The sequence below is a fragment of the Diplotaxodon limnothrissa genome, linkage group LG15 (genome assembly GCF_057381915.1).
Source record: "Diplotaxodon limnothrissa isolate DT_005_m linkage group LG15, D_limnothrissa_male_GT1.1, whole genome shotgun sequence".
In the NCBI taxonomy this organism is placed as follows: Eukaryota; Metazoa; Chordata; class Actinopteri; order Cichliformes; family Cichlidae; genus Diplotaxodon; species Diplotaxodon limnothrissa.
In genome coordinates, this window is record NC_140610.1 from 10,953,309 (window position 1) to 11,198,002 (window position 244,694).

At 41.5% G+C, this 244,694-nt stretch overlaps 11 protein-coding genes across 17 annotated transcripts; 6 read left to right on the plus strand and 5 right to left on the minus strand.

Annotated features, from left to right (window-relative positions):
• Positions 1-22,196: 22,196 nt before the first annotated feature.
• Positions 22,197-26,993, plus strand: LOC146617116 (pro-opiomelanocortin-like). Its single transcript, XM_085372036.1, is given in 4 exon segments — positions 22,197-22,331; positions 24,950-25,111; positions 26,009-26,687; positions 26,690-26,993. Coding segments are annotated over 3 exon segments (828 nt in total). The 5' UTR covers positions 22,197-22,331; positions 24,950-24,991; the 3' UTR covers positions 26,719-26,993.
• Positions 26,994-28,148: 1,155 nt separating this feature from the next.
• Positions 28,149-58,152, minus strand: LOC146617117 (protein EFR3 homolog B-like). 2 transcript variants are annotated; one of them, XM_085372526.1, is made up of 23 exons: positions 58,065-58,152; positions 48,201-48,277; positions 45,161-45,288; positions 44,351-44,501; positions 41,019-41,140; positions 40,510-40,659; positions 37,576-37,710; positions 36,471-36,549; positions 35,874-36,009; positions 35,623-35,784; positions 34,394-34,505; positions 34,263-34,314; positions 33,758-33,930; positions 33,571-33,646; positions 33,223-33,384; positions 32,809-32,940; positions 32,659-32,726; positions 32,430-32,557; positions 31,717-31,808; positions 31,575-31,623; positions 31,265-31,371; positions 31,080-31,129; positions 28,149-30,938 (listed from the first exon to the last, which is right to left on the minus strand). In XM_085372526.1, the coding sequence occupies exons 1-23, from the start codon at positions 58,147-58,149 to the stop codon at positions 30,833-30,835; spliced, it is 2,532 nt and encodes an 843-aa protein (XP_085228652.1). In that variant the 5' UTR covers positions 58,150-58,152; the 3' UTR covers positions 28,149-30,832. The 2 variants fall into 2 exon arrangements, with proteins under 2 accessions (XP_085228652.1, XP_085228651.1); XM_085372525.1 differs by having other exon boundaries at positions 33,571-33,643; positions 58,065-58,149.
• A 7,090-nt stretch (positions 58,153-65,242) lies between these two features.
• LOC146617118 (adenylate cyclase type 8) lies at positions 65,243-74,757 on the plus strand. The gene is made up of 20 exons (XM_085373613.1): positions 65,243-65,407; positions 66,510-67,238; positions 67,586-67,735; positions 67,856-67,986; positions 68,166-68,277; positions 68,361-68,488; positions 68,941-69,099; positions 69,358-69,592; positions 69,746-69,916; positions 70,008-70,108; positions 70,473-70,674; positions 71,166-71,258; positions 71,434-71,594; positions 71,879-71,960; positions 72,121-72,279; positions 73,085-73,231; positions 73,447-73,539; positions 73,664-73,778; positions 73,880-74,082; positions 74,542-74,757. Exons 1-20 carry the CDS (start codon positions 65,252-65,254, stop codon positions 74,755-74,757), a joined length of 3,543 nt encoding a protein of 1,180 aa, XP_085229739.1. The 5' UTR covers positions 65,243-65,251.
• A 4,704-nt stretch (positions 74,758-79,461) lies between these two features.
• Positions 79,462-92,095, plus strand: parp1 (poly (ADP-ribose) polymerase 1). The gene is made up of 23 exons (XM_085372239.1): positions 79,462-79,666; positions 80,764-80,926; positions 81,478-81,593; positions 81,707-81,921; positions 83,725-83,815; positions 83,913-84,029; positions 84,181-84,357; positions 84,823-84,985; positions 85,126-85,266; positions 85,359-85,598; positions 85,704-85,769; positions 85,858-85,990; positions 86,120-86,315; positions 86,402-86,530; positions 87,196-87,279; positions 89,136-89,258; positions 89,370-89,498; positions 89,641-89,739; positions 89,881-90,033; positions 90,174-90,301; positions 90,400-90,461; positions 90,732-90,846; positions 91,414-92,095. Exons 1-23 carry the CDS (start codon positions 79,544-79,546, stop codon positions 91,493-91,495), a joined length of 3,045 nt encoding a protein of 1,014 aa, XP_085228365.1. The 5' UTR covers positions 79,462-79,543; the 3' UTR covers positions 91,496-92,095.
• adorb1a (adenosine receptor B1a) lies at positions 81,977-83,180 on the minus strand. The gene is made up of 2 exons (XM_085372240.1): positions 83,161-83,180; positions 81,977-83,087 (listed from the first exon to the last, which is right to left on the minus strand). Exons 1-2 carry the CDS (start codon positions 83,178-83,180, stop codon positions 81,977-81,979), a joined length of 1,131 nt encoding a protein of 376 aa, XP_085228366.1.
• Positions 92,096-93,014: 919 nt separating the features above from the next.
• lin9 (lin-9 DREAM MuvB core complex component) lies at positions 93,015-101,775 on the plus strand. The gene is made up of 15 exons (XM_085372241.1): positions 93,015-93,066; positions 94,202-94,234; positions 94,514-94,605; positions 95,591-95,704; positions 96,742-96,872; positions 97,045-97,170; positions 97,279-97,436; positions 98,615-98,748; positions 98,895-99,023; positions 99,384-99,485; positions 99,576-99,656; positions 99,754-99,879; positions 100,037-100,222; positions 100,486-100,583; positions 101,557-101,775. The coding sequence occupies exons 1-15, from the start codon at positions 93,036-93,038 to the stop codon at positions 101,660-101,662; spliced, it is 1,647 nt and encodes a 548-aa protein (XP_085228367.1). The 5' UTR covers positions 93,015-93,035; the 3' UTR covers positions 101,663-101,775.
• A 904-nt stretch (positions 101,776-102,679) lies between these two features.
• On the minus strand, positions 102,680-104,167 carry mixl1 (Mix paired-like homeobox). The gene is made up of 4 exons (XM_085373422.1): positions 104,071-104,167; positions 103,729-103,949; positions 103,430-103,556; positions 102,680-103,260 (listed from the first exon to the last, which is right to left on the minus strand). Exons 1-4 carry the CDS (start codon positions 104,165-104,167, stop codon positions 102,680-102,682), a joined length of 1,026 nt encoding a protein of 341 aa, XP_085229548.1.
• A 3,548-nt stretch (positions 104,168-107,715) lies between these two features.
• acbd3 (acyl-Coenzyme A binding domain containing 3) lies at positions 107,716-116,975 on the plus strand. Of its 2 annotated transcripts, none has more exons than XM_085372015.1 (8): positions 107,716-108,006; positions 109,389-109,530; positions 109,756-109,896; positions 110,157-110,315; positions 110,563-110,737; positions 111,477-111,720; positions 112,292-112,579; positions 114,628-116,975. In XM_085372015.1, exons 1-8 carry the CDS (start codon positions 107,739-107,741, stop codon positions 114,840-114,842), a joined length of 1,632 nt encoding a protein of 543 aa, XP_085228141.1. In that variant the 5' UTR covers positions 107,716-107,738; the 3' UTR covers positions 114,843-116,975. The 2 variants fall into 2 exon arrangements, with proteins under 2 accessions (XP_085228141.1, XP_085228142.1); XM_085372016.1 differs by having other exon boundaries at positions 112,295-112,579.
• A 1,913-nt stretch (positions 116,976-118,888) lies between these two features.
• Positions 118,889-218,247, plus strand: nhsl1b (NHS-like 1b). Of its 3 annotated transcripts, none has more exons than XM_085372933.1 (8): positions 118,889-119,414; positions 199,502-199,654; positions 203,406-203,533; positions 205,801-206,005; positions 208,507-208,638; positions 210,349-213,651; positions 214,670-214,802; positions 217,342-218,247. In XM_085372933.1, exons 1-8 carry the CDS (start codon positions 119,093-119,095, stop codon positions 218,015-218,017), a joined length of 5,052 nt encoding a protein of 1,683 aa, XP_085229059.1. In that variant the 5' UTR covers positions 118,889-119,092; the 3' UTR covers positions 218,018-218,247. The 3 variants fall into 3 exon arrangements, with proteins under 3 accessions (XP_085229059.1, XP_085229060.1, XP_085229061.1); XM_085372935.1 differs by lacking the exon at positions 118,889-119,414 and adding an exon at positions 195,580-195,634; XM_085372934.1 differs by lacking the exon at positions 208,507-208,638.
• A 3,544-nt stretch (positions 218,248-221,791) lies between these two features.
• Positions 221,792-226,010, minus strand: hebp2 (heme binding protein 2). Of its 2 annotated transcripts, none has more exons than XM_085372463.1 (5): positions 225,908-226,010; positions 225,593-225,729; positions 224,850-224,985; positions 224,042-224,222; positions 221,792-223,888 (listed from the first exon to the last, which is right to left on the minus strand). In XM_085372463.1, the coding sequence occupies exons 1-5, from the start codon at positions 226,008-226,010 to the stop codon at positions 223,702-223,704; spliced, it is 744 nt and encodes a 247-aa protein (XP_085228589.1). In that variant the 3' UTR covers positions 221,792-223,701. The 2 variants fall into 2 exon arrangements, with proteins under 2 accessions (XP_085228589.1, XP_085228590.1); XM_085372464.1 differs by having other exon boundaries at positions 225,593-225,686; positions 225,908-225,947.
• Positions 226,011-227,665: 1,655 nt separating this feature from the next.
• Positions 227,666-240,742, minus strand: cmtr1 (cap methyltransferase 1). 2 transcript variants are annotated; one of them, XM_085372946.1, is made up of 24 exons: positions 240,715-240,742; positions 238,476-238,580; positions 235,596-235,762; positions 235,271-235,429; positions 235,055-235,147; positions 234,892-234,963; positions 234,639-234,733; positions 234,361-234,433; positions 234,060-234,258; positions 233,840-233,958; positions 233,630-233,726; positions 232,438-232,570; positions 231,954-232,133; positions 231,810-231,866; positions 231,653-231,710; positions 231,474-231,542; positions 231,145-231,276; positions 230,816-230,941; positions 230,510-230,601; positions 230,275-230,343; positions 230,032-230,079; positions 229,783-229,895; positions 229,556-229,664; positions 227,666-228,683 (listed from the first exon to the last, which is right to left on the minus strand). In XM_085372946.1, the coding sequence occupies exons 2-24, from the start codon at positions 238,573-238,575 to the stop codon at positions 228,548-228,550; spliced, it is 2,496 nt and encodes an 831-aa protein (XP_085229072.1). In that variant the 5' UTR covers positions 238,576-238,580; positions 240,715-240,742; the 3' UTR covers positions 227,666-228,547. The 2 variants fall into 2 exon arrangements, with proteins under 2 accessions (XP_085229072.1, XP_085229071.1); XM_085372945.1 differs by having other exon boundaries at positions 240,261-240,716.
• Positions 240,743-244,694: the final 3,952 nt, after the last annotated feature.

A 244,694-nucleotide genomic window follows, 5' to 3' on the forward strand; every position in this document is an offset into this window, starting at 1 on the left:
TTGCAGTTTTACGTTTAGAATACAATTGCTTGGATAGACTGCAGTAGCCTAATCTGAGGCAGGCTTTCTTACATTAAAATAAGATAGGACAAAATAACCTAATCTAATTTTGAATAAACACAATAATACAAAGCATCGAAAATGAATTATTTTACTCATGGAGTTTAAAAGTTTTGGAGGGTTTTCGTATTGTTAAATTATTACTGCTCTTGCTTGAGTAAATGGCCGTCTTGCGTCATATGCAGTAGGCTGGAAAAAAAAAACCCACAGGAGACAACTGGGCTATGAGACTGGACGTGCCGTTTTCTCCACTCATTTGCACCCCCCCCCCCCCCCCCCCCACACACACACACACACACACACACACACACCTCAGAGGTCGCACTCTGAAAGAGGACCTGAACGCAACAGCGCCGTCCCATCCTGAGCGCCGCCCCCCTCTACTCTGACATCAGACCTGAGGAATGTGAGGAATGCCGGGCTCCTGGGAGAAGTCCTCTTCGTTTAATGGTTTTCCAGGGGGGACAGAGGTGACTAAATGTCGAACAAAGGAGTCCCCTCTCTTATTTATGTCAGATCTTTTGAGTTACAGCCTTTTTTTCAAATGCATGTCGACTATATTCAGATTTCATTAAATATAAACAACTGTTTTGACCTAAGACTGACAGACTTACAATTATACAGTAATGTATAGAGCAATGCCTGTCTGCATAAGTGACTTTGAGGATATTATAAAGCAAGAATATATCTTGTTTAATATGCCTCACCCACTAGCTTCATGCCATTACAAGCCCGAGTGACCATTTCAAAGCAACCTCCATAAATATCACTGCTGATGATAAGTCTTTGCATCCTACAAGCACACCACTGCGGAATATTTCATTATACCACAGGAGAGCAAAAATACTTAAAACAAAAAAAAGCGCAGATTCATTATTAACATCCCTCACAGCTTTATTAGCTTTATTAAACAGGCATTCAGCTGAGCTCTTTGGGAAGATCTGAGGCTCAGTAAGAGCAATCAATGTACAGTAGAGTCACCTCAAAATATTGTTTTCACATAAAAGAAGCGAAATTCTCAGCTTTTTTAATTTACTCTAAACTAAAATAGGGCTTATTTGTAGGGCAAAAATTAGCACTAATTCAAAGGTAGCACAAGCCATCTTATTTGTGACCAAATTGCAGCCTCTTGTGGCTCAAATGCAATTCACAGCAAGCAGGAGCAGGGAACCAGGATCTTGATTAATACTAGTTAAATCATTCAAAGAATTTGAAATAAGTGAAAAAGGTAAGCTAAGAAAATAAGGACATGACCTTGTCCTTGTCTATCTGGCAAGTAGTCGTAATAAAGCTGACTCTAATTTTGATACAGGTGTTGATTTTGATTGACATATTGAAACCGATCATCTTTAATCCTAAACCCAGCCTTTGGAACTTCCAGTAACCTGAAATGAATTATTGCTTCAGTGCAAATATTGTGTTACACCTGTGGCATTTAACAGCCTACCACTTTATTAGGGGTGCAACGATATTCGTATCGATATTGAACCGTTTGATACAGTGCTTTCGGTTCGGTACGCATATGTATCAACAATACAACATTTGTAATTTATTTTATCAACTTTCCTTCTGACGATGCTGTCTGTGTTGAGCGCTCAGTGAATCTGCGTTCGACTACTCCGCCTAGGCTGCACTGTCGAGCGCAGATCCACTGAGCGCTCAACACAGACAGCATAGTCAGAAGGAAGAGCGCAGGGCAAGCTAGCGAGACAGAAGCTAAGCTCTCCTTACAACATGAACCTCCCCCACCCTCATTCAGATCTGGCGTTTGGAATTATTTTGGTTTTCATGTGACGTATGACCCTGAAGGTAAGCGAGTCATGGACTAAAGTAAAACAGTATGTTGGATGTGCCATGCAATGCTCAATTACATGGGTGGGAACTAGTGTGTTAGCGCAGTTAGCTCGTTAACGTGTTGGCCGTCTAGCCCCTCTGTATAGGGTAGCTCGTTAACGGAGATTTGCCATGTTGTGGCGTTAAGGTCATTTCAACGAGATTAACCTGAAAGCACTAGTGGGAACACAACGAATATGACTGCACATTTACGCTGACATCATCCTAGTGCAAAGACAAAAACAACAAGCATGCTACTAACTTTAGCCGAGTCATTTAGACAGCTGTTAGCACATGATTCTCCTTATGCTGCTGAGAATATAGCCCAGAAGAAGCGGATAGTATAGCTTTTATTTTGGAAAGAGACATTTCTCTGTAATAAACTCTCTTTTCCAAAGATGAGTGATTCCTCAATCAGATACAGGGCTCGCAATATCGCTAGCCCGACGTCCCCGGGGCTAGCGATTTTTTTCAGTCGGGCTACCAAAATCTATCTCTGCCCTGCCCGTCGGGCTATTGTAGGGAAAATATATGTCAATGCTTTTGCATTCTTTCAGAAATGTAGCTGGGTAATTATGTCATTGGCATCGGTGAGCCACTGTCAATATGTGACATATTGAAATCGCGTTTGAATTTGCGCTTGTTTTTTTGCTTTCACTTTGCAATGTACGAACTGTGTATAGAGAGCGACAGCACTGATCTGTGAGTGATGATAATTTGCGCACCAATTCCTCTGACATCGTCTTATCAATCGTTAGCTTACTATGCAAACATGACAAGTGAAATCTCCCGCAGCAAGCTTAAACATGTGAGAGGTTGATCGCGCAGAGAATCGCTGAGCTTATGTGAGTGTGTGTGTAAAAGCAGCAGGATATATATTTTAGTTCTGCTGAGCCAAATAAGACAGGTCAGGGTGAAGAAGTGACAGCCAAAGAAAAGCTTACCACAAAACGGAGAAGTTATGACAAATCAGACTATAAGGCAAAAAGAAAGTGCAGCTTTATGGTTTCATGGACAAAAGAATTTCTGTGGCTGCAATATGACGAGCTAAATAACCAGGGCTGCACAGGTGCAGGTGCGCATTCGCTGTCAAAATAAAAAACATGCACAAGGGTTAGGGTTAAATTTAAAAACTGTACTTTTGAGTTAAAATTAGGGCTGGGCGATATGACCCAAAATTCATATCTCGATATTTTTTTAGCTGGATGGCGATATAAGATATATATCTCGATATTTTTTTTTTAAAGCCATAAAGTAAGAACAAAAAGAGAGTTCTTAGTCAAAGCTGTGTCCCAGATGTCACACAGGCACTTTTATTAACATAGAGCAGATGTACATAAAATTTACTCAAAAATAAATTATGAGCATTTATTAAATAATAATGCTCCATAAATAAAAGAAAACAATGTTGTTTTTGTGCATAACAAAAAGCTCACAAATGTGCAGTCAAAATGTAAACTAAAAGACGAGCACTATAACAAGGACAGATTTCACAGCTGCTCTGTTCCCAACTTGTACTGCGTGACTGACAACCTGGAGTTTGAAATCCGCTTCGCAACCACGTCTCTTAACAGGTGCCATTTATGGTCCTTATACACAGTAAGGTAATATTACGTTGAAGCACAGTACGTATCACTCCGCGAGGCTCAGCCGTAATGCTCCGACAATCCATCAAGCGGTGCAGCTCCGTAGCTTACCAAAGTCGTACTAAAACATTTTTTGACAGATTGCTGAGCGCCGTGTTCCACATAAAATCGGTGCGCGGCCATCAAGCACAACCAGAATTCATACATAAGGCGCGCTGTCAACTTTTGAGAAAATGAAAGGATTTTAGTCCGTGCAGCACCTCTGGGCTGCATGGCGTTAGCGTGGTTAGCTCGTTAGCGTGGTTAGCTAGCTAACACGTTGACGCCGTCCAGCCCCACGCACGGGGCGATGCGCAGTAACTCGTTAACGGATTTGCCGTGTCCATCTTGTCGCTTCCTGCAGGTGAAGCGATGGGGGAGGAGGGGGAGTTGTGTTCAGTGAAGGAGAGGCGAGGCCGAGTAACGTTGCGTAAAGACGAAAGTGGACGAAAGAGAGGCAAACTTGCGGCTCCGCAAGTATAATTATAACGTAACATAGACTATATCGATATAAAGGATATTGTCACATCTTATATCTCGTATAAAAATATATCGATATTTTTTAAAAACTCGATATATCGCCCAGCTCTAGTTAAAATGTATATTTATAAATTTAATAAATGACAAATTAAAAAGGCATGAACATTTTTTTTGTATCGAAAAAATATCGAACCGTGACACCAAAGTATCGAACCGAACCGAACCGTGAATTTTGTGTATCGTTGCACCCCTACACTTTATGCGTGCAGCAACTGCAGTTTTGTGGGATGGACAGCTTTGAATGTGCAGCGTAGCAAAACCCCTGCATTTAAGAATTATGTAGGAAATATTTCTACTGAGAAAACTGACAGTTTAACCCTCCTGTTATGTTGCGGGTCAGATTGACCCAGAACAGAAGAGATGTCACATGTCATCTGCATCACTACAGAAAACGAAAAAAATCTAAATTGTAAAAGAAAATTGTAAAATAATCAATGCCAGTGTTTCTGACACTTTTGGATGAGTAAATTTGCCCCGGGTCAAATTAACCCAGGAGCATAATTGGTGTTCCTGGAAACCAACATAACAGGAGGGGTAAGCTGTTGCCTTGAGGTCCAAATTCCACCCTCCATCCTTCTCCTGCTTTATATATATTATATATATTAAACATCTATTCTTCCAAGCAATAATCATAAACTATGGTATCATGGGGGAGTAATTATTAGCAGCAGATGCATTTTGCTTTTGGAACGACAGATGAAATATCACACTGCCAACTTCTCAAACTTTATAGATGTTCTTTATTTTCAATTTCAGGCATTTTTGGAGAAAGGCCTTGCCTTTTACTTCCTGAGATTTCCTTTGGGAGATGCCTTGGGAGCGCGAAATACTATCACTACTTCATTCCATGCTACACTTTGAAACACTCCTGAATTCAGCAGAATTGTTGTAGTATTTCTGATGAGGCTTCAGAGAACATTAAATGGATCAACTGAAGGGTTAGGTGTATCTCTCAGGTCCTGTGTCAAGTCTTTCCTAGATTTTTTTCTATTTCTATTTATGTCTGATGCTCCTCAACTGCTACTCTTAGGTCAGCGCTGTTGCCCTACAGCGGGGAAGTGTCATGGTCCCAGCTGGCCCTGGAGAGTTTGCTCCTTTTTTCTTCTGTCTCAGTCTCAGTGTTAGTGGTGGGTTGGATTTTCTGTTGGATTTTAAGGCAGCATTTAAGGACTGGCTGGTACATACATTCTTCATCAAATCATTGTCACCAATGGGGGTAATCAGGCCCTGTGCTGAACTCATTTGTCCTGTTTAGAATATGCTATCAGTAATCTGATTCTCTTGTTTGCCCTTTAGTTAACTGAAGCTGGTTTATTCAGTAAGATCTCTCCTGGAAGATCTCATCAAGAAGGACTGCTTTCTTCACACTGGCTGGAATCCTTGGTTTGGAAAATGAATCTTTCATTATCATTGTACATGTATAACGCAATTGTGGAGTTACGTTTCTAAAATTCTGTTCCACCCATTTAACTTGATTTAACTTTTGCCATTTAACTTACCAGGATCCCTTCTTGTACCCCTCTCCTGCAAAAAGAATCCCCTGTCATGTTCCTGTTGAGCTGCCCTTACCTGAGTTAATTATTTCTGTTTCAGTATTATCTATGAATAAAATCTGTAAACTGCTGCCAGTGTCTGAGTCCAGTATTTGAGTCCACGTTCCTGTTAACCGACAGGAGGTTCTGGGTTTGAACCCGGCTTGGTGGAAGTGATCTGTAGTTTACTCTGGAAACACTGGTTGCCATCAAAACATGCCATGTTAATTCACTGCACAGGCTTCCCACTGCTGTGGTTCTAGGTGTTAGTTAAATGCAGAAAATTAAATTCCTTGCTGGGTTCAATCTGTCTTAAGTTCAGAAAAATGTTGAGCCAGAGAACGAGATCAGAATCAAAGAAAATCAGAACCACGTGTACAATGTGGAAAATAGTCAAGAAATGTGTAATTCTGATTACTACCAGTTTATTTTTCTTTCAAATAAACTCAAAATGCAACTTAATGGAAGAGATGAGGTCTGAAACCAAAGTTTTATTGTGAAAGTATATTTTGGTTCATAATTTAATTTGAAAAGATAGAAAATATAGATTGTGTATTTCCTATATTCATTACATGTAAACTAAAACATGTGTAGCCTTTTTTTAAATTATGGCTCACAGCTCATGAAAATCAGAATTCAGTAATAATAATAATAATAATAATAACTTTATTTATAAAGCGCTTTCAAACAAAGTGCTGTACAGCTATTTGAAACTACAAAGATGAATGAATAAAAGCGATAAAAAGCAGTACAAGTAAAAGCACAATAGAAGTTAAAAACAATAAAATTTTAAATTTAAACTAAAAGCCATAGAATTAAGACATGTAAGATAGGGTGAACAAATGTGTCTTCAACTTAGTTTTAAAAACCTCCACAGAGCATGCCTGCCTAATATCTTGAGGGAGGTTGTTCCACAAGAATGGGGCACGAAAAGAAAAAGCACGCTCCCCAACTGTCTTTTTTCTGGTTCTAGGAACCTTTAGAAGGCCAGAATCCTGAGATTGTAGAGCACAGGATGGAACATAAAGGTGGAAAAGGTCGGAGAGGTATGAAGGTGCCAATCCATTTAAAGCCCAGTAATACCCGGGGGACTAGTTTAGGTCACTGAATCAAGCAGGTGGCCCATATGCAACCAGGATAACACATAGGCCTGGGTTTGAATTTACTCTGAGGCAATTTCCTGCACCTGGTCCCCATGTTTTTCTTTCCAGCTAACCTGTATTCTCTCCACTGTACAATCAAATAAATGCAAAAAACAAAATACATATAAAAAAGAAAGAAAGAATTTCAGTAATCCAGCCTCTCTTGGTCTAATTCTGTACCGGCAACCACAGTCACGAGGAAGATGGCTGACTTGACAGTGTGGTCCAAAACCTCTTTTTAAATTAAAAAAGAAGGGAAAAAAAGAAATTAAAGGTCCTAGAGTCTGAAGGAAAAGCAGAGACAAGCAGAAGTCCAGTGTGTTCACACTCTCTGTGATGATTTGGGAAGCCACGTTTGATCAAATCTAAAGTCAACGCAGCTACCAGGGGATTTCTCAGCACTTCATGCTCCCATCAGCAGACAAGCTTGTTCGCAATGTTGATTTCTTTTTCCAGAAGGACTTGGAAGCTGTGAGGTATAGGAAAATGAGGAACACCTGACCCCAAAACACAGACAGGTCCCAATCTTATGTGACCTTTCAAGACTGCACCCTTGCCATGTTGGATCGAGAAACCCATAAATGGACTGGACATCAGTGTGTTTTTTTACTCTATTAGAGCCGTGGAGAACTCAGGCCAATATTTCACTTGAATATGTTGAGCCATGTTTAATTTAATCTCTAATTTGTGTTATTCGTCATGTTTGATCTTGATCTAGGTTCATCCTAAAAAGCAGGAGTCAGAAACTTCATGCAGAAGCGGCAAAAGGTCAGAAAATTGCCGCTACACACATCAAACAAAGCCTATCCCAGCTGGAGAGAGGCAGGGTACACCTTGGGTAGGTCGCCAGGGCCAACACATAGAGACAGACAACCATTCGCACTCACATTCACACCTATCGGCAATTTAGAATCACCAATTAACCGAACCCCACCAACCCCACTAACTGCATGTCTTTGGACTGTGGGAGGAAACCGGAGTACCCAGAGAGAACCCACCAGTATGCTTGACATTTGGTACAGTGTTCTGAGTTTTGAAAGCCTCACCTCTACTCCTCCAAACATGCTTCTGGATTGATTGCGGCCAAATAACTCCATTTGTGTCACATCTGATCATAAAACCTTTCTTCAGAAGGCATTAGGCTGGTTCATGTTGGCAGCTGCATATTTCAGTCAAGGATAAAGATGTTGATTTTGGAGTAGGAGCTTCTTTTTGATTGGCACCTTCACCTTCATGGTAATGTAAAACTCGCTTCACTGCGGACAGTTTAATAATAATAATGCATACTTTATTAATACCGTAGGAAATGGCTTAGTCCTCTGCATTTAACGCATTCATTCAGTGAAGCAGTGGGCAGCTACCAATCCAGTGCCCGGTGAGCAGTGTGTTGCTCAAGGGTAGCTGTTCGATGGATTTGAACTCCTGACTTTCCAACCTTCTGATGATGGGGCAATACTGTGCTACCTCTGCCGCAAGTTTGTGTTAACTTTCACCGAGTGTGAGTTACAGGAAAATCCAAAACAAGTTTAAACTTGTGCACCTAATTCTTGTTTTTAAAAGTCATTAAAGATGTATGCTGCACAACCACTGACCCCTGGAAAAAGAACAATTCCCACATTTACCATGAAATGTATTTCCTTGATGAGTATACATAAACATCCACTCATCAACCCAATCCAAATATCCTAACTTTATGCATCTGCTGTTTTTATGAGATATAAAATTCTTCAAATGAAAATACATATTACTCACAGTTTGAGAACAAAGAATTCGCGGCAGAAAAAAAGAAGCCCCCTCACAAAAACAAATGTGAAAAGAATTAGCTGAACAGCTGGAGACATGACAAAGAATTAGCGAATGCCAGAAAAGCATAGCAGTCATTTATGAGTCAAATCATGATAATCATCTGAGTAATAAATGTGTCAACTAAGCTATAATAAAAATAAAACTCTCTAAAGGTCTGGGACTCGCAGACAGCATGTTTATATCTTTATAAGCTAAATTCTAATGCACACGTCTACACCACTCTCGAGCTGTGCTCGCCTGCTGTGTGATGAACCAGGGTCCATCGCTTTGCCTGAGGCAAGCTCATGCCTGGCTTAAAGCCAGAGCAGTTTTTCTCTGAAGCTTATGCTATGGGATTTGATGGTGTGAAAAAAGTTCATCCTGGGATAAAGAACCTTGTAGGCGTTTTGTTAAACTTTCTTTAACCTGTAGCTTATGGCCTTTAAAGCCCTGATCCATGACAAGAGGTATATTTTATTTACTTGCTGAGGCCATGGCCACATAAATGAATACTTTTGAAAACGCACGTTCGATCGCTCTGTCTTGTTTTTTCAGAGATGTGCGTTTCCCACCCAGAAAAGACCCACCTTGAAAGGGGATAACTTTAAAAACATCTCCACAGTAGTTATAGAAAATGTAGCTTTTGAAAAATCTGACCTTTCTAACCTTTTGCTGCATGTAAACAGGGCTTCTCACTTTCCTTTACTTGAGTCTGTTTTCTCTAACCTCAGCTTCCTTCCCCCGTGACGCAAGGAAGGAATGAAAGCGAGTTGCATTTTCCATATGGGACATCCCTCCTTAATCTTTTTTATACCTTGAAGTGACATCTGCCTGGTCATGACGCACAGCTGCACAGCCTGACATTCGGCTTTCATGAATTGCTCTGGACAGTCAGAAAAGTGGCAAATATTTCACCTAAAGTCTATAATTAGTTTGTAAAAGTTTACAGGCACAGTCAATCTATTCGGCTCTAGAATAGGTAGCCTTAATATTTGATGTAATAGCCTACTCTGCTGCTTGGTGGGGAAATAAATAAGTCACCATGGCTGAGCTGAGATGCTTGGAAAGGAACAAGATGCCTAGCTGACTAATAAAAAGGTGGCATGACATTTTTTATGATTCACTTATTATATAAATCACACCCTCCAAATAACTCCAAGGTGTAAAAATATGGTCACATCCTTTGTGTAGACATGGGTTTCGTTTTTCTTTCACCATCCACAATCAAACTTAGAGTGACCACATGCTTTCTACTTCCTACACGGGAACCGGTGAGGACAAAAGAAAGGACACGTTAAACAAAATCAAACACAAAATGTCAAATAGATTTTTTGTTTGTTGGTTTGTTTTTAATGTCACCGACTGAGAACCTGTGAGAAGCTTTGCTCTCACCGTGTGAAAATCCCTAATGTGGTATCAGAAATAATGTAGTCCTATATAAAAAAGGAAGGTTTCAGGACTCCCATAGGCCCCTTGCACAACCTTTAAAAGCAATAATTTAAAATAACTTGACGTAATTGCTTTCTGGCTGGTTTTATCAGTCTCTCACGTCATTGTGGAGGAATTTGGCTACTCCTCTTAACCATATTGCCTTTAAGGATTGCGAGCATTTCTTTATGCACAGCTATTTTAAGGTCCCACCACAGTATTTCATTCAGGCTGGATCATTGTAACACCTTGATTCTTTTCTTTTTCAGCCATTCTGGTGTAGATTCACGGCTGTGCTCATTGTCTTAACCTTACTTTAGTGCACAAGGTTTCCACAAGGTGGTGGGTCACCCCTCCACCACCGTGCTTCACAGTTTGTACTGATAAGCTGTGTTTGATTTTCACCTAATGTGGTGTTGTGCACTATGGCCAAACATCTCATGTGTCTGAAAGACATTTTTCCAGATGTTTTGTCATTGGTTCAGATTCATCTCTTCAAACCTAAACCATCCTGCCATGTTATTTTTAGAGAGAAGCTTTCTCTGTGGCAATCCTTCAAAGTAAACCATAGTATAACCATAGTCAGTGTTTTTCTATTTGTACTGTCATGAGCTTTAACATTTAACACACTAAATAAGAGTCTAAACATCTAACTCTTGGTTTGTTTTTCCAGTTTCTCAGCGCATTGCATGCTCCGACCTTGTTGTACATTTGCTGGGATGACCCCTCTTGGATAGTGGCATTGTGTTAATGTAGACCTGAATGCTTCAGACCAGCGAAGTTATTTTTTTTATAGAGATGCTCACACTTGCTGAGGATCAGTTAATCAAGTGCATTTGATTAGCACGACTTGGCTCCTATGGAAGCAATAAGCATGTACTTCATATTTCACAGGAGTGCACAGTCCTATGAAAACCTTTATGTTTGGTTTTTTGACCCCCAGCTGGTCGCAGCAGATGGCTGCCCCTCCCTGGTTCTGCCTGAAGTTTCTTCCTGTTAAAAGGGAGTTTTTCCTTCCCACTGTCACCGAAGCAGTTGCTCATAGAGGGTCATCTGGGGTTTTTGCTGTTTTCTGTATAATTGTAGGGTATTTACCTTACAATAAAGGGCCTTGAGGCAACTCATTGTGATTTAGCACTATATAAATACAGCTGAATTGAACTGAATTGAATATATAAGGAGTCCTGCTGTAAAGAAACTAAAGACTACTTTGAAGGAAATAAATACTTTGTAGGATGATCCACTAGAATCCCTAACCATTAAGCGTTGTCACAAAATTCAAAATATATTCTCTGGTTTTTAGAGATACCTTCTCAACATGAAAAAAACATGAGAAACTTATCTCTAGTTAATATATAAGAATGCAATAATGACTCAAATGACACCTTATAAGGAGACGGGTAAGGTGTTGTATCCCCTTACCCTCCAATTCAATTTATAAATCGGGCATTCAAGCACCCTTTGTATTGGATTTCTGTATCCCTGTACTTAACACAGACCCACTGCAGATCAGTGATTCTTTGTAGGATGGAAAACATCAGTGGAAGAGCTTTCTCATCAGAGACCCCGTGAACCTTTTTTTTGAAAATGTCAGTTGAAGTCTGCAAGAGCAAACGTTGGCTTTGATTTAAAATGCATTCAAACAGCTGACACATTCAAAGTGATGCTGGCCAACAATCAATATCTGGGTTAGAGGTTTGCAGACAGTCAATGAGGATTTAAATAACTGGAGAAAAGCTCCAGGGATGGACCTACTGTTATGCAGGAGAGAGGGCACGAGGAAACATTATTACCTAATTGCCAGGACTCCTGTGGGATTAGTTTACAGCGCAGTAGCACAGGAATTACTGTTAACTCAGAAAACCAGCCAAACAGAAGATCCACAAAGTCTTTAAGCAATAAAGTGTCCTTGTGTGCAGAAGTTTATGTTCCCTGTGTTAATTCATTTTGCCATAACATTTGACAATCCACTCATTAGATTAGATTAGATTAGATTAGATTAGATGAAACTTTATTAATCCCTCGGGTGGGTTCCTCCGGGAAATTCAGTTTCCAGTAGCAAAGCACCGAAAGAAGTTGCATGTTACAGATACATTAAGGGGAATGAGAGTAGGGATATAAGCATAAATGCACCATATATACACATATACACATATATAGATACAGAATATACAATATGGATAAATAGGATTGCTCATTTGAGTGAGTTTAATGCACAGTGATTATTGCACAGTCAAATATAAGAAAGAGACAAAAAACAAAAAACAAATATTGCAGATATTGCACCGTGTAGAAAAGCCCCTACAGCCCCTATGATACAGGTGACAGCTCAAAGTTACCGTGGGCTGAGTGTGTTTTGTCAGCTGTGTTAAACTTGTTAACGTCAACCTTTTCCATGAACGGTTAGTTTCTGCTTCATAACATCCTCTTCCTCCGACTGGCTTCATAACCGGAAATGAATCATTCTATTATAACTGTTATAGGTACTATAATGGAAAATGTACTCCTAAAAAAAAGCAAAAGGTGTACTTTTTATACTTGTTTGTATCAAAAAAACGAAACATTTAAACACATTAATACAAATCCAGACATCTATAGCTCATGGACATCAGCCTGGGATGTGACAGCAACTATAATACAGACAGGAATATGGCATTCCCACCTTGTGGAGTTCATCTAATCAGGTCCTGTGTGCTGTTCTTATTATTGTTTCCTTTGAGGCCTCTCTGTACTGAGCATTGCTGATGCAAGTGTCAGTCAAACATAAGGGAGTCACTCCAACATGTCCAGCACACTAAGTTCTGTGGGGCTGGGAAGTCTTTGCTGAACATAGTAAACCTGCTACTCTCTGTTTATATCCAATGGTTCGTTGGTTGCTTTTTCACTCATCTTCACTTCACTGCTGTTGATTTTCTTTACTCATTTCAGGTATTACCAGCAAAATAGTTGCATGTTTAATCATCTGGGAATTTACCCAGATTTATTTATTTAGACAGAGATCTTGATATACCCCCCCTCCCACACACACACACACAAATGTTCAGCACAAAGTTACGCTGATGGGGGAGGTGCTGAAATCAGGGTGAGTGTCCATTTAGTGAAGGTAAACGAACTCCAGAGGCCCAGTGAGTCCGGACTGACGAAGGAAGGGAGGCAGGGAGGCAAGCAGGCGAAGCGAGAGGACGGGCCCTTGCCAGTGACTGCACAGTTTGGGGGACACTCCTCTCTTGTGGACTGGGCAGTATACCCAAACCTTGTCGCCTGGCATGAAAACCCCCCCTCGGCACTTGGTGTCGTAGGCTCTTCTCTGTCGTACTCCGGCGCTGGCCAGGGCCTGGCGGGTGTAGTCATGAACCACCTGCAGCCGCTCCCTCAGCCTCCTGTAGTAGTCCATCTCTGGCCCACCATCAGCGTCCGGAGCTCCCGTTCAAACATCAGAGCGGTAGGTGTGCACTGGCTGGACTCCTGAACCGCAGTCCGATACGACCAAAGGACCAGGGGCAGATGTCAGTCCCAATCCCGCTGGTGGCGGCTGGTGAGAATGGCGAGCTGGGTGGCCAGCGTGCGGTTGAAGCGCTCAACCAAGCCATCGCTTTGAGGGTGGAGCGGTGTGGTTCTTGTCTTCTCCACCCCCAGCCGCCGGCAGATCTCCCCGAAGACCTTTGATTCGAAGTTACGCCCCTGGTCACTGTGGAACTCAGCCGGGACCCCAAAACGGGTGAACATCTCCTCCACCAGCTTCTCGGCCGTCGTCGTTGCGCTCTGGTCCGGCACCGCATAGGCCTCTGGCCACTTCGTGAAATAGTCCATAGCCACCAACACATACTGGTTCCCTGACTCTGTGATGGGAAAAGGCCCTAGGACGTCCACTCCCACTCTTTCCATTGGGGCCCCCACCAGGTACTGCTGAAGGGGGGCAGTGGAGCGTTGAGTTGGGCCCTTCTGTGCCGTGCAGGTGTCACAGCAGTGCACATGAAGTTCCACATCCCGTCGACAGCCAGGCCAGTAGAACCATCCCCTGAGGCGGCGGAGAGTTTTGGCGTTCCCATAGTGTCCTGCCCCCACCGAGTCGTGGACCAGCTCAAGCACCTGTGACCGCAGCGACCAAGGCACCAACAGCTGCAGGAGATCTCTGCCCTGACCGGGAGCCCGCCATCTCCGGTACAGGAGGCCGTCATGGGTCTCAAGATTGTTGTGCTGGGAGTAGTAGGCCTTCACCTCGGGCTCCTGTCCCGACACCCCCGTCCAGGCGGGGCGTTGCGCCGCCTCAGCCAGGCCCCCACCTGAACCAACGTCGCGTCGGCCTCCTGCTCCCGCTTCAGCTGCTGCGTTGTCAATGGGAGCCACCCCCCTCCGCCAGCTGTGGCCTGAGCAGTAGCCACCCCCAGCACCTCCTGAGCCCGCTCCCCCTGTCGCAGGCAGTAGCGGCACTCGACGGCTACGCAGGGCCGTCTGGAGAGCGCATCAGCGTTGCCATGCTGTTGACCTGCCCGATGCTGGATCTCGAAGTCGTAGCCCTGAAGGACCTCCAGCCAGCGGGCCACCTGCCCTTCTCGGTGTTTGAAGTTCAGGAGCCAAGTCAGAGACGCATGGTCAGTGCGCAGGAGGAACCGGCAGTCGTGCAGATATGGCTGGAAGTGCCGCACCGCTAGCACTACGGCCAGCAGCTCCCGCCGGGTCACGCAGTAGTTCCTCTCGGCTCGCCCCAAGGCACGACTGAAGTACGCACCACCCATTCTCCAGCCTCGTCCTGCTGGGAAAGGACCGCCCCGACTCCTACATTGCTAGCATCAGTGTCCACAATGAAAGGTTGCCGGGCGTGGGGGTAGGCCAGGCCTGGGACTCTGGTGAGGGCCTCCTTCAGCTGTGCAAAAGCCCCAGCACAGGCATCCCCCCAGCCAAACAGCTGTCCCTTGTCAGTCAGGCGGTGGAGGGGGCTGGCCATCGTCGTGAACCCCTTGATGAACCGATGGTAGTAGGAGGCTAGGCCCAGGAAGCTCCGCAGTTCTTGGACATTCGAGGGAGTCCGCCAGTCCCGGACTGCAGCCACTTTTGCGGGGTCAGTGGCGACACCTCGAGCGCTGATCACATGGCCCAAGAACAGGGTCTCTCTCACCAACAGCTGGCATTTCGCGGGGTTGAGCCGCAGCCCAACTCGTTGGATGGCACTCAAGACCTCGCTCAGGTGAGACAGTACACTGTCGAAGTCGCCACCGTGCACCAACAGGTCATCCAGGTACACAACGCAGCGGCTACGAGGGATATCCACGAGCACCCTCTCCATCAGCCTCTCAAACGTCGCTGGCGCATTGCAGAGCCCAAATGGCATGACCCTGAACTACCACAGGCCCTGTCCAATGGTGAATGCAGTCTTAGGCCTTGCTTCGGGGGCTAGCTCCACCTGCCAGTAACCACTGCGTAGGTCGAGGGAGCTGAACCAGCAGGAGCCGGTAACGTAATCTAGGGCCTCGTCGATCCGCGGAAGCGGGTACGAGTCCTTCTTGGTGACTGCATTGAGATGGCGATAGTCCACACAGAACCTCGGGCTGCCATCCAGCTGAGCGGCAGCTGCCCGACGCCTGTCTTGTCTGGTCCCCTCCGCTCCCTGCTTTTGGCCGCGCTGGAGGGCAAAAGTCTCTGCGCCAAGAGTGATAGCCAGCTTCGCGATGTCGACGCAGGCCCCCCAGCGGCTCAGCAGATCCAGGCCAATGATGCACCGGTCTTGAATGTCGGCGAGCCAGAAGTCGTGCACCAGCTCCAGATCCTTCACTTGGATTCCCAACGGTTTCTTCCCCCGCATAACAGTTTTCTCCCCCGTCACTGTCATCAGCTGGGTGTCTATGGGCAACCAACCCTTCACCAGTGGCCCGGATGTTCCAGGGAGCATGCCAGGTCGTATCAGGGAAATGGTAGACCCCGTGTCCACCAGGGCCTGGCATGGCTGGTCCTCAACACAGCAGCTCAGGTAGAGTCCCTTGAGGTTCCCAACTCGGCCCACCACCGTGCATCGTCCTTGGAGGGGGGCAGGAAGCTGGAGCGGTGGTCCCCTCGCTACACCGCTCCCTCCTCGTTTCCCTGAGGCTGCGTAGTTCTGGTCTTCGGGGCTGGTGCTGGGCAGTCACGCGCCACGTGGCCAGGCTCATCGCACCGGTTGGTCGGTTGACGAGGACGCCTCCGGGGCACCGAAGCCTGTTCTAACGTTTGAGTCTAAGGTTTATTTTTTAGCACCTGACAGCTCTTTTTTTGCTTCTCATCCGTAAATACTCTGCATATTCTTTCACGTGATTCAGTTTATTTTGAAAAGTCTCAACAGGATCTTGAGCTTTATTGTGAAAGGTTTATGTGGAAAATAAACAAGCGGACAACGCATGAGAACAGGCGCTTGTCCGTCTGTAGTGTGGTTATATTAAATATAAGAGAAAGAGAGAACTTTAAGAAATTAATATAGCCACTACAGTGACCATCAAAACGATAAAAAATATTGCCTTAAACAGTTTATTTTGCGACACCACGAAACAAATGATAGCGTAAAATGAAACGATAGATGTTTTTATATCGTCATCTGATATATACAGTGTTGGGGAGTAACGGAATACATGTACCGCCGTTACGTATTTAAAATACAAAATATGAGTAACTGTATTCCGTTACAGTTACCGTTTAAAAAGGTGGTATTCAGAATACAGTTACTTTGTTGAAATAAATGGATTACACTGCGGTACTTTCCTGTTTCATTTTGTCACGGGTCAGGACTGTTTGGGTTTTGTTTGACAGCTACGTTCTGTCGTTCCAGGCGGCAGCGTTACGGTTGCCATGGTTACAGGGCGACGCTCTCTCTCTCTCTCTGCGACTGTGTGTTTCCTGGGTGAGAGAGCGCCTTTTCGTTGTTGTTGTTGTGCTAAGCTAACAGGCAGAATGCTACAAGCATAGCTCTAAAGAATGTAGCAGTGTAGTCCGTGTTGCAGGGAGAATGGACTGCCATACACGTTATGGGTGTGTGAGCGCGAGGAGGGAGAAAAGGGGGAGTGGAAAGGTACGAGTTGTTATCGAGGAAAAACGGGAGCTGGAAGCATGTAAATATAATAATAACCACTTCAGCCAAGAAGAGTGCCTGACGAGCCCAGTTGTAAGTAAGCTATTAAAACTCGACTGTACACCGTGTTCGTGTTTTCCTCCGAAAACAATAAGTTCCGTTGGAGCAGTCTTTCAACGCCTCTCTCTGTCTCTCGCAAGAAAAGTTGACCCACACAACAAAGTAAAGCTATTTTTCGGCTACAAGCCGACAGGGACCCTGCCGTATTAGCCAGAGGTCCCTTTACTACAGTTCGGAGTCGCGGACCTTCAGTAATAGTAATAAATCACACAGCAATAGTACATTCACGTAGTTGTAAAAAGCATGATAATATATTAAGTAATCCAAAGTATTCAGAATACGTTACTGTCATTGAGTAACGTAACGGAATACGTTACAGAATACATTTTGGGGCATGTATTCTGTAATGGAATACATTTTAAAAGTAACCTTCCCAACACTGGATATATATCGTTATGTCGAACAGCCCTAATACAAGACTTGACTAGACACTAGATTAGACATTAGTTAGCCACCGGGACTAACGAAGGTTAGCAGACAATCTGGCGAAGAGCACTGGTCTTATATACAGCCATCGGCGCAACTTTGTGCTGAACATTGGGGGGGTCAAGATCTCTGTCTAAATAAATAAATCCGGGTAAATTCCCAGATTATTAAACAGGCAACTATTTTGCTGTTAATACCTGAAATGAGTAAAGAAAATCAACAGCCTAATTATGCAAGATAATTCCTAATTTTATTGGGGGGGTTATATTGGTTGGGTCTGATTATTGGGGATGGTCATAACCCCCCTAACCTCCCTGGAAATTACGTCCCTGTAATCTCCCAACCACGGAGATTAGTAGCAGGTGTAGGCAATGAAAAGGCTGAAGAGGCTCCACTCAAGGGCAGAGACCAGAGCCTGGAGGAAACACACAGCCACTCAACCGGACCATGACATGGTGTGCAGCATGTCCTTAAAATAACAGAGGAAACTCTGCAGGTGGAAGACAGAATAAGAAGTAAATTGTGGAGTAGCCTCCTCAGAATCTGGACCTCATCATTACTGAAGTGGCTAGAATTTGTCTAAACAGAAAGCCTTGATCCAAAAATGAAGCCTAAACTTTCACACCAGCCTCCCATTTTCCTTGCAAAAATACAAAGAAATGATGGGTAGTTTAAGATGCAGTACCGTATCTTACAAACAGGGTCAGGTTTTCTGTCAAAATAATAAACCTATATCCTTATAGTACTCACGATGACTGTAATTATATTTAGGAATCCACTAAAGCAATAACTATTCTCATTGCAATAAAATGATCCTACATTGCAAAGGACAGGTGCTTAGAAACCAACTCAATGGTAAAAATCAGATCCATGTAACTAATGCCCACTAGCCATTAGAAACCCAACGGCAATAAGCAGGGGCCACAGGAGGAGACAGATGCTGCTGATGCTATATCATGAGTGGGAGACTGACTAGAGTACATTCCTAAAAATAGCTGAAATACTACACATATACTGAATTAGTGTGTGGACACTTTAAATAATGTGCATGACATCACTCATATATGCTGGTTATGAACACTCATTCACTGTGAAGCTGTACAGTTTAATGAAGGAACAAGTCATGTTTCTTCTCCACCATCATCTGTAACACTTCTAAAACCTAAAACGGATTAATGAGATGATAATACTTAAATGGTAGGTGTTTAGACAGAGTTATTATTTGGTGGTGATTCACATCCTGCACAGACCTGCCTTGGGGTTGCAGTGTTATTAAATAGTGGAAGCAATCAACATCAGCGGGGAGCTGAATTACACTCCTAAGTGCTGTAGGAATGCATCATCTCTGTTTGTTATAACCTTTATTTCTCCACTGAAGAGGAGGCTTAGCAAGCATGTCCTTTTTGTTTTAGCATTCGCATCCAGTAATGACTCAAATTCACAAGCAGGCGCTGTCCAGAACAAACACCACCTGCAGAGCAGGGCCACATGGAGGTTAAGCAGGTTAAAACTGCGGAGAGAGGAGAGAATAGCTCCCACTTCAGAATGCCACTTCCTGTCTCGCCTTCAAGCTACAAACATCATACCCCTAAATATAACCAAAGAGTTATACTTCCTTATCACTGATGATTATCCGAGCCTTAGGCGGTTCAGGAGAGTTGTGATCTGGAAGGTTTTATCTTTTTCTCTTCCTGCCGACAGTGATGACCGGGATTTGTGATGTAACTAAAGGGCTGCCAGGAAACACATTCATCTAAGTAACTAGTAGCCTTTCAGCCTTTGGTGTGTATTGGTGATATTCATAGAAACTAAGCATCATTACCTAAAAACAGAGGTAATATTTTGTGTGAAAATGCTGTATATAAAGTAGAGATATTGATTTTACATTTAGGCGTATTAATGCAATATTAGAGTATTTAAAGGTTTATCTGAGGGGGCTAAGATATTTTAAAGATTGATTCTTGTATAAGTGGTTAAATAATCAGCATTTTTAATTTTATGCTTAATTCACAATTCACCCAAAGCTTTAATATGATTACTGTAATAATTTCTTTGTTTTTCTATTTGTTACTGATCAAATTTTCTATTTTCCAAGTGTGGCAGTGCATGGCTCGCTAAAACACTTTGTGAAAACGGGATAAGCTGTGGTCAAAGCACGTCCAGGCGGACCCAAAGGGAAGATCAATACACTGTGGTCCTAGAGACTGAAGCTACAAAATTTTCTAAATAAAGAAAGCAAGACTGCAATCAGCAGAGGTTCTTTCACAAGAAGGCTGCAGTTTCAGTGTCGGTGTGTCCTCGTATTTCACAGTAAAGGATGGAAAATTTAGCTATTTGCTGATCAATCCATTAGGAGATTAGTGGGAGTATCAGAAAATAGTATGTAAAGGAGATGAGCAGGAGAAATAATGACACCACAGTGTATCAAACCCACAGTGAAGCACCGAGGTGGGAAGATTCATGTCTGGGGGTGTTTTGCTTCTCCAGAGTTGGAAAACTCCACCGGATCAACTGCATCATTAGAAGCTTCAAAGCTTTACTGGCAATATGAGAAAAACAAAGCAGACCAAGAAGCGCTGACTCTGAATGACTTTTCTACACAGTCACTTCAGCCCTATTTAACATATGACAACAGAGAAAGCCAGGAATTCCTGACATGACACGAAGCTCTTTGGATGATTTTCAGAAAGTGAGGGGCAGGGAGAGAATGAACTATTCTCCGTGAAAAAAAAAGATTAAATTCAAAACAGATGCTAAAATATCTTCACAAGCAGTCTCACAATTTTGGGTTTAGTTGGTATATACGTTTACCAACCACGTTATTAGCAGTTTGTTCATGCATATATCTAATCTACCAGTCACATGGCAGCAAATCTTTGCATTTATGCATGCAGAGATGATCAAGACGAGCTACTGAAGTTCAAACTAAGCAAACTAAGAATCTGCATAAAAGGGGATTTAAGTGACTTTGAATGTGGCATGGTTTTTGGTGATGGGCAGGCTGCTAGGGTTTACAGAGAATGGCCAAAAAAGAGAAAATATCCAGCGAGCTGTGGTTCTTTGGGTGAAAATGATGCCAGAGGTAAGAGGAGAATGGCCATACCTCTCCTCTCCTGTTAGCTAACAGCGGGAATTAAGGCTACAACTCACACGTGCTCACTAAAACTGAACAATAGAAAATAGGAAAAATGTTTTCTGGTGTCATGAGTCTCAGCTTCTGCTGCAACATTTGAAAGTTTTGGTCACAAATCGGTGTAAACAACATGAACACATGGATCCATCCTGCCCGGAATCAGTTCAGACTGGTGGTGTCTGACATGAATGCATGACACGTAACACAACACATCTTTGTATGTGCATCGCTCATTAGATATTTGTGTCAATGAGAAGGTGAACAGGTATATCTGATGAACCTCCAATGAAAAGGTGGCAAAACTTACTTACTAGGTAGTCAACATAAGACAATAACGTATCATTTTAAGGTCATTTGGGCTGATTTTTCTGTTTTAACTGTATCATAAAGTAATAGTTCACATGTTTGCAGGTAGTCAGAAAAGACTTGCTTATTGATGAGTAGTTGAAGGGGGCAGACTGTGGATGCTTATATTAAGAATAGCCAAAGACATAATTAGGTCACGATATGTGCATTTTTTTCTACTCTTGCTTTGTATAATGGCAGTCAGAGGAGGTATCCTCAATACGGTCAATTCAGGCACATATCTCTGACTTTGAGCACAGCAACCTGACCCACATGCACCTGTAATTCAATATAATAGACCTTTTTTAAAAATCATATGAGCATCTTCTGTCTCATTTTTCACTCACTGTGTCCTTTCAGCTATAAAATGATAACAAATAGCTGGAGATAGGCCGGTTTATGAAAGGAAAGTGTTCTATATCTCTTACAATGGGTGCTTGTTCTCCACTTGTGCTGTTCTGTGTGACTTGTCCTTGTGCACCTAACCCTGCAGCAAACGAGCGGCAGAATGTGTTTGGCACTGGCACTAAAGCTTCAGCTGCACAATATTTCCGTTTTAAAAGCACCACGTGTGTTTATTTCTTTATTTGTGTGTATCATCCGCACTTGAGGTCCACTCATGACGTCCAAACAGTGAGTCAGGTCCTTATAATGAAGTTTTCACGCAGGGATACATGCACACCTTGTCAAAACGAGAACCACAGAGAAACGATCCAATCAGTCAAATCGATTGGCACCCTTCACTGTTGCTCAGAGGATAATGATGTCAGTGATTAGAGCTGACCTTTGAGGGATTTAAAGCGTGGACATGGGTCCGCTAATGAACAGCAGTTGTGTTTCTTTTTAATCAGTATACGATAACGTAAACATGCTTTCAAGAAATGCAGGGTACTTATAGGGTTTCAAGACTGTGTCGCAATCAGAGGAGGATTACAAAGAGGGGGGGGGAAGTTAACCAGTTAACCACAGCCTCATCACCCGGCTGATGAAGCCAGCCTCGCTATTGATTAAAAAGTGTGTGGGAAGCGTTTAAACATACCATACGCAAAACTCCACGAATGCACGACTCCTCCCCATCAAGAGAAGGAGCAGGAGACCCTTTACCTCAATCACACCCCGAGGCCTTGAGACGCTTTACTTCACATGTCTATAAAAAGAGCTTTCCTCCCTTAAGGAAGCAACAGCAGACCCTCTCCTACTGAGCATTTCTCAAAGAGCAGAGAGAAAGCAGGAGAGGAGGAGAGGGACCACAGTTTAGAGTCACCAGTCTGGAGGATCTGTGGACAAAAGGAGTGACAAAAGCAAGAGGAGAGAAAGCATCTGAAAAAGGTAACAAATATATTTATATGATTTGTTTTTTTAAACTTGCTTGTTTGGCGTGACTTGTTGGATGAGCTCAAATTAACTTATTTGCTAAACTCCCTTATTCATGGATTTGGGAATTTCTACTATTTTATATGATGTGCTTGCAGCAAAGGATACACAGTTATGATGAATTCAGCTTTCCTTTAATGTAAACAAAAGGTGATCTAACTTACAAAACAGTAGAAATCATTTCACACGTACAATTTTGCATTTATTTTGATTGCAGCGCTCATGCCTCTTTTATCGGAGTCTGTCTGTGGAGAGCACAGCTCAGCTGTGAGTCATTCAGTAGGAAGACGAGTCTCTGCCAGACTCGCAAAGACAATGGCTCACCGAGGACTCACTCTTTAGAATAGTGAAGGAGGAAGTGAGAAAAATCCAATACCCCGGCAAAGAAAAGAAAAAAGATTGTTTACATCTTTAAACGGTTAACACGCCCAGGGAAAAGTTTGACAAGTGAGACAGGATTTTTCTCAACATCTGTGAAGCATCAGATGACTGGCAGTGTGTCGGATTTAACCAAAAGCAGTGAACATGGGGTTTCATATTATAGATATTACCTTTTTATAATAAGAAAGCTGTCCTCGAGACTGATTGGAAATAGGAGAGTATAGAAAAGAGAAAACGCAATAAGAAGCATGAGAGGATATTCATCCTCATGACTTCAATAACCAAATTGTTCATATTCAATTAAGTAGCACACTTCAAAATGTACTTATTGTTGTCATTGTTGTGTATTTCTGTTAAGTTTTATTGAGACAATTAGATTCATTTTTTCCTGCTTGGTTTCCAGGCAAGAAAACAACTCTGAGCTCAGAAAATGAAAGTATTTTAGGGTCTATTGTGAAATCCCTGCTAGAAATTTATGTCTGAAAGGAAGTCCTTTATCAGAATTATTAACAGTTCCTTTGGCTGTCCCTGAACACAAGCAGCAATACTGTTCTCTCTATTCTCCCAACCTAGTTATAGTCTGAGAGAAAGAAAGAAAGACAAACAGCCCCCTAATGTCTTAGCATGCAGTTTTGTCAAATCCACTTTTATTTATTGCGTCCGATTTCAAAACTAAGATGATGACAGAAAAAATGTTCATCTGAAAGCTTCAAAGCAGAACTCCACAACCCATTGGGTGATGTCAAAGTAGCTACATCTGTCTTCAATTAGTCAAGACTGAAAAAAAACATTGCAGTCCTGCTGCTGAAAGACAAAAGTTGCTTCATAGCTCCTTGCGTTTTCAAAAAAGGAAGCTTAAATTTATTGGCGGTAGAATAACACAGCCTTGCAGCGGTAGACAGTGACATCAGGATCCCAGCTGGTTGCTCTCTGCACACAGAGAACAGTGCTGTGAAAAAGTATTTGCCCCCCTGCCTGATTTTGTTTTCATTCAGTTTTTTGTTTTTGCATATTTGTCACACTTTCACAACATCACATATTTTTTTTAATATTGGACAAATATAACCCACATTAATATAAAAATGCATTGTGATCCCAAAGAATTCTGGGAAAATATTTTGTGGACTGAAAATATTTTTTTTTTTTTTTTGGAAGGTTAGAGTCCCGTTATGTGCAATGTAAAACTAACACAACATTAAATAAAAAGAAAATCATATCAACAGACAAACATGGTGGTGGTAGCGTGATGGTTTTTGCTGCTTCGGGATCTGGAAAATTGATAGAACCATGAATTCTGCTTCCCGAACATAAAATCCTGAAGGTGAATGTCAGGCCATCAGTTCATGTCTTGAAGCCCAACCACACTTGAGTTTAACACACAAGCAAGTCCACCTCTGAAAAAAACCTAAAGGAAGGGTTTGGGGGTGGCCTAGTCGGCGCCTGGACTTAAATCAGACTAAGATGCTTTGGCATGACTTTAAAAAGACTGTTCAGGCAAACCCTCTGTGTCTGATTTAAAACAATTCTGCAAAGAAGAGTGGACCAAAATTCCTCCACAGTGACGTGAAAGGCTCGTTGCTAGTTCATGCTTCGCTTGCTGCCAAGGGTGTTCCACCAGTTAGTAAGATTAGGAGCAATTACTTTTTCATACAGGGCCTTAGGTGTAGGTAAATTAAATCATCATTTAAAAAAAAAATCTTCAAATCTATTATCTTCATATATTTTCAGTCTAAATCTCACATGAAATTAACCCATCAAGGGAACAGAAGACCCTGCCCTGTCCCTCCTCTGTTTTGAACCTCATCAGTCCTGCTGATCGTTTTGACACAGTCCTCGGTGCTGAAGGTTCATCCTTTGAAAAATAAAAATAAAAATACTGCCACATGTTTGACACCTTCAAAATAAAATACATGTGCTCCTGATAAACAAACACCAAAAAGAGAACATAGTTGTTTAAGTTCACGTGTTTAAGTTCATGACACACCAGCTACAAAAGCTCGGCTCTCTGGCTATTTCGAAGGTAGTGTTCAAACACATCACGTTACATAAGGACGGGCGGAAAGTGTTACGCAAGCGCAATTATTAAGAGACACCTACTGTATTTCTTCACAAAATAACATTTCAAGATGACTAATGAATATTTTTGTCTGCTGAGACTCAAAGCTTTCCCCACTGTGGCTTCACTTCTGCAGCTCCACCCCAGTCGAGTTGGTGTCCTGTGCACCGGGCTGAAGATGGTGTGCCAGTGCTGGTTGTTGGTGGCGGTGATGGCATTTGTGTGCATCCCCGGGTTTGAGTCAGTATGCTGGGACAACTCCATCTGCAAGGACCTGAGCAACAAGGCGAGGATACTGGTAGGTCGAACAGCCCTGCCACTTCTTTTAGATCGTCATCACTGGCCAAGAAAACTTATCGGAGCCCTATGTTGCACATTTTCATCTCATCCGTAAGCGCAATGTAAAACATATTTAATGGAATCTGGTCAAATTAAATGTAAGTAAACCTTACATTTTAATCAAAATTATCGCTTCCACTAATCTTTTTTTTTGTTAGTGTCAAGGTGATGAGTACTTAGAAGTACTTAGAAAATGGAAACTTAAAACTCAGAGCATATAACATTACTTCCTTTTCCCCCGGCAAAGCCAGGAGATCTGTGGTGATAGTGAACAATTTCATTCTTTGACAAATAAGTTGATGTGAAAGCTGAAAAGATGAGTCAACACAGTCCTTAAATGTAATTTCAGTTCAGTTCAGTTCAGTTCATTTTTATTTCAAACATTTCAAACATGTGCCTTCACAATCATTACAAAATATCATTCCATTATTTGTTTGAAAAGGAGTAGGCTGAAGTATTTACTTATTTGTCCCTACCCCCTCAAGTTTTACCTCTCATTCATTTAATTTTTTTTTGTCTTAAATTAAACAAACAACATATGAAACATATAAACATATGTTTCTTGTTTCTTGAGTTGTCCATGTGATAATAGCCTTAAGTGGGTGTGTTTGGATACAGAACAAGCTGCAGTTATTTTATCAATGCAACACTAAATTTAAAACCTAGAAAAGCCATCTGTAATTTTTAACACCCATAAGCAATAAAGGGGATTTTTGTTTGTTTGTTTGTTTGTTTGTTGTTGGTTTTGGGGATTTTTTCCTATCATGCCAAGTCTTATGACTTCACCAGCAGCTGTCAGGGAACTTCAAGTCTTCCTGCTCTGTATGACATTATCTTTGCCATTTCTTCCACACAGGACTGTGTTCACCTCTGCATGTCTGTGATCCAGACTGAAATCCCAGAGCTCAGTGCATTGGCCCTGAAAGTTGACAGTGATGCTGATGCTGGTGATGGTGGTGGTGATGATTATGATGATGACCTCTTACTCAGAGTTATTCTAGCCACACTGGCTTCCCATGACAAAATATCCGAGTCAGATCTGAAAGCCCGCAGCGACGAGCGGCGCTCCTACAGAATGGAGCACTTCCGCTGGGGCAAACCAGCAGGACTTAAGATGCGAGAGCCAAAGCTTAAGGCCCGCAGTGACGAGAGACGCTCCTATTCAATGGAGCACTTCCGCTGGGGGAAGCCCTCGGGCCGTAAACGCCGACCTGTTAAAGTCTTTGCCTCTTCTCTGGAAGGAGGAAGCTCCTCTGAGGGCCGTTTTCCCTTTCAGGCTCGCAGACAGCTGAGCAGTAGCGAAGATGAAGCGGAGGGGGACATTGATGGAGGAAGTAATGAAAATCAGGGATTGCTGAGGGCCAGGGACAGCTCCAAATCACAAAGCCCCTTGAGCTTGCAGGAGAGGAAAGATAGGACCTATAAGATGAGTCACTTCAGATGGGGCAGCCCACCTGCATCCAAACGTAACGGCGGCTTTATGAAGCCGTGGGAGGAGAAACCTCAGGGGCAGCTGGCCAAGTTCTTCAGGAACATTTTAAAGATGTGAAGAGAATAATGGGATAAATGGAAGATTCAGCAGGGGAGGCAGATAGCTCAGAGAGTCAAATAGCCATTGCATGTTAGTAACCACATGTCTTAATTTTAAATTACACAAACTCGTTGCTATCTTTTAGCATGTTATTGAATGTCTTTCACCGACGCACCCACTGACTGCCTTCAACTTCTTGGCCTCGAATCCAAAGCATTCTGAGAGCATACTCATCTTAACTTTATGAAGAATCAAGCTGAACAGTGACCGTCACAGCGAGGTCAAAGGTGACTGTAAGGAAATAAATTATTGAGACAGTTTTTAAAAAGTCATGTCTTTATGTAAATAAAAAATAATATTAAAGATCCTGTTTGTGGCAAATAATACATGGAATCTTTTGCCTAAGGTCATTTATTAAGCAAAACCTTGATGAGAGCTGACAAGTTGTGAGCTCTCATCAAGTGTGAGTTGTTATGTCTGTCAAACTGCGTTATAGGGCATTTTTAATGCATTGAACTAACTGGAACCCAATCTAACAAGGAAAACATAATAAATAAATAAGATCTGAACGCCTGGAGAAATGTTGCTCAAGGTCACTTAAAAACAAACAAACAAACAAACAAATAAACTATGAAGACACGAGGGGTGACTCAATACTTTTACCCAGGACTGTGTCTTTAGACAAATCTGAGGATTTAGGGGAAGGGGAATGGACAAAATTCTGAATATTAAGACTGATAAAATACAAGAAAAAGGATTTAAACGTTTTTAACAACAAGGTGAGTTTGAGTTTCTTTTAAACTTGTGGGTATGGTGGAGTATCCTTTATTCAGAGGTAATGATTTGAGTATCTTTTACTGGACAGCAGTGGAGCACCTTCTCTACCAGACTCATTCAGCTCCACTGTCACCAGTATGGATGCATGAAATCCTTCATACCATTTTCATTAAACCATTATAATAGAATGAGATAAATAATTTCTTATTTTTTTAGGACTTACAGAGTCCATGAATGATTGTGCATAAGTTTAATGAAAATGCAGCCAGACTTAGACTGCCACCCACTGGACCTGAAGCATAACCACAGAAAATCAGCACTACTCTGAGCTTCAGCTGCTTAATTAATTCTTAATTCTCAGATCGTTTAATTTCATAGCCGACTGTGACACCAGGCTCAGAATACATAATAGTGTGACGTGAATTTGAGGTTGTGAGTTCAGATCCTTGAAAATGCTACACTATAGGAAAAATGTGCTACTCATGTGCTGGGAGATGGATCACGTACTCAGATGACCTCAACAGGAGGTAATTGAATTAAACATTACTTTGAACACTGCGACTACCGAACAGTGGTGCCGGATTTAATGAGTCGACGTGGTTTTTACCAAACGATGATCCCCTTCTTCGTCTCAGAGAGTTTCCATTAGCAGGCAAATTAAAACGAAGACAGACTTTTCATGGTTAGAGATAAATTTATTCTACAACACGGTAACATCCACTAGCATGCAAAGTCAGGTATGACACGCATAAGGCATTTTCTCCATGTAAAAGCTGCCTTTCTCACTAGGTATTCCAGTTTTTAAAGTGCAAAGTTCACAGAACAGATTTGACCTACAGCACTAAATTGTAAAACAGAGCTATTAACCAGACATGTAATGACAAAAAGTAAGTTTGGATTACCGTCAGTTAATATTACATTACGTGATGCAATGACGACACGCGGACTGATAGATTTACAGGTCTTCACTGCCAAGTTCAAGATGCTGAAAACACAATTTTACAAGGTGTAACTGGAAGGTTTAGACAGCTGCACACGGCTCTTAAGTAGCTTTTTCTGCATTAACGTGGTGGAAAGAGTCACTGGACAGAACTGTAAACTACGTCTGGAGAGCTTGGTCTTCGGTAATGATGACACAGACACGCACACACCTGTACGAGCGTTAGCACAGACACATAAATACGCTCACTCGCGCACTGATCAAAAAGGGGTAAACGTGAACAGACGATCACATACACTGGCATGTGCTGACACGGATATACACAGGACATGACATTCAAAAACAGAAAAAACAAAAGAAGAGCCAGTGGAAATGCTCATGACAGGGATGAACTAGACACCGTCTTCTGTTCTGAACAAGATGGTTGCAAAACGGCTGGAACGGGTGCGGTTCACTCACAGAAGCAGCACAGAGGGAGAGAGAGTGAGGGGTGGTCTCTTAAAAATGTCACAAAACTGAACCATCACAGCACCACAACAACAGCAGGCACAATTTAGAAACGCACAAACATGATCTGCTACCTACAGTTGGACCGTGTTAGCCAGACTCTTGACAAATTATTGCCATCATACTTGTTGTTATACCTGTGTGTGTGTTTGTGCACACACTGGGCTTTTAGATGTTTTTGAATCTTGCTGAGACATGCAGCTGAAAAAGCTGCGGTATAGTAAAAAAATCATAGTGCAAACTCATTCCAGCAGGACTGAGAATGTAAATGGAAACAATGCAGGTCAGGGTTATGGTAATGAAACCTGTTTGAGTAAAGCTGAAAATGATCTTTTTCCAGCATTGCCTCGGTAACCCTTTATTAATCGCTGTGACATACTGGCCTTGAGATGATGCAAATTTCTCCTGTGGGCTGCTCAGATGTTAGGATTTCACGTGCTGCTGGTTACTTATTGGAGATTTTAACATTGTCTATCTGAATACTAAGTGGATTTCTCTTTTATCTATGAACACAACCAGTGCAGAGGCAGTCTAAAATTAGAATATACAGTATATATACACACGCACATTAACATCCTTATGCTGTACATCAGCTTAAAGATTTATATATTCCTCTGTATGTACACATTTATATGGAAAGGGGAGAAAAATAAATGTTTTTTTAGCATTTGATCTGGTAAACATTGCTGTAAATCCTTTAGTGTGGTCATGACTGGTGCAATGTGTTTTAACTAAATAGATTAATATTTAGGTAAAAGAAACAGAAAGAGGCGAAAAAGCATTTCTGGGTAACACTAAGAAGGCAAAACCAAGCTACAATAAAGCCTAAAAGATGGATGCTCAGCAGCTAAGTGGCATGGGAGATGAGGATAATTACCTTTATGTCTATACAACAATCAGACATACACACAAATACAATCAAGTAAATTAAAATGTTTCAGTTTCCACAAACACTCTTTCTGGTCATCAAAACAATTAAAAAAAAATAAAAAATAATAATAATATTAATAAGCAGTCTAGCAATCTAATTTTGTGATCAAAGGTAGTATGGCACCCTGGAAGGGACAAACAAGTTTAAAAAAATGCACAAGAATAATAGTGCTATCAAAAAGTTTCCAGTCGCAGGCATGCGACTACTCAACTCATTCTCAAAACAATAAATAACATCCAGTCGGTCAAGTTTTCCCCTCACAGTTCTTGACAATTTCTAATTTGAAAATCCAACCAGTGGAGTTTCTACAGACATCCCAGTCCCCAGTCACACAGGCCTAGAGACTGGTTGGAGACCACCTGGAGACCATCTTGAGACCACCTGGAGACATGAATATGCCAGCAAACTGCCAGCAAGTAGTTGGTGGCAGATGCAGGAGGTTGTCTTTAGTTTGCACAGAAGACACCAGCTTATCTGCAAACACTCGCCAACTACTTACTGAGCAGCTATGAAATTGTCTTCAAAGTAAAAGCTGCACCTTTTGAGACATGTTGGCTTCAGCAATTAGGCACAACTTTTATTTGAAGGTGAACTTTGCAACCAATTTCACCAGGCAAGTGCCATCAATTTCCAGCAACCACTCGCCAACTGATCGGGGATTGCATATCATTCCCAATAGGCCGCTGGCTGCCAGGGGTCCCTAACCAGTCTCTAGGGATGAGTAACTGATGCAGTAGAAGTGAGTGAAATACGTTTGTTTTCCTGCTCAATATAGACACTGGTGAGCTTGTTTTTGTTGCAATCAGAGGCTAAAATAAAATCTCAGACAGCTAAGAGGTGTTCTTTAGTTACAGCTGAGTTTGTCCCACGTGCACTGTGGCTGTTTGATTCCACGGTCAAGACGATTTTACAGTGAGGATCGGTTGCCCTTTCAAATCTTTTCTCTGTCCTTGAAGGCTCTACTGTACGCTTACGTTGCTGAAGACTTTGTGGTTTAGTAAACACATAGGTCAGGAAACTTCATCTCGTAAATGGGTACAGATCGACTCTGGCTTTGGCCGTAACCTGATGAAATGGTTCCAGATGGGCTGGGAGGGGGTCTGAACAGAAAGAGGAAGAAAATAAAGCTGTTAGTTCCAAAACATAAAAATGCAGGTATATGGATGGCAGTCATTCTGACTGCCATCCATATTATTATTGACTATTATTGACTACTCCCATCCCAAAGCTCTGTCCCTTACCTGATTGTGATCTCAAAGATTTGATTTAGTTTGCTCTGCAGTTGTGTGGCCTATAAGGGACAGAAGACATCAAAAACAATACATTTAAGACCTTCTTTAAAAAAAAAAACTAAAAAACACCCCACACACACACACACACATAAGCAGTTTTTTTTTTATTTTTCAACAGGGTAGGGGGTCTATACCCTGGCACCACAGTGGGCAGCTATCTCCTCAAAGGGGGCCTTCTGGAACTTCTCCACCACTTGTCTCCTCCGCTCCCTCTCCTGCTCCTCCATACCCACACTGTCCACTAGAGGGAGACAAAAAGCAATATAATGTAGCGTGTGCCTCAAAGTGAAAACATCAAGACAAAGTTCACGGACACTTTATACAAAAGTAGTTTGTATTTGTTCCCTGCTGTCATGCTTTGGTAAATTACGTCAACATTTAGAACATCAATCCATCATTGTAAACTAATAAAAAGGGCTTTGCAAATGAAGAGAGTGGATTTACCAATGGCATTTTTCAGGGTTTCAAATGTGATCTCCTCTGCTGGAGTCCTCTGCAGACCAGAACAAGAATCTATGTTAAATATCTTTGTACAGGGTACATTTGAGGGTACAGGGTACAAGGTTGTGAAGTCTTTTTTTTTCACCTCTTCCTTCTCTGGGCTATTTCGGGACTCAACCTCCACCTGAAGTGAGATGGTCTCACCGATGCTCTTTCTCTTGGACAGACGGTCCTCATCTGGAAGCAGAGTGCAGAAAATTTATTGAGTTTTTTCAATAACTTTTTTCACCACATGTTCATATGCCTCTGCAAACCGCCTGAGTCATGCTGTCCATACTCTGCACAGTGTTAATACAGCTTCAAGGTGGGTACAAAGGATTGATGGCACCAACTCAGACCATCTGACCAAATATGAAATATGGTAACAATCTCCCCTTTTCTTAAATAATAGAAGAGTATTATATTATAGTAAGGCTGACCTTTAGAATAAAAAATGTCACTTTTCCTACAAGACATCTTTGTGAATGTTTCTAATAATTGTTATATGAATTCATGAGTTATGGCTAAAAACCTCTTTTTGTGAGGTCACAGTGATCCTCAGGAACCACCAGAATGTATTGGGTCCATCTTCAACTCCAAGCGGATAACTTTGACAACCAAATTTTAAAGCAATTTTCTCAAGAATAGAAGGGATGAACAAATGGAAAGATAATTCATCATCAACCTGAAAACAAAATGCTCGCAATCTCAGCTGCTGCTGGCACAGTGACATGAAAAAAAGAGGAAATATAAACAAAAAAAAAACCCCCAGAGAAATTAAGACCTTTGCATCCGAACGACTAGTTTTAGACTCCTTACCAGTATACTGAGGGACATAAGGTGTGGCGAGTCTCTCTGTATTATAACCACTTCCTCCAAGGCTCTCTGTGATCTTTGACTGGAGGAACAAAACACTTCCTTCTACTTTGTCCAGTGAAGAATGCAATCTAGGAAGAAAAATAAACTGCATTCAAAAGCAGGAATTTAAAATTATTACTGTGTATCTGAATATCAAATTAAACACTTGTGGGTTGCAGCTGGTACATACTTTGGACTGTCAACAAAGACGGCCTCGGGCAAAAGGTAAGGACTCTCTTTCTGTCTCACCTCAATTACCTGAAAGGCAGAGAGTCAGGGGATAAACAAACAGTTACAGTAGCATTAAAACACAGACACGCAAAGAGGCTCAGACACACACCTCGTGAATGTGCTGGCAGAAGGCTGGGACGGTGGTGAGCTGGCAAATGAGGTTGAGGTAGGCGGCGACAAGGGCATGAACAGCACAGCGGTTATAAACAGGCAGAGCCTCGTCGGTGGACAGAGCCAGATCCTGGAAAGGAAACAGAGACACCGCACTGTGAAACACCCTACCTCAGAAGGATTTGTTCTCATCTTGTAATGTTTGGTCGTTTTATTTGTTTTTGATTTTAAACCATCAGCTATGACACTGTCCCAGTGTTACAGCTGATGGTCAGTGTCATTTGTGAAATGATACATGTGAAACTGACGCTTTCTAAGCTGCGATTAGGATATTTTTCATCTTGTAGTTCAAATGTAGTAGATAAATGCAGCTCGGGGAATAAACAGGCTACTTAAAACTCTACATTTATACCTGCAAGGCAAGTGCGAGGCGAATCAGCTCCACCACCACCTCTTCATTGGCCAGCTCTACACTGAGAAGACCTAACAGGGCAAAGAGGGTCTCGTAGTGCTCCCGGCCACTGCTCTCCTCCTTGCAGCCCAGGTAGATGTGGCGATATAGCTGCTGGGCATGCTGTGAATGGATGAAGCGCAGGGTAAATGGAACTCGAAATGTCTAGTGCAGATACATTGGTGTAAAGATTTATTGTCAAAATTATTTTAAAATAAATATTTAATGTTTATGTGAATTTACATAATTCACAGGGATGTTGTTCAGCAGGCGGAACAGGTTGTCAACTAAATAAATTTAAAAAATTACCTTCTTCATGAATAAATTGTCCTGCCTGGAGCACTTGTCAACTTTGAGCTTCAGCACAGAGATGTCCGAGATGCTGCTACACAGAAAGAAGACCAAAGAGACACAAACTGTAACTGAAGTATGGGTTTATAAGGGAAGTATAAAAACACTTCAGCCCTTCAATCTTCCTGCAAAAACAATCACACACCTCATATTGGCAAACTTGGGCCTGTTTTCATGCCTGTCAATGAGACTGAGGAGGATTTGCAGCACCAACAGACGGACTTCTGGATCCTCGGTTAGAGAGAAGGACAGCAGGGGCTCCAAGAAAGAGCTGGGCAGCGCTGTCAGCATGTTGGTAGTCTGGAAACCTGCAGTTACCTACGAGGGGGATGATCAAATCCCACACATAGTTTACAAAACTGAACATGCACTGGAACATCAAGGTAACTGCAGTGTGGTTATAATTTCCCAAGTTAGCAATAACTTGAGAGACTCTTATGCTGCGACAGTGTCGCAAACTATCTTAGTTTAAGTGACACTTCTGAGACTTTCATTAGCAAAGATCAAGAACTTGCCCATAAAGCCTAACAAGGCCACTGATTTTACAATCATGCGGTTTGATAGGAATACGCATTTCGTGTCAGTCTTTATAAATTCATGAAGATCCACAAGTTTCTTAAAAATTAAATCATTGAGAAATGACAACTTACCTGGACCAAGGACTTGAGTAACATAACCTGAATCATCCTGGTACCCTCAGGCCTGGAATTACAAACAGCAAATAAAGACTGTGCCCTTAAGTTTACCAACATACAGGTGAATACTGTTTGAGTCAACTTACCCAGAGTCCGAGGAGGGCAAAGTAAGGTGAATTCCAGGAACAGGGATCTTTCCCATAATGAAGAGCATGACCTCTGATCTCTGGTAAGTTGGTAGAGTGTTGGCAAATGAACCTGAAAGGGACAGAACCAGACAGTTTGTACCAAATGAAATAAAATGTTCAACAAAAGAAAAAAGAAAAGAAAAAAAAATCTATATTAGTAATTAGGAATCCTCCAAGGGACTCATTTACTATTTGTTTAAACAGGAGAAAAAGAACAAGACTAGTGGAGTAGCCTGGATATAGGAAAACACTCAGAAGAGATCAAAGTGAGTTTAATTAAATAGGCGACATTAAACACTGCCTACACAAATATTACGTAGGTAATTTAAACACCATTTGAAACTGTTAGTCACTCCAATAATTGAGAAGCACTCTACATGTCACTGAAACGGGTAGCCAACCAGAACAATCCATGCACACAATATCAGATTATTTGAAACTCAGTGAGCATGCATCAACCAGCATGCAGCCTGTTTCAGTTGCTCCTGTTTGTTCTCTTTACTTTAATTTTTTTCTTACTTATTTCTTTGTCCTTTACTTTGTACTTAAGAGTGTTCGCCTGTTTTAATAGCTTTCTTTTCAATCATGTGGATATCTTTACATACTTTTCTTAGGGATTATTAAAGTATTTTGATTGTTGATTGATTGTTTGCTAATGTCAGCAGTGCTAGGGTCAGCTTACAGATATATTTCAGGCCCCTGAAGGTTCTTATGTGTACCAGATATTTTCTACCTACCAACCAACCACCTACCAATTCTTAGCATTTATGCTCCTGTAACAACTTTTAAAAGTATTACATCATTTTTATTTTACAGCAGTAACATGTAGTTTATATCCAGAAACTATGCGTGATATATTATGACGCTATAAGGTTGCCTGGCAACCATGCAACCACAGGCTAAAATGAGCTGTGATTTTTTTGGTTTTTTGCTTTAATGCACCTACACACAACGCATTATAAAAGCATCCTATCATTTACTAACAGCAAAAACAGGCCAAACCATGCTGGAGCATGGGAGCATACTAGTTGAATAATAATATAACCAACTAATATTCTGTTGCCAAATAGCATCTGCAGCAATCCACACACATATAGTCACACACATACCTAGTAATAACAATTACTACTTGCACATACATCTACTAAACACTCCCTCACTAACAAATACAAAGCACTCAGACTCACCAATGGTCCTGATTACAGCCTCCTGCAGCTGCCTCTCCTCGTGAGCTTTGATGATCTTAGTGCCGATGTTGGTGCTGCCGTCATATGAGCCGGTTAGCTCGTAGTCTACACTCAGACGAAGTTGCCGCAGCAGGGTGTTGAACACCTCTAGCACTGTGGGACCTGCAAATACACAGTTTATAGTTAAAAAAAAAACATTCACATCTCTATGTGTTTATGACTTTACATGACCTTGGAGGATTGCAACTTACCTACAGAACCACTGGCTGCAATGGCAGCTGCTTCCAGCAAGACTTCCACTATCCCAGCTCGCACCGTGGCTGAATTCTTGCTGTTCGCATCCAGGTGACCGAGAAGTTGCTGGATTACCAAGTGTGAGTGCTGGGACTGAAAGAAAAACAACAAAAAACCGAGGAAATTATTGACCTGTCTTGAAAAATACAGAAAAGAAAAAAAGAGTGAGAGAGAAAGTGACAGAAAACTGTTGTATTGAAGTAATACGCTTAATTAAATGGCAAACTAAAAACTGGATATTGGTGATAAAGTGCATTACTCCTTTTGCATTTTTCATTCAGGCCCAAAATGAACCACAACTGTGAGCAAATAGGCTGAAGCCCAAATTGAAATCAGTGAGAACTTCATGAATATTGAAGCACATTTCTTCTTTGCACCACTAAAATGTGCAATAACCACTTGCAAAGATAAAAAAAAAAAACATGGTGGTCAAAAATTCATACAAAAGTTTTCCATATTCCATTTCAACCTAGTAATGAAGTCAGCAGAGTGTGAGACAGAGAAAAGAGGCAAGGGTAAGGCTGTGAAGGATATCATGGCAGTGTATCACTCACCTGAATGGAGTACATTATGATCTTGAAGCAACGCACTGCAAAGGTCTTTCCCTCCCATAGAGAGTGGTTATCTAAGTGCCTGTGGGGTTATGAACAGAGGAAGAGAAACAGGTTGGATAAACAGGATGTAATAACACAGCAGTAGGGATGATGGAGAGCAGTAAGGCATAAAGACCGCATTTAGTCCAGACAGCATACATCATGTCTGGGTTTAAGAATGAATGTAAAACTGAAAATAGGAGTTAGTAGTGCACAGATAAATACTTACTATGACATACGGTTTGCTTTACAGTAAGTAATTAAATACTTAAAAACATTCTCTCAATCTGACATTGATAGAACGTGGAAAATGTGCAATTAAGCTGAGCACACGACTGCTGAGACTAAAATTGACAGATAATTTAAAACGGATTTGCTTAACAATATAAATGTAAAATATAAGTGTGCAAGGAAAATGTGTGTAGGACATGGGAACAGAAATGAAGAAAAAGGCATTGAGGCACTACAAAGTACCTAAAACTGGGCATTTTTAAAACCCATAATGTAGTCAACATTTACCTCTATTTGCAAGGGCCTGAAATATTCATACTGTTATATCCAATCTATTAACTTATGTACCTGCCAACTAAAAGGTCAGCCACAACTTCCAAAACACCCCTGCACAGCCCCCGCACATGGGCAAATGTGGGGACAGGAAAAGGCTAAGACAGATAAAATACTTAATTTCAGGAGGAACAACCAAGATGGATAAATTCAAATACAAAAAAAAAAAAAAATCAGAAATGTATTGGTAGAACAAAAAAGAAAAACTTAAATAAGATCACGTCTTGCAAAAATAAATGCAGTAATATAGAATTTAAATGTCCCATCTGCAAACCATGCAGTCACAATTCAAGAACAACTCCATAACCTTGCATTGACCTTGTCACAGCCCCACGTGCCCATTAGTGTAAAGATTAAGATGCGCCTGACATGCAGCGTTGTCTTCAAGTTTACTCACTATGTTTAAAAAAAACAAAAAAACAAACAAACCACACGACCGCATGCAGGAACACATCACAAACAGAGGCTATTTCTTATGAATACGACTGTTTGGTTGTCTCACATCAGCACGGGCGTGACGGCATTCTTGATGTTGCCATAGGCGGCTCGTCCAAGCAGCTCCCTGAAGCAGCGCTCCGTCAGCTCCACCGGGCTTTCCTTCTCCTTCTCTGATGCCTGCAGCGGAGAGGGAGAGCGGCTGGCAGGGAGCGATGAGGGTGAGGAAGCAGAAAAAGAGAGGAGTGGGGGGGGGGGGGGGGGGGGAGCAGGGAGGAGACGAGCAGAGAGAGGCAGAGGAAGGCAAATTGGGAGGGTGCAGACAGAGAGAGAGAGAACAGAGAACAGGCAAGGCACTGAAATTAACTTAATATAATGACATTTCAACAAATGCTCTATTTCTTACACAAACACAGTCTGTACGGCTGAATCTCTGCAGCTGTGCTTCTGAGCTGACTTTACCCTCTGCAGTTTGTCTGCAGTTTGTCTGCAGTTTGACGCATTTACGTACTGTGTCCAAATTTGTACACGCAAACGTTTCATGTCAATCGTGTGGTCTCTCGCTCTCGTGTCCAGCCCTTTTTCATTCTCATGTATAGTTAAAAACATCCGCCATAGCTCCATCTTGGTCTTGACTAGCCTCGGGTAGTCCACCAATGATGACATTATTTATTCAAAGCCTAACTCTTTCATCTTGCCTGCTGTTTCCGTGGAGCAAATGTGAGTTCCTGCCCCATCTTTTGTATTCAAAACTAAAATACGCAAAAATTAAAAAAAATTAAATAAAGTAAAACACACTAAACTAGCAAGAGCACACAAGCTGATGTCAGTGAGGTTTTTCAGTGATATTTTCTGTCAGCTGCAGAAAAAAAAATATCATGCTGTTTAAAGTTTCTTTATTTGTTCAGTGGTTACAAAGCATTGTGGCAGAAAAAGGTTGTTTCATCCCGCGCAATCTCTCTCAAGTAAACATCTGCTGTGAGGACAAATTTGCATCACCAGTATTTGAAAAAGCGAACTTAGCTATAGCTACCTGATCTCAGATGTGCTGTTTATGAGTCTATGTGAAAAATACCTCAGATGAACAACAAGCTTCTGTTTTTTTTAGGCAACTACATACATTACAAACAATCCTCATGTGTTCTTGAAGTTTAAACACAAAACAAAGTCCAGAGAGCTTCTGTCATCTGCATCAATAAACTTTCCCAGTCCCAGCTGTCAGAAGGTTGACTAAAGCTGATCTTTACGTGATTTGAAAATCCACCATCTGTAAGGTAATTAGGCTCTGTACTGATTGCTGTGGGTAATGACAAGCTAGACCCAGTGTGAGAGGAAATGAGGATGCACAGCAGGGGGATAACACACAGAGCAGAGAGAAGCTGAGAATGAAATGTGACTCCCTGTTGCAATAAATCTGTCTGTCTCCGTCTTTGAATAACTCTCCCATTTCTATCACTCTAATTTCCATTATCTATCCTTCACCAGATCTCCCAATGTTCTTTTTGCTGCCCTCCCTCTTTGCTTTCCTAACTTTCAGATCTCGGCATTGACGTCAAAGTGAATTTGAGTATGTGTAATACAGCCAAGAGAGAGAAACTCCAGACTGCTGCTGGCATCCTCTACCTCTGTGTTTGTGAGCTATAATTCTTCACCCATTGCAATATTTCTGTGCATGCTTTTTCCTCCTTTCACATTCACTCCTTTTCTCTTTGGAATCTGAACCACGTGTCTTGGTTTCCTTGTTCTTGGCTGCTCTGGGTGGGTTACCAGATGTCCAAAAGGGGAAACAGAGCTGTCGGTGATGACAGTGATGATGAATGACATGGGTGATCGCTGGCTAGACAGCCAGGACAAATATGGCCTAATGTGAGACAAACAACACCAGTTGGCTATCGTGTATCTGGATTGTGTTATCTAAGGCAGGCAGGTCAACACTAGCTGCTGTTAACTCAACAAATTTCTCTCCACACGTTAAATGGTGTGTTTAAGCTCCTTTGTGAGCAACTTAGACAGAAAAGACTTTCTCCTGGTAACCCTTGCACTGTCATAAACTTCAACATTTAAGCTTTAGGTTTTTTTGCAGATTTTCTGAGCTTGGCTGAATAAATTGGTGGGAGGTCCACTGCTGGGACGATTGGCCACTGTCCTCAATGTTTTCCACTTGTGAATAATCTTTCTCACTGTGGAAGGATGGACTTCAAATTGATTGGATATGGCCTTATTGATGGGTGGCAGCAATTACTTACCTAAGATCACTGCTAAAAACTTCCCCTCTCGGCCAAACGCTTCAGTCCTGCAGACTGCCAAAACCACTGCCTTTATAGAGGTTCTCAAATTCACTGATGAGCAAATAATCAAATTTATTAGCAGGAGCTAGTTGCTACTTACCCTCTTAACTGTTATGGAAGCAATAAGGGTGCTTTTCACACAATGCTTCTGCATTTTGGCTTAATTTGTATTAAATAAACAATAGCACACTGTAATATGTCATATATTATTGTTCATCTGAGGTTGCATATACTCAATTTTCAGAAGTGGTATGGACCAGATGATTTTTATGAAACGCTTACACTGAAGTTCACATGTCCAGTTAAGCACTATGAAAAGCCTCATCTTAGTTATTATACCACAGCATGTATTTTTAATTTCTCTTTGATATTTGGGCTGATTGTTTTTACATTCATCAGGACCCAAAGAATTACCAGATATTTTTTTTACCTAATTTTTGTTTCTAAGAAAAATGAGAGCCACATATTCGTTTAAAATTTTGATAGAACAATAGCAGTATAATGTCGTCGTAAGTGGATATCAGGCCCTTGTAGAGCAAAATTGAGTATTTTGGTCTAAATAACCCAAAATGTGATGTCCACATGTGTGGACGCCAGGTACTAGGAGGTTAATGGTTAATGTTTAATATAATACGTTACACTGAAAAGCTAATGGAGCACATCTACTCTGCTGCATATGTAATCCACATTTGCATTTTATTGTTTGCACTCACCTCTCGGTACGCTCTCCACTCTGCAGGTTGAAAAGCAGAGAGGGGACAATCTTGTCCATGTGCTGAGGGTCCCAGATATTGGCCTGCAGTTCATCATTGACTGTCTTTCTCACCACACCCTGAAGACCCTTGATACCTGCCATGCGGATCCTTACAGCAACAATCACACACGCACACAGAAACCATCTGACTGGTTACTCGGCCTATAAATAGGTAACCATATTTAGGAAATTATATTTGCACCTAGCTTTGTTGTTTGAATTGCTGTTTTTTATTCTTTTCTTTTTTTTCCATGTCAAAGCTATATTTGATTTGTCAAACGATTTTACAGTCTATTTTCAGCAATAGAAAGCAATGACTTAACATTTCTTTTCTTTTTTTTTAAGTGTACAAAAGAAAATGTCCAAAAAAGGAATAAAAACTAAAAATAAACACTACCCATGTAGACTCAGAATAGCACTTATTTAACAACTCCATCTCTACTGCAGTCGAGCGTCTCTGTTACGTACTTGGTGCGGATGTCTGGGTCCTCATAGCCTGAATGGCACATCTCACTGAAGCGGGACACGAAAAAGTCATAACTGCGGTGGTACGATGGCGTATCTTCTTCTATGTTGGCAAATTTTACAAACTAACGACAGAAGAAGGTAAGACAGGGGGGGAAAAAGACATCCAGTTTTAATAGCATACAGATACACTTCAGCCCAAAAGATTTACAATAATATGCCCATTCCTTAAAAAGCCCAAGCCCAATAACCTGAGATCTGAGTGGTGCATATCTGCTAAATTAAAGCCAAACTAGAGCTCTCTTAACACAGGATTAAAAGTGAAAAACACAGGGCAGAGGGAGGCTATCCCACTGGGCAAGAAAATGTCACCAAGTAAACAGGCTGACATTTAGCTTCACACGACTCTCCAATTAATAGATTATGAAGTGAATTTCTTTAGAATCAAGCCAGATCATGATACTATGTGAATCAAGAATTACACCATAAAAAGTCAATACAGAAAATCATAATTATGCCATGCAAAGTAACACAGAAGTGTAGCGCTCACAAAGAAAATTAGCATCTAATGACGTCCTTGCTGAATCATTTCCTGTGTAGAGAATGAGTGCATGGAGTGGTTTTTGAAATTTAATGAAGTATCCTTGAAGTACCCTCGCTTCAAATTAAATGAAGCGAGCGGATAACAGTTCCTGTGAAGCCGCTCAGCTGCTGCAGCAATTTACTGCCACAGTTGATTCCTGGAAGCTGCCCAGTGTTACTGGCAGTAATGATGGGCAGCTTCCAGGTATTAATGTATCAACTATGCTGAAACTCTTCTTATTGCTTTCAGTTAGTTATAGAATTTTAGCATAGTGTCCAAAACCAGAGGCAATAGAAAACAGAGAAAACCTCCATCATCTCAATCACAGATTCCAAAGAAATAAAAGCAGGCTGACACAATCAATAGGTCTGGTGCTCAGGGCTGTGTTAGAGATTTCTCAGGAGTACAAGGTTTAGTGAAGGTTTTAGTCAGAGAAACAGAGTGCAACAATATCTGGCCAAGTTTGAGTCCTGTTGTAATAACCTCTTTAATCTTCCTTTTAATTCATTTCTCTCTGACTCTGACCTGCTTCTGATGAGCTACACTGTGCACACAAAGACAGTCAGAAGCTGTATGGCAGCTGCTCATGGTTTTGGCTGGTCTTAATATTTGTGTAATTTATGTCAATTCAATGTAGTTTACAGTTTGTACACATGGTGTCACTTCTGTGTGATTCACACAGAACTAGGGCAGGAACTTTTACATGCTCGGGGCCCTCATGCTTAGTATACCATGCAGAGGTATAGCGTCATTTATGTACTGAAATATAGTCTTGAATGAACAACTGAAGATCTCAAGCAATGTCCACACTGGAGGCGTCACAGAAAGCCAAGGGCATTTGGCGACTTCAAGCAACTACAGGTAAAACAACCTCTGGAGATGCAAAGCGTGTGTGTGTGTGTGTGTGTGTGTGTGTGTGTGTGTGTGTGTGTGTGTGTGTGTGTGTGAGAAAAGAAGGGGGCACAGAGATAAACATTTTTATTCCCAGAGGAGTGACTGAAGCAGCTACCAATGAGTGACATATGACCTCGTAGTAAATAAATTATAGTTACCTAGGCAACCAGAACCAGGAATGTCCACAATTGACCAGCCTTTAGTCACAAAGCCTTGTGTGATGAGTGTGCACGTAGCTTTATGGCTCTATAAGAACGGTACAATACAGCCAACTAACAACAACCTGTTTCACAAGCCTGAATTTGACACCTACTGGCAGTACTGAGCACATTTAATACAACAAAATACATCCTGATGCAATAAAACTTTAATTTTGTTTTTGCACATATGTCGGGAAGTCTTACCTAGCCTAGTTCACAGGTCTGAACACCACAGCTTGACAGGTGGATAGGAAGTTTAATTAAAATAACAAAGAAAAGATCTTTGTTGCACAGTTTACCTGCACCATACAGTTTAGACTTCCCTTTCAAGCCTCATCACTTTGAGATTGCACTCAAAACATATCATGGAGGAGTTTCAAAGCACTTTTCAGTTCAGTGACTTTTTGAAGGTTCTGTTCTGTGTCTTCATGTCTTTGCTGGTGTGTGAATTCAAACATAAAATAACATTGCAAATTATATTATTTGGTAACAGAAATTGTCTCACGGTAAATTAATACACGGGCCTTTTTAAACTCAGTAAAGAGGTAAGCTACTCAGTCTCTGGCCTCACTTGAAACTGTCTTTAGATTCAATTTTCCATTTCATTAAGCATTCTATCATATGCAGCTTTTTAACTTGCGGGTGCGGAGGAGGTCTGTTTAGTTTGTCATGTGCACAAGGCTATGCAGGTCACAGCTACAACCTGGCAGCCAGATTAAATTTTAAGAAGGGCCTGATTTTGTCCCATAGGCATGTGCTCTACATACACACACACACATTATATAATTTTATTTTGTGTGTATATATAAATTTCTTCTACTTGCTGAGTGTGTCAGGCTTTGTATTTGTGTTTTGTGTTTATAAAAGTGTGCAAGACAGAATGACAGCGACAAGCTAGCATGTCTCATCAGCCTGCACAGATGACTGCAGAGCATCGGCCGTATAGTCTAAAGCTAATCTGATTTCCTTTACGTGTCCTCTCCTGACCCAGCAGACAGTGCTGATAGCTGCTTCCCACATCAGAAGATACTCATCACTTCTCTCTGCCTACCACTCCGTCCTTGAGCTCTGATCTTTCTCAACACAGTATTCTCTCAAGGTTAACATCTCTCGCCTTTTACCATCACGTCAGGAAAGTAAATGCACCCTGTCAATTTCAGATAATACCTCTAAATCCACTCAAATGGGCAGTATTTGCTGCAGCAGGAAAGCTTAGAAACTAAGACACATTAACATCCAACAGCTTGGGTGTGAGAGCATTTCTGTAAATTTATATCACTAAAACAGCTGACTTGTGTCTGAAAAGATAGAACACATTATAGCTAGGCAAGTTTTCTTGATTATTAAATTGTAAATCAACTAAAGAAGTGTCTATGTTTAAAATCCAATAATATAATCTGAATGAAAGGACTAACATCCAGCAACATTGCACCCCTTGATTTGTTTTCCATACTTTTACTATTTTATACTACAGGCACTTAATTCTGTTGTAGATATAAGACAAGTATGCAAACCTATTTTTCCACAAAGCAAAATTGACAGAGAAATGCAGCTACCAGTCTTCTTTTTTTGATTGTTTGTTTGTTTTTGGTGGTTCATTATAAACAATGGGAGTCATCAAACTGATATAATGCAATAGTGAAATCCTGGAAACTCACTGAGTTGGTTCCTAGGATCTGCAGGCTGGGTTTGTCTGACTCCAGAAGCTTGCGCACCATCTTCAGAAAGCTCTCCACAAACAGGTTGATGCTTTGGCAGTGACATGCCATCAGCAGCTGGTCCAGGGCTTCCATGGCTATGCACACATACCTGGAATGGCAAAAGAGAGAATAGAGAGTCACTTTAACCCTGAAGATAAATGTAGTCTGTGCCTGCAAGAAATCAAAATAAGATAAGCTTTCCCAGACAAACTCTGGAGACTGAGCATATTCAGCTGGACTCTGCCAAGTGTAAATATAATCTGTACAGGCTGTTTGCATTTGTGAGAATCATTGCAGGGTGCTCAGAGAAAAACAACTTCACTGGAATATAAAGTAAGTGCAGACTGAACAAACACATCACAACGCATAACCCAAACCAATCGTGTTCTTTTTTATTAAAAACAGACCCATTTTCCTCCATGTCTTGTTGGTTATATTGCGAAGATAGTGACAGTGAGTTTCGAATGTAACGAGGAAACAGGGTCAAGAACACGCATGCAGAATACAAAGAAGGATTTTTACAGCACAGTCTTAAGCGCTTTGATAAGCTCAGATCTTATGCAGAGATCAGAACAAATCTCTTTGATGAAAGGATATTACAAGCACCACTTTTCCTATTACCAACAGCCAAGCCACCTCAAAATCTTCCCAGAATTTTTATGTTACAGCTTCAGTTGTGCTAGATTTAAATAAACTGATATGTTGCAAAGAATAAACACAAAAGACGCACAAACACCAAATGTTTAAGAGACTACAGTTGAAGCTCACCCGTATCTATGCCGAGCCACATCCCTTGACAGCCTCTCAGACAGGTAGGCTCCGATACGGTCCAGCTTCTCTGGAGCTGACAAGGCGTAGAATGTCAGCTTTTCCATGTTGGCCTTGACCAGACCATCCTAGGTGGGTGACAGAGGGAGACGGCAAAAGTGGGACACTTTGCAATAATCCAAAGGATCAGTTAACCCAGAATTTAAAAAAAAAAAAAAAAAAAAAAAATTGTCCGATGGGATTTACATACATGGGTTAATGTTCACTAACAGGCTTTGGCTCGGTTTACTTTTACAGCTTTTTTTATGTCAATGGGGATAATAATTTATAAAATTGTTGTTCCAGAAATGTTTCTCTAATGCAACTGTGTGTGTTTAGTGACAAATATAAATCTATTCATTTCTAAAAACCCCAAATCAATGAGTATAACTAGATCATCAGGTTTTAACTCCTACTTTTCCCCTTGACCTACTTTACTGCTCTTCAGTTTGGTCTGGGGGAAGAGAGAGCTAAAAACACCAACAGTCCTCTGAGATCTCACTTACATTCGGACAAGACCAAAGAAAAAAAAAAGAAAAAGAAGAAAGGAGTGAATGAAATAAAATTTGAAGGTTTTACACATCCGGACAAGACATGAGCGGTGTGTTACAAAAAAGAAAGAGTACACCTCATATTTCTGTAGCTTTTAAAAGTCACAACTGTTTTTAGTCTCTGACAACCTTTGGCCCACTTGTCTTTATAAAAGCGCAGATCTGTTATGGTCCCATCAAAACATTTCAATCAGGTTGAGCTTTGAACTTATACTGGGCTACTGCAACACCTTGATTCTTTTCCTTTTCCTCCATTCTGCTGCAGATTTGCTGCTGTGCTTGAGAGTATTGTCCTGATGAACGACCCAGTTTTATTCAAGCTTTAGCTGTCAGACATATGGCCTCATATTCGACTCTAGAATACTTAGTTGCTATACTATAGTTCATGGTTGACTCAATGACTGCTGCAGAGGTCCTTTGGCCGCAAAACAAGCCAAAATCTTCACCCCTCCACCACTGCACTTGATAGTTGGTATGAGGTGTTTGAGCTTGATTTTGGTCTTGTCTGTCCAAAGGTCATGTCCCAGAAGTCGCATGGTTTGTTCAGATTCAGTTCCGCAAACATAAGCTGTTCTGTCATGTCCTTTTTAGAGAGGGTTACCAAGCGTTTTTCTGGTAACCCTGCCAAACAAGCCATACTTGTTCAACCTTTTACTAATTGTGCTGTCATGAACTTTAACATTTAAATTTGCTAGAGTCTGAGATGGCGGGGGGGGGGGGGGGGGGGGGGGGGTTGCAGGAGGGGTGTCTGACAGTCTGACTTTGAGATGATACGATATCCACTGCTGAGAAGTTTGGAAACCACCCTGAAAGCTTTCCACTTGCGAATAATCTTTCTTCCTGTACAATGATGAAGTTCCAACTGTTGGCAAATGGCTTCATTCTCATTACTTCTCCAAGGTAATTGCTGGTGTCTTTCTTTCTTTGCTTTGTGTTAGCAAATTTCCACAACTTAAGACAACATGATTTTTATTGTCTTGATACATAAAACCTTAGAACTGGAAGAAGGTGTAATTTGTTTTTCTCAATATTGTACCCACATTAACAGAAAAAAAAAGTTACTTTCATAGACACTGTATAAATGAAAATGGGTAACTCTCTGTAAAATGATAAATCTTGTGATGAAGACATGAGCACCAGTGGAACTACTTATACAATCCAAGCATCCTGTACATAATTGTTCCTTTTCTTGTTATAAGTTATGAATATAATTTGCCATTTACACGCACAAAAAAATAGCACATCACAATATGTTCAAAACAACTCACTCATGTTAGCTGGGGATGTGTCTCTAACCAAGGGACACATTTTAGCAGGATGAACAATAACAATGCCCCTTTTAATGTAAGTGCCTAAGTGGTAATGTCACAGCATGCACAAAAACAGGATGCAGTCATTGTTTTTATATATCTGAATTCAATCTAAGAGAGCACATCTGCTGTCATACCTGCGTACGAAGAATGCGCTACCAACTACCATCTTCTTGAAATTAGTTTAATGAGCAATAACCAGTTTGACTGTTAAGTTTACCTACAAACATGGCTTCTCATCCAAACCATCAACACAATTTTTAAGAGAAGACAGAAAAAGCACCAGTGAAATTAGTAGCTTTTTTTGGTCGCTACATTTCAGAATTTTCCAGTTTCACTACCCAGCCACTGCACATTTACAAATTAAATAGGACCTCAATTCTTTTCCAAATTTATTTTTTAGCAAAGACAAGTAAAAAAGAAAACAAATACATACAAACCTAAGAATACATTGCTATATTTAACTTCTTTACCATCAAGTATTTCAATAAATGCATATATACACACATTCACATGCTCACACGATGTGACACAATTTCGAGTCAACATTATCAGACTCCTTAATTATGCCTAATCTGCTGGAGCACCATTAGTTACAGACTCAGCCACTGCAGGTTTCATTTTGGAGCACAATAAGCAGGTGCACAGAGACAAAAAGCAGGGGGGGGAAAAAGAGTTAAGTATAACTATGCCGCTGTACTGCAGACCATAGATCTAAAAGGTAAAGTGGGTTACTGCAGCAGCATTGAGGCAGTAATGAAGAGCAAATCAGCTTCTTCGTCTCAGCCCAGATTAATTCCCTTTATGAGTCATCTGCATCAGATCTCAGTAAATCAGAAAAATGGTAGGAAAGATGAGCTTTGAAGAAGGCAGTTATGTAGCTCAATATAAATCCTCCTAAATATAAATTGCCATAACTATTTATATTTGCAAGCAAAGCGACCACAGATGGATCCTACCAGCTAAACCTGGCAAAGCTCAATTTTTATCCTTAACGTACAATGACCCCAGTTATTTTTTATCCACAGATACGAAAGCACCAAATGATTTCTATATGTAACTCTACACTATGTAGACGAATGGTATTTGACTTTGACAACATGAGGTATTAATAAAAAAACAGAAAGAGTCACTTCTCACCTCTGGATCTTCTGGGAAGATGTTGTCTACCAGTCTCTTGTACCGAGGCCTGAGTGCCCCGCAACAGCCACAAACCCCTGAGGAAGGAGAAAATGGAGAGGAAAAACAAAAACAAGAGAGAAGTGCTCAATTAGGCTTGTGCAGCATGACTGATAGAAATACAATAAATCAGGTCTTTTTCCTTTTTCTGGTAGTAGTATTAGTCTGCACTCTGTCAGCCAAAGTAATGAGGTAGTCTCAAATCAGCCACATTTCGGTACCGATTCAATGAACACTGCAACAAATGGGCAATAAAAAAGTCATTCCAGTTCAGCAACTAATGACTTCACATTATTGCTCTCACAACAGAAGTAATGGTTGAAAGCTGGAGAAAAATAAGTTACAGAAAATAAACATTAACTTTAACAGAAGTCATACTGACCTGTCGGCAAGAAAGAAAAAAAAAAACACAACTGCAGCCAGGAAAATGGACAAAATGGATTTGTTCATATTTGTCAACTGACAATAGTCAGGCCGTAATATCATTAATTTAGCAGCATACATAAATATAAACGCATGAACTTACAAATACGTATAGCCTGAGACAAATAAAAAAAAATGTGTACAGTAGAAGGTGACTTCATGTCAGCTTTTAAAGAAATTCCTATACACACAATACGCCTACTTCATGCGGTACGGGTATGACATAATCACTCGAACTTTTGTTTTTAGCGTTAAAAAGATTTATCAAACCGAAACTTTATGTCACAAAACACATGTCAAATCAAGGCGATTCTGTGGAAAGACACTTCAGGACACCAACATATAAGGAATGTGGTCACCAGACAATTACAGTGACAGCAATGCCACTGAGATGAAACAGGCACACACACGCACACACACACACACACACACACACCTCGCTTTCTCTCAGTCAAGACAGCCTTAAAGAGAATGATGCAGCACAAAGTACGAACTGTGAACAGTGATTTTTTTCTGACTTTGCACTGAGGAGAAAGCAAGCCAGGCAGAGAGGCAGAGAGCTGACATGATTGGTTGAGGGAATTCAGCAGTGATGAGTCATAAGGGAGACCCTGTGAAAATGAAAAAGGGACACCCTCCAAAATTCCCAAATTACGCTTTCACCTTTGAAGCATACGTGCATTTTTCCCCCCATCTTACTTCCTTTAAACTCACCGTGTGAGTTTTAGAGTCATAAAGCTAGACGAAAAAAGTAGGTCATAATGCAGTCAGCATTGCAGGCAAGTAATGAATGGTTCTCTGACACAAATAGAGACAGGAGGTATTTAACGTTTATTAAAAGAAAAGAAAATCAGTGCACTAAGAAAGATTTTCATCTGCCCTTCCTTTCTCCCAACGTCATCTTCTTCCCTTTTCTTAACTTAAATTAAAAAGTGGTTTATTAATCATTATTGTTGCTGCTGTTACACAGACTGAGCAACGTCTCATGAAATGGCAGTAAAAAAAAACAAAAACATTCTGAGCACAAAGACAACATTATTAGCGGTCTATTTGCTACACCTTTGCAATAATGGCTTCCATTCCATTTATAGACCATCTCCCAACTCAACACCAAGGTAATACATTTTTTTTAAACTACTACCAAAAAAGCTATTTTCTGTTCTTCAAACAACACCATCAACAACACTGCTCACGCTATGCCAGAACTGACAAATATGACTTGCAAAATACTTTGTGAAATCCAATAAATAAGAAAAGCCTATTTATTTGGACGTGACAACATTTCCCCTTGTTAAATAAATATAAGTGATTATAATCACAATGCCTTGGTGTTAGCAACGTATCTATTAAGACAAAGACGGGAAATGTAAAGATTTTATGCACTCTTCAATATTTGTTCATAACGAGTCATATCTGTATAATAACGTATTAAAATATTACTTGGTAAATATCAAACACTGATATCAAACCATGAGTGTGTAACACCCACGATATAACCACACAAGATATCGCAATACCATGTTGTATCAATTCTTTCCCTCATCCCTAGTGTCTTTGTTAGTACAATCATGACAGGAAATTATACCTAATTGTGTAAGCAATCATCTTCATTGGGACATGTGTTGCTGCTTGAAAAACTTCCCATCACAAGACGTTGTTGGAAGTCAAATATGTGTGAGAAGAGGTCATGCATTACCAAAGTTAATTATAAATGGACACCTTTCAAGCCTGAAATGTGCGACACCTGTACTCCCAAAGAAACAGGACTATCCAATCTAGAACTTAATTGGCACAACAGGTGGCAAAAATAACAAAATGCACAGTCCACGCTCAAGAATAAATCATCAAACTGTAAAAATCAAGGAAACAAACATCAGCCAATGCACCTGAGTCACTGATGCTATCCCTAACGCTGAGTCCCTTCTCAAGACAAAACCAAAGCTTTGGGTGGAAAATGATTTATTCCCAAGAGATGTGCATGCATGAGGGTTTTTTTTTTTTCAAAGCACAAACATATCAAAGTCACATAGTATAACAACAGAAAAATTAAAAACAAAATATTTTCACACACTTTGTCTTATCTTGCATTTTTGGCCAACCAACTTTTGAAAACAAACACATTTAACATTTTAAATTAATTTCCAGTATTTAAAAAAAAAAAAAAGAAAGAAAGAAAGAAAGAAAATGAGTGTTGAGACTATTTAGACTTCTGAGCACTGCTGCTATAGAGATCGTGATTTAGACCGAGCAACAAGGCTGTGTATCAACATTTAGTAGCCTTCTGCTACATTATCAGTGACCCACGCCTGGCAAGGCAGCTGCAAGAACAGATAAGATGTCCCTAATAGACCTTTTAATAAAGTTATCACTTTGAGTACTAAAAGCGCGTTTTTCAAGACTCATGTCTGCTCTCTAAGTTGTGTTGAACTCGGTAGGAGTTGTCATCCATGTGCTCATCTCAGGGAAGTGTGAGTCTACTCGTAGCACTTCTTCTCTTTCCTCTATCACTTCAAACACTAATGAGGCCTCTGCAACTCTCCCTCCCTTCCTGCACCCACCTAAACTCCATCCACCTCCTGTTCACATCCTTGCTGTATTGGCTCAGGGCATGAGTGTAGGAGTCAACACTGAATTAATAAAAAAATACAGTGGGTCCCTAGTCTCCAGAAGAAAGGGTACCGGACAGACAGAGAATGGGCAGGAGAATGAGAGAAAGACATATACAGAGATGGGAGTGTGATGGGGGAGGTGAAATGAGATGTGCTGAATGAGTCACAGATTAGTGCTACTTATTGCATCTGCTCTGTCCAGGACAAATCTGTCCTGTCCTCTCTGTCAGCTGCACATAAAATTTTTTGGGGAAAGTCATTTCTAAATAAACTAAATTATGTAATATATTGGCATTTTATTTCACACACCTGTGGTGCAGCATTTGGATATATTCTGCCTTTTCCCTCCTTTTTAAAAAATTGTAACCAGTTCTCTTTACTTCAGTGTTAGATAGGGCTGCCACGATTAGTCGACTAGTCACGATTATGTCGACTATTAAAATCGTCGACGACTAATTTAATAGTCGACGCATCGTTTGAAGCTTTGTAAGATCACAAAGGACGCAGGAATGAGTAGTAGGATTTAAGAGTGTAATAACGGACTGAAACAGAAGATGGCAGCACTGCATGTACAAGGATGCCAGCTGCCGTTAAACCCCGAAGAAGAAGAAGCTGTGTCCCAGAATTCATAGCGCAGCCCAGCGCAGTTGTCAACAATGGCGGCAGCTAGTTAGTTTTAACTTTAGGCAAGGCAAGGCAAGGCAAGTTTATTTGTATAGCACAATTCAACAACAAGGTGATTTACTCTTATTATTCTTTCTGGGTCACAAAATAAACGTTTAACATATTTTCAGGCAAGAATGTAGCTGTGTAAACCTCAAATATCTGCTCAGTTTATCAAGACACCACATATTTTCAAAAGCGCTCCGACGTTTTCGGAGACGTCTGTTACCCACTAGCTCGTTAGCTAGGCGGGGGCAAGGCTAACTAGAGCCGTGAGAACACCGGACTCCCGGCAAATCGTTTTCAAACCCACCGCCGTCTTTTGCTAGTCAGGTTAAACATATATATAAGTCACTTAGATAACTTAAAAATGTTATTGTTTGGCTTTCTTTAGTATTTTATTTGTTCCTGAGTAAATCGGTTTGGCTGAGATTAAAGTTATAGTTTTTGCACAGCTAAAACTGTCAAGCAGACAGCTGATTATCAGAAGTGTGAGATGCTGGAGAATATACTCCGGTGTCCTGTTATATTTTAGAAAGCAAGGAGTTTATTAAACTTCACCGAAACAATCTGCAAATTTCATTAAAAATTAATAAACTACCATCTTGTCTTTATTTTTAGTTAGCACAAACACTTCAAGCTGTAAGCTAATGATAGTTATATAAGACCAGATGCTGCTGGTGCAATAAGCTGTACGCTGTACGTCCAATGGATGATGATCTGATTAGTCGACTAATCGCAAAAATAATCGGTGACTAGTCGACTATCAAAATAATCGTTTGTGGCAGCCCTAGTGTTAGATCAACTGACAGCTGAACAGTTTTTTGTAACGACACCAAACAGCATATTTGTTTCTACAACTCAACAAACTTGATGAAAGTGGCTCAAAGGGGCCGATTACACCCACAGGTCTTTATAACATAAAATTAAACTACCGCCATTTAAAACATTTACATATTCTGCTTGCACTCTAATTGTAATGTATGTACTGCAATACCGCTTCTCTGAGGAAATTTCTCCAGCTGATTTGCTGGCACAGAAATTCCTGTGATGTTTCAAAGTTGTGTTCAGTTTCTGTTATAAGGAATGAGGGCTGTTTTGTGCTTCTGCTAATGATGGGTTAGTTAGGGAGAAAAAAAAAACTTAGAAGGCAAAACAAAGTGGGTGCACAATGATTTGGTCGACAGTGGTGAAAAGCACAAAGCAGGGGGTCTCACGACATCCACCCACTCTGCGCTGCAAGGTGACAACACATTTATGGGCTGGACACCGAGCTCCTCCACACAGACTCAAATAAGGAATAAAACCTACACAGCAAACACTGTGAGCAACACACTGACGAGCTTGAAACACAGGAACAATAAATCACTTGTAGCTCTAACACTAATACAACGACAAGGTGAACATCTATCGCTACTAATTGGATGTTAAGCTACACAATCTTCCAGCATGAAGTTATGAGTGGATATATACACACATGTAAGGGTGGGGGGTCACCATCCTTCAAATCGCCACAGGAAGAAGCCAGCCAATCACAATCTATTTTTATCCTCCTAACAATGGGCCGGTACATTAACAGATTACACTCTCCATTTCCCCCAGGATATCAGCTTAACATTTCCACATTAGGGTGAGAGAGAAATGGAGAGAAGGGAGGACAAAACTGCACGTGGAAGTAAGAAAAATAAAGGCAAGCAAAAATACATAGCTACAGAAGACATGTTTTTGCATGATAATAACAATTTTTGAAAAAAAAAAAACAGAAAAAAGGAAAAAATCCTCCACCCACTTACACAAACACCATGAGGTGTTAATAACTGCACTGTGGGTTCCCACATATCAGCTGTAGACACTAGTGCTAAATAAAAAAAATAAAAAAATAACAGAAATTATCTCAAAGGATGCTACAAAAACATACATGTGAATGCACAAGGTGGTGCATGACGCTTTACGCATCTTGCAGTGTCATCTGCACCTGCTGTCCCAAATCTGCTCTGTTGTGCCTGAAGTCACATGGCGGATAAGAGAGAATAAATACAGTCCTGACACCCAGCAACAACAATATTTAACACACTTAATATCTGCCTGTGTGTATGGAGGTGTGCGTATACTTGGGAAACAGAACTGCAGGTGCACATTCAGACCTCACCTTCACCTAGGGTCATGCAAAGCGGTGGTTTTGAAGGCCAACGCTGACACACAGGCATACAGTGACCTTGCTGTAAATATACATACTTCCCCAAGAAACACATCACTTCTCATGAGGGTTACAAAGCAAGCTGCCCTTCAGGGGTGTCATTACATAAGAGGGAGGGGGGAGAGAGACAAAGTCCTGCTATTTTTACATCAGCAAACATCTTCAAACGTTGTACTCACACAAAGAAATGCAAGCACACAGCAGAATCTGGCAATACGGAGAGCAAACGAGAAACGAGGAGCGCGTAAGCAAATAACAAATAATGAGCAAGCCCATTTCAACAGCTAACCAGTATGCACAGACGCTGTCACTGAGTTTGGGAATACTGTACAGCAGATGAGGAGAGGAGCAGAGTACATATCATAGAGAAGAGGGTGACAGCCTTTTGGGAAGTGTGACAGGGAATAAAAATATTTGGGGATGACATAAAAACTACTCAAATGTCCTGCTTATATATAACCATAACACTCCACCATACCTGCCCACCATATCGCTTAGGTATGTTTGAGGTACTGGAAAATATGGAATTTCATAAGGAAAACATCATATACATCAGTTTTTCAGCCAATTAAGCCAAGAGCCAGATTCACAGCACACATTCGATCAGTGTGGGTGGAAGCAAACGTGGCTGGTGTAATCCGACCAACACACTGATGGCCAGACCCCGCTGCCAACAAATCTATATAACACAAGCCTGGTCCAACACACTATGAATCCCTTAAACCTGCACAGACACTATAAGCTGAGCACACTGTACAGCCTTCAGTTTGAAGCGCCTGTGTTAAAAATCCACTCCAAACCAAAACCTTACTCCATCAACAGTCTGCAATTCAAAGCAAAGCTGGCTACATTTTTAATTAACACTAATCAATTAACCATATATCAACATGCCTCAGTAACATCAGAGCCAAAATAAATGTCAAAAACCATCTGGGGGATTTCATCAAATCTAAAAATGATCTTACCAGAGCTTTTCTGTTTTTAAAGAAACATAATTTAACACATAGTATCTAAAATACTGAAGAATCATACATATATGAACACAAGGTTATAACGCAAACACCCAAAGTTAACCAGAGTTAGCAAATACTTAATACACTGACAGAGAACACACCCTGTTAACACCAACTATAACAGAAAGAAACATTATCAGTGATAGTTAGGAGTAAATAAGTGTCTATTACCAAACATAAACATCTTCAAAGCAGAGTCCCCGAGTAATCTATTACTGTAATGTAACAGTGAGTATCCTTTTAAGTGTCCAAGTTTTCATAAGGCGCTTTCAGGAGCTGCTACACTCTAGTCAGAACTGCTTTTTATCGCAAGAAAGCCGAGAAGGAAACATCTTTGTAGAATGTAGGAAAACAGGCTAAACGGCGGATGCCTGATATTACTCACATGTTTACACAGCCCAGAATGCACAGACCAATATGCAATGGAAAAAGGATTGTTAACCTTACCGTACATTAGTCGTGATGTGGAAGTCGCTCACTACGGCCGTTTATGTTTTCTTAATGCAGCTTCAGTTCCTCATGCAGACACACTGCTGTGCCTAGAGGCACTGAAAATGCACACAAACACACGCACCGCTCAGCCTGGGATAAATGCCTGCACGTGTGCTTGGAGCTAAAAGGCATATGAATGTGCACCGTGATTGGTGCAGAGGCTGGCTCGCTGCTATGAGTTACACACGCACAGTCTCCTTGCCATGCAGGCACACACACAGTCATTCACACACTTGCGCACAAAAAGGGGCTGAGAGGCAACGTCAGAGGAAAGCATGCCGTGATGACCTTGGATTTTCCCATTCTTCTGCAACAGTGCTCCTTCTTAACGGGGGCAGTGCAGATTTTGACATGCAAGCGTGCATACAAGCACACCAAACTCACTTATAATCTACCTTTCAATTACAGAGGGAAAAAAAGGCAAGGACTGACAGAATAAGAGCGAAATGTGCACCACAAAGATGAAAAGGGAGAATACCTCCTTCCCACACAACCCTCTCGTCTCCCTCTCTCCACCCCCTGCCAGCATCACTCTTGCCCTCCTCTCATCATTAATCTTCCCCTCTTTTCTGCTTTACTTAAATTCAGCTTTTCCTTCTGCACTTATGCAACCTTCTGCCACACTTCCTTACAGTAGGAAATGTGCGATTACATAACCATGTGTACTGATATTTGCATAAACAAAAGCAAATAACCATTCCTTTTAATGAAGTGACAGTTTACGTTTTCTCTTCCAGGTTTCATTTTCTAAAAAAAAAAAAACAGCAGATAAATTCAACAGTAGGGCTGGGCCATATCATACCATTTATGGTAATACATGCTGGGCAACGGTGAGAAAATGAAATATTGAATATGGGTAAAACACGCATGCGCAATGCCTTTGTTTTCATACGCACATGGCGGAAAAAGCACGGCGGCGACAGAGAATGAGAAGGGCGAAAGCAGATCGTTGAATGAAACGGATGAACCAGAATTGGTTTGTAAAAATGCTGCAACTTCAGTGGTGTGGAACTGGTTTAGCTTTCATCCGTCAAATACACACCAAAGCACTATTTTTGGCAGAGCATGCTAGCGGGCCGTCGTTATTACCGTGTTTTTTGGAAACTACGCCACACTTAAAATCAATCCTTTTCTGAAAATCAGCAGTGCCCCTTATAATCCCCGTGTGCCTTATGTATGAATTCTGGTTGTGTTTACTGACCTCAAAACAATTTTATGTGTTACACGGTGCTCGAAAATCTGTCAAATGTTTTAGTATGACTTTGCTAAGCTACGAACCTGCACCGCTTGATGGATTGTCGGAGCATTACAGCTATCGTAGGCAGGAGCCTCGTGCAGTGATGCGTACGGTGCTTTAACATAATATTACCGTATTGTGTGTGTATAACCTCTTTTTAATGTTTTGTGGATATTATACATGGTTATGCTGAGGATATGTCGGCCAATTTCCATTGGAAATGCCTTTTGATTAAACTGTCAGCAAGGAATTTGCATTTGCACTGTTACATTTTTTATATAACTTTAATGCACATAAAAAACAGCTGCTTGTTTATGTGAAAATACATAGATGGGGTTTTTTTGCACTAATAAAGTTGTGGAGTTGTAAAGTCATTTGTCTAGTGTCAATTATATCGTCAGTTATATCGTTATCGCAAATTTTCAAATGTATGTCGTGATAAATATTTTTGGTCATATCGCCCTGCTCTATGCAACAGCGCTTGCTTCCATCTCACGAATGGCAAAGCTCATCACCAGAGCAACATGAATGCGCCACAAAAGCAGAACTTTCAAATGAATCCTATCTTTTTATAACTATTACCACAAAGCCATTAAAAAGAGATACGATCATCACATTTGTTCTAATGCACAAATTTGCAGCGGTTTGATCAGAAACCTCACAATACTGCAGTGCACTCATAAAAACTCAAATGCACACTTATTATGTATTAAGTGCTCAGTCTCTCTGGTTCACAGTTTTCAGTCTTCTAAGACGATCTTATAATGAACTAAACATCTAAAATAACAACATGTTAGGTGTTTCTCTCTTATGTGAAATAGTAGCAGCTCACAGGGTTTTAGAATGCAAAGATCCATCAATCAAGCTCAGTTCTGCAATTCCCAAAAGTGCATTATTGATTGCCAATGAAATCAGCAGTTGTACAATTAATTGAGGTTGGCAATAAATTGATTGTAGTAATAAATAAAATCTGCCTTGGTAACTGGGCAACACTGTTTAGCAGCACCTTGTATTATTAACTGTGAACAATCTCAAGCAACTTTGAGAGAGGCAGACCCCAAATAATAGTTTCCATTTTCACAATGACTTATTTTTAAGTAATGTGAATTTGGGAAGTATGGTAAAAACCAGCTATTCAGTGACACTAAGCAGGGTCCCAAAGACCACAGGGGAGGTGATGTTGTCACTTACCCTTGCCAACGCGATGGTCCAGAAGGGTACGACAGTCCAGTGCCAGCCTCTGAGTGGCCGGGACATCAGGCGGAGGCAAAGGCATGGTAGGCAACAGACACACACACACACACACACACACACTCAGACAAACACTACTCCTTTCATTAGATACAAAAACCTTTCTTCCTAAATCCAAACGTATATAATATAAACAAAACTTGGTTTCTTGTTTAACAGAACTTGGTTTCTGCACCTACACATAAAAGCTAAACTTCCATCCCAACACAAACACTCAAACCTAGAAACAAAACTTCTCCAAAAACTTTAAAATACAACTAAACTTCACCAAGACACCCCACTGAACACCAACTTGTATGTCCTTGTCACACAGCTTCCTTGTAATGTATGCCACTGCATACACAGGTTGTCCGCATTAACGAAGAGATTAGTGATTAGTCCTTCTATAGCAGCTCTGCTCCGTGTGCATCCCTCTCATTAATAAACATCTCACTGACACAATGGACCCCACTATCCAGCCGGGACTGCTCGCTGGGCGAGAGAGGGAGAAAGAAAGAGTAGGGTGGAGAGAAGCAGGGCAAAAGGGGCACTGTGGGATAGCCATTCAGTGAGTGGGCTTGAGATTCAAGGAATGCAGCCATGGATGTCAGCTAAGGATGCCAGCACAGGCAAAAGGTCTGCAGGGGATTTTTGGTGCAAGTTCACACACTTGGCTGCAGGACCAGATAGATCATCCAGCCGAGAAACAACAATGGGAAGCTTCTATAACAAAAACTTTCCTTCTATCTGATAGCAGTGGTTCATCGTGGAGTGTATGTTTATTGGTGTATGCATTTTGGGCTCCTTTTTTTGGTTCAACTTCATGTGGAGGACATGATTTATTACTCTAAGCAGTGATGGAGCAGGTGTAAAATAGCTTGCCGTTAACGCACCTGACATGCTGAATATCAGTCACAAGGAGGCGTTGCTTTTCCAGGATCCAAGAGAAGGGCAGATGGGTGGTACTTAAGTCCTGAGCTGAGTCTCCACCACTGCTTCGAAAATCAGGAAAGCTGCTGGATTGTCTTCGGCCTGCTGAAGTTGGAATGCCCAAATTAGCGGAAGCACTAATATATACTGCTAACACCGAGTATATCCGAACCGATCATTTTCCTTCATCGTTTTCCTAGCCAGTGACAAGAATATGGTGAAATTATCCTCCAGCATCTGGACAGAAATGCGAAATCAAGAGTTACCGGTTAAATAATAACACGTTAGCATTCCCATTCAACAACCATTTTCTTCTACAGCACTCCAGTACATTTCCTTGATTTCTTTTAAGTTTAGACACAAACTTGTCTCTACTAGGTGTAACAAGCCTAACTCCTACGATTCAAATGTAGGCATAGCTCCTAGCGAAGTATGCTAACGTTAACGTGGCTAACTATATCTATAGCCCCCCGTTATTTATTAATGTCGGAAAACATTTTTTGCTTACCATGAATTAAAAAACAGTTAAATCCCAAAAGTATGAGGCATGCGGACAGGTAACGGTGGACAACTTAACTAAAGTTTAGCTACGCCGGGACATCATTTACTTAGCCAGACGGCTAGCAGAGCAGTTGCTCCTGGCTAGCCGTAAATATGGTGACAGCCCACCACTCGATTGAGCCTTTAGTCATGTTAGAACATGTACAATTCACACAGGACCTGCCCCTGTCTTTGAATCACTGGATAAATACTGAGAGGGAAAAACATAAATTTAAACAAAGCTTTATTGGGTAAGATTCTGAAAACATAATAAGAAATAATACAGATTTATTGGAGTACAGAAAAAAAATACAGTACTAGGCGTAAAGTTACTTAATCTAATAACCTAATTTAATTTAGTCTAGTGGATGTTACTGATGTTGCAAAGCAGCTGGTAAGATTATAAAAGTCAAGAGGACACTGGTAGTCATTATACATGACAAATATTGGCTTTTTGTTTCCAGAGAAGATGCCAATACAAATCATCTGAATACAAATTCAAACGCCATACAGTGTTTAAATCAACTCCTCAAACGGTTTTCTATTCAGTGCTGGACTCCACTGGATGATACACTACCTTTCTTATTTCTTGTGCAATTCCCTTGTAAATTTCTGTCAATTTACAAACAGTGGGACTGATAAAGGCTCCCTAATCTTACCTTTTTTCCGTTTACATATAGAAAAATCTTTTAAAGAAATGAAATGTGGATGCTATGTGTTTGATGCATTTTCCAGCTGCGGATGGGGCATCCTGCTTTCCAATAGTCTTTCATTCTACCAGTTGGTGGAAGCACTGAGTCAAGATCATTTTTTTAGACATTTTAAAGCTTGTTATCGTCCATAATCACTCTTTCACTTTAAGATTAACATTGCATGAAAAATATTAGGAAGTGAACATTTAACACATTACTTTATCTGGCACCTTGTCAAAACTTGGTGCTGCCATTCACTCCTCGGGATCTTTTAGCCCTACTGTGCCATCAGTGTTTTATGTGGTGTTAGTTTTGAATAACATTTAAATGAATTTAATTACATTTAATTATTCAAATGCTCGGCAAGATATGGCCATAGTGCAGGTTGTGAGTCCAAACAGTTTGATTAGGTGCTTGTACAGCTTTTGAAGCGAGCCTTGAGGTCTGAGCATGGAAGCCTCTGTAAACAGCATGGGAAATCGATGCAATTACTGGTGGCTTACCTGAAGCAGTGTGTGTGCTGAGGTCCTATGCTGCCTGCTGATGACAACTGTTTTCACCTTATAGGTGAAACATTCAGGTACTTGTAATAAGGAATTGGGTTCGCTATGCCATATGGGCCCTCAATCTTTGGGGGTGGGGAGATCCATTGAGAAAAGGGGCCGCCTTCTCAAAGTATTGCTAAACATCTGTTTGTTTTCAAGCTGCTGTTTGTGAGTGAGCAGTAGGTATACTTATCCTGATGCCAAAACGAAATGGGTTCATGAAGTTGCCGTTTCAGTAAGTACTTGTAACTGATAGTAATTAGTGTATTTTGATGCAAGAGTAGAGCAACATAGTTATCACATTAGTCTAATGCAGCCAGGCCTATTGGGTGAAGGATAGGTCTCAGCCTGCTGAGAAATAAAATATCTAATAAAATACTAAAACATTTGAACTTTTCACCACCATAGAAGGACTTGAGTTAAGGGCTTGGGATGATGATGCCTCAGTTTCTGGATATGAGGCGTCTTAGTTGGAGACAAACAGTACTCTGAGAAGCAGGCTACGTTCTCAACAGATTTCTGTGGTTGATGAAAATTGTAAAATGTCAGTGAAATGCTACTTTAGAGTACTCTCTGTAATGCTTTGACCCCTGCTGACCTGTACACTTCCTTACGTTAAAGAGGTTTGTACAACTGCCAGAACTTCACACACGTGTCAGAGCTACACTTCAACGGACAGAAATAGCTCAGTGTACAACATATGCGCGATCCTTGGCACAGTCAGGCTGTTAGGTCTGTTCTATTGCTGGTATGGCTTTAGTTATCTCATTAGTGTGTAGCCAGAAATGTTAATCGTAATGCTAATTATATTCTGAGGTTTTGCCCATAGTGGACTAACTCCTAGTTAGGTGTAAACAAGTTTACAGTTCAATTCAATCAGAGTCACAAAAGAAAACCACAGACTGTCAGGTAAAGTAGATTAACAATCACAGACATTTGTATATACAGAATATCAAAAGCTGGGTCATTACAAGGTGATCTGCACTCATCTTTACTTTACTCCTTCCCCCTTGTTGTTTGTTGTGCCATTTGAGGAGTAAACATACTTAAAGGTGCCTTATTTCAAGTGTCAGAGAGCTTTGTTGATAAGGAAGCAGTTAAAGCAGTACTAGTTGCCTTAGACCTGGCAGCTATTTTTAGTTGTACCGTAATCAGCAAGAAAGGTCTGAGCTACAGCGTCACAGTGGGACAGATGGAGACTCATTACATCAGTCTTAGGGGGTTTGCATGTTGCCTGGAAACAATTAGCAAAGCAAGTCTGAAAAACTTTAACCAGCTTACAACAATAATGACCATAAGCCAGCTGGAGACATCAGCCCAGTAACGGATTCAATCATCGCAGATCTCGTGCTTTTCTTTGCTTCTTTAACCTATTGCACACTCAGTATTACCCTGTACAGTTTGTGTGGATGTTACCATGAAACCTGTTAAAAGCAATAAATACATCCATATCCATACGACTCTGCATTATTGTATCGACATTATAATCAATCCGGTCCTTTTGTGTTGTATATGTTGCAGTTTCTTCTGCCCTCTTGGGCATCTCTCTCTTAAAAAACACATGTTTAATGTCTTTTTAGCCAAGTAAATAAAGGATATTTACAACTGACTTTGCCAAAAACTGTTTGCAGCTTCTAATTTGCGATAGGGATGTTCTTTCTGACTCAAAATGTCTCGATATTATTCATAAGAGATACATTTGACATATGTTTGACAACTTATAAGCTAACAAGTATTTACAACAGTTTAAATACAGGCAATTTTTCAGAAATACCGGAAATTAGCTTATGACAGTTGATCACTTTTTGGCATAATGCTGACTCTGCTGAAGGTGTTTTTCCTTCCCTCTGTTGCCAAATGCTTTTTCATAGGTGGTTGTGTAATTGTTTCTTTTTTCTTTCTAATATTATAAGTTTTACAATATAAAGCACCTTGAGGCAACTGTTGCTGTGAATTGGTGCTATATAAATAAAACTGAATTGAATTGTGAAAAAACAAGTCTTTCTATTGTGTAACAATAACCAACCTCATATACTGTATGATAATATATAAGAAATCCAAGCAAAATATTATGTTGGTATTGCTCTTGGAGCAATGTGTTCATCCATCAGAATATAATTTAACAATTTACTTCATAAGAAAGAAAAACAACAGAAGATTTGCTGACTGAAGTCTTACCAGATGGAGTGTTTGTAAGAAATATTGTATTTATATAGAAGCATTGTCAGTAATTCAGGGTTAGAAGACAAACGGTAACTGGAGAGCTCTGTATTTCCAACACTGAGCTTCGGCATTAAATGTGGAAATGACTTCTCTTCACACAGACACACACATAGCAAGCAGAATTTGTGTTATCGTGGGAAACAGTATTTGATGATTTTGTATTAAAAGCTAGAACTTGTTCTTTAAGTTCAAATGGGTAACTTTGGTAATTCATAAGATAATAACATGAAATTTGTATGTTTGTGTTTTGTTATGAAAATCTGGACCTTACAAATAAAATGTTAAAAATAAAGAAGAGCCTTGAAATTTGTATTTAGACAGATGTGGAGTGACTTTGTACACCTACTCAGAAACACTTGGATTTTAAAATGTTTAGCAAAGGCAGCTTCGTTGCCTTTTGTTTGCTGAAGCACCTTGGGCTCCTGCTGCCAGGTGGGAGATGATTCAGTTTCCTTGCTCTCACATTCAACCTCGCTTTGCCTTTTAGGCATTGTTTTTGCCTGTGCACTGTATGAAAGGAATTTGTCACCCCCGTGTCTGTAATTTCACAGACAGGTAGTTTAGTAACCAGAAGCCCAAAGGCATGAGGCAGCACTGCTGTTTTATTATTATTATTTTGCACATTACCAGAAGTAAAACAAAGAGTGTATTAAAGTGCCATGTATCAATGCATTAATGTTTCCCCTGCTTCAATAAGATTTGTTGACTTGACCAAATGAGAGCACACTGCCTTTACCTTGGTGTTATCCTGGTGCCAGTGAGAGTGGCCGCTGACTAATTAATCCTCTTTGCACTCTTCACTCCTGCAGCTCTGCTTTGTGGCAGTTCTTGACATCATTTCAAAACAGTCCAGATGGTGACCTGCAGTCCTGAAAGAACGACTCCAGGAGTCTCGCCAGGCCTGTATGTCGCTGTCCGCATCAGTGTTGGATACGGCATTGCAACGAGGGCTGCTTCAAGTTTCAGTTTTCCTTTTATAGGTTGTGTCTTAAATATCAAAGCCGATGAAATCAACAAAAATGGATTATGATGAGCTGGATGCACGTATACAATGGCAGAAACTAGGTATTGTCAGTGGATGCACTATACGGGAAACGTTACAGGTCAGTTGTGTGGTTTACAATCCTTTTGCTTCTTTTTTTTTTGGGGGGGGGGGGGGTCCTTTGACACATTGTAGGTTACGGGGAGCTTATTGTCCGCTTGGGACAGCTGAAACTGCTGAAAGAGGAATGACAAAGGGATTCTTCTACATCCGAGAAACTGTAATGTTTGTAATGTTCAAAAACAAATAAAGATGCACACTTAATACTATACCTAATTACTCATCTAATATGATGTGTTTTAGCATATCCAGTCTGTTCTGTGCAGATACATGATCTTGGTGAGAATCAGCCCGGTGGCAGTAGACTGTGAGTGGGTGGGACAACAGCATCCAGAGCCAGAAGGACCTGGAGGAGTTTAACTCTGAGCATTAACCAGCTCAGCTCTAAATCTGGCCAGATAATTCGTTGGAAAGCTGCCTTTCTTCTGGCACACACTGCGTAAACACGTGGAGCCGACCAGGTGGCCCTTTCTGGCATGGTTGAACGTGTGCAGCATAACAAATTTTATCTAAAAGAATAAGGAACTCAGACAGATTTGTTACTCAATTTATATAGTGCATAAAGACCTTTGATTATTAAATCCTTCACGCGGGGTATTCAGATGCATCAAACTGCAAAAATCCTTTATATTTAGCATTTTATGATAGTAGATGCATCAGTGGCTTTGGTACAGAAAGCCACCCAAAGTTCCTCTTTATAAAAGTCTATCAATCAAATTCCCTTTTCCTCATTTATTCAAACAAATACTCACACTGCAGGTCATTCATAATGAAATATTTCTGTAAGACAAATTCATATTAGGCAAAATTAGGTAGATGAAAGATGAAAGTTGAAATGAATTAAAGTGGGTTTACTTTACATGTTAATTACTGGCCATAATGTCCAGTTATCTCTTTGAATTTAGTATTCTACTTTGACTTGTCTGTCAAAACAGCTTCCAAATCTGTGATATAAATAAAGTTGTAATTATTATTATTATTATAAAACTTACTGATGAACTCTAATGTTTTTTTAAGCAATAACACCAAATCTGGTCCTTACTGACTCCCCTTTTCCCTTCACGTTCCAGGCTCCTACCTGCTCCTGATCCAATACCAACAGCTGAGGTCGCCACCATGGTGACCTTCGCTAACACAACGCAGGTCTCCCCCATGGGGCTGCGTGAGCTGCCCTGTGTAACCCCCACCATGTCCCCTGGCCTGCGGCGGAAAAAGATGCTGTGGCAGAACGCAGTAAAACACATCATTATGCAGCAGGATCTCAGTACCCAGGTGATTGAGTTTTAGATTGTTGTAAATGTGTTCTGATTTTTTTTTTTGTGCACACTAGTATTGTGTACTGGAAGAGGCTGTGTCTGTCTGTGTGGAGCTCTGGCCTTATGACGCACTTTTTATACTGCATTCAAAAGTGTACCTCACTAATGGCTATCAAGCACACATGAAATTTTTGATTCTTTTCAAAATAAAGCTATTACTCTTACCATTACAATTTAATGCGCTCTTACCATTATGCATATCTAATGTGTGTTGAAATGGTTTTGGCATTTATATTTCAAAAATGATTCACATTTACAATAGACATGTGATAATAAAGCAAGCCTCACAAGATCCTTCTAGAAGCAAGTCTCAACATTCAGCATCCATAAAGGTAACCGGTAGCACACAGACTCATTCTATCCCCATGTGGCAAATAAGAGACGAAAGCAAAATAAAGAAAGTTACAAGTGAAAAGAGACAGGTGTGTAGCAGCTTTGTACACCTACTCAGAAACGATTGGATTTAGGTTTTTAGCATTTTTTGCCTTTTTTGTTTGCTGAAGCACCTCGGGGTCCTGCTGCCAGGTGGGGGATGATTCAGCTTCCTTGCTTTCAGACTCAACCTTGCTTTGCCTTTTAGGCCTTGTTTTTTTTTTAACCTGTGCATGGTTTGAAAGGAGTGTCTCAACCCTGTGCCTCTTAATTTCACAGACAGATACTTTAGTAACCAGCGGCCCAAAGGCATGAAGCAGCACTGCTGTTTTATTATTATTTCTACATCATAATAGGGGTAAAAGTAAAAGAGTATTAGAAAGATATGCAACGATGAATTAATGTTCCTCCTGCTTCAAAAGGATTTGTTGACTTGGCTAAATAAGTGAGCGCTGCCTTTACCTTGGCATTGGCCTGATGCCAGTGACCTCGGTTTTAAAGGCCAGTAAAAGTGGCTGCTGACTAATTAATCCTCTTTGTGTGTGAATGTGGCTGTTTTTAGACTATCCATGTAAGTGTAATTGTTATTTTTGCATGCTGAATCTTGTCTACCCTGATTTGCCAAATAAGATATAATAGCCTTGTAACTTTTTTGAATGAAGGATCCTGTTTTTATCCTTTGACAGTTGGGTGTTGAACCAGCACGCAAAATCTTTGTGACAGATACCTACATAGAGGACATCAACAGGCAAATCCGCAGCAAAGCCTCACGTGGGGTAACAAAGCGCCGTTCTTCCACGTTCAGAGTCCATCCCTTGGTTCGCGATTCCACCAGCACCGGGGGTGCTTTTAACGACTACTCCAGCGACGCTGACTTCTTCGTCCACTGGGGTCGAACTGTCTGTGGTGTCTACATACCCACGCTATTGCACACCTTCAAGTCCCACGACCTGGAGAAACTCTACCAGCAGCACTCTTCCACCCAAAGACGTAATTCTCTGGTCATCACCAATGTGATAGACGTGGTGGCCAAGCTGCACATGTTGGTTCTGTACCTGGCATTGGCGCCGGAAGCTTCCACAGACACTTTGCGTGGCTGCCTGACGGGCATGTTCATGGTGTTAGCAACAGTTCTGTGCGTCATAGTGTTAACCCACAAAGACTCCGTGTCCCCACAGTGGCTTCACTACGCCGGCCTCGCCAGCTGGTTGTCACAGACCACACAGGTGCTGGGGGGTCTGGTGTACGGACTAGAAAAAGACCCATCGTGGTACCTTTTGTTCACTTTGTTCGCAACATACACACTGCTGCCATTACCTCTGCTGTGGGCCATATGTGCGGGCACCCTGTCCTCAATGCTGCACATTCTGGTAGAGATAGTATGCTGCTACACTGATGCTTTGCTTCTGAGAAAGGTGAAAAAAAAAGTCCCCTTTGAATGTCCTTTCCTACTGTTACATTTTTTAAATGTGTATCATGCCGATAAATCAGTGATACACTGTTAAGGCTTATGGAAAGTTTGATTTCTTAGACTTTACAGCAGTGTTAGGCACAAATCTACAAAATTTGAGAAAAAAACTATTTCATTGTACTTGTTGAAAGCTCATGGGTCTCTATTGACATATTAATCAACAAATAATAAGGAATTAGAAACCCTCCCCCCAAGCTTCAGTCCAATACTCTTTCCCCAATTTCCCCTTCAAACTTTTTTTAAAGCTTTTTTTCCATGAATTAATGTAGTATTCACACTTTTTCGATGCAGGTGGTTGCCAAAGGCCTGCTGTACCTGGGGATGAACACAGCTGGCTTGTTCATCCACTACCTGACAGACCACGCTCAGCGCCAGGTTTTTCTGGAGACCCGTCGTTGCATTGAAGGACGCCTCAAATTAGAGCAAGAGAATCAAAGACAGGTACAATGAAGATGGGAGCTGTCCTGAAATTTAAAGCCAGAGAATTATCTGTGTTATGATGAAAGCTTTGGTTGCATTAACTCACTTCCATGACTCTCACATTGTTACACTTCTTCACAGGACCGCCTAGTTTTGTCGATCCTGCCTCGCTTTGTTGCCTTGGAGATGATTGCTGACATGAGTGCTATGGAAGATGATCTAAACCCTCAAGAGTTTCACAAGATCTATATCCACCAGTACAAAGATGTCAGGTATACATGCATGAGTTAGTATATTAGTAGTTAAATTTGTAACCTTGTAACCTTGACTCGTAAGATTTATAAGCCAAGTGGGTTTCACTCTGATTATCAAGTTGCAGGCCAACCTAATGCCAATAGTAAGTGTTTGCTATGTCATTTCAGACTTTTTAGTCCGTCTCTCCTTCTTGTAGCATCCTTTTTGCAGACATCAAGGGTTTCACTTTGTTGTCTATGAACCTGTCAGCCCAGGATCTGGTTCGAACCCTCAATGAGCTCTTTGGACGTTTTGACCGACTGGCAGAGGTGAGGGCCTGAGCGAGCCCTTTTTGGTTGATGTAAAACATCTTCCAGCTTCTAATGTCCTTCTTCTTCTTCTTTTATCACAGGAACACCACTGCTTGCGGATAAAGATACTGGGAGACTGTTACTACTGTGTGTCAGGGGTTCCCGAGCCCCAGCGTGCCCATGCCCGTTATTGTGTTGAGATGGGTCTGGCTATGATCAACACTATACGGTCAGTCATCATATTTAAAGACACAAACACAAGTTAATTAAAAAAAACCAAAATCACGTGGTTTTAAAATTATGTAAGTATAACCTCAGCTAAGTAACAAAAGATTAACACAAAACAAAGCTGAAATGCAGAAGCACTGTGTGAAAATTTTAAGTACTCCTTTGCTGCTTCCACATGAATTAAGCAGGTAAGTAGCATCCAGATCCTGCTAATTAAGTGCACTTGATTAATTGATGATCAACAACTGTGAGCACCTAAGTAAAAGCAGAGGTCTGGGCAGTTTGCTGGTGTGCAGCATTCAGGTGTGTATCAATACATTGTGTAACACAATGCTTCTGCGTCAACCTTGAAAAAGGGTCCACCTTCTTATGGGTCTATAGGTATCCATATGAGAGTGTAAGATCCTATTTTTGTTTGTAAGACACGATCACTTTACCTCACAAAATCACCAGGTATGTACAGAAGCAGCTGAACTTCGACATGGACATGAGGATCGGCATCCACTCGGGCTCTGTCCTCTGTGGGGTATTGGGTCTGCAGAAATGGCACTTTGATGTCTGGTCCTGGGACGTGGGCATCGCCAACATGCTGGAAGCGGGGGGCATACCTGGGTGAGCACCAGCAACCATTAGAGAAACTCCTGTCAAGTATGTTACCTGACAAAGATGTGCCTGACAGGTTTCCAGGCTTTCTGTAAGATAATATTTAAGAAAAGAATAAAAAACGTGCTATTTAATTTCGTAATAGGTACATTTGGAGGGGGTATATATTTTCATCTGGTGATGCATTAATGATGACCTCTTGTCTTACATCATCCACAATATTTTTTAATTTCTTTCTGCATGAATTTTTCTTTCTCCCTGAAACAGACGCATCCACATCTCAAGGGCAACTCTCGATTGTCTAGAAGGCACTTACAAGACAGAAGAGGGCCATGGTCGTGATAGGAATGCTTTCCTACGAAAATACAATATTGACACCTTCCTCATCTGCCCTCAGCAGGACAGAGACAAAGTTAACCACATCAAGCCCCCCAAAGTTCAAAAACCAATTCAAACCTGGAGTCCGGACATACCTTTTAAGACTGTCGTTGACATGAACAGCGTAAGTGCGCAAATACCAAACAGAAAGGAAGGTGCTGAATTTGGTGCCTTTGGTCAGGTGGTGACGAATTTGAATTGAAGAATCTGAAGAGCTCGGCACATCTGAGACTCACCTGTACTCACCTAATCAGTCATTTCTATTCTTTTCTTTTAGATTCTAGCTGCTTTTACAAATGGCTCAATGCCCACCCTTTGGCAGTCCAACTCGAGAGAGATTAACAAACGCATCAAGCATGCCATCGAGCTTCGAAGTAGTGAGCGTATGCACAGAGAGCACATCACACCACTGACCCTTGTCTTCAAGGACACAAACATCGAGGACAAGGTAGACTGTGAAGAAAAGATAGAGATGCAAACTGTTTTTTAAAGACGCAGCTAAAAGTGACATTTATTTTTCTCGCTTTTGGCCCATCCAGTTCTCCCAGATGAGAGATGAAATGTTCAACTCCAATCTGGTCTGCTCCTTCATCCTGCTTCTGTTTCTCATGGCTGCCCAGGCCCTCATCCCTGCCCCCAGGTAGGAAACTCCAATATGTTACAACTGTTAATTCCACTTATTATGATTCCATTAAGTCATTTTGTACCTAAATCCAGCTTATAGCATTTTAAATAAATATCAATTCCACATCGGTATAACCAGTATTATAAAAAGAGCTCCCTGTAGTGTTTTGACCAGACTTTATTGCTACTGTGCTTAAGTTTTTGTTTTTCTTTACTTTGGTGCCACCTGCTGGTATTTAAAAGAATGCACTGACCCGTGCAGTCACACTGGACACCTGAACTTGTTTTTTTCTGTTCTACACTGTATTAATATTATTAACATTCATGACTTCACTCACTTTCTTCTTCTTCTTAACCCCCTCTTCCCTCCCCAATCGTAGACTGTTCCCTGCTGTCCTCCAGTTTTCAGTCTTTCTGCTTGCCCACGTGCTGCTGCTACTTGTTGCCCTTGCCGAAGAGTTCAAGTGGACTCCTTCATCACTGCAGCACTTCTGTTGCTGGATTCATGAAAACAACAGTGCCCGTAACCTGTTTACTCTCATAGCGATCTTCATCAACTTTGGGTTGGCCTCTACTGACATGGTGAGAGTCTGAATAACACAAGAGAAGAGTAATTTACATAAACTGCCATGTTCTTCAACACGACTTTTTCCTTTGTATGTCTGCAGTATTGCACCTGGTAACTGACCCTTGTAAACCAAATGCACATTAATTTGCATAATCCTCTCTGAAATGCATATGCAAAAAGAGGAAAGTTGCACTTCCCTGCTGATATTTATAGCACACTTGGCATGCAAACAGGACAGAGGAGTGCAAGAAGGTAAAAAATGAAGTAAGCACAGGGGTCTTTCGTGTGATGTAAAAAGCCCATTTAGATATAAGAAGGTAAAGGGGTTCTTTTGCAGTGATAAAATTATTTAGTAAACCTTCTTTTTATTAGAAAAAAGCACAAAATTAAGCAAAACCTCATTACAGGTTTTAAATCACCAGTTTTAAGAAAGTTTGACTACCGGTTTATATTTGTTATGCTCTATGATGCAGAATCAGGTTGGAACATTTTGTGCTGTTTGCAGGTGTGGTGCATCCTCATGAACACAGGAGAGGCTGACATAACTGAGAAGACTGGCACAGGCTCACGTCCACTCACTGTCTGCTCTTACCCTGAGGCAAGCAAACAGTAGTTTAAATTTGGGACAATTATTATAGAGATTTTATGTGATTTCCTGTTGATTTATCCAAATGTCTGTCTTGTATTAAAAATACTAACAATAAATCACATTGGGTTTCAGTAAAATGAGGTTATTACTGCTTGTTTCATCTTTCCCAATTTGTTCCCTTTAGATTTTTGTGTTGAGCGGGGTGATTGCCATGGTGACGTGTGCGGTTTTTCTGCGTCTGAACTCTCTGCTGAAGCTGGCAACGCTGCTGCTAGCAGTGGCTGTCTACTCCTACCTCAGCCACCTCGCCTTTGTCTCACTCACGCGCCACGATACGCTGCACAGGTCAGTGTATGAGCAGCGAGCAGCATACAAACTGCACAGCTGCTGTAGTTTTACTACACAGTGCTATATTTAAATATTCGCCTCTATACACAATTTATGATCAAAAGTTTTGGGCCACACCAGTTAATTGAGCCAACCTCATCCTACATTAACATCAGCACAAAAACTGTGCACTGGGAGCTTCATGCCATGTGTTCCAAAGCTGAGCATCTCCTTTAAGTGTAATGTGTAGGTATATTTTTGCCCACAGAGTGTATCGATTTTCCTAATATACTTTGTTACAGGTCTCACTATGTCAGAAGAAATGGAATTTCCTTCCTTCTCATGGCCATGTTTATTGTTGCCGTCTTCTATAATGGACGTCAGGTGCTCATACACTTCATTTTCCCAGATTGAACTTATAGATGATCCTGTCACTATAGCAACACTTTCTGGTCTGTGTTATTGAAACTAAAACTGTTTTCTGTCACACAGGACTGTGTTGCAGGTAGATGATGTTCTATCTCGCTGTATCTTTTCTATCCAGTGGGAGGCTACTGCCAGACTGGACTTCCTGTGGCGTCTGCAGGCCCAGCAGGAGGTGGCAGACATGAGGGAGTTGCGGGAACACAATGAGTGTTTGCTATACAACATCCTACCAGTTCATGTAGCTCAACATTTCTTGGACCGGAGCAAGCATGACGAGGTAGCTGAAACACCCCAAAACCTTTAGCCTCACTTCTTTTGACTCATAGTCTGGTCCACAGCAGAATCAGTCTGAGTAACCATCAGTGCTTTGAAAATACTGATTGGACCAATGAATAGCAACCTCTGTCTACGGTTTAACTTATATTGAAATTGTACAATTAAAATTAACGTTATGTAGTACTTTTTAAAATCTGGCACTTTCCTTTATTTATAATCCGATCATTTTTTAAAAGATCTCCAACCCCACTGGGTGATATGCAGCCCCAAACCATGACAGAACCTCCACCATGTTTTACACATGGCTGTAGACACTCAATGTTATACCGCTTTACCTCCTCAGTACATAGCGACGGTGATTTTAACATAATTTCACATTTGGATTCACCACTTTATAAGACTCGTTGCCATGGATATTCAGTTACTTTCCTCCCTGTTTCCCTTACTTATTAATGGCTTCTTGACAGCCACCCTTCCACTGACACCATTTTTGATCAGGCTTCAGTGAACAGTAGATGGATCAACTGAGGGCCAGGTGCATCTCTCAGGTCCTGTTTCTTCTTTTGTCGTCCACTTGTCCAGTTTTAAGACACATCATGCACATGCATGCGCTCTTGGTGCAAAAATACTATTTTATGACTGTCAAACTGTGTTATACTTTGCATTTTTCATCAATTCAACTAAACAAATTGGAACAAATGATGTGGTTTTATAACGTTGGGCGGCTCAAGACTTTTGCACAGTACCTTACCTGACTCAAACAAAGAGGATTTTGAAGAAATCACCCATCATGACTCTTCTTTTAGGATCTTTACTCCCAATCCTATGATGAAGTGGGCGTCATGTTTGCCTCCATCGCTGGGTTCGATGAGTACTTCGAGGAGAAAGAGTTCAAGCATGAAGGAGTGGAATGCCTCCGCCTACTCAATGAGATAATTGCCGGCTTTGATGAGGTGAGTGTTGGACTCAAAATGATCATATGACAGTGGTTTATTTATGGATTATCCCTTTTGGTCCAATTATTTATCGGTTAAAATAAAACAGAGACAGTGTAGTTCAATCCAGGCTGTGGGTTGACACAAGTCCTGCTTTGATAAATAGGATAGCCTCTAATTGCATAAGTCAGCTGCTAAACTTGATGTGTAATTTAATCTTATCTTCTAACAAGCTGTTTGAGGAGCCGTATTTTCACCATGTGGAGAAGATTAAGACAATTGGGAGCTGCTACATGGCGGCATCAGGTTTAGCTCCAGATAAACAGGTGGGAGATTTTTCTGTATGTGGTCTTATTTCCTTTTGTCTTATTAGCTTTGCTTTGATTTGTGGTACTTGTTATGATATTATCTCCTTGCATGAAACTGTATGTTTATCTTTGTCTCCTCCAGAAATCAATGGATGAATGGAACCACCTGAGCGAGCTGGTTTTGTTTGCATTGGCGATGCAGGAGACCTTGAAAGAGATTATTAGGAACTCTACTCAACGCTTTCAGCTGCGTGTGGGTAAGAAGCTGCCCTGCCACAGCCCCACAAAAGCACACACGCACGATTTCTAGTGTTGTAGCAAATATCTGAAATTATTGTCTGGGTTTGGACTCATGCAGGCATTGCTCACGGGCCCGTGGCCGCTGGGGTGATCGGTGCCACCAAACCGCAGTACGATATCTGGGGCTCCACAGTGAACTTAGCCAGCCGCATGGACAGCACAGGTGTGAGCGGACGCATCCAAGTACCCGAAGCCACCCGAAGGATCCTGACAGATTGGGGCTTCGTCCTGGAGCTGCGTGGAGAAATATTTGTCAAAGGGGTGAGTGGAGACTGACTATGAAGAGTAGTTAAGCTTAAACAAGTGTTGTTTATTTTTAAAACGCCACAGCATTGTGGTCTATAAGGTAAGGTTCTTAAATCAATGAATGACATCTTCGGAATTAGGAACTTTATTCTGACTTCCAGAAGGGGGGGAATTATTTGATCTCCTTTGATTTTATTATGTTGCATTTTTTAAGGGTGGGAGAAACATTTTATACAAAAACCTCAGAGTTTAAGGTGATTCATAATGTGTTGCTATGGCTGGATCCTTGCTCTAGAGGTTTCTGTTCGATAAACCATCTCAGTTATCCAGCAAGCATAAAAACATCTTGCTAGCAGCAAATTTATGTTCAGAAAGTCTTCATTATCATACAAATTTTGTAGAATAACCTCTGTGTTTAGCCTAACTGTGACAATATACACATCTTCACTTTTTAATCTATGTTTTTCATTGTAGGTAAGTGAGCACCAGGGGAAAGTCCGCACCTATTTCATCAGGACCATGCGCAGTAAGATGGCCAACGATGGGACAGATGGCCGCCTGGCAGGGCAGACAGGAGGACGCATGACGCTGGCAGAGGTGGTGTTCAGTCTCGTCCAGGCCAGACACAAGGAGAAGATGAGAGAGGGCAACAGGAGGTTCAATCGGACTCCCTCCAGACTGCAGCGCTGAGGAGACTGTCAGGGTCAAATGGCTGCACGTAGGCCAGGACACACTGCAGCCATATTCCTTTAATGCTTTGCCATAACTGAATTAGCTTCACAGACAAAATACTGAGCTACCCGTGGCAGGAGCCCAAACCTGTTTAAGCCTTTATTCTTATTTCTTCCAATACTGCATCATACCCATCTTTTTTGGCATCTCAAGCAAAATGGACAAGTTAAGAGGAATTTATAGGAAATCATCCATGCTCATATTTCTTGACTTCTGGACCCAAACGTTCATCTTTGCATGACACACCGAGTGGTATGTGGTCTGAACTTTAGTTGGTTAGGAGTTAACTGTGCTATTTAATCAAAGTTCTGGCCTCTTACATTTCACAAGTATGTTGTAAGCAGTGCAAAGTGCTTTTTCATTACTATTATTGCCATATCTATACACTATAAGCACTGATTTTAAGGTTTTTTGTAAAAAAAAGAAAGAAAGAAAGAAATGGTAAATGGACTGGTTCTTATATAGCGCTTTTCTACTCATCTGAGCACTCAAAGCGCTTTACACAACTTGTGCATTCACCCATTCACACCCATTCGCACAAGCACATCTTTCTAAGTGCGCTATAGCTAACACTCACACACATTCATACTCCGATGGATGCATCGGAGAGCAATTTTGGGGTTAGTATCTTGCCCAAGGATATTTGGCATGTAGACTAGGGGAAGCCAGGAATCGAACCACCAACCTTCCGATCAGTGGATGACCTGCTCTACCACTTGAGCTACAGCCAAAGAAAGAAAGAAAGAAAGAAAGAAAGAAAGAAAGAAAGAAAGAAAGAAAGAAAGAAAGAAAGAAAGAAAGAAAGAAAGAAAGAAAGAAAGAAAGAAAGAAAGAAAGAAAGAAAGAAAGAAAGAAAGAAAGAAAGAAAGAAAGAAAGAGCCAACATGTCTTTATGTTTGCTGGGATAACACATCAGCAAGACTCCAGACCTCCAAGCAAAACACTACCTCTTAGTACAAATTCTCATAGACTACAAATGGCCAATATAGAATGTTGTTTGTTTGTTTGTTTGTATTATCTTAATTAGTACATTTATGTTGTGAAGTCAAGCATTATTTCTACTTTGTATCCAATAATTTCACATGTGTTAAAGAGATTTTGGTCAGTATATTTCACTCATGCAACATAATCCAAAAAGAAAGAAAATCCCTTTATTTATAAAGTGATTGCTGCTTGGTTTACTTTTGTAAATACTGTATTTGCATAGTTTCCACTGAGCCACTATTTCTTATTTTCTATCTTGTCAGAGTCAGTGTTGTTCTGAATTTATGAGATTCAGAAGAGGAACACTGAAACAGTTTTAATGCCAAAAACACCTCACATATCACTGTATTCCTCTTACTGTCATGGTAAAAAAGAAAGCAAAACCTCTGTCAGTACTAAGGTTCTTTGTGTTAGGACCTAAAAAAATCATTTCATCCTTACAAGATCTTAAATGCATTGAAATACAACCTCAGATGTAGAACACCACATGTAGAAGCAGTGTGTGAAAGTACACTAAGTCCACCTCCGTAACTTGTAGAACCACATTTAGCAACAATAACTTGATGTAAATGTTTTCTGTAAAACTTTATCTATGTGAAGGTCCTCAGTCATCCAGGTCATGGTAATCCAAGGGGCTGGGAAAGAAAAGCGAGTGGACTCCTCTAAGTTTCACCTGTCATCCGTGAAGCTTCTTCATTTCTAAGATCAAATGGTGGAGAGTCCCATGTTTAAGCCCTGATAAACGTTATCAGTATCTCACATCCCTGTGGAGGAATTTTGTAATATTGTTTGCAGCCAATCATTTATGAACAGCTCTCTTTCAGCATTTCAGTCAGTTAAGGTCTGGTCTTTGACGAGCCATTGCAACTTCTTGATTCGTTTCTTTTTTCAACCATTCTGTTGCAGATTTGCTTCTGTGCTTGGGATCATTTTACTGTTCAATGAGTCAATTACAATTTTTCCCTGTCACAAAGGTGGCGGGGCGATCGTGGCTCAAGAGTTGGGAGTTCGCCTTGTAATCGGAAGGTTGCCGGTTCGAGCCCCGGCTCGGACAGTCTCGGTCGTTGTGTCCTTGGGCAAGACACTTCACCCGTTGCCTACTGGTGGTGGTCAGAGGGCCCGGTGGCGCCAGTGTCCGGCAGCCTCGCCTCTGTCAGTGCGCCCCAGGGTGGCTGTGGCTACAATGTAGCTTGCCATCACCAGTGTGTGAATGTGTGTGTGAATGGGTGGATGGATGACTGGATATGTAAAGCGCTTTGGGGTCCTTAGGGACTAGTAAAAAGCGCTATATAAATACAGGCCATTTACCATACCAGGCCATTCACATGTGACTCTAGAATACTTTGGTATACAGAGGAATGACTGCAACTTCCTGTTGCTGCAAAACAAGCCCAGAGTATTACAATTCCACCACCGTGCTTGAGAGCTAGTACGAGGTGCATGTGCTGATATGATGCTGTGCATTATAGCAAAAGATATTATAATAGTGAGATATATAATATAATAGTGAGAATAAGGTTTTTCACTATAGAATGATGGACATCAAATTGTTTGGAAGTTTCTTTATAAACTTTTCCGGACTGATAGGCAGCCTTTGCTTTGCTCCTTGGCATTAACACACACCTGAATGCAGCAGACCATCAAACTGCCAAAAGTTCTACTTCTTTATAGGTGCTCATACTCACTGACAATCAATTAATTAAGTGCATTTAATTAGCAGGACCTGTCTGCTACTTCCTCTGTTAATTCCTATGGAAACAGTAAGAGTGCACTTAGTTTTTCACACTCTGCTTCTGCACTTTGGCTTAGTTTTTGTGGACGACACTGTGTAATATGTCATATGTTGATGTTATTTTGTTGTTCAGCTGAAGTTTCGGTCCTAACTAAGAACCAGAATGATTATGTCCAGATATGTAAAATGGTGTACTTTTTTTTTCTTTTTTACCTTGATCATTTATTAAAATCAAAATCAAACAAAGATGCTTGGTTTCTCTTGATGTAGGAATGTTTTACATTGTAGGTCTGATTCAAACTGACACAAATTCACGCCAGTCTTTATTTTGTTTGTCTTTTAACTTTAAATATTAATGTTAAGCTCCTCTATGGGACTTTGTGCAGTTTTTAAATAGATACCAAAGACACGTTTAATTGTTGTTACAGTATAGAAATGTTCACGGCGAATAGTACGTCTGTATCAGCAAAACTTTTTACTTCATTTTTTAATATAATTTTTACAAAAACATTCAAACCAGTCCAGTTTCTATTAATAAAATCAATTGTTGCCATAAAGCTGGGTGCTTTTAATTTTTTAACTCTGTATTATTAATTGTTAATGACATGAGACTCTTATTAAACTCTTTTTTCAAGGTGTATTCTTCTTGGAGGTGTGTCTTCCTTTCTTTGATAGTCACGACGATTGCTCGTGACTCCATTAGTTTTGTCTGCAGCCAGCGCGGGTATTCTGCAGCCGGCTCACTGATGCTCTATTTTGAAAGATGGTTCACCCGGAAGGTTCACAGAAAAAAAAAAACAACATAATCTCTACAGAAGTTAGCTCATCTAGTATCTAACACTCCTTTCCTAGACATAAACAAAGGTTTCCTGACAAACATTGTAGACTGCAATCACATACTGGTTTTATTTTCCATTAAATTTTTCGATTAAGGTTCTGTAACATTATCTCACTGAATGCTGCTTCACTGTTGTCATAGGACAGAAATATATTTATTTTCACATTTTTTTCTAAAATTAATCAAATATAAATATATGGTCTATAAAAAGCCTTTATAAAAGCCTTAAGCATAACAGTAATATAATCATATAATAATAATATAATCATAATAATCATATAATAAACATAATAATACTATACATTAATCATAATAATGTTAATAGTCACAGTGTTTTTCATGTATCTGTTGGATTTTGTATAGTACTGAAGAGAATTTCTGTGTTTCTTAAGTCAAGATGCAAATCTAAGCAAAGCTGAAAAGGGTTTGTTGTTGTTGTTTTTTGTTGTTGCTGTTGTTTTTTAGTTTTACACAATTCAGTTGCATATTTTAGTCATTTAATTTTTAAGGTATGTGTTAATGGATTTTGTGTCATTTTGATAAAGTTTTGAATTATTTTCCTTTAGATCTTAATTCAGTTCTGGTCTTTAGTGTAGGTAGGTACTTTATTAATGCCAAAAGGGACATTACTGCAGGATAAATGATTTAAAACATGTATGAAAACAATGAAAACATCATTGTACCACAGCACACAGGTCCGGTACCACGGGTCCGGAGTGAAGGCCTTAATGTGACACAGGGCAAACATTTTGTATGCATACACAGTGATTACAAAAATGATATAGCCTCTTTATTACCGATATTATCTGCAGCACATGTAGCACACCATGCATCACAGGCTCTACTTCAGAGGCTAAACTCCAAATTTCAATGTCTAAATCTTAAAAATCACACTTTAAGATGTATGCATGTGCAGCATACTGTCACCTTCACTCGCTCATATCTCACTCGGGAAGAATGGGATTGAGATTGCGAGTTTAGAGCTGTAGTTTTCCCAGATGAGAGAGCCGCTGGTGCGGTGGGAAACAGAGACGGAGTGAGAACTCTCCACGTGACTCTTCTCTCTGCAGGCACGCGGGCTTCTCTCCGCCAGTGCGTTGATTGTTGCGGTTCCTCGTCACCCGAAGAAAGTTGTTCGGCTCGTGGTGAATTTGTGTAGTTCTGTTTTATTAAAAAAAAAAAAATCAACTATGGCAGACTCACAAGAGGACAAGCTGTACAGGGTAGAATACGCCAAAAGTGGCCGCGCGTCGTGCAAAAAATGCAAAGAAAACATAGCTAAAGACTCGCTGAGGATGGCTATCATGGTGCAGGTAAGGTGGCGACGTGTGGAGGCAAAGCCGCTTCGTTAACTGGCTTGCTATCTGGGTGCTGCTATCTGAGTAAAGCATGCGGGCTGTTGTACGGGTGTAGTGGATGGGTAGGAGCAGACTGGAGAGTAGGAAAATACAGCTTATGGTGTGGTTTCAGTTGCGCCGAATCAGGCCCTCGTTAGCATTTAAATGGCTGACATTGTCTGTGCACTCCTGTCCATCACAAAGAGCCGCGGAGCCTTTTTGTCTCTGTCTGGCTATTACGCATCTTGCATTTCATGAGCTAATTTAATTTATGCTTGAAGGCTGCAGATATTCAGAGTTTGTCTACCCCAGAAGACAAATAATAGGGGGAAAAAAAATCACAGCACACAGAAGCAGAAATACCACTGCGTGGTAACTGCTGCTGCCCCACAGAGAGGTAATCACTTAAAGAGTCGGAGAGCTGCTTATGTGGCTGCCTGTTTACTCATGGTTGATGGGAACAGCTCAGGATTCTCAGGTCACTCAACTTTTCTCTCTAAAGACCTGCCACATTCAGTCTGTGTAATTCATACAAATCCTCAAAGTGTAAAGTACTTTTTGTGCACTTCATGCACCTTTTTTATGAATGTAGGGGTCACACAGGGCTCTATTCTTGAGCCACTTTAGTTTACACATTGTATAAAGTATGCCTTAGTAAAATAAGAAAAATATGTTTTTGAATCTTTGTATATAAACCTTAAAAAATGTGTTATGTCCTAAATATACAATATTTATTCAATTTTCATAGCTATACATGCTAGAAAACGGCATGTTTACATCTTATTTTTTTTATACTGATGTCCACAAAAATGTCTCAAAGCCATGGGCTGTTTGTCAAAATTTTGCACAACCTGGATTTAACTTAAGAGTAGTTCCAAAGTATCTTTGTGTCATGTAATAAATGGATTGAATGCCCTACACATAACATTGCATTGGTAAAGAAAAGAGATGATTAAATAAGTCTGGCAGGAAAATATTACCCTTCTGAGGCATCATATAACCATCGAGCTGGAAGAAGCAATTAGAGACGCTTTACACTGTAAAGTTAAACATCTGTGTTTTTTGTTCTCCAGTCTCCCATGTTTGATGGGAAGGTCCCCCACTGGCACCACTTTTCCTGCTTCTGGCAGCGAGCATCAGCTCAGTCCACCGCTGATATCGCTGGGTTTTCTGATCTCCGCTGGGATGACCAACAGAAGGTGAAAAAGGCCATAGAAAGCGGTGGCGCCGCAGGAGGTCAGTACTTCAGTTTTATTAGGCTGTGACCCCTCGTGGAAATGGTTGGACGACTTAATTAATGTTATCTTAAGCTTCTTTTAGTTATAATAGGCAATCGGAGGAGTAACAGTGTTACTAAGCAGCGGTTAAACATTGCTATATCAAAGAATCAATCAGTGCAACAGCAAAGACAAATCATAAAGTAATTTCACTCTTTAGTGTAAATGCCCTTATCATGAGAGGAGAACATAATTACCTGCTCAGTCACAAGGATTTATAGCAGTTGTTGACTTTGGAAAGAAAATCAAAGACTGTATTATATATTTTAAATGGTTTCCTGATGACTAGACTATAGGTGAAGCTTTGGTAGGCTTATTTAGAGCTGAACACTGAGTCTGTCAGTCATTTGAATGAAAACAGACAGCTATTTCAATTGTAGTTGGTCTGACATAACTCAGATTTAACCTATACATATATCTATACATCTGTAGACTCATCATGATATGTTTTATTACTGATAACTGAACCAGCTATAAAAAGATATACATGTTCAATTTTTGATCTTGTAGGGAAAGGTGACCAGAAGGGTGGCGCTAAAGGCGAGAAGACGCTGAATGACTTTGCTGTGGAATACGCCAAGTCAAACCGCAGCACATGCAAAGGCTGTGAGCAGAAAATAGAAAAGGTTTGGGACTGCTTTTATTGTCTGAAAACTGTTGTTTAAATTTAATTATTTAATCATCTGGTGGGTTAACTTTGTCATTTTCCCATAAATATTTGATCCATTTGAACCTCCAGGATCAGATTCGTGTGTCCAAGAAAACTGTGGACCCCGAGAAGCCACAGCTGGGTCTTATTGACCGCTGGTACCACACGGCGTGTTTCGTGAGCCGCAGGGAGGAGCTGGTTTTCAAGCCCGAGTATAGCGCCGCTCAGCTGAAGGGATTCAATGCACTGCGGGCAGAGGACAAAGAAGAGCTCAAGAAGAGGCTCCCTGCTGTCAAATCTGAGGGGTGAGCCAAAATCATTTATTCGGTTTGAAGCCTGGGATTAAAGTTATGATCAGCTCTAGCGTTTATCCCTGCTGTTGGTCTCATTTAAAGCCTCTCTGTCCACCACTGTCCTGCAGCACATAAAAATAGCTTTAAATGTGTCCCTGAAAGCCGTCATGGTGTAGGCATAAAGGAAAGGGTTGACAGCAGAGTTTGCGTGTGACAAGATGATGGCTGTGAGCAGAAGCTCAAGAGGTACATAGCAGCGTGGACACAGAAGCAGGAAGCAGTTGATTATGTGAAGTGGGATCCAGCAGACCGTAAAGAGGAAAAGAACCAGAAAGAGAGAAGTAGCTGTCTTCATCTCTCGCCGCATGCTGGCCGCGGTCCTGATTTGTCCGTCACCTCTGCCGCTTTGCTCAGATGTGATGCGCCGCACTTGCTGCTTAACTGTGACAAAGATTTGGGCGTAGATGAGGAACATGATCACCAGAGGAGTGAGCACGCAAGCAAAGAAATTGAAATAGACCATGTAGGTCATGTCCACCACAAGGACGAAGAAACAGTAGCCCGTGTCAGGCGGCGTCTTGTGCCAGCCCATCAGAGGCACAAGTCCGATGAGAAACGCCAGAATCCATGTGGCGAGGATCACCAGCACAGCGTTGCGAGGCGTCATCAGGACCTGGTATCGGAAAGGCATGAAGATGGCGATGTAGCGCTCCACAGCCACTGCCAGCAAGCTGAAGATGGAGCTCTGGGTGAACATGATTAAAACGCTGAGCATGAGAAGACACAGGTAGAGATTGTGGTGCGGCATGCCAATGTCGGTCAGGATGGCACAGGGAATGGCGATTGCGCCCACACAAATGTCAGCAACTGCGAGCGAGACCAGGAAGTAGTTGGTGACGGTGCGCAATTTGCGGTTGAGGCCCACAGCGACACAGACCAGTAGATTTCCTGTAGTGGAGAAAAAGGCGATGACGAGCTCAGCCGCCATGTACGTCACGTTGGGGGAAATCACCAAGTCTTCAGGTGGAGGCGACGCTGAATAGGAGGCATTAGAAATGGAAGCAGATGAAAAGTTCTGGAAAGCTTTTAGAAAAGGGGGCAACAGATGGGAGGAGTTGCTTGTTGTTTTTTGGAAAGTGTAGAGTTGGAACAATGCTGTGGTGGCCTCCATGTTTGTCCTAAAAAGAGAAATAAGGTGCAAAACAAACTTGGAGTGGTAATAAAATGCATTAAAGAAGGAAAATTACTCACCCGTCTGCAGCAGCTCGCATCTGTTTACGATGATTTTAGCAGAGAATCTAAAAGCTTCTTCAGTATTATTCTTTCACTGGCCGTCTTCACTCAGAAAAAAAGCAAACAGACTTCTGCTGAAACGCATTACCACATTGATTTATGTGCAGCCCCACCCCCATCCTCCTCCTCCCCATAGATTCAGCTGTTGTCTGATGAGTGAGGTTTGTCTGAGACTTGGATGGTCATTAACTGAAACACGTGTGCATGTCTGGTCTCCCAGGATGCTAAAAGCATTTTCCTCGTCAGAGCAGAATGCACGATATCAACACTGACACCTGGGGCTGTGCAGACATGTACCAACTTGCGTTTGTGTGTGTCCATTAACTGATTAGGCCCAATTGGATCTGCTTAATGACTGAAGGTGTCAGAATCAGGCTTGTTGTTCCTCATCTTGACTGCTATCCTGTGATCCTCTGAGGCTCAGTTAGGAAGCTAATTTGGATGTTTTTTCACCTTCCTTTTGTCCTTGTTGAACTAACTGAAAAAAAAAGTTTTAAAGAAATGTTATGTTTGTCCTCACAGAAAGCGGAAAACTGATGATGTTGATGGAGCGTCAAAAAAACAGAAGAGAGAAGAAGACGACGAGAAGAAAAAGCTAGAAGAACAGTTAAAGGTACTTTTTAATGTTACTTCTCACGTGTTAAACTTTGATCTTTTCCGATGTTGCATTAATTTGTTTGTGCGTGTGTCTTGGCTGCACTTCTCTGCAGAATCAAAGCCAGCTTATTTGGGGAATTAAGGACAAGCTGCGAAAATATTGTTCAGCCAATGATATGAAGGAGCTGCTGATTGCAAATGGCCAGGAAGTTCCCTCTGGAGAGACCAATGTAAGAGAAGCTTGTTGTATTTTGTGTCTAACGTAGCATATTGGAAAGGAGATGATTCTATATTTACTGCTCATGAATACAGTTAAAGCTAAAATTTTCTGAGGAGTGCTGCTGTTCTTCTGTTTGATGACGAATGTTTTTGGACTTGCAGGTAGTTGACAGCCTGGCCGATGGTATGGCTTTTGGTGCTCTCGAGGCCTGTAAGGAGTGCCAGGGCCAGCTGGTGTTTAAGGGTGACGCCTATTACTGCACAGGAAACATTTCTGCCTGGACAAAGTGTGTGTTCAAAACCACAACACCCTTACGCAAAGACTGGGTCATTCCCAAGGTTGGTCACCTCATCTCACTCTAACTATATGTAGACGTCTTTTCCACAGTTGCAGAACAAGTTTGTCTTTGTTACCTTTTAACAACTAGTCCACATTCCTGTTAGCACAGCACAAGCTGGAGCAATTACTATGGCTGGATAGCTGCCCTGGACAAAATCTGTGGGCTGCATGTGTCAGTCTGTATTATATTTCTTGCAGTAGCCCCTCCCGTAGTCACTGAATCATCCTAAGTTTTCTGTGGTGGTACTGTCTTAGTTTTTTGACACCAACAACAGTCTTTCCTGGTGGAGCGTGTGAAACTTTCTAGAATACGTACTGTCACCAATGGGAAAATGAAAAGTAAATAAATGAGGTGGCCTTAGCCAATGAGCAGGACTGAGGAAGAAAAATTAAACTGCTATATAAAACTAATTTGTAGTTACCTGTTTGCTCTGTGTCTCTGAAATATTCTCTTTCCATTTTAGGAATTCCACGAAGTTTCTTTTCTGAAAAAATTCAAATTCAAGCGGCAGGACAGGGTTTACCCTAAAGAGGCTCCCACAAAAACCCTGACAGCGGCCAAATCAGAACCACTACCGAGTGCATCCAGCGCTCCGACCGAGCCACTGCCACAGGGAGCACCTTCAGGTGAGAAAAACTTAAAAGACTGTGTAAAACATTAAAAATCTTCCTTCCTCTTGGTACCACGGACAAAATGCAATGAAAAAATTCTTAACATTTTTCTTGTTATTAACAAAATGTTTTATTCTGTGTGTTTTGTCCCTTAGACAAGCCTCTTACTGGCATGAAGCTGCTGACTGTGGGCAAGCTGACTAAGAACAAGGATGATCTGAAAGCTGCTGTGGAAGAGCTCGGTGGAAAGATTACCGGCACAGTCAACAAGGCCTCATTGTGTATAAGCACCAAGAGTGAGTAACGATTTGTTAAAGAGAGAATTATCACAAGTACTCTCAGTAAGAAAAGGAATGATATAACATCAAACTTTGCCATGTATTGACAGAGGAGGTGGAGAAGATGAGTAAGAAGATGGAGGAAGTAAGGGACGCTGGCGTGCGTGTGGTCTCTGAGGATTTCCTCACTGACATCAAGTCATCGGGCAAAGCCCTCCAGGAGCTGGTCTCCCTGCACGCCATCTCCCCCTGGGGGGCAGAGGTTAAAGTCGAAGCTCAGGCTCCATCTGTGGCCTCCAAGTCTGGAACACAGGCTACTAAGAGCACAGGGAGGGTGAAAGAGGAGGAAGGTAAAGGGCACTTAATGTGGAAATACTGAATGAATGCATTAGAACAATTGCGGCGGTATACAATGTGACATTTAGTGCATACATTAAACAGTTGTGGCATTACAGGTGGTAGCAAATCCAAGAAGATGAAACTCACAGTCAAAGGTGGAGCTGCTGTGGATCCAGACTCAGGTAGTCATTAGTACCATGGACTGAAAATGCTTCATTTCTCTTTTTTTTTTCCCCCCACAATTTTAATTAATTATTATTTTTTTCCCAGGTCTGGAGAACAGTGCCCATGTCTTGGAGCAGAATGGGAAGATGTACAGTGCTACACTCGGTCTTGTGGATATTGTCAGAGGAACTAACTCTTACTATAAACTGCAGCTGCTTGAGGATGATGTACAGAAACGGTAATCGGACCTCTTTGTGTTGGCTGCAGTTAGGCTTTGCCTATTGTTTACCATTTCCCCCCATTCGTGGAAATGTTATCTATCCAGACACTAACTCATGTATCTCTTCCCTCTGTGACATGCGTGTAGGTACTGGGTGTTCAGGTCATGGGGCAGAGTGGGTACAACTATCGGAGGAAACAAGTTGGACAAATTCCATGACAAGAACTCTGCTCTGGATAATTTCCTGGGTGTGTACAAGGAGAAGACGGGCAATGACTGGGGCTCGTCCAACTTCACCAAATATCCCAATAAGTTCTACCCGCTGGAGATTGACTACGGACAGGTACACATACACAGTAATAAGTCAACATCTCGTCTGACATGTTGTGGATTTTTAATTTCTTAGTGACCCCTTGTGTTTCTGTGCAGGATGAGGAGGCAGTGAAGAGGCTGACAGCCACGGCTGGCACCAAGTCAAAGCTGGCCAAACCTGTCCAGGAGCTAATCAAGATGATCTTTGATGTAGAAAGCATGAAGAAGGCCATGGTCGAGTTTGAGGTAAGACTTGCCTACCACACACTGAAATCAGGATCTTCCAGTTCTTTGGGTTATTTTTACCATTTCGCCCGATGTGGTATTTACTTCACATTTTCGCAAGTTCATTCATTCAAGTCAGATGGATAAAACATATGCAGTATACAGTAATATTTTGACTTAGAAGTACAACTTTAAGAAGTATATTAAAAAACCCAAAAAATCGTGTCTGATGCTGTAGATTGACGTCTGGATAAATGTAAATGTGCTTTAGTTTTTGACATTTTAGGCTGTTGTCACAGACATAAAAATAATTTACTGATGTTTAAGAGATTAAACAATTTAAGGAAAATACTCGTCTTCATTCACAAAGAACATTTTAAGTGCTTTTTATTTTAGCAGCAGATTAGATAACTCTTCTAATACAATAAGTTAATTTATAATGATGTAAAGTGCTCTGTGAGCATTACTACTTATTATTACCCCTCAGCTGTAAAAGGCTGACCCTGCTGGGCGTTGGGCAGCTGGCTTTGAAACGCAAGGTTGCGAATGTCATAACTTGAGAACAAGGCAACAGAGGATTTTGAAAATGATACCATACTGGAACTACTAGAATGCTGAGGGGTAGCACTGGCATCCACCAGTATTTTTGCACTTGACAGGCTGATTTATTCTTCTTCTGTCTGCAGATTGACCTCCAGAAGATGCCACTCGGTAAGCTGAGCAAGAGGCAAATCCAGAGTGCCTATGCGCTCCTCACTGAAGTGCAGCAGGTCAGTGACAGTCAACAGCTCCTCTGAGAGTTGCATCGGTATTTATGTTGGATTCCTCTTTATATACCGTATTTTCACGACCATAAGACGCACTGTACTAAAAGGCGCAGTCTCAGTTATGTGTGCCATTACTGTATTTAACACACACATAAGGCGCACTGGATCATAGGGCGCATACAAGTACCGTATGCGTATTTAAAAATAAAGCGGGAGCAAACCTGAGTTCGGTACCTTACTCACATTTTTATTACCAGTAATCGTCATCATCAACAACACACAAGCATACAAGTGTGCGTATTTAAAAATAAAGCAGGAGCAAAACGAAGTTTGGTACTCACATTTTTATCATCAAACCCATCGAAGTCCTCATCCTCTGTGTCTGAATTGAACAGCTGCGCTAAATCTCCATCAAACATGCCAGGTTCACTTTCTTCACTGTCAGAGTCACTTTCTGTGCCGTGCGGCTCCTCGGAAATGATGCCGGCTTTTGCGAAAGCTCGAACAACAGTGCCAGCAGACATGTTAGCCCAAGCATCTACAATCCATTCGCAAATTGTGGCGTAACTCGCCCGGCGCTGCCTTCTACTCTTAGTGAAACTGTGGTCTCCATCGGTCATCCATCGCTCCCAGGCCGCTCGCAGCCTTACTTTGAACGGGCGGTTCACACCGATGTCCAGCGGTTGGAGTTCCTTTGTCAGGCCTCCCGGAATGACAGCAAGCTCACAGTTCATTTGTTTCACTAGTTTTTTCACATCGGCTGTGAGATGGGCACGCATAGAGTCACAGATTAAGAGCGATGGTGATGCGTGGAAAAAACCACCTGGTCTCCTTACATACACCTCCCTCAGCCACTCTTTCATCATTTCCTCATCCATCCAGCCCTTTTCATTTGCCTTAATGATGATTCCTGCTGGAAACTTCTCTTTAGGCAAAGTCTTTCTCTTAAAAATCACCATAGGCGGCAGTTTCTGTCCATTAGCATGGCAGCCAAGCACAACAGTAAAAGAAGACTTTTCGTGCCCCGTTGTGCGTATCGCTACCGTGCTGGTCCCCTGCTTCTCCACAGTGTGACTCACCGGGATGTCAAAAGTGAGCGGGACCTCGTCCATGTTTGTGATGTGGCTGGGCTGGATGTTTTTGTCGCCGATGTGTTTGCTGCAGTAGGAGCGGAAGATGGCCAGCTTTTCCTTATAATCCGCTGGAAGTTGCTGCGCTACCGTAGTCCTGGTCCGGATGGAAAAATGGCACAGTTTCACAAAAAGTGAAAGTGAAACTGCTTTTAGCCGAATGGTGACCGTCGAAATGCTTCTCCCGCTCGTTCTTTGCTCGATGATCCACCGCTCGAGTCTTTCCTCCAACTCGGGCCACCTCGCCTTATGTCTTATGTTTTCTTGACCTGCCGGAGCTTGTTTTCTAGCTTCCTCCATTTGCGAACCATCGATTCGTTAATCTTAAATTCTCTCGCCGCTGCTCGATTTCCATGTTCCTCCGCGTAGCTGATGGCCTTCAGTTTAAACTGTGCTTCATAAGCGTGTCTCTTTGCCATTTTCAGGGTTGCGCCCACACTTCACCCTTTAGCGGTCTCATGGTGTTCTCTACTACGTCCTCCTTACAACACACAGGGCGCACTGCGCTATAGGGCGCGCCGTACTTTTTGAAGAAAATCTAAGACTTTTAAGTGCGCCTTATGGTCGTGAAAATACGGTAACTCTGTAATGCTTTGAAATCCATTTTAATACTATCGTTTGGAATGAATTTTGGACATAACAACTAGTCCTTCTGTACCAGTGGTTGGATGAGATCTGTGCAGCTCCTGATCATGCAACGTTTACATTTTTAACTTACTTTTGTTAAAGGCTGTGTCAGAGTGTGTGTCTGAGGCGCAGATACTGGATCTCTCCAATCGCTTTTATACCCTAATACCTCATGACTTTGGCATGAAGAAGCCTCCACTGCTCAACAACCTGGACTACATTCAAGTAAGGACTCATAAACTGCCCAATCTAGAGTTTGACCTTTCTTTGTCATGTCACCACTAAGCCTAATGCAGAGTTTAAAAAGGTTGATCTGTAAATGCATCACTGTTTTAGGCTAAAGTTCAGATGTTGGACAACCTGTTGGATATTGAAGTGGCTTACAGCTTACTGAGAGGAGGAGCCCAGGACAATGAGAAAGACCCCATCGACATAAACTATGAGAAACTCAAGACAAAGATTGAGGTAAGGAGCACAGCTCTTTAGAGAGTAAAGTTTTGTTCTTAATCATCAACGGTGGGCAAGATTTCATTTTTGCCCTGATGATCGATTTAAGTTTGAAATGTAAAAACAAAAAAATGCATGTGACACATCTGTTGCTTTACAGGTTGTTGACAAGACCACAAGTGAAGCTGAGATCATCGTGCAATACGTTAAGAACACCCACGCTGCTACGCACAACACGTACACACTGGAAGTACAAGAGGCAAGTCTTTTTTTTTTTTTTTGAATTTATTGATTGATTAACTTGGTAAAAATGGGTTTAAGCAGGACAACCGCTTCATTTTAATGGCTTTAATAGATTTGGAATCTTAGTTTGTCTTCTGATTGTGTTTCTGTATTTTAGATATTTAAAATTGTCAGAGAGGGAGAGCACCAGCGATACCGTCCATTCGAGGAGCTGCACAATCGCCAGCTATTGTGGCACGGCTCTCGAACCACCAACTACGCCGGTATTCTGTCTCAGGGTCTCCGCATCGCCCCTCCAGAAGCCCCAGTGGTGAGTGTTGTTTTGAAACCAGGTTGATGATAAGATGTGAAGAATTAAAAACCTCTCCTTCTAATAAATACCCCAACTTTACCCATAGTTTCTAGTGTTTAGTCCTGCATAACATTACAGTCCTGCTTAATTTTCTCCAGACTGGTTACATGTTTGGCAAAGGTGTGTACTTTGCTGACATGGTGTCCAAGAGTGCGAACTACTGCCATACCTCCCAGTCAGATCCTGTGGGCCTCATTCTGCTCGGCGAGGTTGCTCTAGGAAACATGTAAGTGACGGTCTGAATGCAAAAAAATATATATTTCATCCTTTGAAATGTTGGCCTGACTGTGTAAATAAATGCAACCTCCTTTTTAACTAATGCAGGCATGAACTGAAGAAGGCTTCTCATATTACAAAATTACCTAAGGGCAAGCACAGTGTCAAAGGTGAGAGACATAATGGGTTGCAGCATTTTAATTGGTATTATTTTTCTAAGTGTTTGGTTCACATGGCAAACATTGTGCTTAAAGCTTTGTATTTCTGTTTAGTCTGTGTCCCTAACTGTAATTTAGATCCACGCTTTTCAGCGTAGTTCTTAACAACGCGATGAAATTCATCCCAGCAGGAAATATTTACCTTTGTCTCTGTCAGTTTTTAAAACTGCGTGTATGTGCGTGCATTTAATAATATTCACTTTTGGGGTTTTTTTATTACAGGTTTGGGTAGAACAGCTCCCGATCCAAATGCCACTGTCACTTTAAATGGAGTGCAAGTGCCTCTGGGAAAAGGAGTCCACACTAATATTGATGACACAAGTCTGCTGTACAACGAGTATCCTCTAATATTAGTTTGTTTGGTTATATGTGTAATGATTTTTTTTTTACCTGCTTGTCTGTACATAACCTGTGCAGTTAAAAAGGTGAGTAAAATTTGTTACATTTCTATCTTACAGTCACCGGCCATTTCATTAGGTGTATCTGTTCATTTGTCATTAATACAAAATCTAATGATCCAGTCACATAGCAGCAACTCGGTGCATTTACACATCAAAGATCAAAGAGAGGTTTACAATAGGGAAGGTAAGTTAAGTCACTTTCAACATGCAGTACAAGTAAGGTATAATAAATTAAAGACCAGTGAGTTCACCCATGGAAACAGTTTTATAGCTTTCTGTCTTTTAATACAGGACTACACTTTTCATTGTGTAGCTCACCCAGCTGTCATGCATAAATCGACTCATTTGCACTGCTTATAGCAGTGAAGACATGAAGATGAGACAGTTGAAGGGTTGTGTTTATGTCCTAACAGCAGTCACCACAAAATAAATTGTCAGGGTATTTGTGTTTTCAGCTTAATTTGTATCTGTACCACCTGTTTTCTTTAACCGTGCTCCCTCAGGTACATTGTGTATGATGTAGCACAGGTAAATCTGAAGTATCTTCTGAAGATCAAGTTTAACTACCAGACATCCCTGTGGTGAGAGGGGCTGCGCACGAAGCTTCTTCATAAAGAAAGAAAAAAAAGACCACTGTTGCCTCCAAAATGCTTGGGCTTCATTCTCTGCAACCGAAGATGTTTAAAAAAGGAGTGATACTAAACCGTCCTTCATGGTGGATCCTTGGAAATCTCTTGTCACTTTATTGTGTTTTCACCAGGTTTATTAAGTGGCAGGCTTCCTTAGTAATACATTAGGTACCTAAATACTGGCTTCTTCACATTGCGTACATCAGTACCTGGAGAGGTCTGGTGACAACTTCAGAAAGTGTTGGTAATCTGTCACTGCAGAAAGATCTTATTTTCCTGTAGTTCATAAGGTATAGTCCTGCAAGTTTAGGAGTGTTCAAGAGCCAGTCTGCAAACATACACAAACCAATAATTTGCTGTGAATCCACAGTAAAGTGAAGACTAAGATACTGTAAGCATTTTGACATGTATATACTTGTTTTGTTCGCATCTCTAGCTGTCTTCCTCACTAAAAAGAAAAAAAAATGTGATGAGTGTTTATGCAAGGTGCCCTGTAAAAGATAAAAAAGGCCATACTAAGTGTTTTTTTTTAATGTCTTTTTCTTGCTTCTCTCAAACCCAAATAAAACATTAGACATGAAGAAGGGTTTCTTTCAGTTTGTTGGAGAAGGCAAAAATCAAGGTCATTTGCTAAGGAGCATTCCTGGGAATGGTATAACCTTGATGAAAAATCATTGTCAAATACTTTCCTCTAGGGATCAATAAAAGTATTCTGATTCTGAAAAAGCAGGCTTTGGCTTCATTTTGGTAGGAGATTTAAGCAGTAGAAACTGTCTTGCCTCATTTCCCATTGGCACTGTAGGGTAACAAAATAAAGAGTTAATATGCAAAAAAAAACCAGCAACAGGATTTTCTGTATTTAATGGTAACAATTTATGAGCTTACTAAAGTGAAAAAATTGGAAGAAGAAACTTACACTTTCTGTGAGATTAGAAACTCATATTTGCACAAATGATTTATTTATTTTTTTAGTTTTTCATCTGCTTTTTCCTCACAGCTAAGAAAAAAATCTCACGTATATTTGGTTATTTACTAATTAATAGATAAATGGTACCCCATATGCTGTTTTATGTTGCGTATAGTATAAACAAAATCTTTCTTGGTATAACTGCAGGTAAAAATAAATACATTTACTCAAGAGAGAACATTTCATTTCAAACACAACACTTTCCAAACAAAGACTAAAACGTAAAGGAGAAATGAACGATAACTGATGTGGCGTATGAAACAATGGCTGGTTGCTATGCTCCCATTCCGAGTCAAGTTTTTGATACGAAACGATTTCCCAAGGATTTAACTTCACATTTAACATGTAAAAGTTGGATGTGTAGAAAGTGGATGTATTTGTTTAGATAAACAAACTACTGGAAGCAGTTATTAAGCTACCATTTAAGCAAATTACGGGATTTTTATTTCTCAAATCGCCCTCCAGAGAGAGTCCCGACCCAGAATGCATTTTGACAAGGTCTTTGAAAAAGCGGCGCGGCTAATTCAAGATGGCGGAGATGGACCAGCTGTTAGACGAGAGTGAGTAACAACACAAATTCAAGGAGTTTTGCATTGTAAACAAGCAGCAGTCCCGCGGTGGTAAAATAAATAACTGGCCAAAACCCGATATCGCTGACCATGTAATGGCTATTATAGGTTCTGCGCGGACTTCATAAGCTCATTTTAGACGCAAACAGACACCGGGTCTAAGTCAGCTAACGCTTGTTAGCGCGAGAGGCTAACCATGGCTAATGTTGGAGTTGAACAAGTTACTCTAGCCCAACTGGGTGAACAAATACCGTTAGCTTAGCCCCGAGCTAACGTCTGCTAACCTTAGATCGCGTATAGCAGGAACAAAAAGGCTGCCGCTACGCCACTAGCTGCTAACAAGCTATCTGTTTTGCTGGACTTATTTTCTATTTTATTGATTTATTTTAGTTTTCCATGACACTTTCATCATTTTTAGCGTTCCTTCACCCTGGTTATAGTTATGCGTTATGTATCATTATTGATCTTGTGAAGGGAAACTTGCCAGTTCATTTGTCTGTTTACACCTGAAACGGTCTCTGGGAACTTACCTAATGTAAATAACGTTATTTTACAGCTCATAGCTTAGCTTGTCCGGCTCATGTGTAGATACGAATTGCCCACAGCTGATGTTACACCCGTGTCTGACAGCTCCAGTTGGGGGTAAAGGCCTAACCGAGTCCGCTAGCTTTATTTTTAATTCCTGTTCACCTGCCTGGCTGCTGTCAGGGTTTAAAGCACCATCTTACTGATTCTGCGACAGGTGAAATGAGCATTTCGTAACTTAAAAAGGAGAACACTGGCAAATAATATTTATCAAAGTTGCACCGTTTTAGATTTCGTCTATGTGGTGTTGCTTTTTTATGCTTTTTAATGCTCTACAGCAGGGGTGCTCAATCCCAGTCCTCGAGAGCTACTGTCCTGCAGCTTTTAGATGCATCCCTACTCCAACACAGCTGAATCAAATGTTTGATTACCTCTTCAGCATGCCATCAAGTTTGGAAAAGGCCTGATAACAAGCCATTCATTTGATTCAGCTGTGTCGGAACAAGGATGCATCTAAAAGCTGCAGGACAGTAGCTCTCGAGGACTGGGATTGAGCACCCCTGCTCTACAGTAATGTAGCCTAAATTGTTCTCTTCCTCAGGTTCCTCAGCAGAGGCACTCGTCAGTCTTAAAGGTATGGATTCCCTTGTATTTATGCTTTTTACTGTTTACAAATATACTGGGTGCTTCTGAAACGTTGACTCGAATTCCTCACTATATCGATTAGACCTGTGTCAGATCACGTTGGTCAGAGCTCTGTAATAGTTTCTAATTGCAAGCTTACATGGCATAATGGTCCTGTTATTGTTTGCATGTGATTTTTGTCTGTTGGTATAGGGTTGTTAAGATATAATTACTGATTTAAAAACTGTTTTTGGTGTTCTTGTATATAAATATGTTGGTATTCTCACAGAGGGCAGTTTGTCCAACACTCTGAATGAGAAAAACAGCTTCCCTCGAGCTCACAACACCAGGGGACGGCATTCCTCTGTCACAATGGACACGGTAAGTTAATGCAATGAAAGCAATGAAAACTTCGAAAACAAAGAGAATCTGTTACACACGTTGCTTTAATTACTAATATGAAAAATATGGTATAGTGGTTAACATAGTCACCTTACTCCATAATTATGCTTCAGTGGGAAATTTGTGCCATAACTATGTCATAACAGGAAATCCCTCTAAAACCCTATGATGAAACCCTAAGGCATGACATGACGCACACCTCCACTGAAACGGAACTAAATGTGGTGTCAGTGTAAGCCGCAGCTATTGTAATTGGCCTGTTCAGTACCATTGATTCCTCCTGATGCATTTCCGGCTACTTTTTTGCCACGGTTTTGGAATTTTTCAGTGAAAGAATACCAATCATGTCAAAGCTGCACCAGATCAAGTACTATCCACTGTGGTGACCCGTTGGGAAATAAGGGAGCAGTTCAGTGTATCTTTTCTTTCCTTTTAGCAACCAAGAAGTTAATTATTACAATGCAGTAATACAGGGTTTGATATTTTTAAAAAAAATCACAATTATTTCTTCTTAAAATGAAAAGAAAGAAAGTCACTTCATCTTATGTGAGAGAGCTATGGCCGAAAATGGTAATGTATGGATATATCGTTAGTGTATGCATAGTTACTGCCCTTTGCTCATCTTAGCAGCATAGTTAAGTCTTTTGCAGTTCTGTTTACATCTCAGGAGTTGATTTTCTTACCTCCATTAAGTTGTTTCATGCCAGTGTAATGTGATGTGGAACTGGAAGGAAAATGCATTTCATCTCATTTTGCATGAATGGGGGTCTTTACATTTACTTAGATATTATTTCAGAACCTGTGTATTATACATGAGAGTTCCCAGAGTAACATTTGTGTTAGCCAGGCTATTTATAACGCAACATGCCAGAATTTCTACTGCTAATAGACGCCTAATATGGAGAATGCCACAATGTTATTTATAGATTGTTGGTAATATTTTGAATTTACATTGTTCTTGCAGCCTACACGGAGCTCGAAGCGGAGCCGTTTGTTTCGAGATGAAGATGAGCCACCGCAGCAGCGTCTTCCGTCCAGATCTCCACGGAGGAGCCAGAGAGTCACCACCACACCACAGGTAATGATTGCATTCTTCCTTACGATCACGTATATATTGCAGTTAATACATTTTCCTGGTAATGCTCCAGTTAGCACTGTTCATATTAAACTTTAAGATAATTGTGTCACCTGTGCAGTTTACGAGGCCCAAGATTAAAAGTAAAGTAAATTGTGTGTGAAAATACTGCACTATTTGCCTATTTGCACTACTCTGCCTGGTTTACACTCAATGTCATTTACCTTTACCTGAATATTGTATATTGTATATTGCATAGCTTTCTTGTTAAATTGTATTGTATTTATTTAAATTTTTACTTTTTAATTATTTTATTTGCATTTTTTATTCACTCTCTTATATTTAAATGTTCATTTGCTATTTCATCTAGGGTTTGAGAGTAACGAAATTTCTATTCTCTGTATGTCCTGTACATGTGGCAGAATTGACAAATAAAGTTGACTTTGACTTTGACTTTTGACTTTTGACTTTTGACTTTGAAAAGTGCTCATCCACTTGGATTACTTGTGACGAGATATATTACACTTGGGTGTTTGAAAGTTTTCGTAGTATAAAAGTTCAACTTTGTTTGAGGTTTGTTTTGGTCCAAAAGCTATCTGTTTATACCTGACCTGTTTTTGGTACGAGTGTCTTCAAAGAGTTGAACATCATGTCAACATTAAAATAAGATAAAATGTGAGTCCAAATTATAGCTAATAACTTAAATTTAACATAAAAATCAATCAATAGCCAAAAGAATAAGATAGAGTTTAACTTTGGATATCCATATGTGTATATGAATAAACATACGCATATACACACACAAATATATAAAATCTAAATTAGAATTTTTTAAAAAGGCTCCTTGCGGGGTAATGTGAGTTTCAAAGGTTATGCTTTCTGACCAAGTTGGTGTGCCTGAGATTGAATAAGTTCATCATATCTCTACAGCATAACAGAATATGATTTGTCTAATGTAACCCTTTCCAAAGGAGTTCTTTAAAATGCCTACCATATTGTTGTTTATGAAATGACTGTTGTTTTAATGGTTTTCCTCACAGAAATTTTCTAACATCGTGACACCAGATAAGAAGGCTTCCCAGAAAATAGGGCTGAGATTAAGAAACCTGCTGAAACTGCCCAAAGCTCACAAATGGTGCATCTATGAATGGTTTTATTCCAATATTGACAGGTAAAGTCTGATTTTTATTTATTTATTTATTTTTGTTCCCTGATGAGTACACATAAATAAATGAGATAAAAATAAGTTACCCACGCATAACTGGTCTTAATTCAGCTTATCATGTTAGTCAAAAGCAAATTGGTAATTATAAAACTGTTACTGTTGCTTCTCTTTCTTCCAGGCCTCTTTTCGAGGGTGACAATGAGTTCTGCCTGTGTCTTAAGGAGACTTTCCCCAACCTGAAAACAAGAAAGCTAACCAGAGTTGAGTGGGGTACAATAAGGAGGTTGATGGGGAAACCTCGACGGTACGCTGTGATTTTTACATAAGTGTATGGAACAGTTTCCTTATGGACTTGATGTGTCAGGATAAAAAGAACTGGCATTACATTGCTGTGCTCTTTTGTCCCTTCAAGGTGTTCATCTGCATTCTTTGCTGAAGAGCGAACAGCATTGAGGCAGAAACGGCAGAAAATGCGGCTGCTGCAGCAAAGAAAACTAACTGACGTGTCAAACTGCAAAGATCTTCCTGATGAAATCCCTCTGCCTCTCATCATAGGAACCAAAGTCACCGGTAAGATGACTGAAGTGAGCGCAAGATTTTCAAATGAGCTGCAGTGTTGCATTTTACATTTTTCTGCTTTGCACTTTCAAAAGATATATTCACGGAATTGAACTTAAGAGATAGAGAAGTTATTTTATCTGTCCCCTGATCTATCAGCCATTTTTGGGGAGAACTTAAGGATGACCTAATTAGAGCAGTTTTACTGTGATTTACCTCACAAAACACAGGTTTGGTCATGATTTAAGAATTAATATGCTAATTATGGCACAAATGAAAACGGATCCCTCAAAGGTCAAGTTGAATGATTTTTGTATCCAAAAGATCAATGGTTAGCTCGACTGTGATGAGATGACGTTTCATAGAAACGTTATTTTCTATGAAACAAAACGTGTGTCCATATGCTAATTTGAGGTGCCCACCTTGAAATTGTGGTGATTGTACAGATCTTTTGTAGTATAGCAACGCATATTTGAAGGATTGTCTACACTCTGTTGCTTTATCAGTTGACTTTATTGGCGAGCATAAACAAGGAATTGCTAAATTCCTTCAAAGTTGAAGGACTGCAGTCTTTCCTAACAAATACTGTTTTTTTTCTCCATACAGGTGACCGTCTCTTCTCCCCTTTGGTTTTCTTTCTCTCCCTCTTTCTTTCATTCTTTCTCCCTGTCCTATCCCCCAGTCATGTCTGTCCCGTTTGTAGCAACTGAAAATAAAATAAATTCATAATTATAATAAAGGTCAATCAAATGGACCAATATGGCAAGGCCATGATGATCCACTTGGTAAAATAAATCCGCTTGGCATCTTTCTTGGCCTTAAAACAACAATTCTGATGGCTAAAGATCCAAACGGGACACAAAAAAAAAAAAAAAAAAGAGAAAGTTGAACAATAAGAGCACAAGACAGTGAACAAATCAATCATTTTAAAATATGGTACTGGAGTTGAATTTGATCAAAACTATGGACAATTAAAGGACCAAGAAATCAAGCCAATAACATCTTTGGATGGACAAATAGCAAAGCGTCTACTTGGCTATTTCAGACACCAAATGAATCTGTACTCGTAAAAAGTCAGATCCTTTTAATGGTGTGGTGTAGGCTGTATCAGACTCCATATGTGAATAATTAATTTATTTGTTATTTATTTATTCAGGTTTAAATCAAGTGCATTTATCTTTGTTCTACAGCTCGTCTCCGAGGACTCCATGATGGGCTGTTCACAGGGCAGATTGATGCAGTAGACACCAGTGCCGCCACCTATCGTGTCACCTTTGACCGCACTGGCCTGGGAACTCACACTGTGCCTGATTATGAAGTCCTGGTAAACACTTTAACTTAACTCTCATAAAAGCTTCACTCTCAGTGTGATTTTGCCACACAGGAGAAGAAGAAGAAATGCCAATAGCTGTATCGTAGGAATTTCACAGGTCATATTATTAACCATCTTATTGTAATTTTCTTTTCCAGAGCAATGAACCTAATGAGACCATGCCCATTTCAGCCTTTGCCCAGAAGCATCGGTCAGCACGCTATATGCAAAGCCTCATGACTCCGCCTAGAGGGCCCTATCCCTCTGCTACCACTCCTGTCCATATGGTATTCTGAAACTACATTTACTACCATTTGTTGATTTGCTGACACGTTTGGCCATATTCGAGTTTTGTTTTTTCTTTTTTTCTTTCTTTTTTTTTTTGTTGTTTTCAAATAACTGCTTTGTTTGGCCTACTATACACTATACGTTTTATACATTAATGCTAATCAGTGGGTAGACTGAAGAATTCCAAGGTGGGCTAGTGGCGCAATCACTTAATTCCCCCTTAGAAGCTGATTCCTCTGTAAAAAAGCCAGTGAAACCTTTGCCGGACACCTTTTTCACAGCTGTGTATCTGTTTGCCCATCTAAAAACAGATTTCAAATGAAGATTGTTGATCTAACTGGCCTTTTTTTAAACAACAGGACAATGACCCTCTTATCACCCAGTCACCATGGAGGAACAAACTGCCCGGTGCTGAAGGAGATACACTGGGAGGATTTCCTGTCAATTTCCTGGTCCAAGTGGTAAGGAATTCCTGTCAAATTGAAAACTAAAAAGGTGACGTCCTTCAATGTAGTTCTAATGCTTTGTCTTGTTTTTCTGTCCATTATTAGACAAGACTGTCCAAAATCCTCATGATCAAGAAAGAGCACATCAAGCACTTGAAAGAAATGAATACAGAAGCTGAGAAGCTGGTAAAGTCATTATAGTTAAGTTACTTTAAAACATGTTAAATGCTTCTGAAATATCCACATCAAGCTTACCTCAGCTATGTTTTTGTTTTGTGTTCAGAAGTCATACTCGATGCCTATTGATCTGGACTTCCAGAAGCGATATGCTACCACCGTGCTTGAGCTGGAGCAGCTAAATAAAGATCTGAACAAGGTTCTTCATGAAGTTCAGCAGTACTGCTGTGAAGTAAGTGAAAAGGCACGCTTACACTTAAACTTGAAATATTTTATTGCAGTATCTGATAATTCTAGCATGTTTTTTTTTTTTCTTGTTAGTCAGGAACGAGTAAGGAAACAAATGAGTAAGAGAGCCTTGTGTTAAACATCAGTGTACATCTTTCCAGCTCGCTCCTGATCAGGGCATGGTTCCAGCAGACCATCCCACAGAGCTGCGGAGGCGTAGTGAAGAAGAGGCCCAGCAGATGGTGCAAATGCGCATCAACGCCATGAAGGATGGGCAGCAGAGTGTGGCAAATCCCAGCCTCACACACCTCATCTCCCGTCTCACTGCTCTGCTCCTACAGATCAAGGTAGAAGATGTATTTTTATCACAAGTGTGTCAGGATGATAGGAGAGGATGTTAGGATGTCACACTCTGTGTGCAAGAAAACAATTTGTTTGAAATTCAATGCAAAAATTTAGAGCTTCGCAGCAGTAATTTGTTAAGAAATGTTGAACTTCAAGTATATAATACAATATATGTTTTATCAATTAATCAGTAAATATAATATAATACATCCATGACTTCTGATTTGATTACCTGTTAATCATTCATTCTCCTGGCTTGTCTCAGTGTTTGGCAGATGGTGGGGATCTGAATTCATTTGAGTTTAAATCTCTAACAGACTCTCTCAATGACATCAAAGCATCGATTGATCCCTCCAACCTCAGGTAAAGGACCAAATAGTGTTTCCATCCATTTCTAACAAAAGAGCAAGAATGACTGTTTTTAAGACAAAACTGAATATTTTTCTCCTTTATTATCTGTGAATCTCAAAACTCCCAAAATAGTGTAACTGTTAAAACAGTATAATCTCATATTTCATGGCTTTTCCTAAAATAGGATAGTGCAGCTATGTGGTATAAAAATAAATAACTTTCTCATTAGTTTTACTGGAGTCATTTTGATTCCCACTGAAGTCTATGCAAACTGCTGCATGTTGCTGAGCAACACACAACATTTACACACTTTGATGTGAATGATAATGTAAAATGAGCCAGAGCTAGCTGCATGTGATTGACAGATAACTATTTAGGGCATTTGGTTAGATCAAAATATTTACAGCAGAGCTGAACAGGGTGGGATGTTGAGTGTATGGCAGGACATGTGGAGAACCGGGCAGGTTGTTGGCTGTGCCGAGCAGCATGGGAACCCTAGCTGAACTGATCACAGAGTCTAGACTGTGGAGACTATTCAGAGCAATTACAAAGTAAAAGTCAGAGTAAGAGAGCAGAACTGAGGAGGGCTGCAGTTCTTTTACAATAATTAATTTACTAAAATTGGTTTGTTTTAGCTAGCTGCAAAGTTTGTTTATAATGTAGGCAGTGACCTGTCAATTTCAAAGCGAGGCTATTCTTTTTATACACACTTTATTTTAACTAATACAACATGTATTCTGAAATTTCCAAAATAATTTTGATGTGTTATGGTGTTGTTTGTTGTATCATTTGCTTATTGGTGGATGCTAAAATATTTTTTTCCTTTCTAAGATATATGATGAAATAACAAATTACAATTATCTGCAATCTGTTTAGTGGTTCATACATTTGCTGAACAAGCAAAAGTTGCTGATGTTGCAGGACCACCTGGTTGTTCCGTTGTTAACTGTTCTTCATAACTTTGGTTATTTTTCTGCATTTCCAGTTGCTTCCAGAATAACGTTGAGATCCATGTGGCACACATCCAGAGTGGCCTTAGTCAGCTGGGCAATTTGCATGCATTCGCTGCCAACAACACCAATGCAGTCTGAGTACCTGCATCGTCCCGCCCACGCACAGGTGCATGTACACACACGGAAGTGCGGTATATCCATGTTTGTCTTGTGAAATGGTGCTTTTACCTGGACTGTTAAAAGACTACAAAGAAGGCTCATGTCGATGCTGTGGATCTTCAATTTGAGTTCTTCCCAGATTTCCTCAAGTTTTGATCGGAATGGAGAGAAGAATGCTGAATATTTTACCCACAAGCTTTTGTTGTATCAAAATGTTTGTGCACCCAACTGAATGAACACAAACCCGAAAGAGTCTTAAAGCTTTTTGCCACGCTCCACATTTCCAAAATATTAAAACTGTTATTTATTTGGTTTCACGTGCCAAACATAAGGTTTTAACAGTTTTTATTGCCCGTATTTATTTATTTTTGAGTAGGTGTGTATGGTTATGCAACAATATTTTGCTATTTCTGATGTTTCCCTCTAAGTTGTGTGTTCTGTTGCTCCTTTAATGATAAGTACAGGGGAACGCGAAGGAATGTTTTATAATTAAAGTTATTGTAGATAATTGTACAATATCTGATTATTAGGAATATTGTCAGCCTTTCTGCTGTGTATTCTGAAATGGCTTTTGTAATTTTGTGCGCACTGAAAAGAGTTTTTTTTTTTTTTTTTTTTTTTCCAGTATTTTTTTATAAAGGAGAACTCTGGGGTTTTGATCTTAAGTGTTTCCATATTTTACATCGGCTGTTGCTGCAACACCCCCCACACTAAGTCTGCATCACTGACCTTTAAACCCCATCAACAGTTCTTTCCTAGAGATTCTCCTTTTTTTTCAGTTTTTGTAAAGTTGTATATGAGAGTGCCCCCGGGCAGTTGTATATAAATGTTTCTTTTTATATTAAACATAATATTGAAAAGCAGGTTTTGGCTTTGTTTCATTTATTAACAAACAAACAAATTCATACAAAACAAATGTCTTTTTTTTTTTTATATATAGTTTTAAAATAAATACACTCTCACACCTCTTATGATACATGTAGCTTTTGTAATGCATCACATAAAGCCACTGAAGTTTGCCATTGCTTCATTTTCCCAATCAGAATCCGAGTCGGAGAAGTCCTGCATCTTTCTGGCGGGGATCTGGGAAAAGTGATCGAACCTGTCCCCGCTGGCCCTCGCCTGCGGATACTGCATTTGGCATCTGTTGTCCTTAGATGATGATGGTGTGCTGAAGGGGTTCTGCATTGGGATGGGAGGAATCACAACTTTCATCTCTGGTCCAATGGTTTTGTTTGGTGGGAAATTGTCATACTCCACCAAAACCTTTGGAGCTTGGCTGTTGGTCATGTTGGCGTCCATGTTTGTCTGGTGCTCTCTCCTGGGATAGAGAGGGACGCTGCAGCTCGAAGTGCCAGCACTCTGCTTGTGTCGCTGCATGTGTTCTGGATTCATTCTGGCGCCCTCCTTGTCATAGATGCGGGAGGCAGATGCTTGGGCGTAGCTGCTGGGTTTGCTTGGAAGAGTGTTCCTGTGGGTGTCCTCGATGCCTTGTAGGTGCACTGTAGACCTGAAACTTTCCTCTAGTCCAAAACCACCCATCTGATGTACTTCAGCACTGTGAAGATTGTCACAAACTGCAATGGAGAGGGGGAAAAAAACAAAACTAAGCAACATGTTTTAGAATGTAGAAAAAAGAAGCCACAAACTTGAAGTTAAAACTACAATGAGTGACACTGAGCAGGCTTGACCTGATGTTAGAGTGAGGATGTGACCACAAAACTAGTGAGTAAAGCTAATAGCTACCTTTTTCCGGAGCCATCCTGTTCTGGACTTGGATAAAGGGACCAGCTGCTGGCGTGCTGCTGACCTTTGTGGACGTTGATGAGCTAACCTGGCGACGAGACTTGGCCCTTCTGTTCTGAAACCACACCTACAATTTTGGAAATCCGTTAATTCACATCTTACCACTCCATAAATCCAATTTTACCACAAGTGTGGAGTAGCGAGAGTTTCCTGTGATCTTAAGTGACTGTGTTTGCCCTTTGACCATGCAAAATAAATCAACCAATTCAACAAAGTGTGGCGTTTAAACCGGACTTCACCTGAATTCTGGACTCCGGCAGCCCAGTCAGAGCCTCCAGTCTCTCCCGTAGGAAGATGTCGGGATATTTAGTGTCGTTGTAAACTTTCTCCAGCACCTTGATTTGCTGTTGGGTGAAATTGGTCCTCTTTCTCCTGTGGGTCAGCATTGCCACGCATTTGTCCGCCCTGGGAACAGGATTTGCGGGGTTGAAGTAGTTTCCACCGTCCGGAGGTCCACATTCTGAAAAGAAGACGCAGGCGCAATTTAGTTATCATTGCGTAAGTTGAGCTCTGATGCAGCTGTTAGGCCGGTATTTGAAAATTAACTTTTTGTTGGGGTTAATGATCCCAGAGCCACCAACCTGGATTCACGGCGTTGTTCATCTGCAGAGGCCCTTCGTGATACATGTGGAACTGGTTCGCCTCCCCGACGCGCATATTCCCCTGAACTGCAGACATCCTTTCCGCTTTATCCCCGGTGACTGACTGACTGAGCTTGAGATCCGTGCGCTCGCCGGATTTAAATCCTCCTGTGATCAAAGGTAAAGCTGTCTAGATGTGTGAATGGGTCTGCCATCGGGGCCGACCGGCACTGCAGCGGCCGTGCAGCAACTTCAGACGTCTGCGGGCCAGCAGAGGTGTGAAGCAATCACACCTGGAACGATGGTCCGGCCGCAGGTCTGTTTAAAGGAGTTTTAATGGAATCTGCACGCTCAATACACATCGGCAGAGAAAACATTTATCCGCTTTGGCATGGATGAAGCAATAATGGACCCTCAGCCTTCAAAGGGAGAAAGACGGAAACGGCAATTTCCCAAAAAAGGTGGAGGAGTTCAAAGGACTATACCAGGACGCTGTGAGAAAACAGATATAAGCGCAAGCATTAGGTTTTTATTATTATTAATCTAACTCAAAACAGGGCATGATTTAATAATTATGTATACCCAACAAGACTGGCTCTTTATACAGGTTATTCTGCATCATGCCAGCATCCCAGAGTATCCCAAAGCCTAAAAACCAACAACAACAAAAACAAAACAAAGCTGTCAATAAAATCTGAAACTGCAGAAACGACTGTTAAAAGGATGACTTCTTACACCATATAAAAACCCTTTTGTTAGATGGCAAAACATTTATTGCCATCTATAACTGCTATTGAAGAATTTTCCTGGCAGTAAACTTCATTGAAGTGAATTTGCTGTTATATGTGGCATTAGTTTTGCTTCAGTGACAGTAAGAACAACCAGTTCTGCAACAGACCTTTAGTCCAAGTATAGAGCCCTGATCTCAACCTTAAGGAGTCCTTCTAGAATGTTGTGAACTCTCAAGTCATTAAGCCTTTGCATGTTATCAGATGATGTAACCACAGACTGTGGGGCTTTTTCAAGTTTTTGTTTTTTTTTTTTTTAAAAACCTTTTAAACCCTAATAACTGACAAAATATTGAATTGTCCACATCTGTCAGGAAGGTTATAAGCTATGTTTGGAGGTAAAAGAAAGCATAGATTTTCCATGACTTGCCCCCTCACACAAGCCTTACTTTGTGGGAAATGATGCCTCCTGAGCCTTATCAGTGTCAACAAAGTGGATTTCAATACACAAACCACGGTTAAAAAGTACTTGGGAGCGGGCAGGTCTTATTGAATATGTCACCTCCGTTTGATTCAGAGGGGGGATTGGGTCAAGAGGTCAGGAAGCCCTCCCTCCCCAAAGACAGACTAAACAATTTTGTGCCTCATGCTCCACTTTTTTGCCTGCAGATTGAATTCTGCACTATGCTATGATCTGACAATGCAACAATTTCCAGATTCCTTGCAATATTTCCTCTCACAGATTTTACAGGATACAGAGCTTACTGGGTTAAGTCATCTGGGGAGTGTAGTGCAAATTTGGCAATGTGTTTGTCAGCGTTTAAAATAGAGCATGCATTGTTTACTCTTGGGGAGTACCTACAACACTCCTTGACAGGCCAAAATTTTAGGTGATTCTTCATATGTTAATCCGTACTCTTGATGGAGGTGCAGGGTCCTTTATTAATGAACATCTGCAACAATGACGGACCACCAGGGGACTCTGACATAACACATGCTCTGCTCCCTTTTTTAAATGTACTTTGATCATTTTAAGTCCATGTTTACTTGTGTGTGCATATTTAATGTGTGTCTTTTTTTGTTTCCGCGGCGTAACGGTAATCTTAACCTTTTTGATCTCTGTACTTCGACACTTACTTTTGTTCAAATAGGATTTGCTTGTTGGCTAAAGCATTCACAGTTCATAGGGTGCTTTGTCTGGGGGCCCTAATGGGGTATTGCCCCTTGTGCACAGACCAGATTGCTATGCTAAAAATCCGGGTCCTCAAGTTCTTGATGTTTTGTGACATTCTTCTGATGGACCTGGAGATCATAGCATGGACAATTTATTTATTTATTGTTATTGTTTTTTTGTTTGTTTGTTTGTTTGTTTTTTTGCATTGATTTGTGATGACAAGCCATGGTAGATTAAAAATGCTAACCTAGTACAGCAACTGCATGAAAATTCCTTGCAGCTTTACCTTAGCTGTTGTGGTATGTTATATAGTTTGTTTAGTTTGGCAGCCTATGACAGACACTGGGCACTGTAATTAGATTAAAAAGCAAATCTAATTTGATTGATACTGATAAGATGTAGTTATCAGGCTGGACTACAAGCAAACACTGGACTAAATTCTTGTGGGGGATTAATACTGCTGCTCCTGTAGCCCCCAAACAAAAGCAAGTTCACACCTGGGCCAGGCCACTATACATTTACCCTGCAGACAGACAGGCAAAGTATTCTCACAGGTTTTCAGCAATGTGTTAAAATGTCACCTGTCTAATGGGCCCTTGTTATAATGTATTTCAGTACAATATTTGTGTATTTGAAGGATAATTTAAGGAGCTGGAGAGCATGTGCTCATTCAAAATGTGCATAAGTATTATCCAAAGCTTAGGCCAAGTCTTACTGTCAATGTACCTCACCTGGGCAAATGCAGCAACCATCATTAGCTAATTACAAATAAAACATCGGGGACATTAGTATAGCATAGTATATATAGTTCTCCAGGCTTTATGAAGGTTTTTTAAAGTTTTTCTTTGGACATTGCCTGCTTTTTCATTAATTTTCTGTCCAGTCCTTGTAACTGATCATTTTCAGGGGGATAGTTCTTTTTGTTTGTTTGTTAAGTCACTTTACACTGACCTGTGAATCATTCCAACATAATAAAAAGGCCCCTAAGTCAAGTATTATTGCACTATTCCCAAAGAACTATTAACCGAAAATATGGCATATTCCAGCATGGTGTGCAGTGTGTTTTGAAAACTAAAAAACAAAACAAAACTGGGAAGCATCCGATTGGCAATGGCTTTTTCAGCATGATGATCCCAAACACACTGCCAGTGCAGTAAAAAGCATACCCGGATAGCTCCTCACATCCAAAGAAGAGATCTGAATGTTCCTCAAGAAGCCTGGAGAACTATTCCCAAAGACTTTTTAAAGACATTCCAAGAAAGCTTGACAAAGTGAGTTCAAAATGTGTTGAAGAATAGGGATGATCATACCGGTTATTGACATTGATAGATTGTATCTTTATTTTGAACATGTTGAAAAAGTACAACAACATAGAATTAAAAGAGACAAATAAACAAAGCAAAACAAAAGGAAAACGAGCAACCACAACTACAAATAACCTTCATGTTCAAAAAGGAGCAGGAAGAAGCATAAGCTTATAAAATCGTTATATGGAAAACATGGAAAATCGATTAAAAAAAAAGACAATTTATCCATTGCATATTTTAAAATACATGTTAATTTTTATATGTGTCCGTTAGTGTACGTGACGGTTAATAAAATGCTGGGGGGGGGGGGGGGGGGGGGTTGTTTGTTTTTGGGCAAGTCTTTTTATCTGTTGGTAAGACCTCGTCATTATTTACATCGGTGAGGGGAGAGAAAACAACCGGAACTTCCGCTAGATTGAAACGGAAGTAGGTACGTGGCTGCTTCAGCTGACAGTCTACATGATGGCGACAGAGGTTCAGAGCGGCGACCTCGACAGCGCTACTTCTAGCCGGCTCGAAGTTTCCATCGATGGCCTCACCCTCACTCCGGACCCGGAGGGCGAGCAGAGCCAGGCCGAAGAACCGGAGTCCATACCCACGGAACCCAGCACAGATAAGCCGGGCGGCGCTGAAGGCGAAGATGGAGAGACTGCCAAATGTGCGATAGAGAGGAAATGGGGCTTTCCTCTGCTGGAGCTGTACGGAATGGCCCTTAAATTTTTTAAAGGTACTTCATGTTTGTTTCAATCCCCAAGCGGTGAGAAAGCTGCTCGAACAGTTTAAAGTGTGGCGCTCGCTGGTTCAGGCTAGCAGGTTGCTAGCATTAGCTGCTAGCTGTCACCACCGGGACTGGTGCTACTGCTGTCAGCCTCGGTGTTACATTAGCTTCACGGCTAACTAGTATCTAACGCTGCTGGCCGTTAAAGGGTAAAACAACCACGGCACTTGTGAGTGGCCCCTTTGTGTCAGCTGATTTGCCACTGTTGTCTCCTTTCTGGGTTTTTGTCTTTGCACCAAAGAGGAGTGACTATACTTATTACCAGTTTGCATATTTCTATGCATGCTTCCTCCACCAAACGAGGAAGATTTCCATTCCAATTGAATGACAGCTTGTTCTGGGATGTGTTCAGGAGCTTTTAAACACGCTCTCCCTCTGCTGTGACTGAAGCGGGACTGCATCAGGTGGCAGCTGCCCTCAAAGATTTTTCCTCCCAAAGTACTCAATGACAAGTTCCTGCTGTGCTGGAGGAATTATTATTCTGAGGATACAACTGCTGCATAGTTTTAGCTCGCCGCCCCTAAAAGCAGTTAACCACGTTTTCAGTCTATGGGGGGGTTTATGTGACGGCTTGACTGTTTTTACACCTGCCCTTTCATATCACTCCTATGTTGCTACTACTTGTAGTACTACTTTTATGTGTGCTCTGGGAGCCATTTTTAGGCCTTCTGGACATGCTGGGGTGGATTTAAAGCATATTGAAATACCCTAAGTAGTTGAATAATTGGAAAAGAAATTGTGATATGTGTGGCTATATTCTGCAGCCTGACCATTCTAGCTAGTTCTATATGTCTGCTTTACAAAAAGCCACAAATCCTGCAAAATACTGTCCATACTTTCCAGTCATCGTACACAAGTGTAAGCTGCATTGAACACTGGGCATTTGTGCTGTTTGTATTATGGCAGAACACTTGTGATGACTGTGCAAACAGGTCAGGGCCTGGCTGCCACTCTGTGTGATAGTAATCTGGGCTTTGTATCCTTGTCAGTGTGTCAGACAGGGTTAGGTCTACTTGCTCAACTTGCTCAACTCAGCTGCCTAAATCTCCCTTTTGCCTCACCTTAAATCAAGCTTTAGGTATGACTAATGTCATCTCAGTGTTTCATTCTTAATGATTTTAACCACAAAGAAGCTTGAAAAGTTTAGAGTGGGAGAGCACAGTTAGGAGTAATTATCTGCGCTTTACAGTCTTGGCACAAGAACATAACACTCCTGTACGTGGGAGTTTTTACTACCTTGTTGTGCACACAAGCTGCACTGTAGTATTCACTGCAGGTGGACATTAACAGGATTGCCTGCAAACTCATTGCTTCCACTTTGCTGCCTTCAGATAAAGATGGAAAGGCCTTCCACCCGACCTATGAGGAGAAGCTTCGATTGGTGGCTCTGCACAAACAGGTGTTACTCGGTCCTTACAATCCCGATGCTTCACCAGAGGTCGGCTTCTTTGATGTCCTGGGCAACGACCGCAGGTAACACCAGCTTGTGTGTGTGTGTGTGTGTTCATGCATGTGACCTTTGGATTGTAGTGGACATCTCAGTGATTTTTGCTTTGTATCAGGAAATACACACTCGTGCATTTTTACTCATTAACAGTTTGAAATGGATTCAGACAATGGGTGAAAATCATCCTGTTCAGAATGAAATTTTAAAAAAATAATGCACCTATTATTGTCTACACCTTGACCTGTGTGCAGGAAAGAGTGGGCTTCACTGGGTAACATGGAGAAGGACGATGCCATGGTGGAGTTTGTCAAGCTACTTAACAAATGCTGTAACCTCTTTGCCCCATACGTCACATCACACAAGATCGAAAGGGAGGAGCAGGAGAGGAAAAGGTGGGAGGATCAGCTTCTTTGTCCAAGGGACATTCATCTGCTAGTGTGTCTTAAATTTAGTTTCTACCTCAATTTGCTCTCTATTTATCTAGAAAAGCTGGAAAGCTGTGGTTAGTTTGGGTGGATAGGTTATACAGTATTTGACCTTGTTAGAATGTCGTGATATTCATGTATATTTCACAGTTTGGGCTTTTGTTTGCATGTAAATTATGCATTTTTATCCATTTACATTATTTAAATCATTCAATTCTCTTCTTCAGGAGAGAAGAAGAAGAGCGTCTAAGGCGGGAAGAGGAAGAAAGGGAGCGACAGAGGCTGGAGGAAGAGAGACGGAGGCTTGAGGAGGAGGAAAGGCTTAGAAGAGAGGAAGAAGAAAGGAGGCAGGCAGAAGAGGAGAGGCTACGGATTGAGCAGCAGAAGTATGTGTGGTGTTTGTTGTTTCTTTTTTAATTTTATATATAAGCATTCCTCTCCTTTTGTATTTAAATCTGTATGCTTTTTTTTTTTTTTTTAAATCACTTTTTATTTCCACGTATTTTGTGAGACCGAAAACAAGGGTTAGTCCTGTGCTGACACTTGGCCCAAAGATGAAAATCTCACTACAAATCTGTCTGACTTCCTGTTGTTTTCCTGTATTTCCATTGTCATTCATTTTAATGTAACCAGACAACAGATAATGGCAGCATTAAATGCGCAGACAGCGGTGCAGTTCCAACAGTATGCTGCTCAGCAGTACCCAAACAGCCCTGAGCAGCAGATGAGCCTCATCCGTCAGCTGCAGGAGCAGCACTATCAGCAGTACATGCAGCAGCTCTACCAGGTCCAGCTGGCCCAGCAACAGGTAGGATGCAGAATCTCAACATAACATAGACTTTTCACTGATTGAGTTTTATTGTTCAATATATAGGATTTGCAGTTAATGTGGGAGTACTTAGAATAGATTAGAAGGATTGCCTGCAGGTCTTTCTTTGGCCCCAAATTCAATCTGATCAGTTGACCCCTGAGATTAGTCCCTTAATTAACTCTTCATTATCTGACTGAAAGGAATGTGTGTCAGAGCCTAGCAGCTGTATTATCTAGGATAGATTTAGTGTAGAAATCCCTTGCTAATAATTAGCCTTCCAAACTGGGTGGTATATGTCTTGACAGCACACACCTTTATTCATGTCCTCTTTAATATCCTGACTGATGCATAAAACCTTCCTGTAAGACATCGGCCTCCCTTTAGAGTCCTTCCAGCTCAAGTGAACTGTTAAATTGCAAAGGAGTTATTGAAAAATAGCCAAAAATGTTTTAAACCTTTTGACTTGAATTACTTTATTTTATACCATTTTTAACAGCCAGGTGTGGTAAACAAAAACCTCAAACAAAGACTAAGATGAAAAATCCCTGAGCAAATCAGTTGTTCAAAAGTCTAGCCCTAGGTCTACTCGTATGCAGCAAAGCTGAAAAACAGACCCTTCGGTTTTCGAGATGTATAGGATGTTGCCAGAAGATGGAAATTTAATTGTTAATAATCTTATCCAACCCTAACACAGCCCTGGTGAAACTAGATTGTTGGTTTCTCTTTCTCATCCTAGGCGGCCTTACAGAAGCAGCAGCAGTCTGATTCAATGGTGCAGGGCACCCTAGAATCTAGCAGCTTCCACACAGGTGAACCCATCCCCGCATCCTCAGCCGGACCATTGTGTGCTGCTTCACCACAGACTGGAGAAGAAGCTCCAACAATCAATGGAGGCCAGTCAGACTCTTACTCAGAAAGTATGGATCGGGAGCCAGAGCCTGAACCGGCAGAAGAGGTCTCAGAGAATGGACCTTTATTAGGTTGGTGGGCTGCTCTATATCCATCTCAAAATAAAAGCATGAAATATTGGAGCGGCTAATGACTAGGGGTCAGACAGGGTAAGCTCTCTGTCAGAGCAGTGAAGCGGTCTGCCAAGCTTGAAACCTGATGCTTATCTGCTGTGCCCTTGTTGATGTAACCTGGAGGGCAGAAGAGCTGGAACAAGTGACACACAATAATGTGTTGGTTTAGGTTTCCTCCAGTCACATATTCTGCTTACAGGAGTAAAAGACATCACAGTAGATATGCAAAAGTCCTTGGTGTGAATCCAAAACACATATCCCTTTCCAAATGACTTCCTTCTTCCTGTTCAGTGGAATGATAAATAAAGCTGGGGTAGCTGTGCCTGCAAAAACAAATCTTTGCTATTATGCACATGGATTCTGGTTTTCTCTGATCGTTCTGAGACACACAGGTTTCCTCCAAGTTGAGCTTGTTTGGGATTCGGTCTGTATATGCTGGAAGGGAATCGCTTATTAGGGAATGCACTGTTTGTTTTGTAAGAAATCTGGTAGAAAATAGATAATGTCTTCTCTTTCCTTTTGATTGCAGCAGAATCCCCACCAGTCATAGCTGCTCCTTCCATGTGGACACGGCCACAGATCAAGGACTTCAAGGAGAAAATCCGTCAGGACGCAGACAGCGTGATCACGGTGGGGCGCGGCGAGGTGGTGACGGTGCGTGTTCCCACTCATGAAGACGGCTCGTACCTGTTCTGGGAGTTTGCTACAGACTATTACGACATCGGCTTTGGGGTCTTCTTCGAGTGGACGGACGCAGCCTCTGCTTCAGTCAGCGTGCACGTGTCAGAGTCCAGTGAAGAGGATGAAGATGATGAAGGTGAGGGTAGTTTTTTTTTTTTTTTTTACTTGCTGTACTTAAACACATTCCTTATTATTATGTAAACAGCAGTTATGCATTACAGCCTTGAGGCTTCTCACTTAATCATACCATGATTGGTTTGGTTAATTATTCATGCTGGATGCCCCCATACAACCCCTACAATGATTTGTTCTCCCCCCAGGATCGAACCAGGGTTAGGCGGCTGTGTCAACCACTACTGTGACTGTTTCCTTTCACTGTTGGGTATAAGCCGTACAGCTGTTTTTGGTTTTTATATATAATATATAGGGAATTTAAATAGTGAATTATATTTATATAGTTTTACTAGTGGCAACACTTAAACTCTTATTTTGAAAGTTTAGTTGCCTCTAACCAGTTAGCCCTGACTGTTCCCCTCCTGTATTTTCCCTGCTGATTGGCTTGTTGGTCAGGTTGATCATCCCTCTCCAAAAAGCACTTTGTCCCACCGTTAATGGTGCTCCAGTTCCAGTATCTTGGACTGTAGCTGGCGATGGTGGTCATCCTTTTGCTTAAGAGAACTACCGTCAGTTCAAATGCTTGTCATATCAGAATAAGCTGAGAACTGGTTAACTGTGTGTGACACTACGGCTACGTTCACACTGCATGCGAAAGCGCATCAAATTGGACTTTTTTGACCCATATCCGATCATGGTATGACAGTGTGAACGGCACAAATCCAATATTTTCAAATCCGATCTGGGTCACTTTCGTATGTGGTACTGAATGCGAGACATATCTGATGTTTCAGAAAGCGACTGCTGTTTGAATGGTCATGTTGCATTAAATCCGTCTTTTACGTCACTGACACAAGACAGACGCCAAGTATCAGCGCTGGAGAAGCGCCCGATAAGACATCGCGAATGCTTCGTGGCCATCCCGTGTAGATGTTAGTGAAACTGTTGGGAAGACAGCATTGGAAAAACGTGAACATTTTATTCGTACTGTATAATCTGCAGATTCTGACAGAAATCTGTAACTATCCTTTGAAGCACCGCTCCTCTCTAAAACAGCAATAAGGATAATTATTAGGCCATATGTAAATAACAAAATAGCTTTATAACTTAAAGCAAAATTGGGAAACGTAAGACCCGAAACAAGTCTTTATATTAAGGGCCATCAGTCAAATAATACTGTTTGGTCTGGATCTAAACAGAGGGCGTTGTGTGTGACGTCTTCTTTTGCGCATGCGGGCCGCTTTGAGGGTTCACACTAGAGCGCGTTTGCGGTCACATTTTATTTGTAATGTGAACAAGCAGACAAAAAAAATTGGATTTGATCAAAAAATCGGAATTGAGCATTAAGACCTGCAGTGTGAACGTAGCCTACTGCTGCCCTCTGCACAACAGAACGGTGGAGTCGGTCCACAGAACGAGAGACATGCGATTATATCACTTAGTGCCAAGTTATTTGTTACAAAACTACTGGGAAAATAAAATATTTGCTAAGAAATTTAAAAAAAAAAGTGTCTGTCATGATGCTCATGCACTTCTGTACATGTACACACAAAGTCTGCATGAAGGCTGTCAATGCTCTAATTAGTGTTGTCTTGTGCTTTATTTCTGTGGCTTCAGTTATAAGCCCGTTTGAGAGATTAGTAACTAGTTTTCCATTAATATTTTATTCTTATCCTACACTTATAATTAATTATCCACTGACTCTTGCCATTGTAACAAAAGTCCTGCCTATCTTTTGTCATATAAAGGAAAGCATATGACTGAATACTGGCAGTCAAATTATTGAACAACATTCACTTTTTTAAATAATATTGATATTGTGCTGTTCTCACAGTCCAATTAAATGTTTGGATGCTTTGTCACCTTTAAGTTCTAGTGTTTTCTTTACCTCTCACACTAACCTGTAAGGAATACCCACTGTTGGGCTCATTTCTTGGAATGTAATGCAAAAATCATACAGCACAAAATGTATTTTTGTTTGCGCAAATAATGCATTGGTGGTTTTTTTTGTTTTTGTTTTGTTTTTGTTTTTGTGTTTTTGTTTATGTTTTGTTTTTTTTTTACCTGCAGGCGAGCCAACCAGTGAGGAAGAGAAGGCCAAGAAGGAGGCAGGGAAGCCTCAGGTGGATGAGATTGTACCGGTTTACCGGAGGGACTGTCATGAGGAGGTGTACGCCGGCAGCCACCAGTACCCAGGTCGCGGAGTCTACCTGCTCAAGTTTGACAACTCCTATTCACTCTGGCGCTCCAAGAGTGTTTACTACAGAGTCTACTACACCAGATAAGCCTGAATACAGACACAAGGGGAGCCAAGGAGTGTGTATGTTCGTATATATAAATATATGTATGTACGCGTGTGTGTGTTTGTGAGGGGGGGGAGGGTGAAGATTTGTGTGAAGGCAGCCTGTATTTGTGTGTATGTGTGCGTGTGTGTGAAGGAGGAAACTACCAGATTAATTCTGGATTAAACCACCAGAGGGAGACAAAGAGACACATCTGGAGTCGTAGTCTGGAGACTCGACTAATATGTATTTACTGTATGTGTACGCGTGACCCAAGATGCACCCATGCTAGATCCCGTTATCGAGCCCTTGGAAGAGGAGTGCGTATACCCGTTGTATATTCACCACCTGTCCTTGCTGCATTCACACCAAGCTGTAGGACTTTGCTCTCATGATATATTTCACCAGTTTCCTCCCCTGGGCTCCACTTAAGTCACCAAAGCCCGGCCCAGCACTGTCCAACACGGTGGCGTTGTGGCTGCTTGTGCTCCAAGTGATGCTATCATAACCACAAATGGAAACTTGGCGGCTCCACGAGCCTATGTTTCCCTTTCTTTCTTTTCTTTTTCTGTTTGTTTGTTTGTTTGCTTTTGAGTGGAAAAGGTGGTTGTTTATCCCAAAAGTACACAGAGGACAATGTTAGAAATCAATTTATTATTAAAGATGTGCTTCATAACACTATGCCTTTTACTCAGAGATCGTCTGGTCTTTGCCAATTGTGTTCTCACTCATTTAAACAGCCCGGGTTCTCAAACCTGCTCATCCTTTTTGTTGTCACAAAGCCACCGTACCTGTATGAAGATCTGAGAGGATTGTGAAGTGGAACGAGTGGTCTTTTTCATCTTCTTCTCGCAAACGTTCTGTTTCTTATACTTATTTCGAGAGTCAGGTTACAACAGCAGTGTGTGTCTTTTTAAACTTGCATCATTTATGAAGGACCGGCAAGAAGTCATTCAGTAACATGGGTGTTGAAGGAGGGTGTGCAAAACATCATTCACATGGTAATTTATGGCTGTGAGCCTTATCGGCTGCAGAAGCGTCACAGTGTAAGAAGTGTAAAAGTCAAATCGGTGTAGGAGTAATTTCCGTTCTCCCACAAATGTTTTTCCGTTTGAGTTTTTACAAAAGAAAAAAGTTGCTTGTTGACAGTCCCTTATCATATGTGTTGTTCACCACTTGTTAATTAAAGACTCACAAAAAAGAAAGAGCTTGTGTTGTCAATGTTAGCAGGGGGATTTGTTTTATCATTCCTGTTTTCCTGTTCAGAGCTCTGACACGCACGTGACAATAAACTCAACTAACCATCCTTTTTTTTTTTTTTTTTTTTTTAAGGTCATAACACACTGTTACATCTGTGTAGAAAATCCATAACACAAAACTCTGTTTTGTCTACTTTTTTCCTTTCTTCCTCTTTGAGTTGTCATCTCAAACATTATGAATTAAAAAAATAAAAAGGAAAAAAGAGCTGATTAGAATTGTGTTCTGCGTGACACTGTTGCTTACTAACATTTAAATGTTTTTTTTATTATTATTGAAAATGTAATTTAGATTCATTCTGTTCTTCAGCTACGCATGACATATGTACCCAACATCTGAGTGCGTTGTGAGAATTGCTGTATGAACTGTGCTCTCTGAATCAAAGTGATTGTCGAATATGGCAAGTGGGCATCGAGGACATTTGATTTCACTTTATCACACTTTAGTTTTTTTTTTGTGTGTGTGTGTGGGTGTGTGTAAATGCAAAGCAACTTTAAAGACAGAGGCGGAGTATCTTGCAAGCCAGTTAACCCTCCAGTGTTTGCAGAGCATCATTATTTAATGACTCCTGCCTCCAAATCCATTCAATGATTTGTGCAACAGAATGTCACTACTTGCGGCTCACACAAGCCGTAAACGTCAAGAAAGTCCCCGTAACCTCAAATGTGATGTTTTTTTTGTTTTGTTTTTTTTTTTGTTCGTGGCTCATCAAAGGGTTTGATTTGAGATGTTTAAGCCTTGTATGTAAATAATTCTATAAATGATGTTTATGTATGGGTTTTTAAATGTGGAAGAAGGCTGTGGGTTTTTTGTGAATGAATGCACTGTAGTATGACACGTGCATTTTACCCCGAATGAAAGTCCAAAACTTGTAGAAAGTACGAGACTCCCTTAACATAAAATTTCATTTTTTTTGTATGGTTTTAATGTTTGGATCTCTTATGATTTGCAAGATCTTTTTGGGCATATATTTAATCTTGATTAAACGTATCTTCATCTCTATAATTGTCTGCTTATTGCTGCTTGCTCTGGTTTCTATAGCACCAAGGCGTCAGCAGAAAAAGCACAAGTGGATGTAACTCATTTAATAAGAAGACAGTGCTGGTTCACTCACAGTTGATTACCCATGTGCTTGATTTGCAGCGACACAAGCTCATGGGTCTTGCCTCCCAGTAGTTAAGTGGCGAGAAGATTTGTATTTTAAACAAACAGAGGATACGGGAAATGTGAGGACACCAAAAAATGGCCTTGGAACAACACGCCACTGTCAGGCTTGTTCCTTTTTCCACCAGTAGTAAATGTGTCATCCTCACGCTGCTTTCCTGTCAAACACAATTTGTGCTGAGGGAAGGACAAATGCAGATATTGCTCATGCCTGAGAGAACAATCCACTTAACTTTGTGTTTTCTGTGTATGTGGGGTGTCTCAATATTCAGAGCGGTGGGGGCATAAATCCAACATTTCACATGCAAATATTGAGCAACGTGCTACTAAACTATTGCCACATAGAACATATTGAGTAATGAGAAAACGGTGAAAGTGACAGGAATGCTTGCAACTATGCTGGGAGTTGCAGTATTCACTAAAAGACACCAGGGGGCGCATTAATAGCTACGGAGCAGAGACAGGACTTCATCCACTGAACTTGTGGCCTGTTAATTTTAAAAGTGAGTTGAGGGGATGGTGTGCCCTTGAAAAGAGCTGTGAGGAATTTAAAGAGCAGATATGGGAATGTCAGATGGTGAACAGAGGAGCTGGACAAACATGCCATGTGCACACACTGAGGTCATAAATTACAGACAAGTGTTCAGAGAATGTGTTACCATGAGGTTATTTTAAATGGTATGAAAAAAACTTATGTCTGTTTGCTCTGTAATAACTGTGGGCAAATTCCCCTTTAAAAATAAATGTGCAACAGACAAGAGAAACATTAGCGAAATAGCAAGAAAATAACATGACTACCTCAAAGTATCCAGACTACGCTACCTACATATCATTTTGTTAACGCTATGATTTTTGACTTGATGACTTTCATGAATATGAGAAACTGAGAAACGATCCGAGACTTACTAACTCAAAATAGCTAAAAATGTAAGAAATTGAAATAAACTCTAGAAATTATAAAATACATATAATTACATTTGTGTCTGACAATCTCGACATATTCAAAATTAGTGTGACAGGTACTAGCTTAAAATGCTAAGACCATTTAAGCTGACTCAAATTTTGAATTTATGGATGGCATTTTTTTTCAGTTGCAGAAAAACGAAAATAATAAATTAATAAAATGAATGTTTGTGTTCGACAGTTATTTATTTATTTATTGGGGGGTGGGGGGGGGGGGGTTAATGTACTTATGTAAAGTCAGGGTTAGGGTTGATGAGAGATTTACTAACTCTATATATATATATATATATATATATATATATATATATATATATATATATATATATAATAAAAAAAACTAAGTATAAGACTTATTAAGTCAAACCATTTGAGAAAGATTTTAATTTTGATTTCAGATAATAAATAAATAAATAAAAAATACGATCCAGGATCTACAGCTTCCAGGTTTCCTGCTCGTTTCCTTCCTTGTTCCGTTTTCTGAAGAGCTCCGGTCCTTGTTTTGTGACAGGCCGCTCTCTCCGGAGGGAGGCAGGTAAACTCTGCGCTTCTTTCTGGCTCCGGCTCCACTCGCTACAGGTGGTTGTAGTATTTTCCGGGTTTTTATTTGTACTTTTCCCTACTTTTCCTTGTGATTTTTTTTTCTTTCCAGCCTGCACTGTGTCTGGTTGAATTTGAATAGACTTTAGGAGGCAACGTCTGCAGTGTACAGCAGCACAAAGTCCCCATGCTTTGAAAATCAGAATATGGCGGGATTCAAGGATTATTCCTCAACCGCGGGGAGGGAGTTCGTGTTGGGTTTGTTTTAAAGCTTTGTTTTTCTCGGCGTGAACACTTTTCGGTCCCGCTGGAGTTATTGGTATGAAATAAATATGCCCTTTCACCAGAGGAATATCGAGCCCCGCCGTGTGAGCAGGCTATCGGCGAAGAAGGATGGCTGGAAACCCAGGGAAGAAGCCGGCAAACGCAAACTGCGAAAACCCGTTTTGTTCTCATCGCTGGATGAGGTTGGCTGTCATACGCTGACTAACGTAATACATCAACTTTCCGACCTTTCCCGACATGCCAGCGACATCTTCCTGGGCATCGAGATGGAGGCGGGGATGGTGTTTAGAAGATCCTGCAGGATCGAGGAGCGCCTGCAAATTCTGCAGGATGAAGTCCACAAGCTTGATCCCAAGAAAGTGAAAATCCGTGAGTCTGCACTGTTGGCCACTTGTTTTTGTCCCTCTTACTCTACTGATCTTTCGGCTCCAATCACTTTAGCTTTCTATGAAATGCTTACAAGCCACTATAGAGCACTAAATGAGATCCAGAGACATGCAAAAATGCATGCAGTGAGTTCATATTTGTAGATATGATGTGCATGTTATGTATGATTCGAGAGTTTAAATATGTCTGTGTGAGAGAGGTGCGTCTACCTTCTGGCTTTTCCTGTTATGATAACATGCGCAGTAGTGTGGAGAGGTCCAAGGTGACTGTCATGATTTGTCTTTTTAAAAGAGTCAAAGAGGAGTGACCACTGACTCCTGCCCACATGGCTTTATTTGCCTGATTGGGACTTATGTTAACAGGGGCATTGTGTCAGAAATGATGGATATCCTCTCAACATACTGGCCATCTGTATCCAGGTCCTCAAAGGGCACTGAGATCCCAGGAGACCCTTCACCTTCCTCATCTCTCCTTAATGTCCATAAAGCTGATAAACACACAGACAAATGGAAAATCAATTTCTTTACTTTTAAAGTTTTGTGATTTGTTTAGCCTGCTTTTATTAAAGCTCCCTCCTTTAGGAGGGTTAAATATTAACTGAGACTGACTCATGCTCTGGTGACTGTGCAAGCAAGACTGAGAGATAGGCCTGCTGAGCTGCATACCTGAGGCAGAGCCTTTGAATGACTGCATATCTGCCTCTCGACACCTATTTAAGACTCTGTTATGTGGTAATGTGTGTAAACCCAGCAGTTAAGGGATCATGTTTTCTATTGAGTCCCTGCCTCTTTTTCTTATCTAACTTGCTTCCGAAATGTATTGCAAAGTAGTGCTGGGAAGATTGGTGCAAATTCCTCTAAACCCAAGTGAAAGAGGAGGATTTCATCTCTGACTCACTCACTTTTGTTTCCTTTTTACTGTCCTTCCTCCTGCATTTGATCTGCGTCTGTCCATCCTGCCTTGTGTCTAAATATGACTCACCCTTTGTCACACAAACACACACAGGTTCAAAAGTGACTGCAGAGAAATGATAAGCCGAACAGGCAGACAGATCCCAGACGGAGGTGAAGGGGTGTAGGGGTGCCCACTACATGACAGCAACCAGTCCCAGTCATGACTCGACTGCTCCCATTTTCTGTACCTGTTGGAAGTTTTGATGCGGTTTTAGGCGGGACTGGGAGCTCTTTCTGAAAGGGTTTGTCTCATTTAAAGACCTGATTCATCAGAAGCCGAAGACGAGGTGTGAGAGAGTAGGCTGGAATGCGGTGTGTTACGTCGCGATCTGCAGTTCCCACACGCCCTCAAAGCCGTGTGTTAGGTTTACAGAAGCGCTGAGTCTAGATTTATTACAACGCAGACACTGAAGCTCAACGCCAGCTTTTTCCACACATGGAAACACCTGTATTTTTTTTTTTTTGAAGTGCCCTCCAGCGTTAATCCATGAAAAGAGTCCTGGATCTGAATATGCCAGAACACCTGGCAGAGTTACTTTGAATTTGGTATTTGAATAAAAGTTACTGTGTCATGCGCATGACTCCAGGAAACAAAGCATTCTTTGCCATGTTGTGCTATTTTACGGCTGTTTCTCACTGGTTTACAAAGTGAGGAGCGGCTGTTAAATGACAGTGTTTAGAGTTGGTGTTTACCTCAAATCCTTGATGAGACATAATGGTATGTTGCTTGTTGGGTAGTGCTGACTACCCAACCCTGAGGAATGCACTGTATTACATAAATTTACCAGCCTGCTTGTAAATATCTGCGGCTGGTCACCCTGTTGTCTTCTGCTCCTGTGGCTCAGGGTTCCTACGCTAACCTCAGAGCTCTGAGCCAGATCATGTTACTGGTGAGGGGCATGAAGAGGGGCTCTTGTGCACTGAAAAACTGACATTGAAGGAAGGGCGAAGTAAGAGTGTGTGTGTTTGCGCACTCCTACCTCTACACTCAGTGTAATCAGTGGCAGTTTGAACAGAGACATGATAGGAAAATGGGATTTCCTCATTGTGTGTATTTTGTCTGCTTTATTCCACTGTTGATCCATGTGTTCTGAAGGAGCGGACCCCAGAGCAAAGGTCACAGGTCATCCTCTCATGCCTCAGCGGGGAACACCTGACACTCAGAGTCAAGAGTTTAAACAAAGTCTAGTTTGGTTAGCTTGGATTTCTGCTGGCTGCCAACAACAGCCACTCCTGCTAAGTTTGGCACATGGATCTCGTTTGCTCCACCCTGGTGTATTACTTGTATTAAGTGCAATTGTATTAATAATATTAATAAGGCTAATGCCATGGATAGTAGAAATAAAAACAGTTTCAAGTCCCTTAACCATGCTGTTTGTTCCAGATGAAGATGTATTATTATGCCTTAACTAATCCAAACATCTATCTCTCTAGCTTTCTCATCAATACTTGATTGTTTTGGAGCTCATACTGATACACAGACTCATAAATACAGTTCAAGTCAGACACCGTTCATTGACAGTATCCCTCCACTACCTATTTCCTGTCATTTCTCCCCCTTCATCTCTACAACCCATCTTTTGTTCCTCATGAGAAAAGTTCGACCTTGAGAACCACGCCAGACTCTGCTTCCCCCAGAGGTCTGTGCACTTCTGTACACCAAGTAGCCATCGCTGTGATGTCACAAGCTTGACTTTTACTTGAAGTATGAATTTAGCTACATATTAGAAACGTATTCTTTTCTGCCAAATATAACTCTGGGTAGATTTGGGAGTATGCTATTTTAATGTTAAAAGTAGGTCATACTAGTGAAGGTTAATTGGAGAAAGGAGAAACTTGGGGCCTTCTTTTGTCAGTTAACTTGATGCCCACTAGCGCGCGCGCACGCACACACACACACACACACACACACACACACACACACACACACACACACAGAATAAAAAAAAAAAGCATGTTTCCAGCTGACCTGCTAATGTCTACAGTCCATCTTGTCTCCCATACACACACTGATATACATGTTAAGTGCTTGGACATTCCTCCTCCTATCCCTCAGATATTTATAGGCATAGTCTTTGTCCGATGCTCTTTCATGAGTAGCAATGTATGCTATCATGTTTAGGGTGTGTTGCTATGTTCAAGTGGTTCTTCTTGTGTTGGGAGGGGGAGTTCATCCTCAGAGTGGGACTGCAATCAGTTATTCAGATAATAACAGTGGAACTGCTTGACTGACATCAAAGTTGCATCCATGTCAAAAGCCAACGAACAACAAATTAGTCGTGCCTGGATAAACTAATTGGTGTTTGTGGCTTTTTTTCTAACCCTCTTTTCCTGTTTGCCACACAAATGCACACTCACATGCACAGCCCTGTTTATCCTACCTCAGTTCTCCCTAGTCACTATTCACTCTGGCCCACTGTGGTCCCCTTCATTCATCGATAGAGAGCAGTCATTACGCAGCCAGAATCCACAAGTCGGTTCCCACGGCGCTCGTTCCAACGCCGGCAGCCTGGCCTGGTTCTAGAGGTCGACCTTCTCCCATCAGGAACAAAAGAGATGGGTCGAAGAAATGAAGGGAAAAAGTGAGAGAAAATGAGTGGGAAGGGGCTGTGGAAGTGGAGGGATATTGCCAGTGAACTGTGTCTGACTTGGACTGTGTGTATGAGATTGTGTGTTTGAATCTACAGGCAGTGCTCTCTCACGGCTCCAATACATCCCTGGATTTAGATACATCCCATCGACTCAGTGCTGTCTTGCAGTTTCTTAAAACATAATCTGTCAGAGACAGATTTGCTGTTGATGGTGGGAGACAGTCGAGTTAATAAGGAAACAGCTAAATTTAGATTTGTGTATATGCGAGCGCTGCCCTGACTGTGTTTAACCCCCGATTCGAGCCACAAGATCATTCTTACAGTATACAGTAGTGTATTTTATCACTTATTTTACACCAGTAGAAGATGATAGGCCTAAGCTGTGGTAATCTGGTTGGTTAATGGCTCCGTTTCCTGGCCGCTTCTCCTCCTCACTTGTGTCACTCAACTGCAGCTGTAATAGATCTAGTTATTTCCTGAGCAAACCACATGTCATGAGAGACCTTACTTATATAAAGTAATAAAAATATCACATCGGTGTTGGAATGGCAACAGATGAAAGCCCTTATAATCTTGGTTGATTTGTATCTCCACTTGTGAAAGTCCAAAAATATCCTTGAACTGGTGGATATGTTTGCGATTACAGTTTTGCTAATAGCAGATGCTGCTTATAGCACCTTTTTTCTTTTTCTTTTTTTTTGTTTAAAGGTTTTTTGTTTCCGTTTCTGTCTCTAAATATAAACTTAACTAAACAAACTGATAAGCTGGATCCCAAATATTCACTAGATGTACCTTTTCAACTTTTTGTTAACACAAAAAAAGAGAAAATATTCAATGGTTGTCAATTTTCTGGGTGGCAATGCCTTGTTAATGTCGGGAGAACGTCCAGACTGCTTCAAGCTGATAGGAAGACAACAGTAAGTCAAATAACCACTTGTTGAAGAAGTTATGCAGAAGAGCATCTCTGAACGCACAAAGCAGATGGGCTACAGTAGCAGAAGACCACACTGGGTGCCACTCCAGTGTCAATGCCACATCCTACCAGAGTATTGTTGCTGGTCACATCCATCTCTCTATGACACAGTGTGCTGATTGGATAACTTGTAACTTGTTTGGTGAACATGACAATGATGTCACTGTCCTTGAATGATCTCCACAGTCACCAGATCTCAGTCCAGTAGAGCAGCGGTCCCCAACCCCCGGGCCACAGACCCTAACTGGTCTGTGAGTCATATGGTACTGGGCCGTGAGAGCTGAGGCATGGGTGTGAAATTTATGGTTTTCAGGGTTTTTTCTTTTTGTTGTTATTTTTTTAAATCGTTTTTATTGTTAACTCGGTTTCCCTGGGTCTTTTCCCGTGTCTTATGAATAAATCTTTTTTTTTTTTGTACTGGTACTGGTTTTCTTATTTATCCGCGACACCTTAAAGGCCGGTCCGTGAAAATATTGTCGGACATAAACCGGTCTTTGGCGCAAAAAAGGTTGGGGACTTATGCTGACGGCAGTAAACTTAATTAGATAAATCTGTCTCCCTACTGTTGAGATTTCATTGTTGCTGTCGACACACAAACATGCGAACATCTCCGCAATCAGAGAGCACCACATGATGGACTTATAGGTTAGTAAGTCGGCAATTGAGGGTGCTGTGGGGTAATCCAGGGTTTAACCAGCATGCAGGGAGATGAGCAAGATTTAATCCCCACTGTCGTGACCTCTGCCTGACAGGATGCAGTGGGACATCCTCAGGGTTGTGTGTGTTTTTGTGGTATTTTTATTTTCATATATCTGTTTTGATGTGTGTATTTGTACACTCAAAGGCCTTTACACAGATGCATTACATTTGGACCGCTGCTGGAAAATTCAAGTCGAGGTCACGGTCGGGTTTTTACACAGCTATTGTTTTTAGAGGAAAAGTGTCACAAATAGCCTGATGTTTGTTCCCAAATGTATTTCCTACGGAGAGACAAACAAAAGCTGAACCGTCAGCAGATCTCAAGTGAAATCCTGTGTTTGCCTCTAGACCACAGAAACTAAATATATGCAAATATACCTTCTTTTTTTTTTTAACATGAAATATTGCAAAACATTTTCACAGCTTCTGTGTGAGTGTAAAATGACATTTCAGCAAATTTTCAGCGGCTCTCCTTTTTGCCTCAGCTTTCCCTTCCTCTGTTTTAAAGTCTCTTCCTCGCTCACTCCCTTGCTCTCGCTCTCTTTTCCTGTTGTTTCATATGGTTTCCAGACCTTTCCTCTCTCATCTCTGTCCGTCCTCTACTCTTTGATGTCAACCCTTATACTGCCATGCTGACCACAACAAAGACAAAGACCACGCTCACACTCTCGACTTTCTCTTTTTATAATCAGTTTTTGTCACGATCTTTTCTCTCTTCTTATCTTTTGTTTTTCCTCCAGCTATCCTTTTTTCCCCTTTAAAGCATGTGTTCCTTTTTAAATGTGTTTAATGCTCATTCTTGCCTTTATTTAAAATTTATGTTGTAATTTTATATTATATAGTGGTTAAACAGCTGTTATTACATGCCTCATGACTGACTAGCTGACTTACTGACTTACTGATCTTCAGATAATCATTGTTTACAGTAGCTTGAGTTTTCAAGATTTATGAATACCCGGAAGAATGTGTGTATATGATGTGTCCATATATATATGGTTAGAGCTTTCACAGTGAGTAAAATAAACTCTAATAATGTTGTCCTACACGTTTTTGTCTGGCGTCCAGGGAAGCCTTTTGTAGATATAGCAGAACAGTGAGAGTAAGAGAGAAGCAATATAGTTTATTGCTGTGCATGAGTGAGATTAGTTATTCTTAATTCAGAAAAACCTACAAGATATCCAAAGATGAAGGCGTGAATTTCCTACTAAAAGTTGCGTCTTTAAATTTCATCTTTTTTAAAATCTTTTATCTTGACTCGTACATTTATGTAATACCGTGCACTGCTATCTACTGTATCCTGCATGTGTTATTAGACATTATATACTGTAAAGCAACCTGTAGAGAAAAACATGTTTGCAGTTGGTGTAAAGTGATCCACAACAGGGCATATTATGAGGGTATCAACCTTGCTTTGACTTTTTTCTTTTTTTGCGAAAGGGACAACAGCTGCACAGTGGTGGCAAACCTGGTGCAGCATTTCATGTTTATTTTATGACGTTAAAGAGTAAAAAAAAGTGTCACGTAAAGCTACACAAACATCTGTTGGGAGCAAAATAAAGGATGGATTTTTATCAAGTATTAGATTGTGGTTTATCAGTGATGTGTACAAGAGGCAGACGGAAGGAAGAAGATGGGCCGACAGGGAGGCACATCCATTCCATCCAGTACATAATGACATACTGCAGCAGGTGGGAGCTCATCTAGCAGGAATATAAAGGCTATTGTTATCCTGGATCTGCACTAAAACTGCACTCAAGGCCTGGAAACGCACCATACACACATGTCTGAATGGCTGCCTGAGGAAAAATAAACAAGGATTTTCTGTCACATCTGTCACTTGTGCCACTTAACCAAAGCTCACACAGGAACACACAGGCAGAAGCATGCAGGTCGTGCACTCAAACTCTCTTAGTGGTATGTAGTGTCTATCATTAAAAGAAATAAAATGTAATGGGCCACTTGGCAGCAAATAACACTGTCTGCAGAATATAGATCACATGAAGCCAAGGCTTCAGATTAGATGCAACAGATGACTTTGGGGTAAATTGAAATATTTGCACTTTAAACCTTGCAACGGCAGAGGCTGGTGTGAACCTCCTGCTATATTTGGACTGAATGATAAGTCTTCAGAAACAGCTGTCGGCTGGCTTTTTTCAGGCACATTTTTAGTCCCGTAAACACTGGCGACATTAGCCAACTTGAATATCCTCAGCTGAATAAACAAGTTGCGGGACAAGAGGGTCATCAAGAGTTTTTTTTTTTTTTTTTTTTTTTTTTTTTTTGTAGACTAGCTGATGTAATGTTTAATACTTGATGAACATCTCAGGATTTGTTTATTCAGACATGTGCATTGTGCAACTGACACTTCTGGTTGAACCCGTTGCTTGTAATTCATAGACCGGCAATAGCGAAATCAGTTGATAGTCTTAATAATATAAGGCTAGGTTTCACCAGCTGTGTGATAGAAAAGTTCCAGACGTGCATCAAGTGTCAGCTATGTTGGTTTGAGGTGATGACGGTCTGAGGGAAGTTGTTGGGTAAGCTTTGTAGTTTCACCCTCAGTTTTATTTGTCATATGCAAGCTCGGACAGGGTTCTTGTGTTTACTGATGCTGCTGGGAAGATTGTTAGAATGGTAAAATCACTATGTATCCTGAAGGAGCCATAGTTTTTTAAAAAACTGGATCAGGTAACCCTGAACTCTCTCTTAGTTGTGCTGAAATAGGCCTAGGCTACTGGGGGTTTCCCATGATGCACTGAGTGTTTCATCTTCATGCACCTCTTTTCACCCACTATGTCAGCAGTTCCCAACCTTTTTTGCGCCACAGACCAGTTTAATGTCTGACAATATTTTCACGGACCAGCCTTTAAGGTGTCACGGATAAATATAACAAAATAAAATGATACGACCAAGACAAAAACTGTGGTATTTTGTAAATATAATAATAAACGCGAATTCACTGTGTAATTGTGTAACTTTATTAGCAGCGTCCTCCTGAAATGCACCAACAACACTGAGAGTAACATCCTCCTCTCTGCCCCTTAACGCTCTCTGGTTGATATGGTAACACTTAAATATTTCTTTCAAAATAAGACACAACTATAACACAGGAAAAGACACAGGGGAACCGAGTTAACGGTAAAAACCCCGAAAACCATTAATTTCACCCGAGCCTCAACTCTTGCGGCCTGGAAACAAACAGCTCACGAACCAGTACCGGTCCGTGGCCCGGTGGTTGTGTTTATGCACCACTTTGAATTTAATCATTAGTTATTATTAATCTCGGTCTCTTCCACGGTGTCTATCCCCCCTTGACTCTCACCCCTAACCTGTCACGGCAGATGGCTTGCCCTCTCTGAGTCGGAGGTTACTTGATACTTGCTCACAGGAGGTTGTGTGATCGTTGGGATTTTCTCTGTACTGTTGCACGATCTTTACCATACAAAATAAAGTGCCTTGAAGCAGCTGTTGTGATTTGGCGCTACATAAGTACATTCAATTATACATTACATTAGTCTGCCTTGGGAATCATTCCATATAATGGCCTTCAGTTTCATTATGCCTGCAATCTCTAATTATTTGTATAAAAAAAGTCTTAATTATGTATTATATCAGGAACTTTTCTCTTGATTGTTTTTTTTTCTAATGTTTATTTTTCTTTTCTTTTTGTCAGAGCTGTAAGATAATGTGCCACCTTCCTGGCAGTGGTCAGGAGGTTCATTGTACATACCCCACTCCCTACTTTATGGCTCCCTTTAGTGATTACATTATGCGGCTTTGGTTATTGCATGTTTGTCTGGTGATTGTATGGTAAACAATGGCCTGTGCCACCTTACTCGTCACTGTTTCCATTAGACCTATATTGACAACAGAGCACAATAAAGCGAAGAGGCTTGCTGAACTGCAGAGTTTAGTAGAATCTGCTGATCACTTTGACTTGTTGTTTTTTTTCCTTATTTTTTGGCTTTAAACTCTTTAACGCTTGACTTTCCTGATGCCTTTGCCGCCACCTTAAAGAGAAGTTGAAGTAAACAAAATTCAAGACGTAACGTGCAGCCATTACCTGGTGGATACCAGCATACTTTAGGTTTACCCATATTCCTTTGAGTAAACCTAAAGTATGTCAGCTTAATGTTGGTAAAGATCATAAAAAATCTTCACCTTGTCCTGTTAGACTGAACAGTTATGACTGTCTTGACTCATCACCATAAATATCTAAGCTCACCCTGACCAATTTTACTGGCTCATTTTCACCACCCACAAAATCGCCAGAATTGTTTATCTTTCTGTCTGATTAGTCACTGAGATGTATGTGACTTAACATGAGACTGTTCTCTCTCTCTGTATGGTGTTTTTTTGTTTTTTCACCTTGTGTGTGTCATCGTAGTAAAATGTTTTCCCAGGGATGCCTACTGTAGTGGAAATTGCCACAAATGTAGGACTGAGAACTTTGACAGGTGTTTACACTGGAAGTCTGGACTGATTTTGTCGATATGATAACATCACAACTTTGGCAGCTGCAGGACTACTGAATTTTTTTCAGTGAAGTTTCCTATTCCCTCTCAGATAATTAAGTATTTGGTTTGGAAGTCCTCTCAGACTGCAAGCTCAAACTCTCAAACAGTTAGAAGAAAAATTCCTGCGAGTGCAACAGGCGTAAAGATGCATAGTGAGAGTTTTGAGTTGTTTTGTTTACTTCGGTAATTTCTTTTCAATTAATTACTCAAATGGGCATCGGTATGAAGCCTTTGTTTTTCCTTCTTTTGCCTGAAGCACTTTCTCGGCTCATCATTAATCACCGTCTCGCTGCAGAAGGCTCCATGGTGTTTGCATGTGTGTCTGAGAAAGTGTGTGTCACTGTGAAATATGACATACTCCATAAAGGAATCCCCATTGACTACTGAATCTTCCTCTGTAGCAGCTTTAGCTGTCTGCCTCATCCACAGAGACCTCATTGTGCATATATGTGTGTGTGCCTTCACTTAAACTTATTTGTGCTCTTCCAGTCTTCCATTCATCAGTATTAGCGCAGCCTGGTGATGGAGTGGTTAACACTGTCACTTCACAACAAGAAGTGACAACAAGAAGGCTGGCTGGGGGCTTTCTGCTTTGAGTACATCCTCTGGGTACTTTTTCCCAGAGCTCTTTCCATGCATTTTAGGCTAATATTGTTCTAAACTGGCTATGGATGTGCAGTAGGTATACGTTTGAACAGAACAAAATAAAGTGTTGTATGAGTGTATGGATAAAATGTGACTTTTTATGTGAAGTGCTTTGTCAGTAAAAATAGAGAAGCACTATATAAATTTGAGTACATTTACACTAAATTCTCTGTTTTACCAAGGCTACTACATGCACACCATTGTTTTTCTTGTGACATTACCAATAAGTTTGATGTGTCACATGGCCCTCTTCCTATTGTATCCAAGATGGCCGACATCTAAATGGCCACCATGGTCACCACCCGTCTTGAGGAGTTTGCCCCCTCACATATACTAATGTGCCACAAACAGGACTTTAATATCACCAACCATTCCCATGTTATTAAGATGTATCCATATAAATGGCCCACCCTGTACTATGGATGTTTTCTTTTTAGCACTGTGTACCTCCTTGCAACCAATTTCCTTACAACTTGTGGTTGCCAAGCAGTCGGTGACGAATCTCTAAGCCTCGTCTTTGACAAACAACTTCATAATGACTGCTAACAACCTCCACCAACCACTTGCCAACCTGTCAGGCTTTTTTTCTTCTTCTTGCAGCTGATGGTTTGCAGGGGTTGCCGATCAGTGTCTCGGGCTGAATAACTGTGGCCCAACAAACAGCAACAGAAATTTGTTTATTGTTGTGATTTTGTCTGTTAAACATGAAACTTGCCTAAGGAGGGAAAATGAGGTTCAGGGACTGGTTGCAACATGTGCTGACGTCTATCAACACTCAGAAAAGAATAATAACTTGGATAAACACATGTAAACAATAAGGCACTGGCCTTGAAGTGGTAATGTGGGCTCTCAATTGTGCTTTTCAGTGCATGGTTTGTGGATCATAACTCACACAAAGAGGAAATAAAACTAGTGCTAGACATGCACAGTGATCGTCCTTGGGCATAGGGATTCACTGTTCCTCAGTAAACCTCAGCATGTCAGAACACTCAGCGTTATTAATGTTAATACTTGATGATTATGAGATGGTGTATTTATTCTGGTTTTTGTTGATACTGTTCTGTTTGACTCGATCACACCTTCACGAGTTTGTTGATAAGTTGCTTGGAGACAAAACAAGGCTCTAATTGTGATTAACCAGTGCACAGATTTGGTCTTAGCGTGGTTGGCCACACACAGCAGCAGAACGTCCTCGAGTCAGAACATCTGTTAAGTGAAAGTGGATAGAGTAAAGGACACGGCTTGCTTCCACGGTCCGATTAAATGTTTCAGGATTGTTGAATTATTGACAGAGAGAGCCACTGAGAGAGCAAGGGACCGAATTTATTGATTGACTTTACAAAAAAACTGTTGAACAGTGTACATATTCACATTCAAACACACACAACAATAGTTTTGTCCAGGTGTGTGTGTGTTTGTGTGTGTTCAAAAGAACAAGAGAGGACATTAATCGAGGCCCTCCCTTGCCACACAGTGAGAAGGGATTTTTTTGGAGTCGGTGACGGGGATTATGGGGAATATTATTTCATATGGCTACAGAATGGTTAATCTCCTTAAGCTCTGCTGGAGTCTGCACACCCATTTCAGTTACTGCCCATTAACGGAGGCTCCATGTGAAGCTGAAAAGACCAGGAAACAAGGGTGTGTGTGTGTGTGTGTGTGTGTGTGTGTGTCCATACAATACCTGTTGGTTTATAAATGTTGAAAGACGGTTAGAAACATGAAATTACGGATAACATTAATTAAAGGATCCTTTTAATTATGTTGATATTTGAGCTTGTTTTTAATGCAATAGTAGTTATGTTAAAGTTCTTGTGAGGTCATGTGAATGGCTTTCTCTCATGTATTTCAACCACATTGTCATTCAGGTGCTGTTGCTGTTGGCTCAAGCTTTTCTCTGTCCCACACTCTGAGGTTTACGCTGGCTTCAGAAGGGGGCAGATTATAAATACAAACCTGCTTTTTTTTGCTTTCTAATGAGATTCTTAGACTCAAATTTGCCTCCTAATCCAAAAGTGCCCTGCTCAAACAGCCTTTGCAATGAAGTGAAAGCCTCTTGGACTTGAATGGTCAAACCTTTTAGGCACTGATGTGTTTTGAAGGCTGCTGCCAGCTAATGTCCTGGTATATTGACTCAGCTGTGTTTTTGACCTTCTGTCTCTGTGTGTGTGAAAGGAGTGTGTGTGTTTGTGCGTGTGCTTCAGTGAGACAGGCTGTCACCGTCATAGCTGTTTGATTTGGTGTGTTCCCTAGTGTCAGGTAGGTTTTTTTTTTTTTTTTTTTTTTTTGGAGTTATTATTATACACAGGTTGCCAAATAGATACTGACGCAGCTTCCAGAGAGTGGACACCACTCACACACTTCACTTTAGTTAATTCAGCTGTATCCCTGATCTGCCTGCAGGAGAAGTGTCTGTGGAAAACGACTGTAAACATGTGAACTGTTACAATAGCAAATAGTAAGTTAATTATGGTAAAAACATAGACGGTATAAAATATGCCAATTAACAGACTAATATTTCTGCCAAATAACAGACTAATAAAAAACTAGAATTTCAACATCAAAAGTGAAAAACTAATTTTTTGTTCTATACTTAATGTGACCAGATGTCCCTCTTTATGTGGGAGTGAACTGGATTTTATTCCTTTCCCTCTTGTCCTACATCTTGAGATAATGTCCCACATTTTCAATTCAATTCAATAAAACTTTATTGATCCTGAAGGTTGGCCCCGAAGGAAATTGGGTAATTGACCGGTTCTCCACTTTTCTAAAGTCTGGCTTTTACTCGATATATATGAAGGGAAGTCTTTTAATTACAGTCAGAAGATCATGTACTCATCAGGGAAAGTTACAATTTAAAAAAAAAAATCCAAAATTTGCAGATGTTGGTGAGTATGATGACAACTAGCACAAAGCAAATTATATAATCAATATAATCTGAGAAATCTGAGTTCTTTGTCTTTTTCTGTTCCTGAAGACAGGAAGTATGTAATTGGTTCTTTTAATTGCCATAAATTTATTTTAAATTAGTTCAAATTCAAATTCAAATTTTATTTGTCACGTACACAGTCATACACAGTACGAAATGTAGTGAAATGCTTGGACAACTGCTCGTGACCTAAAGAAAACAAAAAAAGGAAAAGGCTATGAATAAGATAGGAAATAAATATGAAAAATTAAAAAGGGTAAATTTAACTAGGAAGGAATAGAATATAAATTAAGGTTAAAAATGAAATAACTGTACAACACAAATTAGAATGAAGGGTAAATTTAACTGGGAAGAATAAGATAAAGATAAATATATAAATTAAAGTTGAAAATAAAATAACTGTACAACAAAATACACAATACACAATATAGAACTATATAAGAATGTATGAAGAAATCTAAATATAAATAAATATATACACAATAACAGCAGCTGTACAAGTATTAACCGGAAATGAAGAATATAGTGACCAGTGTTGTGCAAAACCAAAGTCCAGAAAGTCCAGTGTGTGTGTAAGAACTGTATGTGTGGGTCAGTACTGTGTGGTGGTGTGATTGAGAGACCGTATCGCCTGCGGGAAGAAGCTCCTCCTCAGTCTCTCTGTGTTGGTCTTCAGGGAGCGGAATCGCTTTCCTGACCTCAACAGAGAGAACAGTCTGTTGTTGGGATGGCTGAGGTCCTTCACGATCTTCCTGGCCTTGGTCCGGCACCGCCTGCTGTAGATTGAGTGCAGGTCAGGGAGCTCGGAGCGGATGGTGCGCTCAGCTGACCGCACAACCCTCTGTAGAGCTCGTCTGTCCTGCATGGTGCTGTTCCCGAACCAGGTTAAGATGTTTCCCGCCAGGATGCTCTCTATGGTGCACGAGTAAAAGTTCCTGAGCACCTTGGAGGGCAGTTGGAAGTCTCTCAAGCGTCTGAGGTGGTAGAGACGCTGTCGGGCCTTTTTCACCACGGTGTTGATGTGACAGGACCATGACAGGTCCTGCGTGATGTGAACTCCGAGGTATTTGAAGCTGTCCACTCTCTCCACTGGGCACTCGTTGATGACGGGGGTCTGGTAGTTCCTCTCCTGCTTGGTGCTGAAGTCCACTATCAGCTCCTTTGTCTTACTGACGTTTAGAAGGAGGTTGTTCCTCTGGCACCAGTTCTCCAGATTCCTAATCTCCTTCAGGTAGGCCGTCTCGTTGTTATCAGAGATCAGGCCCACCACGACGGTGTCGTCAGCAAACTTGATGATGGTGGTGGAGCTGGTAGTGGCCACACTACCAGCTAGTTTATGTTCAAAACATGTCAGCCAGTAATGGAAAATGCTTGGTGCAACTTTAAAATTCCTACAAAAAGTAATACCAATAAAATGAAAGTTGGTGGTGCTGCATCCCGTTTCTTTACAACAGAGATCTGGTAAGTTGCCTGTCAGGCGTGTTTTCGTACAGAATCCTGCAGAGTAACAAATGTTTTCATACTGAAAGAGTCTGGAGGCACCGTGGTCCCAGCTGTAGGTTATGAAGCAGACTTGTGGTACCGGTGTATCAGGTAACTGTTATTGTGCGCCTGTCAGTGGTATCATAAGGGCTGAAGTCACCGTAGCCCAGTTTCACTCGTGTTGAGTTCATTGGTGATCGAGAGGGATCTGGTTCCTACCTCAGAGCGCTTTTGTTTGTTCAGTGTGTGCATGTTTCAGGTTGTGCTGTAAGTGTACACAGACGCGGTGTTTTTGTGTCATTTTAACCCCCTCCTCTTGTTTTCTTTAACTTGATCACGTATGGTTCCAGTGCAGGTTGTATTGTGTTTTTGATAGCTAAAACAGTTAACTTTTTAACTGCCTGTGAGAAAATGCATCAGCATATAACAAGACCGAGAAGAGAGAGAGGATGTTTCACCTTTTTAATTACTTTCTGTGCTTATTTGTGTGCAAATGTCTAATTTCTTTTTCCTCACTTGCGTCTCTTTCTCAGTTCTTAGTGAGAATGTGAGGGGTTGGGCAAATGAGTACTCCTTAGGTTTTAAGCAGCATCACTTGCTTGTAACAAAGAAGTAGTTTCCATGATGCATTTATGGAACTGGAAAATCCCAAATGATGGCAGAGTGGGAAAGATTTCCGGGTCACAGGTGGAGAGAGCACTCAAAGAAGAATAAGTTTGCATAATGAAAAGCACCCACAGTCTGCCTGTTTGCCTCCTGTGATCCTTAGATCTCTCCATCTATTGCACTCTAACACACGCACACACAAACCCACACATTCCTTCTTCGTTTGATCCGTTAGCCTCGGTGGGGCCCACAGTAGCTAAAAGGGCGGCACCACATAAAAGAAAACCCCCTCCTCTCTTCAGTTAAGTACCCTCAACCCCAACAGTGTGCTTCTACTCTCTGCTGGGATTGAGATGATTTCACCCAATCGACTGCCTCTCCTACTGTCAGGGCCTCTTCTCCACCCCACCCCCAACCTCTTGGAAAAACTTGGGTCTAGAGGCCCAAAGGTCCTGAATGAAGCTGGAGCAGCGAGGCAGGTTAATGGGGCCGGTAAGGACTGTTGCCCTTGAGGGACCAGACCCTGAGTCCCTGAGCCCCCTGGATGTTTGGAGATGAGAGATGAGGATCTTTGTTGTGGGAAGACTGAGGCAGTGATGAGTGGTCTCGATGGAAATTGCAGATCCCCTAGGGCTGGAAGAAAAAAAAAAACAGGGAAATCCCTCAATCTCTCTCTCTCTCTCTTTTTTCTTTTTTAAATCATTCATGAAGAATCTGGTCTTTGTTCGGCATTCTATCACCCTGTTTGCTGCCTTGTCTTTCGCTTTAATATCTGCTCCTGTCAGTGTTTCTGTCTTCATTTCTCGCTTTGTCTTTCAAGTTGGAGAAACATTTATTTCTGATCGCTCTCCTGGACAAAACCTGAGTGCAGATGCAAACAAGCTTGTACTCATACTGTAATCGTGGGGTGTGTGCAGACGCTCAGTGTGTACTGTATTGCATTGTAATGTCACTGTTATGTCCTCTTCTTTGTCCACTGCTCATTCCCTTTGACTGAACTTTCCAAACCAGTCAGTCAGGCTCACGGTATTTAGCACATCTCCTCCTTCTCCTCCTTGTCCTCTCATCATCCTCCCTCTTCCTTCTTCTCTTGTTTTGTGCATCTTTTCTTAAAGTGTTTTTTTCTGGACTGATCTGCGTGCCGTTGAGGCTGACAAGTCAGACAGGGCTATACACAACAGCGAGGGGAAAGAAAAAGAGGCTAATTCCCCCTGGCAAGACCAGTGAAGTTGCACACAAACACAGGCATTCTTGGCCAGTCTCGATCTCTCCCAGCATGCTGACCATTCGACAACAGTTCCAACTCAGTGGCTCCATAGACAGAGGGGGAGCTGTGACAGGGAGCGAGCGGAAACGAGAGGGTAAAAGAGAGGAGTTGAAAAGGCGAGAGGACGGTGAAATGCAAGAGGATTAAAAAAGGAAGAAATGAGCAAAAATGGGGGAATTGGAGGCTTTTAACACACACATGACAACACAGACACACAAAAAGGAACTAATGAAGGCATTTTATTTTACTTTTTTGGACACATTTGGAAACTTGGAAAACATTTACACGCTATTTATAAAACTGCTATCGTTGCAGCCATGCTACACTTCATAACTATACACCGCAGCTATGAGCCCCTTGTTTTTTGGATTTATGAGCACAATTTTAGCTGCCTTGTTTCTTTTTTCACATTGTTTTACTTGTGGGATTAAACTATGTAGGAATTTCGGATTTTAAACAATTTTTGTTGATGGAAGCAAGAAGGAGAGGGGGGAAAGTGGGAAGGGTGAAAGGGAGGGACTAGCAGGGAGTTTATGGTAAACAGGCCTAATAGCATAACTGGGTGTCCTAATTGGTCAGGGATGAGTGTGCATTGTTCATGTATGTGTGTGTTGGGGAGAGAGAGTGAGGCTCTTCAGGAAAACAGCTGTCTGAGTGGCTTCTTAAGGCTGGGGGCATTAGGTCGGACGGAGCCCCCTTAACTGGCTAAACCGTCTAAACACACACACCCCTGTCTCTTCACCAGATGGGAACCCAGCCCAGTAGGCTTTTCATGTGGTTGCGGGCTCAGGGAGTGGATGGGAAGGGAAGCGGTTTCAGGAGCAGGGAGGTGACACACGAGGTCTGAGCAGTTCTCCTCCTCCTCTCCTCTCCTCCTTGTTTCATCTCTTTGTTTCAACCAAACACTTTGAGAAGTCGGGGTTCATATTTTTCAGGGGCTTGCAGTGACACAGCGGTTCGCGGTTTGGACTCGACCCCAACAGTTTTCCTGTTGCTGCCAGAGTTTGGGCGGAGTGCTTTGGGTGTAGTTGACTAAGTTTTGCCACATGTGTGGTTAGGCAATTAAAGGTCGCACCCCAATACTCTGAGAAAGTCTTTCTTTTTTTTTTTTCTTGCACACTTCGTCTAAACACTGATGTGATGCATGCGCGTAGAGATTGAGTAATGCTGGAATTAATCATCTGACTTATAAATATCCCATAACTACATCTACAGCATGACAAATATACCCTTAAAAAAGCTGTTTTTGCAAAGAATAATCCTTCTGCACTGACAGATTAACCCACTGAATTTTGAATTGTGTGGAGCTACTAAAGTCTGCCAAGCTCAGCCTCTCTCACATATTACTTAATCTCTTCCCCCCATCACCCAATCCCACAAAGAAGCCCATTGTATGAGCTCACATCTACTACCGACCAGCGTAGACAGCTTGAAATGCAGTAACACCATAAGTCACATGGACACATGCGTGCACCCACACACACTAATGCACTACTTTTCTCTGGCTGGCTTTCTTTTGTGGGTCATTGGGACACTGTACATGGAAAGTGGTGACATTTGTATGTGTTTTAGATTTCCAAACTGGAAACACCTTGATGGGAATTTCATAACTGGTCTCTGGGCAACACAGAGACAGACGAGTGGAGTCTTTTGCACCTCCATATCTCTTGCAGCACAACTGGAATTAATTTGTTCTTCTTGTCTCTTTATTAATTTAGTTTCTTATCAATATGACTGATAATGATAGCAAACATTTGTAAATTTATGGTCAGCATTATTAAAACACAGTTATTAGTATCATAGTCACACCCAATCCGCTGCTTTTGCACTGTCTGCAGTTTGCGTCAGCGTTGTGAAGACACTGTATGGAGCTGACTCGTAATCACTGAGCCGTAATGGTGATGTTTTTCATTAGTTAGGCTAATGGCTATGATCTCATCGGTGGAAATGATTGCTTTGTGATGGCATCCAACACAGAGATTGCTGTTTACCTCCAGCACAGCTTAGTTTAGGCTGACAATGTAATTTTTCCAGGTATTTTGTTATATTTTTAAAGAAAAGGAAAGAGGGAAAAACAAATCCATCGGAAACTAATCGGGTGATATGGAGGTGTCTTTCTCTTTATAAATGTCTGTGATCAGCTTAAAAGAAACTTTTATTTACAGGAAATCCTGCTATTGCAATTAAGTTGCCAATGATACATTGACGTTTAAACCCCGGTCTTAATCTTATAATAGGAGACGATTTGAGGTAGAAAATCACCGGTGTTGCTGGTAACTTTAAAGATGGCTTTGTTCTATTCAGTAACCAACGACAGTTCGACAACACTCTGCACCACCCACCCTGCGGTTCAAATGCTCCCTGTCCTCTGCCTGTTGATACATTTCTAGCTATGGTTCAGCCTAAATATGGAGATTTTTCGAAACATGGACTCTTGCAAACATGATCTTTTGGGTCAGGCTGTGTGTGGCTTGTGTGTGGCTTGTAAAGCCACACACAGCCTAAACTTTGGTTTTCATAAACAGTTTTAAAAGCTGGTTTCTCTATCCAACTAAACGTAAACACAGAAATTAGTCCCCTGGGCTCTAATTATAGGACTCCTCAGTGGCTGTAGTGTTTTAGTGGGGCACTTAGGAGACTGCTCATTTTCTAGAAATCAGCTTTCCCAGATCTCAATGATGTTTGTACTGAGTACATAATTAGCCTGGCCTAATTTGGGTATCTGTGAGAATAAGACCCAAGGTGGAAAGTCCAGTTTGTGTCCTTACAGGATGCATTGATGATTTTAGGGGATAATGTTTACTTCATTCATGGACACAGTCTCACATGCACTCACTGCTACTGGTTATTGTGTTTCCAAGACTGTAGCTCTGAACTGCGGTCGGTGTGCCCCGCTACTGTGTGGTGGTGACATGTAGTGATAGGCCTTCTGTTGCTGTCTTTCCTCTGCTGCAGCCCTCCACTGATGCTGTCCAGACACACACACTCTCAGACACACGCATTGCTGCCTCATGATAGCTCAGCTGTCTCAAAGCTAGTGCCCAGTATTAAAGAAGTCTGTACTTCCTTTAACATCTTCATATTTTTTCCTTCTGTCTGCTTATTCCTTCACCTGTCTTTTTATTTCGCTAAGCTGTAGCAGTGATGGGATACAGCATGACCAAATGTTTTTAAGCTCAATCAGTGGAAAGACAGCGCAGCTTGATTTATGGTAAATACATGTGTGTGTCTGTTTGATTGTGGTTGTGTCCATAATTGAAACCCTTGTCGATTTGTTCCCATGCTGATAATAAGTGTGAATTAAGCATCAAATGATGAGGAGTGTGAGAAAAAGTCTGGTCTCACGGACACTTGTGACACACACACACACACACACACACACACACACACACACACACACACACACACACACACACACACACACACACACACACACACACACACTCTGAGTGTTAAGATAAGAGTTAAAGCCCTCGGCGGCTCATGTGGCAGTGTTTTCAGTCCTGCGTGTCGGCTCAGACCAAAGCCGCTGAAGCACAATATGAATCTGCACGTTTGTACCTGTGTGCTCTTTTATATTTAAAACACATCCCTAACATCAGTGAGTCTGTTCAGAATTTCTGAAGGTACTGAGGTGTTTGTGTTGTTACTGTTTCACACACTGAGTTTATTGCCTTTGTGTCTTTTCCTTCTCAGTATTTGTTGTCATATTTGTCTTCTGCCATTTTTCCAAATTCTGGATGTTTTAGAGACAGGAAGAAGAAGAAAAAGAGGAGGAAGAGGAAATGCAGGGCGCTTGGAAATAGAAATCCTTGCTTTATGGAAACGTGCATGTTTACATGCTTTTGTGTTTCTCCGAATGCTCAGTTGTTCACAGTTGTGGCAACAGCTCTCCGGCTTTTTGCACGTACCAGATTGTTGATACGTACACTCTGCCAGGCAGAAGAAGTTAGAGTGATGTGTGGGAGGAAGAAGAATGATAAATTCAGCGATGAACAGAGATAGAAAAAGTGTGGAGTGAAGGGAGTCAGACAACGGATGCTGTGAATATGCAGATAGTCTGCACGTGACTCCGTTGCTCAGATTTATTCAACTCTCCCTGCTACCTTGCTTTGGCATTTAGGTTAACCATCTCTTCCCTGATCACATTTCAGACCATGAACCATGAGCTAACCATTTGATAGCCATACATTTCTCAGCATCCTGTGGGAGATGCCACTGTCAACTACATCCTGTTCCATTTCCTGACCCCGTCACCATTCTCCCTAAACCCCAGACCCTCGACAGCACACTCAGAACGCAGAGGAAAAATGCTCTTATTAGGACAACCGTCTCATCCAGTCGCCTGCCTTAGCATGTTCTTTGCGATTGTTTTCCAGTCCAGCCACAGGATGTGACACGTCTCTCGCCGTTGTTTCCTGCTGCATTGGAAAAGTAGAGCAGCAGTGATGAATTTGTCTGCGGAAAGGGTTAGCCAAAAAGGTTTCCGCATGCTCTGCAGGTTATGATTAAAGCAAACAATGTAAGCACCGGTGCGGAAAGTTGTTCACACACATAATTACCTCTTTTTTTTCTTTTTTTTTTTTGAGTTTATTTTATATGGAGACCAACCTAAAATTTTGTGCATAGAACAGACAAAGGAAAAACATAATAGGTGCAAAAAGTAACCACATTTAAGTCTGTCTCAATAATCAAAATTGGTTTGGTAGAGTCCCGGCCTTTTCTCTTCTTAATTGTAAGTGGTGTCTGTAATTGCATCAGGTTTAGAGGACCTCTTTGTGTACCAGTGGAGGGGATGAGGAAACGGGCCAGGAGGCAGAGAAGGAAAATGGTGACAGGATGATGGGACACTTGGGAGCAGAGGGTAAAAGTCAAGATGCTGCTGAAGAGGTGAAGAAGTGTAGAGGTGGGGAGACCTGAACCGAGCATTGAGGATGGGGGATGTAAGAGTTATTTTACATTGTCGCTGGACCAATGAAACAACATGATAAATGTGTAAAATTACAGAAAAGGAACTTCCTGTTATTTAATTGTTTATAAGTTAATTAATTACTTTGGTGTACTGTGAATAGGAGTAGGGGTGTACAGTTAAAAGTTCAAACTCTATGCACTCCTTCACATTTTCTAAAGCACATTTTCAATTCTTCGTTGGGCTGATTTTGGACCCCGGGCCTTATGTTTGACACCCCTCATTTAAAACATAAAAGTTCGGAAGGTGAGACAGGTAGTTGGGAACTTGGAGTCCCGTACAAGCTCGCTTTCTCATTGGTGGCTCAGATCAAATGCAACCTGCCCATTCTTCAAGCTTGATTGCTCAGCAGCTTAAACGCACAAAGAACCTATTTCACAAGTGTGTGTTCTTCACGGCGTATGTACCACTGACCCCCAACTTGATACTCAAAGAGGCCCGAGGACCCGCTAGAAGAGAGTGTGGACCATGCCTCATTGCCCTGGTAACAGCAGCCTCTGGCAGATAACAACTGCATCACCGTAGCAACCTTGGGGTTCAGGGGGGGTCACCACTTAGGAGCTCCTTTGAATACATCACTCCCCTCACACACCCCTTTTTCTTCATGACAGGTTTTTGATTGGCCATCGCGTGTGTGTGCGCTCCACGCGTGCAGCGAGGCGGTACAGACACCGGAGTATGTGATTTGAGCATGTGAGTGTATACAAGTCTTTGAATTGATGTTAGAAGTGAAATTGGACTTTTTGATGCTTTTTGATGGAGCATGTTAGCTGTGTAGTTATTAGATAGCATCATGCCTGTTAAAGGGATTAGGATTTGGGCCCGGAAGCAAAGGAGGAACCCCTATGCAGGTTTGTGTGTTTGATAGTTTTGGAGTGTATGTGTAGAGACAAATTGTTTGTACACACATAGGAACAAATTCAAGAACCGCGGTTGTGTTTAAAAACTCAGCAGACTTTTAATGGAATTGTCTTCAAAAATTTGCAAGAAGATGGTGTGAAGTCAGAGGCAGAATTAAAGGAGTCGAGGGAGAGACTGGGAGCTAAGATAGGAAAATAAAGGTGTGAAGAGTGTGAATTGGAAAAAGAAAGGTGGGGGAGAGATACAAAGCTGGTGGTAATCAGCAAACAGTGCAGTGTAGGCTGAGAGCTTCCTTTGTTCAGACTGTTGGTTTTCTGGGATGGGTAAAGAGAAGCTGGATTCTGAGACTAAGTTGAATAGTGGACAGAAGAGTGAATGGAAAAAGACGGAGATACAGATGCACTTGTCATTGCAGGTGAATTTGATCTATTTTCTTTCTATTTACACAGTATTTAGGTTATGTTATCGGTCACTACTGCTGTGAACTTGAATGATTAGTTAAACTGGGGATGATTGTAAGAGATTATTGAGCGAGACAGCTAAGCAGGTTGCTTCTTTTTAGAGGTCAGAGGTTGCAGCCTTTGATGCAGCTTTAACAATAGCGGCGTTACTCGGTAATAGTGTTGCATATAATTTGATATATTTTTTTAATTTACCCTTTTTTACTGTGTTATTAATCAGGATTTTCATCAGCATATGACACCTTTGAGCACTGATGATGAAACACTTGCTCTGTGTGGCTAAAAATTCACATAATTGTCATGATTTAGATACTGCGGCAATAAACTGAGTCCTGTTAAAGCCTATGTTAACACTGTCTGTATCTGCAAATGTTTTGAAGGCTATAGTTCAATTTGATATCAAACACCTTTTAATATAATTCCATAAAAGTTGATTTTTTATTAAATTTACTCAGATTGTGTACCTAATGATGTGGGAACTCCGGATGTTTTAATTAAATTTCTTCATTGTACTGTGTACAATAGAAAAAGTAGACCCTGTACATTGTATACATATCCTTTGACATGCAAAAATCTTGAGTCACGCTTCATTTCTTTATGTTTTGCTTGGAAAAAAAGAAATAGGTGCGGTGATTTATTGAAGGGTGTGCACACATGAATGGACATTCAACGCTCTTCTTTGGATGTTTCTGCCTTTTGTGTTTTTTCTCTGCTTTAGTAATGTTGAGGTCCGGGTCTGAGGAAGCCAGTCTATAACTTATTGTTACTTTTCTGTGTTCATAATTGCATCGATTTTGGTAAGATCTCCAACACCACTGGCTGAAATTCAGCCCCAAACTACAACAGAGCCTCCACCGTGTTTTAAAGATGGCTGTAAACACTTATTGCTGTACCTCTCTTCTGACCTCCTCTGTAAATATTGATGACAGTTAAGCCAAAAATGTCAAATTAGGTTCAGTGTGTTCCTTTTTCTTAAGTATATGACATTCAGATAATATGAAATGATAGTTTTTAGGCCTGTAACTTAATCCTTTTGTGCGCCACTTGTCCAGTTTCCGCAATTTTAAGGACACACTGCACACCATGTAGGTATGGCAAGTTTTTTTTGACTAATAGCTCTTTGGGAATCACCTTAAAGGTGCAAAAAATGCTCCTTTTATACCAACACAAATATTGAGCCGCTCACCGAACCATGCCGGTTTCTCAGCGATAGCGTTAGCCAATGCATAACTAATATGACATGACAGATAAATGTTAGCCACTGATAGACTGATGACAATCAAGAAGATTTTTATTGGCCGATATTAATGTTTGGCAGTGTTGTGCTTAGTTGCCAGCTAGTTAGGTACAACAGGCCAGCACTAATGCAGTCTAAGCAGTCCTGCAATAGGTCCAGCATTAAGGTAAGTAATAACAAATATTTATTAATTAGAGTTCAGTTCAACAGCATTTCAGATTAATCTCCAAAATGACCAGTTCTTCTTTAGTATATAGCATATAAAATGTTTTCAGAAATAATAATTTGTATTTAATTAAATGTGAAAAAATAAAGTAATTTGCAGAGACAGCTTCACTGGGCGATAGTGATTGTCTGGTCATTTTTTGCTTAGCAGCAGGAGAGATTTTATTGATCTGTATCACACAGCAGGACAGTTTCTTACTCCTTCTGCCAGCCTCCCACCACACATGTATACGTACACCCTTACCATGCAACACTACCTTCAACCCCTCCAGTAATCACTGATCCAAGGCGTGACATTGCTCATTAGCTGAATGAAACCGTCTTGTATTTGCTTTTTCTGACACAGAACTGGAATCATAGGAGTGGCTCAAGAAGAAAAATCTGAAGTCATGTCCTCCTTTTGAATCTCTATCTTTGTTATGTTATAGCTTCAGCTCCCGCACCTCCCACCCTCTTGCCCCTTCATGCCGTCCCTCTTCCTCTGTCTCTTCCACCTCCTCACATCAGCCTTAGTGGCCTTGATGAGCACTGAGTCATATAGAGCGATTGTGAACATAAGGTTCCTTCTAAGACACGCACAGACTCGAGTACACTGTGTGTTTCTTGTTCACTTTTCAAACCTTTAAATATTTTTCTGTGTTGCTTCTGGAAAAGCATCTGAAATGAATGCAGGTTAGGTCAGACGGACAGCATGGAAGCTTAAACATTGAAAGGAACAAACGGTCACGAATAACGTCTAATATGACTTCGAGGAACCATGTTGGGTCTCTGTGCCAGTAAACAAACATTTCCTCTTTCTCTCAGGCATTAATCACGGGGTAATTGAGTGCCTGTCAGTTGTTGTTGCGTCTTTATTTTGCTGTGTCTCTGCAGCTCCATTATCTATGTTCATTCATTCTGAATCACATCTCAAACGTGTCGTAACACAGCTTTCGGGGTCGTCCTCAGTTCACAGAAGAACTGAGCAGCATGAATGAAACTCTCGTGGGGGGATTTTTTTGTTATTAGGCGTTTATCGTTGCACAGCTTGCGACTTGCACATAATAATTAAGAGAACTCCAGATAGGAGCAGAAGCCTATTAGTAGCGTACCACTGTGGTGAATAAATTCCCATTTTTATTTTGTCTTACTGGTTCTACAACTAACTGGGATGTGCTCAAAGCACTAGGAGGGATTTGGTTTTGTCAGTGGGAAATGGGAAGTGAAAAGAATTGCAGACATGTTCAAAACCTGCATGGATGTACAGGAGCGAGTCACTGCTGCAATTTCCCAGTCTCAGTGAGCTCATTTTGCATCATGGGTAACATACAGCCCACTTTGATCTGAATAGGGCCGAACTTACTTACTAAGGCCGAAGAAGGTTAACTGCACATTTAATTCCATTTAATATAAGAATAAAAGTGCAAATTCAGCAGCACGTCTCGGTTTTTCTCCGTGATAAAGAAATGCTGCTGAAGTAAATGAACGACATCTATGTCAGAATGTGTAAAATTACTGAAAAACCGCAAATTTGTTTTATAGCTGATGGTGAAATGCTGATATTAAGTCAAGAGGTTAATGTTTACCTCTTGACTTAATTAATTAATTTATTAATTTAGTGTAGTATGAATTACAATGGCGAAGTCCCGTATTGGTAAAATTGTAAAGCTTGTGAAAATACAGTTTAAAGTCCAAAATCTATGCAACTATTCACAGTTTCATCCAGATTGTTGGATTAGAGTCTTTTCCAGGCCAATTCTGGCTCTGGGACCTTATGTTTGACATCACTTATTTAGACACACCAGCTCTCTTTCTTTTCTTGGTCAAGTCTAATCTCACTTCATGTTTGACAGTGCTGCATTGTACGACTCACTCAGTTGAGGTCAACACAATTGCTATCATTCTCCTCTGAAGGCTAAAAATCTCCTCTTTCATACTCTGATTAGGAATGGTGAAAAGACCTTTCGCACCTGCATGTATCACTGAGCATGCCTTTAATTTTTATTGAACATGGAGGCACATCATTTCTCGAGGTCTGAGTTTGAGTGCATTAATGGTACGTTTGTACGGACAAAAGCATCTGCCGAATGAATCTAATGTCATGTTTCTCTTCTCTCCACATGTTTTGCGATCGCCCCTCAACATCTATCCAACCACTTTACCACTCAACGTGCAACTCCACAGGTAAGTGGGGGTTTTTTTTTTTTGCCATTTTTTTAATGATGTTTTGTAATACTAGAAATTCCCCTGACACACACATAGTCACTGATGAACCAGAATATAGGCCTGATTTCTTAAAATAAACGTCAGAAATGTGTGAAGCTCTGTACATTATGAATGCACTCGGATTCAAATAATGGTGTTGTGTGTTTAGAGTGGGTAAAACACAACAGTCGAAAAGCCCTCAAACGGTCTCCTCCTCCCTGACGTGGGAACAGAAAGTGAAATAATGCCTCTGAGATCATTAACCTCAGTGTTTTGTCAATGCTATACCATGCAGAGCCCGCAGGCGCCGTTCTGTTTTCCCCTCTGCATAATTCACACACACGCATGAATCCATAGTCGTGCACGCTCACAAGCAGCGCTTTTGGTAACCGTCCACACAAACTCCACTTCTTCTGCCCAGCCGTGAAATGTTTTCTCTCACTGTAGTGCTCTGACCTGCTCTCACACCCTGCTGACCCGTATCACTTCTTTTCCCACTGGTCGTCTTTCTGTCCTGCCAACAGCCTGTAGCTACAGCTGGCTTGTCAGCCACTTAGAGCTGATGATTTAAAAGCATTTGTATTGTTTTAACATGGGGGGAAAAAAGTTTTTTGTAAAGAACTGGAACTGCCCTTTCTGGGACACAGAAGGTTACAAAGGTGCCACAGGGGATTTCACCCAGTTCGTGGTTGTTGAAGTTGTGTACTTAGGTAGTCTTGTCAGTTGACTTTTTACAGGTATAATCAACATGGCTTTTGAAGCAACTATTAAAATATTGACTATTATCCAGAAAAAAAGGATATTTGGAGATCATGGACTATGTTATATAGCTTGTTGTCTCTCGTTAAAGTCTTTAAAGGTACAGTGTGGAAATTCTCATCACTAGGTGTCAGTAGATTGCAGATTACAGTCAATTCTGTCTGTTCGTAAACCTAGCTACGGTGGCTGCTGTAGGACAAACACAAAAAAAAAGGAAGACAAACTTTTTACTTTTTTCAAACTCTTATTTGCCAAAATTACATCCGGTTGTACTTTTCGAATTTACTTACTTTATATTTATGCAGGTGCAGGCACAAATTTAAATTTAAATTTGTTCTCTTCTTCTCCGCCTTTGATGTACTATGTGGTAAGGTTGGGCGATATGTAAAAATTTTCCAACCGATAACCCTCAGTCCAATACGCGATGATAGGTGATATATTCGTGCAGGCACAGACTTTTCGATGGGCAGAGCAATGTAATTATGCACAGACTGATTTGCACATTAAGAATTTAGAAGTTTTGTTTGGAGGGAATATTTTACCTTCTTTTCTTGTTTGCTTCAGTATTAATATAGCTACTTTTTGGATTATTCATTTATTTATTTATTTGAGATGCACCAAATTGCACCAAAGAATAGATAGATATATATGTAGATAGATAGATATTTTTTTTATGTTCGCTGGAAGAGACATTTTCATTTTTAACTTGCTTTCTGTTTAATTTTGTATTTGTTGTTTGGCCGAGTGTGTAAGACAGATTAACGCTGGAATGACCTGCAAACACAGTTATAGTGGAAAAAAGAAGCCATTTTATCTTTGTTTCCCTCCCCACCATTGTGTTTTTTTTATTTAAATGTTTTTTTTCTTTTCTGAACATTGGCTACTGCCTTTCTTTCTTTCTTTCTGTTATGAGTTTGAGGAAATGAATCGCTGCATTTGGGCGCACTCTGGGGAGGATGCTTTTAAAACAGAGCTATTATTTTTTTCGTTGACTGCTTCTCTTAGCTTCAACCAACATTATTAGCAAACTTACTCTTGAGCGAATAAATAAATCGCCCTTGTAAAAACAATTGGTGAAATACTTCGTACAATCGCCAAACCAAGGAATTTGGCTGTTCTCTAGCCACATATATAAATTGCAATTACGGTACGCGACACACCAATGTCCATGTTGGCCACTTTATTCGAAATGGGGCGGGAACATGGCGCCTTTTACGACCTGACGCATTTTTAATACAGTAAAACTAAGTTTATGAGAATGCATCACTTTTAATACTCTAATAATTCATTAGTAGTAAAATATTCTTTTTTTCCATTAAGTAACGTCAAACGACTGATTGCACCTTTAAATTGTGGAAACATTAAATGTGGGAAAAGATGGCCTTTAGAACAAAGAGTGGCTGCTGTTTAAAAACCTCTGTGTTGACATCTTGATAGGACTAAATTAGTTTTCAGTCAATGGAACATGAATTGCATGCCATTTCAAGTTTCTAATGATCCATTACAGTTTGCTTTAGCTCAGTTTAAAGTATCGCTCCCTTTCTTTGCCTTTGGCTTGGTTAATCAGTTGGTAAACATGCATGGAAATGGCTAAAGTTTATTGCCTGTTATAAAGGTACATTATGTTAGAGATTCTTTTGAAGATATCTGACTGTGTCCAGATGTAGATAACATTTATGCGTTGGACTGTATGGTGTCTCCCGAGCTTGCTTCTCCTGAAATGAGGTTACGTGTACATGTAGGTGCATGTGTTATGAAGAGCTGTAGGCGACACTGGAGCTTGTGTGTCTCTAAAGGTTATTAATTCTGCTATTCTCAACTCATTATCTGAGCCTTTGGGCAAAAAAATAGATGAACTATCTGTTCTCTACAACCCTCCTATCTTCTCTTGCAGGAGTATAAAATATTTGACTCTGCAGTGGAGAGAATATCTTTGTGCTGTTAGTATGTCTCACATCACAATTTTTCAATCAGTGAATCTTAAAGCCCTGAAAACTTACATTTAAATCTTTAAAGCGTTGTGAAAGATTTATCTATACGATGCATATCATGTTTTTGGGGCTTTTTTAAATTAAATCTTTTGATAAGATTGGATAGATTTTGTTTTCAAATATTCCTGGATTCTGATTAATACATATAAAGAGGGGGGGATATTTTTTTAATATAGTTTTGCAAAGCTGTTGTAGTTTTGCCACTATAATCTTGCCTGAGCTGTTCCTCCGAGGGTCATAACGCTTGAGACCCCCCCCCCCCCCCCCCCCCCAACAACTTTCAGATCGCAGTGTCGGACCATTTTTGTGAAAAAGCATTACCAATCCAACACCTGCTTAACAGCATGTTTAGCCAGCTGTGCAGGGTGAGAGGGTAAGCTGGGTGTTACTGAAAGTAAATGTGCGGTTATCCCCTTGCTTGACCACATTATGACTCCCTCCTTACGGATGGATGGATTTTTACGCCACCTTACAGTTCGGTCATTTAGAGTGTCTTTAAATATGTTGGATTTCTGATGTTTTGAGGCAGCTCAGCTCATCTTATAAAATGTAACCCTCTCTTAGTGCTTAGAAAAAGCTAAAGATCGGTCAGGATTACTACATTCAACGCATGATTGTTATTCCCATCTGCGGTACTTGAGAGTGTATATTTGGGAGTGTGGCTCTGTTATGGCACCTGATTCTCTGTTTGTCTGAGGAAAGGTGGAGGCAGGGAGAGGAGAACCATGCCCCTAGCATAGAACAGAACAGGCACCAGTAAGGACATATGCTCACCACCCACTTAATTAATTAATTGAGAATACAATTATCTAATCCATCCAAACATATTCAGCTTGGCTACGGCCTCCCCAAAGACCTCCTTAATCTCCATTAACAATAAACCAAAATAATTAAATGATACATTGCCTTACTTCATAGAATTTAAGCCTAAAGAATCATGCTGACAGATGTCTTTAATTTACTACACCAGGATATCTTTTATAACTTCTTTACACTGACAGAAAGGGGAGTTTCACCGGTCTGTTCAACATAAAATCTTGGTGGGCTATATGTGGGCTGCGATGCAGAATGAGTTTGACATCTGTGATCTAATCTGTCAGTCACATGACAATAACTCAGGACATTCATTGAGAAATGTTTCCAGCACTTTGTTGAATCTGTGCCACAAAGAATTAAGGTAGCTCTGAATCCAAAAGGGGGTCCAACGCCATATTAGCAAGGTGTGACTAATGAAGTGGCTGTTGAGTGGACGTGACATTGATTAATGGGTGAAAGGTGCTACTGCGATGGTCTTTACGCCCAGCCTACAGACAGCTATGCAGACCCTCGTCTGCATGTTGTAACGGTGTCACTAAAGCGTCACAAACGACCGGTCTGTGGTTGAAAAACCCTCTTGGTAACCTCTACACAAAAGGACACAATTGCAGTACCATATATAGAGCATGAAAATGAGTAGGCATGGACAAGTGTTTCAAAGCGGCTTGGGAATGTCCCGCCACTTTAGGTTGGTTTCTGTAGCTTAAATAAACAGCTGTATAAAGGGCAATAAGCTGAGCTGTCAGCTGATGTGGGCTGGCACTGACATCAGCTGAGATTGGCCAGGATCGCAGCTGACTTTCTTTTTTGTCTTGACCAACACTACACTTCATTAGTCAGAAAAGTGTAAAGCAAATGAGGGTGACTGTTGTCTAGACAAGTGGGAGGTAGAGAGATCAGCCACAATAATGGAGTATAGCATCAGTGGATAACTCGGCTGAAGAAAGGCCACCTTATGGTCTGCTGACTTTACGGCTCTGTTTTATTGAGGCTGTGGAGGCTACTGGATGCTGTAAGGAGTTTGTAAAAACATCAGCTGTCTGACTCCTTCTGTCGTGTTAAAAAAGATCCTTTGGAGTCTCCCCACACTTTCCAGAAAACTATAAACAGTACTTTATTCCAATCTAGTTCTTTTCCTGCTTTTTTAAAAAAAATTTTTATTGTCAGCTTTGAAGAATTTGTGTGTTTGTATGTGTTGCCAGTGGACACATTCACTTCGCTCTGCCTCCTACAGAAAACCAGCAGTTCATCTTCTGCTCTCCAAGTTGTTTTTGGCTGCAGCAGTGTGTCACTTGTAGCCAGAAACTAAGGCTGAAGACTTTTCCCTGGCTTTCAGAGCGCCACAACTCTTACCTTAAGATTCAGTATTTTAGGAATTTGACCCATATCAAATACTTACAGTTGGGATTCCTTAGCTTTGATTTTTTTCTTTTTCTGTTTTTTGCCATTTTTTTAAAGACGGATTTTTTTTCTTATGGGTTATTCAACTTAACTGTGTAGTAAACATACGACCCGAGGGCCAGAATCGGACCATCAAAGGTCCATGTGCGAAATGATGGGACATGCCTGCTATATACTTCATTTATAGTTTATTAATGGGTAATTGCAACAATTTTCTGTCTTTTGAGTAAAATAAAGCAAACACACAAGTTGACCAGAAAGATCCGAATATGTCAAAATAACATAATGTGATTTTCAGCAGTTTTTTTTAAGTTTTGGACATGGTTAGCTTTGTTTTAGCCTTTTTTCAAAATCATTACATTTGTTGACTATCCTTTAAGTTGTAAGATGAATGATACTGTAAAGCAAAACACACACAGAAATAAAAAATATCACAGAGCCCAGCTGCACTGGAGTTTTTCTTCCCAGGAATATAAGCCGGTTTGAAAATATTTTGGAGCCCTGCAGGAAGAGAATGATCAGGTGAAACCTGAGATGCAGTGGAAAAATACAAACAGTACCTGTCCTGAACGGGGCTGTAATTCCAGTTTTTAATCTTCTTTTATTTATCTTATTTTCTGGAAACACAACCTTCTCAGAGCCTGTGGCAGCACTTACAAGTACATGTGCGCTATCACAGTCGGCGTGAAGTGTTAGCCAAGCGTATGCAAACAAATAAACAGAGAAGACACCGGCAAACACATACCCAGACTTATGGACGTCTGGATGCAGATGCATATTTTCACCGGTAAGACATGCTCACAGCTGCACACAGACGCACACACATAGAGGGAAAGTCCCTGCTGCAGCGGTGTGCTACGGGTGGGTGGCCGCGACCAGCAGTGGCCTTTGGCTTTGAGTCCAAGGTGGGCTGAGAGTTTGTGTTCCACCCAACCCCCTTGGTGGAGAAACACAAAGAGCCACTGTGTTTAAGAAAAGAGTGAAGGTATGATAAGGTGGAGAGAGGTCTAGAGAAATGGGGTGGTGGGGGTGCTGGAAAAATGTTGAGTGATTTCTGGAATGCTTCAGAGAGATTTGAGATGGACAAACAAAGAAAAGCAAGCTGAGGAGGGAAGATGAGCCTGAGACAGAGGAAGATGACACAAAAGGGATGAGGAGAGCCAGAGAAAGACAGATGGAGAAGAAGGAAGGAAGGAGGGAGAAGTAGAGGGTAGCCAGATGGGACTCCGCTCTGAAACTTGTGACAGCCCGTGGGAGGAATATCTTTGCGAAACTCTTTTTCTGATTGGTGTGTTTGTTTTTGACAGCCGTACTGTGTTGGATGGTTAATCATAGCACAGCAAAAATGAACTCTCTCTTTGTTTATATTACTCTGTGTGGGTGTATTCAACTCGGACGCTCTATTTTTGAATCGATCTATTGTGTGACTGCGTGTGTGTCCTCCCCATTTCCTCCATGGCTTGTCTCTAAATTGCCTTGAGACGGCGGCGTGTAACGGCTGGAAGGCAGAGCAGCAAGCAGTTCTGGCCGGCAACTGCTGATCTGGATTCTGCTCTTAAATCCATGTCTAACAGGATGGCTTGCTTAGGGAGCTGTACTTGGATCAGGAGTAAGGAAAGTAAAGCCAGCGTGAAAAGAGGTTGCAGACTAGAATCTGTGCAAATGTGTGCGTGTGTGTTGTCGCTAAATTAAAGCTGGTCCCAGTCCAGCGTTTAGAGGAGGTTTGCGTCGGGTTGATGTATTGCTACGAGCCTGGATAAGAGGGATGAGCTCAGAATAACGAACATTTTTGCCTCCCTCTGTGGGTGTGTGTGTGTGTGTGTGTGTGTGTGTGTGTGTGTGTGTGTGTGTGTGTGTGTGTGTGTGTGTGTCAGACAGCTCACAGCTGTAGAGGGCAAAAAGCCAGACCCAGAGTCAGCCTCTATTGTCATGATAACGGTCGGCCTACCGTCTGCTTAATCAGCATAATTCTGCCTCTCAGTCTTTCTGTCTTTCATCCTCTGTCTAAATCTCATACTCTCTCTCTGTCTGTTTATCTTTCCATCTCTTTTCTTTATCATCTAACCCTCATCTGTCTTTCTTTTCTACTTTTATGTCTTCTTTTATCCCTCCACATCGCCCTCCCCTCTAAATCAGCGTTAATGCCACCGCTGAGTGTCTCTGGAAGAGCTGCAGCTCATATGCGTTTCTGTACACACACACACACACACACACACACACACACACACACACACACACACACACACACACACACACACACACACACACACACACGTACACGTCTTGTTGTGGGTGAGGGCCACACACGCGCTTGAATGGCTGAGCTGCGAGTCTGCTGCTACTGCTATTTCACACATCCTGGCTTTTATTAGAGTTTTCCTCTCACGGTGTTCCACTTGTGTGCTTGTTAAAAAGGCTTTATATATGTAAACACATGGCGTAATTATCTGCTGTGTTGTTTTTAACTCACACCTTCTCCCTCTCGCGCACACACACGCACGCACGCACACACACACACACACACAAAGACAGCAGTTTCAGCAGTGGTCTGCGTCACCTGTAGTGAGCAGGTCCCAGTGGGGTTTGATGGGCGTCTTGCCAGACTGGAATCCTGGTGGGTTGCCAGATTGGCTGTCAGCAGATGAGCTGAACTTTGCCTCTGACTAAATATCCAGCTCTGACCCTTTTATTTTTGACATTCCTCTTTTGGGAGGACAGCTCAAAATCGTTGTACTTTAATACTACTGAAGTCTAGAGTAAATGATTTGTTGCACTAGTTAATATTCAAATGTGATGAACATTAGAATATTTTCGTCATTGTCCCTACCCAGTTTTTTTCCATTTCAAGATCACTACAAATGACAAAAGGAATCACTGAGATTGGCACTAAAACAAAGTGTCTAATAAAGAAACTGCATTTATTTTAAAAGTGACATTCATATGGTTCATATTTCCTTAATTAATAGCCCAGCTAGACAGATCAACTTTGAAATTAAAATTAAATATACAGGAGATTCAGACGTAGCAACACCCTTAGACAAAAACTGGTTCATCCCAAAGACAAAATACCCCAAAACAAACTAAACAACATGGTGTATTAGGTGCAGTGCACAGAAGAAACCAAACGGCGACTCCTCAAGTGCATAGCACAACACAGGAAAGCCACCTCAACGGGACAAGACTCAGCAGTACATCTGGAACTGTGGGAACATCTGCTCACATTTTGGACCAAGGAGACAGACGGTTTGTAAGGACTAAAGGAGGTTGTCTACCTTAGTTATGAATGATGAGTGTTGAACAGAGTTTGTTGCTTACGACGCCAGCTACCGGCCACCTACAGTCTACAGTCCACCTACAGTCTTGAGATTCCTTCCCAGGCATTTCAACCCCTACTCACACCTTGCCTCAGGTGACCTCAATATCTCACCTGATAGTGGGGTGGTGCTGTGTCTCATAGAGGTTTTACCTGGTGGTCTCAGTTGTAGTAATGACCCACACCTTTTTTTCACACCTTGGCTTATGTGATGACAAGTAGTGGATTAGCGAACCTCAAGACCATCTGCACCAAGGGTTCATTACCTGGGATTTCCAGTGGTTTAAGAACCGAAGAACCCTCTTGGACGAGGGGCAAAAAGTCTCCACAAACTGAAAGAAGTCCAGCTGTCGTCAATTTCAAACTCCTAAGGCAATTGGAGAATATTTAAAAGTGCAGCAGGTCTTGTGAAGTCGCGGGAGATGCACTGCTGACACTGCTGTTATTCTTTTCTATCAAACATACGGATAGAAAAGAGTAATATTTCCATACAGGATTGGTTGGTCTTGGTTAATGATTGCCTACAGTGCTGTTGATCAATGGGGTGCCAGTGGAAACTGTGCTACTGTTGTTTAAAAGGAACAGGAAAGGGGGAAGGCATGTTAGGAGGCAGTGAGGGAGAAGGAAAGGTAGGAGAGTAGAGATGAGAGTAGGGGCTTTAAATGTAGGATGGATTTGAAGCTGCCAGGCAGGAGGAAAAGAGAAAGATGACAGGATAGTCAATTTTCAATTCATTTTTATTTTTAGCACAACAAAAAATTGCAACAACACTCTCCTCATGGCGCATGAGAAGATAGCGACCCCTAAATAGCGATGGGGTTGTGGTGACGGCACATTTGGTAACCCCTATACGATCAGTTGAGCAACTATATGGTCGCCTTAAGCAGTCGTTTCGGGAACTGCTATTTTGACGGTTCATGATGGCATTGTTTTCTCCCCTGTATGTTTCGCTCTTACTTTCCTATATGCGTATATACATGTTGGCATACTTACAGTATTTAAGTTTCATTTAAGATTCATGTATCAGCTTGTGGTAATAAACTGAACATTGTTCTGTCGTGACGGGTGCTTCCCTTTTAAACAGCTGTTGTGAAATTGCTGTCACCACTTGAGTTTAAGGGGAAAAAAACATGAGCCCAAACACACGCTCTCTCCAACGAGCACAGTCCTACCTGTTACGTTTCAAATCTGGTTCAACCACATTTCAACTTTACCCAAGCTGATTTTAATTACTGTAGCAATGACAAACATGCTGCCCTGCGGTTCAGGAGTGCGTCAGGGAACAGTTTTTGGACTAGAAACGTGCTTCGTGCCAGATTTTCGATGTCACAGTGTACTAGAGAAAGACATATCTTTAAGGTATTCAGATTTCAGCTGGAGTTGTTCAGATATCACTAACACACCAGTTCTTCTCCTTTGGAATTCACCATCTGTGCACAGTTTTGCAAATTCCATATTCTGCATGAAAAATACAATGCATATGCAAACCACATCTGGCCCCAGGTCTGCTGGACTCACTTCTCTGCTCAGGCATGACTGATCAGGAATGCACAGTCGACCGCACCCTTTCTCCCTTTCAACCACTGGACGCAGTGTGTGTGTGTCTGTCTGTGCTTGAGTGTGTGAATGCCCTACTCAGATTACCGGAGTTCATTTGTCTTGTAAGCTCTGGTGCCACTCCTTTTTATTCTTTTCATGCTAAAGTATCACCTCGTCGGCCCCCTCTCCTTTCCTGTTTGCTCTTTTGCCTTTCTTTGTTCGCTTCAGACTGTTCGGTCAGAAAGATGAACAGAAACAAAGCCTTTCACCTCGTAAATCTGCGGCATGAGCACAGGGAGCCTGTAGACATATCGTTGAACTCGATGCAGCCTCTCATGCTGAATTTATCTGCTTCACAGATGTGGCTCGGATGCACACCCAGTCTGAGCTTCCTTGTTCTTTGTCCCAGTGATGGTGTATTTGCTCACACGGTGCGTGTGTGCATATGCTAGAGCGCACAGGCAGACTTACAAGCACACTTTTAAGAGTGTTGAGTCAGCAGCTGCTGCTTCGGGTTCAGGGGTGAGAGGTCAGAGGTCATTACCTGCTTTGCGCTTTTGCCTTTATCTCTATGGATAATCTGCACTCGCACATGAGTCTTAGACACGGTGATGGGCCGACACGGGAGGGCCGCAGAAGAATGGTGCTCCTAGTTAAGCCTGCAACTTTTTTACCAAGAAGTAAGAGAATTCAGGAGCACAGTATAACACACAGACACACACAACAATGACAGTATACAAGTACTTTCAGCTGGAAAATTGGACTGTGGAATGATGGAGCACGTGGGCAGCGGGATGTGGGATTTGTCTTCTTCCAGGGGGAAGTGACAAAAGTTGACTCCAAAGGTTTGAGAGAGTTTAATCTTGGAAAAACTCAACAAAAACTTGAGTGTGTGTATGTAGGGCTTTTTTGTGTGTGTGTGTCATCAAAGACTTATTCCATAGAGACCAAAAACTGTATAATATTTGAAAAAACTGTTGAAATAGCTGTGTTATCCTTGATTAAAGATCGCTATCTTTAAAGGCACGCGCAACCATAAATACACAAACATGCTTTATTCCCTCCAGGCCTTGTGATAGTGTTGTTTACTGACTGTCATCTGATTGTAAATTGTTAGGCACGTACAAAAATGAACTGACACATAAACATACAACATTTTCTGGACGATTTAACCTTTGGATGAAGTGCCAAGGCTCCTCTGACCTGCAGCTAAACGTTTGTTTTAGGGGTTAAAGTAATTTCAGTCTGATGGCCTCCTCCTGTGGCCTGAAGTGGTAATTGCACACAATATAGGCTGCAGAAAAGAAAGCAAGCTTTGTTTCACGTGATTAAATGTGTGAGGCGGCAGGCTTTCCCCCCCAATTTGTGGGAAACCATAAGTTTCACAGTTTCTAATAGATTTAAACAAGTTCTGCAGTAAGTTATGCCTGTGTAAAAGTGTCCAGATGCAGTGTGAAGTGTGACAAATAGGGTGTCAAATAAAATGTTTTCAAAAAGACAGACATACTATTGAGAGTGCAACAGCTGATCATCTTTACGACTGATTAATCTCCTCTTTTCTCAGATAATAGATGATTATTTTTATCTGCTAGAAGATCCAAAAATGATGTCTCAAAAAATCCTTTTTCCTCCATCCTCTCCAGAGCGAAACCTACTGTTATTTAGCACAAAGTAACTGGATTCCCACCGAAAGCACACACGATGTTTGTCGTTTTTCATCAAAAAAATCAAAAAAATTATTTTCCAAATGATTTAAGCCAGTTCATTCTGAAGGAATCAACTACTTAATCTTAAAAAAGAAAACAAAAAACTGCACCATATTTCATGGAAACTGATGAATATTGTGATGCAGATTATATGAAACAACAACAAAAAAAGCATGGTAGTGGACTTCAATGCTCCAGAGGTCCAGCAGCCCACCACTAGAGGGCTGTTGCTAGGCCTGGGCCAGGTCTGGAAGCCCAGCAACTGCCCTCTAGTGGTGGGCTGCTGCTGGGCGTCCAGGCCTGGCCTACCTCTCCCCCTGGAGGTCTGAAGTTGCTCAGCAGCTAACCTGAGAGGACACTTTATACTGTGTGACTCACATTTTCCTTCCCTAGTAGTCTATTATCACATGAGTTAATCACTTTACTCCCTGTCCCGTGTTCCCTGTGTGCCTGCGGTTTGTTTGTGGTTGCCTTTATCAGTCGTGATTTCTTAATATGCAGTTTTTGCCAGAAGGAGCAAAGCACGAACATTGAGTATGACTTATCTGTGTAGGTGTTGCGTAGGTGTCGTATCGGGGTGGCCAACGCTTATGATTAATGTCTTTCTCACACACCAGCCTTTCAACCTCCCATAACTCTTAACAGTATTATTGTGTAAATCCAAAATGATGTAATAACACCTGTTTACAAAGAAGACAATCAACAGATAAGTAATGACGTCTCTTTAGGTAGAAATTTTTGAAAAGTGGGCGGATCTTCCTGTAAGTTGCAGGTGTAAATATATTCTTGCTGTAATTGAGTTTCATCAGGTGTAAATCTGACACTTGTGTGTGCAAGATTCCAACACCTCCAGGAGGAACTTTATATAGAACATACAGTATATAACACACGCATGCACATAGAAGTCAAGCATGCTTTCCTTTACTTACATTACCGTCCTGTGGATGTACCATAATGTAAAGCAGATTTCCTAAACACTGAATGTGACTGCAGTCGAACCAAATTGGGGAAACAAATGCCTTCCAGAAATACGACTTTAATCAGCTGGTGTCAAACCGTACAGTTTAGAATTTGTTGCCCAAAAGTGGTCTTTTACAAACAAACACACACATGCGCAAAGGCACCAACTGTCCCAGTAAATGTGGGGTGCTCTGGTGTAATAAAAGCCTTCCTCTGTGGTGGAGCTGAACCCCTGTGTTTAACTGCCTGTGTGAATGTGTTACCGCTGAGAAGCACACACTGTGAAACTGCACATACTGGGATTTGAAACTTGGCAGAAACACTGAGTGAGGCTTTTATAAGATAGTTGTGCACTGCTGGATGCACTAAATGCTACTTTTTTCCAGCTCGGCTTCTTTATCTGCTGTATTTACCTTTTGTTTGGTGAGTGTGTATCAATGTCAGGTATACCCAGGCACTAATGTGTGATTGGGTTACCTGACAAACAGGTTGGCCCTCATGTCCCAGCTTTATGTCTGTGGGACACAAGCAGTGGCAGCGTGTGTTTATATTTAAAATCTATACATTTAAAATCTTATCAGAGTACATAGTTATATCCATTCAGTCTCTTTCTTTTTGTTCCTTTTCCCACCTGGTCAGCTCTAACTGTACCGCTTGTCTTTTTGATGCAGGAATGTGTGAATCCAGTCAATACTCTGATAAGATTTAGAGTAATTTAGCCTTAATTGCCCTGTACTTCTTCACTGTCTGGATTTTTGTTTGCTTTTCCTCTTGTCCTCTCTTGTCACGTCTGATAGGAGTGTCCCAACATGACATTAGTGACCCATGGTTTCCTGTTTAAACACCAGTGTGTTTAGAGTCTGCATCGTTTTCAAAGCTAATCACTGATACACGGCTCTGATGGTATAATCGTGTTTACATTCTGAGGTAACGTGACACTCTTTTTGGAGCCTTTAATGTCTCTGATGAAAGATTAAAGCCTGCTTAAAATGTGTTTTGTATTTAATGCCAACAACAGGGAAGAAAATGGTCTGTATTTGATTTATAGTTAAGCAAAATATGTTTTCACATCCAGTTTTAGTTAACTATAATAACCTTGATCATAGCTGGAAAAAACATCTTCTCTATGTCACTCTATTCAAATTTAATTGTGTACATTATCAAGGTTTTAATGGATTAGACACGTGAAAGCTGTGCTTCTGCTTCTACGCAGTCAGAGATGTTTACGCTCTTCTTTTGGTGACACGCCACCAAGCTGAAGATGCTGAATGTCCACTTGTCTATAATCTGCAGTTTAATATACTGATTATCGTCAGTGCTTTATCTCCTTCATGTGCACTTCATTAAATATAAATGAGGGGGGGGGGGGGGGTTTGAATCACAACGGTGACCTGTGATGAAATTTTGACTCCATTTATGGGTCATGTTATTAAGCTTCACTTCCTCAAAAAAGAAAATAAATTAATCCTGAATGCAGCCAGATGCTCTGTGTTTGAGTTGTCCGTTAATCGTGTTCTTGTGACTGTAATGTCTCTTGACAACCTTAAAGAAATTCCTTCAAATTTGCCACCAAAGTTTAGATTTTGGTGGTGAAATGTTCACTTGCTGTGACCACACGTTGGTTTCTTTTCTTGTGATTTCTTAGGGAAGGAAAGAAAAAATCTTTTTACACGTCGGGCTGAAACTTTTACTTCAACTCAAGGATTGAGTGATTATAATTTGCTGCTGTTTTACAGGTCAAGGTCACAAAGCACCAGGTTAACTATTAGTTATGTCCTTATCCCCCTACATCATTCCCTCTGTTGTAATAAAACCTACTTTGTTGTCCCACTTTATTGACGTCTTACTGATCGCTGCTGCACAGTAGAGTAATGCTGGTTAAATATTAAAGGGTTTATGGCTTTATGTCTCACCACTGTGACCGAAGGTCTTCAAAAATATATCTGTAGTGTGTACTTGATTGCCTATATTTGTATATTCCAAGCTAGGCTTGGAAATGAGCTTTGGGCTTTGTGCACAAACAAGTGCCGACGTAGTAGATTTTCTCTCTAAGGGGAACCTCAAATGAGGTCGGGGACCTGAGAGAGCAATAAGGGTTTAAGTCTAAGCTTACACCACATCGCAGTCACAGATCTGGAATCGTCTTTCAGTAGCGTAATGGATCCATAAAAAAAACCTTACAGTGCCAGATCTTTGTCTTGACGATCTGACGATCCTCTAATTTACCACCTTTTCTGGGGTAAACAAGAAGGTGAGAATGGTTGATGAGGTTTCTCAGCCAGGCCTACGTGTGTTTGTGTACTCACTCATTCAGTTTTTTGTCACACCTTAGTGGTATTGTGCTCCCTATGCTTTTACACTCAGGTGGGAAGGCTCCACCCCCCCTACATACATGTTTTTATCCCTGAGGGCCTTTGTGTTCCTCACACACTGCATGTTTCCCAACAGTAGTTAAGGGTTAGTACTGCTGAGGCTGGGGTTAAAGCTGTTTTGTGTTCAAAATGAAAGAACCTGTGGGATATTGATAACAGGGAATGTAAATAGAAGCGTATGTGGGGTGGAAAAAAGGTGTTTAGGAGGTAGGAAAGGACATAAGGAGGGTGTGATGAGTGGTTGCCATGCCAGTAAATGAATGGCGGGGCGGAGCAGCGATCAGGGAGCGCAGAAAACAGAAAGAAGAGAGGCAGGGAATAAGGAAGAAGGGACGGGCTGACTCGTATTTCAGCTTCATGTGTGAAGGGTTGGGTGTAACCTTAACCCTATACTCACAGCACAACTCTAGTTGTGTCAACTCTAGTAGTCACGCACTTGCAGGACTTCAGGAGTCCCGAAGAGCGGAGTCTGGGCAATCCTCACCAGCATACCCTTTCTTTTTAACTCACCTGGGTGCGATAAGCAGGTGTGGGCTTGCCTTCCCAATTCTTGCTTTATCACTGGTGTAGATCAGCTGATTGGAGAGCCAGAGCTTGGTCAACACTGGGACCTTTTATCACAGCCTTTGCTTAGCACGCCTTTTCCTCAACCACTAGTGACGGTAATATTTGCGGAAAAGGGATCAAAACAGGACTGAGAGGAAAACGAATGAGGATTCGCAAGAAGTTGGTTGTAAATTCTCTGGAAAAACTCGACAGGCATCCTCATTTCTGCTGCACACCCAGCAAAGGGAGTATCACATGTGAGTGTGCCTATGCCAGCGCGTGAGCATGCAAGTAACTTCATCAGGACCTCTTAACCCCTTGGTCAGGCCCTGGCTCTAAGATGGTGCGACTCAGCTGGCGCGTGCTAACAACTGGAGATAACAACACTCAGGGGCACACATGGTCGTGAACAACAACCGCTGATTTGCTGAGACTGAAAAGAATCGTAGGGTAATTTGGAAACCTCTCTCCACCCTGTCATGCACCACTGAGGAACATAACAGAAAAAGGGGACTGTGCACAGAGAAGTGTGCGCCGCGGAAGGGCGGTGATTTTCCTGATTGCTGGATTGCTTAAATACCCCTTTGGGTTTGGGAATCACGCCTGGAGTTTTAAGGCACAAAGGAGGACAAGAAAGGAGAAGATGATTTAAGTTTTTGCGGCAGAGAGATGAAGTGAAGGAGGAGGCTGTGTGGGTCAGAGTCATGATGTGGAAGTGCGCTAAGCAAATGGAAAGCAAAGCGGGATATGGCTGAATGTCCTGCTGGAACTAATTCAGTGCTTATTGTTGAATCTGAAGAGTCTGAAACAGTTTAGTAAGTGTGAATATCTGGACAACCCACCGACCTAAAGATTTACGGCTGGGGATTTATTTATTTTTTTGCTCAGTTTTAAAGAAGACCTCTCTGAGGGACAATGAGAGGAGACAGGAGATCCGCATCATTCCGAAAGGAGAAACCGGCGGGCCTTTCCCGGGCTCTCAGCTGGCTCAACGTGTCCAACCTCTCCCGCCAGAGCAGACGCGTCTTCCAGAGCCAAAACGAGCTCAACGTGGTTCACAGCCGCCACCCGTACTCTCAGTCTCACAGTCACCTTCACACCTCAGACGGAGACGAGCGTGAGGACGACGATAACTGGGTGTACCGGCCTCAACACAAAATAGGTGAGAGTGGGGAAACAAAAAGAAAAGCAGTGATTATTTTATTTTTATACTGGACACACACCTACTTAACCATATGTGTTGGCTACGTCTCTTTGAGCTTGTTAGAATGGTTCTTTGTTCTCGAGCTCAGTTAGAGAGACAGTGTTTACACGCACAAGCAAAACGAGTACTGTTTCATTCTCTTTCTTATGGCACCCTATTCTCAATCTCCACAACCCTCACACTTCCTGGTTCCCTTAGAGACTAAGTTGGATGTGTGTGTTTGTGGTCAGCAGGACTTGTGGCTGGTCAAAGGGCACTTTGTCCCTGTGTGATAAGTCAGCAACGATACATCAGCGCGGTGATGTCACAGGCTGGTACCAATGTGAGTGTAGGATTTGGTGCCAGGGAGAGGGCGTGTTTGTGTTTGTCTAGACCTGGATAGCTCATCAGTGAGACCAAGAAACTAAATAATAGTTTCTTTTAGCTCTTTAGTTTAGAATTTTAATATTGGACATCTTTCTGTCTGAGGTAAGAATGAAATTTAAACCTGGCAGTATTTTAGGGGTATTAAGTTTCCAGTTTCTCATTATTTATTGATTGGTTCATTAGTTGTGTGCCGGGGTACATGCATCTGTGCATACTCGGTCAGAGGTGTCAGTTAGACTTTAGGGAGAGTGGTTGTAACTGTAGCCTAACCTTTACCTGAGAATGGAAAAAGACACCCAGTGGTAGTCGCATTAACTCTCACACTTGCTGCCATTGGTAGTTTCACTCACACTGTACATTAACATTAAAATTATTGCCAATACTTTAGATACACTTGGAGCGGGATAGGTTATACATGCATACATGCTTGGACACAAAGATTTTGGTGAGGCAGGTGGGACAAAAATACAAACCAAATAAAAAGCAGATATTGTAGCCTAAGTTTCAGACATTCAGGATCAGTATCTGCCCATGTTTCACTCGCTATTACACTAATGGTAACATAACAAGTTGTTATCAGTTTCAATAGGCAAATTACATGTGTTGTCTCTCTGCCTGGCTCTGCGTTTTATTTTTAAAGCAGTTCAGCAACATGACGACTGGTTGCTTCCAAATCGGAACTTTCTTTATCTTAATGTGGCCAACAAATCGGTGCAAAGCTTCCTGGGGTAAGATTGTCACAATAGCATGGAGACTTACATGGAGCAATAACAATGATTTAGCAGCATAGGCGCCACATGTAGCCTCAGTCTGCTGTCGATGCTAAGAACATATTTTGAATCTGTGTCCCTATTGGTGGTCAGGGCTGGAGTAGTGTCACCTGACAGTATATGATGACATTTTGTTGCTCCAGAAAAGTGAGCTTGTTGCTGCTCTTGTCAAGTTTTTGCAAGTTTCAGCCCTTCCTTCCTTCTCACTCTACCACCTCTGAACCTGCCCCTTCCTAAAACAGCTCAGAGACGCACATAGCTGAAGGGCCTGACATTTTTCTCATAGTTAAAAGGTTAAAGCAGAAGCCGGTCAAAGTTTATATGGTAACTGTATTGGTATGTAGTGTTTTGTTTTTAGTTTTAACTGAAGGATTTTTTTTTTCTGGTTATAATCTTGAACTTGAGATTACATATAATATTATTTGTGTCCTTTAACTCTAGAGATAAGCGTTGCAGCGCTGTGGTGCAGCCTAAACCTTTATGGATTTTATATCTGCAAACCAAGCACGTGCCCTTTTATTGCCCGCATGTGGTTCAGTGGCAGAAAATGTCTTTGTATTCAAGCCAAATCTTTATCTGAATGTACTACACCGCATGTGATTCCACTGTTTGATCTGTCTTACGTAAGAAGATCATCCTACCTTATTTGCTGTCTGCCTATCTCATCCGTGGTTGCCCCTCACGCTGGCGACAGGAAAGCTCTTTGCTGTCATGATTTCTTCACAGATCTCTTTCAGTCCTTTCTTGGAATAATTACAAAATCTTAAATCTAAAATTTTCACTCACATTTTAAAGAAACAAATCATTTTCCCATTAAATATTCAGAAAAAAAGGGGGGGACTAATTTATTTACCAAGGGATATATTTTCCAACTACAAAGCTTGGAGATGGAGATGATGCATTCAAGTGTGAATAAGTGATTTTAAACAATAACAAGACAGGAACCGATCAGACTTATTGCATTAGACTTTTGTTTTTCACAAGCTAATGCTCTTTCTCCTGCTGTTTCTTTTTACAGCCTCTTTCTTTCAGTCTTTCTCTCTTTCTCTCTGTTGTAGACAGACTGTATCTTTTTATAGCTAATTCCAGGCCAGAGAGAGTGTCATAGACAGGTCAATATAACACACACACACACACACACACACACACACACACACACACATATACGTAGTGTACAGATGCACACTGCACACAGAGGAAATGTCTCGGGAATAAGTCTCCAGTTTGAACCTTAAGTATTTTTAACATCTGGATCTTGCTTCCACACGCCTGCCAAGACCCATTACAAGGCATATGGGCAGCCACACACTGTGCCTCTGTGTAAATATAGCCCGAAAATGAGTGCCTGGGGATGCAAAACCTACAATTTTGATGTAGCCTCCAGCTCGGCTGGTTGGGTGTTTGCCTCGGTTGTTGAGGTAACGGGTGTGTGAGTGAGTGAGTGCTTCCTGGGCCAGTTGCAGCCCCGACAAAACGTTGCAAAAGTTGTTTTATTTATTGGTTTGATATATATATATATATATATATATATATATATATATATATATATATATATATATATATATATATATATATATATTTTTTTTTTTTTTTTTTTCCAGACGGAAATGGTGACTCGTCAGACACCCAGCCTATTCATTGTCTGCAATGCCTTTATAGTTATGGGTTATATACAGATCACTGCTGATTGGTTAAAACCTCCAACACACCCACTAAATGAGAGGAAATGTGGCCCAAAAAGCATGTTACCAAAAACCTGCAGGTTTCAGTAAAAAAACAAAACAAAAACAAGGCAGAAAATGGCAAAAGTGCTCCTGGTGTGGCTCAATTTGACATTTATTAACTTTATTAAGATTCTTAAAAAAAACTTTGAGCAAGTGTAACATATAGCTATATTTTGTAACAGCTATTCCTTCCTGTTTTAGGAATTGAAATACAGGTGATAGGGTCCCAGTTCTTTTGTATATCAAATTAATTTAAACAAATGTAAATAAATATATCATTACCAAGAATTCTAAGGGAATAAAAGTAAAACAAAAACAATCAGTTCATTCAATAAATTTCCTCCTGTAGCTGGCACCTGATGTGTGCTGAAGGATCCAGTAAGGATCCAACGGCTTATGCTGTGTCCCAATTCTAGGCTGCATACGACCGCTGTATTTATTATCTAACTGTTTTTTTTTTTTTCCATATAATGTCATTGTTTGATTTATTAGCTCCGTACCAGACAGTGTCATTTTAAGTTCCAACAAACCATCTTGCAAAAAACAAACTGTGGATTTGGAGCAACTGCAAAATCAGTCTGACCCCTGATCTCCAAAACGTCACAAAATATCACAATGCCAATTAAACTTTATAAAGGGATAGTTAAATGTTTTCCAGGAGCTTTCCTATTCTGTGTGTGAGCTGTTTTACCACCATTTGTTTTGGTTTTTTTTGTTGGTTTTTTCCCTTTTTGATAAGGGGCACTTGGAAGCACCCATGTCAGAGAAGCATCGCAAAATTTAGATATTTAATTTACTGTCATAGAAAAGCATAAAAGGCAACATTTCGAATAAGGAACCAACCTGCAGCTGGTGGGACCCCATCAGACAGTGGAATCTAGGTCTCAGTTGTTAACTGTACTCCTTATTGGTTGTTATTTATAGATCATCAAGCCACCAGATGAAGGTGCACTCAATGTCTTCTTGTTTATCCAGATGTTTTCCTTTGGCAAGTGTGCCTGCACCGTGTTAACATGGAAGTTTGGAGATTTGGGGATTAGTCTTCAGCAGAGTTTTACGTGTGATGTAGTTTTTGGTATCTACAGTGTGTCACTGTGTCACATATTTGGAGCAGGAGCACAGTGACCTAAATATTAACCATACCTTGGCACGCCACAGCTGTGGCAGAACCAGAATTAGGTTCCACATTATTGAAGATGTGTTTATTAAGGCAGGCTTTAAGAAAAGGGTATTTGAGGACACATTTCTCTTTGTGGGATGCTTGGTGAAATTTTTGAGAGGCTTCACAGACCAAACTCTTGCATAACTGTCTTTTTTTTTTTTTTTGGAGGGTTTTATACAGGCACACACAGAAACACACTCATCATTACCGTGTAGTCGTTGTGTAAATCCAGATTAGCAGATGATAATTTGCTGTAGGGAGAGGAGATGTATAAACCAGGAAGGCCTCATTAAAAGACAGACACAGAAATCTGGTGATGTGGCCCACAGCCCAGGGCTAAACACACCAGTGCTGTACATAGAAACACGCGAAGCATTCATTAAAAAAAGCATATCTATAACAAGTGTTATACACTTCTAAACTGCTTCTAATCATTTTTCTCTTTTCTCCTATGTGCTGCTGTCGGTGATGATCCACAGGTAAGTCCGAACTTTTTCTTCCTCTCTGATCCTCCTTTGTATCTCTTTGCCAGCTGACCCCAGATCAGTCTTATTGTGTGCTGAAATGCTCCTAATCCCGGTACACACAAGAGTTCAGCTTTAGCTCAAATTAAGTCACCCCCCCACCAATCCCTTAATCTCTGATTTTTTTTTTTCACCCACCCTTTTGAATCATATTGTATGTATTCTATTACCTCTGTGTTGTGGCCTCTAATCCACAAAAGGCCTGATTCACTGGTGAAAAAAGGGCAAGCAGAGGAAAAACAAGTGATTACGTTGCTGAACATGGTTTTAGCAGCTTGTGAGGGGATAGAGGTCTCGGGGTTTAGTTTGATAGGATGAACTGATATTGTCCCAGTGGCGAGGTAAAAAAAAAAAAAAAAAAAAAAAAGACCTCTTCACGACAAATGCGTGAGTTATAATGACGTAATACGAACAGAAATAATCTTTTTCCGTCATTTTAGAGCCAATATGTTCATGTTTATCCTTACATGTGTTCTTTTTTTATTCATTTTCTATCTTTGTGTTTTGCTACTAATCACTTCTTCTTCTTCTTTTTTTTAAATGGCAGAGTCAGATTTTTTTCAGATTCCTTCTCGTCGCGTGTCTAAATATATAAATACAAACAAGCTTAGTTGCTTAATTTTTATCTGCCTTTGCTATTTAGTCTTATCTCTAATGCAAAGTGTGCCGCAGTTAAAACATGGCATACTTGCACAGCAGTGGATGTGACAGAGGATGTCCTGGACACTTAGATAAGATGCTGTCTGTGTTTCTGATACGGGCCCTTTGACGTGATTCAAGTCCTAAAACGGTGTTTAATCTGAAGGCGGTCTGCATTGTAGAAGCTGAAATCTCCCTGTATGTTTGCATCCTGCACCCACAGAAGGAGGTTGTCACTGTGTGCTGCCATGTAGTCCATGTGCAGAAATATACTTGAAGAAGATAATCTTTAATGAAACAATTCAATTGAAGCATGTTATGGGCTGAATTTTTCAAAATTGCAATAGTAAATATATAATTCATAAACGTGAGAAAAGAAGACTGAGTAAATATTTGAAATTAAGTTTATTCCTTTTTTTGTAGATCATTTAAACAAGAACGCTGTAAAATTTTGCTATACTGACCATTGGCTCGCACTGACTTCGGAAACTAATCTTAACAAGACTGTGTTTGTGTGTAAAAGCGAAGGAAATCCACATCTCTGCTTTGACAGTTTCAGCTTTGCGAGAGCGGTGATTACGCAGGCCTCAAAATGCTGCTTGTAAGCCAAAGGTTTTATAGGAGAAGGTTAAAGTTAAAGCCATTCTGGCCAATTAAGGTGAAGGTTTGATGAAGTGAGATTTTACTGTTTGGTTAGATGGGTTTATTCAAGCATTTTTCTTCCAAGGCTGCGTTTTTGTGGCTTTCTCATTTCAGTCAATCCTGCTTTCCTTGAGGCTCCACGTCACACGAGGTCACACTTACACATTTGCACACTAGTCAGCCTCTAATTGGCCACATCTGGTTGAGACAGATGTGTTATAGCCTGCAAGCAACAATCACGCTTGGACGTCATAGTTTTATTACGATTGTGCCAATTTAATCCTCTTTTGGAACATCTGCACAGAGCGTACACTCTGCCAAGTAAGTAGGGAATAGTTATAAATATCAGCATTAATTATATGCAAGGTTAATCACCGTTGCTGTAATTATGTAGTGGAACCATAACATCTTAAAGACACGAAGTAAGCCTTTGTCTGTTTTGTGTCTGCTAAACATCTGTTTATACAGTATACAACAGAAGTGAGCACACACCTATACAATATCACTGTCATATTATTCAAAACTGCATCAGCTTACAGTGCACCAATTCTAGGTTGTCTACTTGGGTATTTTTTCTTGATGTAAAATGAAAAGCTAACAGTTAAAGTTTCCATCCAGCCATCCATCCATCCATCCATCCATCCATCCATCCATCCTCTTACATTTAACAGACAGATAAATAATGTCTTTATTGAGTTCTGGGTCTTTAGTTGCCTGAACCAACCTAACTGTTTTTTACAGTATAAAGTACCAGCGTCTGTGTTCCAAGCTATCACTCTTTCCAAGTCTAACAATAACCCTAACTATAGATGAGGGTTGGTAGATCACCTCCTGAATTACGGGTTTTGCCTCTTGGATCAGCTAACACAGCGCCATTCTGTTTTGGACGGCTATATTCCTCTTCTGATAAAGTTCAGTAGTCACCAGTAGCCCTGGGCAGATTCATAGCAAACAGGGTTTAGCCATCACGCATTGTTATGTACTGTATGTGTGGGCTTTGGAATATAAATGAATGCTAAGGGTTCTGGGTTTTACATAACTTACCACAGATCACTTAAGATCAAAGGCTGCCACACCAAATGTGTTTTTGCAGAGGAAGAGAAAGCCATTACAGCGCATCATTGGTTATCAATGCCATTTTGCATTCTGCTATCCAGTCTGGACTAAGCCAAACTTTATGTTGACTCTTTATTTTACTCTTGTCAATGTGCACTGTGTTGTCTAGCTGCATATATTGATTTACTGGGTTTGTAGAGAGTATGATTTTCCCCTCTTTTTTTTTAGATTTGAAAGCACAGTCAAAGTCTTTGATTACTATCATTTCAGCAAACCTAAAACTAATCTTCCTTTTGTGAAAAGCGTACCTCATGTGAGCTTTACAAAGCACTTTAAGTCATAGAGGAATGGCCCAGAATCAGATCCATAAGCTATTCTCGCTGCACATCTGAACAAGGTGGTAAAAAAACATCAGTTTAACACCCATAAACCAGATGTATTTTCATGTGTATTTCCAAAACCTTGTAAGTGAGCCTGTATTTCTGTCTGCGACTGGCACGACGCTGAGGGCGATTGGGATCGGCCTGCCTGGAGAGTTTGTGATGCACCACGCTTGTAACTGCGTCTGATAACAAGCAGTTGAATTGTGGGGATTAAAGCGATTATATTTGATCAGCGCACAATGGATCGGCCTCAAGCCGGGGCCCCCTGTCTCACTCTGAACTGCTGACTGCCCAGATTCTCTGCCATCATTATCCAGTAAAAGCTTCACACTGTGCATATTTGTGTGTGTGTGTATATATTATTGTTTTTATTTTTGCCTCCTCCCAAGCAACAAATGTATTCTTTAAAACCATGTATTTGACTAAATGCCACATATGTATACATATATGTGTGTACTTGGGTATCTGTGAAGGTGACCAATCAGGGGGCTTGTGGGTGACAGTGGAGTTTTAGATCGAGGCTGAGCTTCTCGCTCTGATGGGCGGGGAGATGGGGTGGGGTTGAGGGTAGGGGGGTGTCAGTGCGGTAGAGAGATATCCAGGGATGTAGGGAGAGAGGGAGGGGAAGCAAAGTGAGGGGGGGTCGCAAGGCAGTTTCCTGCAGTGTAGAAGTTGGCTTGCTGCCACTCGGAGCGTGTGCATGTATGTGTGAGAGGGGAAAGAAGGGGAGGGAGATGGAGAGTGGAGTGTATGTGTCAGGATCAGTGTGTCTGCGTTTGATCGGCTTGAGCGAGCGGTGTGGAGAAACCGGGAGAGAGGACGAGAAAAGGAGGACAAGCAGAATGGTTATGAGGAAATGGTGAACCGCAAGAAAAAAGGAGGAAACTGCAGTTTTGTTTGGGGGAAATAAGTGAAGAATCATGTTCTGTCTGAAAGGTGAGTGTAGCCGCTCATTGCATGAAAGCTCTGGCACTGACTCGGTGTGAGTGTGGAGTTTTCCCCGGGACTTTTGTGAGACAAAGAAAAGTTAAACTCCATCCCTCCCCTGTTTGGAAAGTAATCTCTCCCACAGCAGCCTCCTCTGCACAATATCCTTCCTTGTGTCTTTTTTTTCTTCAGTGAAGGAAACACTCCTGTTAATCATCTCTTCCTTTGTTCTTTCGTTCCGTCTCTGATTAATTAAGGGTCTTTGAATTCAAGCATACTGTATTTCCTGACTGCGGTTTGATTCCCCTCCCTTTCATTTTACTCGTATTATTCTCGACTAAGCAGAGTGTCTCTGCACGCTGCTGGCTGTGATCCTGTTTGCATTCTCCTAACTTTGGTGTGGGTTTCAGGGGCGATGAGCGATGTGTAGAGCTGCTTACACCCGTACGTATCGCTGTGTATTCAGTGTGCACGTTGTTCACAGTAACAGCTGGCAGAGCAGCAGTTGCTGGTCTGCTGTCCTGCAGAGTTGGGGGCCATGTGTTGGCTATTACTTCGCTGACAAGCTGAAATGAGATAAAGGGGAAACTCGCTCGTCTTTTACTGCATTTGACATTGTTTTCTGTTATTAAACACTCATGGAAACTATGCTACAAAGAATAGACACATAATGCTGTTTGGGAGACAACACAATGCTGCTGATAAAGAGGGAAAACCCGCTTCCCTGCCCGCTCCTGTCCTTCCGTAACTTTTAGTCCTGCTGCTTGAGTCATATTCCAGAACATCATGGTGGTGATTTCACCTGTCATGGTTACAGGGATCACATGCAGCTAATGCTGACAACACATGAGCTGTTTTATTATGAAGAATAACATTTTATTGTCTCATTTGACCTAGTTTTAGGTTGCAGTGCCGAACGATACTCAGTCAAAAGCAAGAAAGTTAAGATGTTAAATATATATTTAAAAAAAAGAAGAAACCTTTAGTTTTTTCTTGGTAAATGATCCAATCAGCTGTTATTTCAGAAATGAGGAAATGATCCGTCTTGTTAAACCAGGGTTGTTTGTTCTCTTTCTGTAGCCTGCAGATTAATGGCTTCCAGAAATATAAAGTGAACACATCAACTATACGTGGCAGTCTCCCAGTTCATCAGCTGTATGCAGTAATTTATGTTGTCAGTTACACTGTGAGATTCGAGTCCGGCTTGGAAAATGGAGAGAAACAGATGTTGGGGGAGTTGAGCCGGAGAAGGAATTCAGTTTTTTTTTTTCTTTTTTAGATGAAGCCATTTTTTATACACGAGATTGGCAGTTTTTCTCATGTTTTTCTGTGGTCAGCAGTAACTAACCGTACAGCAAGAGGAGGATTAATATTTAATGTTCAGATTGCTGAGTGTTTAAAAGTTGTCACACCAGGATCAGGTTATTGACATGTAGATGCTGCTTCACTTTAATCAGCTACAAGCACGATTCCCAGTTTGGGTTTCTAGCTTCACAAGTGATGACAAACTGACCCAAATACTCAGTATTACATTAAATACCATGATCCGACCAGTAGATTACTCTACATTGGCTGCCAGTTACAGAATGTCCACTAATGTTATGATATTAACCCCCCCTCGCTCAGTCGAGGTTGCCAGCTCTGAGACAGATGTGACATATTTCAGCCCATGTTCTTCCACAGCCAGCTGTGCTGTGTGGCCAGGGTGAATCACCACCACCACCCCTGCAGTAAACCTTAGTGTTGCAGTGCAAGCCATTTGCAGGGCCAGAATTAGGCTCTGTGACTTGGTGTGCATTTTGGTATGTTGCATAAGTTATTTATGCACTTGAGCCCCAGTCAGTAGATGTGGCATGAGCAGGGATTAGTTTGAGCTGGAAATGTCATTCTCACTTAAATTGGAAGTTTCCTGCAGCCTTCCGGGGGTTGGGGATATAGAAAGTTACATGTTGATGAATGTAAGCCTTGATTAGCACTAGCATTAGTTGTGGGCATCTCAGGCTATATCTACTTTTTGATCCTGACTTTTCTGGGGTTTATTTTGCTCTCCTGTGTGCAGTTCACTCATTACAGATGCTTCATATGTTTTTCTTTTATAGTGGGCAGCAGTTGTGACATATTCTGATGCTTATTTAACGACCAAATATTCCGTCATCATAGACCGTATGACTCTGCAGTGTTACTCAGATACTTTCAAGCTTTTAACCAAAACTTCATTGAAGTTAGTCATCAGAAAATTCAGCTTTTAAACTGCAATGACTTTATTCTTAATTCCACAGAGGATTTTTTTCAGCCTCAAAAATAAAGTATATTTTGCAAGTGGTCTTTTTTCAGTCTGGGTTTTGAGCTGTTGGCACATGCATGGGTGATGAGCGGAAGGTGGCATTTAATTTAAAAAAAATTTTTTTTGGTGTAGAATCTGTGTAAACTGAGTTCCAGGTTTCCCACATGCCCCACATGTCTAAGGCATTCAAGCACTTTACTGTAGATTATCACCATTAAAAACTACAAACATGTCAGCAAACAATGATCTCTAGCAGAAAAATAGAGTAATGACCTATTTAAGCTCCTGCACTGTAGTTGTATGTTACTATTTTCATGTTGAAACACATGAAGGTATCATGTGCACTTGTGTTTTCAGTAACAGATTCTTGTCCACTACCTTTATTTCCCAGAATCATTAAACAGCCTACCTTGTGAACTTGCTTGAACTTGTAAGAGGACAGTCCTCCAGTAACATCTCCACCAGTGCTGTGTTTCTTGAGACATTGTGACCTCTTCACCGGAGGTTGACCCACTACCTGTCCCCTGGCCTTCTGGTTAGGAGTGTTGATGGATGTTCTCACACTCAGTGTGGCAGGTGAAGGGGAAAAAGAGGCGGCCAGGAGAGAGGTGTTAACATGTAGGCAACAGTTTGTTTGTATTCCTTGAGGGTTGGCTAGTTGGCTTGTAAAACATGGCTTGTGAAAGACTTTAGGATATCTGACCTACCTTTTTTAAAGCCAGTTTGGTGACATAGCACTTAACCTAATGTGAAAAACGACAACATGTTGTAACCATGAAGATATTTCTGCTTGTTCCCATCTGCATTTTAATCTAAGTAGATAGAAAAGGATCGTGTGTCAAGAGCTACAATGCAAAGTCAGATTTTAAATGTTATCTAAAACCAACGTCTAGCTGTTTGTTGAGTCACACTTTAAGAAAATGTAGTCAGACCACTCGTGCTGCCTGCTAGACTTTAGCTAGAATTTTTTTAGTTAAAAAGAAAACAGATGTAGCTTGGAGATCAATGGCCTCGTGGGTAGATGGCTTATTGCAGGTTTTGTCAGTGATCGATACATGACTTGGTCGTAAATCAATCATTTTAATATGTAAATGAGCATGGGAGTTTGAGAGGAAGTTCACAATGGGATGTTGTTGACCTCTGTAAACAAGTCGTAGCAGAAGAGATCTTGGGCTTGATAAGTAAACAATAGAGCGTTAAGTTCCAGTGGCCTGTGAATGGGATCTGCCAGGAACCCAGTGAGCTTTCTGTCTTCTGAAAAGAGTTTTCAAAACAATAGCTTTTTGGGGGCAAAGTTTAGAGGTTTGGAAAAATGTAGGACTCAGTAACGGGGTCTTATTGTGTCTTTTTTCTAGTTTGAGACAATAGTAATGCAAAAAAAAAACTTTCTTAGCAAGCGAGTGTTAATGGGAAGTTGTTTTTTCTTCTTCTTGGGACAATGCTGGAAGTGTTTTGTTGTCCGCAGGGAGTCGGTCATTGTCTTTTCAAACTTCACCCGCAAGTGGATGACTTCCCCGGACAGAAGACTAACTCAGCATGCAGGTGCTCCTCTCACTCCATTCAGACCTTTTGCGTCTCCATGGCTACCATTGTCCCCTTCCCAAAGCCTTCCTCTTGTCCAACCCCCCCCCCCCCCGGCTACAAACACACACATAGAATCTATGTGCAAAAGTTAGTGTACATACACACTTGTGTAATTTATCTATTATTACACACAAACCCTTCCCGTGTGACTTTTACATTGTTCACTAACTAGGTGCGCATGCACACGCACACACACACGCACACACACACACGCTAATAATCAGTGGAATGTGACACACTCACCGCAGTGCATGCCAGGCAATACGCAGCCATCAACTACACACATATATTCGCAAACATCTCTTCTCGCGCACATACATGTGCTGTACCTGTTTGTAAAAGGGTTGTAATGATTCTTTGTCACAACTGAAACATCCCCTGTTGTGATGACGGTCCCATTCACTGTGTTGCTTGTGTTGGCCTGCATGACTTCACACCCCCTGATGTTGTTCTCTCAATGGGCCGGGTGAAACACTCTGTGTCCATGCATGTATGGATTCAGGGCAACAACGGCGCTAAGTGCAGTTTAAGTGCAGCCACAGCCAGAATCTTTTGGCTTGCCCATTGGGCTACGTGTGTCTACAAACTGTTTTATGCGAGCGGCTTTGTGGCTGTGCGCACGCATTCTGTGGTTTGTTCATTATGTTGTGTGTGTGTGTGTGTGTGTGTGTGTGTGTGTGTGTGTGTGTGTTCACAGTGGTTTTGGTTTTTGTAATCAGCTTGCGTGTTGGCTGCCTCATCATGCGCTGGAAATGATAACCATCAGTAATGGCTGTTCTAGCCTCTAGCTATCTGCTGTGGCTTTGGCAGGATCACAGCTACAGTTCCACCAAAGTTGCATAAGATTTGTGCACTGACAGAACTCTCATGAATCAGTCTGCACGTTATTTTTCAGGTTATCTATTAAAAACGTGAAAATAGTAAAAGGTGTCTAATCCAATTTCTGAGATTCAAGTCTTCAAACCACAAATATGTTCAGCAGGTTCTCGCAGAGGGAGAGGCTTCAACCACAGAGTTTGTTTTGTTTTTTTTCTGGAAAAAAAAGGTTTAATAGTTTTGATGATTATAGCTTAGATGTGTTGTGCAGCACAGGTGTAAGCCACCACCAGAGGGAGGCATTTACCTTTGGTGCTATCAATGAATTTCTCCCTTTTTATTTGCCTTACTCTTTTCCATTTAACCCCATTTTTATTCAGTTTACTAGCCCAGATTGTGTTTGAGCTCTCATTCACTTTTGTTACACTTGTTCATTACCCACTCTTCAGTTCAGTGTCACTCCATCTTCCTGTTAATTAATCTGAATGTCTCAAATAATTTTAACCTACCTCACACTCACAGCCAAGCAGATTAAAGATTATACACACCCTCACCTGGCAGGCAAGTGGCTCGCCGTGTTTATTAATCTGCGATCTGTTTCTTTGTTTTTTATCTTTTAATCTTGTCGCTGCCGTCTTTACAGTGAACTGTTTTTCACCGCTATCTAAAAATCCCCAACCTGTGGTCATCTGTAGCTTCCTCTTGAGTTTAAATCCTTTTGCATTTACCAGTTGTCGCCTTCCTCGTGTGTGCATGCTTCATGATGGTTTCAGGTGAATATCTGCTTAGTAACGGCAGTCATGTGGGGCTAAATCTGAGGCAGCAGTTTAAGTGGCCTACATGCATGCGTCTTACGTCTGAGTTTGCGTCATCCGAGTTTAACCTACTGACACGCCAGCACGTCAGGTCTTCCTGAACTTCCACACATTTGTGAAGTTGAGGTGATGTACTTTATTATCTGCAACCTGGTGTCCATCTGTGGTTTGTGTCTGTCACAATCAGAGGCCTGGAGGCTGGATAATCTGGGTTTACAGATTAGAACAGAAATGCCGAGGAAAGAGGAGGGAGGAGGAGGAGTCCAGAGGACATACCGTGTGGATGCCACTGGACAGTCCTGATGCTCTATCTCCTGTAGATCGAAGAAAGAAGGAGGATGCTCTTCGATGCTGAAAGCTTGGCTGAATACCCTTTTGGATGGACTGATTTTTTTTTCTAGTCTTTGGACCTCAAATAGTTTCTTGACAATTGGCAGATTTTTTTGCACAATTTGTGGTGATGCTTCTGGGTTTCTGCAAAGGACATATATTGTAGAAGAAAACACGATTTAACCACAGACATTTTCAGTTTCTAAACCTTAGTTTTTGCGTCTTTGGATTATTTAGAAATGTTATTGTGGTCTTATTTTAGGGTCAGAATTGTTTTTTTTTTTTTTAAGTTGCCAGCATTTCTTCAAGACAGCCAACCAACAGTCATGTTTTTCAATAGTTTTATTCTGCAATGCTTCTGTGAAATATTTGTTTTGGAGATAAATCTTGTAATCGAACACGGAGCGCAGCTTTCTTTGTCAGGCAAATCAATGTAAGTCAATAGGATCCCCTGAGAGAAAGAGAGGAAAGACAAAAACAGTAGGAGGAGACAGAGGGAGCACTGGCTCCCTTGTGGGATGCAAAAACGTCCATCCTGTCTTTCCAGAAAGAGAGGAGGGGGCCTATTGAGAGTTTGGAATTGAAGGTGGGGGCTCCACACACATACACCCTTCACCCGTCCATCCCAACACTACAAGTGGAGGCTTCAGAGAAGGAGGGTTGTGTAAGACGAAGGAGGAGTAGTTGGGGGGGGGGGTTTGGGTCCTGGATAGAGCAGGGGAGGGCAGGTGGTGGGGGGTTTTAGGTCTTAGCAGGGGATGATCACATACGTGCACTGCCTCTCCTCGGAGCCGGTGGTCAACTGCTTGCACAGGGGCTGCTATGAGGACTCCCCTGGCCAGAAACGAACTCTGTGCTCCTTCCAGCCCACCAGCAAGATGGGGAACAGCCTCCAGCATTCGGCCGTCCCCAGCCCCAGGCCCGCCAGGCCAGAGGGCTGCCTGCACAAACGTCTGCTCTCTGTGTCAAAAGTCCACCAGAAACAGGACTCGCTCTGGACACCAAAACCGTTGCTTGGATCTGTGGCTAAGGGCTCGCCAGGGAAAAAGCATCCCTCCTCTCATGGCAAAGGTACAGATTAAAGAGAGTCTGCAGTTTTTTTGTTTTGTTTTGTTTTGTTTTTTTAGAGAAAAGAAAAAACAAAAACAACAAATGACTGTTGGTTTGTACTAGAAAGCTGTTCATTTTGTAGTTTCTAAACAAATACTAAATAGATATTTTTAATTATCTAAAAGATATTTGGGTGTATTTCCAAGATGATATGAGTCTTAAATTGAAATCCACTGTGATTACAGTGTCCAGGTAGTAGTTGCTGTTGGCACTACAATGCTGTTTTGCTACTGTAATGATTGTGGTGTTTGACTTGGCTGCAGAACAGGCTCCTGCTTCAGAGTTTAAGTCACCTGAAGTGTTTTTAGGAGATAATGATACGCTGTATGTAACAGTGCCAGGATCACAGCAGATGCAATAGAAGCTTTTTTCACAAAGCCAGGCTTTGTCGCGTCTTGTTAGGGTATTTCCATCCTGCTGTATCTGAGAGATCTGTGCCATCTGGTTTTGCATGTGCATCTCTGTGTGTTTGTGACCTAAAAGACCTTTGACGTTTCATGTATGAGACAGGTTCTCCAGGAAGTAAAATGCTTTGAGTTATCTCTAGTTGCTTGTGTGCATACTTTAAGACTTTCCTACTAACCTTGGGCATGAGTTTGAGCCTGTACTTACTCATTCACACATATATTTGCATGGATCATTTGGTCCCATGTGCATGGTTGCATCTAGACTATGCTTCACTGTCATTTGGGACAGACATAACTGAAGATGCTCCTCTGGGTGGCCACCCCTGGGAACAAGACATAATAGCTAGCAGCTGGAGGTGATGGGCTAGGCCTTCAGGGAAATGTAAGAGAGCTGACAGTATGAGGGGGTGATGGAAGTGAAACTGACGGGGTTATGAAGGTGACCCACTTTCACCTCAGAACTACATAAAGGAGCCATCAGGGCGGCAGGAAAGAGTGTTAAAAGATAACAAAAAGACTGACCTGTGTCCACATTTCCTAAACTGCAGCTCAGTGGCATCTAATGGATCTATGAATATAAAACAGAAGAGGCCATTAGGGAAGTAGGCAAGGCAGAGACTTCCTGAGAATCCAACTTTGATAACTTTTATTGTTTTTATTGGCCCATTTTGAGTCTTTCTGTCCATCCACTGGTCTTCCAATTACTCTTTTAAAGTTTTTCTCCATGTATGCACAGCTAAAACTAAACCATTTATTCCAATATGTGTGCATAACAATATGCTTCCACAGGACTGTGGCCCTTCCTCACGCCTGCTTTGACTAACACGCCGTGACAGCTCAAGATGTTGCTGCCGTCGGTACAGTATTGTCCGGGCTCTGTAGGTTGAATCAGCCTGCCCGTCTGTGTTTATGCACGGCTGAACGGATAACCCTCTTACTCACAAATTGGAACTTGGCTAATATGCCTTTTGTGTGTGTGTTTGTGTCTTTGTCCCTGTGTTCTGTGTTGTTGTTCTGGGATATTTTTTTTATTGTTTCCTTTGTTAACACATGATTCTCCAGTTCTTTTTATAAATATAAAGTTTTTTGTGTATATGGCAATCAAATTCCAGCATTTTTTCCCTGCATATGTTTTATAAGGCTTCTCCTCCAACCCTCCCTTTATTTATTTTTTAATTTTTATCAGTTCAGAAGTGGAGCAGGTGTTCAACCGGATGCCCCATAATCCCTTGGTGGGAAGTCAGATTCAACTATCGACCAGTCACTGCCAATGGCTCCCGAGGGAAGAGCACCTGAGGGAAACCATGCTTGTAGAGTAACTGAATGAGGCCAAATGAAATGGATTGACTGCGTTTATAGGGGAAGCTCTGCTGAGAATCAGTTAGGTTAAATATCTTTTTGGCAGTGGGAACTGGAGGGTTGGGTTCAGCCTCAGCTCTTTATCCTCGTCTTCCTTTATGTGGTACGTTCACACGCATTTCCCATCTTTTAGACGAAGATGAAACCCGTGAGTTTGGAGACACATCTGAATCAAAACATCAAGGAGTTGAGATGAGAAACAGCCCACCCCCCACCTTCACTGCTCTCTGTGCTCAGTGAACCAAAAGACAAAAGCAAAAGAGTGTTTCTCTTCTTGCCATTATTCTCCCCCAATTTTCTAAAACTACCCAGAATGCACCTAATTAGTTCCTAAACTTTAACTGAACCTCAAAAACTCCTGGGTGTGAAGACGACTCTCAGCTTGCAATTTCTAAAAATCTACATGTTTAAGTGTTTCAAATGCTCATTACTATTATCTTCCTGCTTCAACCATTAATCTTTCTTTAACTCTCGACCCCTTGAAAGCCTGCTAAGAGTAACCCTTTAAGCTTTTTTCCCTAAAATAAGCAGCTTCTGTCATGTTTCAGGCCAGCTTGTAGAACAAACTTCCTGATGGTGGTTGTCTCTGCCTATACAGCTACCCGTGGAAAAAACAGTAAACTGTTCACATGGTTGTCAAACCACATGTTTATTGATATACACTGAGTTGTCAAAAACTTATCATTAAGGGAACAGGAAAGCTCATCAGATTTCACCTATCCATTAATTATGTGTCACTATCACCTGTTTAATACCATTATTTTGCTCACCCTAATGTTAACCTGTAGTGTTAGGTACTTCTAGCACCTCACTTAAAACTTTTTATTTATACCTTTAGGTCACTACTTAGTCTATCCAGTATTAATCCTACTGGTAGTTTTTTCCAGGCTTGTAGGTAATGAAATGAACTAAATATACTTGAATAACAAACAAATTGGGATTTATAATAAATCTTATTAAAAGAAGATGGTTTAAAAGCACCTTCTGGATTTCTTGTACTCTTGAGTAGGAATCACTACTTTACTCTTACGCCCCAATGTGGTCTTGTTTGATTCTGGGATTTTTTTGTATTTTGTGACAAAACACAAGTGGTATTTTTTTTTTTTTTTAATTTTTGTGGCTATTTCAAAACATACACACACACACACACACACTAGCAGTTAGGGGGTAGCAGAACAATGGAGTAGAGAGCATGACACACACAGCCTAATGAGATAAAGAAAAGAGGGGGATTTTTTTCTCACTCACTCACTTATGCACACACACACACACACACACACACACACACACACACACACACACACACACACACACACACACACACACACTTTTGGGAATTGAGGGTCAGGGGTTGCTTTGGGTCATTCAACTGTAAAAATGGGTTAAGGCTCTGTTTTTCTTTGCAACCCTGTCTATCTCAATCTTCTTCACCTCCACTTTCCTCTCTTTCATTAATGAAGCCTTTAATGCTGTTTACTGTCTGTGCACAGGGTTGTGTATCTGCATGTTTTCTTTTCCATTTATCTACTTAGAAAATAAATGCTAGAGCATCCCAGCACACATATTTCCTGTTCACATCCCTGGATATGTTTATGCGAGTATGGCATAAAGTAGGTTTAAGTTAATGCAGTGAATCTAACAGATGGAGACCTCTCAGCTTGTTAAAGGCCTAATAGGTAATGGTTTTCCAATGACTGGTTAAACAGGTGCTCTTCCATCATGTGTGACCGAGGGCTCATGAACTAATCACTGACATATATTGAGAGGTGATTCAGTTGTGTGGAAGTTTGTCTGCGTCTTTATCCACAGACTCCTCCCTGCCCAGTTCTTTTTACTCATCCTTTTGTATTTGACGCTTATTTGACACTGGCGGTGGTCTCCAGATGTTACTGTCTCAATTAAGTGTATTTGGACTAGCACTGTTCTTTATTTGCTCGAGCATGGTGGTTGTGTCTGCTCAAATTAACCTCCAAAATCTTTCTTTTATTCACCACACGACCGCTGAGGAAACATAGAAAATGACTCGGAGCGCAATATAGTTTACAGCAGCCTGGTAACTCTCACAAGAAGACATTTATTATTATCACAGCTGTGTTTTACTTTATTATGTTCCATTAATTATTATTATGTTCCATATTTATTAATGTATTTGTTGACATATACATTAAAAAAAACCTTAAATATAAAGATGCACCATTGACCAGCCGGGGGCCAGAATCAGATGATTTCCAGTGCGCTCAGTCCAAACCGGTGACTGGCCTCTTAGCCTCACGTGTGTCCGATTACACGTCGGTCCGTTTCATGCATATGTGACGTGCGTATTCATAGACACAGTAACCTGTTGTTAGGAGGACCACTACAAACATTTTCATAGCAACCAAACTAATTAGCAGCTGAAGATGGGCATTTTAAAGAGGCTAACAAAGGGCTCCGAGTCAACCACCAACCAGCAGCCTCGGTATTAGCAAAGAATCAGCAATTAGAGGGAACAAGACAAGTGAAAAAGAGAAAGCTTACTATAAAATCTGTCAGGTAAAGGTGAGTGTATAGCAACTCATTTTCAGTCATTTAAGTGAGAGAAAATCTGCTTACTTATTGCAGTTCAATAATTTTTTTTATTATGAAAACAATATTTTGCTTTGAAGAAATTCTGATTTGCTGTCAGTTTAAGCTCTTAGAAGGAAAAGTGGGAAAGGAAAAATTACAGTTTGTGCATCTCTACTTAAATAAACATAAAATTTAAATGAAGGAATTAAAATGGATGTGTTTTTAAGTCATTCATTGCATTTTATTTTTGTTTGTTTTTTTGACGAAAACAAGGTGTGGGAGAGTTGGTTTTATGCTACAGAACATCATAATTTGTCAAATAAAGCTCACACATGCAAATCACCAAAACTAGAGATCAGTAGTAAACTAGCATGCCTTTTGTGGTCTTCCACACACTCAGGACTGAGATTAATAGTGCGGCAGGACTTGAAAGCGATCCAGGAGAAGAGAGAGAGAGAAAGAGAGGAGAGGACTGAGTCATGGAGAAGGAGGGATCAGGTGGAAGTGGGCCTCAGAGCCCCATATGTGTAACAACTGAGTTTTACTTAATGGCTTGATTATTACATCAGGACATATGGCTGGATAATCACTGGGGTCTGTGGGGACATTTATCCTTTCATTGACTAAATGTGTCAAAGCAGAGAAACTGTGGGAGCTGTGACACAGCAGAGGGCTTGGTTAGCTTTAATAGAAAATGTTAAATCTTACTATCATTTACAGGGAATTTAATTTACTTTCAGGACTTTCTTCTTGCTTTTCTTCCTTCCCTTATTCTGTGAACCTACACTTACTGTAGTGGGTTCACTGAAGAAGACAAGACGGCAAGAAGTCTTGTTTCCCTGTTGACGTATGGAGCCTCCTGGTGGTTGTGTCATCTTCTGCACCTGCCCTTGTTGAGATGATACATGCAGATCTTTAGCACTTTGCTTTGTCTTTCTGTCTCTCTCTTCTTCTTCTTTCCTCCTTTTTGCTTCTGCAGTTTAATCGTACACTGACACACTCTCCATATCCATCCTCCTTACAGACAAATGAGTGTTTAGCTGTTTGTGTATATGTTTCTCTCCAGGTTTTAATAAATCTAGTGAGGCAGTCTATGTAAGTCATTGGCAGGCCTTTGATTATTCATGGTGATAAGTTTAAGTTCATTTCAGTCGGGCTTGTGCGTGCGGTAAAACGAAACACATGCTCACTGGCAAATAAATAAGAATCTATTTACAAAACGGCTAAAACTCAATTTGATAGTGAACGCAGAAGTTTTTCTTAACATTCTAAAAATGCCCGCAGGTCTTAGAAACAAATGCGATTTGAAGACTTTAATCTGGGCCGTTTGCTTCGGCAACAGCTTTTGCCCTCGTCTTTCTACTCGTGCAGTTCTACAGCGGGCTTGTTGTTAGTAATTGAAAAATCTAATTGAGCCGTAGTGCAGGATAAGTGCGTTTAAGCACCGCTTGGCCGTACAGACCTCGGTCACAGCTCATTTCTTTAATGAGAGCTGCTATTAGCAGGAGCTTTTTTCCACCTCATGCTGATTCGAGTCTGGCTCTCTGAGGTTTCTGGCCCCATTTGCCCTACTGACCAGTCTGCTCCCCCTTCTGTACATGCAGTTACATTCCTGACTACTCTGTTTTTAAAATGCAGCTTGTGTAAAACACAAAAAAGGGCGTATTTGGTTACTATTTACTTCAATATTGCTACCACAAAGCGGGACGTAGACTTTTAGTTGTTACCTGTAAGATTTTCCTGCAGCTTGCTGTTGCATTTAAAAACCAATTTAAATGAAAATTTCAGCCTCATGGAAAGATACCAGTGAGCAAAACAAAAGAGAAATCTGGTGACAATAGTCTAACCAGCCTCACAGACCCCTCGCTTCCCCGCTGTTCACCCCCAACTCCAATCTTCCTTCTTCCTACCTTCTCCACAGCACCAGAACTTATTTGTGTCCCAGTCAGCTGGAGGTTCAATTAAGCCTCTGAGAGCAAAGCCGAGCCTCTGAAAAGCTCATGTCCCCCCAAAGAGACTGATTATAAAAGGAGAGGGAAGAGAGAAAGTGATTTTTAAGAGCCTCTTTAAATCTGTCTTGTTAATGAGTTGTCCTCACCATGGCAACGTCTCCTTTTCAGGGTTTTTTCCCCCTCCATGCCTCATGCATAGAAGGATTAGAGTTGAGACAAAAAAGAGAGAAGAATGTAGGGAACGGGAAGCTACAGCTATTTTCCTTGTTTGTGAAAATACAGGGGAGCTTTTGGCGTTAATGTTGTTTGTTTGTAGCAGAAGTTAAATTCCTCTATTGTGGTTACTTTTCCAGAGAAGCGTGCAGTTGCTGCTTTCATTCACCACAAGGTGGCATGATAACACAGCTGCACTAAAGATAAAACAGGCAGCATTTACAGCGATTTCCTCGTTTTCCTAGTTGCTCATCTGCACAGCGTCACTTATACCCAATATAATTGTTAATTTATGAGACTAAATTAAAATATTTGAAGGTTTTATTGCAATTGCCTGAAAGACTTTGGATTCAATTATCTGCCTATTAGCCACTGTGCATGTGTTTATCTACAACAAAAAGAGACACATGAGGTGTCACAAGGAATCTAATTTGGAATAATAGCGGTTTTAAATTTTGGGATTATTTGATCAGGGAGCTACACTAGTTTCCCTTGTGGGCCATTAGGAGGGCGCACTCCCTGCAAGAGAGGTCTGCTCTTTCTATTAAAGGCCCCATCCCTCTTTCCATTATTGCTCAGATGGGACAGAAGGGGGAGGGACGGGGAGAGATGGAGGAAAGGAGGGGTTAAATGGATTTGGGGTTGTGCTTTTTCCCAGACTAGGTCTCAGCATAGGATTATCAGTGGAGGAACACAGGCTTAATGCACGCATGTGCGCTCACATATAAACTCCTACATAATTCATGCCCATATATGATCGATAAGTCACATGAAAGCACCAATCGCAGCTTCTCGGTGTGTACAAGTGTTTTACAGATACTGACACACGTCAGTCAGTGAACTCTGAGCTTATCCTAATGCACGTATAACCCTCCCTGGGTTAGTGCAGTCTTACACCACTGCGTTACAAAAATTACATGCATATGTACAACACAAAAATTATGGTTTTGGCCTAAGCGTTGTGTGACTTCAGACCTTCTAGTCAGCTAAGAACATTTTGTGTTTGTAGTGCGCTTTTAATGATTAGCTTGCAGACAGTTGCTGATGTCATACCACAATACTGAGTTTTACAGAAGACATTTGGACATGTCAAGTAGGTGGGACAGAGGTGCGAAAAATGCAATTAATGTTGGCTGGGATCTAGTCAGCTGCTTCAGTTTCAGGGTCCTGGTATTGCGCGTGGTGTAACCTGACTTAAGTGCTGGCAGAGGAATTAATGCTGATTGAGAGGTGAAGAAGAGAAACGGTTACAGGTAAAGTCAATTATGTCCCTAACATGTCCCCAATATCTGTTTTGTCAAATAAGATAAAATTATGTCACTTTATTTTTTAATTTTGTTGCAAAATTAGATTTTCAAACATGTCAACTCTATCACTAAAACCTTTCAAAATGTTGCCATGAGACAGAGTCAGTCTGTGATCGGTTTGGGACTGAATGGTGTCATGCTGGCAATGACGTGCAATCTTTTTCTGATAGCACAGCAGTTAACTGTGGTAAGTTATTGAAAATCACATATGTTGCTGTCTACATAGACAGAAATTCATAGTATATATGTACATATGTAACCAAATTACAACCAGCATGCAGCCTGTTCATTCAAGACTCATTCAGACTGATGGCAACATGTTGGTAATCTCACTGCATTTATGAATTAGACAGGAACTGTTTGTTTGAAGAGTGATTGCAATCAGCCTAAATGTTCTTGTACTATTTTTATTTGTGTGACTGAGCCATTAGCTTGCTCTGAATCAGGTGGTAGCTTTGTCAAGCTAAGTGTGTCCAGTAGATTTGCAAGTGGTTTTTCAGAAACCACTTGCAAAAGTTAAAGTTACCTCAGGATGAAGGTGCATGCAATGAGCTCTCTCTTTATTTATTTAAAACATAGATATTTGGTGTCCCTGGAATGATGCAGTATCACCACACAAAATATCACAATACTATACTATATCTACCTGTCACACCGCTACCATCCATCCAGTCCATCCTTATTCTGCTTATCCATGCCATTATAATTCCACTCATGTAGGAAACAGAATTTTATTTCTAAATTTGAAATCATCTCATTCTCCAGAATTTAAATACACTTGATTTGACTTTCTCTCTGAGGGAACTAACTTTAGTCTGTAGACAGATTTTACTCAACTAAAAGCAATCTGGAGTCTGTAAAACATCCTGGAACAATCCTGCAAAGGCAGATGTTAATTGGATCGATGTTATAGGCCGGATGAGCAGAGCCAAAAGCAGTCATGCGTTTTAAATGTATCTGTTATTAACAGTAATCAATGTCGGCCACCAGAACTTGCATCCGACTTTATAACTAACCCCCCACTTGTGCTAAATCCTCGAGGATGATTGTCTTGCTCACTTCCTTAATTTGTTAGTCAATTGGCTGTGTTTCTAATAGTTGATTGGATGCTTTTGTGTCGCACCCCCCCCCCCATTCCCACTACTTACCCAGACTGACCTAGTCTTACTGTTGATGAGAAATGAGGTGCAATGTGGGAAATGGGTCAAACACCACAGCGTCAATTACTGCTCCAGTTGTGGAGGTGCTGCAGATGAACACATGCAAACATTGTGGCTGATATGGCTTTAGCCCACTTCCCACTGGTCTCCCTGTGTTTTTGCTGATATAACACATGCACACTCTTGATTTTTTTTTTTTCCTCCCTGCAAAACAAGCTAGCCCCAGGTGGCTTGTTGTTTTGTGCCCTTGAGCTACTGGAGGCACTTAACCTAAATTAGCTCAGTCTGTCTCTGTGCCTCTGCGCCTAAATCAGACAAGACCCTCGCCTCAGCAGCATGAGCTGAGTGTGGAGGTCATGATAACAGCCAAAAAAAAGATGTGTGACCAAAGCTCTGAGCCGTATTTTTGCTATTGTGTTGTCTTTGGCTGAATATATTTTAAGAGTGTTGGCTTAATATCTTAAACCAGTGAAATACTGATGCTAATGAATCATACTGTTAATGCAAATGATGTCATATTCCAGCTGTGACCTATTGATTGTTAGCAGTTATCCCAGCCTGGCCATCATTCACTCCAGACTTTTTATTGAGTGAGTCATGAAGTAGAAAGTCTGCTATTGTAAAGACAGCCGCACACACTCCCACATACAAACACACAGATTTATATAGATATATAGGACACAGTGGACCCCTACAGCTGCTGCTCCCCACAGTGCACTATATCTGTATTTAATGCCAGATTTATGGCATTTTCTGCGTCAAGTTAATTATGAAATTGGATTAATGATTGTGTGCTGCTATGAAGGTGGAACAACACACACTGACACACACACAGACCATTAAGAGAGACGAGCAGACAGCTCTGGTGTTGAAATGTAGGTCAGGAAACCAGTGCAGCAGCCAACATATTCTCTTCTTTCTGTGCAGGCATCTTTACATGCATGCATGTGTGTATGCTGACATGCTTGAGTGCATATAGCATTCAGGCACATGTATTGTCTTATGGCTTGTATCTGTAAGAGCAGATGCTTGATTAAAAACAGAAGAAAACCAAACAGTTGAAGGTTATATAGTGATTCAGTGCAGTAAGAGTGATGTCCAGAATGTTAGCTGTCTCAGTTCAGTGGTGTGGACCTGCTGTGGGTACACATACCATCCAGCATACCTTAAACCATTATAATAAAAGCAGTTAGACAGACATCTAATACCTCAAACAGACAAAAACCTTACCCACGCTCCTCAAAGACACACCTAGGTTTTGCGGTTATTGATATGGCAGATCCTCAGAGGGCAGTGAAAAGGGCCGGGAGTCAATATGAGTGGCGACAGGATGGCTGGATGGTAATGGGTCCTAATGTAATCGGTGGGCTGTCTTTATGTTACACTACCAATGACTAGAAAGGGAATTCCACTGGGAAATTATTCTTCAATAGCATGTCAGGCGTGTAATACACACCCATGGTCACGATTCTGAGAAGTAACACACATTAAGTTGAATTCTTGAAGGAACAGTATGTATAATTTCGTGGCATCAACCTACTGAACATCTGCCGTCCACCATGGCTTGCTCCACGGAAAAGAACTGATCCTTGTGTTAACATAAACTGTCCAATTCTATATTAAATCTCTGCTCATGGATCCCTCTAAATCCTAAGCACTGGTCCTTTAAGTCAAGGTTATTACTGGTCATCTACCAACTTTTATTCCAGCTCCAAAGCACGAACAATCACAGCGTATCACATGCAAAGCTAGATAGTTGTGAGAAATATAGCCACAGCTTTGTGGACATGCTGACAGTTCTACATGTCTGCAATTCATTTAGTTCACTTCAATTTAATTTTATATATGTAGGTCCAAATCACAACATAAGTCACCTAAAGGCGCTTTTTTAGAGGTTCAATAGTCATCTTCTGGATCTGGGTGACCTTTACCTGGTTAAAGGAGTCTATCCTTTTCATGGCTGTAGTTAAAGCCTGGTCCTGTTCACACTAGGGCTGCCACGATTTGTCGACTAGTCACGATTACGTCGACTATCAAAATCGTCGACGACTGATTTAATAGTCGACGTGTCGTTTGAAGCTTTGTAAGATCGCAAAAGACGCAGGAATAATAGCAGGATTTAAGAGTGTAATAACGGACTGAAACAGAAGATGGCAGCACTGCATGTACAAGGATTCCAGCTGCCGTTAAACCCCGAAGAAGAAGAAGTAGCTGTGTCCCAGAATTCATAGCGCGGCCCAGCTTAGTTTCCAACAATGGCGGTAGCTAGTTAGTTTTAATATTACTCTTATTATTCTTTCTGGGTCACAAAATAAACGTTTAACATATTTTCAGGCGAGAATGTAGCTGTGTAAACCTCAAATATCGGCTCAGTTTATCAGGACACCACCACATATTTTCAAAAGCGCTCCGACGTTTTCGGAGACGTCTGTTACCCACTAGCTCGATAGCTAGCCGGGGGCTAGGTCACTAGCGCCGTGAGAACACCGGACTCCCGGCAAATTGTTTTCAAACCCACCGCCGTCTTTCGCGACTCAGGTTAAATATATATGAGTCACTTAGATAAATTAAAAATGTTGTTGTTTGGCTTTTTTTTTTCTTTTTTTTTTTTTGTATTTTATTTGTTCCTGAGTAAATCGGTTTGGCTGAGATTAAAGTTATAGTTTTTACACAGCTGAATAAACGTCAAGCAGACAGCTGATTATCAGAAGTGTGAGATGCTGGAGAATATACCCCGGTGTCCTGTTATATTTTAGATAGCAAGGAGTTTATTAAACTTTACCGAAACAATCTGCAAATTTCATTAAAATTGAATAAACTATCATCTTGTCTTTATTTTTAGTTAGCACCTTAAAAGCTTAAAGCTGTAAGCTAATGATAGTTATATAAGCTGTAGTTTTACGTCCAGTGGATGATGATCTGATTAGTCGACTAATCGCAAAAATAATCGGTGACTAGTCGACTATCAAAATAATCGTTTGTGGCAGCCCTAGTTCACACAACAGGTTTTTGGAGACAATCCGTTTTTTATTTGTTTGGGTATTTCTACAATTATCACTCCTTTCCACTTCTCAGCTGCGGAGCTCTAAACACCAAGTCCAAAGCTTAGGCCTTCACAGTGGTGCGATGAGTTTTTTATTTGCAGTTTTCTATGTTGCGACTTCCTAATGTATTCATCTAACAAGTAAGACTTTAAATAACCCAAATAAATAAATATATATATATATATGTTTGACTAAAATGACCTTCTTGAGTCAAACTAACCACCAGGAAACACATCAACATGCACGATTTCCATCATGTCACGGGCCTGTTTTAGCTTTAGTTTATTGTCCCGCTAACTTAAGATGGGGGGGGGGGGGGGGATTTCATTAGATTTAAAACTCTGTTGCCAGGGAGGAAACACACGGTTAGCTACAAATTCGCTCTGACGGTGGACATAAAAGTCTCAAATCAACAACAAAACTGCCACCTTCTCAAAAGACCCCAAAGGCGTAGGGGTACAAATCAGCCTGCGTGTAATACAACAATGTTTTAACTCTATTTAAGAGTGAGCTGCTTTTTTGTGTCCAAGCTTGTGTAAAAGTTTCCCTGTTAAAGGAATGTACCGGTATAAGATTTTTTTTAATGGCTGCACACTTCCTTCATTTTGGATTTCTCATTTTGCTGCTATGTCAAAGGTTTCAGAGACTAGATACAAATGCACTTTGCCTGTCCACAAGCTCAAGCAGAGGTATATTTGTGTATCCTCTATCTGTTTTCTCTGTCTTTCTCTTTTATCCTGGCTTGAATTTCAAAGTGGGGGGGTCAGTAGAGAGCGCCGGGTCAGACGCCAAGGGAGAGAAAATTAGACTTGACTGCCAAAAACTGCTGGGCTCTGGTGTATGTTTGTCTGTTTCTTTTCCTTACCGGTCTTCATCTGTTCTCCTGGATTCCACCTGTAGCTTTTCCCTCGGCTCTTATTTTTTTGTTCTTTTTCCCCCTGTAACTGCTTCCTTTTCTCTCTCCCCTTGCATCGTTTCCCATCAAATAGCTCCGCTTCTGCCACATCAAAGCACGCTTCAGCTTTTTGCAGATTCAACTTTGCTTTCCACCTCATTCTCTTTCTTCTCAAAGTCTACATGCCTTTTATGCCATCTCCATCAGTATTACAAAGGCATATTTCTGATTGATGCACGTTCCCACACGACTCTGTGTGAGAACAGCTTCATGATGTTTGAACATAAAACAGAAACATGCGTGTGTCACCACATCAACGCTGGCATACGCACACGTGAAACAGAAAACGCCCTTAGACACAAAGGACAAGGTTTTGCATGTGTTTTGGGACTATGTGTGCGAGCTCAGGGCGTTGTTTTGCAGGGTGTCATGAATCACAAAGAAGGAGAAGCCTATAGAAGGAGGCCCCCTCTGCTTTTCATTCAGGAGAATAATCAAACACTCGCACAGATACACACTGCTAACCTGTGCTCACAACGAAGAGAAAAACCCCCACACAATTTATGTTGCAAGAACCTTGATTTAGAGTAAAATGTCATCCCAGATGCGCTCAGTGAACTTTAAATTCAAACTGCACGCTCTCCTATTTGCATGCTTTAATTGCACCTGTCTAAATCCCCACTTAACAAATGCACTAACATTTTTTTGAGTACATTTGTCCCAAATATTTGCAGGATGCCTCTTAAGTGGGTTTATACCCAGCCATCCTGAACAAACACCGCTAATGGGCCAATTGAAAACCTCCAGAAAGAAAAGCCTTGCAGGCACTGACTTTCTCCTGATGGGCCAGGCTGAGTGGCAGTGATTTGAACATTTTGATGGTGATCTTCAGTCGTTTTACTTATTTTGACAACAGTTGTGGGCTGAAGAGAGTTTAAATGTTAAAGAGAGAGATGGAAAACCTTCTGTCAGAGGAGTTGGTCAGATGGGAAGACTAGAAGAGGGATGGCTGGGGGAAAGGACTGTATAGGGAAAGCATGAAGGAGAGGAAGACCGCGGGAGTTTTCGTGTGTACCCCCAGTGTCATAAAACTGCTACGCGAGAATTTATTGAACTGTGTTTGTGTGGGTGAGCGTGCATGCGAACTTTACCCCGTGCCAGAATCATTAGTGGAAGAAAAAACTGTTACTAACTTGTTTACACAGCCTAGTCTGTCCGTCACTTTCAGTGTCTGTATGTGTGTGATGCTTGAGCTGAGAGCTGGTGTTTGTTCAGGAGAAAGTTTGAAGTTTAACATCACTTAACTGCCTTTTTACGAGTGCTGTAGAAGCAGATCTACAGCTAAGCATCAACTCAGTGTATTCCTTGTTTAGGAAACTCGTGAAGTAAAGATTTATGAGGGTGATAAATCAGCTAAAGCGGCACATTTTGTACACAAATATCTCCAGTGCAGCGATAACAGGTATCAAACCCCCCCCCCCCCCCGGCCTTCCCACTTGCTCAATCTAAGTCTTTGTTGCTGCAAGATTATTCATGTCTTCTTCCGTGTTGGGAAGACCAAAGTAATCAGATTCCCTTTGACCCCCGATTTTATGCTTTCATTCAGAGAGGTGTAAAGATAAAAGTAATGGGGGAGGATGAGAGCAAGCAATGTGTTCCTCTACATGATATAAATTATAGATTTTCATTCACAAAAAAGTAAATGGGGGTGAAAGAGGAGCATTTGTCTTTTAGGGGTTTTGGTATATTTTCTTGTTTGAGTGATTTAAATTTTCCACTGCTGCTAGCAGGTTTGCAAATTGTGCATTTTCAGATTATTATAAGCAAAAATGTAACATTTTATTTAACATTTTAAAATACTTCCTGTCTAACTTTAGCACAAATCTGGAAAGAAATAAGGAGAGTTTAGTTAGGATGGCACTGATCCAGTGAAGGAGTCGGGATTTAGTGCTACACTTCATTGTTTAAGGCGATATGAGCACTTCGGTCGTCTCTGGGAAATCCTGCTGCCTGTCAAAACGATACGTTGTGCACTTCATCAATGCAAAATGTGCTAAATGTGTTGTTTTCGTATGTTAAAAATTCATATTTCCTGTTTATTTCCACCTTACAGTTCTTCTCATTATTAAGCAAAAGGTGCTCAAGGCTACAGCTCGAACACAGTAGCACAAGATATGAAAGAGGGGAGGAAGAGGGTGGTGTAAAATCAATACAGACTTGATTATATTAGCCACTGTAAAAGCGCTGTTGCCTAAATTAAAAAGGAGGAAAGAAGGGAAAAGAAAATTGGGGAAACTGGGGGCGAGAGAAATGTGACATCAGCAGATCAAGCAGAGTGGAGGGGTTTTAGGTGGTTTGCTTAGCTCTGTCTTCATAGGGCCAATTAGAAAAATAAAAGCTGGGTACTCTCAGATGAAGCTGTGTGTACGTAGATGCTGTTTGATTTTGGGGTTATTTGATCTTTTATATTAAAAAAAGAAGGTGAAGGTGGGTTTGTCTTTTGGGGATTGATCAAATGATTGAATTGGATCTGGAGGGAAATGGGGCTAAGCTCAGAAGTCTGGAATAAAAAAAAAAAGTATAATGATCGTGAGAGGGAATGTGCAGCTGCCTCTGCCAGGTTGATGGGGAGCTCCAAATGGGGTGTGAAAACAGGACAAAGAAAACAGGAGTGCGGTGACAAGAGGAAGAGCAGGAGTCCCTCATCAATCTCTCTGTTCAACCTGCCACATTCATCACTGTGTGTGTTAATTAGAACATCTAGCTCTCATCTTCCCCTTTCCAATTTATCCTTTTACTTCCTATCATTAGCTTTTGACATGAGTCATCTGGTTGTATTACAAGAGGAAGTAATTGTTGTCTGTCCGCCGGGAATAATACTAATGAAACACGGGTTTTGATTTTGTATTCAGTGCAAGTAATTGTTGGATGTTGTCGTCAGTTTTTGCATAAATTGGAATAAGTAGGTTAATAATCTCACATTTGTAAATTGGGGTTTTGGCTGGTTCTCAAAGCAAGAAATACCAACAGTTAAATAATGTGAGGATTGCAATTGCAAAGCTACTTTATTAGCTAATTAGGTTTTGATTTGAAATATACTTTTACTTTGGCCTCACGTTTTATCCACCGACTCTGTGTGCTTCCTTTATGTGCTGCTTAGAGTATGAATGGATGAAAGATTAATATTGTTTGGGCTGGGGTGTTGCAGGGGCTTCAGTGGGAAGGAGTGGACAGACGTATGGCTGAATTGATATCCCTAATCCTGGAGGTGGCCTAGATTTGAAGACCTCCTTCGGCGGATATAGAGATGGTGACCTATCCGTTATACTGTGCGCGCGCATGTGGGCGTTTGTGTGAGTGACAACAATAGGCTTTTTAATGAGAGATGCTGTGTAGTCTTGTGCATAAATTATCCTAATACTGTACACGTGGCAAGCTGTATGTTTGACGCATGGAGAAGAACTTTTAAGATGACACGGTCACCTGTCCTGACACCTTTACTGTGCCAGGATTTTTCCAGTTTTTAAAGTAGGTCAATAATAATGTCTTTAAAGAAGGTGATTTTCATGAGCAGGTCAAACACATGTTAAACTCGTTATATGATATTTAGAGACCTATTGCATGCTTTCAGTTCAGAAGAAATTGTGTGCATATATGCTTCATGCATGCAGAGGAGTGCAGCAACAGTGGATGTTAACAAGCATGAACAAATATGGAGGTTTGGATTAAAGAGGGATGCGACAGCGAGGAGGGAAAAACCTTTTTATCCATAAATTCAAGGATCATTTGCAGTGCCATTCAAGCTCTTGTTGGAGCCCCCTACACGCACCCTCCCTCGCTCTGCTCTTCAGCCATTTGGGCTGAAATTAAATACGGTCGCGAAAGGCGGGGCTGTCCTTCCCATATGGGTGTGTGCATGGGTGTGTGTTTGAATGGCTGGGTGCTGGAGTGTGTGCATGATAGATTGCGAGCAGATTGGACAATGGGGGGATTGTATGAAGTCTGTATTCATGTAGCACTGATTCACTGCCATACACAGCAGGTTGGGAATGATCAGAGGAGGAAATGTTGATTTAAAGAAAGGCAAAATTGACTTATTAGTAGATGATCACATTTTTGGATTATTGTTTTACAAAGAGATGCAAAATGAGACCAGATGAGCTAAATGTCAGTACATGAGTGTAATTTACCGTAGGCAATTATATTTTCTGTTTGCATTGCACTTTGCTTGAAGCACCATCCACCTGAGAGTACCTCGTGAAAAGCTCAACATGTTTTTTTCCCCCTCCTGATGATGTGCAAGGTTGTTCTGTGGGGTAACTCGAAGTTTAATTACATGCATAAATATTCTTCTGCAGATGAGTCCCTCACTGATAAAAACTTCTATATTTTGAGCAAAGTAGAATGAAAGTGTAGAGCGATAATAAAGAGAGCACTGGAGAATGACTGATAATGAAAAATAAAGGGAAAGGCAGCCAGAACTCCTTGGTAACCAAAGCACAGAGGAACAGAGGGGCCGGTCCTACACCCCTCCTGCTGTGTGTGTGTGTGTTTGTCTCCGAGGACTGAACTGCCTGAGGGGGGGAGTGGCGGACGATTTGTGTGTGTGTGTGTGTGTGTGTGTGTGTGTGTGTGTGTGTGTGTGTGTGTGTGTGTGTGTGTGTGTGTGTGTGTGTGTGTGTGTGTGTGTGTGTGTGTGTTCAGAGAGACAGATAGGGGTAGAGACTTATTGTCAGCCTAGTAGACGCTCACGTACACTCGCAGCCAAGCCGTGAGAATGTGAGCGGAAGAGCACCAGCACGCCTTCATCCCGTCTTCTCTGTTATTCCTTGGATTTTTTTAGTTGTTTTTTAAGCCTCAACAAAGGCACTTATTATTATTATTTTTTTTTTCTAAGAGGGAGACATATACGCTGATCTGGAAAAATGGTGTTTATCGGGACCTCGTTAAAATCTGTAATTAAGTACTTCAAAAGGAAGGGTAAGACATTTTTTGTTCCATACTGATCATTAATGTGCATTTGAATAATCTCCCTATCAATACTGCATGTGGTTGGTTAGAGATTTTGACTGTTTTAATCATTTTTGACAGGATATGCATTTGTGTCTGAAAATTCCCACGGCGTTCCATTTATTGAAGCGGATTTAGATTTAACAGCTTCATTAAGGATTCTCTGTGTCAAAAGTGTACAAACACCCGCCGTAATGATCTTTCTGATTTGATCGGAACTAATGGTGTCCTGTGGTCAAACTGCTTCCCTGCTGCCTCAGCTAAGCACAAACAAAACCCTCTGTTGCACCCCGTTACCAGGTAACCGCTGGGCCAGGACTTCACAACTGTAGCACCAAATGACCCAACAGCTTGTTTAAAGGTGACAGTGAGAGTTGCCGTTAGTGGATGATGGTAGAATCTCCCCTGCACGTGTGCATTGTCATTTTTTTTTCCACCTCGATTGTCTGTCAGACTTGTATCACATGAGGTTTTGTTGATACTTAGGGTCAGTGGAACTAGCAGTAATTGTGTATTACCTGGAAACTGTTGTAGTTTCTTATTATTGTACTTTGAAAAGCCTGCTGCAACCCTAGTGACACCTGCAGGAAGTTAAACCCACAGCAACCTCATGAGAAGTACTTTTTAAAGTGCCTCTTGTGTACACTAGATTTTGTTTAAGGCGATTAGCTATTATTTTATCAATGGTTTGGTATTAAGCAGATGAGGCTGTAACAAAGACATGATTGATGCAAAGCAAGCTGCTTGTGAAGACTGCGATTTGTGGTTTATTTATAGCCTGTGTGTGTGTGTGCTGAGTTAAAGCTGGAGTGATGCGCTTAATCATTAGCTCAGCATTTCTGTAGTCAACAAGTCCTGTGCTACTGTCTTGCACATGCCTGCACTTTGCACCTTAACTGCGCATCATGACAATCCCAATGCTTTTATATGCAGATCAGTGTAGACCTCCTCAGATGGTTGCAGTTATCAGTGTAAACTTTGGATTAAATGTTGTCCACAAAAACTTGTTTGCTGTAGACACACAAACAAAAGATGCTAGTTGCCTTTTTTAATTTTAATTTTATTATTTATTATTCTAGATATCAACAGTCACCTCTGTTTCCTTTTTTCTGACAAATTAAAAATAAAAGTGTTTACAAATTAAAAGTCATGTTTGAAAGTCGATCCATGTGTTTGGAGGTGATCAAGGACTTAGTTTAGGATTAACATAGATCTCTCCAATGGAATTTTATTGCTGTTATTGATCACACAGTTAATTCCACAGCGTGCATGTATGTGCGTGCTCGCGACTGCTAATGTATCTCAAAAGGATTGCTTTATGCAGCCTTTGCATTTTTAGTATTTGCATCGTTTTGCTTTCTGTGTTTGTTAAAGAGCATAGGCAGGGCTGGGATGTCGATGGACAGAGGGATTAGGGGACTTCTGAAAGACTTTCGCGCCACAGTCCACTATGTATGAGACTGTGTGTGTGTGTGTGTGCGTGTGTGAGTGTGTGTGTTGAGGAGCTTGGGGTCATTGTGGTATTGAAAGGCCTGATGTGGAGACTGATGCAGAGGGACAATAAATGCTTTGTGTCCTTAGTCCCCATCGCCTTGGTTTGCCTATAGCCTCACTGAGGTCTATTCAAACCCCATGGTCTAAAAGGAGGGTGGGGGAGGGGCTACCTGTGCTTAGTGTGTGTGAGAGATCAAGGAAATTTCAAATTGTATTTAGAAAAAAAAAAAAAAAGCAAGCTTGATAAAGCAAGCTGATGTGAGAACAGCTCCCGTTCACGTGCAGCCTGGGGCGTCAGTGACTTGCTCGAAGGCATGTTATAACTTTGAACTGTTGGTGTGACCTTGACTTTTCAATCTGCACTGCCACTCCCTGGTGTGTAAGTATCTGCATGTGGTATCTGCGCGTTTTTGTGCGTCTGGGCCTTGGAGCAGCATGGGACCGTCTTGTGGTCAGCAGCTTTGCCTCGTGATGCATTTGACTGTCTGACCAGTGCAAGCACGCTGCAAAACAGCATGACTACAGATAGGCAGATATGCAGTGATTACCAACACATGTATACACCACATCCTTCCCCCCCCCCTCTCATTAACTTCCATTAAAATTGATCAATCTGACTGAGATAAAACACTTTTATGCACGGGCGGGTATTCTGACAATCCTGTATGGTGGACTACTTTTCAGATGAATTGCAAAGATTACGTCATTAAAACTTTCCCACCCCACATGAAGCCTATTCAGCAAAGGCAGAAGGATGACCGTCATGGAAAGTGCAACTTATTTTGTAAACAGATGACAGCATAGTGGATGAAAAACAGCTGAGAAGAACTACATCTGGCATTGATATCAAGTGTCAATTCAGCCTAAACCTGATCGTAACTTTCAAAATAAAATCAAAGTGGAACTTCCTGCTTAAATAAAAGCAAAAAACATGATTTAGAGATTTGTTAGTTGGGCCTTTTGCACTTGAGTTAAAATGACAGCCTTTGTGTGAACCAGAGCATCAGAAGCATTCAGTAGAGATATTAAGGTGGAATTGGTCACAACCTGAAGTTGTATGCACTTGGCTTATTTCAACAGTGGAAATAATCCACTTACACCCACTCTGTACTTTTTAGGTGATTAACAGAACAGTGCTTTTGACGTGGTCATTATTGGCATGTATTAGCAGTTATGTATATATAAAAGCAGTTGCAGCGTGTCACACTGTCATTAAGGGCCCATTTGCAGATGTTGCCCCCCCAACACACTTCAGCTCATTTGCACCTGTGAAAGAAACCCTAAAGCAAAACACTCCCAGGCGTTGCCATGATCCGTCCCCTTCCTCCTGGTTCTCACAAACTTAGCCGTTCTCTCAGGCAGCTGGACATGTTGTGTTTGCAAAGAAAGGGACAAACTCAGAGGTCTTTGCTTACATTTTGTCTCCGTCGATGGAGATAGTTTTACATCCGCGATCACCCACTTTGGCTTGGATACGCTCACTTGGTAAGCTTAAGAATTAGGAAGAGTGTGTGTTTGTTACATTTCGACAGCATTTTTATTCACACAGTGACTTGTGATGGCCTCATCGAGCTTCTGTTTCTGGGACTGGACTAGTGGGACAGAAAAGATGTGATCGCTTTATCAGCAGATATGACTGAGAGAAGGGTTTTGGATAATGAAAAGTGCCTCTCCCTGACCTTGTTAATTAATGTCCTTTCAATCTAAACAGTGGTGTATTTTGTGTAGCCTCAAAGCCTCTTTGTTAATAGTAAGCTTCCAAAGTGCCCAGCAATGTGGCCTGTTTGGTATCGGTGTCTTTGTCATATTTTATTTTTTTCGAGGAAGGATTTTTACAGTTAGGTAAGCGGTTTAATGGAATCAGTTGCCAGTAGTTACGAGTTTTTTGAGTTGGTATCGACTGATCAGCGATTCCCTCCAACTTGTCCCAGTAAGCTTCTCCCTCCCCCTCTTGACTCGTGAGGCCTACTGTATGTGTGTGATGTCACAGATAAGTGTCATGTTGATTGAAGGCTGTTAAGTCTGCCACCTTCATGCAAAACACTTAAGCCTCCTTCCCCTTCCTTTTCATCTGCAAATACAATGAAACACTTTGAATAGTCAGTACTTGGGGACATTTTTCCACCACTTCTTTATTACTTTATTCTTTATTTACTTTTTTTTAAAAGTTGGCCAACAATGCTGCTCTTTGGAAGACTTGCAGGGCCACACATGTTTCGGTTCTTAGTTCATTATTATTTTCGCTGTCCTTCATTTTTATGTCAGATTTCATGGAGAGGTTTTTTGTTATATCATGCAGAGGGAACTATATCGATCCTTAATCTGCTTTGTTTACCTCTGCAGCGGTGTCTAACCTGGATGAGGAGAGCAAGTGGACGGTTCACTACACAGCTCCGTGGCACCAGCAGGAGAACGTCTTCCTACCGGGAAGCAGGCCGCCCTGCGTAGAAGACCTCCACCGCCAGGCCAAAGTCAACCTCAAAACTGCCCTGCGAGGTAAAGACAAATCAAAATAGAGCACGTTATACACCACACACTGGAGCGACATATGAAGGAATTAGTTTTAGATGGGATGATAGATAAAATTGCCAAAATGTTAGATATGTAAATAAAATATCTTAGTAAGAAGAAATGTACATGGCATATATTTACACAAATAGCGAAGGGAAAATGCTGAATGTGAGCCAAACCAGTTACAAACTGTTGAATCTCACTCATGGGACTGTTGGTAGGTGGTGTCACTTTTATCGGAGTAAGCTCGTGACACTGGTACATTTGCCTGTAACTCAAAAAAAGATGTCCCGACTTGTGAGTTGTGTTCAACTGACATCGCAGACTTGTTTGTCCCGCTCAGTGGGGGAAGAGGCTCAGGCTTTGCTGACAAACAGAAACTCACAGCAGAGTGACAACTTGTTCAACTGGTCACAACTTTCCCAGGAACAGGAAGTGGGAATACCAGCACCTGTTCCTGGGAAAGCTGCCCCTCAACCATTTCACAGATAACAGTTTAGGGGAAAAAAATCACATATTTCCGAGTTTCTGTGTAGGACTGAGTGTATGACTGTACTACATTTGTTTGCATGCTCACCAGGGCCGGCCTTGTGTGTCAGCTGATTAGACACAGAGATAAAAGGCAGAAAGAGAGATAAACTGGAAAGTGTTTGAAAGCTGATGCTTACTGTTAGTGGGTTAATCACCGGTTCTAATGCACACACCCTGTTTTGTCTTCTGTCTTTTCCAATTTTCAAACCCCTGAACTGTTGCTGTTCTTAAAACACCACCTGGTAGGTGGGATTAATTCAGCCCCCCTCCCTCTCATCCTGTCACCAACCTATCAACCTGACAACACCACGTATCCCCGGGGGTCCTAACGACAAGACAACAGGTGTCCAGTGAGCGAGCACCTGTGGTGTCTGTTTAAGCCTCAGTGCGCTTTACAAGCAGAGAACGTTTACGGTTTTAGATTTTATCCTTGTTGGAGAGCGGAGCTTACCCGACTTTCAGTGAGCTTTGACTTTTTTTTTCTTTTTTCTTTTAGTACTGTACTTTATATGTGATCTTTTTTTATTTAATGAGGCTTGTGCCATTGTCTCACAGGGCAATAATCAATCAGTCTGTGATATAGATTATAGACGTCTAATTAGGGGAATGCAAATGTATATTGATAAGTCTTTACGGGCTGATCTTCGCGCTGTACATCTCAGCCAACAGAGGAAACGTATGTTAGTGCAGCCATGTTTCTAACCTGAAACTATTTATTTATATTTTACTGTAAACCCATATTCAGAAACATTTCTAAAGTCCATAGTGACAAAAACTTGCCGATAGGAACTTTCAGTCCATATGGCCATGGGGGACGTCTTCATCATGAGGACAAGCTGTAAAACAGCTAAAAGTCCAACATTTATTTACATTATTTTCCAAAGCCATCCAGTGGGCCAGACGGAGTCTTTGCCAGGCCGATTCAGGCCCCCTGACCTTATATTTGACACTCCTGGTGTAGTGTATATGGCATTCACTTTATAAAAGTTGTTGGGGTTTCATAAGGAATTATATATTATTTTTTCGTAAGGAAGGTAAGGTAGTGTAAAACTCAATAGCAAATAAATCACAAAAGTAAACGTTACGCTCACAACACTAACAGTTTAGAAGTTTTATGTGGAGGTGAAACGAGGATCAGTCCCTGGGTATTGTAATCATATATATTACACAGTGCCACGAGGCTGATTTATTCTTTGCAAAGCCTAATAATCGATATCCAGTCGGATAGAAATGTGCGTCCCCTCTTTGTCCTTCTAAAACTCTCACATGGGCTTCAGCGTGTGTTTAGTGGATTATTGAAAATGTGCCAGCAGGCTGAAATACATTTTTAAAGTTGCATAACACGGTATTGAGTGATAACTGCAGGATCCATTTTGTTTGCCAGTGTTTACGATGAAATGAAAGAAAAATAATGTTTAAATACTTTCCCCCTGCATCCAAAAAAGTCAGTCATATCATAGTCATGCACCATCATCAGTACCTACTCCAGAATCAACGTCATCAGTTCCCTGCAGCTGTCACAGCTTTACATGTAGCCCTGACAGTTGCACCTTTGTGTTTTTTATCCTCTATTTCAATTTATATCAGCTTCAGATTGGGACACATTAGTGGTGAAACCAGTGGGACGAATGCAGTCTTTAGGTTTTTTCTTTGTACATCTGTACCTGCATCTAGCCCATTCACATGAAAACAATATAACACCTTTACCTGGCACAAATTAAAGTCCGCAGGTCAAAGGTCAGGGTCACTAAGACCTAATGAAAAACACATTTTTAATAGAAGATTTCCTTCACTGTTAAAAGTATCTGAGAGACTCATCTAGTTTCTGCTTTTCTTTTCATATCACTTACTTATCCCACCCCCACCCCTATCAGTTCTGCCTAGCAACAAGCCACACTTAGCTCATCAGAGCTTATTTATTTCATTTACCGTCCCCAATCATGCAACACCAATCATCTGAGCAGTTCCACTTCCCGTCATCGTCCTCATTATCATTGCTTTCTGAGTCCCATCTTCCACCGTTTCACCGCATCAACTTGTTGTTACAGTATCCACGCACGCAAGCCCCATCAGGATCCATTTACTGACAGCATTATACATGCATCAGTGTGCCTCTGTGTGGAGATGGGCTGTAATTAGCAGTGGAAATAAACAGGATGTAAAAGGGATCAGGAGCAGCATGTTTTAGGTGGCGGGCTAACAGTGATGTGAGCACGCACGCATGTTTAATTCACCAAAAGGGAGTTTGATCCTGCGAAACACACTGAATAAATATCCAAGATGAAAGATTAAAAAAATCAGTCATTTATAGAAGGGTTTTTACATTTGAATCGATCAGGATTACATCACAGAGAAAGATGAGATGTCAAAAAAGAAACACGCTTATTTTAAAGTGCCGTTAATTTTAGGGAGAAGCGTAGAAGTTGGATTTTGTGGTTATTTTAAATAAGGTCGCAACCTCATAGTGTGTTTGATCATTTCATCCTTCATCAGTAAAAGCATGAACAACTCTTGAGGCTTTTTTCTGAGGATGTTTAAGAAGTATGTGAATTTAATTGCCTCCTAAAGACCAAACAAAGGATGCATTAGTAGATATTTGCAGAGGGAGAGGAAGAGGGAGATGATGTGCTAGATTCCCCCCTGAGAGGAAAAGGGGGAGGATGAGAGAGCGAGAGAGAGGGACGCTTCTGCCATCTGTGTGTGACAGACTGAAGCTGATACCCCCCTCCTCTGGTTACACACACGCACACACTTGCCGTCTTATCTCACTTTGACGTACATACATCACAACCTCATCACGGCAGGTGGTGACGAGAAGAGGTGTGAGGCACGCTTGGCAGAGTCCAGCAGGGAACTTAGCGAAAACACACACACACAGACAGCAAATGGTTTATTCTACAGTACACATTTGATAATACAACACTATGTTTATGTCCCATAAATATTTCACACATTCTTCTTATCGTTGTGTTATGGGATGAAAGTTTGAATATTTAATAGCATCTGTTTGGATTATTTGGTAGTATATTCATGGAAATGAGTGAAGCAAAGCTTTGTATTGAGTGTATTTAAATAGTGCGAAATAAAATGTCGCTTTCATTATGTGAAAATTGCACCTTTCAGCAGGATCAGAAAGTTCTCATCAAAGGCCACCAAAGCAAATAAGTTTAAGACCTGTTTCTCTGTCTCTTTCTTTGTTCTTCAGAATGTGACAAGTTGAGGAAAGATGGTTTCCGGAGCTCCCAGTACTACTCTCAGGGTCCCACCTTCTCTGACCCCATTCAGTCCACCAGCAGCCTGCAGGATGACGGGGATGATGAAAATGATAAGAAGGTATACATAATCACAGTATGCATGTATACCCACCTAATTTAATGTATGCTTTCAAATGTAGCAGGTACAACAGGCTCTGCATTCTATTTGCATACAGGTGCAGAACACGTGCACAATAATTTAAATGGTGTTAGGCTCCCCTCTAGTGGCTGGAAAAAGAAGTGCTACCAAGTTTCAGTCTTGTCACATTGTGTAGCTTTCGGTCTTTCCATTTTTCTGTCTAATTTCTCAAATAAGGTGAGCGTGATCAGTACTGGGCAAAAGTCTTGAGCCATCCATCATTTCTTTATTTTTTTTCCTAAGGCGCCAGACTTTCTTGTAATTTTTTTGAAGTGGTCTTGAGCAATAGTTTCTGAAGGTTTTTCAAAGGTTTTCTCAGGAAATTGGCTGCTTTTTTACTTGTTTTCATTCCAGCCCAGTCACTCTGACCTGTGAATCATTCACGCATTTAAAAAGACACCAAGCCTGTGTTCACATAACAGAGAACTTTGCTAATACATAAATACATAATTATTTCCAAGTCGTTTGTTGAATCTATGAAAAATATGAAAGATAACACAGAGATAAAGTACTTGGCATATTTCACCATGGTGTGAGGATACTGGAGAAGTAGAAGTGGCAGAAAAAGAGAATTTACAGCAGATGAACAAAATCTGAAAGTCATGTCATGAGCCCAGACCTCAGTATTATTGAAACAGTGTGGGATCATCTTGATATTTTTCCCAGAAAAAATATAACTAAGCAAGGGGTTCCTCTAAACATTTGCAGAGCATTGTAGAAGAAATGCACGCTTGTTGACCACAGTTGTGGGGCCTGTGATTTTTCTGATGTCTATAAACACTTCAAGAAAGAAACTAAAGAAGAGAAACAGAAATTTGAGGCAGAAATAAAGACGGGTAGAAAAAAATTGACAAGAAAATGAATCCGAGACAAAAACTATTATTTCTTGCTCTTTTCATCTGACAGACAATTTGTGTGAAGTGAAGCGTAAATGGTCAGAAAGCTGCATATTTCTCATCTTCTCGTTTTTATTTCGAACACACACACAGTGTGATGTGAAGGGCACTCAAAAGGGTTAGTGGGTCTTTCACTGTGTTGTCCCTTGGAGCCCCTCGGTTTCATCCTCGCTTTGACCCCTGACTTCCATGTTGTCTTTCTAAACTGTCGCCTCCCATCTCTTGTTTGTCCTCCTGTTTTCTGCACACTCACCCCATCTCTTCAGCTCAAGCCAATCCCCCTCTGCCCTGCCTTCCTTGCCCCTTCTTCCACTGTTCTGCTGTTTGTCCCCCTCCTGCTCTCTTCCCCATCACTTCCTGTTGTACTGAGACCGCTGAGCCTAACTTTGCCTGACAGCAGCTTCTAAAGAAGAAACAGGGCTCCCGCTTGAGCCACAGCTATGCAAAGTAATAAGCCATGCTTGGAACCAAACTATTGCTGAGATGTTTTTATATACATCCCCTCTCTTCACCTCCCCTTTTTGCTGCCCCCCATATTTACCCATCCATCCGTGCATTGTTTGTATGAATGCACTCTCAGTCAGGGGATAGGAAAAGTTTGAGTGATGCAGTAGTAATTGGTGGCAATCATCTGGATTTTGTAACTACCTATAATTACTACAATTTAGAATCATTTGGAAAAAGTGACACAAATGGCACTCACATCAACCTAAACAACATTGCTGCCATGCTCTGGACTAACTGCTCAACTTCAAGCCTGGACACTGGGGTAAAGCACCGCTGTCTGTTGCTTTCTGCCGTAAATTCACAATCCAGGGCCCTTAACGTGTCAGCACAGTTTACTGCATGAGTGATTCTCTCTCTGTGTCTCTCCCCACTGTTGCTCTGTAGCTTTTATCCTCCAATCTCCGACTGCTCTGTCAGTTCTCTGTGGCGGGTGTTTATTTGTGTGATTGTGTGTGCATGGTTGACCGTTTCCATTGGATAGGATGTTTACGGGGCCGCAAGCTTCTAAAGGTCACAGCAGTGTAATATATTAAAGTTTGTTCAGCTCATATTGGCACAATCTGTCATTTATGGTTCTGACTAGTAAATCCTATGATATTTATTTCCACTCACCTTTTATACCGTTATATAGACATTTATTCTTAGTAATAACTTTTATGCTTCGATCTGATGCTATTTTTATGTATTGCCTTTCATTGTGTCGCATCATGTTACCTCTTTCCTTGTTTCTTTCCTTTCCTCTCTTTCTAGTATTTCTTTCTTCAGCTTTACCCCTCATTAACATGTTTTCTTTCTCTCAATCAGTCCACCGCTTCATCGCTGGAGGATGACAAATCTCAGCTCTCCATGAGGTCTCAGACGCCACAGGGCATGGGCGAAGGAGGGGAGGGGTCCGACCCTGACGGACAGGTGGTATGGAACAAGGCTGCCCTCCTCCCCACCCCAGAGGAGAAGATGAGGCGGGCAGCTCAGGCCGTACCCACAGACATAGTTGCCATCAATGTCACAGGTATGTCACACCTCATGACTTCATTCAGTCCGTCTCTCAACTGCTAGCAAGTAGCAACCATTCTTCATCGCCAGGTTGAGAACCAATGTCCCGATCCATCCGTAGCTCCATTTTTGTACAGTTTAATCGGCCTCATTCGTCCCTGGTGTCTCTTATTTTGCATTACCATCTCACTGACAGGCCTTTTGCTATTAAGGGAAATTTCTGACTTTTTTAGCAGTTTGATTGAGGTATCCGATGATAAAGAGAGTGTCAGCATGCTGACATGTCATGAGAAATTTGCATTTCAGTTTATTAGTTTAATTAGTTTTCACTGTTTCTGTTTACAAAAAAGAAAAAAAAGTCACATATTTCCTTTAATCAACCTTCTGTGAATGAGTGATTGCAGAATAATAGAGAACTGTATCCAGTCATCCACAGATGGGGTCAAACTTGCACGTGGCACTCAACCATGTCTTCCTCCTCTATGTTACCTTCACTCCTCTCATCATGCCTCTTGCAGACTGACCTTTGCCTTCCTTTATGCATGCGTGAGCGTGTGTTTATGCCTGAAAGTCCTTTGACAGCTTATGCCAGGGTCAAGGCTTTTCATCGTCTTTGTGTCAGATCACTGGCTGTTTGACAGATAAACACTTGTACACAGCAAATTTGTGTCAACTCAGTTCCCCTGTTAGCGCGCCACATCTTTCAAGGTTTTCCGCCACTCATAGGTACACTTATCTTAAGATTTGTTCATGAGATTCTTTTGGAAGGAGTCCAGCGGTGGGATGGACTCGCAGATAAGATAAGATAAGATAAGATAAGATAAGATAGAACTTTATTAATCCCTCGGGTGGGTTCCTCTGGGAAATTCGATTTCCAAAAAAGCACAGCACCGACAGAAGTTACAGAGTTACAGAATATTATATATAACTCTCAGTTCAGCATCAACATCTATATTTTATTGTTACAGTTAATATATATGCAATCTACAGCCTTTTGACACTAATTAGCATTTAACGTGGTCCCTCGCCACACAAATCAGTGTTGTCACTTCAAATTAGTGGGAAAAAAGGAGTAAAACACCCACCGAGAGATCAGGGGCTTTGCCACTTTGGGAGGAATTTGTGATCGCAGCTATCCGCCCTTATATCGGTTTCTATTTCCCTGACGCCTGCAGGCTGTCACCAGCTAGTGAGATAGCAGAAAGAGCAGCAGTTCATAGCGACATATCACTCTTCCTTCAGGGAAACCGGACTCAGAGCGAGGAGATTATTGAGAAGCAGTTCATGTTTGCATGAGTACGTGTGTGAGTTTGAAAGCACCTTTCATCCCATATCTGTCCTTTCGCATGTTGAGCTTTGTGGTAAGAGCATGTACTTCTCATCTCACACATCTTACATCAATGTATGTTTATACCCCGTAATGGAAGTTTGCATAAAGGCCAGCCAAGGTTTTCTTTGTCAGACCCCTTCCTTTTGTTTTTGATTGGCATCACAACCATTTTCTCTCCGTGGGTTGTAAAAGACACTTTGGCTGGTTGGTGAAAAAGTTCAGTTCACCCAAATAACACAATGCATTTTCTCAATTAGGCTAAACTTTCTCGTGTTGAAGAGGAAGATTCACATGCTTGCTGCACAACATGTTTTTGTGGATCACTCTTATCCCACCACTGAGCATAATCATACTTAACTAGAAAGTGTTAAACCTTTCTATTTGAATCCAGCTTTAGTTCAGAAAAATGCAGACTTTTTTTCAAGTCCAGTTAGTAGTTTGGATATGTTGGATATCCAGACATAAGAACGATTTTAGGTATTTAATATTTAGCATTTCTCAGGAATTGAATCAGAAGAATCAGAATCAAATAACTTGTTAATCCCAGAGGAAATTTTGTTCACATTTGCTACAAGACAGTAACTAACCAATTAAAGTACAAATTAAATGATATAATATTAATACAAAATATAACATAATGTCTCTAATAAATAAATATGAAAATAAATAAAGTTAAAATTCAGGTGCCTCTCTTATCATATTAACTTGATAAGGGGAATAGGTGTTGTAGTCTGTACTTACACTTGTGACGTCTCCTGTCATATTTTGCTATATTCTCATTTATTATTTGTTTAGAACAGTCTCCGGTTCCACACGAGGGGTTTCCAGTATGTGATTTTGCACCTTAATATAAATATAACAGAAATCCTCAAAGACACTCTTGAGTAATATCATCCTTTAAAAAAAAAAAAAGCAATGCATTCATCCTTAAAAATAAATAAAAACTAAAATCTTAAGTTTTTAGAAGCACAAATCAGTTTGAGACTTAAAATAAAAGCAAGGAAAGAAAATGCTGATTTGTAATTTGGTTGAACTGACCTTAATATTTCCTGCCCTGTTGACGTTGCATGTCCAACTTGGAAAAAACAAAAACCCTCCGCATGTCTGTTGAGTTTGTTCCTTCTGACTAACCGACTGCTGTTTGCCTGTTTGTCCGCCTGCCTTGCTCTCGCCCTCCCGGCTACCAGGGGCAGTGTTTGACCGACAGGCGAGCATCCGGCGCTCCCTCATTAACACTGACACCGTGTCCCGCCGGCCCAAGAAGGTCAAACGCAGAAAGACTATATCAGGGCTGCCTGACAACATCAACCTGGAGCTAGGTATGGATCACTGTGGAGCTACATGTTGCCCTCTGCTGTCCACAGACCTGTCCCAACACGCTAGACAAGCATCTCTTCTTCCTTTCTTTACTGCCAGCAACCTTGTTCTCTATAGGTTTATGCTTTTATCACACATAACTGTGTACAGTTAGAAACTTGGCGAGCCCAGGAGGGTCAGACTGACTCAAGTGAGCTCACAGTGTTGGATAAAGGATGTGCAGCTGCTACAGCTGATGTCTACATTATCATTTGTCCTCATTCACTCTCCTCCACCCGAGGATCTGCAGCCAAGAACAAGTTATGAAATCATTTTTTGTAGTTCTGTTGTTTTTCTTGTCTTTTTGTTATACTGCTTAAAAAACTTCTAACATAACAGCAGAGTTTGCCAGTTCTGTCATATGGTAGAAGGTAACGTCAGACTTTGCTTCTGATTGGTTGATCATTTGGATCAACTTTCTGAAGTCCTTTTGTCTGTGATGTGTGTATATCTCTGTGTATATCTGTATAGTGTATGCTGGTAGCATAAGATTATTAATAAACTATCTATGAGACAACAAGCCCTGATCTCAGGTCGATAAGCCACCTTCACATGCTCTTTCTGAGCATTATCATCCTGTCCTACATTAGAAATGTAAAGATGCTGAGGTCCCCTCAGAGTTACTCAGCTGAGCCCAGTGTTAAGCGAGTACTAAGCTCACTAATCTGACACAGTGTTCTGCTGACAGCACCGCATGGCTAATGTTTATTTACATGTCATTGAGCTTCGGGATGACAGCACCATTTAAGGGAAATGTCATTGCTCTGTGCGATAACATCGCCCAGGCTGATAGGAAAAGAGCTTTAAAGTCTGGTTAGTGCCCAGCTGACAACACCCTCTGAATGTCATGATTACTGGGCCGGGATAATTGTCCCAGTGCTCCATCCCTCCCCTCTCCTTGCACCAGAGCTGCCTGCAAAGTAGACCTGCAGCTTAATCTATCGCAGCAGCAACAGCCGAGCTGTCAGTCCAGCTTTTAGCAAAGGAGGAGGAGAGTGTATGTGTGGTTCAGAGCGAATGGAGAGAGAGAGAGAGAGAAGAAAGGACGCAAGAGTGTGTATGTTTTGGAAGACGAGCATCAACAGTAGAAGCCACCACAGATGGGAGACACAGTAGACATCCTCTCTCGTTTTACGACTCAATCTTCAAACTGTTTGTTTATTAGCTGGTATGTTCAGTGTGCATCTTTCTGTTATGTGCATTTTATGTTTGTCCTTGTGCATGACAGGGCTGGCTTGGCATGCACACGTGTCTTCTTGTATGTCTGTGTTCCTATTTGTGTTTTTTTTGGGGGGGGGGGTTTCTCTGCCTAATGCTTAACCAGCTGCCTATCCTGGCACCCAAGGAGACTACTTCATTTTTCTATCTGATGTAGCCAGCGTAGGAGAAGCGTAGTAGCAGAGCCTCTATTCCTTCTCTCTGTCTCTCCTCATATCCTTTTCTCCATAATGAAGAAGACCAGAAGTTATTAACGTAAATCAGATTACGCCAAATCAAATTAATTAGCTTCCATGTGACCAGTTTATCTGACATTCCAGCCAGAAGAGCAGAAAGGTTTGTGGCTGAAGAAGTTATAGCAAGGGGGGGGGGGGGGGGGTGAAGGTGGGGTAGCAGGAAGAGGAATCACATGTTGATATGTTTCTTTTTTCTTTTTCTTTTTTTTTTGACAACAGCAAAAGGACACGGCGGAGATCTCCGGCCACATTCTATGTTCCTCCCTGGACAGTACTCCACACTTGGCCGTACTGGGAGTGTCAACTCAACTCTCCGACGTTCAGTGACCAGAGACTCGAGCTGTCAGACAGAAGAAGTAAAGATCGTGCCCCCGTCCATGAGAAGAATTCGAGCACAGAGAGGACAGGGAATCGCTGCTCAGATGGCTGGCATATCCGCTTCCTCTTCAACAGGAAGTATATCCATCTCCAGCAGCAACAGCTCTGGAATACTGATGCTGCCGCAGCATTTTAATGGAGACCCGTCGCGTTTTCACAGTCTGCCCCGACAGGGCGCAAGAGTGTCCCTCAGTGCCGATCCCATCTATAGCAGCACGCCCATCAAGTCAGAGGAACATCTGCAGAGGCAAATTGGAAAGCTTCAGGTCGACGATACTGTGGTACACATGAGAAACGCCCCGAGGACAGGAACTTTGCCCAGGCCCAAGTCCCAGGAGTTGAAGGGGACACTGTCCAGTGAGTGGGGCGGGGGTCCGGCATGTGTGGTTTCCCCTCATGCTGCTTATTCCACCTCGTTCATCCCCAATGCCACCATGTCCAGTTCTGCTGAGGTTATTACCCTTAACACCTCGAGCCAGCTCACCCAGTCCCCGGTCTCAGCTTACCCCGCAGCTCGAGCGCTCAGTCTGGCTTCCCCAACTAATGCTGACCCGCTGATCTCTAGTCCAGCAGCCTTCACCCACAGCTCCACCTGCCCTGCCTTGGCCACGTCTACTCCTACTCACACAGCACAGGATAGTGGCCTGAAAGTCAGAGCACCTGCCAGTGAGTCAGGTCACTCTGACAGTAGCACCCACAGCCACAGCACCTTGGCCCCCACTCCACCATCTTGTCTGCCGGAGGAGAACTGGATCTACGACACACCAGAAAACGTGGTGGCTCCACACCGCACTCTGACCTCCAGTTGCTCCACTCCAATCAACCAGCTCTATGGCAGCCTGGATCAGTCCTCTAGGACCACTACTGATTCCAGCTCTCTTTACTCCCAGGACAATGATGGATACTACACCTCTATGCACCTGGACTCAGGCCTGCGCTCGCGCAGTCACGGTAGCGGGCACGGGGTGGCAGCTGGCCGGGCCACCAGACACAGCATGTACGAGTGCCGCGAGATGGCCAATCAGGAGGACTCTGGAAGCCTGTACAGTGACCGCTCGCTGTCACGCAGCATCTCCCTACGCAAATCCAAGAAGCCTCCCCTGCCACCAGCTCGCACGGATTCTCTCAGACGCAAGCCAGCTGCAAAAATGCCCCCCGGAGGCGTTAGCGCCATCAACGGTGCTAATGGGGAAAGGGGTACGACACTGAATGAAACTCTAATTGCAAGCTTGCAGCAGAGCCTGCAGATGGGGTTGAGAGGAGGGAAGGGAAAGGGTGCGTCGCCATCATCAACCTCTCACAGCCCAAGCAGCGATTATGATGACCCTTGGGTCCTCAGGCCGCGCAGTCACAGCAGCATCAGTGCAGGCAGCTCCGCAGCATCACTAGCAGCTAACGCAAACTGCGGCGGCGTGTCTAGTGTGTACTCTCTATGCCATGTGACACCTGCCCACAGTGACACCAGCAGCCTGCGCTCTGACTACGCCGACTCTTGGGGCTACTACATGGACTACCCTCGTAACAACTCGGACCAGGGGGAGCAGACACCCCCAGCCCATGCCGCAGATAACATGTCAGCCGGCGTTCACCCAGGAGTCTTACAGAATGGAGGAGGGATTCACAAAAGTCAGATCCCTGGAGCTCCAGGTCAGGAGCGAGAGGTGTCGGCGAAGCCCAAAGCTTCCACCTCCTCCCCAGACCGGGTGCATAGACTCACCTCGCCATCTAGTGGCTACTCCAGCCAGTCCAACACTCCCACAGCTGGAACCCCAGTGCCCGCCTTCGCCAGGTCCATGTCTCCCTCGGGCGGCCGGCCAAAACCCAAAGTCCCCGAGAGGAAGTCCTCTCTCCTCTCATCAGTTTCCATGTCCTCCTCTTCTACCTCCCTTTCCTCCAACACTTCAGACTCACTTAAGAGCAACGGTCCTCCTCCTCCACCACCACCTCTCCTCTTCTCCTCCTCCTCAACTCCCAACACCCCTCTCAGCCCACCTCCACCCTTCCCTCCCCCTCTACCGCCAAGCTCTAGCACAGCTTCCCTGACTCCTCCACCAGCTCCCCCATTGCCAACCACTCCCCAGGGAGGTTCTCTAAGCCTGAACTCTACTTGCTCCACCTCCCCGGAATTCCCTCCACCTCCATCCCCCGAGATGCTGATTCACCCGAGTTCATCTCCCAATGGGAGCTTCAGTCCCCCTCCTCCTCCACCACCCCCACCTCCTCCTCCTCCTCTGCTGGCTACTGTTACAGCTTCCTCCTCCCCATCTTTTAAGAAGGCACTAAATGATGCTCCTAAAGAAGCTCCTTCTAACAGTCCCACAAACTCACCTAAGCCCCTCATCACACCATTTGCACTTCAGAGCGTTCAGCTTCGTTCAGTCAAGCGACCAGAGAAGGAGATCACAGATGACAACAAAGCTGAGAAAACAGGGATGGACCTCCTTCAGGGGCTAAAGCCTCTGAGCCTGGATAGCTGTTACTCTCAGGAGCATCCCACTGTCTTACCCCTTTTGAACAGCTCTCTGGAAGCGGATTCCCATTATTCCTCACCATCGCCTGTGTCAAAGCTCCTGGAAGAGTTGTCACTGGATGACAGCATCACAGAGGACTCACCGGACATTGCCATCGTAAATGGAAAAGCTGATGATGAGAGTTACACACTTGTGAATGGGAATGAAAAAGAGGAGGCACTAGCATTGCCCAGTCCCGCACAGAGCCACGAAAGCTCTCCCATCAAGCAGAAGGCCCCACCCCCAGCAGTCTCCAAGAAGCCCAAATTTTCCCTTGTCCCACCAGTAAGCCCCCAAACAATAAATAAACTGTTTCCATCTCAGCAGGAAGAGACTAACATCCCCCAAACAGAAGACCAAGTAGATTCTCCGCGAAGACAAACAAAAGAAGAGGTGAAAGAGGGGGACGGTGAGCATCAGGAGGAGAGAGAAGACACTTTAGAGCATTTAGCAGAGCGCAAAGGAGCATTCACTGAAACCCGATACGAGTCTTGTATCACTACATCTGTTAGCAAGGAGACGAGTAATGCCTCTGGGCTTTATACCAACGGAGAGGCTGATGAAGAAGAGGAAGAGGACTGTGATGGGACGAGCAGCACCACAGGGTCCATCAGCTCCAAGGACGACGAGGCAGGTGAGTCTGACTCGTAGTTTACTGAATATGTTTCCACAAAACAAACGCAGAAATGCAGAAACGGAAGCAGAAAGCCTTAATGTACTTATTTGCCAAAATCCTAAGAGGTTAGAAGTGATCCAGCAGACTGAGGGTTGTGCAATGGGTTCCTTTGAGCTGCTGTAAAATTTATTTTGCCCCTAAGCAAGCGAGCTAAACTTGAAGGCAGAAGCTTTTAAAGGTTTGAAAAGTGTGAAAACGAAGCGGGAGCGACGGCTTATCACTGGGACAGCAGCTCTGCAGCCTCGTGCAATCATCCCGCTTACTCTTTATTCTACTCCTCCTTCTATATTTTGTATGCGGAGATCTCTTTTGGCTGCTGTCCCCCTTCTTTTTTTTGTCCCCCCTCCCGCATTGCTGCACACGTACACACACCTCAGCCTCCGCTGTCTACTCGAGTCCTCTCCACCATCCATCCTTCTCTTCTGTCCAAATATTCATTTTTGCCCCTCTGCCTTTTCTCTTGCTCTCTCTCTCTCTTTTTGTGTTAATCGCTCAGCCCGTGTTTTTCCTACTCAGCTGTCCTTCTGTCCCACTCCCTCTCTGAGTTAAGGGAAGGGGGGTAAGTATCCCAAAGGAGATGCTTTATGTGGTTGGAGGGACAGGGGGGAGGGGCCCGGTCGTATCGGAGGGGAGGGGAACGGATCTGGTAAGGGGATGAAGGGGAGGATGGGGAGAGCGTAAAGTGAGACTGCCTGCAGCGGCTCAGGCAGTCGAAGCTCAGACGTGAGCGCGGAGGTTAAGAGGAAGAGGAGGAGGAGGAGGGGGGAAAAAGCTAAACTAGAGGAAATGAAAGAAGAGGAATATCTAGAGAGGGAAGAAAATGTAAGGAGACAGTTGGACATCTCCTCCGTACGACTTCAGATTTCATAGGCGGCCAGGTTAATGCGACAGGATGGATGTAGGAGTGTGTGCTCCCTAAAAGTCTGCTCTCTCCTGACTGTGTTGGATGTAAATTGTATATCCCCCCTGACCTCAGGTGACGTCTTTGAATCCAGTACGGCCGAGTCGTCTCCAGCCCCGTCAGCAAACGGGGCGTCCGAGAAGAGCATGGTAACCCCGACTCCCACGCGACCCCGAACCACAGAGGACCTCTTCGCCGCCATTCACAGGTACGACGATGCACTCGTCTAATGTCCTTGTCGCCCTGCTCATTTTTAGAGCACTACAGCAACTTATTTTCTCCTCACCCACCTCGGCTCTGGATACATAATTTATTTCCCCGATCTAGTCCTGCTTCCTATTATTCCTACTTTTCTTTCCTCTCCACCTGCCCTCTCTGTCATTCCTGCTTTTCCAACATCCTCATAAACCACAGTGTCACCCTTGATTTGTGTTTTTCAGTCATCCCCCACTCTCTGCCCTCCACCTCTCAGTCATAACTTTATCCAGCATTATCCCATACAGAAGAGTACACATCTGTCAGAAAGCCGATCTCTGGCCAGTGAAGGGCTGTGAAGCATGAAGGCAATGGTTAATTTGTATACTAAGCGTTTGTGAGTGTAGTTAGATTACAATTGCTCATTTTTAGCAAGAAAAAAGAAAGAAGGGGAAAAAAAGGCTGTTGCTTCATCCATAATTTACTACTCGACACCCTCTGGTCCTAATCTGGGTTAGAGGCCACTGGAGACATTTCTCATTCTCCGTTTCCGTCTACACGCCGCTCCGCCGTCTCTGACATATACTGCATACGTGCTCTTGTGACTGAAGGCGGCACAGGCATAAATTTCTCATGCAGCCCGCCAGTTTGGGTTTCGCGGTCACGGGCAACAGCAGCAGCAGCATTGGGGAGTTCTCTTAAGCGTCCCAGGATTTCATTTTGCTGTATTTATGGTCCCCACGTCACGTGTGCATGTATCATTTATTGCGCTGCCTAATTAAACGTGAATATTGTGTAAGCGTGTGTGCGTTTGTAGTCAAGGCAGCATTTGTTTACCACTCTCCTCCTCCTCCATCTATCGCACCCTCACAGCGTGGGAGATATAGAATAATTTTGCAGATTTGGGAAGTGATGACCGTTTCCCAGCGGTGCTGTTAAAACTAAAGAAGATCCCTCAAACAAAAGAATGAACTAGCACAAATTCAATCTGCAAAAAGTGCCCTAAACTGTAAATTCAATCGAGAACTGTTCAAGGGTGGAAGCACCGGGTATTAACTGTAACACCCCTGTAATACCACCTGCCCAGTTCTTTTTGTTTTTATTTTCGTTCACCTTCACGTTCCCCCGTCCTTTCTCTCTCACTGTCTGTGAAATTAGAGTAATAAAAGCCTCGAGTTGAAATTCCTTCACAGCAGCGGCCGAAAACACAAGTTCGTTGTGAGAGAAATCCTCCAAACCGAATGTAATCCAGCCAGCAGAAAGAAATCGATCCATTGCAGCCATGCTTATATTGCCTCCTTGTTTACCTCTATAACTGGGATTGGCACCTGCGCTCTCTGTTTGGATGTGCACGCACGTGGGATTGTGCGTGAGAAAAGTCTTATGTAATGCTGATGGGCTAATGTGGAAAGGGAGCTCACAGCGGATGACGCTAGATGGAGGTTGAATTTAGGGCACAGACATATTTTGCAGCGTTAGATTCTCACACAAACCATTTCCATCCCTTCAGTCCTCCCTCGCACTTTTTTGACCTTCACACAGCGCTGTACATCCCCACAGGTTATTTGCCCTTTAGGGAAGATTTCCCTCCAACGATCTAATCTGAGGATTAAAGAATTTTGTCTCCCTTATCACAGAATGTGTAGTTGTAATTCCGTTAATCATGTTTCTCCTCTCTTCTTCCACTGTGCAGAGAGGGAATGGGTGCAGTGTTTCTAGAGAGGTGCGTAGTGGCAAGTAGCCCCTTTCCTTTAATTAGCGAGCCTTGTTTTCACCACCGCCACGCTGATGCTGCCTTGGGATTAGCAGCAGTAATCCCTCGGTGCAACCCGCCACCCCCGGTATCACAGACACGGATTAATAAGGCTGTTTTTGCCTCAAGCCCTAACGCCTCCTAATTCTGCCAGTTGCAGCTTTTATTGCCATGCTTTGGTGCAGGAGTTATCAACACTCAAGGATGAGTGGTGCAGCAGACTATGCTGATACCGACCACAACAACCACCAACCGCCTCCTGCTGAGAGGAGGCCGCCTCGTCCTCATGTGATTAAAACAGCTCTGGGCGCTTTCCTCAGTTTGTTTTGTGCCGCGTCTGAGCTTTCATGTAGCGTTGCAGCTTCTGCAGCTTCTGCTGTAAAACCTCACCGAATTTCTTTTAACCTGAAATGTGTAACTCTTCTTCTTCTGCTCCTTAGCCCTGGTTTGTTTCCGAGATACGCCGCCATGTTTGTTTGCTGGGGGCAGTGCTGACATATGGCAAATTTGGGACAAAGATTTGTGGAACGTGGGCAGCAGAGTTTTAAATGTAATCTTTTTTTTTAAGCTGCAGCACAAACATCAAAAAGAGTGGGCTTACATGTGTGAAATCCCGTGGATGAATAGTTAAATCTGAGCTCATTGCTCCCTGACAACACTGCCCCAGTAACTTAGTCCTGTATTTTGCTCTGTTGAGTCAGCATTTATTTGCCCTAAAATAATTTGATCAGCCGTGCTTCCGCTCGCTCACTCAGCAGAATTCCTCAAGACTATTTTAAAATCATCTTTTCTTCCACAGGTCAAAGCGCAAGGTCCTGGGTCGCAAGGAGTCCGAGGAAGACAAGACCCGGCCTGGGAGCCACTCGCAATCTCCACCCACCACCCCGACGAGCCTGTCTCCAGGGATGACGTCGTCGTTGCCCCGTCAGTCGGGATCCATCCAGCGCAATCTCCGCAAGTCCTCAACCAGCAGCGACACCTTCAAGGCACTTCTCCTGAAAAAGGGAAGCCGCTCTGAGACCAGTTTCAGGATGTCTGCTGCCGAAATGCTTCGTTCCACTGACCCACGCTCCCAGCGAACGCACTCCGAATCGGCGCTGGACTCCCCCACTGCTTCTCCCTCCTCACCGATGGCCCTGCACAGCCCGGCCGGTTCCCCGGGCCGGGGTAAGAGGGCAGCTGACGAGCGGGGCCGTTATGATGTCTTTACCCTGTCCTCGCCGACTTCGTCGCCCTTTTCAATGGGCGGATTTAAGTACGGGCGCTCTCGGACGCCGCCCTCAGCTGCCAGCAGCAAGTACAACGCCCGCAGCCGAATCCTCAGCAGCCCGATGACAGTAATCTGCGAGCGGGACGGGGAACTGGCTGAGAGCGAGTACGGAGACACGGCAGAAAGTCTGTCTCAGCCAGCAGCTCAGGCTGTCCCTGTGCTCAAAGACTCCAATGGCACTTTATCCGAAGAAAGCAGAAGTTAAAAGAGCAGGAGCCGCCCCTTAGCTTTGGGGAGCTGAACTTATTCGTTGTAACCAGGCAGGGAGCTGGAAGAGGAGCCCAACACAAGGCCCTCTAGAGACACCTTCCTGAGCTCCACCCCCGCCCCTCTGAGGGAGTGGACATGTCTGGTCCTGATGCGGGACCTGGATGCAGCTCCATCACGGACTGGACAGAGTGCAGTCTGAAGCAGAGAAGTGGACCTGCTCCAGCTTTTTAAGACTGCCATGATTCTCATTCTTTCCTTCGTTTGGTGATTCACCTTTTTTTGTTCAAAGAATAGTGTTTCTTTTAGACCTGGTGTTCCTAGTTTTGTTTGCCTTTTTTTTTTTTTTTTTTTTCTTTCTAACTTCATCCCGCAGGAGTCCTTTTAGTTTCACCAAAGGACTAAAAGTTAAGATGGCAAACTTAAGTGAATTGAAGGAATGGAGAAGTCACTGACTGTTCGCTTAACTTTGCTGCTGTGGTGCTACGTAGCTAGGAGAGAGTGGAATGTAAAAGTGTGCGGGAGGCTCGCCTGTTTTCAGTTTCTGCTTTTCCTCTGCTGGCTGTGGGAAGTGTTTGAGAGCACCGTGGCTTGCAAGTGTCGGCTTCAAACAGCCAATCAATATGTGGAACGGGCGCGAGGACGTGGTACAGCAGGTGGCTCCGCGGTACAACTTCACCTACGGTTACCACTCTTTGATCGGTGGTTTTAGTTTGCAGAGCTGGTGTGTTCAGGGGTCCATAGGAAGTGCAGAGGGCTCAGTGCTGCCACCTAGTGACAGGGAACAGTGTGGAAAAATTGTTGGGGGATACGAAGGTTCAACCAAAACATCAAAATTACTCTCTGAAAAGGCTCATAAAAGTTAGTTTGTAGAATTTGCACTGTGCACAGTTTTTTTTTCTTGGTGAATTAAAAAAAAATGTTTTAATAAACCAATTACATCATGTCATGTCACGTGTTTGGAAGTTAAGTAAGAAATGATAACATTAGAGTAAAAGAATATTTTATTATCTTTTAGTGATCGTGTGGGTTACCAAAGAGCTTGAAAAATGAAACGGAGTTGGACGTGACAGCAATCCGATAGTCTGACACCCCCGTGCATACGCTCCGAGAAGATCCACCAGACCCTGTGGGGGCAGATTTCTAAATAATTTCTATAATGCTGTTGACCTTTCTGTTTATCCTTTTGCAGTTTTATATGGTTCTATATGTAAATAAATAGAGAATTGAGTTTTAAGTCACACTTGACCTATTTTCAAAGACTTTGTACATTTTTTTTAGAACCCTCTGTTTGCTGAAAGGGAGTGGTTTCCTTTTTCGTAGATTATTTATTTTCACATAGGAGGGCGTCGGTATGGTTTAACTGGTCAGAGTCAGCTGACGGGTGGTTGAGGCACAGGAAAGAGAGGTTAGGGGTTAACCAGAGAAATCAAAAAGCCACATTTAGCTGGCTGACCCCAGCGAGCCGTTATTCTGTTAAAGACGCATCAAAAAGATTATATCAATTTTAACCAGCCTTTAATCTGAAGTCATGCCACACTGGTGCTCACGGCTGAATAAACGTGGTGACAGTCGTGAGACTTCATAACCTCCTAACAGCCATAACAGCCTGTGTGTTAATCACCTGTGACCAAATAATGTGTCTCCCAGAGCCCACCAGGCTGTGATTGAGCGCTCCTGAAAGCATCTGTGCTTGTGAAAAGACAGAGAGGACAGAAGAAGTAGTGGGAGTGGAGCTGAAGGCAGGCTGCTAACGCTCTCGTGTATGTCTGTGTAATAAAAACAAGGTGATATTTAAAGAACGCATCTCTGTGTCATTTCTGTGTGTGTGTGTGTGTGTGTGTGTGTGTGTGTGTGAGAGAGATTCACGGCCATCTGCCTGCTCAACACCCCAAATCACAGCCTCATTAGCGCCGTCGCCATGGCACCCACACTCGTCCGTCATCTGGAAAACTCCCATTATTCACCCTGCTCCTTCTGCAGGGGTTATCACTTATATTCCTTCTGGACATCCTATTAGGACACACTAGGTTAGAGCCTCTCGCGTGACTCCCAGTTAGCGCTGAGCCATCCAGACAGGACGCTGCAACTTCTCAATATTCCTGCATCAACGTCCTGCAGAGAGACACCTATAAATACCATTGCGCCACTGGCCCGTCAGTCTTCTCAGGGGAACAGAAACGCAGACAGTGTCTTAGTATTTTAAATGAAGCCCCGTCACCTCTGATTCAGCAGCCACCTGCCCTCTGACGCAGCGTCCATCTGGCTGCGAGACGGGAATCAATATGAACTCCCCGCAGCTATAATCACACTATTGACACTTCACCGCTTCCCCCCGTCTTTTTACATTCAAGACCACTCAATGGAGAGTGTTTATAAGTCATGGCAAATAAAGCAGGGCTGATCGCAGGGAGGCCAGGAATAGTAACCACATGTGTTTAGGCTGGAGAACAGAGTGCTGCTTCACTTATTAAACATCTAGCTTTTTTGCACTTGATTCCACACAGAAAGACTCCGGTCAGATGGGGGAATCAAACCAGGACCTTCTTGCTGTGAGGCAATAGTGCTAACCACCGTTTTCATGCTAATAATTTTCACATGGATTCAAATCCAGGTTGGGACCTTTCTGTGTGGAGTTGTTGGAGCGTGTTCTCTCCGGTTACTCTGGCTTCATCACAATCCAAAGACGTGCATGTTGGGTAATTTGGTTAGTCTAAACTGACCATAGGTGTGACTGAATGTGTTAGACCTATGTGTGTACCCCCACCTTTCGTCATATGACAGCTGGGATAGACTCCAGCACCTTCTCAAATCTGGATAAGTGAAAGAAAGGTGGATGGACTGATTTGGAGGGCATAAAATTTTACAATGTGAAAGTATTTAAAGATTCCAACAAGAATGCTATTTAAAAAAAAGCATAATAGTAGAAGAAAGTGTTTTAATCAAGCTAAATACTTAGTTTATCCACTTTAACTCATAAGGGCTTAAACCACAGAAGAAAACAGTTTTTGGGGACCCACTTACAGCAGCTATGTAAACTCCCTTCACCCAAACCTTTCCAATACTGGTGTTTAGGTGTTTCTGTCTGAACTGTGTTAAACTCTAGCATTCATTCACCAGTCAGCTGAGCCAAAGTACTATAGTTAATGAATGGCAGGAGTTATATTAATCTCAAAGACAAAGAGTTCTTACATGTGCATTATGAGATATGAATACTACATCCACACAGTTTCTGTTGCGTCCATACTGAACAGTAAATTTCTCCAGTTAATCTCACCAGAAAATGAAAGTACTTTCACATCATCAGCTCTAGTCTCCGCCAGGCTGGAGGGGAGGAGATAAAATTAAAATACAAAACTGTGGTGTTTAGATTAAAACAGTGAGCCTCATTATACCGATCCCCTCCACAGCATGTTTCGCTTTGCTGAGCACGGCCAACGAGATCAATATGCGTGTGTGTATGCATGAACAGAGGATAAAAAAAAATACATAATTTCTGCTGAGTGTGTGAACATGATATTGGGAACAATTCTGCCACAAATAAAATGAGTGACTCAGCAGACATCGGGCTGAGAGCGACGAGGGCGCGAGAGGAGACGTGAGGTGAGGTGAGGAAGGGCGAAGTGAGCCGCGGCTGACAAACGATCGATACGAGCGCCGAGGACGATCCAGATTTTATCTGTTACTGAACACGTGAAACTGGAATCTGTGACTGAAAAAGCCCAGCAGGAAATACAAATGACAAATACTTAAACGCACATTTATGATCCGAATAATGGTTTAATCATGAGTTATTGATTAGATAAGACAATTTACATTATGTAAACTTTCAAATTTCCCAATATTCTTATCAGTGCATTGCTCGTGCCATCATTCTTCATCCGAGTACTACTATGAGTAATAAACACACACACACACACACACACACACACACACACACACACTTAATGATTATATGAAGATATAAAAGAAAAAAGGCACATTTTTATTAGCTCTCTGTCAATATTAAACCAAAAATGGTCAGTCTGAGCAATTGAGCACAAAGCTGGTTAAACACACATTTATATTCATTGACAAAAATGACAGCTTATGAGACGTGTTGCGACGGGCCCAGCCATTCATCACAATGGATGCATATGCGGTCGCAGTGACAGTAAGTGAGGCCTGAGAGCAGATAAACTGAGATTTACCGACGCTCGGCCGCTTGCCAGGCAGAGTCACCTTCCCAGAGCTGACTGACAACACAAACCTTCTGCTAAACTGTGCAGCTGATCTACAAAGTCAAAATATGTTTAATGCTTAATCCCTTGCACTTGATCCCTCTGGTCATAATGGATTTGATGCGATCCCTTTCTTAATGCGACTCAAATCCAAGTACCAGGAGACACATTTTCACAGGCTGAACTCGTGGCGTGTGCAAATATTAAACTCCAAAGTTCAGTGAAAACAAATATGAGGCTTCTGCACTTTTAGATGCACTGATAATTTTTGTGTAGATTTATTTATTTTTTTTTTTTATGGACTGCGAGTCCTCACTAAACTGCAAAAAACTATTTTTCCCCCCATTTTGACTGCTGATTCACGTAACTCTAACTGACAAAGCCTCACGGTTGCATCTAATAGCCGTCAGACTGCACTTTTACACACAGCGATGACTGGATTTATCTGTGTTTTAATGTCCATAAAGGCACTAGTATTATTTTAGGACTGACTTAAAAACCCAACTACGAACATTTCCTTTGCTTTCTTTGTTTCCTACACACAGTCCTGTCACATCAATATGCGAGTGTAAACAAGTAGCAGTTAGTTGCCATGTTATTTGAACATTTTTCACAGCAAAGGCTTCGACTTGACGTTGCAGGAAAAAGCAGCTGAAACTGTTTGTTTGAAATTGTGTTTCATGATTATGGGTTAACTGTTTTCACTAAGTCTTCCAACAAGACCTGCAGGAAAGACTATATATATATATATTCTGGTTTACTTTTGAAAGTCTCACATATTCTGAGTGCAGCCAGTGATCCTAAAATAGATATATTTATGGTGTCAGCATGACTTAAACAGATCTTTGTTGATGGAAACATCTGATGACACGGCAAATCTAAGCAGCGTCGCCTGAGTGACACGTGGCTGCTCTCACCTGCTAGTGTGGGAGTGTAAATGAAAAGCAAGAAGCTTCGTGTCCGTCACACACAGGAAAGGTACACAGTGTGCTCCCACAGTGAGCCAGCCTACACTGCCCCCCCTGGACCCGGCTCACACTGTGAATGTTATCAGTCACATGGGTGCTGTCCCTGCCCTGTCAGGCGCAAACATCTGCTGTGAAAAAGGAGGTTAGCAACATGCACAATCAAAAGCCTAAAATTAGTGTATTTTGAAAATATTCATTAAAAAAATATATATTTTTTTTAATTAAGACGTACTTGTGGGGTTTTCTGTTAACATAAGAAACATTTTCTTGACTACTTGGCTCCACCTGCTGGTTATATTGCTTCACATGGCCGACAGGACCTCTAGTTGTCGTATAATTAGTCTCCTTATCAAGTTTTTCAGTGAGTAATCAGTAACTTTTAGTGTAAGTAACAAATCTAACTTTTGTTTCTGGTCAAACAGAAATGTATCAAATCATCACATTTAAATTCCCTTCACTAACATTTTGATAGGATAGAGTGACCCAGGAACGCTCTACTGCTCCTCTTCGTTCTTGAGGATCCAAACCTCATTCCTGCGGTTGGTCAGTTTGAAAGGACTGTCGTACCCGGCTACGTAGTACGGTTTCTCGATGTATTGGACTCCATCCCTCTTCAGACTTTCCATAAGCTTCAGCAGCTCTTCACGCTTCATGTTATCATTGGAGAAACCACCGTATGTCCTGGAGGAATAGACAAAAGATTGATTTCTTTCTTCTTCTTTTTTTTTAAAGAAAAAAAAACTAAACCACTCATGGCTGATCACTGTATTTGTTTTGGACTTTCACAAAATAAACAATCCAAAGTCTAACCTGGCGGCTCTGTTTGTACCCTACCTGACATACACCGTCAACTCCTTCCTGTGCTCTATAAACACCTCGGGCTCGTTGGGCTCGGGTGGAGTGGCCTGATGCTCCTCTGGGATGTAGAAGGATACGGTGAACTGAGATTCACATGCAGGGCCGGCCCCGGGTTTCACGTAGCACGTCACGGGGGCCGTCATCTCCACTTTGGCCTCTATAGAACCAGCAAGAAAGGAGGTTCTTTTGTTGAAAAGAAAAAAAAAAAAAAAAAAAAAAAAAAAGAGTAGCCGCACATGCCAAACATGATGATGATGATGATAATAGGGCTGAAATATAACCAGCTTGTGTAAGATTTACAGATGTTAAATTTCCTAAACGAACTATCAGTCACCAGCTGGTGAATCGAAACTTTGGTGAATGGTGACAGCTGTACAGATGGTTGGGCTGTAACCACGATGTGCGCCAGATGAATGGGATTAAACGCCATGTTTACAGATCACAATCTCCTTATGCTGCTGACCTCAGGAGCCAGCAACACAAACAATATATATTCTCATAAATATTGCTGCAAACTGCTGAGCAAGGCAAAAGTAAGACAGGAGGAACTGTTGCAAAGTGCTGAGCAGGAACGAAAGTGCACTTTCTCCGACTTTTCCATCCATTGATGCCTTGGAACCCCAGTTCTCTGTAAATTTATTGTGCAACATTAAAATACTGCCATTGTGACGTGTAGGTTTTGTAACAGATTTGCCACAGCGCCACAAAATAAAACTCGCACAGCCTCAGCAACACAGGCTCAGCTTACCTTGCGTGAAGGTGATAGCAGTAACATGAAACTCACTGTTTTTATTGTTGCCTTGGATGTAGTTGAAGAGTCTACGGAAGCCAGTAGACAAGGCTGCTTCCAGCTGCATCCCGCTCACAGAGGTGCTCACCCACTTAGTGGGCTGGTAGGTGCGGATTTCATAGTCCTGTCCCTGCCACACACAGGCGCACAATGAGGATGACAATTGATTATTAATGAGCAATTTTAAAAAATATCCAAGATTATGTATACAAAATACCTCGAAACTGTGAAAAAGACAATCCCATTTTTTCTTCAAATGTGTGTTACAACAAAAATATGACTCATTTAGCCACAAATCTAGAAAACTGGAGTTGTGTGAAAAAAATTGCTGTGTGAAAATTTCACACATTTCACCACTTGAAAATATTTAGCTCGTTATGAAATTAATAATGCAACAAAAAAAGGGCCGTTAATCAGTTACAAATCTTATATCAGACAAGACTTTCTCGAATTGGTCTTTATTCTTGTTTATATTTAGCACAAACATCTGGATGATCTACTGGATAAATTCAGCATCACAAGAACTAAAAAATCAAAAAGTGGAAATATGCATAACGCAGTGCACACACGACACAGGGGTTAATAGTTTAACCAAGTTTACTGTGGTTTCTTCTGCTGTCAACTGAACATCAAGCACTCATTTAATGCACATCACCCTGTTGTCCCGTGACAGTGGGGACAAGCTCAGACCAAAGGTCCAATATTCTGTTTTATGAGCTAAACTGCAGAGCACTTACCTTTTTCTCCTCTGCAGTGAATTTCGGATTCTGCAGACCAGTTGAGAACAACACTTGTCCCACAGCTTTCAGCATGACTGATGATCCAAACCTCCTTTTCCAAGGATAAGACAGAAGCAAACTCAGCTTTCCAGCCGCTGCAAAGTTAAACAATAATGTAAAACCGCGCATCTTAGGTTATTCAACAACTTCCTACAAATGCAATCGGTTTTTTTTCTTATTTCGGTGGACGTGTAGCTTTTTATCAAAACACAGCAAAATTATTTTTTTTACAGTAAAATAATAACATATAAAGATAGAAAAAGACATAATTACCAGTCAACTCGAGTGTTTGGTAACCGATGTCTGGGCGAACAAGGTGTGTGCTGTTAGGAGCGCTTGTTTTCGTAACATCTCTTCCTGTTACATAAATGCGCATTTTGATTGGCGGACCGATTGTCTTGTCACAATAGGACACGCCCCGAGTAAATACAAGCCTTCTCTTGGAAAGTTCAACTTCAGCTTGAATTTAAACCGGTTTGGCATGAATGTGTACACCCTTTCGTACCAAAAAGTGATTTCCGTGTGTGTTTGTGTGTTATTTAATGTCTAATGTCTTTGCTTATATTAGTATACAGGCTGTGGTCAACAGGCTTTATAAAAGGGTTTATATGTAAAATAAAGAAATGACCTGTTTTGAAAGTATCCTTGTCCTTATTATTATACATACTGTGCTCTACATTGTAATCAGCTCAGTCCTTTCTAGCCACTTACAAAGTTTTTATAGAACTATGTTTTATTTGTTGCAATTTCTGCTTAACATCATGTAGACTTTTTATCATGACAAATCAATTATATATGAAGTCATTTACAACAATTCTTCTACTAGAAATATATAGATTTTTAAACCAGTTACTGAAACTTTGCATCTGTTTGATTATTTTTTTCATAATTCATAAGTTTTCCTGTATACATTTATTTCAGTACAGGTTTTACATCCAATTTTATTTTAATTTCAGTTTAACAGCAACAATTTTCACATCTACTTTTAGTAATCTATAATAACCTTCTACTCTAATTGGTTGGGATGTATTATTTTGATGTAAGATAATGAAATGATAACGTGCCTGGAAAATTCCAGTGAAATAAGATTTTATTGTGTTCAGAGTTGAAGGTAAAAGAGTAAAAGACAATGTTTCTCTTGTGTAATGTGTAAAAAGCAGCAGAACTGTGAGGACAATTTGCTGTTAATAGAAGTGACTCTCAATCTTATGAGTTGCCAGTGAAACTGAAAGGATTCAGAAAGTTAATGTGGAATAAATGACCCAGAGGATCAGATCTTTTATTATTATGAAGGCACATCCAGAGATACCAGTGGACCATAGTGGAGGAATCTATGGATAGACCTGATATGCTGAACATCAACCCAGCAGGTCCATTGTGCAAGGAGGAACAGGAGGAGCACTGCTGGAGGCCTGCACAATGACGTCCAGCAGGCTACTCACCTGTGTGTTACTGACCAAACTATCAGAAACAGACTCAACAAGGACCAGCATGAGCTTCTGCCATCCTTTAGTGGGGCCAGTGCTCACAGACCAGCACCGTGCAGCTCTTGAGACTCTGCTGAAAAACAGGAGAAGGCAAGTTCTGTGGCAACCACCTGCAAAACCACTGCTTTTCCTTGAGGGTTGACCTGCACTTGTTAATGCCTGTACTTACACAGCAGGTGAAATAGATTCATAATGGTTCATGCTTCCAGAGTGAACAGATTAGTATTCCCAAAGCTTTATTTCTCTTATACTGGGCTCAAATTGGGTTTTACTGAATCTACAATAACAAATTCCCACAGCCTGACCACATTTCTAAAGCTGTGAGCAAAACAACTAAGCTACAAAATGTTGTGTGCACTTGTGTCATTTGGTTGGTATATGAGCACACCCGTTGCCTTCTAACAGCTTAATCCAGCCTTTACTCCAACTACTGTCTCCACCCAATATCACCAGGCAGTTGAACATATATTGTGGGAACAGCATCTCCCATTTATTTACTTATTAATATTTACATCAAAGAGATTGAAAGCTAAATTTACACCAGAAAAATAACTCATTTGCAGCATTAAAAAAAACAAAACAAAAACCAGACACACAACTAGAAGATATGGAGGCACAATTTTAAAGAGCAGGTGGGGTACAAACAACCTCAAAACTAAAGGGGACACCTTCCAAACTTCACTCCCACAGTCTAGATGACAGAGAAGCGTGGAAAGGAGAGAGCTGCTCCATCTCTGAATGCACGTTGAAATGACTGTGAGAACGACTTAAAGGGTGATTTACATGCTACACAGTTTTGCAAAGGAAAGCACCGCGACACTGTTAGTGTAAAGATGAGGCAAACAGACCCGTGTGTTTTCTTTAGAAGACCAGTCATGGTGAGAAGAAAGAATAATTACAGATGTGGATTCACAGTTTGACCTTGTGACCCTATCTATCACTGCTAATGCAGTGTGCACAAAAACAAGAGTGGCATTGAGGAGGAACTGGAGAAACTGAATCTATAGGGCACAGCAAACACCTTTGTCTCCATGTTGTCCTATAAGGCAATGCTACTCATTACAATTCAAAATCAAAGGTCGAGTCAAAGGAAGTGGAAAAGACTGAAAAATAGACCGGTCTGTCAAACGTCAGTTTTACGAGGACATGCCACTGCTAAAAACAGCAGCAAACAACTCCAACCTGATAACAAGATAACATGGAGGTACCTTCCAAAGGGTCATAAAGCAGTTTATTGATATTTAACAAGACAGTAAGCAACGGATTCATAAAAACAATCAGCTGTAAAGTCATTTTAATAACCGTCCTTTGATTGTTAAATGAAATGACGATTAGTGAACTGGATTGTACTCTTTGCCAAGGCTTCACAATCCAGCGCACTCTGTGTACAGTCTGCAGCTGACAAAGCCCTGTGACTGGGAGTCTTTCAGGGCTGGTAATGCTGGTGTATGAAGTACAGCACGTCATCTTTGGACAGTTTCTCAGGGTCCACTCTGGTTTGAGAATCATGAACTATAACCCCATCCACCCAGGCCCAGAAGAGCCGCTCGGAGTGGCACACGCTGCAAGGAAAAGAATTTGTCAATATTTTTCCATGAAATAGTGAAACAGCTTAAATGCTGTTTAACACGTTTCCTGTGTTCTATTGTGAATAAAACATGAGCTAATGAGTAGGGCTGTGCGATATGACCAAAATCTAATTTCCCGATAGAAGACATTTATCGTCCCGACAACGATATATATCACAAAAAGTTTACATTTTCAGCTAATTCTGTGAATCTTGGGCAACTCGACTTGTGTGAAGTGTTTTCAGCTGGGCGCCGTGTACCTGGAGTCGAGTGTTACATAAGTTGAAACGGCCGCAATTTTCTTCGTGAGTATTTATTACACGGCGTGCTTCGGGGAAAAGCCTGTTCTAAGGTTTATTTTTTAGCACCTGACGGCTCTTTTTGGCTGCTCATCTGTCACGTGATTCAGTTTATTTTGAAAAATCTCAACAGGAATTTCAGCTTTACTGTGAAAGATTTATGTGGAAAGTAAACAAGCGGACGGCGGAGCCACATGATCATTGTTGCTAATGACAACGCATAAAAACAGTCGCTTGTCCATCCGTAGTGTGGTTATTACTAAATGTGGTTACTAAATATAAGAGAAAGAGAGAACTTTAAGAAATTCTACAGTGACCATCAAAACAATAAAAAAAATATTGCCATAAACAGTTTATTTTGCGACACCACAAAACAAACGATAGCGTAAAATGAAACGATAGACGTTTTTTTATCGTTATCTGATATATATCGTTATATCGAACAGCCCTACTTATGAGATCTTACAATATTTACATTCACTTATTATTTTTATTTTAAAAAGCATATGAACTTTTTCAAATGTGAATCTCTGGAATAAAGAGAGAAATTAAGAGGACGCTACATACTGGAAAGGAGCAGCAGAGTTCGGTGGCATTGCATAGGTCGACTCCTTGGTTGTTTTATTATAAAAGAACTTCATCTTGGAGTTTTTGCTGCACGCCATCGTCCACGGCTCTGAATGGTGGAGGAGAAAAGAAATCCCGCATTTATTTACTTACTAATAAATAAATAAAGACATTTTGCTCGCAGCATTGTTTGTGCTCGCAGTTAAAACAAATCACAACATACAGACCATTGACAGTCTTGATGATGTAGAGGCCCGTGGGAAGGAAGTGTCTGTCATCTCTGCCTGTGTAGGACAGACGTGGGACACCTCCTGAGCTCTTTGTCACTTTCATCTCTAGTCTGGGTGGGGAAGGAAATGACAAGTTTTTCTGACAAGCGCCATAAAAGGAGCCTTGATCTTGAAAAACAGGACAAATCTAAGAAGCTGCAGTAGTAAATATACACGGCAGCTACTCAAAGGGTTCTCTTCCCATACCTGACAAAGATTTTCTCCATTTCTTCCAGCCTGTAAACCTCCTTCACTCTGGGGGGAAAAAAGATGCTTTGTAATCTTTGTAATTTACCAAACTGCAAGTAAGATTTCTGCTCAGCGTTCGATCACAACTACCACAGCAGTACTTGGAAGCAGTATTTTTAAGTATTATAAACCATGTGAGATTGCATAAACTAATATTTAGTTAGTAAGAAAATAAAATTAAAAGAAGGCAGATGGGAGTACCTGATGGGGTTCATGTCTGGTCTGCTGGGTTTAGCCACCGCCTTCACAAACTTGTCAGCCATCTGGATCCTGGAAACATAACAAACATCATTTAGCAGACACAACGAAGATTATCTGAAACTATTACAATATAAAACTGAATATACAGGGAATACATTACTAGTCTTTTTAATGATTTTCTACTTTTTTCTCATACAAAGACCCATTTTTAAGCTAGTGGATAAAAATGTCTCACCGCTGATTGAAGTGCTGATCTCTTACATCAGTGCCGTTCAGTATTAGCACATCCATTACATGAACTGCGCTGATTCTGCGCTGAGCTTTGCCCTGAGGACCAAAGGGAGAGCGTAACACAGCTCAGAAAGCATCCTACTCAGCTGCACATAAACCGCAATGCAAGTCACGCATTCTGATTGAGGCTAGCTGTAAAAGGTCGATACCTTAAAAAATGTTTAAACAGAAAATTTGAGTCCAAGAGGATCAGAATAATAAGTGATAAGAAAACCTGAGTCTGTCACAGAGTTTTAGTCCATTCTCTCACCTCGCCCTTTAGTTCTTGGACAATCTCTACACTTAGAAGTGTATCTCTTGGCAGCTCCAGCTTGAAATTCTCCATTTTCTTCCAGCGCACAGGCATTTTCCCATCCCAGGTGTAAATCTGAGACTTCTGCAAAAGTCATCGAAAACCAGGTTTGATCAAAGTCGCGCAGACGGTAAAGTCTCTGGGGTAGTTACAGTGTTCAATCAAAACAAAGAGCAAACACAACAGAATTTATGACACTGCCTTGGTGGAGGTTTGAGGTCTTGGAGTGCTTCTTGTTATGCTTTGTTTTCCGTGTCACACAAACCACATTTTTTCATCCAACTCACCCCCAGTGCTAGAAGAAAGATCTGCTCTCCACCTCCCACAATGCACCTGTAGTCCAGGACATGGCGCAACTTTTCGAGTGTGGTGGAGTTGAGAGGAGTCGGCTTACACTGGAACGACTCCACGTCTGAGCTCTGATATGAAGCAGAAAAAGAGCAGAAAGTGAGACACATTCAGAAGTTTAATGAGCCTATTTATAACACTGTTTCACATGAAAAAATCATGTCTTTTAATTATTCATTCGTTTCTACGGTCTGTATGGCAGAGCTCATTTATCAGCGCTGTACAGTACCCAGTAGGATTTGATTTAAACCCAAATTTATTAACTGACCTTAATCAGCTCATAGAATTTTGACTTTGGGTCTGACGAAGTAGGAGCGACTCTGGCCTTGTCTGGGACCTAAAAATTGACATAAATAAACATAAAGTGCACATAAAAACTTGTCTTTTTTAAGTCATTCTTTCAAAATTCTCTTTCAGTTTGGTATGTATATCGGCTTCTGTACTCACTCCCCAGAGCTTCAAACACTCCTTCCTGATGTCAGCTTGCCTTGTCTCTGAGAGATTCCTAGAGACAGTGTAACCCAGTCAGTTTCCAGACAAAAACACCATGTCAAACACGTGGTTATAGTGCAGCAAAGATAAATGTTCAACAGTGTTTACTCACGAGTCTACAACAAAAGCGTGGATCTTAGCCAAGGCCTTGATCTGGACTGCACAAAGGCTGAAGAGACAATTAAACACCATCTTTGTCAGTCACTGTGTTTCATGAGCAGTGATTGAAGGCTTTGTGGATTCTGAGTGTTTCTACCTCTCATTGGAGTTGACCATAAACTGGTAGAAGTCAGTGTCATCCTTGATGATATTCAGCGGAACCACCTCTGTAACGTCTCTGTCCGTGTTCCTCAGCTGGTTCAGCTTCAGGTTGACTCTGAACATGTATTCCCTGACTGCGTCTGAGCCGGGTTTCAGGCCACGGCACACAATGTACCTGTGGATGACAATGTGAGAAGAGATCTGTAACCTCACTTACATAAACCCCCTCATAAATCCTACATCGGATCTATAGATCATTCTACTTTCCCTGCAGTGAGCTGAGAGATTTAATCTGCAGCAGTTTAGACTTGCAGCACAATTTACCCTGGCGAGCTATCCCTATGAGCCCATCTTGGTGAATGGGATGCCACAAAAGCTTCTGAAGTGTAGCGTGTAGGTGGCAGAAAATGTAGCTATTTTACAAACACACTCTCATCGTATTCTCACATGTACAAAGACACATTATAACGTGGGCTCACCTCTCAGAGTTTGCAGGCCTGCTGGTGACAGGTTTGAAGAGTGAGATCCTCTCGAAGCAGAGGTAGAGCAGGTACACCAAACCCACGCTGAAGGGAGTGAAGAGGTCAAAAGTCTTACAGACAAAATGCCCACCTAGGGGAGAGAAAGTGAGACTTAAGCTGTGTCCAAAGTCATGGGCTGCATCCTCCTGAGGACCTGTCCTTCGCGGTCTACATGAGCCGGGTCCTTCGAAGACCGAGAAGGCCAGAAGTGCGAGGCTGTGAAATGGGACAGTCTAGCCTTCAGATTTGCGTCACTGCTGTTTCGGTGGAGTTTAATAAACTCGGCCGTCTGCTCCTTGCTATCTAAAATATAACAGCTGGCGTAAATTCTCGACCATCTCACACTTCTGTTTAATCAGTTTTTTGTCTGACGTTTATTCAGAGGAACCCACCTGAGGGATTAATAAAGTTATTTAATCTAATCTAATCACTTTGATCTCAGATAAACCGATTTACTCAGGAACAAATAAAACACTGAAAAAAGCCCAACAATAACATTTTTAAGTTATCCGAGCGACTTATATATCATGTTTAGCCTGAGTAGCGAAAGACCGCGGGGGCCTGAAAACAATGAAGCCGGGAGTCTGCTGTTCTCGCAAACTCGAGTGACCATTGAACCCCCCGGCTTGCTATCGAGCGGTTTGGGTAACAGACGTCTCCGAAAACGTTCCAGCACTTTTGCAAATATGTGATGTCTTGATAAACCAAGCAGATATTTGAAGTTTACACAGCTACTTTCTCGCCTGAAAATATCTTAAAAGTATATTTTGTGACCCATAAAGATGAATAAGATTAAGATTAAAACTTAGTAGCGGCAGCCATTGTTGGAAACTGGAATTGGCTGGGCTGTGCTATGAATTCTGGGATATGGTGGGCCACGAAGGATACACCCGACCCATCCTTCAAATCTGGGGAAAAGGAGGACGCATTTGTTGGCCGGACGCGAAGACAGCCTTCTTCGCGTCGCTGTGACGTAACTGGTCTACAAATGCGGCCTCGGGAGGATGCAGCCTATGTTTTGGGACACAGCTATAATGTGGGTTATAAACATACTGCACATGTGCACTGTACTGTGACAGGTGGTTAAAGAGAAAGTTTAAGAACACTAGTGAGTGTGTCAATTTACAAGCTTTTAAAGAGACATGCATACCCGTCCTGAGTGTGGAAATTGCAGTGAGGAATTGACAAAGCAGCAGCTGTTTGCTCAGGATCTCCTGGAGGTTCTCTTGGCCTTCCACGGAGAAGCCCTGGGAAAAAACAGAGACCATACTGAAACTGATCCAAACATTAAGCCATAATAACCTTTGTGAAGTTTGTCCACCTTTATTTTATCCTCATATCCTACAAATATTAGTCTTACCCCATCTGCCATGAGGAAATGAAGCCCTCTCCTCTCCGTGCTCTCCATGACAAAGTTTCGGAAGGCAGTCACATTTTCAGGCCGAGTGATGTCACCGTCACCCTCCACGCCTCCCTCACCTGGGATGCAGAGAGGTGACGATTTCACTGAATCATTCATCACTGGTTTCCAGCCGTGTCTCTTGTCCCCTGGGTGTGACGTGCGGGTTTTGTAAACGTACCGTAATAAGGCTCGAACAGCTCGCTCGGTGCTGCATAAAAATCTTCCAGCTTGAAGTCGCAGGGTCCTTTCAGCGTCATGCCAAAGCCCTTGGCATGCCAGCGTCTTCTCCACAGCACATATTCTGAAAAGCCTCCAGGTCCTGCGCACACATCACCAAAGTAAAGAAGCTCGCCCTCGCGGTCCTTCGTCAGAGGTCTCTGCATAATGAGACAGAAGATTTATGTCACCATCTGTTTATATGGAACTTTATGCTGTGATACAACTAAAAAAGTTCAGTATTAATCAGCTGACCCACTCACCCCTTGGGAATCCTTTGGGTTGGTGAACATATGGTCGAAACAGTAGTCCAAGTTGGCCATTTTCATAGCTGCTCTAAATACACAACGCACATAATACAGCTCATCATTGTCTTTAAACGACTGTCAGGCCATAGAATGCTGTGCAAAATTTTAAAAAATGTAAGAAGCAACCTAAATTAATACTCATTGCAGCAAACTACTATTAAAAAAGGAAACTACTTACATATTATTGACACTGGCTACTCATCCTGCCTGTGTTTTACTACCGAAAGACTGACCTGTTGAGAAAGATACCGCCTCTAATAGTCTCATAAGGGTTGGAGCGTGTCCGCGCTCTCCTCATCTCCTCGCCCTCCAGGTCATCAAAAATTGACTAAACATCACAGAGGCGCAGTGATTACACAGCTGAGAAATATGTAAACTTGTGTTATCTATGACCCTTCCATCATTTTTTTCCCGGTGTACACTTGCCACAATTTAAATACCTTGTGGGAATAAATTTAACAGAAGCAAATACTTGATGTAACTCACTTTGCATCGTAGAAGAGTGTGCAAAAGATCTTCTGTGCAAAACTCAGTCTCATCCTCAATTTTAAGTTTTCTCTGTCCAGAGTGAAAATCAGGAATTATATAAATAGACTGCAAAAGCAATGCATGCATATCTGTAAGTGAGAATCTGAGTTTCTGGTTTTACCGGTCCCTGGATCATCCAGTCTCTAAGCTCATCAGCGTCTGGGATCTCTGTGGTGCATTCTGGGAACCAATCAACCTTCTCAACAGCACTGGGCTGTGCAGACAAACAGGAAAAGAGACAAAACAGAGATCAGGTGACAGTTAATTGATCATTCACATATATTATTTCAAACCTAAAGATTAAAAAACACAAATGCCAAAAAGGACTACTGCCTACCTCGGGTTCATCGCGCCAGTCAACATTAAGTTCTCCCTGGAAACCCTGCAGCGTGAGACCCAGACCTCTTCTCCCTCGCTGAGTAGAAGCCTCCACGATCTCCTTGCGTCCTTGATTAAACTTACCCAAACCCTCGCCCTCTCTGAAGCCCATTTTGGCCTGAAAGTGTAAGAAATAGCAAAAAATCAAGTAAGTTAATAAAACTCAAAGGTCAAATTCTTTGTTGTTTGGAAATATTCTGAAAAGTTGAAACCCCCCCCCCAAAAATTTAAAATACATAGAAACTGTCAAACACCTCAGCTTAGAGAGGGTTTTGATACATTACCATGAGCTTCTGTGACACACTGTTGTACATAGCGAACTTGGCGGAGGCCTGCGAGGGGGCGTCATTGTCCTGGGTATCAAAGGATGATGATGATGATGATATGGAGGGCATCGAGAACCCGGGTCTTTGATCCTCCTGGTCACTAAGGGAGTCATTTTGACTAGAGTCTACACACACACACACACGCACACACACGCACACACACGCACACACACGAATTATCCATCAAATGTAACAATCTTAGACCATCTTACGCATCTATAAAATACATTTAAAAGCTACAGCCTCATGTCCATTCCTGGTATACCACTGCACCTGGAAAGGACTCTCACTAGGTCAAAATTCTTCTTTGCAATGGCTGACCATATCTTCATTAATATACTTGTAAATGAGAACAGGCTCAATGGGGTGGAAGCACACTTATGATTAGCTCCTCTTACAGGAACAAATCATGCACTCATTTTTCCCATGTAGTTGATATTTTTATGAGATTTTGCTGGCTTGTTGAAACAGAATAATATAATTGAGTTGCTAGTGTGTTGAAAATGTAAATTTTCTAGACTTGCAATTTCCCCCTCCTCCTGCTGAAGACAACACCTGTGGGATCCTGGAGAGGCAGTCAGCTATGCAGTTCTGTTTTACACTCTTGTAGAGATTGTCAAAGGGGTTGCACAGCCAGGAAGCACCTTGTTATCTTGGAGGGGGTATCTCTCATGTTCTTCAGTGATTATAGTGCTTGGTTGCCATTCTAGAGGATGAACTTTTTTCCCAACAAGTCACACTTAAGTCCAATTCCCACTCTATGCCAAGGCGTTCATTCTGCATCCTCAAATACTTGGCATGCATGCTTCCTGGTTCAACCTGCAGCAGGGCTTCTCCAAAGCCCAGGTCACAGGCATCAGCCTGAGCAATGAATATCTGCTGTAACTCTTCAGTAGGGGTCTGAAAGGGCTCTTCACACTCCACTCCACACAATCCACTGAACCCTACTGGCCTGGTTCTTCTTTGTCAAGTTATAGAGTGTAGAGAATCTAGGAATGAACTTTGTATACCAACCCACAGGTCCAAGTATCACTTGACTTTAGACATGATGGGATCAACTTTTTCCACTTGAGAAAAGGTAACTCCTTTACTGAGGACAGAACCAGCATTTCCTCCAAACTGCCCTCTGCACCTCTCCAGCCTTTCTTCATATGCTGCCCTTGAGATCCACGTTGTTAGCTTGCGTGTGTTACTGGTGTAGCTTCTCCAGAAGTGAACTGAGACTGAATACGATCCGAGCAAAACCACCTGTGGCCAAATTTGAGCATAAAGGGTCTAGCTGAACTAACGCTGGTTTTTCTAACATTTCTGGAGCCTCTGATTACGTTCTTCTAGCCCTGGTGATGTTCCCACACAATGTGGTGCTACTCTCTTGTATTAGATTTAACAGAATAAGAACAGGATATGGCAACTCAGGAATTGCTGCTACTTTCGAAAGTCATGGTAAAGTATGTACTTCATGTTCTTGCAGAGTTATACAGTGGGCAAATTCAAACTACGTACATCTATGTACACACAGGTACTGTCTTCTACATCCCACAGTTCTTCAGGAACGTATTTGGGATACAATGTCCCGTTTATCAGTATGTTTACTAAAAGTGACAGAGAGTGTATCTTGGGAAGTAAATATTACAGGATTTTAAACAGAGCACACTTTTTTGTGTGTTTGTTTTTTACCAAGCAGAAGGGTTTAATATAGTCTACTACAGTTTGCTGAACCACCACCTACCCCAAACTTACCCCGTGTTGGTCTGAGAAGGCCAGCATAGCAGTTAACCCTTGGTCCCTTGTGACCAATCAAGTAGGCATCAACCAGGTCAGCAGCCTCCTGAGCAGTCTTTGGGTTGTGTGTTTTGACCCAAGCCTTCACCTTTGGGAACAGCACTTTAAGATACTGCTCAAGGACCATCTTCTCCATAATGTCTTCTTTTGTGCAGGTGTCATAAGCCACCCACTTGCAAAACAAATGCTTCAGACGTGCATATAATTCTTGGGGGGATTCTTTAGCAGGTGTCTTGTAAGATCGGAAGCTCTGGCGGTAAGCATTTCTGTTAATCTCATACGTTTTCAGGATAACAGTCTTCAGCAGGTAATAGTCTTTGGTGTATGCTGGGTCCATGGCCAGAATAGCAGTTAACGCCTTCCCTGTCAGCAGTGGAATTAGTCGGACAGCCCACTGTTGCCGTGGCCAGTTATAGACCTCTGCCAGTCTTTCAAAGGTGGAAAGGTAATGTTCAATGTTGTCCGACTCTTCTAACCTTTGTAACGTAGGTTCTCCGGCTGGAACTCGTGTTGGCTGACCGGCTCTGACGTCTTCAAGGTCCATTTGAAGCTGCATGACCTGACGTGACAGTACGCCCAGTTTCTCCTCCTGCTTGGCGGCCTTCTTTTCCTGTCTTTTATCTCTCTCCATTTGAATTTGTATGAATGTCTTATTCGCCTTGGCCAAAGAGGCCAGATTAGGCTCAGCAGACATACTGGAGCTAACTTCAAACTGAAAGTCAGCTTCCCCAGAGCCTGCAGTGGCACCTTCCTCCACATAATCATCTGTATGCTGCTGCTGCTGTGGCAGGGGCTTTTTGAGAGGCATCCTTAGTTTAGAATTTCAGAGCACATATAAAATAAAACTGGTTGGGCAGTTGAAGGCAGGAATGATCTTCGCCTGGTTTAATGATTTAGTTAACAATAGAAACTGAGATACTAGTGTGCTGTTGGCCCATGTATAACCAAAAATCTCTAGTAGGTGCTTCAGTTTTAACTATAGTAAGAAAAGATCGGGTTTGTACCTATATATAAGACTATTTTCTTTTGTTGTCTTTGTTTGTTTTAATTATCTACCTTGACGGGATAGTCTTGACTCGTCATCTGAACTGCTGTCATCACGATGCCTCTTTGTCCCATGAAGTGATGCAAAAGACACATCGGCTCGTCTCTTCATTACGGCTGAAAAAGAGCCAAGAAGATAACAGTAAAAAAATAAGAATAACAACATACAGATTATAACACAGAAAACAAAGATATGTGATGGGAATAAAGCAACTGCTACAACTACGATGACTAAAGCACAAGTTCATATCAACTAAAATGCAAAGGCACATGATGCAAACATGTATGAGATGGACTCATATTTTATGAACTCTTTACTAATGATGTAATTTAGTGACTGATGAATGGATTAAAAAACAAACATTTGGTCAAACAAGCTCTTACAGGACAAAATTAATATTTATACAGGACTTTGCAAAAAGTTTTAAGACACATCCATTTCTTCATATTTTGCTTACGAACAGCCAGACTTTCTTTCCTTTATTTTTAATTGTGGAAACTGGACACAAGGAGGACAAAAAAAAAAAAAAAGAAATAGCAGACCTAAAAAACTATCTACAGCACATGACATGCCCTGAGAGATGCATAAAGTCCTTCAGTTGACAAATTTCCCACATGTGGGACTAATAAAGGTTATCTTATCTTATCTACTGTTCACTTAAGTCTCATCAGAAATGGTCTCAGTGGAAGGTTGGCTGTCAAGAAGCCATACTTAAAGATGAAAACTTTTGTTTCAAACTGTTGACAGTATGAAGTGCGGTCAGGAGAGAGGTACAACAGTGAGTGTCTACAGCCATCTGTAAGACATGATGGAGGCTTTTCATGTTCTGGGCTGCATTTCAACAAGTGGTGTTGGAGATCTAATCAAAATTAATGTCCTGCCAGAGTCTGATCCACCACGCAATACCATCTCAAACACATCTGACTGGCAACAGCTTCATTTATTTTTTAGCATGACAATGATCCCAAACGCAATGCTAATTCAGTAAAAGCGCACACTAAAGCACTATCAGTCATGGATTGGACTCCCAAAGGCCCAGACCTCAACATTGCTCAAGCAGTGTGGGATCATCTTGATAAAAAACAGAACAAAAGGCAGCCAACAACCAAAGAAGAGCCTTGGATGTCCTTCAAAAAAGCCCTGGAGAACTATTCCTGAAGGCTATTTAAAGAAACTACAAGAAAGCTTGCCATGGAGAGTTCAAGGCAATGTTGAGAGTAAAGGTGATCATATTAATTATTCATTTTCTTGAATTTTACAAACTATCGCTGTGCCTTTTAAACTGTATTTCCATTTATGTTCGCAGATGTTTTATCCCATTTTTCTAGCAAAATATAAAGAAATGAGAGACGGCTCAAGACTAGTGGCTTAGTGATTCTCAGTGATTTCACTAAAAAATTAAGAATCTATATCTATATCCAAGTTTATCACTTTGATATAGAATAAGTTGATGATTTCATTATCACTTTAATTAAAAAATATTCATCCTCGACAATTTTTGTATTATGGTTAAGATGTCGCTTTAGGCTGTCAAAACAATTTTTAAAAAAGCTGAGGATAGAAACAAACTTTTGCTGTAACCCTTAAATGTTTTATAAAATATGAATGCTCAATATGAAGACAACAAAAAGAAAGAAACGCGCAAAGTTAGTGTTGTGTATTTCCTGTTATGATAGCTGCTATAAGGCACGGCTAAACATCAATTAAGAATATAATAAGCAGGTCAAATTATTTAGTTACATTGAAAATTAGCATAAACAGAACAGAGTTAACGTTACAGGAAACCCGAGGAGTACCTGTTAGCCTGCGTTACCAGGACTGGACATAAAACGTTAAATCTTCAAAGGTGAGAGAGAAAAAAAACTTCAAATATGACCCGTTATCTACTGCTTTCGCTGCAGGTGTCTTGCAGACTGACCCATGTCGATTTAAAAAGTATATTTGGTCAGCTAACGAGAACAGACTTGGCAGGTCTACTGGGTGTTTTCGGTGAGTTCAGCTGAAACGAAACTGCGCAGCCACAGCAGCTTTGGTCGGTAGCTAGCTCCGTTAGCCGGCTCGTTTTTACCAGCTCGGAGGGAAAACTTCACTCCTCTGTTGTAACACAGCATCGACAGAACGTAACATCCGTATATGCTTCGGGCTTTCCCAGTTACAGTTTATTTATATGGAGAATTTGTAGTGACTATACGGTTTCGAAGTTTACATTAGCCCGCGTTGTTTTTGGAGCCTTCGTGGGTCCTTCTTTACCTGAGGACGCGCAATAATGATGCGTAAAGACGTCTTCTTCTTCTTCTTCTTCTTCTTCTTCTGAGGCAGACAGACTAGACTGGAGTGTTGCTGCCCTCTCCTGTTTGTTTTTTGTTTGAAATTTTATTTCTCTTAACAATTAAACATATTTTAAAGACTTTCTGACAAATAATCTGAGTATGTTAGCAAAAAAAAAAAAAAAGAAAAAAAATGCTACTATTATTATTTTTTTTTAGATCTTAGTGCTATATGATGGACAAAAAATGCCCTGAATTATTTTCTTAATGAACTTACATATGCTCTTTTGTAACTGAAAAAGGCCTGTTTTTTGCATATTGTATTTGTGTTTGTTAAATTAAAAAAAAAAAAAAAACACACACACATTTTGAGGCTTCCTCGTCTGATCTCATTTATTGGCCATATATCACTGTTTCTCAGGAGTCACTCTCACGCTTGCTAGGGACTTGTTTACCCAGTTCAACCCACTCCTAAGCCCATAATGTCCAATAATCTTTATGTACTTCTCGGGTTCTCAGGTACCCACCTAAAACTAGCCTCACAACTTTCCTGAATAACAGATTATTGATAGACTTTATATGGATTTCTCTTACAGTGGTTCAGTCTGCTGCAGAATCATATGACTCGCTTGTGTCTGCTTATACTAAGGTCAACATCCTGGCTTTAGGCAGCTTGAAGTCGCATTCAAGGAATCTGTATTTATCCGTGCCTAATAATAGCGAAGGCAAATTTACAGAAAACTTAAAATGCACTGTTTTTGAGTGATTAAGTGATTAGAGGTTCCTTTAATCACACTTGCATGTCTATAAGATTGAGCTAATCTGTTCCTGGCATGTGACTCAAGACATCCTGAGCTGTTCTCCCTTCAAGACAAATATTAGTATCTTGTATACTTTCCTGTGAGAAAGAAAGGCACTCAGGAACAAGTGAACATAACCTTTGTGGCTCCAGACAGTCTGCACACGGAGTGAAAATAATTTTTCTTCCACAGGCTAAATTTATATTCCCTTTGGTGTACTTTTAAAATCCGAGCACCGAGCAAAGCACTGTGGATAGTGGAGAGTTATTAAGTTTCCACATTCTTCATTCTGTGATGCAGCTTGTCAGTCACATGCTACCACCGAGTCTGTGAAATCCTTCTTGGAAGCAAGTGTCAAATCCTCACTTTCGTGACACCAAACACATAACCAGAGTCCTGCTTCCTTACAGTTTTTATTTTCCAATTTTTGAACTGCAGGACAATAACACTGTCACCATTATTACATAGCAGGCCTGACTCCTACTGAGCAGTGAAGATGGCTTTTTCCATAGTAAGGCATGTTTATTGCTAGAACACAAATCTATTGATTCTGCCTCACCCCATCAGCTGGAAAGTAGCAGCCAGGCATTGCTAATTAAATGCACTTAATTAATTGATCATCAGCAAGTGTCAACACCTCTATAAAAGCAGATGTTTGGTAGTTTGCTGGTCTGGACCATTCAGGCACGTGTCCCACCAAATTCACCCCAAGGTTAGACCATGCAATGCTCAGAGAACCTGCAAAAACCCCAAGAGCTACATCTCAAACTCTACAGGCCTCAGTTTGCATGTTAAATGTTAAAGTTCAGTTAGAAAAAGACTGAACAAGTATGGTTAGTTTGGAAGGGTGAAGAAAAATAAAACAGTAGCGCACATTATTATTCTTTACATGCCTATTTATAGTTACTTACCTAAACAGAAACTTTAGTTTTAGTTGTGAAAGTGTCCAGTGTCCCAGCTCAAATTTTGGGGAATAAAAACATGAATTCAGTTTGTTTTTTGACAAAATTTAAACATAGTTTAAGGAGGCTTTTAGAGAGACTTAAAAATGATTTGCTGTCTTATTTTTATGGCTGGTCGTATATAAATTTGTTAAGTACTGTATTCTACCAAAGGGTGGAAACAGACATGTTTTTAAAAATATAATATATTGTTATTTAGAAATATTTTGAATAATATGTTCTCATTCAGAAACTGATGTTTCTGTGTGCAAAATGTTTCCGCATCCTTGACAGAGCAGATTTCCATTGATAAACAAAATGCTTTCAATGGGTAGCAGATCTAGACTGCAGACATCCCATGCTGCTTTGTCGTCGGTTGATTGAACGTTTCGGTGGCCACTGGACTTGGAACACCGCTCACAAGTATGATAATAATTCACTGCACCTCCAATAGCTCTGCTAATCCATCAGTGACACAAATGCACAACCGCATGAAGACACAAGCACCGTCCAAAACCATGTGACCAGCTTACGCAATCAGGTCAAGGGTTTATATACTACCTACAGAGGCTGGACTCCTTCAGGGGAGATCATCACTGTGCAGGTGTGTGTCTGAGTGAGTGGGTGAGGTGTGTTTGCGTGTGTGTTTTTGGACACGGGGGAGAGTTGCTGTTGCCTCCACACTCAGGCTGGGGAAGAGAACCGAGGGCAAAGAGTCACATAACACTAAGAAGCAGAGGGATAACCAGTGAAACAGTTGCCTGGCTGAACGTCCTGAGGGAAACTCGCAGAGGGGTTTTGTGGTCTCACCTGTGAAGCATCAGCGAGAACAACAACAACAACAATGTTTTTCCGCATCCCTCGGCTGACCCCTGGATATATTAGATACCTCCAGGTACGTAAGATGCTTTGAGGTAATTTTCTTCTTTGGGTAGACATTAGGGGACATCTGCAGTGGCACAAACAGTGGAGGCAGCGTCTCCAACAACAAACAACTGTTGAGCTCTGGAGCCGAGGCCCTACAAATTTAACTGTGCTTCAGTAAAAGAAAAACAAAAGGCTGTAGATTTTAAACGAAACCATGACAAATTTCACCTCAGTAATATTTCTTTTTGCAGCCATTTGAGCAAAGAATTTTCCATAACATAGGTAAAAATTAGGTTTCTGTTATTGCATTACACTGGCCACCACCACAAATCCTTTTTGAAAATGATTCCACTAAGTCATCGCTGTGTTCAAAATGCCAGGTTTAGTGTGTGTCATGGTCGGATTGAGGATAGAGGATTAGAGCAGCCTGTCTTAAATGGATTTGAGTCAGAGATTCCTTCGCTTCCTGGGGTCAGGTTAATGCCCTCTAATTAGATCTCTAGAAGCATGGCATGCGACCCTGGAGGGTATATGGGACTGTATTGGTTTTAGAAACCTCCAGTATGGTTTTTGTCTGTTTTAAAAATGATTATTACTGTGGCTCAGTTCATCCCAGCTTATGTTCAGGAGCTTAACTCGTACTCCGGTAAAACAGGATTGTGATTTGTGTAAACAGAACTTCATTTTTATGAGCAATATAACAAAAGGCTGTACTCCTTTGCTAACTATTTATAACTTTATCTCCTAAATATGGAGAATATTCATGTTTTTAGCTCTGTGTAAGTCAATTTTTCAGACATCTAAAAATAGATTTAAATAAAAAACTGTTCATAATATAACGCTCAATCTCTCCATTTATAAAATAAAATAAATACATTTGGAGACTCCTAGTTTTCACTGGATAGTGCCTGGCACACCAGTGTTGAGCTCAGAAAGTAACTGAATCTGTGTCTGACTTTAGGGCATGTGTTGGATTGGCACTAAATTTTGAGACCCCTCCAAAACCCCCCACAGAGGACTGAAACACCGGCATCAGCTGTATGGGGTGCTTCAAGGTTCAAGGTTCAAGGTTCTTTATTTGTCACATGCATAGTTATACAAGTATAACACACAGTGAAATGTAGCCTGACACGCTCCTCGACATGTGCAAAAAAATTGGGGGGGGGGGTGTAGAGGAAAAACATTATATTTAAATATATATATATATGTAGTATATACAAATACTTGAACAAATACTTAATATTCACAAAAGTGGAGATTCTAGCACGGCTGTTCCCTTATGGTAAGACGATTGCTGGGCTGAAGCAGGTGTGCGACCAGGGCCACCTGTTCACTGATTCAACCGCAGCCAGAGC

Bases quoted from the DNA above. Each gene is read 5' to 3' on its own strand.
- LOC146617117 (XM_085372526.1), bottom strand. From the start codon at position 58,149: ATGCCTTTGCCTCCGCCTGATGTCCCGGCCACTCAGAGGCTGGCACTG. The intron at 48,278-58,064 runs GTAAGTGACAAC...CTCCTTCCTCAG, and splicing joins GGACCATCGCGTTGGCAAGG to GGGTTTGTGGCTGTTGCGGG. The intron at 32,727-32,808 runs GTGTGTGTCTGA...TCTGCCTTTCAG, and splicing joins TCTGCCAGCACATTCACGAG to GTAATTGAGGTGAGACAGAA.
- nhsl1b (XM_085372933.1), top strand. From the start codon at position 119,093: ATGCCCTTTCACCAGAGGAATATCGAGCCCCGCCGTGTGAGCAGGCTA. The intron at 203,534-205,800 runs GTATACATAATC...TCTCTCAATCAG, and splicing joins ATGATGAAAATGATAAGAAG to TCCACCGCTTCATCGCTGGA. The intron at 213,652-214,669 runs GTGAGTCTGACT...CCCTGACCTCAG, and splicing joins CTCCAAGGACGACGAGGCAG to GTGACGTCTTTGAATCCAGT.
- lin9 (XM_085372241.1), top strand. From the start codon at position 93,036: ATGGCGGAGATGGACCAGCTGTTAGACGAGA. The intron at 98,749-98,894 runs GTAAACACTTTA...TTTCTTTTCCAG, and splicing joins TGCCTGATTATGAAGTCCTG to AGCAATGAACCTAATGAGAC. The intron at 99,880-100,036 runs GTAAGTGAAAAG...ACATCTTTCCAG, and splicing joins TTCAGCAGTACTGCTGTGAA to CTCGCTCCTGATCAGGGCAT.
- cmtr1 (XM_085372946.1), bottom strand. From the start codon at position 238,575: ATGAAGAGACGAGCCGATGTGTCTTTTGCATCACTTCATGGGACAAAG. The intron at 235,763-238,475 runs GTAGATAATTAA...GTGTGTGTGTAG, and splicing joins GTCAAGACTATCCCGTCAAG to ACTCTAGTCAAAATGACTCC. The intron at 233,727-233,839 runs GTAAGACTAATA...GTTTTTTCCCAG, and splicing joins ATTTCCTCATGGCAGATGGG to GGCTTCTCCGTGGAAGGCCA.
- LOC146617118 (XM_085373613.1), top strand. From the start codon at position 65,252: ATGGTGACCTTCGCTAACACAACGCAGGTCTCCCCCATGGGGCTGCGT. The intron at 69,100-69,357 runs GTGAGCACCAGC...TCCCTGAAACAG, and splicing joins GAAGCGGGGGGCATACCTGG to ACGCATCCACATCTCAAGGG. The intron at 70,675-71,165 runs GTGAGAGTCTGA...TGCTGTTTGCAG, and splicing joins GGTTGGCCTCTACTGACATG to GTGTGGTGCATCCTCATGAA.
- parp1 (XM_085372239.1), top strand. From the start codon at position 79,544: ATGGCAGACTCACAAGAGGACAAGCTGTACAGGGTAGAATACGCCAAA. The intron at 80,927-81,477 runs GTCAGTACTTCA...TTGATCTTGTAG, and splicing joins AAGCGGTGGCGCCGCAGGAG to GGAAAGGTGACCAGAAGGGT. The intron at 85,991-86,119 runs GTAATCGGACCT...ACATGCGTGTAG, and splicing joins GAGGATGATGTACAGAAACG to GTACTGGGTGTTCAGGTCAT.
- adorb1a (XM_085372240.1), bottom strand. From the start codon at position 83,180: ATGCGAGCTGCTGCAGACGG. The intron at 83,088-83,160 runs GTGAGTAATTTT...TTCTCTTTTTAG, and splicing joins ATGCGAGCTGCTGCAGACGG to GACAAACATGGAGGCCACCA.
- hebp2 (XM_085372463.1), bottom strand. From the start codon at position 226,010: ATGCGCATTTATGTAACAGGAAGAGATGTTACGAAAACAAGCGCTCCT. The intron at 224,986-225,592 runs GTAAGTGCTCTG...TGTGTGTGGCAG, and splicing joins TCACTGCAGAGGAGAAAAAG to GGACAGGACTATGAAATCCG. The intron at 223,889-224,041 runs GTAGGGTACAAA...CTATTCCTCCAG, and splicing joins GAGTTGACGGTGTATGTCAG to GACATACGGTGGTTTCTCCA.
- mixl1 (XM_085373422.1), bottom strand. From the start codon at position 104,167: ATGTCTGCAGTTCAGGGGAATATGCGCGTCGGGGAGGCGAACCAGTTC. The intron at 103,950-104,070 runs GTTGGTGGCTCT...TCTTCTTTTCAG, and splicing joins GAACAACGCCGTGAATCCAG to AATGTGGACCTCCGGACGGT. The intron at 103,261-103,429 runs GTAGCTATTAGC...TCTCCATTGCAG, and splicing joins CAGGATGGCTCCGGAAAAAG to TTTGTGACAATCTTCACAGT.
- acbd3 (XM_085372015.1), top strand. From the start codon at position 107,739: ATGATGGCGACAGAGGTTCAGAGCGGCGACCTCGACAGCGCTACTTCT. The intron at 108,007-109,388 runs GTACTTCATGTT...TGCTGCCTTCAG, and splicing joins GGCCCTTAAATTTTTTAAAG to ATAAAGATGGAAAGGCCTTC. The intron at 110,738-111,476 runs GTAGGATGCAGA...TTCTCATCCTAG, and splicing joins TCCAGCTGGCCCAGCAACAG to GCGGCCTTACAGAAGCAGCA.